At 46.3% G+C, this 288,358-nt stretch overlaps 2 protein-coding genes across 3 annotated transcripts; one reads left to right on the top strand and one right to left on the bottom strand.

Annotated features, from left to right (window-relative positions):
• Nucleotides 1-91,166: 91,166 nt before the first annotated feature.
• MPC1 (mitochondrial pyruvate carrier 1) lies at nt 91,167-221,478 on the bottom strand. Of its 2 annotated transcripts, XM_040350720.1 has the most exons (5): nt 221,308-221,474; nt 178,139-178,142; nt 159,399-159,495; nt 130,079-130,211; nt 91,167-91,915 (listed from the first exon to the last, which is right to left on the bottom strand). In XM_040350720.1, the coding sequence occupies exons 1-5, from the start codon at nt 221,376-221,378 to the stop codon at nt 91,882-91,884; spliced, it is 339 nt and encodes a 112-aa protein (XP_040206654.1). In that variant the 5' UTR covers nt 221,379-221,474; the 3' UTR covers nt 91,167-91,881. The 2 variants fall into 2 exon arrangements, with proteins under 2 accessions (XP_040206654.1, XP_040206655.1); XM_040350721.1 differs by lacking the exon at nt 91,167-91,915 and having other exon boundaries at nt 130,075-130,211; nt 221,308-221,478.
• Nucleotides 221,479-267,211: 45,733 nt separating this feature from the next.
• On the top strand, nt 267,212-269,700 carry LOC120937467 (protein ALP1-like). The gene is made up of 2 exons (XM_040350718.1): nt 267,212-267,247; nt 268,758-269,700. The coding sequence occupies exon 2, from the start codon at nt 268,999-269,001 to the stop codon at nt 269,635-269,637; it is 639 nt and encodes a 212-aa protein (XP_040206652.1). The 5' UTR covers nt 267,212-267,247; nt 268,758-268,998; the 3' UTR covers nt 269,638-269,700.
• Nucleotides 269,701-288,358: the final 18,658 nt, after the last annotated feature.

Raw genomic sequence — 288,358 nt, 5'->3', positions numbered from 1 at the left:
GCGCGCCAAGCCTCATTATGAGAGAGGTCATCCGTGATTGGTCAGAGCGGCGCCCGTAGAGAGAAGTCGCATGTTCAATCAAACAAATGAAAAAATGGGGCACAAAAATAAACGGAGAATCACCAAAATAATGTCTATTGCAAAGCGCAGTATAAATGGGTAGTGTTAATACTCCCATCAGCGGCACATCAACTATAAGGGCCAGTCATAAAAATTAAATAAAAATAAAAAAACTTATAAAAATATCGATTCTGCGCTGGAGATGGAAATTGACATCCACTCCAGATCAGAAACAATTAGTGTTAAAAAAAGAGTTTATTTAGAACATGTATTTAATATGTTAAAATTGCGATCTTGTATAAATAAATGTATATATAGATTATCGCTAAAAACAAATGTGTTAGAATCGCATATATAAAAAAACACAAAATATGTGGAGGCGTGGCCAGCAGGGAATCTGTATGGAAGCTCACTGCTAGAGCTCCATGTTCTAATACCTTCCTGAAGCGGCTAGCAGCGACGAAAAGCACGCCCGAGGACACAGTATCGATCCGGAGAGGACAGAGAACATCTCCAGCATTATGGAGAAACGTAATTCCCGCAAGAAACCCCGCAAATTGGGGTTGTTTATCAGTCCGGCTGAATCCCCTCAGGAAAAAGATGGCGCCTCCTCCCTCACACACACAGACCAGCTGCCAGGCAACTCTGTGAGGAGAAAGACACAGGCTCTGATGCTGCAGCAGCCTGAGAAGGAACAACAAAATGAAGCCTTTGAATCAGACTTCATCAGCCCTGTAAAACAAAGGAGAAAAGTGTCATCTGGAGATAAAGTAAGTGACATTGAAATAGACTGTGATTCTGATGCTGATATTAACCCCTATGAGGTAAAATTGGACTCCTTTCCCACCTCTGGCAAAGCAATGCTTGACACTGATATGAAGGAAATGCTAAAATCATTGCATGGAGCGATCCAACATGACATGAGAGCATTTATGCAAAAATCTAAAGCGGAAATAGGAGATTTGGGTGAAAGAGTGGATTATATTGAAAACAAAATGACTGACTTCACTGACGCCCATAATGAATTAGTTGATGACCATTTTGCTCTTGAGGAAGAAGTCAGACAACTGAAGCTTAAAGTCTCAGACCTCGAAGATAGGTCTAGGCGAAACAATATTAAATTCCGCGGCATCCCTGAAAACGTAAAAAATAATGACCTAAGAATCTTTTTGCAAAAAATGTTCGTGGACCTTATCCCCTCATTGCAAAAACAAGATCTAGTGATCGACAGAGCTCACAGACTTCCTAAGCCCTCGCACATCGCAGCGAAACTTCCAAGAGATGTGATCGCCAAGATCCATTTTTTCCAGACAAAAGACATGCTAATGCATTTTGCAAGACACCATGCACCACTACCAGACCCCTACGCGGGAATTATCCTATACTCCGATCTTTCCCAAGCTACTATCTTGGCGCGGAAAAACCTGAATCCGATCACCAAAATACTTCGAAACCACAAATTAATTTATAGATGGGGTTTTCCAACCAAACTATCTGTGGAAAAAGATAACATGTCTCATACAATACACACACTGGAAGATGGCCTCAAGATTCTGAAAAAATGGAATCTACTCCCAAATGATGAAAGTACCCCGATCGATGGAACCACCAAAGAAAAACTGACCGCTCCTTGGAATGTCAGTCATGGATGACACAACCGCCGGTATAAAAATTCTTGTCTCTTTTCTCTCCAGTTTATCATGGCCTAAGTTCCTCAGGCACATGAATCCCAGGGAGCCCCTATCCTGAACCCCTGATCTATGATTAACAAAGCCCCCACAACGAGAGTGCACACATTTATGCACACAAGAGTTGCTCGACAACTCGCTTGTTTTTACATGTTATTTTTGGTTTTTGTCTCTGTTTTTGACCATGATCCTAATTTCCTTCCCTCCCCCCCTCACAAGCAATATCTTACAATCTTCTTTTTTCATGGAAGTTATGTAGTCGATGGACACGCTTTGCCTTTACTACATTTGATACATATACAATTCATCTATATGAAAATTATTCGCTATGCCTAATCTAAAACTACTCTCATTAAATGTGAAGGGCCTCAACAGCCCCTTCAAAAGAAAAGCCCTATGGAATGATGCCCTAAAATTCGGATGCGACATACTCTGCATTCAAGAATCGCATTTTGCAAGAGACAACCCTCCTCAATTTTCACACCCTAAATTCCCGCATATCTTCGCATCTCACAACAGTAAGAAAAAAAAGGAGTCCTGACGATCATCAAGGATTCAATCTCCTTTCAACTTTTGGACTCAAAAATTGACCAACAAGGTCGGTATGTAATACTGGTTGCAAAGATTGAAAATACAATACTAACATTAGTCAATATCTACGCACCAAATAGGAACCCACAACAATTCCTTCAAAAAGTTATCACAATAACAAAGAAAATACAAAAAGGCAATATTATCTTATGTGGGGACTTTAATGCAACGATGGACCCTACTCTGGACACCACTAAAGGGATCCAATCCAAACGAAGAGGTTTGAAGAACATCTTCTCACAAGAAGACCTCCATGATCCTTGGAGGTGTCTCCACGCAACAGAAAAGGACTTTACGTTTTATTCAAATGTCCATAAATCCTATTCTAGGATCGACTTCTTCATCACTGACAGAGCTCTCCTCCAGAAAACCACAGATGCCCATATACATAACATAACATGGTCTGACCATGCTCCAATCTCTTTAATTATTGATCTAGCCCAACAAAATTCGAAGCATGTTCTTTGGAGGAACAATACATATATTTTGTCACATAGAGGAGCTCTGGCAGAGATGAAGGAAAGACTAGAAGAATATTTTAAATTTAATGACAACGACGAAGTCTCTATCTCTAGTATATGGTGTGCCCACAAAGCTTTCTCCAGAGGAATGCTGATACAATTGACGTCTAGGGGAAAAAAAAGGCGGTCACAGGAGGTAAATAATCTATTAGTGAAAATAGACAAATTAGAGAAGGAACACAAGCTAGCCCCCAAACACATCCTCCTCCTCCAACAACTTAATGAAGCCAGACACGAGCTTAGAGCGACTTTGATCTCTGATCATGAAAAATACCTCAAAAAACTAAAACTAAACCACTACTCCCAAGGAAATAAAGCGGGTAAGTTACTTGCCATGCAACTACGTATTAGACAGAACAAACAGAAAATCCATGAAATTGTTCACCACAAGTCAGGAAAAGTATTGTATAACCCACAGAGTATAGCTGATGCGTTTGCAGAATACTATGAGGGCCTATATAATCTAAAAAAAGATCATACTGTCACCCAACCAACCCTAAAAGATATAACCCAATTTCTTGATAAACTTAACATCCCTACAGTAGATTCCGCTACATTAGAAAAATTAAATGATCCTATAACAGTAAATGAAATCAAAAAAGTAATCTCAATGTTACCACTAAATAAAGCGCCCGGTGCAGATGGCCTATCTAGTGAATACTTTAAGGCATTTGAAAATATGCTTTCTCCATACTTGACCAGATTGTTTAATCAAGCTGTCAACACCCGCTCATTCCCTAAGGAAATGCTTGAAGCAATTGTCATCACAATACCAAAGCAAGGGAAAGACCCGACTTCTCCAACTAATTATAGACCTATCTCGCTACTTAATTCTGATTTAAATTTTTTTGCTAAGGTTCTAGCTAATCGACTATTAGAAATTACTCCTTATCTGATTGAACCAGATCAAGTTGGATTCGTGAAGGGACGTCAAGGCCCGGATAGCACCAGACGGATGATTAATCTACTTAGCCATGTAGAGCGCGGTCGGATGCCTTCTCTGCTTCTCGGACTGGATGCGGAGAAGGCATTCGACAGAGTGCACTGGGGATATGTAGCGGAAACCCTTAAGAAATTTGGTCTCACAGGATTTATTTTTGAAGCCATAATGTCTCTCTATACTACACCATCTGCTAGGGTATTTACATCGGGAAGTATATCTAAACAGTTTAGTCTCTCAAACGGTACTAGACAGGGATGCCCCTTATCACCCATTATATTCTCATTAGCAATTGAACCACTGGCGATATCTCTCAGATCTAACCCCAATATCGTAGGAATCAAGGTCGGTCAAATAGAACATAAATTGGGATTATTCGCGGACGACGTTCTTTTAACTTTATCTGCTACCGACACACTACTAGAAGAGGTAACCGCTATCCTAGATAAATTTGGATCAGTCTCTTATTATAAGATTAATCATAGTAAATGTTTTGTACTACCTATGAACATCCCGCCAGACCTAGTTGTTAAACTAAAACAACAATCTAGCTACAATTGGGACAACCCCTCCATTACCTATCTTGGGATTCAACTTACTTACCCACCTAATAAACTGTATGAAGCAAATTATCCCTCCTTATTAACTCAAATCACTCAAGATACACAGTCTATTAAAAAGACACAACTATCTTGGATTGGAAGAATAGCAGCCTTTAAAATGAAGACGTTACCAAAAATTCTATATTACTTCCGCTCCCTCCCCATCCCATTACCGACTAAATTTTTCACACAAATTAACTCGAAATTGAGCAACTTGGTCTGGTTGGGAAAGAAACCTAGAATTGCTTTATCTACTATGTCATTGGTTAAAGCTAAAGGAGGCCTAAACCTCCCAGATTTACGCCTATATTACTTCGCCTCACTCCTTGATCAAATGAGATACTGGTTCAGATATTCAAATGATAAATTATGGTTGAACATTGAACGAGAAGTGTCTAAAGGGAAGGATCTATTTTCCCTTTCCATGGCCTGCTATGCTCTACCAAAAATTAATACACCCAACTTCCTAACAATTAGAGCTACTCTGGCAGCCTGGAAGTTTGCTCTAACAAAATTACAGCCGACATGTAACCCAGTCCTAATGCCAATACCACTAGGAGTAATCGATTACTGTAAAGTAAGAATTACTACCACACCCTGGACCAAACAGGGAATCAATTTTTTTGATCAGCTATCACCCGATGACATACATAAAATAACGAATAAACTCATAGCCAAACCGTTCAATAAAAACTTTGACCCAAAGAAAAGTGTGGAACTCCCTAGGGCGCTGTGGGAATTCTTCACTTCCTATAAAATAAGTGGGAAGAGAGGCATATCCCATATATATAAACTACTTTCATCTTTTCCAATTCAAACCAAAACTTTAAATATGATTAAATGGGAGAAGGATCTATCACAAACTTTTACGTGGGAAGAATGGCAAAAAGCCATCCATATTAACAGTTCTTCTTCTGCATGTGTAGAACATTGGGAGAACGCCCAGAAAATACTAAACCGCTGGTATTTGACCCCTTACAGACTATCCAAAATATTCCCTAGCTCCTCCCCCATATGCTGGAGATGTGAATCCCACACTGGCAATTTGTTACATACCCTCTGGGATTGTAAAACCTTATCTAGCTTCTGGAATAATGTATCCTCCTTTATCGCATCCTTCACTGGTAATCTAAAAATACTCACACCTGAATTAGCCCTACTAGGTTTAAATCTAGATGTCTATCCTCCTCAATTTAGAACTATAGTTGCCAACTTCCTTACAGCAGCGAGACTCACCATAACAAAACTATGGAAATCTACCATAGCACCTAACTTATCTGATGTTGTCCAGAGACTCAATACTCAGGCTCACTATGAGCTAATGTTAGCACATAGGAAAGGAACCATAAGTAAATTCATTAAAAATTGGAATGAATGGATTACTCATCCTAGGGCCTCAAATTTTCTGAAGAATTTTAATAATTATTAAGTGTGTTCCTGAACGACTACACTCCTAAACTAGACCGGATGTAAAAGATAACTTCCTACTCACCTTCCCCTCCCCTCCTTCCCTTGATACCCCTTTATGTTAATTTTGATTTTATTAAATAATATAAGATAATGAGCCATAATCCCTTGTTTACAGCATGATCCCGTTGGGGTAAACAGGGATTGCTAGTTACTTGTTTAAGCATCTGACCACTATCCAACTGGACTAAGGCCCTATATGGTTACTGTTTAGTAAAATGATAATTTGAAGCCTACCCAGGCACACTGTTGAACACATAGTATGACTAAGAAACTGTTGTATTGTTATGACTCTTATTTGTGCTTTATTGTGTATCTTTGAAAAATACAATAAAAAACATTTGAAAAGAAAAAAAAAAAAAAACACAAAATATATCCCTACTACCTCATGTGATCAAAAAAATGCCTCATGTTTAGTGTGAGTCAGATCACCATATACATTGACTCTCATAGCATAAATGATTGTAAAGATAACAGAATCCAGAATAAAACATTAAGCGCGTATATGATTATTGCGCGTATATATTGAATTTCCAAAGACCCAGAAAATAGAACACATAATATGAATAGCTCATGACATATTAATAAAAGAATTTATATCCCATTCGACGTTCATTCCGAACGGGGTATATGTCTGAAGTTCATATATCCAGAATGTCTCTAGGCGGGAGACCCCCCTAGTCATGGCTCCACCTCTCCATGGAGGAGTATATTTATCGATGACAACAAATTGTGTCCCTTTGGGGTTTCTATGATGGAATTCCCTGTAATGTCGGGGGACTGGATGTTTGGTGTCCCCGCCTATTATGAGTGCAATATGTTCGCTCACTCTGATCGAGAAAGTGCGGATGGTGCGACCGACATATTGCATGCCGCAAGGACACGTTAGTATACAATGTACTTAGTCGCACATGTACAAAATGTTTTTATAGTATACTGCTTGTTGGTAACCGTGGAGGAAAACTCCAAGATTTTTCTTGTGGTTAGAGCATTATGTTGACATACCTTGCATTTCCTGCAGGGGAAGAAGCCTACTAAATTATGAAAAAAAGAGCTTTTGACAGGAGGGTTTATTATATTTGGAGCGATTTTGCTCTGTAAGGAAGGTACGCCTTTAAAGACCACTTTAGCCTGTTCAGGAAGCAGTGGACCTAAAATTCTATCCCCTCTAAGGATGTTCCAATGCCTGTTGAAAATACTCTTAATTTGTTTATATTGAGTGGAATATGTAGTCAGCATAGCAAATTTGAAACCCTCATCCGTAGGATGCTTGGACTTAACAGATATTAGTGACTTCCTGTTTAATGAAAGGACTCGCTATAATTCTGAATCTACATCACTAATGGGGTACCCCTTTTCTAGAAACCTAGATTTTATAATCTCTGCTTGGCAAGATAGGAGTTATCGTCCGTACAATTCCGACGCAGTCTAAGGAATTGACTGCGGGGAACCGACCGGAGCCAAGATGGGTGGTGGCAACTCCCCGTAGGGATATAACCATTACGGTCGGTTGGTTTAAAATAGGTTTGGAAGTGGAACTTCTTATCAATTATGGTTATCTCCAAATCCAAGAAATGAATCTTAGTAGGACTAAACTCATATGTTAGGGAAATACCCCTATCGTTACTATTTAAAGAGTCAAAAAATGACTTCAATGACTCAGGGCTACCATTCCATAGGAGGAGGATGTCGTCTATATATCTAGCCCATAGGCCCAGAGATGGAACTGTCTGGGCATAGACGACATCCTCCTCCCACTTGGCCATGAAAAGATTCGCTACACTCGGTGCGAATTTGGCGCCCATTGCCACGCCCCTAAGTTGTAAAAAGAAGCGTTGATCGAACCAGAAATAGCTATGTTTTGTAGCGAAATCCAAAAGTTCGATTAAATAGTCGCTTTGAAACGAAGAGAGTGATTCTTCGCTACTTAAAAAGTGTTTTACCGCTTGTATGCCTAGATGATGAGGAATGCAGGTGTACAGGGAGGCCACATCTGCAGTGACCATGATGCAACCCTCCTGTACGTCCAACCCCTCCAGAAGGCGGATGGTGTCACCTGTATCCTTGATGTATGAAGGAGTGCGTTTGACTATGGGCTGGAGGTAAAAGTCTATATAACGGCCTATGCGTGAGGTGACAGAATCGATGCCGCTCACGATAGGCCGGCCTGGTGGTTGTGTAGGAGTATAAAGTATTTTAGGCAAGTAGTATATTGTCGGAATTCTGGGTACTTTGGGAACCAAAAAAAGTTTCTCTTTCTTGTTGAGAATCTTAAGATCAATGTTAAAGGGGGCAATACATGGTATTAAGAACTGGGGTGTGTGAACTTTTGATCAGGGTAATTTGGCTAGATTCTGTTGCAATTGTGATTTTACCACTTGCCGACCAGCCACCGTCATTATACTGTGGCAGGTCGGCACCAGCCATCGTAGCTGTACGTCTGTACGGGATAGCAGGTGCGTGCACGTCCACTGCACCACGGGTTTGCCGATGCAGTGTGTGTGTGAGCATGCATCTGTTCTGTGAGCTGAGGAGAGACAGATCGTGAGTTCCTAATAGCTAGGAACCATGATCTGTCAATTCCTTCAGTCAGTCCGCCCCCCCCCCCCCCAGTTAGGACACAGTCAGGGAACACAGTTAACCCCTTGATCTCCCCCTAGTGTTAACCCCTTCCCTGCCAGTGACATTTTTACAATAATCGGAGCATTTTTATTGCACTGATCGCTGTATTATTGCCAATCGTCCCAAAAATGTGTCAAAAGTGTCCTGATAAAAATCGCAGATCGCCGCCATTACTAGTTAAAAAAAATATATAAATATTAAATATGCCATAAATCTATCCCCTATTTTGTAGACCCAATACCACTCTTGTGCAAACCAATGAATATACGCTTATTGTGATCATTTTATTTTTTTATTAATTTATTACCAAAAATATGTAGAATAATACATATCGGCCTAAACTGAGAGAAAAATGTAGCTTTAAAAAAAAAAAAAAGATATTTATTATATAAATATTGTGGTTTTTATTTTTTTTAATTGTCGCTTTTTTGTTTTTTTTATAGCGCAAAAATAAAAACCGCAGAGATGATCAAATACCACCAAAATAAAGCTCTTTGTGGGGAAAAAAAAGGACGTCAATTGTGTTTGGGTACAGCGTCACACGACCATGCAACTGTCAGTTAAAATATCGTATCGCAAAAATATGGCCTGGTCATTGAGCAACAAAGTCTTCTGGGGCTGAAGTGGTTAAAAAGAATAAACGCAGTTGATTGATAATAAATGGCTTCAGCCAAACGCTAACCACGAGTGAAAGAAAAGTTTTTGTGTTTATCATTCATATTCTCTGAAAAATGGCCAAGAAATCCATAAATTCTGCCAGGATATGTAAACTTACAAGCACAACTGTGTGTGGCATTGTTGTGATTGTCAGGAGCTGAAGAATTTATTTTGAGTTGTTGTTTGGTGGTAGGTTATGGTAGTAACAAGAAATATACAGCTACATTTAAAAAAATATATATATATTTTTTACTTTTTTTGGCCCAGTTTTCCTTTTGATAATAAAAAAAGAAAATGAGATATACATAACCATTTACTACAAACTGAAAGCCCAATTTGTCTTGAAAACAAGGTATAATCCACCTGGATGCACAAAGTAGTTGTGATGATATGTACGGTTTTACTAACATTTTAAATTTGTTTTACACTTAGGCGTGAAGGGGTCAAAATAACATGAAAATGATTGATACTTACTGGACCTGTAGGCAGGGATCCTTTATCTTCTTTAGCTTACAGAACTAGGGTTGTCCCGATACCACTTTTCTAGGACCGAGTACAAGTACCGATACTTTTTTTTTCATGTACTCGCGGAATACTGATTACCGATACTTTTTATAAAATGTGTCCATGGGTCCCCAAATGCACAGCACCTGCAGGGTACTAAAGAGGAAAGCTGCTGGGCCTGCATCCCCTTTAGACGTGATTTCCTATTGGGAGTATTTTACCAAAAATTACATTTTTGTTGCTCAGTTTGCACCAGCCTTTTCCCCACCATCACATTCATTAGTGCTTCTCCTGGCATAAATCAACAGAGAATTACAGTCCATTGGATTAGCACTCAATCCCTTTGTAAAAACCCTCCTGTTGACACATGTGAGCATTGATTTATATGAGAAATAGTCCAATCCAGTATGGAAAGTTGCACAGCGAATGACAGCTTAGTCAGGCTCTGGTCTTACTGGTCTTACAGGGCATGAAGGATTCTGACTGACACTGCATCTGCTTTGAAAATCATTTTCCCCAATGAACCCTGATGGATGAGTTATGGCACATCTACACTGATTTACTGCAAGAAAATAGCTGCCCCCCCCCCCCTTTCTAGTTCATCAGCACTCGGGGAACATAACAGCTTTCATTTGAATAGCTGTGTGTTCCCCGCCACGCGTCATATATAGCCCCTTGTCTGGCACTTTGATAGACCGATCACCTGTCCAATCCTGGGATGGGTAATCTGTCTATCAAAGTCCCCGGACAAGGGGCATGGGCTATATATGACGAGGCGCGGCGGGAAACACACAGCTATTCGAATGAAAGCTGTTATGTTCTCCGAGCGCTGATGAACTAGACGGCGGCAGCAGCTCTCCTTCATTGGTGGCATGTTTTACATACCGGAGGACTGCTCTGCTCTCCGCCCACTCAGTCCGCTCTCCACCTGCTAGCCGCCCACTCAGTCCGCTCTCCGTCTGCCAGCCGCCCCCTCTCCGCCCCTTTCAGTCCGTCCTCCGCTTGCTAGCCGCCCCCTTTCAGCCAGCTCTCGGCCCGGGTAAAAAAAGTATCGGTGAAGCATCGGGAGCATTTGCGCTAGTACAACTACTCGCGCAAATGCTCAGTATCGATACCGATACTAGTATCGGTATCGGGACAACCCTATACAGAACTATGTGGCCATTGAATAATCTTCAGTATCCAACACTTTTGGTACTTCAGATGCTTGGTTCCACCCTCCACTCGCTACAAGACACCCACATTACTAAAAGACACAGTAATGATTCAGTGTCTAGCAAGTAGAACCACAGTGCTCTCTGAGGAACCGCGCTTTGGAAACGCAAGAAATAGGTGCTGACGATTCTATGGTGGCCAAAGTTGTGCAAGAGAATGAAGACAGAAGTCACTTCCTGCAGGTCCAGTAAGTAATCTTATTATACAGGGGAAGTTTTTCCCCAAAAAATGTTGCAGATTCACTTCTAAACTATTCACCATTCTTTACCACGCTCCCAGAATTCACATATTCTGATATTGTCACCTTGCTTTGGTCACATCACATGCATACAGCTCTGAATGGAAAAAAAATGACATGCCTTTTAAGTGTGTGTCCAGCAATTTTTTATTTATTTTGAATTGAGTAGGTAAAGTTTAGATCCCTGTCAGTTTTTTCTCATATTTGGGACTTAATTTGAGAGATTTGCCAGACAAGTTAGGAAAGTAACAATAACGGCAAAAAAGAAGAAAACTGAGGGGCTTGCCTTCCAATAAAAAAATAAAATAAAATACCTGTGTTATTCACTCACTTCTGTCTGGTGAAATTATAGTCTCCAGAAACTGACACTTTCCAAAACTGATTCGATTAATCGGCCAGAAACATAATGGGGTTAAAAAAACTAAAATTAGCCCTTTATAGTACAAAAAAGCAAATCGCTACTGTAAATATTACTTTCACTGTCCCAAAGTAAAAAAATGAACCCCTTTACAGTAGCGATTATTTGCTCTTTTTGTACTTATTTTTGTTTTTTCACGAGTGTGGACGGGATTCATTTTTCATTACAGGTATTTACATACCGCCAACTTAACTAGCACTTTACATACAGTACATTGTAAACATCACTCTCTGCCCTCAGGAACCTTAGATTGTATGTTCCTTATCTTATATGGTCACATATACTTATGGAAAGGAGCCAGTTAGCTTACAGGCATACCTTTAGATGATGGGAGAAAACGCACACAGACAGACAGAAAGCTTTTTATCCTTTGCTGTAATTTTCTAGATCACACTATCCACTTTGCCAGGGATGTGGTTATCTAAGAAACCCTCCTTCTGTTGTGATGCAGAAGAGGTATTCCCAAAGTCACCATTTGCAGAACCTTTAGGCTCCAGGAGAAATTACCTGTGAAGTATGAACAAAATTTATGCTTTCCAGATTGCGTCCTTCAATGAAATGTATGTGCATTTATATACAGTCATATTATTTCATCTGGCTGCCCCTGGACACACAGATTTCTGTTACTAAATTCAGCTAAACTGAACATCTAAATGCAGGTAAATGCACAGTGTGAATTATGCCAATAAAAAGCATTACATGCCTTTAGAAATGTTTACAGCGTTTAATTCTAAATCCTCCCATGGCCCATGTTTTATGTATATTACATTTTTTTTTCTTTTTTTTCTTATAGAATCCAGAAAGAAGAAAAAATAAGCTAAAGCACCTTAAACTGCATTTAGGAAAAAACATTTTGTAAAACTTTAATGGAAAGTAAATATGTGCAATATGCTTCTACTTTTATAAATATTCAAGTAAAATTGATATAACACCTGCAGATGACATGTATTTGTGTGTGTGTGTTCTTTAACCCCCCCCCCCCATGTGCCAACAGTAAGCACATAGGGAGCCTCTCGACAGGTTAGCCTTAATGCGGAGTGGTCTCATATATGCAGCCATGTGTAAACAGCCCACTGCAAGAGGAGCCCATGGAATGCGGGGTTCTTCGGAGGGGGTCTTTTTATGCCCATAAAGTATGCACCACACATCTCAACCTGAGTGGGGAAAAATTTGAGTGTGAAGTCCAAGTGAACCACCTCCCTGCCCGGGCTTTGTTGGACTCTGGAAGCATGGTAACCCTGGTTCATCCTAGAGTAATTGGAAAGATTGGTCTGGTAAGCAAAACTTTACGGGTGGTGTGCATTCACTGGGACACTAGAGAATACCCTCTCATCTCGGTGTCCATCTCCTCAGCATGTGGCACTGGTACTCAAGAGGGGGTGGGGGTGGTTAAGAACTTGGTACATGATTTTATAATAGGACGAGACTGTCTGTTGTTTACAAAACTGTGGGAACAAGGAGAACGGTTCAGAGACTGGGGATAAACTAGCCCCCCTGTTCCTGCTGCTGAGAGGAATAACCCTGAACTGCCAATTGTTCTTAATGTGGATCCAGATGAGGAAAATGCTAATGATGTGGTTAATGGTGATGAAAGTCATGTTGATACTGTTGAGAATGTCAAGATTATGGATGAGCCAAACACACCCCCGTTCGGTTCGCACCAGAACCTTCGAACGGACCAAACGTTCGTGCGAACATATCGAACCCCATTGACGTCTATGGGACTTGAACGTTTGAATTCAAAAGTGCTCATTTTAAAGCCTTAATATGCAAGTTATTGTCGGAAAACGTCTTTGAGAACCTGGGTCTTGCCCAAGGGAACATGTATCAATGGAAAAAACTTTTTCAAAACGGTTGTTTTTTTCTGGAGAAGCGATTTTAATGATGCTTAAAGTGAAAAAAAAAAGAAAAATTCCTTTAAATATCGTACCTGCTGGGTGTCTATAGTATGCCTGTGAGGTGGCACGTGTTTAGAACTGTCCCTGCACAAAATGAGATTACTATAAGAAAAAAGTAATTTAAGACCCTGCCATATGGATGAAAATCACTGAGAAAAATAGCATGGGTTTCCCCGCCCCCCTCCCCCCAGGTCATTACAAGCCCCTTTGGCCATATATACTTTGAACAGCAGTATACAGGCGGTGCAAACAAGACAGGGACTGTAGGTTTGTTGTTAAGTAGAATCTATTTGTAATTTTCAACTGGTACTTCTTTAGTATATACTCTGCATAAATTTGGGCCCTAGGTGTTGACAGCCCTGACAGTTAGTCTTGGTGGGCGCTGGAACGCCCTGCTGTGAAATATTAGATCAAGAATTGTAATTACATGCCCCTGAAAAATTGGGCCTTAGGCACTGGTGCTGGTAACACTGCAACTCCTAACAGATACTCTAGTTGAAGTGCAGGAATTAGCCCGCTGCAAAGCATTGCATCATAAATTGTAATTACACGCCCCTGTTAAACAGGGGCAGAAAAATTGGGCCTTAGGCACTGCTGGCGGTGCCACAACACTGCAACCCCTCACAGATACTGTAATTGGAGCGCAGCAAAGAGCCACATGCAAAGTATTGCATCAAAATTTTTTATTATATGCCCCTGATAAAAAGGGGCAGAAAAATTGGGCCTTGGCCACTGCTGACAGTGCCACAACACTGCAACCCCTCACAGATACTGTAATTCGAGCGCAGCAAAGAGCCACATGCAAAGTATTGCACCAAAATTGTAAGTACACGCCCCTGTTAAACAGGGGCAGAAAAATTGGGCCTTAGGCACTGGTGGCGGTGCCCAGAACCAACAATGTTCTTACTATCTATCAGCAAGATCATTGAGGAGGAAAAGGATATTCAGTCAGCATAACGGGACAGTCACTCAGCATCAGCATGGGGAATCTCCAAGGTGGAGAGGCGCACCCTGTGATCGGTCACAAAGACGCCAGCAGCACTGAATGTGCGTTCTGAAAGAACGCTGGATGCAGGACAAGCCAGTAGCTCAATTGCGTACTGTGCAAGCTCTGGCCAGTGATCCATCCTCAAGACCCAGTAAGCCAGAGGATTTTCGGTGGGAAAGGTGTCCAAGTCTGATCTTGCCCCTAGGTATTCCCGCACCATGTAAACCAGACGCTGGTGATGGTTGCTGGAACCGGTCATACCTTGGGGCTGCGGACTAAAAAATTGTCTGAACGCATTGGTCAAACGGCCACCTTCTCCACCGCTCCTGTGATTCACCGAAGCCTCAGCAATACGTTGTCCGGGACCAAGATTTGGTAATCCCCCAGGTTCTGGGAATGCGTTGCACAGACCTTTCTGCAAGGCCTCCCGAAGATGTTTCATCTTCTGCTCCCTCTGCGACGGCAAGATAAGGTCCGCAACCTTACTCTTGTAATGTGGATCAAGGAGAGTTGCCAGCCAGTAATGATCCCTCTCCTTGATACCACGAATACGAGGATCCTTCCGCAGGCTTTGCAGGATCAGGGAGGCCATGCAGCGTAGGTTTGCTGAGGCATTCGGGGCACAGTCCTCTGGGTCACTGAGGACGGCAGGATCCGCAGCCACCTCATCCCAGCCACGTAAAAGTCCATGGGTTCTATGGGCCTAAATGATCCCTTGAAGACTGCTGATGCTGAGTGCTAGGCTCCACCTCCATGCTGCTGATACAATCATCCTCCTCCTCTTCCTGTGTGCTAGGCGGGCAAGCAGGACCACTGTCTGGATAAAGGGTGCCTTGAGAGGTAAGGAAGTACTCCTCTTCCTCCCTCTGTTCTGTCTCAAGGGCCCTGTCCATTATTCCACATAGCGTGTGCTCCAACATGTGAATAAGAGGGACAGTCTCACTGATGCATGCACTGTCACTGCTCACCATCCTCGTGGCCTCCTCAAATGGTGACAGGACAGTGCATGCATCCCTGATCAAGGCCCACTGGCGTGGGGAAAAAAAACAAGCTCCCCTGACCCAGTTCTGCTGCCATATTGGCACAGGTACTCATTGATGGCCCTCTGCTGCGTGTGCAGCCGCTGCAGCATGGCCAATGTAGAGTTCCATCTGGTGGGCATGTCACAGATTAGGCGGTTCTTGGGCAGGTTGTATTCCCTTTGGAGGTCTGTCAGCCGAGCAGTGGTATTATATGACCTTCGGAAATGCACACACACTTCCCTGGCCTGCTTCAGGACATCCTGTAAGCCTGGGTACCTGCCCAAGAACTGCTGCACCACCAAATTCAGAACATGAGCAAAACAGGGCACATGGGTCAGTTGTCCTAGTTGCAGGGCAGAGAGGAGATTGGTGCCATTGTCACTAACCACCATTCCTGGCTTAAGCTGGCATGGCGTCAACCATCTCTGAGCCTGCCCCTGCAGAGCTGACAGAACTTCTGCCCCAGTGTGGCTCCTGTCTTCCAAGCACACCAGCTCTAGCACTGCATGGCATCTCTTTGCCTGCATTCCTGCGTAGCCCCTCGTATGCCTACGGAGCACCGCTGTTTCCGAGCACACATCAGCACAGGAAGAGGCCACAGAGGAAGAAAAGGAGGGGGTGGAGGAGAGAGGTGTGTCACAACCAGTAGTAGTGTTTTGGAGGCGTGGTGGCAGAACAACCTCCAACACTACTGTACCTTGCCCTGCGTCCTTCCCAGCTGCCAGCAGAGTCACCCATTGCGCCGTGAAAGAGAGGCAACGTCCCTGACCATGAGTCAGCGGTAATATGCACCTTACCACTGACCGCCCTGGCCAGCGAGGCATGGACATTGCCTTCCACATGGCGGTAGAGAGCCGGACTTGCCTTCTGTGAGAAAAAGTGGCGTTTGGGAACTTGCCACTGAGGTACCGCACATTCCACAAACTCACGGAAGGGGGCAGAATCTACTAACTGAAAAGGCAGCAGTTGAAGTGCTAGCAATTTCGCTAAGCTAGCATGCAACCGCTGGGCATGTGGATGGCTGGGAGAGTACTTCTTTCGGCGCTGCAGCAGCTGGGGCAGGGAAATTTGTCTGGTACAATCTGCCATCGGTGTACCGATAGTAGATTGCCCGCATATACTACTAGGTTGTGACACACCTAATTCTACACCTTCAGTCCTATCAGTGCAGGCTTCAGAGAGGATTGAGGGTATAGTGGGGTTGGAGATCCCAGCTGATGAGGGCAAGGGGAGGTCCGCTTTGTTCTTTGGTGTGGGTCTTTCAGGTATGCTTGCCAACGAACTGCATGGCAGGTCGACATATGTCTGGTCAAGCATGTGGTGCTCAAGCAGGTGATGTTTTGGCCACGTGAGATATGCTTGAGACATGTTTCAAATAGCAACGGTGCGATCTGATGCACATGTCTCAAAAAAGGCCCACGCCAAAGAACTTTTGCAGTATTGCTGAGACACAACAGCGCCCTGCACAGGCGTAGCTCTGCGATGTAATGCAGTTGGGGTGCTGGCCCCTGGAGGGCATCCTGCCTCTTTGGAGATGTGCCTGTGCCTCCTCCTCCTCTCTCCTATCAGGCACCCACGTACAGTCAGTGACCTCATCATTCCCTTCCTCCTCATCACAGTGAAACCTGGCAGTATGCTGCAGCTGGTGGAACAAGACTGCCAGATTGTTGTCCTTCTTGGGCACCCCCTCTCTCTGGGCTCACATTACTGCCTTCCTCCTATCTGTGTTCCATCTTCGGAGCCTTCAAAACGCTGCGCATCTTCATGCAGCATGTACCCAACACTGTGTTCAAACAGTTCGGGGGACTCCTCAGGAGGACATGGTGGGACTAGGGAAGGAGTTAGTGATGCCATTGAGCAGATGGAAGAGGACGCCTTTGCAGGTACTTTGCCAGACAAAGTAAGCTCAGCCTGGGTAAGAGAGGATGAGGAGGATGAGGACGGCTTAGTCATCCACTCTACCAATTTGTCTGCATGTTGAGGCTCAACACGGCCAGCTCCCGAAAAGGACGAGCGTGTCAAACGGCCACGTGCTGAAGAGGGTGCACTGTGTCCACCACCAGCACTGTTGCCTCTAGGTGCACAGCCTGCTTGCCCTTGTGACCCTCTGCCTCTCTTTGTTGTCCTTCCAGACATTATAATGGCCTGCAGAGGACAAAGTCAGTACACACAACTCGTAGCTTTAGGTGCAAACTGCAGAGGACACGTGCATTACATACCAAGTGGGTTTAGGTGCAAAGTAATTAGCACACTTGCACTACACACCAAGTGGGTTTAGGTGCAAAGTAATTAGCACACTTTCCACTATACACCAAGTGGGTTTAGGTGCAAAGTATTTAGCACGCTTGCACTACACACCAAGTGGGTTTAGGTGCAAAGTATTTAGCACGCTTGCACTACACACCAAGTGGGTTTAGGTGCAAAGTAATGAGCACACTTGCAGTATACAACAAATGGGTTTAGGTGCAAAGTAATTGGCACACTTGCACTATAAACCAAGTGGGTTTAGGTGCAAAGTAATTAGCACACTTGCAGTATACAGCAAGTGGGTTTAGGTGCACTGAGCACACGGGCAATACAACACGTGAGAACACTGCAGCTAGCGCAATCAACTGCCTGACAGATTAGGAAGAACCAATCTAACTAAACTATACAGTGTATAACTATATGTAAAACACCTGGGATGTATATATATCCTCTACACACTGTAAATGTAACTTAATATCTCTCTCTCTCTGTTTTCTGTCCCTAGATACAGGTCCAGTTGTTTGTATGTTATTAGTTGCATTCTTTTTACTTGTCTTATAATTCATGTACTTTATATTGTGTGGCAACAGCACCATCTATTGACCAGTTCATGAATTACATTCAGCTCGTTTTGCAATGTATTGTGGGAACTTCCTGCTTCTTCTCCTCAGTCCTGTCTTATACAGTATGCAGTCACCATCTTGTCTCAGGAGCCTAATCATCATCCCTTGGTTCCTACCTCATCAGCCAGCTATTGACCCTTTTTTAAAGCATAGTCGGTAAGGGCACTATCTTGTGACATTTATCTTAGCTTATATGTGTTACTAGTCTCTCATAGCTAGTTGCTATAATTCGTATTGCCATGTGCTGCATGTATAGCAGATAATTCTGTGTCTTAGGCCATGTACCATAGATATGTTCTAAATACTACTGTTTTATTCCGTAGTTTCACCGCTTTCCTGTCATTCTACTATCAATAAAAGAGGAAGTTAAAGCAGTACAATTTCTTCTCTTCTTGAATACGGGATCGGTTTAGCTACATGTCAGATTACACACCGTGCTAACGTGTATGAGGACATTATAGTGAAACGACTGCTGAGAACAAGCTCAGACGATCAGACTATACGGAGCCCGCCATTATCCACGCAGGGCCTACATACGGATATCGCAGCAGTCTCCTAACAGTCACAACACGGAGCCCGCCATTATCCATGCAGAGCCTGCATACGGATGTCGCAGCGGTCTCCTAACAGTCGCAACATGTCTAGGAGTCGAGCATCTTCACTCAAGACAAGGTCTCAGATAAGTGGCTCTAGCAGGACATCAATCAGAGAAGCCGCCGCCATTGCCCGTGCAAAGGCAGAAGCTGCAAAGGCAAAATCCAGCTTCACAGAACAAGAGATGAAGATAAAGATGGAGAAAGCGCAACTTGAAGTTACTCTAGAAAAACTCGCTGCAGATAAAGAAACAGCAGCCGCCATCGCAGAAGCAGAATTTCTGGAAGCCACAGAACTTCAGGAAACCAAGAGTCATCGCAGCATCGTCCATCCAGGACTTGAATCCCAAGATCCACAACAGCGAACTTCACAATACGTCTATCAGCATTCCAAGCCAGATGACGACCCAGATCCACAGCTTAATACAAAGCAGTCTGTTGACAAGCCAAGCCAACATGCTTATACGGATCATCAGAAAGTCGACTATCAGTCTCCTTGCATCAAACTAGAGAATACTCATCAGAGTGAAACCAGCTACATCGAAGTCTCTCCAGCACAGAGAATCAGAAATCGGCCCCTGCTAAGAAAGATGCCTTTCGCTTCAGAACGTTATTACACAGATCCGATTAAGCCAGAGACTTCCAACAGGTATGGCCGTGCACCACACATTCACTCTGACAACACAACACCAGCCGGTCCCAGCGCTAATCAAGCCACTATGGACATTGCCAGGTTCCTTGCTCAACATGAGCTGGTCATCAAGGGACTTGTAAAGTTCACCGACCATGCTGAGAATTATAGAGCTTGGCGAGCTTCCTTCCAAAATACCATGAGAGACTTAAATCTGTCATATAGTCAGGAACTGGATGTCCTGGTGAGTTATCTGGGAAATGAGTCTGCCGAACACGCTAAAAGGATTAGAGACATCAATGTAAATTATCCAGATGTTGGTCTACAAAGGGTCTGGGATAGACTTGATGAGATGTATGGCGCAGCAGAGGTTATAGAAAACGCCTTATTCAAGAGAATTGAGGACTTTCCCAAAATAGCAAACAAAGGCTATTCAAAGCTTAGAGATTTAAATGGAGCTGAGTGTAGCAAAGGCAGAAGGGGATCTGGTAGGATTGGCATTCCTTGACACTGCTAGAGGGGTGAATCCCATAGTCCAGAAGCTCCCGTACAACCTGCAGGAGAAGTGGGTCATGCATGGTTCTCGGTATAAACAGACTTATAATGTACCATTTCCTCCATTTAATGTGTTTGTAGATTTTGTCTCTGAACAAGCAAAAATTAGGAATGATCCTAGCTTTGATTTCATGATGTCATGTGCCACCCCTTCAGTCAGTAAACCACGTAGAGCTATGATAGAGGTCCACAAAACTAACGTTTCTTCCACAGGTTCAGTCCATAAAAGGTTCAGCTCTTATCAAAGAGGAGACAAACCCAAGGACCCGAGCAGTCAGTGTCCCTTACACAGGAAGCCTCATTCCCTACTTAAGTGCAGAACCTTTAGAGGAAAGTCATTGGAAGACCGCAAGACCTTCCTCAAGGAGAACAACATCTGCTTTAAATGCTGCTCTTCAACTTCGCACTTCGCCAGGGACTGTGAGGTTAGTGCAAAGTGTGCAGAATGTGACAGCACAGATCATAACACAGCTCTACACCCTGGGCCACCACCGTGGGCTTCACCCCAAACCCAAGAGCAAAGCGGGGAGCGAGAAGATGGAAATACTGACACTTTGGCAGTTACTTCTAGATGTACAGAGGTTTGCAAAGACCTCAGAGGAGGCAGATCCTGCTCTAAAATCTCCCTAGTGAGGGTTTACCCAGCAGAGGATCGAGACAAAGCCATCAAAGTGTACGCAATTCTAGATGATCAAAGTAACAAGTCGTTAGCGAAGTCTGCCTTCTTTGATAGCTTCAACATCAGAGGACCAGGTGCCCCCTACTCTCTAAGAACTTGTGCTGGTACTGTGGAAACAGCCGGAAGGAGGGCAAGTGGCTACATAATTGAATCCAGCGATGGTCAAGTGCGTCTGCCTTTACCAACTATACTAGAATGTAACCAGATTCCTGACAACAGGTCTGAAATACCCACGCCAGAAGTAGCAGAGCATCACCCTCACCTGAAGCATATAAGACACCTGATCCCGAACCTTGATCCCGAAGCTCAGATAGTCTTACTCCTCGGGAGGGATATCCTACAGGTCCACAAAGTTAGACAGCAGATCAATGGATCTCACAACGCTCCATATGCCCAGAGGCTCGACCTAGGATGGGTCATTGTAGGAGAAGTCTGTTTGGGAGGTGTGCACAGACCAACAACTGTCAACAGCATGCTTACCAGCACACTTGAGAATGGACGCCCATCTCTCCTACAACCATGTGAAAATCACCTTTTCATTAAGGAACTGCCTCAAAGCACTTCATCATCAGGTGCCCTTGCAGGTCCTGCCTATGATGACTTCATCTGGGATGTCAATCAAGACCACCTAGGATCCACAGTCTTCCGCAAGACTAAAGAGGACAATCGTATGGCAATGTCATTCGAAGATAGACTGTTCCTGGATATAATGGAGCAGGGAATGGTGCAGGACGAAGCAAAAAGCTGGGTTGCACCTCTACCCTTTAAGCCTCAAAGACAGCGCTTACCCAACAATAGAGAACAAGTTTTCAAACGATTTGTCTCTCTCAGGCACAACCTGAGAAACAAACCTGAGATGAGAGGTCACTTCTTTACCTTCATGGAAAATATATTCCGGAACGGTCATGCAGAACTAGCACCTGTACTTAAAGAATCGGAAGAACGCTGGTACCTACCCATGTTTGGGGTGTATCACCCAAAGAAGCCAGGTCAGATCAGAGTGGTGTTTGACTCAAGTGCCAAGTACGAAGGCGTATCATTGAACGACATTTTGCTGTCAGGTCCAGATCTAAACAACAAGCTCATAGGAGTGCTTCTCCGTTTTCGCAGAGACTCCATTGCATTCACAGCCGATATCCAACAGATGTTCCATTGCTTCCTAGTTAAGAAAGAACATAGAAATTTCTTGAGATTCCTATGGTTCAAGGACAATGATCCCTCTAAAGATGTTACAGAGTACCGTATGAAAGTTCACATCTTTGGCAATAGTCCTTCTCCTGCAGTCGCCATCTATGGATTAAGACGCGCAGCTCAGAAAGCAGAAGAAAAGTATGGAGCGGATGTCAGACTCTTTGTAGAGAAAGACTTCTATGTGGATGACTGTCTGAAATCAATGCCCTCAGATGACACTGCAATCAGTCTCCTCAAAAGAACCCAGGAGATGTTCTCTCTGTCTAACCTGAGGCTACACAAGATCGCTTCTAACAGCCAGAAATTGATGGAAGCCTTTCCTTCTCAAGACCATTGTGAAGACTTGAAGGACTTAGATCTAGGCTTTGACTCGCCTCCGATGCAACGGAGCCTTGGCCTACTCTAGGATATAAAAGCTGATACCATCACTTTCCAGGTTAACAGAGAAGAAAAACCCTTTACTCGCAGAGGAGTACTGTCAGCCATAAGCAGTTTATATGACCCACTAGGATTTGCAGCTCCTATACTCATCGAAGGTAAAGCTATGTTAAGAGACTTCACCAGAGAAGGGTCGAACTGGGATACTCCTCTTCCCATAAAGGAAAGAACCACGTGGATGGCCTGGAAGAATTCCCTTACAGCCTTATCCAATCTTCACATAGCTCGTCCCTATGTTTCTGTACCAACTACCAAGGTTAAGACTCAAAGACTTTGTGTTTTCTGCGATGCTTCAATCAAAGCAATTGCAGCTGTAGCTTACTTGAAGACAATAGATACCAGCGGACACTGTCATGTAGGATTCGTCATGAGTAAAGCGAAACTAACGCCACTCCAGGAACACACCATACCACGTTTGGAACTATGTGCCGCTGTGTTAGCGGTGGAGTTGGCCGAACTCATCACTGTAGAAATGGACCTGGAGATTAATGACTCTGAGTTCTATACAGATAGCAAGATAGTACTGGGATATATCTGTAATGAAGCTAGACGCTTCTATGTCTACGTCAACAACAGAGTTCTAAAGATCAGAAGGTCTACCTCTCCTGAACAATGGAAACATGTACCTACACATCTCAACCCTGCGGACCTAGCAACTAGATCCGTCGCTGCTGACCATCTCAAGGATACAATTTGGTTTACAGGCCCCACCTTTTTGCATAAGCCGATGCCCAACACAACAGAAGCTGCCATGTTTGAACTAGTAGACCCACATACCGATGTTGAGATACGTCCTCAGGTATCTGCGCTGCATACGGAGACTTTGGACCACGACCTGAAATCCCACAGATTCAGTAGGTTTTCTACTTGGAGATCTCTTGTCCGTGCCATCACTTGTCTGACTCATATTGTTCGGTCATGAAAAGCAACTTCATCGGCAGATAAAAATACCTGTAGAGGCTGGCATCATTGTAAACGTGTCTACACAGCTCTTGAGCTAGAGCGATCAAGGAATGTAATCATCCGAGCTGTACAGCGTGAAACCTATGCAACGGAAATCGACTGTATAGTCAGCCAAAGATCCGTGCACAAAGGAAGTGTTTTAAGGAAACTTGACCCAGTGATTGACGAAGATGGGCTCTTGAGAGTAGGTGGACGTCTTAGGGAAGCCAATGTGGACCTAAAAGAGAAACACCCTGTGATAGTTCCTGGACAGCATCATATAGCCACTCTGCTCGTGCAACACCACCATGAACAGACAAAGCACCAAGGTCGGCTGTTCACAGAAGGAGTTTTAAGAGTGGCTGGACTGTGGATTGTTGGAGCTAAAAGATGTGTATGCAGATTCATATTTAAATGTGTTACCTGTCGGAAACTTTGTGGTATGTCGCAACCACCGAAGATGGCAAACCTCCCGTATGACCGACTAAGTACGGATCCACCCTTCACTAATGTTGGCTTAGACGTGTTTGGTCCTTGGCCTGTTGTTGTCCGTCAAACCAGAGGAGGCCGTGCGCATGGGAAACGTTGGGCGATTATGTTCACCTGTCTGTCCATCAGAGCTGTCCATATTGAAGTAATTGAATCGATGGATACTTCCTGTTTCATTAATGCTTTCCGACGTTTCATCGCCATCAGAGGACCTGTCAAACACATTCGTTCTGACCGAGGCACAAACTTCGTCGGAGCAGCGAGAGAACTACAACTCTCTTCCAACTTACAGACAGAATTCTCACCGCTCCAGGTGAGCCTCGTGATGATCAGGGGTTGTTGAACCACCAGGGTGCTGGCAATGCGGTAATGGCAAAAAACAAAAGAACAAAAGCTGGACAGCCGCACTTTTCAACTGTGCATACAGTCACTGCAAGCCCACAAAAATCAGTATGGCCAACGTTTCGCACGTTTCGCGGCCTTTTATAGTGTGGGGCGTGTACTAAAACCCTGAGCCATAATTGGCCAAAGCCACCCTGGCTTTGGCCAATTACGGCTCTCTTTACTGACGGCGCTGTGATTGGCCAAGCATGCGGGACATACAGCATGCTTGGCCAATCATCAGTGCGCAATGCTGCAGTGAATTATGGGCCGTGGCGTGTCACTCTAATTTGTCGCGAACGACCCGTTTTGTTCGTATTTCGACGAACGATCGAACATACGATGTTCGAGTCGAACATACGTTCGACTCGAACACGAAGCTCATCCCTAGTCAAGATATGTGGTCCACAGACCTACCAAAACACTGAGGGGGAGGAACCTTCCCCACTTCAGGTAATGCTGGGGGAAGAGGATGAGGAAGTGGCCTCTACCCCTGCCCTGCCAGATTTGGGTGTTCCCCCAGGGAGCATTTGGTACTGCTCAGATGCAGGACCCCACTTTGGCCCGTGCATGGGAACAAGTGGTAGTAGTAAATGGGGTTCCCCAAGAGCTGGGTGCGAATGAGCGGTGGCCACACTTTGCAATATATAATGAATTGCTGTATCGGGTTACCAAGGTGAGAGAAAATGTGGTAGAACAATTGTTGGTACCCCAACAATATAGGCGAAAGGTTCTGGACCTGGCCCATGACGATGTGTTAGGGGGAAACCTGGGAGTTGAGAAGACAGAGGCACGGATCACCGACCGGTTTTACTGGCCAGGTCTGAAAGCAGAGGTAAAGAAATACTGTACCTCTTGTCCCACCTGTCAGTTGACCGCTCCGGTGACTCACTTCCGGAGCCCTTTGGTCCCTCTGCCCATAATTGAGGTCCCGTTCGAGAGGATAGCCATGGATATAGTGGGTCCCTTGGTAAAGTCGGCTCAAGGTCACTCCTACATATTGGTGATTCCTGACTATGCCAACCGATATCCTGAGGCGCTACCCCTGCGGAATACCTCCTCAAAGGCCATTGCCCGGGAATTATTCCAGTTGTTTACGCGGAATGGTTTTCCCAAGGAAATACTCACAGACCAGGGCACTCCGTTTATGTCGAGGGTTATGGCCGGTGTGTGCAAGCTGTTCCGCATTAAACAGCTGCACACATCAGTCTACCATCCCCAAACGGACAGGTTGGTGGAACACTTTAATAAGACCCTTAAAGCGGAGTTCCACCCTATTTTACAACTTTTTTGCATTGTATTTAACACTGCCCCTTTAAATCTAATTGGCATGTTTTTTTTTTTTAAACTCACGGTTTAATTCTTTGGCATTCATTTCCCCGTTGCGGCGGAATGGCCTCCCCGCCGCATCCAGCGCTGCTATGCCTCCTGGGAGATGTGTGTCATCAATCCCAGGAGGCTGGGCTGAATGATTGCCGCCGTAGTTGAAAATCTCGGGGGGCGGGAGAGAGGGAGGGCAGTGCCGCCCATAGAGGTGGTGTTCCTCTTCTCCCTCTCCAACTCCTCCCTGCTAGCACCGCCCCCGTCCTCCAGCCTCCTCCACCCGCCCACCATCTGTCTCCAGTGCGCGGAGAGTTAGATCATCACGATCTAACAGAGCGCATCTCGGTCTTATAGATTTATATGTGTGAACACCGCTCTTAGTACAGCCTCGCCTCCCTGTACATTGAAACATCGCTCTGTCACAATTCTGGTGCAGGGAGGTGAGGCTGTACTAAGAGCGCTGTTCACACATACAGACATACACAGACCGAGATGCGCTCTGTCATCCTGATGATCTGTAACTCTCCTCACTCTGCACTGATGTCACAGAGTTAGTGGGAGAGCAGAGCTTGCCAGCATATACCCCTCCACTGTGCCATCAAACACAATCACACATTTGGGCCATGAAATGCATCCACTGTCCCCAACGCTGCCTCACTGTGCCCGTAAAACGCATCCATGTGCTGGGGGCTATGCGATTTGGCGGGGGACCGATGCGTTGTGCAGGGACCGATGCGATGTGCCGGGGGCCGATGCGGGGTGCTGTCCCGGGGCCGATACGGGGTGTCGGGGGCCGATGCGGGGTGCCAGGGCCGATGCGGGTTGCTGTGTCGGGGGCCGGTGCCGGAGCCGATGCGGGGTGCTGGGGGCTGATGCGTGGTGCTGTGTCGGGGGCCGGTGCGGGTTGCGGTGTCGGGGCCGGTGACGGGGGCCGATGCGGGGTGCTGTGCCGGGGCCGATGCAGTGTGCTGTGCCGGGGGCCGATGCGGGGTGCCGGGGCCGATGCGGGGTGCTGGTGCCGATGCAGTGTGCTGTGCCAGGGCCGATGCGGGGTGCTGTGCCGGGGCCGATGCAGTGTGCTGTGCTGGGGGCCGATGCGGGGTACCGGGGCCGATGCGGAGTGCCGGGGCCGATGCGGGGTGCCGATGCAGTGTGCTGTGCCAGGGCCGATGCGGGGGGCGATGCGGGGTGCTGTGCCGGAGCCGATGTGGGGTGCTGGGGCTGATGCGGGGTGCTGGGGCCGATGCGGGGTGCTGGGGCCGATGCGGGGTGCAGGGGCCGATACAGCACAGGGATGGTGGGAACCCCTCATAATGAGCACAGCAGGAGTACAGCCACAGGAAGTCAGTGCAGGGAAGGTGGGAACCCCTCATGAAGGGTTCCCACCATTCCTGTTCTGTGCTGACATCCTGTGGCTGTACTCCTGCTGTGCTCATTATGAGCGTACGAATCCGAAGTGAGTTTTGGGCAAAAAATATGAAATAACGGCTAATGCGAAACAGAACTAAACAAAATGAATTTATTGACAGTGCACATGTCTAGTATATGTATACACACCACATATATAACAAGATATATATATAATCTTGTTATGTAGATATATCTGCACAGGAACAAATTATTTAGTATATTTACTGGTTCCTGGAAGGAGGGGTGGAGGGGAGGAGAGGTTTGCATAGATAAGGGGCGGCAACTTTCTCTGACACTCCCGTTGCTATTGAAACCTATTACACTGCTTGTGCACCACTGAGCATGTGCAAGATGAAATCCAGGAAGTCATACAGTCTGGCTTCATGATGCCCACACTTAAGATGGCCCCAGTCAATTTCTATTTTATAAAGTGTCTAAATGCTGTAACAACCTAACAAAACGGACCTTAGTTTACAGACTAACTTTACTAGACTACATTAAGCTTGTGTAGTACAGGGGTATTTATATTTAAAAAGTGAAATTGTGGCCGGAACTCCGCTTTAAGTCTATGCTCAAGAAAGTGGTACAAAGGGATGGTAAAGATTGGAACTGCCTGTTATCAGCTCTCCTGTTTGCTATCCGGGAAGTGCCCCAGGCCACCACTGGGCTTTTTGCCCTTTGAGTTGGTATATAGGCGGAGACCTCGCGGACTACTAGATTTTATTAAAGAGGAATGGGAAAGTGAACCTGTTCAGCATAAGAGTGTTCTTGAAAATGTCTCCCAAATGCAGGAAAGGATCCAAACCGTGATGCCACTAGTCAAAGAGCATTTGCAAAAAGCCCAGGAGGCTCAACGACGGGTCTATAACAGGTATGCTAAAATAAGACACTTCCAAGTGGGGGATCGAGTAGCAGTGCTAATTCCCACTGTACAAAGTAAATTCTTGGCCAGATGGCAAGGTCCCTTTGAAGTTGTGGAGAAAGTGGAGAGGTAAATTATAGAGTGCACCAGCCAGGCAAGAGGAAACCGTTATCGGATATATTATGTCAACTTGTTAAAGCCCTGGACAGACAGGGAACCAGGGACCTCCCTGGCTAGTGCAAGACTTGAGCCTCAGGTTGGGGTGGAGAGTGTCCAAGTAGCAAGTACCCTGTCTAAAATCCAAAGTCAGCAGGCAAAGGAGTTCTTGCAGAGAAATAAAGAAAGTTTTCAGACTTGCCGGGGCTAACTAGTGTCATAGAGCATGATATTATCACAGAACCTGGAGTAAAAGCTTTTGTCTGGCCCTACCGCATCCCAGAGGCTCAAAGGAAGGCCGTTTCAGAGGAAGTGAAAAAGATGCTAGACCCTGGGGATCATTGAAGAATTGCAGAGTGAGTGGTCGAGCCCGATTGTGTTGGTACTAGAGGTCGACCGATATGGGTTTTTTCTCTGGCCGATGCCGATATTTAGAAATCTGGGCGGCGATGGCCGATACATGATTCCAATTTTTGCGGCCAATATTTTAGGCCGATTTTTTTTTTTATTCGTGGCACTGGTTTGTGGCACTAATTGGTACTGGAAGAAAGATGGCACTAGCAGAAGGCACTTATTGGCACTGGCAGGTTGCACTGGATGGTACTGAAAGATGGTACTAGCAGGTGGCACTGATTGGCAGATGGCACTGGTTGGCACTGACAGGTGGCACTAACAGGTGACACTGGCAAATAGCACTGGTTGGCACTGGCAGGTGGCACTGGGTGGCAATAGTTAGCACTGGTTGGCATTGGCAGGTGGCACTGATGGCTTTAGGTGGCACCTGGATTGAAAGTGGCACTAACTGGCACTGGATGGTGGCACTGGTATTAGCACTGGCAGGTGGCATTGGCGGATGGCACTGAATGGAAGGTGGCACTAATTGGCACTGAATGGTGGCACTAATTGGCACTGAATGGTGGCACTGGCAGATGGCACTGGATGGCAAGTGACACTAATTGGCACTGGCAGGTGGCACTGGTGCAAAAAAAATGGTGTCACTGTGTGCAAAAAAAATGGTGTCACCCTCCCCCCCCCCTCAGTACAGTACGTTAGAAGTGAAAACACAACAAAAAATTTAGGCAAAAAGGGTTATATTGTACCTAGAATTAACATATACATCTCAGTCTCTGACAAAAATAAATATTACATAAATTACAATACTTTAGAGGTATAAACATTACAGACCTGTACCAGCAACACTCAATGCTGGCTAATATTACAGCCTCTGCACCTAAGAAGACACATACCTATCTAACCCACAGCAATATTTAAGCAATCATCAATTGAAATTCTAGCTAGCTAGCAAGCACATCTAATATTACCACTCCTCAGTCAGGTCTGCCAATCAAGCATGCAGTCAGAGTCTTCCCGGCAAGGTCCTCCCAAATCCAGTCTTCCTCCCAGTATAGTCACCTGCCCCCCGTAGTACAGACACCAGAGTGTCCCACGAGCCGCGGGCCCCTCCTCCTCTGTGGGCGTAAACAGAGGAGGGACGCCGCGCTGGGGTGTACTAAGATGGCCGTGGCTCCGGAGCTAGGCCAAAGCCGCGGTCTTTCCTGATGCTGTGACCGCGGCGGGAATCCGCGAATCCGATTTCTCAAACGGCCAAATATCGGCCGATATATCGGCCTGCCGATATATCGGTCGACTTCTAGTTGGTACCAAAGCCCAACGGGACTCTGCGATTTCTGCAATGATTTCCGGAAACTTAATGAGGTTTCACGGTTTGATGCCTACCCCATGCCCCGGGTAGATGAACTTTGTGAAGAAAATAGACTTTATTCTGTATTTTCTCATAGGTTCTGTTTGGTTTCTTAAGAACCCCTGGACCGATCTGGGTGAAATTTGGATATGTTGATCCCCCAGATCGGGGCTATCAGGGGATATGTAATTGTAGGGATACCTTGTGTGGAAAGGGGTATTCCAACTTTTCGGAAACTTGGGGTGCTCTCTGCCTGGAGATAATTGGTTTATTCCTTAACTGATCTCAATATCTCCCAGGCAGAGCTTGCTGTGATATTATCGTCTGTGGTGTCATATAAGTGAACTTTGGTCTGTCTCTCATGAAGCATTCATTGTGTGAATTTCTATTGTTTAGCAGGTGAGAAGAGCTTACCTCTGAATCACCTCGTCTGGGTAAATGACCAGTAATTAACTCATGTAGATTATATCGGAGACAGCCGTCTGTCTCCTAGGAGAGGTCTATTGAAGGAGGGGCTCGTTAGTAAAACCATTGTATGATGTTGTGGGAGGAGATTGTCATTGTTCATCTGATTACTTCAAGTATTCCTTTTGGTACACCCTTCATGAAGTCTTGGCTCATGTTTGGGGGAATATTCTAGCCATTGGAAGAAAAAACCTGGAAACTGCATTCATCTCCACTATCCCTCTACCTCCTATGGTAGCGATAATCACTTATGCTCGGCAATTGAGGGATGGAAAGAAGGCCGCAGTACCATAACCACTGCAGGTCTTAACAAACTTATTGAGAGACTAGGTCCAGCCAGGTATATCACAACTTTAGACCTTACCAAGGGGTATTGGCAAATCCTGTTAACTAAGGCTGCTAGAGAGAAAGCTGCTTTTTCTACCCCAGAGGGGAGTTTTCAGTACAAACGAATGCCTTTTGGACTGCAAACTGCTCCAGCCACATTCCAGTGAGCAATGGATAGGATTTTACGACCTCACCGGAAGTATGCCTCAGTGTACTTGGACGACATAGTCGTTTTTAGCAGAGACTGGGAATCACACTTGCCCAAAGTCCAGGCAATACTGGACTCTCTTTGGAAGGAGGGGTTTACAATAAACCCTGACAAATGTGCTTTGGGAATGGAGGAGGTGAAATACCTGTGCTATATCGTGGGTAGAGGGGTGGTGAATCCTCAGGTCAGCAAGGTAGAGGCTATAAAGAATTGACCCCGCCCCCTCACAAAAACACAAGGTACGTGCATTCCTGGGCATGGTGGGATACTACAGGAGATTCGCACCCAACTTTGGCACATTGGCGGCTCCATTGACCCGATAATTGAAAGAGAGTGTCTGGCCATTAAGTGGGCTCTGGAGTCCCTCAGATATTACCTCTTGGGGAGGAAAGTTTAGGCTGATTTCCGATCTTGCCCCTTTAAACATGAATGAGGCAAGGTAAAGGGACACTCCAGGAATTTAAATTTATAGTGGGAGCATAGGCCCGGAGACTGCATTAAAATGCAGATGCCCTCTCCTGAGTCCATTGTTAGCTCCACTGTTGCCTCCACCTCCTTGGCCTTGGGGCACAGGGGGGGGGGGATATGTACAGGACGCCATGGCTGGGTCCTGGAAGGAACGCTATATTTCCCCTCTGTTTGGACTGTGGTCCCTTTAAGGAACAGAAAGAGTTAACGCACCTGTCTAAGAAGTGGCTTAAAGCAAGACAGGAAGTTGTAGGTGGGTGTGGGAGGAGTATAGTGGAGACTGTGGATGGTGAACGGTGGACACGGGAAAAGCTGTGAAAAGCTGTGAAAAGCTGTGAAAGCACTTGGCAGTGTCCCTGCCTGGAAGCCTGCTGGCTGGGGGAACTCACCTGCAACAATAACTAAGGACTGTTTAACTGGCGATAGCAGTTCTGTGCTCTACAAGTCGGTGAGACTGTTATTTCTTTTGTTTTTGGCTGCTGTGAAGCCATTTAAGTTGATTAAACCTCAGTTTTGATTGAAAAGCCTGAGTCCTGCGATCTAGCTGGTTTCCCCGAACTTTACAACACACAGATCCCAGCTCTGGCTCTGTCCCGAGCAATCACGGGTGCCCAGCAGTCAATACGCCCGCCAGGCACGCTCATTGGCTCCGGGGACACGCTGCACGCGCCGATTGTACGGCTACGATGGCTCGCGCAGGGAAGCCAAACCTGCCGCAGTATACCTGCGGCGGCCTGGGTGGTAGTTGGGAAGGGGTTAAGTGTGTGCCTATACTCAGACTATGAACATTAACCCATTGATGGCAATGTAACATATATATGGGGTTACAGCAGGGCTTGACAAATTTCTTTTAATCTAGGAGCCAGCTAAAATAGGAGCCAGTTTTTCAAAACTGCTGCCCAGCGCCCAGAAAAGAAAGAAAGGGAGAAGAAAAAAAGAGAAATGGAAAGAAATATAAGAAGGGGTGAAAAGAGAGGGAGTAAGGGGATGAGAGAGAGTGATGGGGGGGAGGGTAAGGGCATGAGAGTGATGGGGGGGTAAGGGGATGAGAGAGAGTGATGGGGGGTAAGGGGATGAAAGAGAGTGATGGGGGGGGGGGTAAGGGGATGAGAGATAGGGGAGTAAGGGGATGAGAGAGAGGGGGAGGGGAGAGAGTGTAAAGGGTGGAGTAAGGGGGGAGGAAGAGAAAGGAGGGAGAAAAAGAAAGTCTCAGTCAGACATGTATATGTACAGTGAGGCCCCCTTAGCTCCATGGAGTGTATGGAAGAATCCTTCTAGTGGCACTTTCCCACCTCCACCTTCCTCCCTTGGTGAAGGGATAATCATGGATTCAGTCCTCTGCATTGTAATGTAATGGGGGTACTGTGATATAAAGGGGACTGCACTGTAAATTAAACTAATGTTTACAGTCCCCCTTTACAGTGCAGTTCCGTTTTCATCACAGTGCCCCTACCCATCACAGCTCTCCGTTACAGTGCCCCTTGCAGTCATGCCCCCTCCTTTTTCTTCGTAATCACAGTGGCCCCTTTTACTCTCTGCCTCCCCTGTACAGTCCTACCTTTGGCAGGATTCAGCCTGTGTGTCCTCTACCGTCTCTACCACTCTTCCAATGATGTCATCCTGTCAGCAGAGTAGGGGGTGGGAGGAGCTTTAGATCAGGATCATATTAAAAGAGTTGTAAAGGAAAAAAAAATGTCACCTTAATGCATTCTATGCATTAAGGTGAAAAAACTTCAGAGTATACCGCCCCCCGATATACTTACCTGACCCCTCGAAAGTCCCGCGCTCGGCCCCAACATCCTCTTCGCCGCTCAGCCTGGCCGCTGATTGGCTAGAAAGGATGTATTGAAAGCAGCGCAGCCATTGGCTGGCGCTGCTGTCAATCACATCCAGTGACATGGTGTGTCGAGGGGCGGGGCCGAGTGATACAGTGATATTGCTATAAATGCTAAGATAAGGTGCATCCAAAGGTGAACTGAATGAATTTGCAAACAGTGCAGATAAGGTGACTCAGGTGCATAAATAAAATCACAACGTAAAGATAATAATATATGCAGTCGCAGAGGAAATCGCAGGATGGTGTTATGCTCCAATCAAAATGAATGACTGGACATAACTGATATACAACAATGATGGATGAATAAAACTGGCAAACAGGGTAGAGAAAACATAGAGGAGGCTCTGTAGTGTAATATGTTTTAAATACTAGGACAACGGAATTGACGTTTGCACGGTGTGAGCTCGCTGCTCGTTTCTGATATACACTACAAGGGGATTGGCCGTGGACAGATGTACACCAGGAGTGACGCGAGGAGGCGTTGAGAACGCCGCTGTTCTTTTATTTTACACTCGTTTTTCATTTTTTAATACTTAAAACGGTTCCCTTTATTGTATATACTACACATTGGAGGCTTTTCTTTTCCCTTTTATCCCCACTTTGGAGTTTCATTAGGGATTGATCGAGGAGACTTTATAAGGCTGCAATTTATCAATGAGCCTGGAATAAGCCTAAGGCCTCGTACACACGACAGAGTTTCTCGGCAGAATTCACCGAGAAACTCGGTCAAAACCCGGATTCTGCCGAGAAACTCTGTCGTCTGTACACTTTTGGCTCGATGGAGCCGCCGAGGAGCTCGTCGAGAAAATAGAGAACATGTTCTCTATTTTCTCGTTGTTCAATGGGAGAAGGCGGCCCGCCGAGCTCCTCGGCGGCTTCATCCCAGAACTCGACGAGGAACTCGACGTGCTTGGCACGTCGAGTTCCTCGGCCGTGTGTACGGGGCCTGAGAGATACCAGTGGAGGTTTGGAACTCGTTTTGGAAAGCTCTTTGATTGTCCTTGATGCTAAGTAGATCTTTGTTGGGGTGAGAGTTCTGTGAGACTAGTTTCTCTGAAGATCTAGTTATTCATTACACATTTGAAATCTGTGGACATTCACTTTTTTTATATTTACCCTTTTTTCGCAGTTTATCTGCCTTATCACATATGGACTTTGTTTGTGCACCGGCACGTCATTATTATTATTAATAATTTATATATTCAATCCATTTACTTTCCAGTCTTGTTGGTTGGAGGCTAGACAGTGGAGACCTTGGGCCGGATTCAGATACCTGAGCGTATCTGTCCGGCCCGCGTAACGTATCTCCGATACGTTACGCCGCTCTAACTTTGGGCGCAAGTTCTTTATTCAGAAAGATCTTGAACCCTTACTTACGGCGGCGTAGCGTATGTGTTGCAGCGTAAGGCCGCGTAATTCAAATGGGGATGTATGGGGCGTGTTTTATAATAAATGTGTCCTTGACCCGCGTTTTTTAACGTTTTATTTGAACGGCGCATGCGCCGTCGTAAAATATCCCAGTGTGGCATTGCTCTAAATGCCTTCGCAAGGACGTCATTGCTTTCGACGTGAACGTAAATTACATCCAGCCGTATTCGCGAACGACTACGCAAACGACGTAAAATTTCAAAACCTCGGCGCGGGAAGGGGAACGACGCCCATACTTAAAGGGTCACTAAAGGAAAAAAATTTTATCAGCTATATAGCTTCCTTTAACCTCATTGCAGTGCAGTTTTCATTTCCTGCTTGTTCGTTTTTCCTCTGATTGAGAGTTCTGTCTTGTCATTTCTCTCCACTTCCTGGTTGTTGTAGATAAGAAAATGATCACTGAGCGAGGAGTTCTCAGTGTGGTCAGTAACGTGCTCGCTCCCTCTGCTTAGACTACAGGTCTACGTGAGAACGCTGTGCACGTCTCTGTAGATTGCAAGGAGCTGTGATATCGTGGGTGTGTGTCTAACACCCCAGCACCTCCTCTCTATCTGAAAGATTCGTTTCAGGCTCTGCCCTGCCTGGATCCCGCCCCCTTTGCTAAGAGGAAAACTTCACTAAAGACACCACTGACTTTCCAAGCAGCTGCTGAAGGAGGACAAACGTTGCAGAAAAGCCAAAAAAAAGGGGGGGCGTGGCCTGGACCGTGAGCGAGATGGCAGCTTAGTGGGAGAGAGCTCCGCTGTCCGGACCCTCAGAATTGCCTACAATTAGCTGATTCCCTCGGTTCTTAGCTGCCACGATGGCAGGTAGGACCAGACAACATCCCCGCTCGCAGATGGATCCCTCCACGCAGCTCAGCAAAACTATCCCGGCGATGTTCCGCACGATTCCGCCGGACGCGCAGGCCGCATCTCAAGCCGCGGACTTGAGTTTGGAGCTAACCCCGTCCTCCTCTACCGCCGCCTCGGGCTTGACACAAGGTATGGCCCCCCCCCCACACGCCGCGCCCCTTTATGTATGGCAGACTTAAAACAGGTGGCCCTGGACATTAAAATGCCATGCTGGCAGCGGTCGCTGACCTGAAGGGGGAGATCAGATCGATCTGCAACACGGGTTAGAGCATGTGGAGTCAGCCGCCATAACACATGGCGCAGCCATACAACAAGTGCAAGGGCCTCCAACTCCCATGCTCAGCACCTCATGGACATGCATAGACACCTTGAGGACCTAGACAAACAGGGGGTCGCAGGCGGGGAACCTTGCGTGTCCGGGGGATCCCGGGAATCGGTATAGAGGGACCCCAACAAGTTCAACAAGCAGTTTGGGCCATCTTCAATACTTTGCTGGGAAGACCACCTGATGCCCCAGTGGAAATGGAGAGGTGTCACAGGGCGCTTAGGCCCAAGGGCAGAGACACAGACCCACCCAGGGATGTAGTAGTGCTGCCCTGGGTGAACTTTGTTCAAAAGGAAGACACTGATTGCGCCTAGCACGCAACCAGGCTAACTTAGAGTATGAAGGAGCTCGCATACAGCTATACCAGGACTTGTCAGCCAGTACATTACAACACAGGAGAGACCTGCGCCCCTTACCTACAATTGTTACGTGACAGGCACTTCTATACAAATGGAAGTTTCCATTCTGCCTTCAAGCCACAGCTGGTAATAGAACAGCATCACTGAGAACGCCCGCGGACATACAGCAGTTTTGCGAGGACATTAGGCATTCCTGTAGCCAACGTTCCTGACTGTACAGTACGTTTCTCCAACCCGAACCCTGGATTCCACCAGGATGGATGACACCCCGAGATCACAGAGAAAACAGGCAAAGACGACGCAGATCTTCTGATGCTTCTCCACCTAGAGTCGAGGTGAACATGGAGACTGAAGAGAGACCCCGGGCGTCGCCATCTTCAGTGCGGCGACGAACGGACAACTAGGAGCGTTTTATGCGGACTGTAGTAAGTTGATTTCCTCTTCCAGCTATGTCTCTCCCCCCCCCCTATTACACACTAGGACCTTGCTACTTCACCTGAACACACGGTCACCCCAGCTCTAATTCCTGTTGTGCTCCAGTTTACTCTTGATTCTTTTATCCTGATAGTATGGCCTGGACCGCCGTCTAGGCTAGGCAGGCGGACCTTTTGGGCAATGAGTAAATGGACTTACCCCGAGCTCTGGGGCACGAAATTGGTGGCCGACAATGACTTTCCCCCTTCCCCTTTGTACAGTGGAACCCAATACCAGGGAGGTAAGCTTCCACCTTCCATACTTTTGGCCCCCTCTTACTGCAATATGATGCTATTTGGGGTGCTTGAGACGGTAACTCTTCCAGACAGGCATGTTATGTGGCTGTTTTTTTTTTTTTTTCTTCTTCAGCATTGCCAGACTGTCACCGTGAAAAAATCTCTTTCTACACCTGGATAACACCACGCACCTCTCTCATTGGCCACTGGGGCCTGCTCGGGTACATGATTGTACATTGCTGCCATACTACAGTATTTCATAACCTATATGGGAGTTCTCTGGTTTCCTCTCCCCTGGCCCTCCCCCTTGTTCCCCCCTCCCTTTATGTCTCCCTGATACTCTCCCCCTTGCACCTCACCAATATCCTTTCCTCCCATCCCTCCCCCCTCCCCATTCCTTCCCTCCCTTCTTCCCCCCTCCCCCTCTGTGTAGTGACCGTGTCCAGCTAGGCTAATAAGGCCTTCATGTTTATTCATATGATATGTGGGAGATAGGGGAGGAGGCTGAAGGTTCAGTCTGTGGATACTGTACTCGAAACCTTTGTATGTGTTTGTTGCTGAAGGGGTCGCCCGCTGGGACCCTCTCGAACTCCGCCTAGGCGGGGTTGGGGATCTCGGTGGGGGTCCCCGCAAGATAAATACAAGTTTACAGATTGTATAGTCATACAGGATCCTCTGGGACCACCTAGATGTGATCATTTTGATAAGGATCCATATCTGTGGCAACACCTATATGGGGACGAATTATGGAAACTAATACGAAATGAAGTTGCTGTCAACGTTATGTTATACAATTGGTTTATAATTCATTAATGTTCTGTGTGCTGTTCAATTAGGTATGTCCTAGAAACTGGTTAGACTTTCTCAAGGGGTAGCATTAGAACCGGTTCTGCGTTCGGGAGCTCCATGCAGTGATCGCCCCTCTCAGGGGTTAGGTCAACACGCACTCAAATGTCAAGTAACGTATATTGATTTACAGTGGGTTTTCCAGCCTTTTGAATAATAGAAAGAAGGAAGCCCAAACATTCTGTTAGGATGAGTTTAGCGGGCCACATGGACTCGGGGGGGGGGGGGGGTATTATGGGGAACCCATCACTCTTGGGGGTGGGGGTCCCCGTGACCCAACCTTCACATCGTGACATTAGCAAGAGGGTTTCGGAGTTCAGGCGCAACTTTTCATGGATCTGAGTGGTCCGGACGGTGGGACGGTTCGGACGGCTTGGGTACAGGTTCACTTCCTCACCTCAGGTGGGACTGGATCCCTCTTGTTCCTTCCGGTATAGGATCAGGATTTTTCTCTTCTTAGAGATACCCGGTACTTATTATAGGTAGCCCAGCAGGTCTTTGACTACCTCCGGTCTGTTCCTTTCTACACCCCTCACTAGGGGTTATTCTCCCTTTTTTCTCTTCTCTATTTCATTTCTCTTCTTTCTCTTTCCTTCTCTCCCTCTTACTCTCTTCCTCTAGGCGGACACTCCAGTGTACCGTTCCTGTCGTACTCCGCTTAGGATACGGATATTCTCTGCTAACCTTCATTTTCAGGAAATACTACCTACCCTTTCTTCTCTTCCCCCCCCCCCCCCCCCTTTTTTTTTTTCTTTTTTTTTTTTTCTTTTCTTTCCCCCCCTCTCCCCCTACATACCTACTACCCTCTCTGTCTACCATCTTGAAGGGTAGGTGCTAATTTATATATCAAACGCTCATGGCTTCCGTAACACATTCCTCAGCTCCTCTATCGCTCAAGGTTCTTTCGGTAAACGCGAAGGGCCTGAACATTCCCGACAGCGTTCAAGCTTTCTCGCAGAAGCACATAGACAAAAGGCGCATATCGTCTTTTTTCAAGAGACGATAAATCAAATAGTATACAGTGCCTCACCAACAAAAGATACTCCGAGGTCTTTCATGCGACTTGTGCTGAGTCTAAGACGAAGGGGGTTGCAATTCTGCTCGCAAGGTCACTTGCATTCCGCCTCACTGACCAGATGGTTGACCCAGAGGGCAGATTCCTTTTTATTAAAGGGCTCTGGAAAGATAAGCTGATAACGTTTGCTAACATATACTGCCCTAACTCCAAACAGGTGGCTTTTCTGAAGGACACACTTACGAAACTCACCGCTTTCAAATCGGGCCTATTGATTCTCGGAGGAGATTTCAACATGGCTTTAGATCCAACCCTAGATACATCCACGGGTCACTCTTCCCTCCCCTTCTCAGCCTTGAGACAAGCGAAAATAGGTCTGGCCTCCTTGGCTCTTCACGATACGTGGCGCACCTTGAATCCCAGAGGAAGGGATTACACGTTTTTCTCGTCCCCTCACCAACGATATTCGAGGTTGGACTATATTTTTCTTTCCCAAAAAGACCTCACGTACCTACACGATGCGACGATCGAAACGTTAGTGTTGTCAGATCATCACCCGGTGACCTTAACCCTACGATTCCCGCAGAAGGAACCCTTCACAAAGGTCTGGAGGCTTGACGCCTCCTTACTTACGGACACTGCAGACGTGGCCACTCTTAAACAAGCAATCAGAGAATACTTCCTGCATAATGACACACCTGATGTGTCGCCCATGACTCAATGGGAGGCACATAAATGTGTGGTGCGAGGCCATCTACTATCTATAGCAGCGAGGAGGAAAAGGGAATATATAGCTCTTATCCAGGAACTTACAGATAAAATAGCTAACCTAGAGGCGCAACACAAAGGCTCTAAAGCCGCGGAGGTAGTGGTTGAATTAGCGGAGACTAGATCACTCTTGAGAGAAGAATTATACAAAAAGGCACGTAAACGCATGATGCTATCACAGAAACTGTTTTATGAGCACGGAAACAAGCCGGGGAGGCTATTAGCTAGGTTCACACAGAAACGTGTCCTTGCTTCCACTATTCATCATGTGAGAGATAAGCAGGGTAGGATCCATACTAAGACAGAAGACATTGCTCATCAATTTAGGGAGTACTATAGCACGTTGTATAACATTGGAACAAAGGAGAAAGGTGTGGGCCCAGCAGAAACTAGGGAATTCCTGATTAACGACTTTTTACGTAAATATTGTCCTCGGGCATTGTCCTTGGAAGACCAGCAAGCCCTAGAATCACCATTGACATCTGAAGAATGGGTAGAAGCCCTAAAGGCCACCAAACCGGGCAAAAGCCCAGGCCCAGATGGCCTAACGGCACAATACTATAAAAGCTTCTCTGAACTTTTGGCACCGGGCTTCCTCAAAGCCTTTAATTCTCTAGCGAGCACCCCACCTAACTCTGGCACCTTGTTGGAAGCCTATATCACAGTAATACCTAAAGAAGGTAAAGACCCATCAGACGTGACGAACTATAGGCCGATTTCGCTCTTAAATGTCGACGTAAAAATCTTCTCGAAAATCTTGGCGACGCGGTTGACCTTTTATGTTCCGGCTTGGGTGGGTCTTGATCAGGTGGGTTTTGTCCCTGGCAGGGAGGCCAGGGACAACACCATCAAGGCCATTAACTTACACCACTGGCTTACTGCCACAAAACATGAAGGGTTCTTTCTGTCACTGGATGCGGAGAAGGCCTTTGACAGGGTGGCCTGGGATTATATGCACTCGGTCCTGGGTTCGCTTGGTCTTGGGACCAGACTAAGGGCCCTTATTGGAGCGCTCTATGCAACTCCACGAGCCAGGGTCCGGGTCAACGGCCACCTGTCAGAGGCCTTCCCCATCCACAACAGCACCAGGCAGGGATGCCCCCTTTCTCCTATACTGTATATCCTTACACTGGAACCCCTACTTCGCTGTATTCGGGCCCATCCTGATATAACAGGAGTTAAAATTCACCAAAAGGAATATAAGCTAGCGGCCTTTGCCGATGATATCTTGCTTTTTCTTTCCTCCCCCCTGATTTCCTTACCCAATCTATTAAAAGTCTTTGAACAGTTTCGGTACATATCACACTTAAAAATCAACTATTCCAAGTCGTTTGCTTTAAATATCTCTCTACCTCCATCGCTAATGCTCCGCTGTCAGGAGAATTTCCCTTTCCGCTGGAAATCTGACGAAATCACTTATCTAGGCATCAAGCTCCCAGGGAGACTTTTAGACTTATATGAGAAGAACTTTGTGCCTGAACTGAAGGCTATTCAACAGGTTATGTTGCACTGGGATTCACCCGCACTATCCCGGTTCGGGCGAGCTGCTATTTTGAAAATGACGATTCTTCCTCGCATGCTTTATAAACTACAGACGGTTCCGATTACACTTCCGCCTTCCTTCTTCGCAACTTACAAAAGAATGTGCAGGAAGTTCCTATGGGGATCCAAAGCACCTAGACTCAGCTGGGCGAAGTTGGTGTTGCCCAAAGTAGAGGGGGGTATTGGTCTCCCGGATTTGCAGCGATACTATTGGGCTACACACCTAACACGTGTAGTAGATTGGCGGATACACACGCGTTGTAAGGACTGGGTACGGTTGGAAAATCTGACCACAGGAATCCAACTTGAGAAAATACCTTGGATCTCTAAGGGGCATTGGCCACCTGACGTCCTATCTCACCCGATAGTCGGAGCAACCTTATCGGCATTTACGATGGCTTGTAATAAATTTGAGGTGTCAAAGACAGAATGTAGACTGACCCCTCTTAGGGGCAACCCGGACTTTATCCCGGGACGAGATGATGGCTATTTGGTTGCTGAATGGCCACATGCGGATATGCTGGCCAAACATTTCTTTTCAGGAGATAGGTTCCTATCTCTGAAAGAGCTTGAGAAGATATCCCTAACTAAGAAATTCCCTGTGTTGGCGTATCTCCAACTGAGACACTTTCTGGAGGATCCGAGGACCCGGGGTGGTTTTACGAAACCACCCACGGTACTCGAGTCACTATGCTCTAGTAGATCACCTCAGAGACATGTCATTTCAATACTGTACGCCTCCATGTACAAAGCACCCTTTGTGTCCATGAAAGCAGAACAGGCATCCTGGGAAACTCGGCTGGGCAGAACAATTGAGATGAAAGATTGGGAGAGGATCAACTGGTTGATCTTTAAAGGCTCACTGAGTGTGAGCATTCAGGAAAATGGATTTAAGATTAGGACGCGGTGGTATAGGACACCGGATGTTGTACACAAGTTTGCCCCATCCGTGTCAGATAGGTGCTGGAGGTGTGGGCGGGCCTTGGGTACTTTCATCCATATATGGTGGGAGTGTCCCCTGATTCAGCCATATTGGCAAAAGGTACATGACGTGACGACAACAGTTTCTATGCTCCCCCTGGAGTTTTCACCAGCACAATACCTTCTTCATCTTTCGAAAATTGCCAAAAAGCGGTATCGCAACTCGGTAGCGATCTATATGGTCAATGCAGCCAGACTATGTGTTCCTGTCCACTGGAGGGCCACAACGCCTCCCACTACCAAGGAATGGATTGCACGCATTAACCGCATTGCAGCGATAGAGGAGCTGATAAGCACGGCACACGATAGAATTTCTAACTTCACTTCTATTTGGACTGAGTGGTTCGATTTCCGGAGCTCAGCGGAGTACCAGGACCTTACACAGAATACGGGCTGATTGAAATCCTGAGGGATACGTTCAATACTGCCTGAATCATGAAGTTGCTATTGAATGGAACCTTCACTATAAAGTAGACGGCGGGGGTGGTGGGCCTCCCCACTTACTCCCTACAGTGTGTGTCTTCCCCCCCCCCTTTTTTTTTTTTGTTCTCTTCTCTCCTCCCTCTCTTTTCTTCTCTTCTATTCTTTTTTTTCCCCTCTCTCTGCCCTTTTACTCTTTCGTTCTTCTCATCTACTCGTATACGGAGGTTGGACGTTGGGGTCGAACGGGATGACCCCGAGTCGATCCCTCTGCCCATCCCACTGATACCGAGAGGATCCACGGTTTGAATAGGGGACGTAGTACAAGTGGGTAAGGGTTTTGGGATGTCTGTTGTATTTAGGAGGACATGGAGGCCCTTTGCATAGCTACAAGTAGAGGTATTACCTCCAGATTGATTCACAATGCACCTTCCCCATGACTAAAATGTGGATAGGGTAACCTACACAGACTATATCTCTGTCTATAATACTTGTCGCGCTTGTTTAACTTGTACCTGTTCCCCTTCATGTGAACATTTTGTTGTGATTCCTCTTGTGAGGACATGTTATGTTTGTTGAAGCTACGGTTGTACTTGTAACATTGTCCATACCTTTTTGCTTCAATAAAATCTTTATGGAAAAAAAAAAAAAAAGAAAAGCCAAAATCAGATCATCATCAGATACAATATCATTGCAATATAAAACTTATTATCAAATTTATGTTGCTGGTTTTTCTCCCTATGCAATAATGTATGTGCCTCCTAATCCCATCCCATCCCTCTCTCACCTCAATATGACCTACATCCATCCATCCATCCGTTCATCCCATCCCTCTCTCACCTCAATATGACCTCCATCCGTTCATCCCATCCATCCGTTCATCCCATCCCTCTCTCACCTCAATATGACCTAGATCCATCCATCCATCCGTTCATCCCATCCCTCTCTCACCTCAATATGACCTAGATCCATCCATCCGTTCATCCCATCCCTCTCTCACCTCAATATGACCTAGATCCATCCATCCATCCATCCGTTCATCCCATCCCTCTCTCACCTCAATATGACCTAGATCCATCCATCCATCCGTTCATCCCATCCCTCTCTCACCTCAATATGACCTACATCCATCCATCCATCCGTTCATCCCATCCCTCTCTCACCTCAATATGACCTCCATCCATCCATCCATCCATCCGTTCATCCCATCCCTCTCTCACCTCAATATGACCTAGCTCCATCCATCCATCCGTTCATCCCATCCCTCTCTCACCTCAATATGACCTAGATCCATCCATCCGTTCATCCCATCCCTCTCTCACCTCAATATGACCTAGATCCATCCATCCATCCATCCGTTCATCCCATCCCTCTCTCACCTCAATATGACCTAGATCCATCCATCCATCCGTTCATCCCATCCCTATCTCACCTCAATATGACCTAGATCCATCCATCCGTTCATCCCATCCCTCTCTCACCTCAATATGACCTAGATCCATCCATCCATCCGTTCATCCCATCCCTCTCTCACCTCAATATGACCTAGATCCATCCGTTCATCCGTTCATCCCATCCCTCTCTCACCTCAATATGACCTAGATCCATCCATCCATCCGTTCATCCCATCCCTCTCTCACCTCAATATGACCTACATCCATCCATCCGTTCATCCCATCCCTCTCTCACCTCAATATGACCTAGATCCATCCATCCATCCGTTCATCCCATCCCTCTCTCACCTCAATATGACCTAGATCCATCCATCCATCCGTTCATCCCATCCCTCTCTCACCTCAATATGACCTAGATCCATCCATCCGTTCATCCCATCCCTCTCTCACCTCAATATGACCTACATCCATCCATCCGTTCATCCCATCCCTCTCTCACCTCAATATGACCTAGATCCATCCATCCGTTCATCCCATCCCTCTCTCACCTCAATATGACCTAGATCCATCCATCCATCCGTTCATCCCATCCCTCTCTCACCTCAATAAGACCTAGATCCATCCATCCGTTCATCCCATCCCTCTCTCACCTCAATATGACCTAGATCCATCCATCCATCCGTTCATCCCATCCCTCTCTCACCTCAATATGACCTAGATTCATCCATCCATCCATCCATCCGTTCATCCCATCCCTCTCTCACCTCAATATGACCTAGATCCATCCATCCATCCGTTCATCCCATCCCTCTCTCACCTCAATATGACCTAGATCCATCCATCCATCCGTTCATCCCATCCCTCTCTCACCTCAATATGACCTAGATCCATCCATCCATCCGTTCATCCCATCCCTCTCTCACCTCAATATGATCTAGATCCATCCATCCGTTCATCCCATCCCTCTCTCACCTCAATATGACCTAGATTCATCCATCCATCCATCCATCCGTTCATCCCATCCCTCTCTCACCTCAATAACCTACATCCATCCATCCGTTCATCCCATCCCTCTCTCACCTCAATATGACCTACATCCATCCATCCGTTCATCCCATCCCTCTCTCACCTCAATATGACCTAGATCCATCCATCCGTTCATCCCATCCCTCTCTCACCTCAATATGACCTAGATCCATCCATCCGTTCATCCCATCCCTCTCTCACCTCAATAAGACCTAGATCCATCCATCCGTTCATCCCATCCCTCTCTCACCTCAATATGACCTAGATCCATCCATCCGTTCATCCCATCCCTCTCTCACCTCAATATGACCTAGATTCATCCATCCATCCATCCGTTCATCCCATCCCTCTCTCACCTCAATATGACCTAGATCCATCCATCCATCCATCCGTTCATCCCATCCCTCTCTCACCTCAATATGACCTAGATCCATCCATCCGTTCATCCCATCCCTCTCTCACCTCAATATGACCTAGATCCATCCATCCATCCCTCTCTCACCTCAATATGACCTAGATCCATCCATCCATCCATCCGTTCATCCCATCCCTCTCTCACCTCAATATGACCTAGATCCATCCATCCATCCGTTCATCCCATCCCTCTCTCACCTCAATATGACCTAGATCCATCCATCCATCCGTTCATCCCATCCCTCTCTCACCTCAATATGACCTAGATCCATCCATCCATCCGTTCATCCCATCCCTCTCTCACCTCAATATGACCTAGATCCATCCATCCGTTCATCCCATCCCTCTCTCACCTCAATATGACCTAGATCCATCCATCCATCCGTTCATCCCTCTCTCACCTCAATATGACCTAGATCCATCCATCATCCGTCCCCATCCCTCTCTCACCTCAATATGACCTAGATCCATCCATCCGTTCATCCCATCCCTCTCTCACCTCAATATGACCTAGATCCATCCATCCATCCGTTCATCCCATCCCTCTCTCACCTCAATATGACCTAGATCCATCCATCCGTTCATCCCATCCCTCTCTCACCTCAATATGACCTAGATCCATCCATCCATCCGTTCATCCCATCCCTCTCTCACCTCAATATGACCTAGATCCATCCATCCGTTCATCCCATCCCTCTCTCACCTCAATATGACCTAGATCCATCCATCCATCCGTTCATCCCATCCCTCTCTCACCTCAATATGACCTAGATCCATCCATCCATCCGTTCATCCCATCCCTCTCTCACCTCAATATGACCTAGATCCATCCATCCGTTCATCCCATCCCTCTCTCACCTCAATATGACCTCATCCATCCATCCATCCGTTCATCCCATCCCTCTCTCACCTCAATATGACCTAGATCCATCCATCCATCCGTTCATCCCATCCCTCTCTCACCTCAATATGACCTAGATCCATCCATCCATCCGTTCATCCCATCCCTCTCTCACCTCAATATGACCTAGATCCATCCATCCATCCGTTCATCCCATCCCTCTCTCACCTCAATATGACCTAGATCCATCCATCCGTTCATCCCATCCCTCTCTCACCTCAATATGACCTAGATCCATCCATCCATCCGTTCATCCCATCCCTCTCTCACCTCAATATGACCTAGATCCATCCATCCATCCATCCGTTCATCCCATCCCTCTCTCACCTCAATATGACCTAGATCCATCCATCCATCCGTTCATCCCATCCCTCTCTCACCAATATGACCTAGATCCATCCATCCGTTCATCCATCCCTCTCTCACCTCAATATGACCTCGATCCATCCATCCGTTCATCCCATCCCCTCTCACCTCAATATGACCTAGATCCATCCATCCGTTCATCCCATCCCTCTTTCACCTCAATATGACCTAGATCCATCCATCCATCCGTTCATCCCATCCCTCTCTCACCTCAATATGACCTACATCCACATGTCCGAAAGTGATTTGATGAATGGATGGATATAGAACAGTCTGATCCGTTCATCAAATCCCTTTCGCACGTATCAGACTGTCCTAATATCCATCCATCCATTCATCAAATCTATTTAGCTTTTATCTGTCTGACCTACATCAAATCCCTCTCTCACCTCAGTCTGACCTACGTCCATCCATCCGTTCATCAAATCCCTTTCGCGCCTGTGGATGTAGGTCAGACTGGATGGATGGATGAATATAGGACAGTCTGATACGTGCAAATGGGATTTGATGAATGGATGGATTGATGTAGGTCAGACTGATAAGAGCCAAAGGGATTTGATGAATGGATGGATGGATGGATGGATGGATATAGGAGTCTGATCCGTGCATCAAATCACTTTTGCACGTATCAGACTGTCCTCTATCCATCCATCCATTCATCAAATCCCTTTAGCTCTAATCATTCTGACCTACATTCATCCATTCATCAAATCCCTTTAGGGCGTATTAAACTCTCCTCTATTTATCCATCCATTCATCAAATAACATTGGCTGTTATGAGTTTGTTCTACATTCATCCATCCATTCATCAAATCCCTTTCACATGTATTAAACTGTCCTATATCCATCCATCCATTCATCAAATCTCTTTCACACGCATAAAACTGTCCTATATCCATCCATTCATCAAATCCCTTTCGCTTTTATCAGTCTGACCTACATCTATCCATTCATCAAATCACTCTCTCAATTCAGTCTGACCTACGTCCATCCATCCGTTCATCAAATCTCTATCGCACGTGTGGATGTAGGTCAGACTGAGCTGTGAGAGGAATTTGATGAATGGATGGATGGATAGAGGAGACTTTGATACGTACGAAAAGGGATTTGATGAATGGATGGATGTAGTTCAGACTAATAAGAGCGAAAGGGATTTGATGAATGGATGGATAAATAGAGGACAGTTTAATACGTGTGAAAGGGATTTGATGAATGGATGGATGGATATTAGGACAGTCTGATAACAGCGAAAGGGATTTAATGAACGGATCAGACTGTCCTATATACATCCATTCATCAAATCACTTTCACTCTTATCAGTCTGACCTACATCCAGAGACAGCGGACTTGGTACAGGAGGTGGAGGACAGAGACTGCGGACATGGTACAGGAGGTGGAGGACAGAGACTGCGGACATGGTACAGGAGGTGGAGGACAGAGACAGCGGACATGGTACAGGAGGTGGAGGACAGAGACAGCGGACATGGTACAGGAGGTGGAGGACAGAGACAGCGGACATGGTACAGGAGGTGGAGGACAGAGACTGCGGACATGGTACAGGAGGTGGAGGACAGAGACAGCGGACATGGTACAGGAGGTGGAGGACAGAGACAGCGGACATGGTACAGGAGGTGGAGGACAGAGACTGCAGACATGGTACAGGAGGTGGAGGACAGAGACTGCGGACATGGTACAGGAGGTGGAGGACAGAGACTGCGGACATGGTACAGGAGGTGGAGGACAGAGACTGCGGACATGGTACAGGAGGTGGAGGACAGAGACAGCGGACATGGTACAGGAGGTGGAGGACAGAGACAGCGGACATGGTACAGGAGGTGGAGGACAGAGACTGCAGACATGGTACAGGAGGTGGAGGACAGAGACTGCGGACATGGTACAGGAGGTGGAGGACAGAGACAGCGGACATGGTACAGGAGGTGGAGGACAGAGACAGCGGACATGGTACTGGAGGTGGAGGACAGGGACTGCGGACATGGTACAGGAGGTGGAGGACAGAGACTGCGGACATGGTACTGGAGGTGGAGGACAGAGACTGCGGACATGGTACTGGAGGTGGAGGACAGAGACAGCGGACTTGGTAGTGACAGCCAGGCAGACTGGTATTGTTGGTAATGACAGCCAGGCAGACTGGTATTGTTCGCAGTGACAGCCAGGCAGACTGGTATTGTTGGTAATGACAGCCAGGCAGATTGGCATTGTTTGTGGGTAATGACAGCCAGGCAGACTGGTATTGTTAGTAGTGACAGCCAGACAGACTGGTATTGTTTGTGGGTAATGACAGCCAGACAGACTGGTATTGTTTGTGGGTAATGACAGCCAGGCAGATTGGTATTGTTTGTGGGTAATGACAGCCAGACAGACTGGTATTGTTGGTAATGACAGCCAGGCAGATTGGTATTGTTAGTAGTGACAGCCAGACAGACTGGTATTGTTTGTGGGTAATGACAGCCAGGCAGACTGGTATTGTTAGTAGTGACAGCCAGACAGACTGGTATTGTTTGTGGGTAATGACAGCCAGGCAGATTGGTATTGTTTGTGGGTAATGACAGCCAGACAGACTGGTATTGTTGGTAATGACAGCCAGACAGACTGGTATTGTTGGTAATGACAGCCAGGCAGATTGGTATTGTTAGTAGTGACAGCCAGACAGACTGGTATTGTTTGTGGGTAATGACAGCCAGACAGACTGGTATTGTTTGTGGGTAATGACAGCCAGACAGACTGGTATTGTTTGTGGGTAATGACAGTCAGGCAGATTGGTATGGTTTGTGGGTAATGACAGCCAGACAGACTGGTATTGTTTGTGGGTAATGACAGCCAGACAGACTGGTATTGTTTGTGGGTAATGACAGCCAGACAGACTGGTATTGTTTGTGGGTAATGACAGCCAGACAGCCTGGTATTGTTTGTGGGTAATGACAGCCAGACAGACTGGTATTGTTTGTGGGTAATGACAGCCAGACAGACTGGTATTGTTTGTGGGTAATGACAGCCAGACAGACTGGTATTGTTTGTGGGTAATGACAGCCAGGCAGACTGGTATTGTTATGCAACACATAAAAGAGCTGGATCACCTGCATGTAACACAGACACCATTCTGTAAACTTGGAGGAAGGTTAGTGGGCTGGAGGAGGCGGGAATATGTGTGGGAGGAGGGAGGAGATACTAATGTGTATAGGCAGAGGGGCGGGAATATGTGTGGGAGGAGAGAGGAGAATCGAATGTATAGGCAGAGGGGCGGGAATATGTGTGGGAGGAGGGAGGAGATACTAATGTGTATAGGCAGTAGGCATGTGCAATTTTTTAAGTTACGAATACGTTTTCCGTCATTTTTCGTTATTTTAGTTGATTCGTTAACATACGAATGAACGAATGGTTTAGCGCAATTAATAACGAATAACGATATTTTCAAAAAAACGAATATGAAAAACAACGAAGATACGAAAGAAGAAAGAAACAGAAACAACGAAAATACTGAACCCAAAAAAAAAAATAATTACGAAAAACAAAATGAACGAAAATGCAAACTTACTAATATTTGAAGACCGAAAAGAAAACGAAATGCCGAACAAAGACTAAAAAACGAAAATCAAAACTAACGAAAAATAAATTACGGATCTTCGGAAAACTGAAATGAAAACAACGAAAATACAAAATAATGTAAAGTAGCTTTGGTTAGTACTGAAATATTTCTGGACATTGACCAATAGCCACTGAGCGCTGTCCCTTTCCTCTGAAGAGGTTTGTTCCTTCCCCCAATGAGCTTCTTTCTCATTACCTCCTGGCTCCTTTTTCTGTGTTAGACTGCAGTGCATCTCATTTCTAGATTTGTATTTGTAATATCTGACATATTTTAGTTTTCTTCTACGTCAGACTTCATTCTAGACAGGGTGTGTGTGCTAACTAAGACAGTCAAGTCAATCACAGTAAAATCCGAATTACAAAATTACGACGAGTAGTGTGTCGAATAAACGTGAAATGTATTCTAACAGAATTACGAATGCAATAAAATCTACAAAAGTACGTTTTTACAATCAAAGGAAATTAGACACGAAAATACGAATGATCATAAAGCAACGAAAATATATTTCTTACGAAAATACGAATGCGGCATGATGGAAAATATAATGTAAATACGAATAACAAAACAACGAAAATTAAACTAACGTAAAAACGAAGGAACGAAAAAATCATTTTAAAAATACGAACGCGGCAGAATACAAAATATAACGAAAATACGAATCTCGATTCAACGAAAAATAAACTAACAGAAAAAAAACAGAAACGGAAAAAAGAGTGTTACGAAAATACTAAAGAGTACGAATACGATAACTAACGTCTTACGAAATTACGACTCGTTACGAATCACGATAAACGAACAGAAACGAAACAGAAATAAACGAAAATTTTTGCTGTGCACATGTCTAATAGGCAGAGGGGCGGGAAGGGGTGTATATTGGGGGTGGTTTGGGCGGAGTGCTGCTAAAGTGTGCATGAGAACTTTGCTTGTTCTCATCCACACTTGGAAACTAAAAAATCGCTTCTGCACATGCGCGAACCGCTAAGCCTAATGGGAACTGTAGTTCCCATTAGGCGGTGACGTTTAGAACAAGAACGCGCACCGCAAAACCAGGTAGTCAGGGGAAAGAAAAATCAGGACGGACGGAAGATACAATGAATGTCCTTTTAAACAGGTACAGCAAGATTTTAAACAATAATTATGACGTTTTTCGTTCACATATGTGTGAAGACTATATTTTAAACCAATAAAATTTTTTCCTTTAGTGACTCTTTAACATTAGCTACCCCTCATATAGCAGGGGTAACTATACGCCGGAAAAAGCCAAACGCAAACAATGTAAAAAAAAACGCCGGGCGGTCGTTCGTTTCTGAATCGGCGTTACTCCTCATTTGCATATTCCTCGCTTTAAAATACGGAAGCGCCACCTAGCGGCCCGCCTGGAATTGCAGCCTAAGATCCGACGGTGTAAGACACTTACACCTGTCGGATCTTAGGGATATCTATGCGTAACTGATTCTCTGAATCAGTCGCATAGATACGACCGGCGGAACTCAGAAATACGACGGCGTATCAGGAGATACGCCGTCGTATCTCTTTATGAATCCGGCCCTTTTAATGGAGAGTGAACAAGTTTTGCTGTTGACTGCTGGGTTGCATTTTAGGTTATTGTTGGGTCTTTTTCCTTGCAGCTTTTTAACACTTTTTTCTCTTCTGTTCATGGACGGACACAGCGGCATTGACCTTAGGGTTATATACCTTCATTTCAGGAGAGACTAGGCAGAAAAAACAGCACTTTAAGTGTTAAAAACACTTCTCTCAGTACAGCACCTCCCAGGGGGCGTGTCCCCCGGGTACATCCCACTCTCTGGAACATCCAGCCTCATTTTTTTCTGCCTAGCATTAGGAGAAGACATGGCCTTTCTGGAGCCCATGTGCTCTGGAGATTTTTTGCCTTTATTTGATTTTTTTTCCTGCATTTTTGGATCCTGGGATCTACTATCAACTGCCGACTGGGTGACAGGCTGGATCTTGATCCTTGTAGTCCCCCCATGTTCGGCCTTCGAGCGTGTGCCAGCCTTTAGCTAGGCCATCTACGACATGCCCCGTTGCTCCAGGGGCGGCCGGTGAGCTATATGCTACAGGGCACACATATGACCGGTCTCTATGGCTGTGTCACAGTGTGCCGGGCCGACAGCCATGCCGTATCTACCTGCGGACGTTGGGTCTGTCTGGAATGCCTCCAGCCGGTGGTCGCAGGATGAGTAAGTAGTATCCCCTTGCCTCGGCAGGGTGGTTCGGCTGGTGCATTCCTGGGGAGGTCGACTGAGGGTCCGCCCTGCAATTCCTCTCTCCCTTCCTCTTCCTCCTTCCCCGTTCTGGGTGGCGGCTGTGAGGTGGGGGGGTCTACCTGGGGGGGCTCTGTTATTTCCGGGGGGCTGTGCTGCTGTGGGGTGCTGTTGTTTTTTATTGTGCTTATGTGCTGTGTATGCTGGACAGTGTCTGCTGTGTGTTACTGGGTTTTTTAAACACGTGTACAGCCGCCATTTTACCGGTGACACGGTTCTATATCGGCAGCCATTTTCTTGTAGCCCACATGCTGTTTTTTCAGCATGTCGGCGGCCATCTTGGAAAAGTTTTGGCCTCTAGTGTCTGGAATAACGGCGCCAAAGCCGCAGCATTCTTCCTGAGGGATGGCACAGCATGGACAGCACTCTCAGCTCTGCACAGTAGTACAGCCTGTTTTTGGGTGGTGAGTCCCCTGGGGGTCCCCTAGGACAGAGATATGATAGCCGAGAGGGTGGCCTGTGGGTCCTGTTTTCTGCAGTACTAAAGTGGCATATATAGGTGGGTCAGCATGGAGTCTGAACCAGAGGCTTCTACCCCAACCATGCCAGAGTGCCCTTGCTCCTGCGACCTTGTAGGATGCTATGACGGCAGTCCTTGAGGCATTTGTTGCTAGGATTGAAGCGGCAAGTGGCCAGAAGGGGGGGTAAAAAGCGCCCCCTCCCTGCGCCTGCTTCTGGGGATGTCTCTGACGTGGAATCAGGCCCTGCTACTGCATCTGGCCCTGTCATGTCAGATGATGCAGACTTAGCCCACACGGACAGTGAGGATGACTCTGCTTCAGGGTCAAAGCATGATAAGGAATTTGTAACAAGTGAACTATTTGCGCTGTAAAGTGTTATACAAATTAATGTGTGTGTGTGCATATAACCACATACATATACAAGTACAAAAAATGGGTGGGGAAAGTCCAAAAAAGGGGAGTGACACTAATATACCAGTAAACAATATTGTTGAATAGTCCTTAATCAAGGGCACAGTGCTGAAGAGGTCCAGGTACAACAAAATCCAACCATGTAGGGGTGCAGTTCATCAATACTTAATCCAATCAATAACGTTGTGAAGTGAAAAATGTTGAAAAACACAACAATAAAAAAAAAAAAAAAAATAAAAAAAAAAAAAATAAATATAAAAAAAAAAATAAAAATAAGGGTCAAAGTATTTCAGAAGAAGGAGGCCTTGTATCCAAAAAGGGTGAAAGATAGAGAGTGAGCCGTAACCAAGATCTCATATATGCACCTCTAGTGATCCCAGCAGCTCACCTCTAATCTGGCAAGCTGGATTAAATCAGCCTGATCCTGATGGGTGTGGTCCGTTGTTGGATATCACATACGGGTCTCCATAAAGTGTATTACATGAAAAAGTAAAAAGGGTAGAAACCAAATGGTGTGATAACGTCACAGAGAGGGGTAGCAATGTCTTCTGATTTAAACCAGTGGAGATGCACTCACATGTGGGTGAAAAAACTGGGGCTCTTATCCACGAACGCCGAGCTCGTCAGTCCCTCCTTCCTCTCCCTTACTGATTCTCCAGGGTTAGGAGTCCCGTGTCCCCAATGGTTCACAAATCGGCTCTTGTTATGTATGAGGATCTCGGTAGTGTATGTGGGGTAAGAGAGAAGGACAAGCCTGATCGTGTGATATCATCAACAATAAACAAAAACCCCCCAGGAATGCCCAGGTAGTAATGCACTCACATGAACAATATAACATAAAAGACCTTCCTCCACGAGTGCGGACTCGCAATAAATCTGTGCCTCCAACACTTCCCCTCTATCTGTGGCTCAGTCCGGACACTCAGATGTGGCAGTCATACATGGGGGGAAGTGGAATAGACCACAGCGTAGCCCAGTCAGACGTGAAAAGTTTATTTTAAAAGCACTTAAAAACTCACATTTAAAATCGAAATTGCTGCATCAATCCGACGAGTGGCGAACTCGTATATCCAGTGGTCGGATGCTGGAGTGTGTCAAGCCCTCCAATCCCGACGCGTATCGTCAACATGTGACTTCATCAGGGGACGATGTAGGGGACACACTAACAGATATTTATAGTCTGTGAAATTGGGCGCCCGGCGGCCATTTTGTAGAAGCCCGTGTATCTCAATGGGGACAGAGATTATTTCAACCCACCTGCGCCATGTTGTTGGTTATATTCAATACTGTCCACATACAGGGAGCCCGACGAATGCATCCACAGTATTGTCAGTCCCTACAGTGCAGACAGGCGGATGGTGTGCCAAGGGCACATAAAACCTATTACCAATGAAATATACAGAACGGGAAAGAGAATTAGGAACTCGAAAGATAAGGAGAGGGGGGGGGGGGACGAGGGAATCCCCCTGGTGGCAGAGAATAATATTGGAAACTGAAAACACAGACTGGGACGTAAGAGGCACTCGTGACAGAGCAAGCTCTCTTCAGTGCATGTTGCCAATAATTAGAAGACCTGGAAGGAGCATCTGGGGGACATATAGATATATATAATCCTGAAGTGAGACGGTATACCATAGACAAAAGGATCCAAGCGGAAATATCCACAGGGCACAGGTGTCTATCTGTAAGGTATAAAGAGGCAGACATCTCTCTTCTCATCTGTTGCCACAGCAGGATAGATCAGTAATGGGGTATACATACTTGGGATGTAGAATACCCAGCAGTCTGGATAATGTTAGTCCACTGTTAGCTGAATCTATAGGTGAACTCACAAATAAAAAAAAATAAAAAAAATTAAATAAAATAAAAATAAAACAATAAAAATATAATAAGAAAAATAAAGAACAAACAAAAAATATTAAAAAGTGGGCATGGTGGGGAGGGGGAGGGGGGAGGGAGGGAAGGGGAACGGGCCTAGGTGACTGAGCCCATGGGCAATGTCAGCTTGCCACACACAGATAGTGCAATGGGTCCCAGCAGGTCTGGAGGTATAAATGGATTTATCATGTGTCACAGGGGATGATAGCATATAGAGTGGCACATGGGAGCTAAGTCGCAGTAACCAAGCATAGGGGGTGGGGGGGGGGAAAGGATGAGACGCGAAAACAGAGTTGCATAGAGAACAACAGAGAGCTGGTGACTGATTGAAAAAATGATAGGGTCTAACCCGAACACGATCGGCATGGCGCACCTAGAGCATCCAACGCACGGCCACAACAGCATCTAGGTCATACATGCATCACAAGAAACAGGAGACAGCTTAAATCAGAGTCACTAAGGAAACAATTCAGGTCGAATTCGATGTGTAAACCCTTGGGTGTGAAAGTGTCCATCGAGAAGAAGTATTTGGACTCGATTTGACTAAGTGATCTCACTTTGTGGCCACCTCGCCAAGGTCTAGAGTATGGTACTATCCCCCAAAATCTCAAGTGTGTGGGGTCATTTTGGTGTACTTCGGCAAAGTGACGGGATACACTGTGTTTGGGAAAACCGCATTCTATGTTTTTGACATGCTCCTTAATGCGGATCCTCAAGAGCCTTTTAGTGCGCCCAATGTACTGAAGGCCGCAGCTGCATTCCAAACAGTATACCGCACCTTCCGTATTGCACCCAATAAATTCTCTGACCTCGTATTGGGTTCCCATTACTGTTGGACTGGAACTTAGTTACTTTCTGATTGGGTTTATTGGTATGGATGCATGAAATAGCATCTTTTGCAAGGATAAAACCCTTTGCCCGTAAAGAAGGAAAATGCTTTTCTAGGGGGATCAATCACGTTCTTAACCAGTTGGTCACGTAAAGTAGGTGCTCTGGTGTATTTAAACTCGGTCTATTAGGCAAGATCTCCTTAAGGCCCGGGTCTGACTTTAGGATGTGCCAATGGCGTGCGATGATCTTCTCTACTTTCTATGCTGTACATTGAATCCTAGAATAATGGGGACCTGATCTTTCTTAATGATAGGCCTTAGGAGTCTCCAAAAGCTGACTTCTCGGTAGCTCAGATACTTCTCTTATTTTATCTTGGATGAAGGTTACTCATAACCCTTCTCTATGAACCTTTCACCTATTTTGTTGGCCTGGGTCTGGAATTCCTCAGTGGTCGTGCAGTTTCGTCGTAGGCGTACCATTTGGCCTTTGGGTATGTTAAAAAGCCAGTTCTTGTGATGGCAGCTGGTGATGGGGAGATAACTGTTACGATCTACGTTTTTGAAGAAAGTTCTAGTGGTGAACACATTGTTGGTCCGGCTGATTTCTAAATCTAGAAACGGTATCGTGTTCTCTTCGATTTGCCAGGTCAGTAAGATATTTTCGTAGTTGTCGTTTAATTTTTCAAAAAACAATATGAGTGACTGGCGGTCACCCTTCCATAAAACGAAAATATCGTCTATGTATCTTTTATACATTAGAAGATCTGGTGGAGCATCAGAAAAAACGGACTCTTCCTCCACTTGGACATAAACAGTCCTGCTACGCTAGTGCAAACTTTGCCCCCATGCGACCCCGGTTCTTTGTAGGTAATATTGATTACTGTACCAGAAGTGACTATGCTTGAGGCAAAAGTCCAGGCATTTGATCAAATTATTTCCTTTGGAGGCATGGAGCTTGTGTATTGGCGAAGGCCCATTTTGTGGCATCACAAGCTAGATGGTGAGGGATGATAGTTATATAAGGAGGATACGACCGCCGTCGCCATCAGAAGTGGTCATTATTACCTCTACCATCTAGAAGTCTCAGCATTTCTTCGTGTCTTTAAAGGTACGCACGCGTTTTCTGCACGGCCGGCTGTAAGTATCGGTCGACATATTGGCCAAGTCTGGCTGTTAAAGACTCAATCCCGTTCACTATAGGGCGAAATGGGGGGGTAACTATGTCCTTATGAATTTTAGGCAGCGCGTAGATAATGGGGGTTCTACAGGCCTCCGGGACAAGATATTTGGCCTCCCTTTTATCTAGAATATTCTTTCTAATGCCTAATTGAACTACTTGTTCTAGCTCTTTTTTCCATTTAAAAATGGGATTTTTAGATAGCACACTGTATGTGTCAGGATCTTCTAGTAATTTCATCATCCCTATGTGATATTGTCAGTGGTTAGAATGACAATTCCTCCCCTCCCCCTCTTTTTTATTTGCAGCAGTATCCCCACTTTTCACTTGTCCCCTCACTCTAGACAGCGCAGGAGTTCACTTCACTTATATTTCACTTACCTTGCTTTACCACTCCAGCAGCAGTCATGGATATTTTCACCTTTGTTGAAAAACGAGAAGTCGATTTAGACCTCGTGTTCAACGATGAAGATACCCCTAAAAATACCAGTAATGTTGAACATTTAATACGCAAATTAGGACACGGCCTAGAAAAGAAGGATCAACACCTGGTGGGACATCACCACCTTTGACCGGTATATTAAAGCTAGACATTGTACCCAGACGGCTTAGGTGGGATGTACCCCCCAATGATGGCCTATGTGACCAGGAATCAATTGATGAATGGTTCAGGTTTTTCAATCTAAAAGGGATGGAGCTCTTACACCTCCTACTTAAAAGGAAACAGAAGAAGCTCCGCAAGATTGACTCAATACTAGCCACTCTTAAAACACAATTAGATACACATAAAGATACCCCTAAAAATACCAGTAATGTTGAACATTTAATACGCAAATTAGGACACGGCCTAGAAAAGAAGATCAACACCTGGTGGGACATCACCACCTTTGACCGGTATATTAAAGCTAACATTGTACCCAGACGGCTTAGGTGGGATGTACCCCCCAATGATGGCCTATGTGACCAGGAATCAATTGATGAATGGTTCAGGTTTTTCAATCTAAAAGGGATGGAGCTCTTACACCTCCTACTTAAAAGGAAACAGAAGAAGCTCCGCAAGATTGACTCAATACTAGCCACTCTTAAAACACAATTAGATACACATAAAGATACAGCGGAATTTACACGTCTTACCACCCAACTAAATAAAGATTTGGTGATCAAAGACTCGGAAGTTAAACTGAGAAAAAGTAAGAAATACACGAGAGACATCACGACTATAAGAACGACCTGGTTTTCAAATGGCAAAATAAAGCTAAACCTCCAGGCCCCCCGGACCCCAGCTCACCTTTTCACGCCAGAAAGGGGAGCCCCACCTCTAACGAGGACACAGGCGACCTCTATCCCGCCACTTCTGGGGTGGGACCATAGGGGTAGGAGGGAAGAAAGGCCGAGGGATGATTATCCAAGAGACCCGCATGGTGAAGAAAGACAGAGATATGCAAGTAATGCCTCTCCTCATACCACTTGGAGGCAACACCAATCGTATGAACATACCCCACAGCAAGGTTGGAAAAAACAAAAAGGAAAAACAAAAATAAAAAAACACATAATAATTGGAATAAAGCAAACCCGGGACCAAGGGACAATAGAGAACCACCAAATGTACCCTATTACCAAACAAGAAGTCCGGACTATCCTAGAGGATATCACGAAAATAGAGAATATAGAAGAGACCAACACCATGGAGAACCACCGTACAGGAGAACCCCAACTTCAGAGGCCTATTATAGGCATGATCCACAATCTCAGATGAGACCAAGAGAGAGAAGTCCGGTGTACACCCAAAATTATTATGCCCCTTGAGAGACATACGCGATACCCACAGAGACTAAGGAGAGACCAAGACCTACGTCAAGAACACGGATACAATTACCCTTCGACTTTTTTAGATCGAGGGACAGTATACCATCCCCCAAGGAAACTGGAGGAACCGAAGCAAAAAAGTCCTATAAGAAAAGAGGCTGCCGAGCAGGGAAGAGAAAACAGAAGAAGAGACTAATGGGCGAACTGACACTGACACTTCACTGACACACCACTTACCACTGAAGAAATCCTAGTACTGGACAAGGGTCTGAAATATGCACCAGTGAAGAATTTGGATAAATTCCAAACCTACATTGGCATACAGAAATATGTTCGGAAACTAAATATAAAGAAATATATGTTAGAGAAACCCTTTGTGACCCAGATGAGTGATAATCAGCAGGTGGTGCACAGCCATTTGAGGAATAGATCGACCTTCAACCCTAAATTGAAAGATGGGAAACATATTGAGGTTTTTAAACAAATGTAACTGAGGAAATTAAGAATTTAAATATCAAAAAAGTGGAAGAACCGATTTCTATGAAAACTGGCATTAGCAGACTTACTAAAAGGAAAGATCTCGTGATCAGACCCTCAGACAAGGGAGGAGGAATTGTCATTCTAACCACTGAACAATATCACATAGGGATGATGAAATTACTAGAAGATCCTGACACATACAGTGTGCTATCTAAAAATCCCATTTTTAAATGAAAAAAGAGCTAGAACAAGTAGTTCAATTAGGCATTAGGAAGAATATCTAGATAAAAGGGAGGCCAAATATCTTGTCCCAGAGGCCTGTAGAACCCCCATTATCTACGCGCTGCCTAAAATTCATAAGGACATAGTTACCCCCCCATTTCGCCCTATAGGAACGGGATTGAGTCTTTAACAGCCAGACTTGGCCAATATGTCGACCGATACTTACAGCCGGCCGTGCAGAAAACGCGTGCGTACCTTAAGACACGAAAGAAATGCTGAGACTTCTAGATGGTAGAGGTAATAATGGACCACTTCTGATGGCGACGGCGGACGTATCCTCCTTATATACTATCATCCCTCACATCTAGCTTGTGATGCCACAACATGGGCCTTCGCCAATACACCAAGCTCCCATGCCTCCAAAGGAAATATTTGATCAAATGCCTGGACTTTTGCCTCAAGCATAGTCACTTCTGGTACAGTAATCAATATTACCTACAAAGAACCGGGGTCCCAATGGGGGCAAAGTTTGCACCTAGCGTAGCAGGACTGTTTATGTCCAAGTGGGAGGAAGAGTCCGTTTTTTCTGATGCTCCACCAGATCTTCTAATGTATAAAAGATACATAGACGATATTTTCGTTTTATGGAAGGTGACCGCCAGTCACTCATATTGTTTTTGAAAAATTAAACGTCAACTACGAAAATATCTTACTGACCTGGCAAATCGAAGAGAACACGATACCGTTTCTAGATTTAGAAATCAGCCGGACCAACAATGTGTTCACCACTAGAACTTTCTTCAAAAACGTAGATCGTAACAGTTATCTCCCCATCACCAGCTGCCATCACAAGAACTGGCTTTTTAACATACCCAAAGGCCAAATGGTACACCTACGACGAAACTGCACGACCACTGAGGAATTCCAGACGCAGGCCAACAAAATAGGTGAAAGGTTCATAGAGAAGGATTATGAAGTAACCTTCATCCAAGATAAATAAGAGAAGTATCTGAGCTAACCGAGAAGTCAGCTTTTGGAGACTCCTAAGCCTATCATTAAGAAAGATCAGGTCCCCATTATTCTAGGATTCAATGTACAGCATAGAAAGTAGAGAAGATCATCGCACGCCATTGGCACATCCTAAAGTCAGACCCGGGCCTTAAGGAGATCTTGCCAAATAGACCGAGGTTATATACACCAGAGCACCTACTTTACGTGACCAACTGGTTAAGAACGTGATTGATCCCCTAGAAAAGCATTTTCCTTCTTTAACGGGCAAAGGGTTTTATCCTTGCAAAAGATGCTATTCATGCATCCATACCAATAAACCCAATCAGAAAGTAACTAAGTTCCAGTCCAACAGTAATGGGACCAAAAAAAGGTCAGAGAATTTATTGGGTGCAATACGGAAGGTGCGGTATACTGTTTGGAATGCAGCTGCGGCCTTCAGTACATTGGGCGCACTAAAGGCTCTTGAGGATCCGCATTAAGGAGCATGTCAAAAACATAGAATGCGGTTTTCCCAAACACAGTGTATCCCGTCACTTTGCCGAAGTACACCAAAATGACCCCACACACTTGAGATTTTGGGGGATAGTACCATACTCTAGACCTTGGCGAGGTGGCCACAAAGTGAGATCACTTAGTCAAATCGAGTCCAAATACATCTTCTCGATGGACACTTTCACACCCAAGGGTTTAAACATCGAATTCGACCTGAATTGTTTCCTTAGTGACTTCTGATTTAAGCTGTCTCCTGTTCTTGTGATGCATGTATGACCTAGATGCTGTGTGGCCGTGCGTTGGATGCTCTAGTGCGCCATGCCCGATCGTGTTCGGGTTAGACCCTATCATTTTTCAATCAGTCACCAGCTCTCTGTTGTTCTCTATGCAACTCTGTTTCCGCGTCTCATCCTTTTTTCCCCCACCCCCTATGCTTGGTTACTGCGACTTAGCTCCCATGTGCCACTCTATAATGCTATCATCCCCTTGACACATGATAAATCATTTATACCTCCAGACTGCTGGGACCCACTATCTGTGTGTGGCAAGCTGACATTGCCCATTGGGCTCAGTCACCTAGGCCCCGTTCCCCTTCCCCCCCTCCCCCCACCCCCTCCCCACCCATGCCCACTTTAATATTTTTTGTTTGTTCTTTATTTTTATTTTTTATTTATATTTTTTATTGTTTTATTTTTATTTTTATTTAATTTTTATTTTTATTTGTGAGTTCACCTATAGATTCAGCTAACCAGTGGACTAACATTATCCAGACTGCTGGGTATTCTACATCCCAAGTATGTATACCCCATTACTGATCTATCCTGCTGTGGCAACAGATGAGAAGAGAGACGTCTGCCTCTTTATACCTTACAGATAGACACCTGTGCCCTGTGGATATTTCCGCTTGGATCCTTTTGTCTATGGTATACCATCTCACTTCTAGGATTATATATATCTATATGTCCCCCAGATGCTCCTTCCAGGTCTTCTAATTATTGGCAACATGTACTGAAGAGAGCTTGCTCTGTCACGAGTGCCTCTTACGTCCCAGTCTGTGTTTTTAGTTTCCAATATTATTCTCTGCCACCAGGGGGATTCCCTCGTCCCCCCCCCTCTCCTTATCTTTCCGAGTTCCTAATTCTCTTTCCCGTTCTGTATATTTCATTGGTAATAGGTTTTATGTGGCCTTGGCACACCATCCGCCTGTCTGCACTGTAGGGACTGACAATACTGTGGATGCATTCGTCGGGCTCCCTGTATGTGGACAGTATTGAATATAACCAACAACATGGCGCAGGTGGGTTGAAATAATCTCTGTCCCCATTGAGATACACGGGCTTCTACAAAATGGCCGCCGGGCGCCCAATTTCACAGACTATAAATATCTGTTAGTGTGTCCCCTACATCAGCCCCTGATGAAGTCACATGTTGACGATACGCGTCGGGATTGGAGGGCTTGACACACTCCAGCATCCGACCACTGGATATACGAGTTCGCCACTCGTCGGATTGATGCAGCAATTTCGATTTTAAATGTGAGTTTTTAAGTGCTTTTAAAATAAACTTTTGACGTCTGACTGGGCTACGCTGTGGTTGTCTATTCCACTTCCCCCCATGTATGACTGCCACATCTGAGTGTCCGGACTGAGCCACAGATAGAGGGGGAAGTGTTGGAGGCACAGATTTATTGCGAGTCCGCACTCGTGGAGGAAGGTCTTTTATGTTATATTGTTCATGTGAGTGCATTACTACCTGGGCATTCCTGGGGGGTTTTTGTTTATTGTTGATGATATCACACGATCAGGCTTGTCCTTCTCTCTTACCCCACATACACTACCGAGATCCTCATACATAACAAGAGCCGATTTGTGAACCATTGGGGACACGGGACTCCTAACCCTGGAGAATCAGTAAGGGAGAGGAAGGAGGGACTGACGAGCTCGGCGTTCGTGATAAGAGCCCCAGTTTTTTCACCTACATGTGAGTGCATCTCCACTGGTTTAAATCAGAAGACATTGCTACCCCTCTCTGTGACGTTATCACACCATTTGGTTTCTACCCTTTTTTACTTTTTCATGTAATACACTTTATGGAGACCCGTATGTGATATCCAACAACGGACCACACCCATCAGGATCAGGCTGATTTAATCCAGCTTGCCAGATTAGAGGTGAGCTGCTGGGATCACTAGAGGTGCATATATGAGATCTTGGTTACGGCTCACTCTCTATCTTTCACCCTTTTTGGATACAAGGCCTCCTTCTTCTGAAATACTTTGACCCTTATTTTTATTTTTATTCTTATATTTAATTTTTATTTCTATTTTTATATTTTATTTTTATTGTTGTGTTTTTCAACATTTTTCACTTCACAACGTTATTGATTGGATTAAGTATTGATGAACTGCACCCTTACATGGTTGGATTTTGTTGTACCTGGACCTCTTCAGCACTGTGCCCTCGATTAAGGACTATTCAACAATATTGTTTACTGGTATATTAGTGTCACTCCCCTTTTTTGGACTTTCCCCACCCATTTTTTGTACTTGTATATGTATGTGGTTATATGCACACACACATTAATTTGTATAACACTTTACAGCGCAAATAGTTCACTTGTTACAATTATCACTTTTTGTCTATCGAGGTAGACCTCTTTTTTATTTGCAGCAGTATCCCCACTTTTCACTTGTCCCCTCACTCTAGACAGCGCAGGAGTTCACTTCACTTATGATAAGGAATTTGTTGGAGCTCTTATCACTGCGGTGCGGGACACTCAAAAACTTGAGGATTTGGCGGAGGCATCCTTTTGGGTTCCGCTAGCCACCCCGCACCGCAAAAGTGTTCCCTTGTGTTCCATATCTGGACAAACTGTTATACAAGGAATGGGAACGGCCGCAGAAAGTTTTTGCAGTACCAAAATACTTCGCGGTCCGTTACCCGTTTGAGGAGGATTTCCTAAAAAAGTGGGTATCTCCTCCGTCAGTGGACCCTCCGGTGTCCAGGCTAAACAAGGCCACCACGTTGCCTGTGGAAGGGGCTCCCGCATTTAAAGACCCTGCAGATAGGAGAGCTGAGGCTGTGGCCCGCTCCATATTCACAGTGGTGGGGTCTGCGGTGAGACCGGTTTTGGCCGGGGCTCTGGTGTCGCAGACACTTACCGAACGGGCTAAGTCCCTGGTGCAGGAGCTGGAGGCGCAGAATGCTTCTGAGACCTGGCCGACCAGTTGGTGCAAGGCCAAAAATTTGCCTGTGAGTCAGCCCTGAATACGCTTCCCTTGCTCTCCAGGGCCTCCACCTACGCGGTGGGTACTACGCCGCCTTGTGTGGCTAAAGTGTTGGTCTGCGGACCAGTCCTCTAAGAAGGCCCTGGTGGACTTACCCTTTAAGGGTGAATGGCTTTTTGGGGTGTCCCTTTTTGGGGTGCTCCCGCAATCTTTGAAGGGTAAGGAGCCTCACTGTAAGCAATGGCCCTCATTTACTACCCCCAAGCGTTTTTTTTGCCCGCCAAGTGCGACAGGAAAACGTTTTCAGGGAGCTAAAGCGTCCACTGAAGGGCAAAAGCGCCCCTGGTACCGCAAGCCCAACAAGCCTGCGGACAAGCCTGCCTCCGCATGAAGGTCTGCCCCCGCCCACATCTCGGGTGGGGGGTCGGCTTCGCGAATTCACGAACATGGAAAAGTGGAAATGGATGGACAGCCGCACTCCAAAGGAACTTGAAGAAGTAGTCTTTATTAATAAAAACTGGACATGCAAATCCAAATATACAGTCACATAAGGGGACATCTGACGCGTTTCGCACACAGTTAGTGCTTAGTCATGGCTTCGCGAATTCACGGTTTCGTGGAGGTCTCTTCTTTCCGACCGTTGGGTTTGCGAAGTAGTTTCCTCGGTGTACAAGATAGAATTTCTCTCTTGTCCACCAAACAGATTTTTTCCCTCCAACCTCCGGCTTCCTCCGGATCGCCTGAAGGATCTGTCAGGGACTGTCCAGGATCTGCTGGTCAGGGGAGTGATTGTGCCGGTTCCCTCAACGGAACTGTTTCAGGGGTTTTACTCCAATCTGTTTGTAGTCCCCAAGAAGGATGGGGTCCATCCAATCCTGGACCTCAATTGCTTTGTAAAAAGTGCAAAAATTCAGGATGGGGTAAATTCGCTCAGTAATAGCAGCGCTCCATCAGGGGGATTTCCTAGCATCCTTGGATATCAAGGACGCGTACCTGCATATCCCCATATGCGCAAAACACCAGAGGTTTCTGCGTTTTGCAATCGGAGAGGACCACTTTCAACTTGTGGCCCTCCCGTTCGGCCTGGCCTCAGCACCACGGGTTTTCACCCGAATCTGGCCCTGGCGGGATCGCTATCGTGGGATACCTGGATGACCTTCTTCCGAGAGCTTCCTCAAGCTCAGAGTTAGAAGAGGACGTGTCTATTACCTGTCAGACCCTCCGAGAATTCGGTTGGCTGTTGAATATCCAGAAGTCAGTACTGGTACCGTCTCAGCGGCTGGAATATCTGGGGTTGGTCCTGGATTCCTCAGAGGCGAGAGTTTTTCTCCCAACGGAAAAACTGCAGACTCTGCAATCTGGGGTGCAGTGGTTGGCGACCCAGAAATGGGTGTTGCTTCGCTTTTGCATGAGAGTGCTGGGTCTGATGGTGGCCTCTTTCGAGGCAGTTCCGTATGCCCAATTCCACACTCGAGTGTTGCAAAAAGAGATTCTGTCACGTTGGAACAAACTTCCTTCGTCTCTGGATTACCAGATTCCGGTGAGTCGACTGGTCAAGTCCTCCCTAGTGTGGTGGCTGACATCTCCGGTACTTCGGACCGGTAAATCGTTTCTGCCGTGTCATTGGATAGTGATCACGATGGTTGCCAGCCTCTCCGGCTGGGGGGGGTGTCTGGGGTGTTCAGTCAGCCCAGGGGCGCTGGACTCAGGAGGAGTCCCGCCTTCCAATCAATGTACTGGAGCTCCGAGCGATCAAGTTGTGTCTCTCCAAGTGGTCTCTGTGTCTGCAAGGCCGACCGGTCAGAATCCAGTCCGACAACGCCACGGCCGTGGCATACGTCAATCATCAGGGGGGCACACGAAGCTCGGCTGCAGCGACGGAAGTCGCGCACATCCTCCGGTGGGCCGAAAGTTACGTTCCGGCTCTGTCGGCGGTGTACATTCCGGGGGTGCTGAACTGGCAAGCCGATTACCTAAGTCAATAAAGTGGTTGCACTCTCTCAAGAGTGTCCACAAATTTAACAGCGCTCAATGAATATGTGTATATCCCTCTAAGCATAAACAGTGTCTCAAATCATATACCAGGGCTCAAAATTTCAAGTCCTGAGCTACTAGCCAGGCCTCAAGGCATACTCGCCCTCACAAATCTCATGAAATTACACTTAAATGTTTTATGTAGAATTAAGTAATAAATATTAATAACAACTTAATACGTGCCCAAAAATGCAGCCTGCCCATGTCTACCAATGCAGCAAAATTTCCCCATTTTCCAGCCAGAGTCCCCTCACCCACATTACAGCCAGAGTCCCCTCACCCACATTGCAGCCAGAGTTCTTCTCCCCCCCCCCACACACATATTAGCCAGAGTTCTTCTCCCCCCCCCCCCCACACACACACACATATTAGCCAGAGTTCTTCTCCCCCCCCCCACACACACATATTAGCCAGAGTTCTTCCCCCCCCCCACACACATATTAGCCAGAGTTCTTCTTCCCCCCCCCCACACACACATATTAGCCAGAGTTCTTCTCCCCCCCCCCACACACACATATTAGCCAGAGTTCTTCTCCCCCCCACACACACATATTAGCCAGAGTTCTTCTCCCCCCCACACACACATATTAGCCAGAGTTCTTCCCCCCCCCCCCACACACACACATATTAGCCAGAGTTCTTCTTCCCCCCCTTACACACACATATTAGCCAGAGTTCTTCTTCCCCCCCTCACACATATTAGCCAGAGTTCTTCCCCCCCCCCCCCACACACACACATATTAGCCAGAGTTCTTCTCCCCCCCACACACATATTAGCCAGAGTTCTTCTTCCCCCCCCCCCCACACATATTAGCCAGAGTTCTTCTCCACCCCCACACACATATTAGCCAGAGTTCTTCCCCCGCATCCTACCTGTGCTGTGTAGGAGAGGAGGAGCCGCCGCCGAATGGTTCAAACCGCGGGGAACATTACAGCTTTCAATTCAATAGCTGTGTGTTCCACGCAGTGCGTGTCTTATACAGCTTTTCTCCTCTTGTCCGGGAAACTTTGATAGACAGATCACCCATCCAATCCTGGGATGGGTGATCTACCTATCAGTTTCCCGGAGGGGAGGGGCTGTATAAGACGCGCGCTGCGGGGAACACACAGCTACTGAATTGAAAGCTGTAATGTTCCCCGGGGTTTGAACGCTACAGCGGCGGCTCCTCCTCTCCTTCCTCTGCTCCCAAGCAGCCAGCCAGACACTCGTCAGCCCTCAAAATTTACTCGCAAAATGCGACAGGCGAGTGTAAATTTTGAGGGCTGTCATATACTAATATTAAAGTGAATAAATATTAGTGATAAATGTGACAAAATTCATAAACATAAATAAAAATGAATAAAAATTGATTAAAGACACAAATGAACCTGTGACTTTAAACATGTGAAAAAGAACACACAAGGTGCAAAAAGTATATACGCAAAAATATATATAATCAAGAAAGTTCATATGATGAGGGATCCTGTGATCTTCAAAGACTTCCACCACACCAGACAGTGTTCAGTGATTCCTTCACCCATCAAAATGGACACTCACCAGACCAATATGCCTCACACTCTCGTGTTTTGGCAAACAAACTTTATAACTAGATCTTTCCAGTTGGTAAGGATAAGTTCCCGGTATAGTGATCCAAATAACTCCACATATACGGTAAGAAAAAGAGAAGGAAGTGCACAATAGTATGATACCATAAAAACAGTTTTAATAACACACCACACTTAAACTTCAAAGGTTGCACTCACAAACAGAATAAAAATTCCAGCAATGCATCACATCAAATAGCTTTTCCTTAAAATCCTCAACTGGTAAAAAGTGGTCACGGCGGACCCCCGATCAGCCAAATGAAATCTCACCACTCACGGCACCGCAGATCAAATTCAAAGTATGGTCGGTTTTCCTAATTCCTCACTAGGCTTGAAGCACTGTGCGTCTAAACATGTCACGTTAGTTCAGAGATTGACTGTGTGGCCACGCCCCGACATGTTTCGTCATTGAGACTTATTCATGGGATTGGCCGCACAGTCACTAGTCACTCCCTTATATGCTGATGAACCAGATAATTGAATCTGTGTCCGAATGGCGTGTGCATGCGCTCCGCCATCACTCCGGGCGGAAGCGAAGCACGCACACGACTCACTGAGGGCACAGGCGTGTATAGCCAGCGTGTGATGCCGCTGGCAGAATGAACCAACCAATCGGCTAAAAAGGTGAGAGAAGTGGGCGGTGCAACAGGGCGAAAACTCCACGCCTGATACGCTAGCCTCTCTGGTGTCCCCGCAACCACCATTCACCCGTTCACATCCTGCTTGCAGTATACATGCACATCACAGCATCATATGGTCCACCTCTATATCTTACTGTGTTTAACAATTGAATTATGTCTAAGCTGTAGCGTTACATATAGCACAATAAAAATGACATAAATATGGATGATGGCGAAATATAAATAAATAAATAAAAAATAGATAGCAATAACTATATATATTATTTAAAAGAAGCAAGGCCATACCCTGGAAAACTTATTCATAATGCAGAGAGCCCTCACCAGAAGTTAAAAAGAAGGATATTATATGACCAAAGAAGTTAAAGTAAAGGGGTCGGACTGCCCACAAACTGTATAGAACATCATAACTGGCTGACCCTATTGCACATGCATAACCCAGAGTGGTGCAGACCCCCATAACCCACCCCCACATTGGGAATGAAGGACAATAACACTAAAAAATTAATTGGAGTGCTAAAATCTGATAAATACACTACAAGTACCAGACAGAGTGGATAGCACTAAACTAAGAGTTGTTAATAAAACAGTTCAGATCCACCTCTATATTTAAGCCCCGTGGAAAGAGACATTTCTCATGCTGTGAGAGATCTCTCACCCTGTGAGAGCCCCTCCAAGACGGGTAGACACAGTCTATGCCACAAAATTGGGCGAGAGTGGGATCCTGATTGTGTTTATTTTTAAAGTGCATAGAGACACTGTGGTCCTCGAAACCTTTTTTAATATTAGTTAAGTGTTCGGCAATGCGAATTCTTAGGAGTCTTTTTGTCCTCCGAACATAAAATAGCCCGCATGGACACCATAACAGATAAACAATGTATGAGGAATTGCATGTGATGAACTCTTTAATTTCAAAAGTCTTCCCATCAGTGCTCATAACTTTATTCTTCCCTTTATTATGCACCTTCACAGTTCGACAGCAAATGCATTTTCTACAGGGGAAGAACCCCTTAAGGTAAATTTTAAGTTGGCGATCAGGTGGGTCCAGTATTTTGCGAACAACCCGGTACCCAAAATTTGGAGCCCTTCTGTAGATAAATTGTGGTTGTTCGGGAATAACCTCACCTAAATGTCTGTCTCTACTGAGGATATGCCAATGATTTCTAAAGATGGTCTCTATTTCCTTGTATTGAGTGTGGAAACCTGTTAAGAAACCCCACTGATGTTGGTTAGTGGGTTGTTCAATCTCCTTTTTCTTGAAGCAATGCTCCCTCGGATGCTCAGCAACCTGTTGAATGATCTCATCCAAATTGCACTCATCATACCCCTTCTGTAGAAACCTGGGGCCAAATCCTCAAAAGAGATACGCAGGCGGATCTGCTGTTCCGCCTGCGTATCCCTGTGCCTATCTTTGGAACTGATCCACAGAAGCAGTTTTCCAAAGATAGGCAGAAGATCCGACATCTGTAAGAGACTTACACTGTCGGATCTTAGGATGCAGTACCGCATCCGCCGCTGGGGGCATTTTGTGTCGAAATGCCGCCTAGCGTATGCAAATTAGGACTTACGACGATCCACAAAGCTTGTCAGCTTCGTTTTTTCGCCGTAAGTTTTAGTTTGCGTGTGTAAAATTAGGGCTGCTTTTACAAAGTGTAAACTGTTTACACCTTGTAAAAGTAGACCCTTCTTCCTCGCGACGCGTTTTATTTTTTTTTTTTGCCGTATCTTTTTTTTTTTTCCCGACGCAACTTTTTTACCCGGCGCGATCCTCAAAACTCGGCGTATCGTAAAAACATGCGATGCACGTCGGGAAAAATGACGTCACGGGCATACGCAGTACGTCCGGCGCGGGAGCACGCCTAATTTAAATGGGAATCGCCCATTTGTATTAGGAACCCCTTGCGCCGGACGGAGTTAAGTTGCACTGCCGAAAATTTCCAGGTAAGTGCTTTGAGGATCGGCACCTAACTTGGGAGATTTGCGGCAGTGTAACTTAACTCGGAAAAGTTAAGTTAAGCCAGTTTTTTGAGGATTTGGCCCCTATTTTTTTATTTTTCTGCTTGCTCAAAATAATCAATCTCTTCTGTGCAATTACGTTGCACTCGTAAAAATTGACCTTTAGGTATATTCTTGATCCAGGCAGGGTGGTGGCCACTTCTGATCGACAAATAACTGTTTCGTTCCGTGGCCTTAAAAAACACTTTTATCCCTATATACAATAATACAGCATGAGGATGCGGCATTGGCTCTTAATTGGGCGTTGAGTAAGAGAGAGGACATCCCACACACACAAAAAAGATTTCTGGGCCAGGCTTTGGAATTCTGTATGTCGCACAATTATTTTTGGTTTAATGGTTTCTTTTTTTTCCAACAGGTTGGTGTAGCAATGGGGGCGAAATTTGCTCCCAGCTGTTCATGGCAGAGTGGAAGGATAAACACATTTTTAAAAACAAAAAAACTCAACTTATTCTCGAAGATTTATTGACGACCTTTTGCTGATTTGGGAGGGGTCAGAGAGAGACGTCAAGCTCTTCTTGGAAGGCCTAAACTATAATACTAACAACATTAAACTTGAGTATGTGGTAAGCAATTGGTCAATTTACTGGATGTATCTATAGAGCACTGTAATGGCAAATTGAAGACAAAAGTGTTTTTTAAGGCCACGGATCGAAACAGTTATTTGTCGATCAGAAGTGGCCACCACCCTGCCTGGATCAAGAATATACCTAAAGGTCAATTTTTACGAGTACGACGTAATTGCACGGAAGAGATTGATTATTTTGAGCAAGCAGAGGAATAAAAAAAATAGGTTTCTACAGAAGGGGTATGATGAGTGCAATTTGGATGAGATCATTCAACAGGTTGCTGAGCATCCGAGGGAGCATTGCTTCAAGAAAAAGGAGATTGAACAACCCACTAACCAACATCAGTGGGGTTTCTTAACAGGTTTTCACACTCCATACAAGGAAATGGAGACCATCTTTAGAAATCATTGGCATATCCTCAGTAGAGACAGACATTTAGGTGAGGTTATTCCCGAACAACCACGATTTATCTACAGAAGGGCTCCAAATTTTGGGGACCGGGTTGTTCGCAAAATACTGGACCCACCTGATCGCCAACTTAAAATTGACCTTAAGGGGTTCTTCCCCTGTAGAAAATGCATTTGCTGTCGAACTGTGAAGGTGCATAAAAAGGGAAAAATAAAGTTATGAGTAGGGTTGAGCGAACCCGAACTGTAAAGTTCGGGTTCAAGACGGACTTTGGGGTTTTTTTGCTCCCGAACCCGAATAATTGGAAAAAGTTTGGGTTCGGGTTTGGAGTTCGGCTATTTTATGGCGCGCTGCACGGCAGCCAATCGCCATTTGTTATACTAGTTACTAGGAAGCCATCACAGCCATGCCTACTAATGGCATGGCTGTGATTGGCCAGTGCAGCATGTGACCCAGCATGTGACCAGCCTCTATATTAGATAGAGGCACACAGCACAGGTCGTCACTCTGCATTAGCTAGTGTAGGGAGAGACTGCTGCTGGTTGAGAGACAGTGTCAGAGAGATGTATCCTGCTTCAGAAATCTACACAAGCACTCTTTATTTCTGTGACATCTGCATCTTATGGTTTATGGCTCGTCACTCTGCTGTAGCTATGGTAGGGACAGGCTGTTGATTGAGGGACCGTGTCAGAGAGGTGTATCCTGCTTCAGAAATCTACACAAGCACTCTTTATTTCTGTGACATCTGTATCTTATAGGTTAGGATTTTTTCAGCTATTTGCTATAGGGACAGGCTGCTCTTGATTGAGGGACAGTGTCAGAGAGGTGTATCCTGATTCAGAAATCTACACAAGCACTGTTTATTTCTGTGAGATCTGCATCTTATAGTTTAGGGAGAGGTTCCAGCTATTTCCTATAGGGACAGCAATCTATAGGTGACTCTCTGTATATTTCACCAGCACTGCACCTGCCACCACCTGTGATATACTGTGTGTGTCCATTACATAGTTTAGGGAGAGGTTCCAGCTATTTCCTATAGGGACAGCAATCTATAGGTGACTCTCTGTATATTTCAACAGCATGCACCTGTGATATACTGTGTGTGTCCAGTACATAGTTGAGGGAGAGGTTCCAGCTATTTCCTATAGGGACAGCAATCTATAGGTGACTCTGTATATTTCAACAGCACTGCACCTGTCACCACCTGTGATATACTGTGTGTGTCCAGTACATAGTTGAGGGAGAGGTTCCAGCTATTTCCTATAGGGACAGCAATCTATAGGTGACTCTCTGTATATTTCAACAGCACTGCACCTGTCATATACTGTGTGTGTCCAGTACATAGTTGAGGGAGAGGTTCCAGCTATTTCCTATAGGGACAGCAATCTATAGGTGACTCTCTGTATATTTCAACAGCACTGCACCTGTCACCACCTGTGATATACTGTGTGTGTCCAGTACATAGTTGAGGGAGAGGTTCCAGCTATTTCCTATAGGGACAGCAATCTATAGGTGACTCTCTGTATATTTCACCAGCACTGCACCTGCCACCACCTGTGCACCTGCGATATACTGTGTGTGTCCAGTACATAGTTGAGGGAGAGGTTCCAGCTATTTCCTATAGGGACAGCAATCTATAGGTGACTCTCTGTATATTTCAACAGCACTGCACCTGTCACCACCTGTGATATACTGTGTGTGTCCAGTACATAGTTGAGGGAGAGGTTCCAGCTATTTCCTATAGGGACAGCAATCTATAGGTGACTCTCTGTATATTTCACCAGCACTGCACCTGTCACCACCTGTGCACCTGTGATATACTGTGTGTGTCCAGTACATAGTTGAGGGAGAGGTTCCAGCTATTTCCTATAGGGACAGCAATCTATAGGTGACTCTCTGTATATTTCAACAGCACTGCACCTGTCACCACCTGTGATATACTGTGTGTGTCCAGTACATAGTTGAGGGAGAGGTTCCAGTTATTTGCTATAGGGACAGCAATCTATAGGTGACTCTCTGCCTATTTCACCAGCTCTCCACCTGTCCCTTGTGATATACTGTCTGTGCAATACATTGTTTAGGGCTAGGTTCCTGCTTCTTGCTATAGGTAAAGAAATATATAGGTGAATCTCTGCCTATTTCACCAGCACTCCACATGTCCCCTGTGATATACTGTCTGTGCAGTACATTGTTTAGGGCTAGGTTCCTGCTTCTTGCTATAGGTAAAGAAATATATAGGTGAATCTCTGCCTATTTCACTAGCACTCCACCTGTCCCCTGTGATATACTGTCTGTGCAGTACATTGTTTAGGGGTAGGTTCCTGCTTCTTGCTATAGGTAGAGAAATATATAGGTGAATCTCTGCATATTTCACCAGTACTCCACATGTCCCCTGGGATATACTGTCTGTGCAGTACATTGTTTAGGGGTAGGTTCCTGCTTCTTGCTATAGGTAGAGAAATATATAGGTGAATCTCTGCATATTTCACCAGCACTCCACCTGTCCCCTGTGATATACTGTCTGTGCAGTACATTGTTTAGGGGTAGGTTCCTGCTTCTTGCTATAGGTAGAGAAATATATAGGTGAATCTCTGCCTATTTCACCAGCACTCCACCTGTCCCCTGTGATATACTGTCTGTGCAGTACATTGTTTAGGGGTAGGTTCCTGCTTCTTGCTATAGGTAGAGAAATATATAGGCGAATCTCTGCATATTACACCATATTACACTATTGTTGTATTTAAAAAACACCCATTTAGGGGAAGATCCTACATTTGAGAAATATGAGGAAACATCAAATAAGGGACGTGGCCGCGGTCGTGGTGCTGCTGGTGGAGCTCCTGTTACAGGGAGAGGACGTGGTCGATCTGTGCCAGCTACACGCACAAGTGAAACACCTTTCTCAGGTGCGAGTAGCCGACAGAGCCTGCAGCGGTATTTGGTCGGGCCTAATCCAGCTCTACGAATGTTGAGGCCAGGAGCAGAACAGGCGGTAGTAGATTGGGTTGCTGACAGTGCCTCCTGTTCCTTCACATTGTTTTCCAACCAGTCTTGTGCTGAAAGTTCAGAGTTGGCACCTGCAGCCGATGTCCACCATCAGTCTTTCACCTCACCCCCTTGCAAATCAGCCAAGCAGTCTGAGCCCCAAATCATGCAGCAGTCTCTTCTTCTTTTTGATGAGTCTGTTAGAGTTCCCAGGGCCATCCACCTAGCCCAGCCCCAGAAGTGGAAGAGATTGAGTGCACCGATGCCCAACCACTTATATTTCAAGATGAGTACATGAGGGGACCATCGCAGCACGTCTTGGATGATGATGAAACACAGTTTCCAACTGCTGGTGCTTTTGCAATTGTGCAGACCGACAAGGAGGGCAGTGGTGAAGACTGGGTGAAAGATGATGTGGAGGACGATGAGGTCCTCGACCCGACATGGAATCAACCTCATGCAGGTGACCCATGTAGTTCGGAGGAAGAGGCGGTGGTCGCACAGAGCCACCAGCACAGCAGAAGAGGGAGCAGGGTGCCAAAGCAGAGCATTCGTCCCCTAGACAGTACGCCTGCTACTGCCCAACGCAGCAAGGGACCGAGCAGACCAAAGCCAGGTCCAAGGAGTTCCCTAGCGTGGCAGTTCTTCACACAATGTGCTGATGACAAGACATGCATGGTTTGCACGTTGTGCAATCAGAGCCTGAAGCGAGGCATAAACGTTCTCAACCTGAGCACACCCTGCACGAGCTGCAGTGGAGTAGACGCCTCAAAAAACAAGAAAGGTCTCTGGCTCCTCCTGCTTCCCCTTCTGCATCAGTCTCGGGCCTCTTCATCCACCTCTGTAGTGACAGTGCCACCTGCCACCCCTGAATTAGAAGACCGGCAAGCAACACTACCACCTGGGTCCCCAAACATCTCCACAATGTCCCATGGAAGCATTCATCTCTCTATCTCCCAAACACTGGAGCGGAAGAGAAAGTACCCCCCTACCCACCCGCGATCCCTGGCCCTGAATGCCAGCATTTCAAAATTACTGGCCTTTGAAATGATGTCATTCCGTCTGGTGGAGACGCAGAGTTTTAAAAGCCTGATGCCATTGGCTGTCCCACAGTACGTCGTGCCCAGCCGCCACTACTTTTCCAGGCGAGCCATCTCTTCCCTGCACAACCAAGTGGGTGACAAAATCCAGTGTGCACTGCGCAACGCCATCTGTGCCAAGGTCCACCTAACTATGGATACGTGGACCAGTAAGCACGGTCAGGGATGTTAGATCTCCCTAACAGCGCACTGGGTAAATGCAGTGGCGGCTGGGCCTGAGGCGGATAGCAGTTTGGTGCATGTCCTTCCACCACCGAGGATTGCAGGGCGCTTCAGTTTGCCTCCTGTTCCCAACTCCTCCTACTCCGCTTCCTCATCCTCTACCGCCTCCTCATCCAGTCAGCGTAACAAATTCACCACCAACTTCAGCACAGCCATGGGTAAACGCCAGCAGGCAGTTTTAAAACTTTCCTGTTTGGGGGAAAAACCACACACCGCGCAGGAGTTGTGGAGGGACATGGAACAACAGACCGATGAGTGGTTGGCGTCAGTGAGCCTCAAGCTGGGCCTGGTGGTGTGCGATAACGGGCGAAATCTCGTAGCAGCTCTGGGCCTAGCCGGTTTGACGCACATCCCTTGCCTGGCGCATGTGCTGAATTTGGTGGTGCAGAGTGTCCTGAAAACTTACCCCGATATGCCACAGCTGCTGCAGAAAGTGTGGTCCGTCTGTGCGCACTTTCGGCGTTCTCACCCTGCTGCTGCTCGCCTGGCAGAGCTGCAGCGTAACTTCAGCCTTCCCGCTCACCGCCTCATATGTGATGTGCCCACAGGGTGGAACTCCACCTTGCACATGCTGGCCAGACTGTGCGAGCAGCAGCAGGCGATAGTGGAGTTTCAGCTGCAGCACGCACGCTTGAGTCGCTCTGCGGAACAGAACCACTTCACCACCAATAACTGGGCCTCCATGCGAGACCTGTGTGCCTTGTTGCGCTGTTTCGAGTACTCCACCAACATGGCCAGTGCCAGACGCCGCTCTCAGCGTGACTATCCCAGTTCTAGGCCTCCTTGAAAAAACGCTACAGGCGATGATGGAAGAGGATGTGGCACAGGAGGAGGAGGAGGAGGAGGAGGAATCAGGATCATTTTCAAGGCTTTCAGGGCAGTCATTCACAAGTGGCTCCGAGGGTAGGTTCGTGCACCAACAAATGCCAGGTACACAATTGTCCAGCAAGGGCACAGTTCTGGAGGATGACGCGGTGGAGGATGAGGAGGAGGAAGACATGGAGGAGGAGGAGGAACCATGTTCACAGCAGGATGGCATCCAGACCAGCTCATGGCCATTACTGGTGCGTGGCTGGGGGGATACAAAGGGCACAGATGATACACCTCCCAGAGGACAGCTTTTCGTTGCCTCTGGGCAGCCTGGCCTGGCAATTACATGCTGCAGTGTCTCCGCAACGACCAGCGTGTTTCGCACATTATAACAGGTGCTGATTACTGGGTGGCCACGCTGCTGGATCCCCGTTACAAGGACAATGTACCATCCTCAATTCCCTCACTGGAGCGTGAACGCAAGATGCGCGAGTACAAGCGCACGCTGGTAGACGCGCTGCTGGTGCAATTCCCACCTGGCAGCGGGGGCACAGTGGAAGCAGCAGGCGAAGGCAGAGGAGGAGGAAGAGGTCGCCAACGCAGCAGGGGCACCGCCAGCACCTCAGAAGGCAGGGTTAGCATGGCCGAAATGTGAAAAAGCTTTGTCAGCACGCCACAACAAACAGCACCACCAGCTGATATGGAACGTTTTAGCAGGAGGCAGCATTTCAGCAACATGGTGGAGCAGTATGTGTGCACACGCCTACACGTACTGAATGACGGCTATGCCCCCTTAAACTTCTGGGTCTCCAAATTGGGCACATGGCCTGAACTTGCCCTTTACGCCTTGGAGGTGCTGGCCTGCCCTGCCCTGCGGCCAGTGTATTGTCTGAACGTGTATTTAGCACGGCAGGGGGCGTTATCACAGACAAGCGCAGCCGCCTGTCCAGAGCCAATGTGGACAAGCTCACGTTCATTAAAATGAAGCAGGCATGGATCCCAGAGGACTTGTCCGTACCTTGTGCAGAATAGACACCGGGCCGGCCTTACCCAGCCATTGTTTTTTTTCTGATCTTTCTAGGGTTGCCATCTCATCCCTTTAAAAGCAAAAACATTAATTACACAGGTTCTCTGGCTGATTAAGGTGCTGCTAACTAAACTCACGTGGCGCCTTATCGACATTAAATTAGCCTGTGTTCACCTTTAAAGGGATGAGGTAGCAACCCTAGATCTTTCTCACTCTTTTGGGGTTTACCCTAATTTAAAAAATAAATCAATTAAAAACCAAAACCTGCTGTGTTGGCTACCGCCTCCTCCTCCACCGCCGCTTCCACCTTCAGTCACATTCTTAGGCTTGCGCACTGCAACTGCTTTCTTTAAGTCCCACCAGAGGTTCTCAATCTGATTTAAGTCTGGTGACTGCGATGGCCACTCCAAAATTTTCCAGCCTTTAATCTGCAACCATGCTCTAGTGGACTTGGAGGTATGCTTGGGATCATTGTCCTGTTGAAAGGTCCAACGTCTCCCAAGCCTCAGGTTTGTGACGGATATTGGATGACACAGGTTTGTGTCATCCAATATCTCCTGGTACTGAAGAGAATTCATGGTACCTTGCACATGCTGAAGCTTCCCTGTACCTGCAGAAGCAAAACAGCCCCAAAGCATGATTGACCCCCCGCCATGCTTCACAGTAGGCAAGGTGTTCTTTTCATCATAGGCCTTGTTCTTCCTCCTCCAAACATAGCGTTGATCCATGGGCCCAAACAGTTCTAATTTTGTTTCATCAGTCCACAGAACACAATCCCAAAACTTGTGTGGTTTGTCCACATGACTTTGGCATACTGCAGTCGACTCTTCTTATTCTTTGGAGACAGCAAGGGGGTGCGCCTGGGAGTTCTGGCATGAAGGCCTTCATTACGCAGTGTGCGCCGTATTGTCTGAGCAGAAACTTCAGTACCCACATCTGACAAATCTTTTCTCAGTTCCTCAGCAGTCACACGGGGACTTTTCTCCACTCTACGCTTCAGGTAGCGCACAGCAGTCGAAGTCAGCATCTTCTTTCTGCCACAACCAGGTAGCGTTTCAACAGTGCCCTTTGCCTTGAATTTGCGAATGATGCTTCCTATGGTGTCTCTTGGTATGTTTAACATCTTTGCAATCTTCTTATAGCCATTGCCCTTCCTGTGAAGAGTAATCACCTCTTCTCTTGTCTTCCTGGTGCTTATTAGGCTTTATTGCTGCTCCCTGACATCCACAGTTGTTTTCAATACCTGATTGAAAACACTTCAATGAACCCCTGTTCTTCAGAGTGGTATTCTTTAAGGGGTTGAATAATTGTGTAAATGAAGAATTCACAAAATAAACATTTACTACTGTATTACAAAATCAATTGATGTCATTTTAGTTGCATATGGTTCTTTAAGAAGTCCTTGTCAGATTTCATTCTTAATACAATTACAAATGTACACTAAATTCCCTAAAACCCTTTACAGCATTGGGGGGGTTGAATAATTTTTAACAAAACTGTATGGACCTCGTCCTCCTAGGTCAAAATGATTCTTTTTTTTTTTAATGTTATTTTAAGTTATTTCCCTATCCATATATATTTCCAGAGTACTTGCCATGCTCTTCCCAACATTTTGCTGCCATTTGCAGCCCTCCAGCCCTTTCCCTTAGTTTTTTAGAGACATTTTTGTAGTCAAAAGTCCGGGTCCCCATTGACTTCAATGGGGTTCGGGTCAAAGTTCGGGTTCGGTTCCGAACCCAAACTTTTTTTTCAAAGTCCGAACCCGAACATCCAGGTGTCCGCTCAACTCTAGTTATGAGCACTGATGGGAAGATAAACAATGTATGAGGAATTGCATGTGATGAACTCTTTCATTTCAAGTCAACAGTTCGGCATTGGAAGTTGAAGAAAAAAAAAATTCCATGTCTATCACAGAAAGCTCCATTGGCTGTTCATGCCAGGTATAGTGCAGCCAACCACCCGCAATAACAACGCAGGGTCTACAAGGGCATCTGGAAACCGCAACAAATAACAGAATTAATCATAGTGCATTGCACACTGCCTCACACAGAGTTCCAGTCACAGTACTTACGTAAAGTTGCACCTACAACAGAGTATGAATTGGTGGCACAGTAGACACAGAATCATAAGGTGCACAGGAGCCAAAACATCAAAGTGACCACAGCAAAAATAATAAATAAAAAAAAAAATGGTATAAAAAAAAAAAAGGGGAGATAGCCATCCTAACAAGTTCCTGAGTGCAAACAAAACCGTAAAAACAGCAGATCAAGAACCTCAGAAGTAGAAGACCATCATGGGGTTCAGTCCAACCATTCACAGGCCTCATGCGGGTTTTCAAAGAACTTCACCGAACCCTTGTAGTGCACACGTAGACGATTGGGATACAACATGCTATATTTCAATTCTCTAAGCCGTCGTTTCACATTAGTGAAGGAGCGACGCCTCTTCTGCGTCTCCGCTGAGAAATCAGGAAAGAGCATCACACGGGCATTTTCAAACTTCAGCTCCTTGTGTTTCCTCGCTTCTACCAACAGCATGTCATGGTCCCTATAGTTGAGGAACCGGACCAAGAATGGAAGTGGCGTGAGCCTGATGGTCGGGCCGCAGTGGGCACTCTATGTGCTCTCTCAACAACATATGTGGGGGGGAGATCATCCAAGGCCAGCAAAGACTTAAAGAACTGCTCAGCAAAAGTAGTAGTGGCCACCCCCTCCACCCCTTCTGGTAATCCTACCACTTATGTTGTTTCTTCGTTGGCGGTCCTCGGCGTCATCTGCCCTGTGTTGTAGGGACCGGACCATGTCCTGCAGCCAGTTGAGAGCCCTGGGTATGTGATGCATATCCGCCACCTCCGAGATACGATCCTCAGCGGTAGTCAGCCTGCCTCTAATCTTGTCCAGATTGTGCCGGATGAGATTGCACTCTGTTGCCAGACAGTCAATGCGACTCATGAGCTCAGACTTAGAGGTCGCTATTGCCTCCAGGATCGGATTAGTTATGGCTGCCGTGTCCACTTCTATCTCCCATGGCAGGGGCGATGAAGCCTCAGGTATTAGCGGTGCAGCACTCGCCTGTTGCGCCATCTTCGCCGGGAGAGATTTGGCGCGCTGAGTAGAGGAGCCGGGAACCAAGATGGCTTGGGCATAGCTAACTGCCATGCTGCTCTGAGAGCGCAGCTGCCGCTGGTCCAACAGCGGCTTTGTACGCTGCTCCTTTTGCTTCTTAGAAGCCGAGGATGGCATCGCTGTTTCCCCAGCAGTTCCCCCAGCCCAGACACGTAGTCACAAGGGGTGCAGAGCAGGTCAGTCAGCTGCAAACAGGATAATTTAACGGAGGATAGCTGGAGCTATCCTCACATCCGGCCACACCCCCATAGAAAGTCATCTTTAAGAGGAGGTTGAACGGTTATGTCAAGCATCCATTTTGTATTCTGTCAGCCATTTCAGTATTCATGTACAGTTAGAGTTTCCCTTTAGTTTCACACAAGTTGCACCAGCTTGTAGAAGTCAGAATATTTTGTTGTGTTCCCATAAGAATGTATCAAATTTAGCTTCTTGTACATAACTGTTCACACGTCTCTTATCTATGTTTTGAATTCTCTGGTCCTGGGAAGCAAGAGGAGCAATAGAACAAACACTACTTGTTTAGACCAGTTTTCACTGCCTTTTGAATAATCGTATGTACTGTGCATGCCTTTTGTTAACCATTTTTTATATAAAATGCAAGAGCAAGAATCGAAATACAGCCATTTTCCTTTGAACTTAGCATAGGATGCGTGTATTTCTTGTTCAATAGAGTTTGACTCTCAGGCCGTGTACACACGGGCAAACATGTACGATGAAACTGGTCCGCCGGACCGTTTTCACCGTACGTGTCTGCCCGGGGATTTCTGTACGATGGCTGTACTAACCATCGTACAGAAATCCGCGCGTAAACAATACGCGGGGCGTGTCCGCGGTGTCGCCGCGACGATGACGCGGCCGGGCCTGCCAGTTAAATGCTTCCACGCATGCGTCGAAGTCATTCGACGCCTGCGAGGGATGGCGGGCGCTCGGACATGTACGGTAGGTCTGTACAGACGACCGAACATGTCCGAGCGGACAGGATTCCAGCGGGCTGTTTTAAAACAAGTCCAGGAATATTTGTCCGCTGGGAAAAGGCCCGGCGGGCAAATGTTTGCTGGAATCCTGTCCGCTCGGGCCTACACACGCCCGAACATGTCTGCTGAAACTGGCCCGCGGACCAGTTTCAGCAGACATGTTTGGTCGTGTGTACGGGGCCTTAGATATCTGATTTGCATGGTACATCGATCAAAGGTCGGAGAGGTTAAAGGGGGAATCATACCCTAGACTAGCAGGATTTATCGTAACAACTGGATACTAGAAACCTGCAGTGGAGTTATCACATGTACATTAAGTGTGTCTAATTACTTGTACGATATACACAATTATGATTTCTTGGCCATTTTTCAGAGAATATGAACATTACCAAAAACTTTTCTTTCACTCATGGTTATTGTTTGGCTGAAGCCATTATCAACTGTCTTTACACTTTTTAAAATCATAATGACAACATAAACTGCCCAAATCACCCTGATCAAAAGTTTCCAAATCATGGTAATTTTGGCCTGATAACATGCACACAAGTTGACACAAAGGGGATTGAATGGCTATTAAAAAGGTTACCATCCTCACCTGCAATCTGTTTGCTTGTAAGTAATGTGTGTGTGTATACAAAAAGGTCAAAAAGTTTCTGGATTTCTGACAGACCCTTGCATCTTTCATCCAGTGCTGCACTGACATTTCTGGACTCTGAGGCCTGGGGAAAGCAAAAGAATTGGCAAAGGATCTGCAGGAAAAAGGTAGTCGAACTGTGTAAAACAGGAAAGGCATATAAAAAGATATCCAAGGAATTGAGAATGCCAATCAGCAGTGTTCAAACTCTAATCAAGAAGTGGAAAATGAGGGGTTCTGTTGAAACCAAACCATGGTCAGGGAGACCAACTAAAATGTCAGCCACAACTGCCAGGAAAATTGTTCGGGATGCAAAAAAAAAACCCACAAATAACTTCAGGTGAAATACAGGACTCTCTGAAAACATGTGGCATGGCCATTTCATGATGCACAATAAGGAGGCACTTGATGGGTTGCATGGTCGGGTTGCCAGGAGAAAGCCATAACTACGCAAATGCCAGAGTATCCCGCTTACAATACGCCAAACACCACAGAGACAAGCCTCAAACCTTCTGGCACAAAGTCATTTGGAGTGATGAGACCAAAATTTTGCTTTTTGGCCGCAACCATAAACAATACATTTGGAGCGGAGTCAACAAGGCCTAGGATAAAAGGTACACCATTCCTACTGTCAAACACGGGGTGGATCTCTGAGGTTTTAGGGGATGTGCAAGCTACAAAGACACATGAATATTTTGGGCAAAATTAATGGCAATATTAATGCAGTATGTAATCAAATACAGGAGGAACATTTGCATTCATCAGCCAGGAAGCTGCGCATGGGATGTACTTGGACATTCCAACATGACAATGATCTAAAACACAAGGCCAAGTCAACCTGTCATTGGCTACAGCAGAATAAAATGAAGGTTCTGAAGTGGCTATCTTAGACTCCTGATCTAAATATCATTGAGCCACTCTGGGGAGATCTAAAATGTGCAGTTCATGCAAGACAGCTCAAGAATTTACAGGAACTGGAGGCTTTTTGCGAAGAGGAAAGGGCAGCTTTACCATCCGTGTGAATAAGCCTCAGCCACAAAAGACTGAAGTCTTGAAAGCTGTCATTGAAGTTAAAGGGGGCAATACACAGTATTAAAAACTGGGGTATGTAAACTTTTGAACAGGGTCATTTGGGTAGTTTATGTTTTCATTAGGATTTAAAAAGAGTAAACACGGTTGATTGATAATAAATGGCTTCAGCCAAACACTAACCATGTCCATGAGTGAAAGAAAGGTTTGTGTTATCATTCATATTCTCTGAAAAATGGCCAAGAAAATCATACATTCTGCCAGGGTATGTAAACTTATGAGCACAACTGTATCTACTTAAAATAGTATATAGCAGGGATATGCAATTAGCGGACCTCCATCTGTTGCAAAACTACAAGTCCCATCATGCCTCTGGATGTCATGCTTGTTGCTGTCAGTCTTGCTATGCCTCATGGGACTTGTAGTTCTGCAACAGCTGGAGGTCTGCTAATTGCAGATACCTGGTATATAGCATTCTGCAAGATAACCTTTGCCTAGTGCGCAAGATGAGATTTATTCACAGTATAAGATACCAATCGAAGAAAATGTATAGCCAACCTCCAGTTTTGCACAGTTGGACAGACTCCTCTCTCGTATAGATTTCAATGCACATTATAAGCTTCTTACAGTGTTCTTCAGAAGCTGCAGCAAGTCATATAGACAGCCCACCCTCATTTATTCACTGCAGGAGTAAGCGATTTTCTGCCTCAGCTTTGGTGTACTTGGTCTGTTCCTTTTACTTTCAGGACTTCAGTTCTTTCAATCCTGGAGGTCCAGCATCACATGAAGTTGTCATCTATAATAATTTGTTAGTACATTTGTGATTACTAGCATATGTTTATTTTTTCTCCTTAGTGTTTTTCAATCTTGAATTGGGTTTCCTTGATTTTGGACAATGGGGGATCTACAGGGAGGGCATTGGGAGGAACTTATGGCTCAGATTGAGAGGAGTTATCAAGGAAAAGAACAGTTAGCATCAGATTTAGTCTCTGTATTTTTTAATCTGACTAAGACGTTGGAGAAAAAGTCTGCCTTGCATTGGCATATCCAATCAATGGAAAGATATACATTTGTGAACATATCAATCCGATTGGATTGAGGATTCAAATCTTTCCAATATTGGATAACATTAGCAAGGAGCTTAAAATTAGCTGGGAAAACAAATTAAATGAATGTTCCAAAAATCTAATGCAACTATTACAGAATGAATACAAACAACAACTTAAGAAGTTCTAGACAAAGAGATTGAATCATTATATGCCCGTTTCACACCCTTAAAAAAACATGGATGAATATGCTGGACAAGAGGAAAATTTGAAAGAACATCTAGAGAACTTCAGCAGACAAATCCTCATTAAAAAGGAGAAAAAATACTGCAGGGACAAAAATGCCTTTTGTGAGGGCAGGGCCTCTAAATGGAATCAGGAAAAAAAGAAAAAAGAAAAAATTCAAAAATAAAAACACTAGAAAAACAACCAAAGCAAAGATGTAAAAACCAATGATTATTTGTCTGATACATCGTCTAATTCCTCTTCATCGGTCTCTTCCAATACAGGTCGAATTTCTACAAAAAGAAAAGGCCCCTTTTCCAAACATGGCACAGAAGGGGAGGTCCAACAAATAAGTAAAAGACCGATTACTGATTCTCAGGTATCTTTCTCGCAGGGTGATAGAGGTGGAGGTTCCACAAGGAGGGCATCCAATGGGAGCATTAGAGACTCCCCATCCAACAGAGGTAAATTTTTTCCTCGTAAAGAGACTGGAGCTATTTCAAAGATTCCACGTACTCCTTTGGATGATTTTTTGGACAAGAAGGGGGTACCCTTGGTATCCCCGCTCCCTCAAACTCAGATAACAGAACCTCTGGCCAATATAGTACAGGAGGATGGAACAACATCATAAATCTGTCCTCACATATCCCAACACCGGTAGAACATGAGGTTCTTTCTTTTGGCCTCTCCTTCTGCCCTAATACCAGTATTGATCCTTTCGAAGCGTATAAAGATATAAACCTATTCGCTTGAAGACTTTTTTTTATAAAAGTCTTGACATCAAACAGACCAATCAGAAAAATGAGTTGGCTCCTAACCTAAAAACAGCAGATTTCAAAGCCCTAAGAGACCTAAACCTCCTCCTACAGGAAAATGCTTCCTTAGATGGAGCATGGGAGGAGGAGGCTTTGGCAGAGAACGATGTTGAGGAAGATGAGGTAGGTGCAGTTAAAATAAAACATTCCAAACGGAAATCAAACAAATTTCCTGCACTGAATCAAAATCCTGCAATCTCACTTTTTGTCAAACAAATATCTAGAGAACTAGAAGGTTTAAAAACTAATAATAATCGCTGTAATTTGAATGCGGAACAGCAACACGCATTGAAAACCCTAAAAAACAACTCCAAAGTAACAATAAAGGCATCAGACAAAGGTGGCAATGTTGCTCTGATGACAGTGACTACGAGAAAATGTGCCTTAAAATTCTTAACAAACAATGCTATCGAAAAATCTCTTCGGCAACGGTCGATAGATTCAACAGTGAATTCTATCAGCTTGTGGAAGATTTTTATGGTAATGGCATTATCGTCAAGGATGTATGGGATTTAATTCGAACCCAAAATCCATGGCAACCCAAGGTGCATAAAAACATCCAGGATCCACCTGGAAGGCCTATCATATTGGGCAATGGATTCATCTCGGAAGGGGCGAGTCAAGTGATTGACCAGTATCTCAGACCCCATGTCTTTGACCTACCGTCCTACACAAGAGACACGATCCATCTCCTCCAAATGTTGGAAGACTTGACAATTCCTTGCGATGCGATCCTAGTAACTATTGAAGGGGATTCATTATACAACAGTATTCCACATATTCTGGGATTGGAGGCCATTGATCGTGTATTAAAACAACAACCCACCACTGACTGGAAGTTTAATGGGTTTATTTTGACTAGGGTTGTTCCAATACCGATACTAGTATCGGTATCGATACCAAGCATTTGCGCGAGTAGGAAAAACCAAACAGGAACTTCACAGGTGGGTTGATAAGCATATACACTCTATGCGTATCTGCAATTTATATCTCCCTCTTGGTAGACACGTAGCCAGATGCCATGGTTACCACATGCCGGCAGTCAATTTTACTGTATTGGATCGAGTCCACATTCCACTCAGAGGAGGCGATTGGAACAAGGTCCTGCTCCAGCGCGAAATGCGCTGGATCAGGCACCTAAGGGCCCACAACACCTCCCGGCCTGAACAAGAGTGAAAGCTATAGACCCTTTTTGGAGGGTTTTAGCTCTGGGAAAATGGATTGATTGGCAATTCCGCTTTTCCCTTCTTCCTCTCCCCCCCCCCCTTTGGTGGATTCAGAGGCCCAGATTCATAAAGAAGTTACGCTGGCGTATCTATTGATACGCCGCGTAACTTCTAGGAAGCTCCGGCGTATCTTTTTTCTGTATTCAGAAAACAAGATACGCCAGAATTTTTCTAAGATCCGACTGGCGTAAACCTCTTACGCCGTCGTATCTTAGTTGCATATTTACGCTGGCCGCTAGGTGGCGCTTCCGTATATTTACGCGTCGAATATGCAAATTAGGTAGATACGCCGATTCAGAAACGTACGTCCGCCCGGCGCATTTTTTTACGTCGTTTACGTTAGGCTTTTTCCGGCGTAAAGTTACCCCTCATAAAGCAGGGGTAAGTCATGTTAGGTATGGACGTCGAAAACGTACGAACAGCGTCGTATTTTACGTTGTTTGCGTAAGTCGTTCGCGAATAGGGTTGTACGTAAGTTACGGTCACGTCGAAAGCATTGACAGTTTGCTGCGTAATTTGGAGCATGCGCACTTGGAAACGTTCACGGACGGCACATGCGCCGTTCATAAGAAACGTCAATTACGTGGGGTCACACGTAATTTAAATAAAACACGCCCACATCATCTACATTTGAATTAGGCGGGCTGACGCCGGCCCAGTTACACTACGCGCAAATTCTTTCTGAATACGGGACCTACCGTAGCGTATCTGAGATACGCTACGCCCACCGAAAGATACGCAAATGTATCTAAATCCGGGCCAGAGACTGTAGATTTCCTGGATCTCTCCGTTCATCCCTCCCCCCCTATTAAATGGATAACTTTTTTGGCCAACCATTCATGGTTTATTGCCATTCTGATGTTCCATTTTTTAATAACATCACCTCCCTTGATTTGTACCCCATGAACAGAGTCAAACAAGGGGAATCCTTTTTAGATTTGATTAATAAATCTGGGAGATTTTTTGTTTTTCTGATTTTTTTGTATATCATTATATACTGTATATTTGTTGAAATTAAATATTGCTACAATGCAGACTCTCGCAAGTGAATACTATGCGAGTATATATTATTGTTATTTAGCAACTCAGGAATATGGTTTGCTCTCCATGTTATTTATTAATCTGTGCCGACAGGTTTTTGGGTGTTGTGCCACTTATGTGATGAATCAGCTATAGCAGATGCTCCCCTATATGCGCCATCTCCTTTCATCCCTCTCCCCATCCGCTGCCAGGGGAGACTCCTGAGGCTTACTGCCCAGTTGTCTCCAAACCCATTGGGATGTAATTTACATCCTTAGGGCAATACCCTGGCAGTGGTGGTTTTTTGTTTCCTTTTTTCATTTTTAATTTGTCCCGTCATTTCCATCAGGGGGCATTATGAGAATATATTTTTTGTTTTAGAGAGGTGGGTGCCTCTTTTTTACCTCTCTCTGAATGGTTCCCTTTTTCCTAGCCCAATGCGATTTACCATGCATCGCATTGTTGTTCTTCATGGCGCGCCCCCCCCCCCCAATAAGTCTTCTGTCAAACCTATTGCTATCCTGGCAATCTCCCCTGGCTTACCACCAGGGGAGCTTTGCCAGACCTTTAGTGTTGCTGAAGCCCTTCGGCAAGATGGCCGCGGTAGAACTTCCGGTTCCGGGGATGACGTCCGTGGCTAGACATTGCTAAAGCCCTTCAGCAAGATGGCCGCGGCGGAGCTTCCAGCTCCGGCAATGACGCCAGCGGCCAGCCATCCAATGGTGGCGTCGCATCTATGTCGCGTCTGGATAACGCGGCGTGTTGCTGATTGAAGTGTGTTGTGCATCGCATTGCGCACACACCTGTACCTCGCTGCACCCTGTGACAGTGAGGGGTAGGAGGGGTCCACCACCAGGAACGAGGACAGGTGAGTACAAAAGGAACGCCAAGGAGGACGTTTGGCATCATTCCTTGGAGACTGAGGAGGCATCGCTTGGTGCTACAGTGAATGCACCGGTGGCCAAATGGGTTCTCTTTGACTAAAAAATCTTTAAAGTCTCAAACATATGGGAGCTTTTTCCTTCTTTTTCTTATGAGTTTAAATCCTTAAATATATATATATATATATATATATATTTTGTCTCTGGTCTAGTTTACTTTCCTTTCCTATTTATTTATCCATTATTGGGGGGGGGGGGGTCTCCTTTTTATCTCTCCTGATATAGTGATATGGTGAGAATTTTTAACGGCATTCATTGAATCTATTGGTTCCGTCCCCCTATGGGTTGCAAAGGGGAAGCACCTGCATCTTGTGACATTGGGAGACACATACCCCTATTTCTTGGCACAGGTTTTTAAAGAAGTGAGTTTCACTGTTCACATAGTTCATTTAATTTGGGATGGTGATGATTTTTTTCTCTTTGTTGTATATATGTTTAATATTTATCCACATTTTTGATCTGTTCTATATCTGATACTGTTAAATACCTTAATGAAGAATGTTTTCATTCAAAACGCGTTGTTATCCGCCCCAATTTGCCATCAATCTTCTGGTGATGGTATTCCATGACGGACAGTATGTATATCACATTTCTCATTCAATTCCATTGTATATTCATTATTTTGTATTATCAATTTTGTAATATTCGTATATTTTTTGTAAATTTTTGAGTTTACCATTTGTTGCCTTTAAAATCCCAATCCTTTTTGAGGTTTTTCCAATCGTTTAAGGTAGGATGTATAGGATTGCTTACTCTTGCCCCGACACCCACAAAGGTACTTTATTTGCATGACTTGTCCCAAGAGCCACCCAACTACTTCCATTAGGGCTGAAGGCTCCAATGAAGTATATTGAGGTCAGGTACTGTGAGGTTTTTCAGGAAGCAAACAAAAAAAAAATTTCACAGCACACTTACCAGCCAACCTGCAAAAACATGACACTTGCAATTTGCATTAAAAACAGGAGGTTTTAGTTGCACTGCATTTGCAAATATGTGGAAGCACAGGTGCTCCGTGCGTCTCTGTGCAGGTAGTCCCACTGATGTCATTTGGAATGTAGCAACTGCACGAACAGAACCGTTGCTCCCAATTTGACATCCATTTAGGTCCGGGTGCATGTCCCTGAGCTCACCTTGTTTGGGGTCATGCACTCACGTGATGTCAGATTGGGAACATTGCATCCCAATTGACATAAATGAGACTGTCTGTATGGGGATGCATGGAACACCTGTGCAGGTAAACATGGCCCTCAATTTTAGTATGGCACGTGTGAATGATGCTTTAGTAGTAATTAATCAGGAATTTTGTAAGTTATGTTGCGTTTATAATGTGGAATTCCCTTCCACAGGCAGTGGTTTCAGCAGGGAGCATTACCTTTAGAAAAACTTTTAGAGAAGCACCTGAATGACCACACCATACAGGGATATACAATATAATCACAGACATCGGTTGGACTTTTTTCAACCTCCCCTACGATGTAGTAAAAATATCAATATGAACATTTGAGCAATTATTGCGGGGCCCAAAAATCAGCACTTTATTCCACAGGTCATGTGATCTTTAGAAAATGTCTGGTTTGAGGGGTCTTTAAAAAATCCGGAGGTTACAATGTCTCACTTACAGCATTTGAAGAGTAAATTGTTTTTATTTACAGTTTTGCGTACCTTAGTTTTCACCATTTCACAAAAATGTTTAATTTAAAAAAAAACGTACCAATATTTGTTATTAACTCAATACATTAACTTTTATATTTAGTAGGAATATTGCACATTTTGCCATGTATAAATACACTATTAATTTTAGTGCATTTGTAGCGAAAATATTGTTTTGATAAACATTTGCGCAAATAACGCAGTGCCTTAAAAATCAGTAGCACCTTTCTTTTTATCCTACTGGTCATGTGCTTTCAGAAAATGTATTGTTTTCCTTTTGGGTTTACAGCTTTCAGAATTTGAAAAGACCACTTAAACCATGCATTTTCTGAAAGCACGTGTAGAATAAAAAAAAAAGTGCTACTGCACCTTTGAGAAATAGTGAAAAAAAAATAAAAAATAAAATCGGACATACGCAAAAAAATTCACAAAAAATCTGGAGCTTTTCCTTTTTCACTTGCAGCTTTCAGAGAAATGTGTGCATGTCTGATTTTCACCATTTCTCAAATAGGCGCAATTTAAAATTTACAAAGATTTGTTATTTACTAACTCAATACAGGTTTTGTATATCTTGCCGTAAAAATGATTTTAGTGCATTTTTACTTAAAATTGTTTTAATAAACATTTGCGCAAATATCATTGTGCCCTATATATTAGTAGGGGGGGGGGGGGGTCTTTAACAAAATGAAAGCTGTAAAGGCAAATTAAAAAAAAGCAAATGGAAAAGTTGCAAAAATGGCCTGGCCAGCCAAGATTAATATTGGAGCACAGGGCCCTGCAGCGAAAAAGGTTAAAAGCTAGTTATAAATGAGGGTTTGCTACCATTTTTTGCTTGGCTACAGCACCCTGCATTGCATGGAGAAGCAGAGACCTTGTATGTAATGAAAACTAAGAAAGGTTTTATTTTAGGTTTCGTTATTTATTTCTACTTTTATCATCATGTTGATGAGGGTGGGAAAAGAGGAACCAAAGAAGGCGAAATAATGGCATATTAAAAAATGGATATAGTACATAATAAAAGATAAGCCATATAACATATATAGTAACCACAAAAGAAAATTAAATTTTTTTTTTTTTTAATGCATCTAAAAATTCACATAAAATATGAACTTTATTATGTTGACATTTTTCCCAACACACCTTGTCCAGTTCATCATGCCTGATGTTCAAGTAGACCAGAGAAAGGCACAGGGTAAAAGAACAATATTATACTTAAAATTAACATTTAAAAAAAGGAACCAGTCATGACAAACATGAGAGCTGACAATGTGAACTTGCTTTGGAAGGTGTATGATCTGGGGTTGGTTATCCATGTACTTTTCAACTTCAACTTCACAAGTCACTAATTGGAATAAAAGTATGCATCTCAGAATAGACAATGTGCTTGTTCCAGTACAGTGACTTACAAAGTAGTGCAGAAAATATAGGATAACAGCCCAAAAAAGCACCTTCAAAATAAGTAATGACAGCCCTTATTAAAAGAAAAAAAATGCAATATTCCAATACCATAGAATGTAGTAGTAGACGTTATGTATGAAAAAATTGCAGGGTGCAAATTGATTGTGTTGGCAAGATCCTGTTTTACTGGAGGCATGTATTTGATGGAGAAATCTTTATTTTATTTCTTCGGTTGCAGTTTGAGACATCCTACAAGAGAAAATAATCACAACCGTGTTACTTACAATAGTTATTTTTTCACAGAAAGTCATAGGCAGATTCCCCCATGTTGTATCGATCTTGCATGTACAGAATTGAGCTTTAGATACTGCCAAAAATACAGTGGGCATCTGTCAAAACCAGGCACCTGCTCCCCAAAGAAAAAAAAAGTGCCCCAACATGGCAGAGGTCAGAGAGGTTGACTTGGAACTACAGAAAACCCTTGAAGTTGATAGGGCTAAAATAGCTCCTATCAAAACAAGGACACTTTTAAATGGTCTTTATTCACTCCATTCTCAATTCAGAGACAGATTAAACATATCATTAATAAACACTGGGATATCTTTGAAAAACTATCATAGGCTGGGTCCCTTATTACCAGATAAGGCAAGGATATCTACAGGGGTGCTCCCTCACTACAAAGTAAAATTCCCCCCCAACGTCATCAAGCCTCCATTTAGAACCTCCATTTTCCCACAAGCTAGTTGGTTATTACCCTTGTAAAAATTTTAACGTGTGCCAGCATAATGTTCGTGGCAGAATTAAGACAACAATTTAGGTCCACTGTTACCAATGTTACATAGAATAAGTACGATGAGTATCTGCTGACCTGCTCTTGCAGGAAAATATGTTGGCAGAACAATTCACCCATTTTCAGTAATGGCAAATGAGCGGATATCAAAAAAAATTATTTTTATAACAGCTTACCTGTAAAATCCTTTTCTTGGAGTACATCACGGGACACAGTCTAGTAATTACTAAGTGGGTTATATTCCACCTTCAGGTGCTGGACACTGGTGCAATCAGACAGGAAGTTTCCTCCCTATATAACCCCTCCCATACTGGGAGCGCCTCAGTTTTTGTAGCAAAGCAATAAGTGTCCCAATATCCCCAAACAAGAGGGGTGGGAGCTCTGTGTCCCGTAATGTACTCCAAGAAAAGGATTTTACAGGCAAGCCGTTATAAAAACCCTATTTTCTTTATCGTACATCACGGGACAGTCTAGTAATTACCAAGTGGGACGTTCCAAAGCGATGCCTACTGAGGGGAGGGAGACACAACCAACACAGATCGCCAGACGTGAGGACCTATAATGCTGCCTGCAGCAAACTGCGCCAAAAAGTGGCATCCTCTTGCAGTCTTACATTCACCCGATAGAAATTAGTGAACCTAAGCACCGACGACCAAGTTGCTGCCTTGCAAATCTGAGTCATAAAGGCTTGGTAATGCACAGCGCATGAAATGCTTACTATCCTGGTAGGGTGCACTCTAACAGAAACAGGGGAAACCCTCTGTAAACCACAAGCCTGAATAATAACCTGATGAATCAACATTGAAAACAGTTGATTTAGATGCTGCCTGCCCTTTCCTGGGGCCTTCTGATAGCGCAACATCATCATCAGTTTTCTGTATCCGAGAGCCTTGACGCCTCTCACCTCAACGAGTGCAACTATTTTAAAAGCCACTTTGAATGCTGCCTGCCCATTTCTAGGGTCTTCTGCCAGCACAACAAAACGTCAGTTTCCTATATCTGAAACCTTCAGATAGAGATTTTTAACTGCTCATCTATATTGAGGAGAGGAAAGTAAAAACTTTTCCTTCCGCAGAACAATGTTCTGGAAAAATTAGGCAAGAAACATCTTGATTCAATGAAAACTATATCCTTTTAGAAAATAAGGCTGGGTGAGGATTTAACATCACCATATCCTGAAGAATTATTAAGTATGGCTCGATACAAAGAAAGTTGGCAATACTGAAACTCTTGCGGAGGCTACCGCAAGCAAGAACACAAATTCCCTTGTTAGAAGGATGAAGGGAAATATGGTGCATAATAGGCCCAAGGTGCTGACCTTGTAAGCCGACAAAACTAGACTCAATCTCCCGAGCACAACGGCGACCTAACTGGTGGACTTATACGCAATGCCCCTTGTATAAAGGCCTGGAACAAAGAGTGTGAAGCAAGCGACCCTTGAAAATACTATTTTGGGCTGTGTCCCAAACATTCCAAGTTTCTTACCAAACAAAAGAATGTACCTTTAGACTAGGATCCTAACCCAGGAGTTCCAGATACTTGACAATGCCGGACACACTTAGGTCCAGCCATGCTACTGACTGATCTTTTAGCAGCAGATTGCCATTACTGCTATACCCTGGGCCTTTAGACCTAGGCACGGTGGCTAACCCAAAGTGCAAGACCACCAACTGGAGAAGGTGCTGTTCCCCTGCGAAACGCAGACAGCCTCTGCAGTCCCATGTAAATAAACACATATGCAAATGACTCCCCATGTGTGTATGAAGCAAGTGTTAAAGCCATATGCCTCTATGAAAACGTGCATTCATGCAAGCATGAATTCATACAAATATGTTTTAGGTAAAACATAAAAAAGGGCGTGCTGTATACACACATACATATAGCATGTGTGCTATAGAACGGGCATCTTGCAAGCATGAGTTTATGAACGTGTTATGCAACATTGCGCAATATGTACCCATGCAGACACGTATTCCTATGTGAACACAAGGAATCCTGTATAATTAAGGAAGCTTAAAATTATCATGCCTCATTATGCAACCATGCAAACATGCAACATTCAGTGATCATGCATCTTTATGCGATTAAGCATTTTTCAATCAAACATCTTATGCATTTTAAGCACTACTGTGCGGACAAGTACCCTTGTGTGACCAAGGACTCTTGTGTGATCAAGCACCCCTGTGCAATCAAGCATTTGTTGCAATTTTAGGCATTTCTGTGAAAACAAGCCTCTCTGTGTGACAAAGTATCCTTGGGTAATCAAGGACTTGTGTGATCCGGCAACCTTGTGTGATCCAGCATCTTTATGCAATCAAGCATTTTTATGCAATTGTGACCAAGCATCCTCATGTGACTATGTGAAAAACATGCAAATCCAAACAGAAACATGCATCCTTATGTGATCAACAATAAACATGTTCTGTTACTTGTTTTTACCCCAAATGCATTTGAACATTCAAAACTCATGTATTTTATGAAAACATGTGGACTGGTAAAGAGGAAGTTAGCTGTTGTGAGTTAGCAATGTGCACCAGCAACTGTGCATCCCACCGTTGTGACTTTGGCTAGCCTGAAGCCAGCACCAGGATGGAGGACCCTGTGGAGGTTTTTCTAGAAACCTATACTCCTCGGCTAGAGTCTTTAGGAGGAGAAAAACAAACAAACAAAAAAAGGGATTTTTAATACAGCTTACCTGTAAAATCCTTTTCTTGGAGTACATCACGGGACACAGAGCGGCATATTCATTACTATGTGGGTTATATGGAGTACCTTCAGGTGATGGACACTGGCAATCTCAAACAGGAAGTGCCCCTCCCTATATAACCCCCTCCCATAGGAGGAGTACCTCAGTTTTGTAGCAAGCCGTATGCCTCCCAAAATGGTCCCCATAAGAGGGGTGGGAGCTCTGTGTCCCGTGATGTACTCCAAGAAAAGGATTTTACAGGTAAGCTGTATTAAAAATCCCTTTTTCTTTCTCGTACATCACGGGACACAGAGCGGCATATTCATTACTATGTGGGATGTCCTAAAGCAATGCTTTACTGAGGGGAGGGAGACATCTTCCCAAGACACAAGGATTTAATTCAGAGATACTCTCAAATAATAATAAATCCAACTTAGTTGAGAAAATTTAATTTAAAATTAAATTTTAACTCAAGGGTGCCCCCGATTCTGAGGGTCTTAAATCGCAGCCCGCAGCACTGCCTGCCCAAAGGCTGTATCTGTATTCCTTCTTACGTCCACCTGGTAAAATGTTGTAAACGTGTGGACTGAAGACCAGGTTGCCGCCTTGCATACTTGAGCCATAGAGATCTGATGGTGTGCTGCCCAGGAGGCGCCCATGGCCCTGGTAGAATGGGCCTTTACTGACAACGGAGGAGGCAACCTCTTCAAGCCGTAGGCCTGAATAATTAACTGTTTAATCCATTTCGAGATGGTGGATTTTGCAGCTGCCTGCCCCTTCTTGGGCCCATCTGGCAAAATGAACAACACATCTGTTTTCCGAATCTTCTCTGTAGCTTTAAGATAGGCCTTCATGGCCCTGACAATATCCAAGGTATGCAGCAACCCTTCCTTTCTGGAAGTGGGCTTCGGAAAAAAGGATGGTAATACCAAATCCTGGTTTAGGTGAAAACTGGATATAACCTTTGGTAAAAAGGAAGGATGAGGACGGAGAACCACCCTGTCCTTATGCAGAATAAGATATGGCTCCTTACAAGATAAGGCTGCCAATTCTGACACTCTTCTGGCGGAAACTATGGCGACCAGAAATACCAACTTCCTTGTTAGTAAAACCAAAGGAACTTCAGCCAACGGCTCAAAGGGTTGTTTCTGTAGAGTTGACAGAACAAGATTCAAGTCCCACGGACAAAGTGGTGACTTAACCGGAGGATTAATACGCAAGACCCCCTGAATGAAGGTCTTAACCAGCGAGTGGGTGGCCAGCGGCCTCTGAAACCACACTGACAAAGCTGAAATCTGTCCCTTGATTGTGCTTAATGCCAGGCCTTTATCCACTCCTAGCTGGAGAAAACTTAATACTCTATCAATGGTATATTTGCGGGAAAGCCATTTCTTGGACTCACACCAGCCTACATAGGCCCTCCAAACCCTGTAATAAATTACTCTGGAGACTGGCTTTCTAGCCTTAATCAGGGTAGAGATTACTTGTCTAGATAGACCTCTACCCCTAAGAATCAGGGATTCAGCCGCCAGGCCGTCAAATTTAGACGCCGTAATGCAGGGTGGAGGATCGGGCCTTGTGAGAGTAGGTCTGGTCGTAGAGGAAGCGTCCAAGGGTCTCCCACTGACATCTTTAGGATTAGTGAGTACCATGCCCTTCTGGGCCATGCTGGAGCTATCAGAATGACTGGCTTGTGCTCCACCCTGATCCTGCGTAACAGGCGGGGTAGTAACTGAAGCGGGGGGAAGGCATAAAGAAGATTGAACTGATGCCAAGGGCAAACTAACGCATCGGTTCCGCAGGCCATAGGGTCCCGAGTCCGGGACATGAACCTGTCTAGCTTCTTGTTGAGCCTTGATGCCATGATATTCACGTCCGGCATTCCCCACCTCTGGCAAATTATCTGAAATATTTGCGGATGCAGAGACCATTCCCCAGGCGACAGAGTCTGGCGACTCAAGAAGTCCGCCTGCAGGTTGTCCACCCCGGGAATGAATATTGCCGATATGCAGGGCACATGATTCTCTGCCCATAGGAAAATTAAGCTCACTTCTCTCTGAGCTGCTTGACTCTTGGTTCCCCCTTGGTGATTTATATATGCCACTGCCGTGGCATTGTCCGATTGTATCCTCACCGGGAACCCCTGTAATTTGGAGGTCCAAGCCTTGAGGGCTAGCCGAGTAGCTCTGAGCTCCAAGATATTGATGGGCAATTGACTCTCCTCCTGTGCCCAAGTACCTTGGCGAGTGCAACCATCCAAGATCGCTCCCCAGCCCTTCAGGCTGGCATCTGTGGTCACTATCTTCCAGGTCACGGGGCTGAAAGATTTTCCCTTCAGTAGATTCTGAGGGTCTAACCACCAACACAGACTGCCGGACTCTTGATGAGAGTGGCAAACGAAATTCCAAGGCCTGTGGCCTTTTGCTCCATGCTGACAGAATGGCTGCCTGCAGGACGCGAGTGTGGCTTTGAGCGTATGGCACCGCTTCGAAGGTGGCCACTAGCTTGCCTAGTAATCGCATGCATAGGCGAATTGTTGGTTCTCTCTTGCTTAGAACCAGATGTATCAATTCTTTGATGGCCTGGACCTTTATTCGAGGCAGGAACACCTTTTGCTGTTCCGTGTCTAATGACATGCCGAGATATTCCAACCTCTTTGTGGGTTGGAAAGCTGATTTTTCTCGGTTTAGGACCCAGCCGAACCTTTCTAGGTATCGAACCGTGAGAGCCACTGCTCGTTCCAGGCAAGGAGACGAGTGATCTATGATTAGAAGGTCGTCCAGGTATGCTAGGACAGTGACCCCTTGGATTCTTAGGTTGGCTAGAATTGGAGCTAGGACCTTGGTGAATACTTGAGGAGCCGTAGCCAACCCGAAAGGGAGTGCCACAAATTGAAAATGACGCAGAGCCACCGTGAAGCGTAGAATCCTTTGATGTGGCTGAAAAATTGGCACATGAAGGTAAGCATCCTTTATGTCTATGGATGCCAGAAAGTCGTCTTTCTGGAGTGCGGCGGCTGCCGATCGCACGGATTCCATACGGAATGAGCGTACTTTTAAGTACGCATTTAATCCCTTTAAGTCCAAGATTGGCCTGACATCACCGTTGGGCTTTGGGATGATGAACAGATTGGAGTAGAACCCTAGCCCCTGTTCTTGGGCTGGTACTTCTACTATCACGCCTTGGTAAAGCAAATGATTTAATGCCGCCATTAAGGCGGCCTTCTTTGTCGGCTCGACTGGCACTCTCTACTCCTGATAATGAGGTGGAGGGATTCTTAGAAATTCTAATTTGTAGCCTGTGGCCACGGAAGACCGGACCCACTTGTCGGGAATGTCGGTCTCCCAAATTTCCGCAAAAAGACGCAGCCTTCCCCCCACCTTCGTGGGTGGGGGCGTCCCTTTATGAGGCAGACTTAGGGGCTGTCTTTGCTGGCTTACGATACCACTGCTTCTTGCCTCCAAAGGCTTGTCCCTGTGGCTTATTGTTAAAGTATGATCTCGCAGGAGGCCGTCGATACTGCCTGGAATTGGCGGGCCCCTGATCAGGGGGAAGCTGCCGTTTGAACGCAGGTCCCCGGACCTTCTTTTTGACTGGTAGAAGGGTACTTTTGCCACTTGAAATAGTCTGAATGTATTTATCCAGATCTTCTCCGAAGAGTCGTTCTCCATGGAAGGGAAACCCTGCCAGAAGCTTTTTGCATGGGGGCTCAGCCTCCCAGTTCTTTAACCATAAGAGCCTTCTCATATGTACTAAAAAATAGTGACAGACGAGACGCTTGCTGGATGGAGTCCTTTATAGCATCCACCGCGAAGCACATGGCTCTAGGAATATCAGATAATTCTTCCACCTGCTGGGCCAGAATAACCTTAAGCATTTGTCTTGTCTGGTCTGTTAGCGCCTGACAAACTCCAATAGCAGCCACCGCTGGCTGCATTACTGCACCTGCCGTAGTAAAGGATGCTTTTAAAAGTGTCTCCAAACGCTTATCAACCGGTTCTTTAAACACTTGTATGTTTTCTACCGGGCAAGTCAAGGACTTATTTACACAGGAGATGGCGGCATCCATCACTGGGAGTGCCCACTTTTTGGCAAATTTTTCTTCCATAGGATAGACGACGGAAAATCTTTTAGGTGGTAAAAAGATTGTCTGGTCGTGCCCAATCCTGGAAGATTACTTCCTCTAAAAGAGGATGGACTGGAAAAACAGCGCTACTCCGAGGCGTTTTCAAAGAGCCTAAAGATGATACGGCCGGACCCTGAGGTTCCGGCAAAGGCAAATTAAACGCCAAGTGGACCATGTCTGTCAGGGATTGAACCCAGAAGCTTTCCGCTTAGGAGGCCGAGCAAGGCTCTTAATTAGCCGAACCCTCAACCTCTGAACCAATTTGGTCCCGGTCCAAATGATCCTCCTGCAACTCAAATCCCCCCGGGGAGAGAACCTCAGCATCTGAGGGTCCACACTCAGGCGACGGAGACCTAGTCCGCTTTTTACCCGGTGTAGATTTGGCTATCATAGCCGCCAATCTTTTCTCTAGCCCCTCCAAGGAGGTGGCTAGCATACTCTGATACACAGGGTTGGGTGGATCTGATGTAGCCTCAGCACCAGATCTCCCTAATGGCTCAACCAAGGTGCCCAATGGTGCATTAACCTGTGGGGAGAGTACCGGCATAGGCCGACCTGAACCGTCAGAATCTGAGGGGGAGCCCCTTTCTTTTGTACCCCCTGATCCTGAACCTTTGGAAGCCATGGTACAATACCGAGGTACCCCTGCTTACAACTTTTGATTGTTGTAGCTAGGAGAAAGAATAGTACGGTTTAGGGAACGGTAGTAACAACTAACGTCCAAAAACCAAAATGGGAAGACCAGTATGTTTCCTTTTTCTTTTTTTTTCAATAACTTTTTTTTTTTATGAAAACATGCTGTCTTCCCTCAAAAAATTGCAAGTATCCATCTGCTGTATAAGGATTTTTTTAGGCTAGTAACCACACAGCTAGTTCTGCTTACCAGAACTGCAATACTTCCTTGCGCCACTGGGTGCCCTCAGCCGCCCTGCAGCCGCTCTGCGTCCTCCTCCTTCAAGCTCAGGTTACCTTAGGTACCGCAGAGGTTCTAAGTCCTGGGCCCAGGGTCCAGCTCTCTAAAAAGAGAAGCATTATGGGCAAAACCCCACGGTTTGGGGCCCGGGTACTGTCCACTTTAGCTCTGAGGCCCTTGGACAGATCCGGATAGCCCGCCTTGATCCCAAGGATGTGGAGGCAAAGCTATTCCATGACCAACACCTAAGACACTGGCGAAAAAACTGAGGTACTCCTCCTATGGGAGGGGGTTATATAGGGAGGGGCACTTCCTGTTTGAGATTGCCAGTGTCCATCACCTGAAGGTACTCCATATAACCCACATAGTAATAAATATGCCGCTCTGTGTCCCGTGATGTACGAGAAAGAAAACACACACACACACACACACACCTGACCAGCAGAAATAAACTTGCAGTAATAGATGGGGTGGAAAAATTCAAGCAACCTATGGAAATTTTTTTATTTTTTTTTTTAAAACCCCCAAGGAGGAGACAGAGGCTTTGACCATCTAGGCTGAGGGTAAGTTATATGCAGTATGAATCTCTGAAAAAGATCCATAACTTGTGAGGCGTCCGATACCTCTGCCTCGTTAGACTGCACCTGTTCCCTGTCCTCTGACAGTGAACTTTCAACCTCAGGTCTTCTAATCCTCTTGTTTAAAGGATTTAGAGCAGGGAAAGGGGCACACCCCAGTTTCTGCTTCTTTTTGCGAGGATGCTGCAAATATAGCAATTAACATCTTATAGACCAACAAATGCAATGCAAAAAAATATCCAAACTGACATATACAAAGTGGCTGCAATGTTGAGGGAGGATGCAATGCCTGACAGGGCAGATGGTTCAACCTGCGGGCTGCCTCAAGTCTCTACAAGAGAGGATGGCATCATGCAAGCATGATTAGGGCCAGCAGATTCTGGTGGCGATACCATGGTGCCCTTTTATATTCCTGCCCCTGAACCTTTTATACAGGGAGACAAAGTCCTAAGCTAAAAGCAGAGGAACTTAACACAGGTGCATCAACAGCTGAACTTAGTCTAGCAAAAAAAACAATGCTTGCTAATCTGCACAGCTAGATGCTGAGTAGGCATCCTAGGTATGTGTGTATCCAACACACAGTGCTTACGTGCCCCAAGCTACTGTGTCCCTCTGGCTATACAGAGCTCTGACGTCTGGGCTTTTTTGAAGGGCCGTCCTGCGCCTGCACCATGAGCCAGCGTGCACACGCACGACAGCTGCAACCACATCGCCCCACACCTACAAAAGTGCGCCCCCCCTCGTGCACGCGTGCGTAGAGAAATGGAGGCGGCGGGGGGAGAGATCCCCCAAGGAGCGCTGTGGACCCGGACTACGGGGAACTCCCCCACACAACTGTGGCAGAGCCTGAAGCGGAGGAAGTGAGCCGTTCAACAGAGCGGCTGACAATGAGCTTTCGTTCCTGGAGAGCATGGTAAGCGAAACACTAGGTATGTCCCTTTACTGCCTCTAGTGGTGCAAAACAGATAAGACATGCAGCTACTCATGGAAGATAATCCTTAAGGCATTTACCTAGGATTGTCTTCACTTACCTTATCCCCGCCGCAGGATACTGCCGAGCACAGACCCAATCTTCTCCCATCACGGCGGGTTAAGTCAACAGACCTTCAGGGACCAGGATCCTAGACAGGGTTTCCACTCCCCTGGACCTGTACCGCATTCTGCCAGAAAATCTTTGGTATGTGGTTATAACCAAAGTACTGGAACCCAGAATCCAGTCCTCCGAAGAGGCATTACAGGCAAAAATCTTGTGTTTTGGATATGAGGCCCCAGGTACCATCCACTTTGGCCCAAGGCACTTTGGATGGATCTGGTCTTTATTGGGGCTATTTAAATCCAGCATGGATCCTTCCAGTGAAGCTCCCCAGAGCTTCACTGGAACCCACATAGTAATTACTAGACTCTGTGTCCCGTGATGTACGATAAAGAAAAGGAGTAGATTGTGGCCCCTGGGCATCGTACTTCTTTATGGGTGTATTTAATTGGATCTTATTGTGTACGAGTTCTACGTACGTTTGGTTATATCACATTGAATTTAAAACCCCATGACCGCCAATTACATTCCTGGGTATTCTTTCACAGTTTAATATAGCTTTTACAATTTTATACTTATCAATTTATTAGTTAAAATAAACTATACATATTATATGTTAATTATGTGACTCGCTCTAGACAATCAAACTGACCAAAAAATATCAAGCACACAATTATCTGACAATTTTGTGGACCTATTGGGTCTTTATGCCATACAAGTCTTTTCTATTGTACAAGTCATCTCAGCTTAACTATGGTTTCAGTGAAGGGCGATGCTGTGCTTCGGAGTCTATAGAGAGACTTGAAACACCTCCCCTCGCAATTTTCAAATTGAGGCTTGTGAAGCTGCCAATGCAAGTGCTGGCCTCGGTATTGGAACGAGGCTCGACTTGCACCCATGCCATCTTGGTTGTCATCCAGAAAGTGAATTTGTATATGCATACATGAGTCACAGGTTGGTTGCCTACTCTGGAGTCACATTTTCTATTTAAACGCAATGACTACGACTGCCTCATACCCCAGATGCCGTCTATTTAGGTGAAATGCCTCAGGGCGAGTCCTGTCCCTGCCATTGCGTCCTGTATGCCGTTTACAGAAAGACAATTTGAAAAGCACTTATGTCTGCTGCAATGTGAGTTTTTGGTACTTTTTAATAAATTCCACTACCTTATGGATTTTACACTATGTGGAGGCATTTTATCTCTTTTCTGGATATACAGGTGATACACGAAGAATTCGAATATTGTGCAAAAGTTCATTTATTTCACTAATGCTACTTAAAAAGGTGAAACCAATACAAGATAGACTCATTACATGCAAAGCAAGATAGTTCAAGCCGTGATTTGTCAAGCCGTGATTTGTCATAATTGTGATGATTATGGCTTACAGCTCATGAAAACCCCAAATCCACAATCTCAGAAAATTAGAATATATTACATGTAATCAATAAAACAAGGATTGTACATAGAATATTGGACCTCTGAAAAGTAGAAGCATGGTACTTGGTTTGGGCCCCTTTTGCATCAATTACTGCCTCAATGCGGTGTGGCATGGAAGCCATCAGCCTGTGGCATGGCTGAGTTGTTATGGAAGACCAGGATGCTTCAAAAGCGGCCTTCAGCTCTTCTGCATTGTTCGGTCTCATGTATCATCTTTCTCTTGGTAATGCCCGATAGATTCTCTATGGGGTTCAGGTCAGGCAAGTTTGCTGGCCAATCAAACACAGTAATTCCACAGTCATTGAACCAGGTTTTGATGCTTTTGGCAGTGTGGGCAGGTGCCAAGTCCTGCTGAAAAATTAAGTCAGCATTCCCATAGAGCTCGTCTGCGTAAGGAAGCCTGAGGTGCTCCAAAATCTCCTGGTAGACCGCAGCATTGACCCTGGACTTAATGAAGCACAGTGGACCAACACCAGCAGCCGACATGGCTCCCCAAATCAACACAGACTGTGGAAACTTCACACTGGACTTCAAGCATCTTGCAGTGTGTGTCTTTCCATTCTTCCTCCATACTCTGGGTCCATGGTTTCCAAATGAGATGCAAAATGTGGTCTTATCAGAAAAGAGGACTACTGAGCAACAGACCAGGTCTGTTTTTCTTTAGCCCAGATAAGACACTTCTAAAGTGGCTTGTTGTTCAGGGGCTTGACAAAAGGAATACGACATTTGAAGTCCATGTCCAGGATCCATATAATACATATAGGTAGATGGCGCATGATTAGAAGAGCACAGTCAATAATCGAAAGATAAACACATCATAAGGTCCATGTCAATAACATTAAAATGAAATGAATAAAAAGTCCAATAAACTCCTAGCGGCAGCAAAATCCTGAAGCAAAAGCGAACTCTGGAGGATATATACAAACAAGAAGGAAAATGCGCCAAACTAAGTGCAGCAAGTAGGAATTTAATTTGAATAATTTTTGTACACAGTAAAATGGTTACTCACAAAACCAGTGATAACACAGGCATGATAGGGAAAAACGGCTGGTCCGGTGTCACATTGTGTCATCAGCAGCTACAGGGGCTTCACCACAGGCTGGTCACATGTCCTGGTACCGTAGGAGATGGAGATGGAGGTCCAAAGTATTAGGGAGCCTTAGGGGGATCACAGGGAATCCAGGAGCCGTGGATGCTGCTTCAGAGCGGCGTGCGTTCAGATCCATGGATCTGATGAACCAGCGGAGGCTGAGAAACGCGTCATCCCATTGGCTGGCCGGAGTCCCTACGTCACTTCCGGTCGTACGGCGATACGTTGCGTTCCACGCTGGAACGCACGCCGCTCTGAAGCAGCATCCACGGCTCCTGGATTCCCTGTGGTCCCGCTAAGGCTCCCTAATACTTCAGACCTCCATCTCCTACAAGACCAGGACATGTGACCAGCCTGTGGTGAAGCCCCTGTAGCTGCTGATGACACGCTGTGACACCGGACCAGCTGTTTTTCCCTATCATGCCTGTGTTATCACTGGTTTTGTGAGTAACCATTTTACTGTGTACAAAAATTATTCTAATTAAATTCCTACTTGCTGCACTTAGTTTGGCGCATTTTCCTTCTTGTTTGTACATGTCCAGGATCCCTCTGTGTGTGGTGGCTCTTGATGCACTGACTCCAGCCTCAGTTCACTCCTTGTGAAAGTCCAACACTTTTGAATGGCCTTTTCCTGACAATTCTCTCTAGGCTGCGGTCATCCCTGCTGCCTGTGCACCTTTTTCCACCACACTTTTCCCTTCCACATAACTTTCTATTAATGTGCTTTGATACGGCACTTTGGGAACATCCAACTTCTTTTGCAATTACCGTTTGAGGCTTTTCCTCCTTATGGAGTGTGTCAATGATGGTTTTCTGCACAACTGCCAGGTCAGCAGTCTTTTCCATGATTGTGATTACTACTGAACCAGACAGACACCATGTAAAGGCTCAGGAACCCTTTGCAGGCGTTATGGCTTAATTAGCTGATTAGAGTGGGACACTTTGGGCCTAGAATATTGCGCCTTTTCACAATATTCAAATTTTCTGAGATTGTGGATTTGGGGTTTTCATGAGCTGGAAGCCATATTCATCACAATTATGACAAATCACAGCTTGAACCATCTTGCTTTGCATGTAATGAGTCTCATATATTAGCTTCACTTTTTAGGTTGCATTTGTGAAATAAATGAGTTTTTGCATGTTATTCACATTTTTCGAGTATCACCTGTATACACTAATCGAGTGTTAGAGAAGAATTTTTCCATGCCTAAATCTGTTCATGGTCCTGCATAGTCGCTCGTTATTAGGCTGTGGAATTTGATTGTCCACCCAAAACACTTAAGGTGAGTGTTGGAGAGTGGTGCAAAAAATTTCCCCTTACCAGGTGTTCATATAGCCCTGTCCGTTTAGACCCATTAGGTATATGCCAACTGGATCCACATGTTCGGGTAAGCCTCCTAATTTCTTGGTGGTGGTGGAACCCTTTCACAGTGGTGACCCCTAGTTGTGGCTCTTGGATTAATCCATCATCCTCAGATCACTATTCTGACAATCTGCTTCATTACACAAGTCTGGACTTCTTCACAACCTTTGATGGAATGCACCTTTTTATTTTTAGCACATTTCATATGGATATGGGACACTCATAATTTTAGGTATTTTAATCATATTTCAATTTAAGCAAGGTAATTTGTTTAACCACTTAAGGACCGCCTCCTGCACATATACGTCAGCAGAATGGCACGGCTGGGCACATGTACGTACAGGTACGTCCTGTACTAGTACCCAGCCGTGGGTCGCGGCGCGCTCCCGCGACCCAGTCCGAAGCTCCGTGACAGATCGCCGCTGGAGACCCGCGATCGGTCCCCGGAGCTGAAGAACGGGGAGAGCCGTGTGTAAACACGGCTTCCTCGTGCTTCACTGTGGTGGCTGCATCGATCGTGTCATCCCTTTTATAGGGGGACACAATCGATGACGTCACACCTACAGCCACACCCCCTACAGTTGTAAACACACTTCAGGGAACACATAACCTCATCAGCGCCCCCTTGTGGTTAACTCCCAAACTGAAACTGTCATTTTCACAATAAACAATGCATTTTAAATGCATTTTTTGCTGTGAAAATGACAATGGTCCAAAAAATGTGTCAAAATTGTCCGAAGTGTCCGCCATAATGTCGCAGTCACGGAAAAAAAAAAAAAAAAACGCTGATCACCGCCATTTGTAGTAAAAATAAAATTATTAATAAAAATGCAATAAAATTATCCCCAAATGCTATAAATTTTGCGCAAACCTACCCAAAATATGTAGAAGAATTATACGTATCGGCCTAAACTGAGTAAAAAAAGGTATATATATATATATATATATATATATATATTTTTGGTGGATATTTATTACAGCAAAAAAGTAAAAAATATTGCATTTTTTTCAAAATTGTCGCTCTATTTTTGTTTATAGCGCAAAAAATAACCGCAGAGGTGATCAAATACCACCAAAAGAAAGCTCTATTTGTGGGAAAAAAAAAGGACGTCAATTTTGTTTGGGAGCCACGTCGCACGACCGCGCAATTGTCAGTTAAAGCGATGCAGTGCCGAATCGCAAAAATTAGTCATATTAGCTTCACTTTTTAGGTTGCATTTGTGAAATAAATGTTTTTGCATGTTTTGCATACCTTTAGCTGCATTTTGGTCCGGGTCTTAAGTGGTTAAGGTGTTATTTTTTTTAGGGCTGCAACTAACGATTATTTTCATAATAGATTAGTTGGCCGATTATTGTGTCGATTAGTAACCTTAAAAAAAGTGTGGCCATACAACAACGTCTTCCTTCAAAAAAAATTTAATTTTTTGTACTCGCCGTAAAATCCTTTTCTCCGAGTCCATGGATGGACACAGCTCCTTAAATCTTGACAAGTGTGGTTATGTTCCCCGTTTACAGGAGAGGACTACGCAGAAACATGTTAGATAATTAAATACATGTTACATTAACAGAGTTGAACAGCCCCGCCCAGGGGGTGGTCCCTTCAGACATAGCCCTCCTCACTGCAGCATGCAGTCTCAGTTCGTAACAAGCAGTACAAACCTAAAAAAGGAGGGGTGGGTGCTGTGTCCGTCCATGGATTCATAGACGGACACAGCTCCTTAAATCTTGACAAGTGGGACGTCCCCAAGCAGTGTCAAAAATGAGGGGTGGGAAATATCAGTAAAAACTTGTAACGGAATGACCCGGGACATCCAGAGACTTTGTGAGGATGGGGGATACTCCTGTGTCAGCGTCACTGATAACTCTTGGGTCTGAGTCCACTCTGTGCCCTTTGGGCATGGAGTGGCAAGTGAATCATAATTCATGTATTACATGAGATTTGACATCACTGATAGTTCGTATTGCAGGCTTTTGAGATACTGCAGGATGTTGACTGCAGGATGTTGACCCCAACCAGTCAATAGTGACTCATCTCTCTGGATAGCCTAGTGAGTTGTAAATGAGGCTAGCTCTTGAAAGGCCTTCCATTGTGTGAGGCTGTTGAGATGCTAACGAAGACTGCTTCTGTGCATTGAAACTAAGAGTCAGGCTGGCTCCTAGACCCTCTCATTATGTATACTGTTTGTGTGTGGAATGTACTTGCGGAGACAGAGTGGGTGAAGGTGTTTTGTGGTTATTAATTAAGGAATGTTTAAGTAATTAGCCTTAGTGTGGGATTAGGGGGGGTCTCATTGTCCCTTTGAATACTGTCACATGCTTGTACTGTATAAAAAGCTGAGAAGAAACCATTAAAGTTGTCATTACATTTGGAACAAGTACAGAGCTACGCGTCTCGTCTTGATTCTGGGCAAATTAAATGGGATCGGGTCCTGTCGGTTGGAGTGTCGATAAGCTGTCGTGACTGGGATGGAAGGTCGTAAACGGTGGTGACCGTTACAAAACTATTTTAACTTCACCCCAAAACAAACAGAGCTCCTCAACGGAGGAGGTGCAACTTTAAACAGCCGTCTGCAAAAACTAGCGGCCGAAAGAAGCATCAGAAGATGCACTCACAGCAACCATGTAAATATTGGAAAAAGTGCGAACGTACGAGCAAGTCGCCGCCTCGCACACCTGTGAGACCGACGCATGATGTAAAAAAAAAAAAAAAAAAAAACACAGAAAGCACCAATTGCCCTGGTCGAAAATGCCGCAACCGGAAAAGGGGGGCCCGCCCCCTAAGAGCATAGGCCTGTATGACGGTCTGCCTGATCCACCGAAAAAGGGTGGTTGACGAGACCGCCAGGCCCTTTTGTGGACCAGACACTGACACAAAAAAGGGTCAGATCTCCAAAACGGAGCCGTAGCAAGCAGGTACACCCGCAACGCGTGTACCACGACTAAAGTATGAAACGCAACCTCCGTATGATGCGCCGGTAGAGGACATAAGGATGGAACAATGCCCTTATTCAGGCGAAAGTCCGAAACCACCTTCGAAAGAAATGAAGGTTGCTGGCGCACCACCACCTAATCTTTATTGCAAGCCCGCCAACTCAGAGACCCCTCTAACAGAGGTAAAGGCCACTAAAGGGGCCACCTTCTGAGATAGTGTCAAGAGAAAATCTCTGATGTTCCTGAAGAACCGAGTCAAAACTCATGGGGGAAGAGATGGGCCAAGAGGGGAAAGTATATGACAAACCCCCTGCACAAAGAGGTACCCACCAGGGAACGTGGCGCAAAAAGGCCACTGAAGGAACACAGCCAAGGCTGAAATCTGCCCCCAAAAACAGTGCTTTAAGCGATTTGAGCTCCACGCCAAGCTGTAAAAACAGCAGGACCCTGCAGTACATCCATGGACGTCACTTCATCTCTTCGCACTAAGAGATGTAGGCCTGTCAGGTGCGACGGTAGATCCTCCGGAAGACTACCGTGCCCTCAGCATGGTTGAGATGACCGAGTCGGACAGACCCCGGTCTCTTAAAGTCTGGCTACCAAATAGCCATGTTGAGCAAGTCAGTGACTGTACAACAGGAGGAAGTATGGGACCTCGAGACAGAAGGACCTCCCGCCCTGGCGACCGCCAGGGTACCTCCGCTACGAGGCACCCGAAATCAGCGTACCAAGGACGCTGAGGCCAATCTGGAGCGATTAGAACCATCGGGATCCCCTCAGCCTCCACACTATGGAGCAGCCGAGGGAGTAACAACAATGGAAGAACGGCATAAAGCCGCCGATACAGACCCCACCGGGCCACCAGCACGACTGACGCGTCTGTACCAGAGCACTAGACCTGGCCACTAACTTCAACACCCTTGAGGTGGAGATGAGCGGCCAGGAGATCCATGAGTGGAGAAGCCCACGGTGAGCCCTGGCCATGCGACGACGCAGACCTTCCGAGTCAAATGCATGCAGGGAAGGCAGTCTACCGCTGAGCTATAATCTCCTCTGCCCTGCGAGACTCACCTCCTGCAAGGGAGCTGAAACACCCCCAAGCACAAATACCAGTCGCCCTGGTCCAGCATCTGGCGACTCCAGTAGTCCGCCTGTCGGTATACCTGATGGTAGACCGAAGCCACGGTCGTTGTTCGGCTGAATCCAGATCAAAGGAGGCTACCCACAGGCCCCAGACCTGCATGTACCTGGAGAAGACCGATGGTGTGATGGCAATACCTTTACCACAGACTGAAGAGTCTGCAATTTCTCCAAGGGAAGAAGGACCTTCACCACGAGGAGTCCGGATCAACCCTAGATATTCCACCGTAGAGTCGGAACCAGGACCGGCTCCAAATGTTTAGCACCCACCTGAATCTTCGGAGGGTCTGAATGGCTATAAAATACATCCACTAGGTCCGAGACAGAAGCTGCTCTCAGAAGAAGATCGTCCAAGTAGCCCACGAGGCAAAGCCTCGCTGTCCCAACAAAGTTAGGATAAGTGCGAGCTCCTAGGTGAAAACCCTTGGTGCTGACGCCAGATCAAAAGGGAGGGCCATAGACTGACAGAAGCCCTCCCCCATCGAAGCACAGAAAATTCTGTGACATGTGCAAAACCGAACATGCATGTATGCGTCCCTGCGGAACTACCCAATGTTCAAATTTATTCAGGGCCGGAGGCCCAATGAAAACCCCAAACCTCCCGTCCTGCAGGAAAGGTAAAATTACCCCGCAGCTTAGCAAGTCCCACACTGCCCAAGGCAGACCAACGAGCTGGGAGAGGCAGACCGACGAGCCAAGCGAGGCAGACACGAGAACGGAACTCTGTTCTGTGGATAGGAGTAAACCCTATCTAGTACTCCGAAGAGACCACCTCGCAGACCCAGCGGTCAGAGAGCAGGGAGGTTCCCTAAATTGCGAACCTGCAAGCCGCCCCCCCCCCCACCTAGGGCAGGGAGGGAAGGCTACATGCATTGGCGGGGTTTGTGTGCCGGCCTTATCGGCTTACGCACCCAGGGACGGATTAGTCCCCCAGCTGAGCCTTTGTCGGCCTGGAAGGGATGCCCTTTAATAATACATACACATAGTGTGTATGTATATTATGTAGGTGTATGCACACATGTCTTTGGAGGGTGGGAGGAAACCAGAATACCCGGAGGAAACCCACACAGACACAGGGAGCAACAATGCAAGCTCCAGGCAGATTGGTGTCAGTGTCCGGAATCTAATCAATGACTCTCTTGCTGCCAAGTAATGGAGTTAACCACTACACCACTGTACACCACAGGTCCGCTAGCCTAATAACTTTGGGAGAGAGTCGGTGCTCCTCCACTGTCTGGTGCAAAATGCTCACTCCGTGAGTGACCGAGACCCCAGAGTAGTGGCCACAATAGGCCACAAGTCAGACGCCAGCAGGGTAAACATGGAAGGGGCCAGTGCTTCGGATCTTCTAACAGATCCATACAAGTGGGGATTCCCGCAATAGGGAGAGTGCTCACATAAACCTGACACCCGGAGGGTCCACCACCGGAGAAGAAGCCCACCTCTTGAAAGTGCTCTCCTCAAAGAGGCACTGAACCACCCGGCGGTGAGGGACTACAAAAGCCCTCAGCCGCTTTCTCATTCTGCATCTTAGAAATGATCAAAGAAGGGGACAGAAGGAAAAAAACCTTCACAGAGCGGTCTGATTTGTGTGATCCAAAAAAGACCGAGCCCTCGGCGGAAACCCAGCTGCACTATCCAGCTTAAGAGAGTCCCTTGCAGCAGTGAGAAGTGCACCCATAAATGCCTTATCCTGCACCGACCCAGGTACCTGGTCCGTGGCTCCATAACAGAGCATTCCCCAGGGGATAACGGGGGGAGGGGGCACTCTTAACCCCCGCCCATCCGCCCCCACCCTGGCACAAAAGTGTCCAGTTCCAACAATCAAGTCTCTGTGGGAATCCCAGGTGCCAACACCTGCTGCTACCACCAGCATGTTGGGGGGTAAGGACCAGATACTGACTCCAAATATTAAATACATTTACATAGCGTGTATGTAATAGATGTAAATGTATGCACACCTGGCATTACAAAAAACCTGACGCTCCTAGGGCCCTATTCAGGGAATCCTACCCACTTGCTGCGCTGTCCAGGGGTACCCAGGGGACTCGCCTCAGGAGGAGACTGCCCAGCGCTCTCAACACACGGCGTGTGGAGAGGAAAAGAACCGTGAAGGAACTGTGCGGCGTGTGCAGGGACCTGTGTGCACCGTAGGAAACAGCACTAGGTCAGGACTGCACAAAAATGGCCGCCGAGCGTTCAGAATGTGGCCACAGGAAAATGGGCAATAGCAAAGTAAGCTGCACATGGTGCGGCTATGACAAAATGGCCACCAATGGGAGTTTTCAATTACATTGAAAACATCCCAAAAATGGCACCAGCGCCACCTAAATGGCAGCAAAACGCTGCATTTAAACAGAGACAGCCTCGTAGGGCTTTTACAGTGAAAACCCTCACAGGAAAGTACCCAATACAAATAAAAAATGCTAAATAACACAGTCCCCTCAGAAGGCCCCCCCACCCCCCCAAACAGCGTGCTTTAGTAATGCAGCAGAGGGAAAGGAGGAGAAGAGGACCCCCGAACCCCAGGAATGCCCAGTCGTACCAACTCACCGAAGCGGGAGGGACTGTACTTACCCGTCCAAACGAAGACTCACTGACGCATTCCTGACAGAACTACAACCACAATGGAGGTAGCTGTCGGCCCGGTCCACTGAGTGAGACAACACCACAGCCCAGTCGTATGTGGACCTCGGAGCAAAGCTCACCAGACACCCCAGGAGTCATGGGGTATGGCGTGGCAGAGTGAAAAAAAGAGTAGGTACAGCGCAAAAACTAATGGGGATTGATAGTGATACCTACGCTATGAACATAGGTATGTATATAAAAAACACAAACAATAAAAAGATTACATATGATTATGCAAAGTTTCCAATATTTCAGGAAAACAAAAGTTCATAATGAATAAAAAAAACGTGTAAACGAATATGGTCCGTACACATATGGTGGTGAATAATTAAAAAATCTAAAGAGTGCAAAAATCCAATGTGAATCGCCAATACAATATTCAAGATGTGACATCCAAAATAATCCAAACGATCTATCCACCAAAAAACACCCAAGTGATGAAGTGTTGTTGTCTGCTTACCGAAGCTATTGACCACTACAGCGGTCAGTATGGGCACAGGATATTTTTATAGTCTCCCAGCGAGACTGAGGGGTATCCGGTTCCTAGATCCTAGGTGGTGCCTTCAAAATTGTCTTGCTCCGCTTGCCAAGGGGTGCAAACTTTAAACTTTAGAAAACTTCCATAAACCATCTGAAGGTTAGCCTTGCCCCTGAGTGAAAGCTAACCTTCAGATGGTTTATAGAAGTGTTCTAAAGTTTAAAGCGGAGCAAGACAATTTCCAACGGTGGATGCAACGTCCTCCATGCATCCACCAGCTGAACCTCGTATAGTTTTCGCAGTACTCCCCTTCTGATCCCCTCTGTGGTAGACGAAGTTCCCCTGGAGGTGTCCATTTTCGGGTTCAGGGAGACATTAAAATCTCCCCCCAAGATTAATTTACCTTCCGAGAATTCCATCAACTCCCTGAGAACTTTCCTCATAAATACATCCTGGTGTACATTTTGTACATTTTGTACACAGATTCACTTTAATTCCTCCGATGCTCCCTTTAATAAAAAGGTATCTGCCTTTAGGATCTTGGTATCTATTTTCTAGTGACTAGGGAATTCTATTAGATATCAGGATTGATACCCCCTTGGATTTTGCTTCCCGATTTCCTGCATGATATACACAGGGAAAGAACCTGTTCTGTAGGAGTGGGAGTCCTCCCGTCCTAAAGTGTGTCTCCTGTATATAGGCTATATCTGTCTCCGAGCGCCTCAGTTCATTCAACAACATCCTGCGTTTTTCTGGGACATTAAGTCCCTTGGCGTTCAGGGAGGTTATTTTTATTCCCTCCATCTCCTGTGCAGCGGGAAAGAAGAAAAAAAAAAAAAATTAAAATCCCCCTACCTTATCCCACCCTCTACGTACTCAACATCCTCCCTCCCACCCTCCTCTAAAACCCCCAAAGGGCACTTACCCACCTTTAACCCCCTCCCCAATGGTTTGGCGGGCACTAACCTATTTTAGGGGCAGGTCCAATTAGGCTCTAAAAAAAGAAAAAGAAAAAAGCTCCAGCCTGCTCCCCTCCCTCCTCCTCCCGACTATTTTTATTTCCCTATAGTCGTACCCTTCCTCTACCTTACAGCTTTGCTGATTAGTTACTTCTTAACCTTCTTATCTTTTCATTTACACGTTTATTCATTATGAAATTTTGTTTTCCTGCACTATTGGAAACTTTGCATAATCATATGTAATCGTTTTATTGTTTGTGTTTTTTATATACATACCTATGTTCATAGCGTAGGTATCACTATCAATCACCATTAGTTTTTGCGCTGTACCTACTCCTTTTCACTTGTTTTTTTAATTTGTATCTACAATTTTTGGTACTTGGCAGCATTTACTTTTGTTTCTGTGCAGTGTTTTTTTTTGTTAGAAATCTAATTTCTTTGAAAAAGTTTTCCATATGGCGTGGCAGACCCAGCCTCTTTGCAAAGGTGTGCCCACGCTTGCTGGTCGGACTGAGTAGACTACAAGGATCTATATTATCCAGCCTGTCTCTCAGCCGACAGTTGAAAGAAGATTCAAGAAAAGGTAAAATAAAACAAAATGCATTTTTTTCCTCAGGGCGCTGGGCCCAAAGGGAGTCATACATCCTTCTCCTTGCTAGGCAAAATGAAACTGGGGCTGCAGTGAGGAGAGTTATGTCTGGAGGGACCACCCCCTGGGCAGGGCTGTTCAACTCTGTTAATGTAACATGTATTTAATTATCCAACATGTTTCTGCCTAGTCCTCTCCTGTAAACAGGGAACATAACCATCCCTTGTCAAGATTTAAGGAGCCGTGTCCGTCCATGGACGATAAAATTTATATATATATATATATTTAGAACGTTTGTTCGATTTTCTAATAGTTCGTGCGGTCAAAATCAACGTTTGTTTTCAACCAACCACATTGATGGAAGTTTAGAAATAGAAAACTTCTTGGGTCTAAAAAAAAAAAAAAATAATAATAAATTCAGACTGTATGTGGTTTTCTTTCAGAAATTACATTCATTTTAAAATTAAATGTGAAAAGCAAGTGAAAATTTCAAACAGCATTCTTTCATTCAGAAAATGTACAAAAGATTTTTCGTATTAATATAATATTAACAATAGTGATTATTTGCTCTTTTTGTACTATAAATGGCCAATTTTAATTTTTTAACCCATTATGTTACTGCCCGATTATGAAAATGGTAATCGATTTTTCATAACCGATTAGTTGTCGATCGATTAGTTTCAGCCCTAATTATTTTTACATAAAAAGTCACGATAATTAAACGTTTGTTTCTAATATTCAATATTGATATACAAATTCTTCAAACATTATGTGCAATGAATATTTTTATTTGTAATTAGGTTTAGTTTTGGTTTTAAAAATAACACATGAATATCAACCACTGGAATTCTAGTTGTATCCTTTTGATAGGGTCTCCATATGGCAGTAGTTTAGAAAGGATGAGAGTAGGTTTACATCCACTTTAATAAAACTTTGGATTACAAAATCTTCAGTTTTACTCAAATTAGTTGATGCAAAAATAAATACAGCCTACAACAAAAAACTACTACATCTAGTATTTTACATGGCCTCTTTGATTTGTAAGGACAGAACCAAGTCTTCTAGGCATGGAATGAACAAGTGACATATTGCAACATCTTTTTCCATTGTTCAAGAACGACCTTTTTTAGAGCCTGGATACTGGATGGAGAGTGATACTTGACATCTTCCTTAGAATTCCCGAAAGGTGTTTGAGTTCAGATAAGGAGAGCTGGCCACTGAATCACTTTTCACCCTGTTCTTTAGGAATGCAACAGTGGCCTTAGATATGCGTTTTGGATCATTGTAATGTTGGAAAACTGCACAATGACCAAGGGCATGGAGTGATAGTAACATCTTCCCTTTCTATAAAGAGCAGTATGTAATGGGAGGGCCCGTGAAATCCAGAAGCTCATACAAAGTATGAGCCAGGAAATAATGGACATACAGTGCTTTGCGAAAGTATTCGGCCCCCTTGAACTTTGCGACCTTTTGCCACATTTCAGGCTTCAAAACATAAAGATATAAAACTATAATTTTTTTTGGAAGAATCAACAAGTGGGACACAATCATGAAGTGTATCGAAATTTATTGGATATTTCAAACTTTAACAAATAAAAAACTGAAAAATTGGGCGTGCAAAATTATTCAGCCCCTTTACTTTCAGTGCAGCAAACTCTCTCCAGAAGTTCAGTGAGGATCTCTGAATGATCCAATGTTGACCTAAATGACTAATGATGATAAATAGAATCCACCTGTGTGTAATAAAGTCTCCGTATAAATGCACCTGCACTGCGATAGTCTCAGAGGTCCGTTTAAAGTGCAGAGAGCATCATGAAGAACAAGGAACACACCAGGCAGGTCCGAGATACTGTTGTGGAGAAGTTTAAAGCTGGATTTGGATACAAAAAGATTTCCCAAGCTTTAAACATCCCAAGGAGCACTGTGCAAGCGATAATATTGAAATGGGAGTATCAGACCACTGCAAATCTACGAAGACCTGGCCGTCCCTCTAAACTTTCAGCTCATACAAGGAGAAGACTGATCAGAGATGCAGCCAAGAGGCCCATGATCACTCTGGATGAACTGCAGAGATCTACAGCTGAGGTGGGAGACTCTGTCCATAGGACAACAATCAGTCGTATACTGCACAAATCTGGCCTTTATGGAAGAGTGGCAAGAAGGCCATTTCTTAAAGATATCCATAAAAAGTGTTGTTTAAAGTTTGCCACAAGCCACATGGGACACACACCAAACATGTGGAAGAAGGTGCTCTGGTCAGATGAAACCAAAATCGAACTTTTTGGCAACAATGCAAAACGTTATGTCTGGCGTAAAAGCAACACAGCTCATCACCCTGAACACACCATCCCCACTGTCAAACATGGTGGTGGCAGCATCATGGTTTGGGCCTGCTTTTCTTCAGCAGGGACAGGGAAGATGGTTAAAATTGATGGGAAGATGGATGGAGCCAAATACAGGACCATTCTGGAAGAAAACCTGATGGAGTCTGCAAAATACCTGAGACTGGGATGGAGATTTGTCTTCCAACAAGACAATGCTCCAAAACATAAAGCAAAATCTACAATGGAATGGTTCACAAATAAAACATATCCAGGTGTTAGAACGGCCAAGTCAAAGTCCAGACCTGAATCCAATCGAGAATCTGTGGAAAGAACTGAAAACTGCTGTTCACAAACGCTCTCCATCCAACCTCACTGAGTTTGAGCGGTTTTGCAAGGAGGAATGGGCAAAAATGTCAGTCCCTCGATGTGCAAAACTGATAGAGACATACACCAAGCGACTTACAGCTGTAATCACAGCAAAAGATGGCTCTACAAAGTATTAACTTAAGGGGGCTGAATAATTTTGCACGCCCAATTTTTCAGTTTTTTATTTGTTAAAAAAGTTTGAAATATCCAATAAATTTCATTCCACTTCATAAATGTGTCCCACTTGTTGATTCTTCAAAAAAAAAAAAACACAGTTTTATATCTTTATGTTTGAAGCCTGAAATGTGGCAAAAGGTCGCAAAGTTCAAGGGGGCCGAATACTTTCGCAAGGCACTGTATCTTGGATTGCTTTAACATGGGTCTGTTATCCACAATATATCCCAGGATATTGTTAAAGAACTAATTACTGTTTGTTGATTCTGAACTCAACAGGTTAATTGAAAGAGTGACTCATTCAATGTGGGAACACATACTGTTAGGTGTGAATGTCGTCTGTTGTGATGTAAATTAATCTAGTATGGCTTCTAAGGGTCTTCCATTGTGTTGTGCTATCTGACCCTGTATTGTGTGAAGGTCTATTGATGATAATGTGTGTATTGCAAGTTAACAGACAGTCTAAAGGCCAGAATGTCTACTAAAATAATGTGTATTGTATAGCAGGAGAGGAGCCGGGATGTCTACCTTGAAAGGTCATATCGGAGTCACCTTGTCTGGGTAAATTAGTTAATTAGCTCATGTAAATTATGTCAGAGATGGTGCCAGAATGTCTACCAAAAAAGATGTGTATTGGGCTCATTGTGTGATGTGGGTGGAGTTGAGTCATTGTTCATTTTGGTTACTAACTGTATACAAGAGCCTGATTTTCTCAATAGAGTCTATTCGTTTTGAACCTCAAACAGAGCCGTCTCGTTACTGGGGGAATTCGTATGGGTCGTGTCCACTGGATTGTGGAGTGTCGATTTGGGGTTCCGTTACACAGTACATCTGTGAATTCATGATCCCACCAATGAAATGCAGCTCCCGACACCAGCAGTACTCAGCATCCCCATAGGACACTGCCAGCACCTTGTTTCACTGTAGGCACCATGCATTTTTCTTTGTACTCCTCACCTTTGTGACGCCACACACACTTTTGAATCCAGTTCCAAAAACATTTATCTTGGTCTCATCACTCCAGGAGTAAAGAGTACCAGTAGTCTTTTTCAGCATGGGCCCTAACAAAATTCTAGGCTAGCTTTATTGTGCATGGGCTTTAGGAGAGGCTTGCTTCGTAGAAAGACACCCATGCATGCCATTCCTCTGCAGTATATGCAGTATTGTGTCACAGGAAACAATCGCCCCAGTTTGGCCTTCTACTTTTTTAGCCAACTGCAGTAAACTTGCATGGTGGTTTTCTTTAACCTTTCTCATCAGACGATGCTCTTTTCAAGATGTTAACTTCTGTGGATGGCTTGGATGACTGTGAGATGGTTACAATTCCATCTTCGTTAAATTTTTGTATCACTTTTGCTACAGTATTCCAACAGAGCCCATTCACACAGGTCCGACTTTGGATCCGACTTCAAGTCGCCCCTAGTCGTGCTGCATGAAGAAATCAATTTAAGTGAATAGAGCAGTCTTAATGCACACTACTGCAGTCGCACCGGACTTCAAAAAAGGTTCCTGTACTACTTCAGACTTCTAGGTGACTTGTACCCATTGATTTCAATGAAGTCGCCTCCTAGTCGGATCCCCGTTCATAGTGAGGCAACTTTACAGGAAGTCGCCCCAGTGTGAACCGGCTCCAAGGCAAACCCCTCCCTCCGACAGAGCCGGTATTTGGTATGAGTCAAGAGTGGGAACTCCACGCCAAATTTTAAAATAAAAAAACGGCATGGGTTCCCCCTCCAAGAGCATACCAGGCCCTTAGGTCTGGTATGAATTTCAAGGGGAACCCCCTACACAGAAAAATTGACATGGGGGTGCCCCCAAAATCCATACCAGACCCTTATCCGAGCACGCAGCCCAGCCGGTCAGGAAAGGGGGTGGGGACGAGCGAGCACCCCCCCTTCCTGAACCGTACCAGGCCGCATGCCCTCAACATGGGGTAGGTGCTTTGGGGCAGAGGGGCGCCCTGTGGCCCCCCACCATAAAGCACTGTGTCCCCATGTTGATGTGGACAAGGGCCTTTTCCCGACAACCCTGGCCGTTGGTTGTCGGGGTCTGCGGGGGGCTTATCGGAAACTGGGAGCCCCCTTTAATAAAAGGGCCCCCAGATCCCGGCCCCCCACCCTATGTAAATGAGGATAGGCCAGGCTCCTCCGCTATCTTCTTCCAGGCTCACCGCTATCTTCTTCCAGCTCTTTTACCATCGGTGGCCCGGTCTTCTCCCTTCTTCCGCCTTCGGGGGTCTTCTTCCGACTTCTCCAGCTCTCCGGTTCTTTCTGCCGGGCACCTCTGCTATCTTCTTGCAGCTCTTACTAGCGGCAGCCCGAAGTCGGAAGACGACCCCCGGAGCGGACCAATAAATTACTTTAAAAACCTGTCTAGTGCGTTTTTTTTCCTCGACACTATGGTTGTCATCCGGCAGCGGCAGATTCTCTCTCTGGGTCCCCGATGGCGCGGGAGAGCCCGGAGAAGCACCGTATGGGAGCAGAATGTCCCCTCCCGTTGCCTGTAAGAATGATCAAGCAGCTGAACTGCCGCCATGATCATTCTTATGGTGCATAGAATCGCCGGTTAAAAACAAGGATATCTGAATGATGCAGGCATCATTCAGATATTCACACTGAAAGTCAATCACGTCATATGACATCCTTGGGCTGGAAGTGGTTAAGTCATACCCTTTTATAATCAACTGTCTGCTGGACACCTGTTTAATGATTAGATTGATTAATGAATTATTGTTAGGTTTCTTGGTCTAAAATTTGGCTTTGTGCCAAGACTTTTATTGGGGTGTATTCATTTTTGCAACATGGTCTATTCAAGACCATGTTGCAAAAATGAATACACCCCAATCATTCAGAATGCGTTAGGAAAAACACTTTTTTGTATGTGGAAATTAACAAATCTTGGTTGCAATCAATGGCCCGCATTTGAGCATTTCGTAGTATAGTGTCCCATAGAAAATGTTGATCTAAAAAAAAAAGTCATTTAAGTACATTTTTTTCCTCATTAATGTACATGCAGCACCCCATATTGACAGAAAAACACAGAATTGTTGACACTGAAAACTGAAATATCACATGGTCCCAAGTATTCAGACCCTTTGCTGTGACACTCATATTTAACTCAGGTGCTGTCCATTTCTTCCGATCATCCTTGAGAGGGTTCTACATCAGGGGTGTCAAACTGGCGGCCCTCCAGCTGTTCCGAAACTACAAGTCACATCATGCCTCTGCCTGTGAGAGTCATGCTTGTAACTGTTAGCCTTGCAATGCCTCATTGTAGTTTTGCAACAGCTGGAGGGCTGCCAGTTTGACACCCCTGTTCCACATCTTCATTTGAGTCCAGCTGTGTTTGATTATACTGATTGGACTTGATTAGGAAAGCCACACACCTGTCTATAAGACCTTCCAGCTCACAGTGCATGTCAGAGCAAATGAGAATGAGATCAAAAAGGAACCTCCCGAAGAGCTAAGAGACAGAATTGTGGCAAGGCACAGATTTGGCCATGGTTACAAAAATAGGATTTTTTGTACTCACCGTAAAATCCTTCTCTCTGTCGTCCATAAATGGACACAGCCTTCTCAAGTCTTGACAAGTGGGTTATGTTCCTGTTCACAGGAGAGGACTAGGCAGAAACATGTTAAAGTAACATGTGTTTAAATATCTAACAGAGTTTAACAGTCCTTCCCCCTCTGGACATAACCCTCCTCCCGGCAGCCTCAGTTCGTAACAAGCAGTACAAACCTAAAAAGGAGGGGTGGGGGGGCAGTGTCCACTGTATCTAATATTTAGGGACTCATTAATGACAGGAATAGTACCACTAGATTGGTGCAGGGCCAATTTGGTGCCTATATTTAACCACTTCAATACCGGGCTTTAAAACCCACCTCCTTCCCGGGCCTATTCTGGCACTTTTCCTACATGTACAAATCATCATTCTTTTGCTAGAAAATAACTCAGAACCCCCAAACATTATATATGATTTTTAGCAGACACCCTAGGGAATAAAATGGTAGTCATTGCAACTTTTTATCTTGCACCGTATTTGCGCAATCATTTTTCAAACGACTTTTTTTGTAAAAAAAATGGTTTCATAAATTAAAAAACAACAAAACAGTAACGTTAGCCCAATTTTTTGGTAAAATATGAAAGATGAGGTTACGCCGAGTAAATAGATACCCAACATGTCATGCTTTAAAATTGCGTACACTCATGGAATGGCGCCAAACTTCGTTACTTAAAAATCTCCATAGGCGACACTTTAACATTTTTACAGGTTACCAGTTTAGAGTTACAGAGGAGGTCTAGTGCTAGAATTGTTGCACACGCTCTAACGCACGCGGCGACACCTCACATGTGTGGTTTGAACGACGTTTACATACGTAGGCGGGACTTGCGTGTGCGTACACTTCTGAGCGCGAGCTACCGGGGACAGGGGCATTTTAATATTATTATTTATTTTACTTATTTATTTTTTTACACTTTTTTTTTTCAATCGCTTTTATTCCTATTACAAGGAATGTAAACATCCCTTGTAATAGGAAATGTGTGTGACAGGTCCTCTTTAAGGAGAGATGCGGGGTCAATAAAACCCCACATCTCTCCTCCAGGCTGGAAAGAATGAGATTGTGAAAAAAAATTCACAGATCTCATTCAAACTAGCCGCAATTGCGGTTTGTTTACTTACGGGGACCCGGGCGTGACGTCATCACATCGCGCCCGGGCCTCCGACGGTCATAGAGATGACTGGTGACCATCTGGTCACCAGTCATCTCCATGGCAAACATCCGGCGGACGGCGATCATCTCTCCGGGCCCCCGATGGCACGGGAGAGCCCGGAGAAGCACCGGATGGCGACGGGAGGGGGGGGGGGAAACGCCGCTATGATCGTTCTTACGGTGCACAGGATCGCCGCCGCTAAAAAATGATATCTCAATGATGCCTCTGGGTGCAGGCATCATTGAGATATCCCCCCGCAAAGCCCAGGACGTCATATGACATCCACTAGGGATAACAGGTCCCCGTTTTGGACGTCATATGACGGCGTGCGGGTATTAAGTGGTTAAAAAGGGAACAAAGTCTTTACCAAGTAACTATAGACCTGTTAGTTTAACTTCTATAGTTGGGAAGATACTGGATCGAATAATAGACCACATGGATGAATGCTTGCTGGAAACAAACTATTTAAGCAGCAGACAGCATGGATTCATGAAAGACAGAAGTTGTCAGACAAACCTGATTTCCTTTTATGAGAAGGTAAGTAAAACCCTGGACAGAGGCGTGGCTGTGGACGTGGTATATTTGGATTTTGCAAAAGCATTCGATACAGTTCCACACACACACGGCTCATGTGTAAGGTAAGGTCTACAGGATTGGATATAGCAGTTTGTAAATGTATAGAAAACTGTCTGAAAGACAGAATTCAGAGAGTAGTGGTTAATGATTCTTACTCTGAATGGTCTAAGGTTATAAGTGGTGTACCCCAAGGTTCAGTGCTGGGACCCTTACTTTTCAATATATTTATAAATGATATTGGGTCTGAGATCAAAAGCAACATTTCTGTCTTTGCAGAGGACACCAAGCTATGCAGTGGAATAATGTCCTTGCAGGATGTCTCCAATTTACAAGCCAACCTCAATGCTCTGTCTAATTGGGCGACTAAGTGGCAGATGAGGTTTAATGTTGATAAATGTAAAGTTATGCACTTGGGGACTAAGAATATGCATGCATCTTACATGCTAGGGGGAGTACAACTGGGGGGGGGATCTGTAGTGGAGAAGGATCTGGGGGTTTTAGTTGATCATAAGCGCAATAATGGCATGCAATGCCAAGCTGCGGTTTCCAAAGCGAGCAAAGTCCTTTCTGAGAGTGAGAGAGAGGGAGAGGGAGAGGGAGAGGGAGAGAGAGTTTTGCCCCTGTACAAATCATTAGTAAGACCTCATCTGGAATATGCAGTTCAGTTTTGGGCACCAGTTCTCAAAAAAGATATCGGAGTACTGGAGAAAGAGCAGAGAAGGGCAATCGAACTGAAAAGAGGCATGGAGGAGCTCAGCTATGAGAAAAGATTAGAGGAACTGAATTTATTCACACTTGAGAAGAGAAGAATAAGGGGGGATATGATCAACATGTACAAATATATAAGAGGTCCATACAGTGAACTTGGCGTTGAGTTATTCACTTTACGGTCAACACTGAGGACAAGGGGGCACTTTAAGTCTAGAGCAGGGGTGTCAAACTGGCAGCCCTCCAGCTGTTGTAAAACTACAAGTCCCATGAGGCATTGCAAGGCTAACAGTTACAAGCATGACTCTCACAGGCAGAGGCATGATGGGACTTGTAGTTTCGGAACAGCTGGAGGGCCGCCAGTTTGACACCCCTGGTCTAGAGGAAAAGAGATTTCATCTTCAAATACGGAAAGGTTTCTTCACAGTAAGAGCTGTGAAAATGTGGAACAGACTCCCTCCAGAGGTGGTTCTGGCCAGCTCAGTAGATTGCTTTAAGAAAGGCCTGGATTCTTTCCTAAATGTACAGAATATAACCGAGTACTAAGATTTGTAGGTAAAGTTGATCCAGGGTAAATCCGATTGCCTCTCGGGGGGGGGGGGGGGATCAGGAAAGAATTTTCCCCTGCTGTAGCAAATTGGATCATGCTCTGCTGGGGTTTTTGCCTTCCTCTGGATCAACTGTGGGTATGGAGTTGGGTGTATGGGATTGTACTGTGTTTATTTTATTTTTTTGTGGTTGAACTGGATGGACTTGTGTCTTTTTTCAACCTGACTATGCAACTATCCTAGAAGCTCAAGGATACATCTTCATACAAGCAATAATTACTATGGGGGAACTCTAGCAAGCCTTATAATGCATTGATATTATGGGGGAACTCTAGCAAGCCTTATAATGCATTGATATTATGGTGGAACGCTAGCCTTTCACTGGCCATAAAACTCCACACCTTGCGGTTGAGACGAGAGGCCAGATCCGCATCCGGTGTGCTCCACCTCCTGCAGACATGCTTCTTTGCGCCCACCTTAGGATGTGAGCCACTTCGGACGCTGCAGCCAAGCTCCGCGTTCCCCTGATGGTTGACATACGCCACTGCCGTGGTATTGTCCGACTGGATCCTGATTGGGCGAACTTGCAACCTCCTCGACCACGAGGAAAGGCATAGCCCGATTGCCCAAAGTTCCAGGACATTGATCGGCAGACAGGATTCTTTTAGAGTCCAGCGACCCTGGGCCGACTGAACCCCCCAGACGCCACCCCCAGCCCGTGAGGCTGGCGTCCATTGTAATCACTGTCCACTGGTAGGGAAGAAACGACTTCCCGGACCGAAGAGCCGGGGGGGTCTCACCCACCAATTCAGAGAGACTCTGACCAGGTGGCCGATCTGAACCCGATGATCCAGAGACGATGGAGATTTGTTCCATTTGGACAGGATCTCCTTCTGCAACACTCGAGTGTGGAATTGGGCATACGGTACTGCCTCTGCAATTTCTCCAGGGGTAGAAAGACCCTCGCTTCCGAGGAGTCCAGATACTCCAAGTGCCGATTTGGAACCAGGACCGACTTCCGAATGTTTAAACACCCACCCGATGTTTCAGAGGGTCTGGCTGGCTATATAGACACATCCTCCAATTATGAGTCAGAAACTGCTCTCAGAAGAAGACAGTCTAAGTAGCCCACAATGGAAAAACTTCGCTGTCTCAGCAAAGCTAGGATCGGAGCGAGCAACTTGGTGAAAACTCTTGGTGCCAACGCTAGGTCAAAGGGAAGGGAAGAAAAACGATAGTGGTCCTCCCCGATCGGAAAGCACAGAAACCTCTAGCGACTTGCGCAAATTGGGACATGCAAGTATGCCTCCTTGATGTCCAAGGACTCCAGAAAGTCCCCCGGATGGAGCACAGCTACCACCGAAAGAATGCATTCCATGCGGAACTTCATTACCTTCACAAAGGCATTTAGGGCTTTGAGGTCGAGGATGGGACGGACCCCATCCTTTGGGACCACAAACTGATTCGAATAAAAACCCTGAAACCTCTCGTCCAGCGGGACAGGTAAAATAACCCCGCAACTCAGCAAGTCCTGCACTGCCCCTAACAGGGCAGCCCGACGAGCCGGAAGAAGAGGGAGACTTGAGGGAAAGAATCTGTTTGGGGGATAGGAAAGAAACTATCTTGTACCCCGAAGAGACCACCTCGCAGACCCATTGGTTGGATAGCAGGGAGGTCCACCGACCCGTGAACCTGCAAAGCCATCCCCCCACCCCAGTCGAGCGGGGGCAAGTGGCGGATTTGGACGTCGGCTTACGCACCAAGGGACATTTCTGTCCCCCAGCAGAGCTCTTGTCGGTCTGGAAGGGTTTACCTGTGTGCCCTGACTGACGAAAATACTGCTTCTGCGTGGGAAAAGGACTTGGCTTACGACGGGGCTCCTTCCCCTTGGTGGACTGAGGGAGGAGAGTGCTCTTACCCCCAGTGACATGCTTGATAATGTCATCCAGCGAGGAACCAAAAAGCCTTCCCCCTTTGAAGGGTAAATCCGTCAGTGCTTTTTTGGAAGCTTGGTCAGCAGACCAGCATTTCAACCAAAAGGAGGCGGTGCAAAACCACTGCCGAAACAGAAGCCCTGGATATCAAGGGCGCTGCATCCAGTGAAGCATCACAGACATATACAAGGCCCTGGACCAGCTGGTCCGCCAGCCTAATAACCTCGGGAGAGAGTTGGTGCTCATCCACAGTCTGGTGCAAAATCTTCGCCCATTCAGTAAGTGTCTGAGACACCAGGGTTGTGGCCACAATAGGCCGCAAGGCAGACCCAAGCATGGTAAACATGGAGCGGGGTCAGAGCCTCGGACCTCCTATCAGTCTGGTCCTTAAAGGCAGGGGTCCCTTCTATAGGGAGAGTGATCACTTTATTTAACGGGGCAAAGGGAGGGTCTACTACTGGAGAGGCCCACTTTAAGAGGCTTTCCTCAAAGGGGTACCGAACTGCCAGGCGGCGAGGGACTACAAAAGGCCTTCTGTGGCTTTTCCCATTCCTTGTCAATGAACTTTTCAAAGAAGGGTACATAAAAGGAAAAACCTTCAGAGCAGTCTGATTTGTGTGACCCAAAAAAGACAGCCCTCAGCGGATGCCTCAGCAGCACTATCCAGCTTAAGGGAGTCCCTTACAGCACCGTCGTGTACCGACCGAATTGAGGGGGTCTTCCTCACAAGGAAGGTCCTGGTCCACACATCTTCAGACAAAACAGAACCAGGGACCTGAGCCGCAGCCAGATCCGAGTCAAAGCATTCCCCAGGGGATAGCGGGGGAGGGGGCGCTCGATACCCCCCTTACGCCCGCACGCCGCTTCCGCCCTGGCAACAAATGTTTTCAGGACTGCCGACAAAGTGTCCATGGGAACTGCAGGAGCACCAGCTGCGCTGACCGGGGGGTTACCCAGGGGACTCCCCACCACAAGAGGAGACTGTACAGCGCTGTTCCCCGCCCTTAATACACAGCGTGTGTGTGTGAGGAAGAAAAAAAACCATGGAGGTAAAGCCGTGAGGTAGTCTGAGGAGACCAATGCTGCGTGCCGTAGGAACCAGCACTAGAGGCCAAAATCACTTCCAAGATGGCCACCGGACACCGCAGATAGAGCAGGACACAACCACAGTAAAATGGCCGACCGCAATAGTAAGCTGCGCCATAGCGCGGCCACAACAAAATGGCCGCCAATGGGAGATTACAATACAAAGGAAAAAACAGAAAATGGCGCCGGCAAAATGGCGTCGAAACACCGCAACTATGAAGAGAAAGTCCATTAGGGCCTATACAGTGGCAAAAAATATATACTTTTTAAAAACCCCAGCAAATAACTGCAGGCCAGACACACCACAGTCTCCCCCACCCGACAGCAGCAATAGTAATGCAGTAGACGGAAAAAGGAGCAGGGAAGGGATGATAGGAGGACCCCCGAACCCCAGGAATGCTCAGCCGTTCCAACCCGCCTAAGCGGGAGGGATTGTACTTACCTGTCCACACAAGGACCCACTGACGCATTCCTGACAGGCATACAACCTCGTTGGAGGTTGCCGTCGGCCAGGTCCACTGTGAGTGAGACAACACCACAGCTCAGTCATATGTGGACCTTGGAGCAGAAAGGCCACCCCAGGAGTCATGGGGTATGTCGTGGCAGACATAGCCTCTTTGCAAAGGTGTGTTCACGCTTGCTGGCCGGACTGAGGAGACTACAAGGATCTATATCTCCAGCCTGTCTCTCAGCCAACAGTTGATAGAAAATAACATTTTCCTCAGGGAGCTGGGCCCAAAAGAGAGCCATACGTCCTTTTCTATAGGCAGAAAGAAACTGAGGCTGCATGCTGCAGGGAGGAGGGTTATTCCCGTAAAGACCGCCCCCTGGGCGGGGCTGTTCAACTTTGTTAAAGTAACATGTGTTTAAATATCCAACATGTTTCTGCCTAGTCCTCCCCTGTGAACAGGAACATAACCCACTTGTCAAGACTTGAGAAAGCTGTGTCGGTCCATGGACGATAAGAGAAAAAAAAAAATTCTGCTGCACTTAAGGTTTAAGAGCACAGTGGCCTCCATAATCTATAAATGAAGACATTTGGGATGACCAGAACCCTTCCTAGAGCTGGCCATCTGGCCACACTGAGCTATCAGGGGAGAAGAGCCTTGGTGAGAGGTAAAAAACGAACTCAAAGATCACTGTGGCTGAGCTCTAGAGATGCAGTCGGGAGAAAGTTGTAGAAAGTCAACCATCACTGCAGCCCTCGACCAGTCGGGGATCTATGGCAGAGTGGACCGACGGAAGTCTCTCCTCAGTGCAAGTCACATGAAAGCCTGCATGAAGTTTGCTAAAAAAAAAAAAAAAAAAAAAAAAAAAAACACATGAAGATGGTGAGAAATAAGATTCTCTGGTCTGATGAGACCAAGCTAGAACTTTTTGGCCTTAATTCTAAGTGGTATGTGTGGAGAAAACCAGGCACTGCTCATCACCTGTCCAATATCGTCCCAACAGTGAAGCATGTTGGTGGCAGCATCATGCTGTGGGGGTGTTTTTCAGCTGCAGGGACAGGACTGGTTGCAATCAAGGGAAAGATGAATGCGGCCAACTACAGGGATATCCTGGCCGAAAACCTTCTCCAGAGTGCTCAGGACCTCAGACTGGGCCAAAGATTGACCCTCCAACAAGACAATGACCACAAGCACACAGCTAAAATAACGAAGGAGTGGCTTCACAGCAACTCCGTGACTGTTCTTGAATGGCCCAGCCAAAGCCCTGACAAACCCAATTGAGCATCTCTGCAGAGACCCAAAAATGGCTGTCCACCAGCGTTTACCATCCAACCTGACAGAACTGGCGAGGATCTGCAAGGAGGAATGGCAGAGGATCCCCAAATCCAGGTGTGAAAAACTTGTTGCATCTTTCCCAAAAAGACTCATGGCTGTATTAGATCAAAAGGGGGCTTCTACTAAATACTGAGCAAAGGGTCTGAATACTTAGGACCATGTGATATTTCAGTTTTTCTTTTTTAATAAATCTGAAAAAATGCCAACAATTCTGTGTTTTTCTGTCAATATGGGGTGCTGTGTGTACATTAATGAGAAAAAAAAATGAACTTAAATGATTTTAGCAAATCGCTGCAATATAACAAAGCGTGAAAAATTTAAGGGGGTCTGAATACTTTCCGTACCCACTCTATACATACAAAGTACTGTGCAAAAGTTAATTAAAAAAATAAACTTAACCCTTCTATTTATGAAAGCATTCTTAATTTACATAATTTATTCACACCTGCCTTAAATAAATAATATATATATATATATATATATATATATATATATATATATATATATAGGCTGTGGAAATTAACTATTAATTCACCGATTAATCTTACATTTTTTGGATCGATCAAAATTCTTTTGATTGGTTCTCACCTCTCCGCTGGCTTCCGGGCCTTCAGGGAGATCCGGTCACGTCACAGACACCGGCGGGGCCTGCCATGTCCATCTGAAGGGCTCCTTTGCTGTGCCTTCATATCTGCATGCCGGCAGGACCTTACTCTGCCACACGCAAGGGCTGTTACACTTCCCTCTATCAACCTGGGATTCTACAGCCATCCACTGGGAGTTGTGATAGTTCCCTTCGTGGGACATCTACATGCCGACGGACTGATGTTAACCTCTCCTCATCTGGATTCAGCAGTGGTATCGTTGTACATATTTTTATACCAGTATCATACTTAGCTACATGTTTTTATGACTGCTTTTGGTACTGTTTGGTATTACTCGCACCATTTTTACAGTTTATGTAGCTACATCGATTTTATCTCCAGTGCAATATTTATTTGGTTACCTACTTGAAGACTATAAAAGTGTTAATGCTATTCCCATCGAGTGCTGCCTTTGTGTGTTTTTGTATCCTGCTATCCATTTTTCCATGGGTTGGTAGCTGCACTGGGAATCAGCCTGCAAGGAGATCAGCTAAAAGTAGTTGGATCTGTATGTGCGTTATAATTAATCGAAATTAGTCGATTAATAAATAAATACAAATTAAACCGAACAGAAAAATTTTGATCAGTAACAGCCCTAAAAAAAAAAAGTATATATATATATATATATATATATATATATATATATATACACACACACACACACACATACATACATACACATACATATACACACATACACATATATATATGCTCACATATACCATTTACCATTATATTAAGCACACAAAAACAACTCTTCCCTGGTCATTATCAGTAGAGGGAACAATTTAACACAATGAAGAATACACTTACTTGTATTTGATAAGCCGTGCTCCTTGAATGAGTTGAGCTCCTTCATTGGTAAAGTGACATGCAAACAGAAGCCAGTTTCTGGGCTGCACCTTATAAGCAAATCTCATGAACAGCAATGAATAGCAGGTGAGAGCTGAAAGGCAAGTAATATGCATGTCATTAACAAATGCACCATATGAATATAACCCAAAAAAGTCTATTGAAAATCTGTCACCTTCTCTATTTTATTATTGAATCTGTTTTAGTTAGTATGTTCAGCCATCTAAAAAATCCTTCTGTCGTTCATGGACGGACACAGCTTCCTTAAATCTTGACTTCTGGGTTGTTTCGTCTATTAGGAGAGGACTAGGCAGACATGTTAGAGATTTAAATACAACTTTAACAAAGTTGAACAGCCCCGCCCAGGGGTCATAACCCCTCACCCTGCAGCCAGCAGGTCAGTTCATCAAAAAGCAGTAAAAACTTAAAAAGGAGGGGTGGGTGCTGTGTCGGTCAATGGATGACAGAGTAAAGTATTTTACGGCGAGTACAAAAAAAATCCTATTTTCTCTTTTCGTCCATGACGGACACAGCTTCCTTAAAGCGGTAGTTCACCCACAATCCCATGATGTTACCATCGAGACAGGCATTGTAGCGCGAGCTACAGTATGCCTGTCCCGATTTTTTTAACCCCGTACTCACCTCGTAGTCGTCCATCGTAGATTCCGGCTCCCGCGGGGAATGGGCGTGCCTATGGAGAGGGAGGATGATTGACGGCCGGCCCTGGCACGTCACTCTCCCCGAAGACAGCCGGAGTAGGTCTCGGCTCTTCACGGCGCGTGCGCACAGGCTATGCGCACGCGTCGTGAAGACCAAGCCTATTTCGGCTATTTCCGGAGAAGCGTGACGCGCCAGAGCCGGCCGTCAATCATCCTCCGTCTCCAGAGGCACGCCCATTCCCCGGTATCTTCGATGGACGACTACAAGGTGAGTATGGGGGGAAAAAATTCGGGACAGGCATACTGTAGCTCGCGCTACAGTGCCTGATTTAAAGGTAAAAGATAAAAAAATTTTTTTTTTCCTGTCGATAGGGTGAACCCCCGCTTTAAATCTCGACTTGTGGGTTCTCCCCAAGCAGTGTCAAATAAAACTAGGGGTGGGAACAGCAATCAAAACTAACTTCATCCCAAACAGAGCTCCTCAACGGAGGAGTTGCAACCTCAAACAGCCAACTGCAAAACCTTGCGGGCCAAAGCAAGCATCCGAAGATGCACTCGCATCAACCTTGTAAAATTTGGAGAAAGTGTGAACGAACGCTTGATGTCGGAAGCCCAGGAGGCACCAATTGCCCTGGTCGAATGCGCCGTAACAGGAAAAGGAGGCATAGGCCTGGATGACAGTCTGCCTGATCCACTGAGAAATGGTGGCCGACGAGACCGCCAGGCCCTTCTGTGGACCAGTCAGCGACACAAACAGCGAGTCTGACCTCCAGAACGGAGCCGTAGCAGACAGGTACACCCGCAGAGCACGTACCATGTCTAAAGTATTTAGCGCAGCCTCTCTGGAAAGTGACGGCTGAGGACACAAGGGTCAATGTCCTCATTTAGGTGAAAAGCCGAAACCACGGTTTGACAAATTTGCTTGGAATCTAGGAGCCAGTTAAAAAAAAAAAAGTTAGGAGCCAGAAAACGCGCGCCGAGCTCGCACGCAGAGGCGAACGCATATGTGAGTAGCACCCGCATATGAAAATGGTATTCAAACCACACGTGAGGCATCGCCGCAATTGGTAGAGCGAGAGCAATAATTCTAGCCCTATACCTCCTCTAACTCAAAACATGCAACCTATAGAATTTTTTTAAACGTCGCCTATGGAGATTTTAAAAGGGTAAACGTTTGTCGCCATTCAACGAGCGGAAGCAATTTTGAAGCGTGACATGTTCGGTATCAATTTACTCGTAACATTATAAAAAAAAAAATTGGGCTAACTTTACTGCTGTCTTATTTAATTAAAAAAGTATATTTTTCCCCAAAAAATTGCGCTTGTAAGACCGCTGCGCAAATACGGTGCGACAGGAAGTATTGCAACGACCGCCATTTTATTCTCTAGGGCAGGGGTCTCCAAACCCCCGGCCCGTGGGTCACATCCGGCCCGCTTGTGCGTTTTATCCGGCCCGCAGGCCGCAGTGTAAACGCCGTTTTTTTTTATAAACAAGAGAAGCCGAGGCGCCGCGCGGCACCTCCCCTCTTCCCGCCAACTGTTTAAAGTTGCGATCCTACGAGTGACGTCACAGGGGTGGCACCTCCCCTCTTCCTGCCCGCTGCTACACTGGTGGAAGGATCGTTAATTTAAACAGCGGGCGGGAAGAGGGGAGGTGCCGCGCCTGTGACATCATATGTGGAAGGCTCTTTCCTTCAAACAGCCCTTCCAGTGACACCAAAGTCGCAGTCATTATTGGCCGCAATGTTGACCCCAGCATGGTGAACATCGAACGACTCACCGTTTCGGACCTTCTATCAGTAGGGTCCTTAAAAGCAGGGGTCCCCTCTACCAGAATAGTGGTTACCTTGTGCAACCTCGATACAGAGGGGGGGGGGGGGGGGGGATCAACGACCGGGGGCAAAGCCCTTTTTTTTCAAAAGGCGCTCTTCAAATGGGTAACAGGCCACTATGCGAGACCACAAAGGACCTCTGCGGCCGTTCCCATTCCTTATCCAAGAACTTGTCAAAAAAAACAGTTTCATAAAAAGGAAAAACCTAAAAGCGTGGACCGGTTTGAGAGACTCAAAAAGTACCGACCCCTCAGTGGATGTCCCAGCTGTATCCTCTAGCTTAAAAGGGTTTGTAAAGGATTTTTTTTTATCTTAATAGCTTCCTTTACTTTAATGCAGTGCTGTTTTCATGTCCTCATTGTTCGTTTTTGCTCTCAAGTTGCTGTAATTCTTCTCTGATCTCCACACTTCCTGGTTGTCTGTTTCCTGATAACCACAGTGCTGGGAGCTTTCTCTCTGTGGTCACTAACTTCAAGGAGGTGTGATTACTGTGTCTAAAACCCCACAGTAACTCCCCTTTGGATCAGTTTCGTTTTCCAAACCATCACTGCTCAGTATGCTCTGTACAGCAGAGAGCAAAACATGCAAAAACTAAACTAGAAACTACAGGTACATTATATGATTGATTTTTATCTATTTTTAATTGTTTTTAAAAGGAATCAGTCAACTATTATGTCTCTATACCCTGTAAACATTTCAGCATAATTTTTATTTTTTTATTTACAACTCCTTTAACCACTTAAGACCCGGACCAAAATGCAGGTAAAAGACCAGGCCCTTTTTGCGATTCGGCACTGCGTCACTTTAACTGACAATTACGTGGTCATGCGACGTGGCTCCCAAACAAAATTGACGTCTTTTTTTTCCCCACAAATAGAGCATTCTTTTGGTGGTATTTGATCACCTCTGCGGTTTTTATTTTTCGCGCTATAAACAAAAAATAGAGCGTCAATTTTGAAAAATATTCAATATATTTTTTATTTTTTGCTATAATAAATATCCCCCAAAAATATTTATAAAAAAAAAAAAAATAATTCCTCAGGTTAGGCCGATACGTAATCTACCTATTTTTTTTTTTAACCAAAATCGCAATAAAGCGTTTATCGGTTGGGTTTGCGCAAAATTTATAGCGTTTACAAAAATAGGGGATAGTTTTATTGCATTTTTATAAAAAAAAATTTTTTTTTAATACTAATGGCGATTTTTTTCGTGACTGCGACATTATGGCGGACACTTCGGACAATTTTGGCACATTTTTGGGACCATTGTCATTTTCACAGCAAAAAATGCATTGTTTATTGTGAAAATGACAGTTGCAGTTTGGGAGTTAACCACAGGGGGCGCTGATGGGGTTATGTAGGAACCTGAAGTGTATTTACAACTGTAGGGGGGTGTGGCTCTACGTGTGACGTCCTCGATTTTGTCCCCCTATAAAAAGGGATGACACGATCGATGCTGCCGCCACAGTGAAGAACGGGGAAGCCGTGTTTACACACGGCTCTCCCCATTCTTCAGCTCCGGGGACCGAGCGCGGGACTCCAGCGGCGATCGTGTCCACGAGTCCCGCGGCCCCGGAGCTTCGGGTCGCGGGAGCCCACGGCTGGGTACTAGTACAGGACGTACCTGTACGTGGATGTGCCCAGCCGTGTCATTCTGCCGAAGTATATGTGCAGGAGGCGGTCCTTAAGTGGTTAAGGGTGTCCCTTACTACGTTGGTAAGTGCTCCCACAAGTGCTCCGCATCCTCTGACACTCCAGAACAGGGGTCCTGTGCTGCAGCGAGGCCAGAGTGAGTCAGAGCATTCCCCAGGAGATGGCGGGGGTTGCTTTTTTACCCCCCCCCCTTACGCCGCTTCCACCCTGGCAATAAACGACTCCAGGACTGCCGACAATGTATCCATGTGAACCGCAGGTGCAGGGGCATCAGTTGCTGCCTATGGAATGTCAGGGGAAGAAACGTCAACTTCTGACTCAATGCTGACCCACCGACAGCCCTAGGGACAAAGTCAAGGCACTTTGCACAAAAAAAATTCCACCCTCCTTGCTGCACTGACCAGGGGGGGGGGGGGGGGGTTACCCAGGGAACTCACCACCCAGCAAGAGCCTGCTCAGCGCGGTCGTCCGCTCTGCCTCCACACACAGCTTGTGACTAAGGTACTCTGAGGTGATTTGCGCTATTCGCGCCATACAGGAAGCAATCCAGCACTAGAGGCCAAGCCATACAGAGAAAAAAACACTCCAAAATGGCCTCAGAGAAAAGGGCACGGGCTACAAGAAAATGGTCACCCGCAATGAAGACCTGCGCCACAGCGCGGCGACGACAAAATGGCCGCCAATGGGAAATTTCAATGTTGAAATAAAACACGAAAATGGCGCCGGTGCAACCCAAAATGGCGCCCAAGCACACGGAGGTGGACGAGAAGGCCGTAGAGACGTCGAGCGGAGGCTTCCAAGTGACATACCACCCCCCACAGAGAGCGGACAGACGCCTCCACAGCCCCCAAGCAGGATATGGAGTCCCCCTACAGGTATACGCAGCAGGCCCCCGCAAGGGGAGGAGGGGAGAGGAAAGGGAGGACAGAAGACCCCCCAGGAATGCCCAGCTGTTCTAACCTGTCGAAACAGGAGGAACCTTACTTACCCATCCATGCATGGACTTGCTGGTGCGTTTCTGACAGACCCACAGCCGAGCAGTATGGAGTGGCTGTCGGCCATGGTCCACTGTGACAACAGCAGCCCAGTCATATGTGAACCCCAGAGCATAGAGCTCACCGGCCATACCTGGAGCAAACGGGGCATGTCGTGGCCGACCCAGCACGTAGCTAAGGTCTTCTCACGCTCGATGGACGGACTGGGTAGACTACCAGGATCTATATTATCCAGCCTGTCTCCCAGCCAGCAGTTGATAGTAGATCTCAGGATCAAAACATTTAATAAAATAAAAAAAAGTAAAAATTTCATCAGGACTCTGGGCCCAAAGGGAGCCAGGTCCTTCTCTACTAGGGAGAAAAAAAACAGCTGCTGGCTGCAGGGTGAGGGGTTATGACCGAAGGCACCGTCCCCTGAGCGGGGCTGTACAACTCTGTTAAAGTTACATGTATTTAAATATCTAACATGTCTGCCTAGTCCTCTCCCAATAGACGGAACATAACCCAGAAGTCAAGATTTAAGGAAGCTGTGTCCGTCCATGGACGGAAAGAGAAACAATTTTAAAACAGATGGAAACCTTTAGGCTGCATTCACATTTGAGATTTTCAAAGTCGTGTGCGATTTTGTACAGGTCACCAATGTAAAAAGCAGAAAAATGCCTGTAATCTTCCCCAAAGCAGCTCATGTTTTTTTTTTTTTTTAACTTAAAGTGATTGAAAAAAAAAAAAAAACACAACAACCCCATACAAACAAACATGTCATACTTGCCCCCACTGTGCGATACGTTTGGCCGTTTTGGCTCTTCCCTGCAATAGCCAACCCCCCTCTGGGAAGCCCTCTCCCAAGGGGGTTAAGCTTGTGGGCACGCTCCCTGTCATACACGCTACGTCCATAGACACAGCGTGTATGACTCGGTCCCGCCCCCCAGTGGCCGAGTCATTGGATGTTATTAACAGCCGCACTGCCATCAATCTTTCCAATCTATCCAATAAACGTCCAGACTCTGGAGAAGAGTCTCAAAAATATTCCAATTGCACACCTTCATGGAGAGTGGCCAATGAGAAAAGTGGGTGCCGAAGCGATCACCAGCTGGGAACTGGAAAAGCAAACATGTAGATATATTCGCCAGCACACCAAGGATCTTTTTTAAAAACGTCCAAATTTTTTTTATTGCATAGAAACGATCACAAAAAAAGCAACGTTTCAAAGTCAACAGGACCTCTTCGTCAGGCAAGTGATCACTTGCCTGACGAATAGGTCCTGTGCGACTTCGAAACGTTGCTTTTTTCGTGATCGTTTCTATGCAATAAATTTTTTTTGGACGTTTTTAAAACGATCCTTGGTGTGCTGGCGAATATATCTACACATCTGTGAAGAGGACACCGGGGGACGCGCACAGCAGGTGAAAGGGCTCTGGTAAGTGAACGGGGGGGCTGTCATTGCCAGGTGTTTTTTCACCCTAATGCATTGGACGCATTAAGGTGAAAAAATACAAACCTTTACAACCCCTTTAAAAAGGTAGTTTTTAGGCGTTTTCCTTCAGGTGACAAAGCACTCAGATGTGAACAGGTGCCATTGAAAAGAATTGGATTTTGCTTGTTGAGCGTTGTTAGTTTATAAAACACCTGAAAACGCACAGGTGTGAATGCAGCCTTACCAGGATAAAGGGACAGAAATTTCCTTTTTGGACAAAAAGGCAGCAGCTGGTTCACCAAAAAATTGCATGAAAGAGGCCATCTATGTCAAAATGGAAAAACCAACCCTGAACAGGACTGGGCCTTCGGCACGATCGGTCACCTGCATATAATGCCGTTACAACATTACTTGCCCAGCAAACTACAATTCAAATCTTCCAAAATGTAATGAACATGATCAAAATGTGTCGGATTTAAATAGCACCAAGGTATTGGATTACATTTTTTATTTTTAGAACAAATTATCCATTCTTGGACAAAATATCGGTGTTTATGCATTCCATGGTCACTGAGGCATTTTCCTGAAACGTAACCACTTCAATACTGGCCACTTTTATCCCCTTCCCACTCAGGCCAATTCTCAGCATTCAGCGCTGTCGCACTTTGAATCACAATTACGCGGTCATGGAACACTTAGTCCCCCATTCACACCTAGGCGTTTTGTCGCCTGTAGTGTGACGCCGCTGCCGCCAGAGGGTTGGAAACACATTGCCCTCTATGGAGATGGTTCACATCTCCACACCGAACGCCTGTCGCCTGAAAAAAGGTCCCGGACCTTTTTTTCCAGGCGGCGTTCGGGGACCATCTCCATAGAGGGGCACATCCTAGGGGCACATCCAGGCGGACAATCGCGGCGTTTTGTCGCCGCAAATCACGGTACAAAACGCCGCTATTCGCGGGACAAAACGCCGCGATTTCGTCCGCCTAGATGTGAATGGAGCCTAAAAGTGGAGGTTCCCCCTAAAAAAAAAAAAATTAACAATACATTCGGAAGACTGCTTACACTGCAGGTAGGCTGGCTTTTTTTTTTTTTTTCTCCGTACATACCTTGATATCGCCGTTTCATCCCTCGGCTTCCGGGTAAGAGTCTTGTGGGGCTGGACGTTCCTAGTTGATCGACGTTCCTCCGACCGACGCATACTTGACGTCACGACTTTCCGAAAGAAGCCGAACGTCGCTGCGCAGGCGCCGTATAGAGCAGACTATACGGCGCCTGCGCAATGACGTTCGGCTTCTGTCGGAAAGTCGTGACGCGCAGTATGCGCCGGTCGGAGGAACGTCAATCAACTAGGTCCAGCAAGACTCATACCCGGAAGCCGAGGGATGAAACGGCGATATCGAGGTATGTACGAAAAAAAAAAAAGCCAGCCTACCCACAGTGTAAGCAGTCTTCCAAATGTATTTAGAATTTTTTTTTAGGGGGGAACCACCCCTTTAACCAATAAGAGTGTTATTTTCTTCACACAAATAGAGCTTTCTTTTGGTGGTACTCAATCGTAAGTTTAAAAAAAATAAATAAAAAAAAATCGTAGTTTCGGCAAGACCCCTTTCACACTGGGTGGCTTTGCAGGTGATACAACGCAAAAAATAGCACCTGCAAAGCGACCTGAAACAGCCGCTGCTGTCTCTCCATTTTAAAAGCCCCAAGGGCTTTTTACACTGGAGCGGTGCGCTAGCAGGACGGCAAAAAAAAGTCCTGCTGGCAGCATCTTTTGGAGCGGTGTGTATACCGCTCCTGCCCATTGAAATCAATGGGCACCGCGGCTATACCGCCGGCAAAGCGCCAAATAGCACCGCAAAATTGATGGTAAAGCGCTGCTAAAAATAGCTCTGGTCTGATGAGACTAAAATTGAAATTTTTGGCCAAAGAAAACGTTATGTTTGGCGCAAACCCAACACACCACCCAAAGACCACCATCCCCACAGTGAAACATGGTGGAAGCAGCATCATGCTTTGGGAATGTTTTTAAGCAGTCAGGACTGGGAAACTGGTCAGAGTTGAGGGAAAGATGAATGGTGCTAAATACAGGAATATTCTTGAGCAAAACCTGTACCACTCCATGTGTGATTTGAGGCTAGGACAGAGGTTCACCTTCCAGCAGGACAATGACTGCAAACACACTGCTAAAGCAACACTGTGGTTTAAGGGTAAACATGTAAATGTGTTGGAATGGCCTAGTCAAATCCAATAGAAAATCTGTGGTCAGACTTAAAGATTGCTGTTCACAAGTAATAACATGCAATGCCAAGCTGCGGTTTCCAAAGCGAGCAAAGTCCTTTCTTGAATTAAGAGAGGTATGGACTCCAGAGACAGAGATATAATTTTGCCCCTGTACAAATCATTAGTAAGACCTCATCTGGAATATGCAGTTCAGTTTTGGGCACCAGTTCTCAAAAAGGATATCGGAGAACTGGAGAAAGTGCAGAGAAGAGCAACCAAACTGATAAGAGGCATGGAGGAGCTCAGCTATGAGGAAAGATAAGAACTAAATCTATTCACTCTTGAGAAGAGGAGAATTAGGGGGGATATGATCAACATGTACAAATATATAAGAGGTCCATACAGTGTACTTGGTGTTGAGTTATTCACTTTACGGTCAACACTGAGGACAAGGGGGCACTCTTTACGTCTAGAGGAAAAGAGATTTCACCTCCAAATACGGAAAGGTTTTTTCACAGTAAGAGCTGTGAAAATGTGGAACAGACTCCCTCCAGAGGTGGTTCTGGCCAGCTCAGTAGATTGCTTTAAGAAAGGCCTGGATTCTTTCCTAAATGTACATAAAATAACTGAGTACTAAGATTTGTAGGTAAAGTTGATCCAGGGTAAATCCGATTGCCTCTCGGGGGATCAGGATGGAATTTTTTCCCCTGCTGTAGCAAATTGGATCATGCTCTGCTGGGGTTTTTTGCCTTCCTCTGGATCAACTGTGGGTATGGAGTTGGGTGTATGGGATTGTATTGTGTTTTTTTATTTTGTTTGTTTATTTTTTTGTGGTTGAAATGGATGGACTTGTGTCTTTTTTCAACCTGACTAACTATGTAACGAGTGCAAACCATCCAACTTGAATGAGTTGGAGCAGTTTTGCAAGGAGCAATGGGCAAAAATCCCAGTGTCAAGCTCATAGAGGAGACTTATTCAAAGTGACTTGGAGCTGTGATAGCAGCAAAAGGTGGCTCTACAAAGTATTGACTTTAGGGGGGTAAATGGTTATGCACATTTCTTTTTCTGTTATTTTGTCCTATTTGTTTGAGATATATATATATTATATATATATTATATATATATTATATATATATATATATATATATATATATATATATATAAAAAAAACAAACACACACAATCTTCAAAGATGTTCTGTAAATTAATGATGCAAATCCTAAAAACAATCCATGTCAATTCCAATACAAAAAGTGGAGAGGATCCATGTAGTTAAAAAAAAAAAAAAAAAGGCAGAAAAGGCGCACCTCATCCCAATGAAATAATGTATAGGAGGGAAGAGTAGTGGGATTATAGCGGAGCCAAGTTATTGAGATAACATAACAGTAATGTTCATTATTAAAATATCATGAAATATAGGAATCACATCATGTGATTCCTATATTTCATGATATTTTAATAAATAATTACTGTTATGTTGATATCTCAATAACTTGACCGATATGGGTTTCTCCCTGGCTGATGCCGATATTTAGAAATCGATAAATGATGCTGATTTTTGCGGCCGATATTTTAGGCCGATTTTTTTTTTTTTTGGCAGGTGGCACTGATAGGTGCCACTGGCGCGTGGCACTTACAGGTGACACTGGCAAGTGCCACCGATTGGCGGGTGGCACTAATTGGCACTGGCAGGTTGCACTGGATGGAACTAATTGGCACTAGCAGATGGCACTGATTGGCAGGTGGCACTGAATGGTACTGGATGGCACTAGTTGGCATTGGCAGGTGGTACTGGCAGATGTCACTGATTGGCACGTGGCATTAAGGTGACACTGGCAGGTGGCACTAATTGGCACTGGCAGATGGCACTGGTTGGCATTGGCAGGTGGCACTAGTTGGCATTAGCAGATGGCACTGGCAGGTTTCACAGCCCGTAATGTAGCTGTGTGAAACTCTCTCTCTCTCTCCATACAGTTTCACATGGTGCTGGAGGGAGAGGGGCTCAGATTCATTGTGATGTTGGAGGTGGGCGGGCCCCAGCAGCTATCCAGCCAATGATCTCATCCCATTGGCTGGTGTTGGACAGCTGAATCCCGCCCACCCCGACATCAGACCGTGCCAATGACAGCTCCCTTGTCTCTCTCCTTAGTGTTTCACAAACACGGCGCTGCTCTGCAGACAGTGTGGAGAAGGGAGGAGGAACCCCATGTTCCTTCTCCACACTCTGCTGATGCAGATATGTTAAATATCGGCCACATTTGGATAATAAAATCGGCCGTTGCCGATTTCTCCAAAATGACCGAATATCGGCCAGCCGATGAATCGGTCGACCTCTGGACTTGTTGTCACCAAGCTTCACACAGTAGATGATACATTATCATAAAAGTTTAAACACAGGACATATTCTCACAATAGCAGGCTCCAGTAGGAGTAAGCCAGTCTCCTACATTGTACAGAGGCCAATGTGATAGCTCTTTCAATTAACATGTTGAGTTCAGAATCAAACCACCAAGAATAGTATTTACATAGATCCTGGGAGATATTGTGAATAAATATGGAAAAAGTAGCTCATGTATAGTGGCATGTAGTTGCCATCATCCCTTGTATCAATTAGAAAAACTGTATACCTCTGGATTGGTGGGATTTTTAAGGCAACAAAAATGTATGTGACCCTAGTTGTCACATACATTTTTGTTGCCTTAAAAATCCCAACAATCCAGGAGGTATTCAGTTTTTCTAATTGTGAATAAATATTACTGTCCCATTTTAAGTAATCTAAGATATATTTTCTTAGTCACCCTGTGCCCAAAAGCGACTCCCGTCACAGTTATATAGGGGATCACTTCCTGTCCAAGGACCTTTGGTCTACCAGTGTCCATTCACCTGGAGATGGAGAATAACCCAGTAAGGAATAAATAGCCCCACTCAGTGTCCCGTGATGTACGAAAAAGAAAACCCCTGTTCATCTTACCGGTAACAGTATTTCCAGGAACCTTCTAGGACAGCTACGAGAGACGATTGGCTCTGCACTCCACAGGAAACACAAATCAGATACAATTTAAAAAGGCCCTGCGCTGACAAGCCATTCACCTCTGCAGCTAGGGGTTCGGATCCCGGTCTCGGCTACATGTGAATAGAGTTTGGTGGTCTCAGCCCGGCTCCCGGTGGGTGTGCAATGCGAGGTAAGCCTGCGCTTAGTACGCCCACCCCCCCTCCCACAAAAAACACCACACTTACACGCACTCGAAATTGGGTTAACATGCACGCACTTTGACCAATGCGGTCTCTAAAAAGAGAGGAGAAGGACTAACAGGGCTGGTTGAGCGGGCTAGATCCTCTCACTCCCTTAAAGGGAGTCCCTCTGCCCAGTTGGGCTTCAAAGCGGAGCAGGTAGGGCGGGCTATGTGGGAGGACCCCCTCACACACCCGCCATTGCAACCCGGGGCATGGAGAAAGGTGGCAGATTGCCTCTGGGGGAGGCCTGCCTACTCCCAACTCCTGCATTCCGGCCCCTCTCTCGAGTGCATGCGCAAAGTACACTTTAAAAAAAAAAAAAAGGCCCCATCCCTTTCCTCTGACCCTCAGTTGTTTAGAAGATCAAGTAAAAATCCACCAAGGTGCACTTGGCAGAGGAAAACACAACACCACTAGGTGAAAGTAAAATAGGGTGCGAATATAGACTCTGTCCTGGAAATACCGTTACCGGTAAGAATGGGGTTCCCCCGACCTTCCAAGACAGCTACTTGAGAGGATAAGCAAGATACTAAACCTTAGGGAGGGACAACCGCCTGAAGCACTTGCCTACCAAAGGAGAGGTCCTGGCTGGAAAGCGTCTGAACTCTATAATGTTTGTCATATGCATGAGAGGACGACCAGACGGCAGCTTTAGAAATCTCTTCCCATGATGCCCCCGCTCTTTCTGCCCATGACGTAGCCATGGATCTCGTAGAATAGGCCCCAATTCTAGAAGGAGAGAAACGACCCGACGCTTTGTAAGCTTCGCAAAAAGCTTCTCTAATCCATCTAGCAACAGAGCTTTTAGATGCTTTGGACCCTTTCTTGGGGCCACTGAACAATACAAACAGCTGGGAAGAACTCCTAAACCCACTGGATTTCTCTAGGTAAAGTAGAAGACATCTGTTTACGTCTAAATAAAATACTAAAGCTTTCCTCCTCCGCATTTTTGGGAGAGGTACAGAAACTAGGCAGGACTACTTCCTGGGACCTATGAAAGTTAGAAGATACTTTGGTTAAATATAGGATCAGGTCTAATCACTACCCTGTCCTCTAGAATCCTCAGGAAGCATTTACAGGAAAGGTATTGTAGATTAGAAATCGTTCTCCCTGACGTAATAGCTAAAAGGAAGGAAATCTAAGTAAATACATTTCAGGGAAGCTTCATGCAAAAGGCTCAAAAGGATCCCTTGTTAGAGCATTTAACACCAATGATAGATCCCAAGGAGGCACATGTTTGACGATCCTGGGAGCATGTCTAGATCTGGCTGAAAGGAACCTTCTGACTAAAGGATCTTCCGCTAGCCACTGGTCTGAAAACACAGACAGGGCCGCAACCTGAACGCTAAGGGTGCCGACAGACCTTTCTCCACTCCCTTGTACAAAAAATCCAATATACAGGGAGTGGAAAATGAATCTAAACCAGAATTCCTTTGCCAGGTTTAAAGTTTTTCAAACTTTCTCATAGATTTCTTCTAGTTACCAACTTGCGGCTGTGCAGAATAGTTTGAATAACTTTCTCTGAACACCCTCTCCACTGTAAGATGCACCGCTCAGGCTTCAGGCCGTCAAATGGAAGGTCTGAGGGTTTGGATGCAATACTGGTCCCTGAGAGTAGATCCTTCCGATCTGGTAGGGGCCAGGGAAGATCCACAGAGATGGTCTTCAGAGAGAAAAATCAACTCCTCCTGGGCCACCAGGGGGCAAATCAGAACCACTTCTGCCCAATCCTGAATAATTTTACGAACTACCAGGGGTAGGAGGGAAAAGGAGGGAAGCGTAGGCCAGAGTGAAATCCCACGGGAAGGAGAGAGCATCTGTCCCCAAGGACCGCATCTTTCTCTCCAGTGAGAAAAAGGCTGGCAGCTTTCTGTTGAGACTGGAGACAAAAAGATCCACTGCATGAAGGCCCCATCTAAGCACAATCTCCTGGAACGTGCAGTGATGCAACTGCCAACAGCTGGAACTGACGTTCACTTTGCTCAGATAGTCCACCAGCGTATTCTCTGAACCCCTGATGTGGACTGCTCCGATTGAGACATTGATTTCTGCCCAGGACAGAATCTGCTGTGATAGCGTTAGAAGATACTCCGAACGAGTGCCCCCTTGCTTGTTCAGGTACGCCACCGTAGTGGCATTGTCTGAAAAAAAAAAAAAAAAATAGGTCTTTTGAACCGACCCTCTTGTAGAGCCAAGAGAGCTTTCCCCACAGATAGTAGTTCTCTGAAATTTGAGGAGCGACCTGCCTACTCTGGCAACCAGGCTCCCTGAGAGTGCACACCCCAGCCCCACAGACTGGCGTCTGTAGTAACTTTCACTGGAGCATGCTGTGCCCAGTTCTTCCCTCCCTGCAGGTGTTCCCGCTGCTCCCACCAGTAGAGATTGAGAAAATCCTCTCTTGGAAGCTGAACTAGCCGATTTAGAGACTTATTCCTGCGATCCCAATGGCGCAAGAGAAACGCATGAAGGGGCCTGGAGTGTAATTGGGCCCAGGGCACCCCTGGGATGGCTGCAGTCATTAATCCTAATAACTGTATGATCCGCCGAAGGGAGGTCTGTGGGAGCAATTTGAAGGCCTGCACGGCAAGAAGAAGTTTCAAAATGTTCTCCTTGGGAAGAAAAATCTTCTGAACAGAGTCCATTAGATAATCCAGAAAAAGAATGCTCTGGGAGGGTACCAGACAAGACTTCCGTTGGTTGACTTTCCACCACAGATTCTGAAAGGTCCGCAAAACTAACTGCAGATCCCGGATAAGGGATCTGGGACAAAGATCAGAAAATCGTCCAGATATGGGACGATCGTTACTCTGTATCCGAAAAAAGGTCATGACTTCGGCCATGATCTTTGTAAAAATTCTGTAGAGAATTTATTTGTTCAGAATGCTTAAATTAATGACCATCCGGAAGCCGCCGGAGGCTTTTTTTTTTGTTTTTTTGTTTTTTTTTTTCCACGTCAGACATAACCACAGCAAGAGACCTGCTCATGATTTTATTCATAATTCCGTCTCTATTTCAGGTATAGCATCATTTGTGGTGGTTTATTTTATTTTATTTTATTTTTTTGCTTGATTCTATATTTGTTATTCTGCTATTTGCATATTGCTTAATAATTTTTTTTTTTTTTTTTTTTTTTTTTTATTATAAACATAGCTTCTTTCAGCCCTTTAACAATTTAAACGGGCTAAGGCGTTCCTCATATATACTCGGTCCAACATGCTATCATTACGTGATAACGTGGCGCAGCACCCCATCCTAGTCCCTTCCCTCCCCCCCCCCCCCCACTACCCTTCCCACCCCTCCCGGACCATCTCCCGACTCCACCTAGTATTTTGATTTCCTGTAATGCTGCATTCTTATTCCTCTCTCATATTTTCTGCGTATTTCCGAGACTTTTTGAAATCAATCCATGTTTCCCAAATATCCTTATTTCCTGCCTGTTTCTTTTCGACACCGTATTTTACTTTCTCCCTCCTATAAGTACCCTCTACAGAGTCAAACCACTCCCATATTTGCGGGCTTACCGGGTTTCTCCATTTTAGGGGTATCAATCGTTTCGCGGAGTTCAACAAATGCGGAATTAGTGATCCCCTATATTCGTTCACTGGCGTTTCTCCCCCGTGAAAGAGGACTATCCAAGGGTTATTTTCCAATTCTTTTTTAGTTATCTCCTTTATCAAGGCCAAAACTTTTCCCCAGAACGTTTTGATTTTTACGCAGTCCCACCACAGGTGGGCCATCGTTCCTCTTGCCTCACATCCTCTCCAACATTCCTCTGACTCCCCTACTCCGAATTTGGCCATTTTATCTGGGGTAGTGTACCATCCTGTCAGACACTTGAAGTTCATCTCGGCGGTTTTTACATCAACCGCCGAAGTATGAGTCAAATTAAGGATTCTCCCTATTGTCGTCTTCCCCCTTGGAACTCCTAGGTCTCTCTCCCATTTCTGTATGTAGTTTAGCGTATCCGACTCGTCTATTTTCTGCAAATATTTATATACTTTGGAGATATTTCCTTTTGAGCTTTCGGTACTGCACATCTGTTCCAGTATAGTGTACTCCTCTCGTGACCTCAATGGGTGTGGGAGGCACTTAACGAATGACACCAACTGAAGGTATCTCCACTCGCTGAGTGCCTCCATTTCAATCCTGATTTCGTGTAGGGCCATAATTTTGCCCTCTAGTGTTATGTCTTTTAACTGTGTTCTATTTTTAATCCACTTACCACCTACCTCTTTAGTCCCAGGTGCAAAATATTCGTTTTCTTTCAAATCTATAAGGGGTGAGTTGAATTTAGTTTTTAATTGTTTGTGTAATCGATCCCATATCCTTAAAGCGTTATGTGTAATTGCGTGTGTTGACGTGTGTAGGGTTCTACAATGTGGGGGGTTCCAGATTAATCTCCCTAACTGTGCCCTCGCTAAAGTGCATTCAATACTTATCCACCTTTTATCCTGTGACTCTTTAGCCCATTCTATGACCCGTGTGAGGACCGAAGCGTTATAGTATAATCCAATGTCAGGTACAGCCAGGCCGCCTTTTTTCTTAGTTCGTTTTAGAGTTTGGGCAGAGACTCTGTTTTTTATTGTTCCATATGTATTTCATTAGAAGGGAGTTAATTATTTTGATATATGACGGGGGCAAATAAATTGGGACCATTTGGAATTTATACAAAATTTTGGGGATAAGTACCATTTTTACCACATTTATCCTCCCAAACCACGATATTGGTCTATTGTATATAGTTTTAATTTCTCTTTTAATCTCGTCGAGAAGGGGGATGAAGTTTATTCTATATATTTTTTTCAAAGTATTTGCCATTTTTATACCCAAATACTTTATCTCTCTTTGCCAGGAGAAATTGTATTTCTTCCGCAAATATAGTTCTTCATCTTTGTGGATATTAATATTCAAAATCTCCGTTTTTGTTGTATTCATTTTAAAAGTTTGAGACCTCGCCATATTGTTTTAAGGTATCTATTAACTTCGGGAGAGTGACTCTTGGGCTGCTTATGTAAAATAATAAATCATCTGCAAAGGCCGACAGTTTATGCTCGTCTTCACCTACTTCTACCCCATAGATTTCTGGGTTTTGTCGGACCATTGCCAGGAGGGGTTCCAATGATAGGACAAAGAGGAGGGGGGATAGGGGGCATCCTTGCCTAGTCCCATTTTTCATCTCAAAAGGAGCGGATAAGGATCCGTTAATTTTGATCCTTGCACACGGGTGGAAATATAGGGTTTTGATTCTCCTTATCATCCCTGGACCTATTCCTATGGATTCTAGGGTTTGTATCAGGAATCCCCAGTCTACCCTGTCGAAAGCTTTCTCAGCATCGACCGACAGGAATAGACCGGGGGTCCCACTTTCTTTGATCTGCTCAAGGAGAAGGAGCGCCCTCACACCATGGTCTTTTCCCTCCCTCCCAGGTATAAAACCTACCTGGTCTGGGTGGACGATGGCTGTCATCGCTCCCTTCATTCTTTCCGCTAAAATTTTTGCATACAGTTTCGTATCTGCGTTCAGGAGTGAGATCGGTCGATAACCCGAGCAAGTCGTATTATCCTTTCCCTCTTTTTTGATCACTGTAATCGTTGCTGTTAAAGCCTCTCTACTCATTTCATAGTCAGTTCCAAGACCATTAAAGTATTGGCAGAGTCTGGGGATTAAGATGGTGCTGAACTTTTGTAGGTAGGCAGATGTAAAGCCATCTGGCCCGGGACTTTTCCCCTTAGGAGTGTTTTTTAAGGCCTCCCTTATTTCCTGTTCCGTTATTGGACCTTCCATCTCTTCTACCTCCTCTTCTTCTAATTTTGGGAGATTGGCTAACTGCAGTATTTCCCTACTCTTATCCATTTTTTCACGTGGGCACCTGATCTTTTGTTGGATATCGTAAAGTTCTTCATAGTAGCCCCGGAATACTTCTGCTATTTTATTTGTCGCATGTACTAAGTCACCATTCCTGTCTCTGATTTTTTCTATAAAATTCCTAGTTTTCTTTTTTCTTACCATTCTGGCCAAATTTTTACTAGGTTTGTTTCCCCAGACATATCTTTCTCTCTCTGTCCGGTCTATATATTTCTTAGTTTCTTGTTCCACCAGAGCTCTATATTCATCCCTTCTTATACTCAGCTTATGAAATATTTCCCTCTTTTGCCCCTGTGATTTATGCTCCTGTTCTAGCCGATATATCTCCTCACTTAATGTTTTTAATTTACTCGTTCTTATTTTGTTTTTCCTTGCCCCTTCTACAATAAAGATTCCCCTTATATACGCTTTATGGGCCTCCCAAAGGGATGCTCTTGAGATACCCTCCTTGTCGTTCTCCTGAAAATACCATTCCAGCTCTTTCTGTATCCTCTCCACTACCCCCTCGTCCCCCAACAGACTCTCATCCAGTCTCCATTCTGGTGGTGTGTCTTTTTGTATAGAAGTTTTTATTTTTAAGGTTATAGGGGCGTGGTCTGATAACGTCATGATCTCACACCTTGCTTCTATCACACTGTCCAGAAGTCTGTGGTCGACGAGGACATAGTCGATCCTCGAGTACGTCCCATGCACAGGTGAGAAAAACGTGTAGTCACGGGCCCTCGGATTGAGGATCCGCCATACATCCACCATTTGATTTTGTGTCATTTCTTTTATCAGTATTTTTAGTTGCTCACGATTTGTCCCCTGTGCACAGGACGTACTATCGAGGCTTGGACAGAAATTGAAATCTCCCATCATAACTACATGGCCCTCTTCAAATTCTTTTAGTTTTCTCATGGTTTTACTAATATATTTAACCGAGTTTACATTGGGGGCGTATACATTAGCTAGGGTATAGATCTCTCCTCCAAGTTTTATTTTCAGGAACAGAAATCTCCCCTCCGGGTCTGTTTGTCTATCCACCAATGTGAATCGGATTCTACGAGCGAATCCAATAGCAACCCCCCGGGATCGCGATGAAATTGTATCCCCATAATACCATATCGGATATTCTGTTGAGTAGAGCTTTATATTGGATTCCAAGGTAATATGGGTCTCTTGAAGATAGGCAATATCTGTTTTATGCTGTGTTAATTCACAAAGAATTTTGTGCCTTTTAATATGGGAATTTAGTCCCTTTACATTATATGAGAGAAACTTGACATCTGTCATATATGTTTTTTTTTTTGTTTTTTTTTTAAGTGTTTGGAATATTTTCTTGTGAAGTCGGTCAGATGGTCTCCCTGCCCCCTCCCTTTTACCCCCCTCCCCCCCCCCAGCGCCCCAGCTCCCCCTCCCACCCTCCCCACCCCCGGCCCACACTTGGCCTGGGAGCCTCTAATGGGGGATTTTTCGCCCTCATCCTTGACTCCTCATTCGTGGTGGTGCTCGGGGCACTCCCCCGACTCCCCCCCCTCCCCACCCTGAACCCCAATTTCGGGTCGTACAGAGCCCAACTAATCTACCCATTCTGGGAGCTCTGGTGTCGTTAAGTCCATTTTGGAGCAAAATTCATTCAATTCCTCCGGGTGTCTGAGTCGTGCTGTTTTACCTCCTTTGATGCCAATGAGGCACGCCGGAAACCCCCACTGATACCTTACATTTTGTGCCCTCATGAGCTCCAATAGGGGTTTCAAATGCCTTCTCCTGGCCAACGTTTCTTTAGACAGATCAGAGAAAACTTGTAGCTCAATGTCTCTATATCTCAAGGGAGGTTTTCCCCTGAGGCTTCTCCAGATTTCCTCTTTATCCACATAGTTCTTAAAACGTACAATCACATCCCTTGGACCATATTTTCCTATCTGTTGGGGGTTTCCCATCCGATGTACTCTCTCAATCTTAAGGGGCTTGGATTCTACTGATCTTACTAACAAGGGGTTCAATAGAGTGTTCGTAATGTCCCTGAGGTCTTCGTCTTTTTCTTCTACAACCCCTCTAATTCTGAGATTCTGTCGTCTATTACGATTCTCCTGATCCTCCATCCTATATGCCGCTAATCTCTGATTTTCAGTCAGGGCTTTTACTTGCTTTTTCAAGGAGTTTATTTCCTGGTCCTGCTCCTCTATTCTCCTTTCCGTCTCGACCACTCTGTCGCGGAGCCCACCTAGGTCTGCTCTTACCTTGTTAATTTCTGTCTTGATGACGTTTTCCATGGCATTTTCCATCCTCATCAGCATGGCATTCATCTCTGCCTTCGTGGGGGGGTGTGTATCTTGATCTGACTCCCCTACATTATATTGCTCTTGCTCACTTTCAAGTGTCGTTTCACCTCTAGAGCTCTCAGCGCTACCTGTTCCTGTACCCTTTTTTGTATCAATCTTTTTTTTTTCAGATTTTTTTGCAAGACCTGGGCTTTTACTATTCCCTTCTTGAGTCATGTATTGTTGTATGGAGCTATTCCCTGAATTGTTCTTAATTGGTTTTGTAGTACCCCCTCTCGTTGATCTATTCATTTTATTTGTGGGTCTGATTCTCTTCCCCAGTTTGAAACGAAAAAAAGAATAAAAGGGGCCACGGGGAAAAGTAAAAAGATAGGGCAGCAATCTAAAGGGCCCCCCTTTACGCCCGATCAGTCCGTTGTTCCAGGTGACCCTGTCTCCTTTCCCTTTTTTTTTTTCCTTTTCTTCCTTTCTCTCACCCCTCGGGTTAAAAAGCCTGTTTACTTCTTTTAGATTGAGTTCTCCTAGTACGGCCTGATTGTCATTTTACTGGGGAATACCTTCTGTGTTTTACCGAGGATGTTTCCTGTATTACGTCAGCCCAGTTTATCGTATATGTTCCTGAAGTAATGCAGACGTAAGGATTTTGAAGGATTTTGTAGCTGCGATATCCAAAATTATAGTGCCTCTGTGGCCACTATTCAGCAGTAGGGGTCTTTCCTCCAAAAGTCATTACAACAATATCCAGGACACTGAGATACCGTTAAATCCGCTTAATCAGTTCTCGGTAGGGGGTGTTCTCAATGAGGGGGGGGGGAATTATAATTGAGATCCAGCTCCAATCTATCCCCCTGTTTATCTCTACAGGCCCGTCAGAACCGGCAGAGATGCTCCATAAAATTCTGTTCAGTTAGAACATTGGGCCAGAGTCTTACTATATCTAAGGCGGACAGCAATGCATGGGAGTCACTACCAATGGAATAATGAGTTAATCATAAGTTATTCCAAGTATATAGCTCTCAGATATTCCACTTTTACTTCTCCCTGCACCGAGCTGATGGTATATATTAATTTCAATTTATAGTCGTTCTCCTCCTGTTCACTTCAATTGAACTCTCCCCACTATTGAACCCCGTAAAAAACTCTGCAGCTAGATATAGTCCATATGTACACATAGATCTCCTTATATGCTATAGTTGAGGATGTTTATGGGGCATGTTCTATGCCTGAGTTTTACTCTCCACAATAAGGGGTCTCCTACTACACATACAGGTTTACCTCCTGCACTCAGTTCGGCCCGCTATGTTCTAGTGATTACAGTCCCGCCTTGTTATTTGTCTCCATATGTAGAGCTATAAATTTCATTTGGGCTGGTCGACTCATTTATGCCCGCATTTAGCAATCAGAATATTATGACACTTATATGCTGTGGGGGGGGGGGGGGGGGTTGCAAAGACACCCCTGTTTATGTGGATAACTCTGCTCCCCCTTTTTTTTATAGCTTTCAGATACTTCCAGATACTCCCGTCAGAAAAACAAAAGGAAGGCTTCTTGCACTGATCCTTTTTGTATCAGCTGGGCTAAGCATTTGACTCCCAGGTTGGGCATACAAGATAGGAGGGGGGGGGGATGGAACCAGGGGGGGGGGGGGGTGCAGCGGGACAGCGCCCGACCCAGCTCGGCTCACTGAGCGTCTCACCCGACCCGGTATATTCAAATCCGCCTGCTGCCGCCGCGCAGTTCTCCTTCCCTGCAGCGCTGCTTCCTCCTTATCGCGGTTGCTCTCGGCATGTCCTCGGTCAGCATCCAGCTCCGGGTTGGGGTTGGGAGATCCCGCAGCTCCGCGGCGTCCGTCCTTTTGGCCGTTGAGTCTCCGTCTCAGCCGTCGGGGGGGAGTCAGCCTCTCACGCTGACATCTCTCCGATTCCGAGGCTGGGATGATCGAATCTTCGGGTCCCGCCGCCACACGCTACAGCGAGCCAGGGAGCGCTCCGGCACCTCCCACCCTCACACACGTCACGTCCGCATCCACATGACGAATGATATAGTGCCGGAGGCTTTTTTAACCAAAAGGACGTGGGAATAAAATCCACAGAATTTTAGATTTTCCTGAACAGGGGAGATGACCCCTTCTGTTTCCCCCATGGAAACTAGATTCAACATGGCTTGCCGTCTTTCATGGTTTCTCGGCAGAGGAGTAAGAAAAAAAAAATCTCTGGGGAGGGGGGCGGGGGAAGACTTTGTGTGAAGGATATGCTTCAGTTTAAATTCTCCCTGCTAGTTATGCTGTGTGTGTGTGTGTGTGTGTGTGTGTGTGTGTGTGTGTGTGTGTGTGTGTGAGAGAGGTAAAAAGGATTCATGTGTTACAGGCTGTTGAAATGTTAATGTCCCTCTCCCAGCCAGCCCTATTTTAAAGGGTAATTGATCCATTGTGTTGTGTGAAGAAGCCCTGTGTTTACTGTGATTAGAAGGGGCTCATGTTAATTATTCTGATTGCTTCATTGTGGTAATTACCTCTTCTATATGCGGTCTAGATAACGTATTCTGTTACAACTAGTAATTACCTTCACTGATGTCATTATCTAAAGAAATGTGTCTTCAGAGTCGGCGCCAAGGTGTCTGCCTATAATCTGTATGAGAGCCCCCACTGTGTGTGGAAAGGGGGTGGAGATTTCATTGTTCTTTGATTGAGGATTTAGCTTGTAAACTGCATATATACCTGGTAGCATGCTGCCATTAAAGTGTCTTGTTCCAGCAGTAAGCTCTGACTCATGTGTGGCTTATTGGGCGATCCCAGGAATAGTCCTCCTCGTGGAATATTGGGATGATTTGCTTTTATGGGAAGAAGGGAATGCTTGACGGGGACATTCTAATTCCGTCACAACTGGTTGGCAGCAGCGGGATTTTCCCTTCTACTCTCCTTTACACCCGGATTCCAAGCAGACACTGGAAGAACTACTGGAAGTTCGTAGAAGGATTGCTAGCAACAAAACCAAGCGGGTCATCATAGCGGAATTAATGGAGCTAGACCAGGAGAACTTGGTTGCAGCAACGCCAGCAGTACAAGAGATGGAGACACCAGTGATTCAGGAGGAGGAATCGCCAGCCAACAAAGTAATGAGAGAGAAGCTAGCATGGTTCGGTCGGAACCCAACGGCGGATGTGGTGCTGAAAGTGATGGACCTGTTAGTAAACGCAGATCTACAGGAGGCTAAACAAATAAGAGACGCAGAGCTACAGTTAAAACTGGCAGCAGTCCAACAAGCAGCCGCACATTCTCCAAACAGTGAGTAAAGCACAGCAGACACAAGGAAGATTCCGTTTAGCGCTTTTAAAGCTTTTGATGAAAAGGACTGTGAAATTGATAACTACCTGGCAGATTTTGAGCGACAATGTAACCTGCACCGAATAGCTAGAGGAGAGTGGGTTGCAATATTGTCAGGCAAACTGTCAGGCAAAGCTTCTGATGCTTTCCGGACCGTGCCAGATCAGGATATCCATAGCTACGCCAGGGTTAAAGAAGTGCTCCTGGCTCGTTATGCAGTAACCCCAGAGTCCCACCGACAGAAGTTCAGGGACTCACGCAAAACCACGAAACACTCTTACGCGGAATGGGCATGCCAGTTATCCCTGTCGGCCTCTAACTGGGTTAACAGCAGCCAGGCCACCACCGCAGAGGACATTGTAAAATTGCTCCAGGAGCATTAGTTGCAAAATCACATCCAGACGGATGTCAAAGACTAGGTGAGAGATCGCAGGCCCATGACTCTACCAGAGGCCGCTAAGTTGGCGCATGAATATGCGGATACTCGCAAGATGAGCCAGGTCACACCACAGGTACAACCTCCACGACCAAACGGTGCCCTCACACCCACCAGCCGCTAGATACCAACCTCCTAACCAGGGCTGTGGAGTCGGGGGAAATTTTGGGTACCTGGAGTCGGAGTCGGCAAACAATGCACCGACTCCTACTAAATTTAGATTGGAATTAAAAAAAAAAAAAAAAGCAAGTTTAAATGTCCCAATTCACAAAAAGTTATAATTAATGACTTCTCTACTGTAAGAATAAAGACCAATGCATGAAGTGCCTCACGTAACCACAAAACGAACAGGTTAAGTGACCGTGAAGAAGCATGCTTTTCATGTGCTTCACTATATGGCACGCAACGCACAATTAGGAGCTGCAATACTTATACTTTCCATAGTGTTGTGTTCTGCTTTTACAGGGAACGCAGCGTCCATGTGTAACCTAGCCTCTCACTGATAAGGGATTAAATAAATATGTTTTTTGCAGGACTAGAGAGTGAGACACTTGTATAAGTGAAGGGAATGGAGGGCCAATAGTTTAAGACTGAAGCTGTAAACCATTGGAAAAACTGCTGTCATTTAGCTAAGGCTATAAAAACTTGTAAACTCCGATTGTTAGCTTAAACTTTAAACATGACTATAGGATTCTCCTAGGAAAATCATGTTTTAGAATAAATGCCCCTTCCTGGATCCTCCCACTGCCCTATGTTTTGTTTTTGTTCTAAAACAACCAAATAATGTGGTTTGTATTTTTGAACTGGTAAAGATCCTGTTCCTGATGTTTATGCCTGCTGCTACTATCCAGCCACTTGATTGATTAAAGCAGGAGTTCACCCATAAAACAATTTTTCCCCTTAGATGGATGCTCGTTTTGTCTAGGGGAATCGGCTAGTTGTTTTAAAATATGAGCCGTACTTACCGTTAACGAGATGCATCTTCTCCGCCGCTTCCGGGTATGGGTCTTCGGGAGCGGGCGTTCCTTCTTGATTGACAGTCTTCCGAGAGGCTTCCGACGGTCGCATCCATCGCGTCACTAGTAGCCGAAAGAAGCCGAACGTCGGTGCGGCTCTATACTGCGCCTGCGCACCAACGTTCAGCTTCTTTCAGGAAATCGTGACGCGATGGATGCGACCGTCGGAAGCCTCTCGGAAGACTGTCAATCAAAAATAGGAACGCCCAGTCCCGCAGCCCATACCCGGAAGCGGCGGAGAAGATGCATCTCGTAAACGGTAAGTACAGCTCATATTTTAAAACAACTAGCCGATTCCCCTAGACAAAACGAGCATCCATCTAAGGGGAAAAAGTGTTATGTATGGGTGAACCCCCGCTTTAATAAAAAAAAAAATTAATAAAACTTTGTTTTCATTGTGTTTGTCTTTTGCTTAAACTGTGCAATACAGTAGACTGTTGGCTTCCCAGCCAGTAGTCCTGTGGTAGGTTGCGTTTCTTTCCCTCAAGGAATGTATAAAATACATTTGCATATTAAAACAGAGGAGTCGGAAGTACATAAAACTGAGGAGTCGGAACATTTATCTACCGACTCCACAGCCCTGCTCCTAACAGACCGGTGACATCTAGCCCTCGCTATCCACGCCAGGAGGACAACGAACAACGCTGCTTCCGGTGCAAACAGCTGGGTCACTTCAAGCAGAATTGCCCCATGAACGACAACACCAGGTCAAATTGGTCTCAACCTGGGTACCGCCCACCAGCAGCAGCCCATTGTGTAGACTCTGCTTGGGATCCCCAGGAGCTGGGTCAGGAAGAACCATTGGGCACCCCTTACAAAGCCCTCACATGGTACAATCTGTTATTACGGACAACAGGGAACACCATTGTCAGCTGTCATGGGTAACGGAAAAACCGCCCGGGGATGAAGAGAAAGCAGGGTGGGCGACAGCCATGAGCCGGAGGGGCCCTGGAGGGAGCTGGGCAGAAAGAGGCACCGCCGGCCAACCTCCAAGAAGAAGAGGTCCTGGAAGCCGTATAACAAGCTGACCTGGGAGGAGAAGAAGTGACTGGAGGAGAGGGAGTCGCAGCGGGCGTCCCAGATGCGGGCCGAGATGTTCGCCAAGGGCCCACCGGTGGCCCCTTACACCACCACCCAGTTCCTGATGATGAAGGACCACGTGGAGAGCCTGCAGGACATGAGCAAGCAGGAGCTGATCCGTGAGTACATGGAGCTGGAGGAGTGCATAAGCCGCCTGGAGGAGGAGAACAACCGCCTGAGGTCACAGCAGGCTGACCCCCCCCCCCCCCCCCCCCCCCAAGCTCCATGAACTGGAGATGGAGCTGGAGAAGCTCAAAGAGGAGAACCGGCGGCTGCGGAGGGAGCAGGGGGTGGCTGACCCTATGGGGCACTGATCCAACCCCCCCTCCCCCCCGGACTCTGAGCACCAGTGCTACAGCATTTCAACAAATATCAATTTTTCTTTTTATGAATCGCCTGTGATTGTCACTTCAGAGCCATAACCTGCCCCTCCCATAGCGAGACACCTAGACGGCCGTGCACAGAACCATTCGCCGTCTTCACACCGACTTCTGGTGACTCTGCAGATCACACAAAGACTTGGGGACTGACCGGCGTGTGATCTGACGACCCGGTAGCTTACCTGAGTCGGAAGCTGTTGCCAAGGGAGGTCAGTTACGCCACCATTGAAAAAGAGGGTTTGGCCTTGGTATGGGCACTCAAAAAGCTCACACCTTACCTTTATGGCCGGGCTTTCACTCTCATCACCGATCAAAACCCCTTGGTGTGGCTTAACCGGGTTTCAGGGGGCAACGCCCGTTTGCCATTTTAGCTGCAATGGGTAAGCCAACTAGATATTAAACCCTACGGACCAAGACTGGAATGCCATTAAAGTAAATTTTGGAAACAACTGCGCTAAGACAAGATCAAAGGTTGGATTAATAAGCAGAAATTAAATTGTGTATAAACAAAAACATGTGAAAAGGAAAAGAATAATTGCGCTAAACCGAATAATATAAATATATCAAACAAATCAGTTGGGCCTCAGCCCAAGTGCATGTGCTATATATACCTATAATAACACTCTAATGTGTAAACAATTGTGTTAATCGCACAGAGTCAGGGGGCCAAAACCACCTAATCTTGCGTATGGGGGTATATGGGGCTCCCGGCGACACAATGCTGAAGAGTTGTTGCCACCATAAGCATCACATCACCACAGAGCTCCCACAACCAAAATAGTGAACCAAACCACTGAAGTGATAAATAAAGTCCATAAAGTCCAAAATGAATCAAAGTAAAGTAACAAATCCAAAAGGTAATCCCAATGGCAGGAGAGACACCCGTGTGAACTGCAGAAGTGATGATATTAGGCACCAAACGTGAATCCACCACCAATCATGCAGCTGCTTACCAGAAATCAGGGTCCTGACGGACCACTATCAGCATGTCATTCAACCTAGAAGCTTTAAATGAATAGTGACTCCTCCACTGGAACTAGAAACTGGTATATCCGTAACCTTGCCAGGCTCAGCGGTGGGTACAGAAAACAAAAACAGAGCTCCATATAGCATAAAATCTGGGTGATTTATTTTAAAACAAGATGTAGCAGGTATACAACTCACATTTAAGTCGATAAAAACAGCATTGGCCTGTAATGCCGGCCGGACGTATCCAGGAACAAAGCCACTCGTGTATAGCGATGAAGGGGATGGCATCCGCACGTCACTCGCACCGCCCGACGCGTTTCGTGAAAGAATCACTTAGTCTCGGGGCACGAGTGGCATACAGCGCCATCCCCTCTTATAGAAGACAAAACAGCAATCAAAACATTATCAATTACACTAACCAAGCCTCGTTCTGGGTTCCACACACGTGCGCACCGGTGTGGAACGGCCGGCGTTACAGGCCAATGCTGTTTTTATCGACTTAAATGTGAGTTGTATACCTGCTACATCTTGTTTTAAAATAAATCACCCAGATTTTATGCTATGTGGAGCTCTGTTTTTGTTTTCTATACCCACCGCTGAGCCTGGCAAGGTTACGGATATACCAGTTTCTAGTTCCAGTGGAGGAGTCACTATTCATTTAAAGCTTCATGGTTGAATGACATGCTGATAGTGGTCCGTCAGGACCCTGATTTCTGGTAAGCAGCTGCATGATTGGTGGTGGATTCACGTTTGGTGCCCAATATCATCACTTCTGCAGTTCACACGGGTGTCTCTCCTGCCATTGGGATTACCTTTTGGATTTGTTACTTCACTTTGATTCATTTTGGACTTTATCACTTCAGTGGTTTGGTTCACTATTTTGGTTGTGGGAGCTCTGTGGTGATGTGATGCTTATGGTGGCAACAACTCTTCAGCATTGTGTCGCCGGGAGCCCCATATACCCCCCTACGCAAGATTAGGTGGTTTTGGCCCCCTGACTGTGCGATTAACACAATTGTTTACACATTAGAGTGTTATTATAGGTATATATAGCACATGCACTTGGGCTGAGGCCCAACTGATTTGTTTGATATATTTATGCCATTAAAGTGCTTGGGCGTGTAAAGACAGGTTTCCCAATACTTTTGACAATATAGTGTATATGCAGTCCAAACGGGTTTTTAAAAAGGGTCCTGTGCACGTTTGGTACAATGTGATTTTCATCTTCATAGAGTCTAATGGAAACTGCATAGGTGTTCAAAGACCAAGCAATTCCAGTGCGATTTCTAGCTGGCAATAATGGAGGGAGGGGAGCCACCCCACCATCAGAAGTCGAGTCCTCCACTCTCCCTTACATCACAGTGCACCCCCCTTACCTTATGCTGCTGCTGGGAAGAAGCTGGATGCTTGAAAGCAGAAAGTACATGGTCTGGAGGAGGACCAGAGGGCTGGAGCTCTCCTGCAGCTGCAGGAGAGGTGCGAGGGCCACATGAAATGGCCTGGAGGGCCGGATTTGGCCCGTGGGCCTTGTGTTTGACACCTGTGCTATAGACTGACAAGGGGAGATCTGCAGCCATCCATCCTGTTTTAATGAGTTTTCACTACTTGATCATTCATTGCAAGCTAAAGGCCTTGGCTGGGTTATAGCCACATGCCTTTTTTGCTTGCCATACGGTAAGCAGGTCTTTCTTACATGGTTGGGCACTCTTGCTTGAAGTCACTGTGGTGCCATTGAGAAGGATTCATTTCCCCAATATGGAATATTAATATGCCATTCTCTGAATGATTGGGACTCTGTAGCGCAGCTTTTCTTTTTTATTCTACTTTCCAATTAATCACAGCTATTTATAAAATGTGTTATAAGCTATATAGCAGAACCTGTAATTAAGAGATAGAAGAGCAAACCAATTCCATGTATCAATTAAAAACGCAAATCTTACCAAATGTCATACGGCCACTAATGATTTCTGGCGATTTCTTCATATCATTGATAGCTGCAATTGGGAGTCCCCAGTTAGCCACAGGTCCCCAGAAGTGCTGCAAGGAGTTAAAATGTGGGAAGGATTGAAGAAAGCTGAAAAGAACAGTTTCCTGCATGCACAATCAAAATGGCCTATACATATATGGGGAACAACTGAGAGTCAAACCAAAAACATAAGTACATTTATTGACCACAAAAATAGGATTTTTTTTGTACTCACCGTAAAATCTTTTCTCTGTTGTCCATGGACGGACACAGCTCCTTAAATCTTGACAAGTGGGTTATGTTCCTGTTCACAGGAGAGGACTAGGCAGAAACATGTTGGATAATTAAATACATGTTACTTTAACAGAGTTGAACAGCCCCGCCCAGGGGGCGGTTCCTCCAGAAATAACCCTCCTCCCTGCAGCAGGCAGCCTCAGTTCGTAACAAGCAGTACAAACCTAAAAAGAAGGGGTGGGTGCTGTGTCTGTCCATGGACGACAGAGAAAAGGATTTTACGGCGAGTACAAAAAAAATCCTCTTCCCTTATCGTCCATGGACAGACACAGCTCCTTAAATCTTGACAAGTGGGACGTCTCCAAGCAGTGTCAAAAAACGAGGGGTGGGAACAGCATCAGTAAACACAATTTAACTTCACCCCAAAACAATCAGAGCTCAACGGCGGAGGTGCAACCTTAAAACAGCCGCCTGCAAAACCTTGCGGCTGAAGGAAGCATCACATTAACCTTGTAAAATTAGGAAAAAGTGAACGAACGACCCAATCGCCGTCTTGCACACCTGTGAGACAGGTGCTTGATGTCGGAAAACCCAGGAAGCACCAATTGCCCTGGTCGAATGTGTTGTGACCGAAAAGGGGGCACCGAAAAGGGGGCACCCACCCCCTAAGAGCATAGGCCCGTATGACAGTCTGCCAAGAAATGGTGGCCGACGAGACCGCCAGGCCATTTTGTGGACCAGACACCGACACAAAGAGCAAGTCGATCTCTGAAACGGAGCTGTAGCAGACAGGTACACCCGCAAAGCGTGTACCACTTCTAAAGAATGAAGCGCAACCTTCCCAGGATGTGCTGGACGAGGACATAAGGATGGAAGAACAATGCCCTTAATTCAGGTGAAAGGCCAAAACCACCGTCGAAAGGAAGGTTGCGGGCACAAAAACCACATTATCCTTATAGAGGATCAAGTATGGCGACCTGCAAGACAAGGCCGCCAACTCAGAAACCCTTCCGACAGAAGTAATGGCCGCCAAAAAGGCCACCTTATGAGATGGTGTCAAGAGAGGAAACTCTGATATTTCCAAAGGGAGGTTCCCGAAAAAACAGAGCACCAGAGTTAAAACACATGGGGGGGGGGGGAGGGGGGAGTAAATGACGAACCCCCTGCACAAAAAGGCACCCACCAGAGAATGGGCCGCCAAAGGCCAATGAAAAAAACACAGCCAGGGCTGGAACCTGTATCTTAATGGTGCTTAAGACAAGTTTCTGATCCACTCCATGCTGTAAAAACAGCAGGACCCTGGAAACTGAATACGTCCGTGGACGCCACTCCATTTCTTCGCACAGATGTAGGCCTTCCAGGTACGATGGGAGACCTTCCAGGAAGACGACGTCCGTGCCCTCAGCAAGGTTGAGATGACCGAGTCGGAAAGACCCTGACCCCTAATACCTGGCTTTCAATAGCCATGACGTTAAAGCCAGCGACTGTAAAGCAGGATGAAGTATGGGACCTTGAGACCGAAGGTCCTCCCGCATTGGCAGCCGGCAGGGCACATCTGCCACCAGGTGCCCGAGATCAGTGCATCCAGGACGCCGAGGCCAATCTGGAGCGATTACAATCATCAGGATCCCCTTAGTCTCCACTCTGTGGAGCAGCCGAGGAAGAAACTTCAATGGGGGAAAGGCATAAAGTAGCCGATACTGCCCCCATGGGACCACCAACGTGTCTGACGCGTCAGCCCAGAGGTCTCTTGACCTGGCCATGAACTTTGACACCTTGCGGTTGAGACAAGAGGCCAGGAGATCCACGTCTGGTGTGCCCCACCTCCTGCAAGGGAGTTGAAACACCTCCGGATGCAATGACCATTCCCCCTGGTCCAGCATCTGGCGACTCAGGTAGTCTGCCTGCCAGTTTTACACGCCCGGAATGTAGACGGCCGACAGAGCCGGCACGCTTCTTTCCGCACATCTCAGGAACAGAAACAGAAGCTCTGGATATCAAGGGGGCCGCATTCAGTGTAGCATCAGACATACACAAGGTCCAAGACCAGCTGGTCCGCCAGCCTAATAACTTCAGGAGGGAGTCGGTGCTCCTCAACAGTCTGGCGCAAAACCTTTGTCCATTCAGTGAGTGTCAGACACCAGGGTTGCAGCCACAATAAAGACCCCAACGCTTTCTGAAGACGTGTGAAACGAAACGTACATAGAGGCGTCACCTGGTAACGTACCGAGGTCACCTCCGGTTCCCTTTGGCTCACAGCGGTGCAGGGTGGAAAGCACGCCAACACACACACAGAGTCGGGACCATCTACACCAATTTGTTTCTATGCCATCCAGCCTCAGTGCTGGGCCTTGGGCACTCCTAAAGTAAGCAGCCATTTGGCTTTTTATTTGAACATTTTTAAGTTTAATAAACAGGATTACACTATTTTGGACCTTATCTTCTTATTTGCATACGCCGTCCTGAGTCTCCATGGGTTAAGAGCCTGTTCCATCATCTGCTTATTTCATCTGTTAATAGCAAAGGCCAACTTGCTATGAAGCACATTTGACCACTTTTTTCAGTAAAAGGGTCAACTACTTGTGGTAAGCTGCCACCTTTTGAGCACTTTTGTGGGTGTCCTTATTAGAGTCGGTAAAGGTGGACCATTAACAGCTTTTATCACTGGATATTATTTCCCTGCATGATCGTGGCAATTGTTGTGGATCTTGCAGTACACTACAGATCTATGGACTCATAGCAGCACATGAATCTATTGAATTTATGTTATTGTGATTATTTATGGAATATTGTCATTATATTCATTTATTTTTCACTTAATGATCACCAATTATCAAGTTTATCTATTAGGCACCTGTCACGATGGGGACTAGATGTGAACGTGTTTTTTTGAGATATTTAGGTTATATTAAGTAGGCTGGTGTTTCACTTGCTGTTCATTTATATATATATATATATATATATATATATATATATATATATATATATATATATATATATATATATATATATATATATATATATATAATAAAATTTGATTATAGTTTATTTTTATTTATTAGCCATTAGCGCACTCACCCGTTTTTTTTAATCTACTTTGCAGCAGTGGTATCCACTATTTTTTGAGGTGCCGCTCATATTTAGTTTAATTAAAAGACCACATGGATGAGTTCTTGCTGGAAAAAAAAACTATTTAAGCAGCAAACAGCATGGATTCATGAAAGACAGAAGTTGTGAGACAAACCTGATTTCCTTTTATGAAGAGGCAAGTAAAACCCTGGACAGAGGCGTGGCTGTGGACGTGATATATTTGGATTTTGCAAAAGCGTTCGATACAGTTCCGCACACACGGCTCATGTGTAAGGTAAGGTCTACAGGATTGGATATATCAGTTTGTAAATGGATAGAAAACTGGCTGAAAGACAGAATTCAGAGAGTCGTGGTTAATGATTCTTACTCTGAATGGTCCAATGTTATCAGTGGAGTACCCCAAGGTTCAGTGCTGGGACCCTTACTTTTCAATATATTTATAAATGATATTGGGTCTGAGATCAAAAGTAACATTTCTGTCTTTGCAGACACCAAGCTATGCAGTGGAATAACGTCCTTGCAGGATGTCGCCAATTTACAAGCCGACCTCAATGCTCTGTCTAATTGGGCGACAGAGTGGCAGATGAGGTTTAATGTTGATAAATGTAAAGTTATGCACTTAGGGAATAAGAATATGCATGCATCATACATGCTAGGGGGGAGTACAACTGGGGGGATCTGTAGTGGAGAAGGATCTGGGGGTCTTGGTAGATCATAAGCTCAATAATAACATGCAATGCCAAGCTGCGGTTTCCAAAGCGAGCAAAGTCCTTTCTTGTATTAAGAGAGGTATGGACTCCAGAGACAGAGATATAATTTTGCCCCTGTACAAATCATTAGTAAGACCTCATCTGGAATATCCAGTTCTCAAAAAGGATACTGGAGAAAGTGCAGAGAAGGGCAACCAAACTGATAAGAGGCATGGAGGAGCTCAGCTATGAGGAAAGATTAGAGGAACTGAATTTATTCACTCTTGTGAAGAGGAGAATTAAGGGGGGATATGATCAACATGTACAAATATATAAGAGGTCCATACAGTGGACTTGGTGTTGAGTTATTCACTTTACAGTCAACACTGAGGACAAGGGGGCACCCTTTACGTCTAGTGGAAAAGAGATTTCACCTCCAAATACGGAAAGGTTTTTTCACAGTAAGAGCTGTGAAAATGTGGAACAGACTCCCTCCAGAGGTGGTTCTGGCAAGCTCAGTAGATTGCTTTAAGAAAGGCCTGGATACTTTCCTAAATGTACATAAAATAATTGAGTACTCAGATTTGTAGGTAAAGTTGATCCAGGGTAAATCCGATTGCCTCTCGGGGGATCAGGAGGGAATTTTTTCCCCCGCTGTAGCAAATTGGATCATGCTCTGCTGGGGTTTTTTGCCTTCCTCTGGATCAACTGTGGGTATGGAGTTGGGTGTATGGGATTGTACTGTGTTTTTTATTTTGTTTGTTTGTTTATTTTTTGTGGTTGAACTGGATGGACTTGTGTCTTTTTTCAACCTGACTAACTATGTAACTATGTAATTATTTGTTTAATTGCACATTTTGTGCGAGATACATTTTTTCTTTTTACAATAGCATGGTACCAGCATGGTAAACATGGATCGGGTCAGTGCCTCGGACCTCCTATCAGCATGGTCCTTGAAGGCAGGGGTCCCTTCTATAGGGAGAGTGGTCACCTTAACTGGGCAACCGGGGAGTCCACTACCTGAGGAGAAGCCCATTTATTTTCAAGAGGCTCTCCTCAAAGGGGTACCGAACCGCCAGGCACTGAGGAACTACAAAGGACTTCTGCGGCTTTTTCCATTCCTTATCAATGAACTTGTCAAAAAAAGGACACAAAGGAAAAACCGTCAGAGCGGTCTGATCTGTGTGACCCAAAAAAAGACAGAGTCCTCAGAGGATGCCTCCACTGTACTATACAGCATTAGGGAGTCCCTTACAGCATTAACAAGCGCACTGACAAGTGCCCTGTCCAATACTGACCCAAGTGAGGTGTCTCCCTCAAAAGGAAGGTCCTGGTCTACTTCCTCCAACACAAAACCAGGGACCCGAGCCACAGCCAGGTCCTGGCCAGAGCATTCCCCGGGCTTTGCCACCTCTGGCATGTTTGAAAAAGAACCAGACACTGACTTCATAACCAGACAGCTCTCAGGGACCCATTTAGACCTGAATAAGGCGCATCCTCTTTGCTGCGCTGACCGGGGGTTACCCAGGGGACTCACCAAACACAGGAGACTGTTCAGCGTCGCTGCCCACCCTCAGAACACAGCGTGTGCGAGGAAAAAAGCTGTGATGTAAAATCATGAGATCTGTGCTGCGCGCTGCGGACAAAACCTCCAAAATGGCCGCCGGACGCCTCAAATAGGGCAGGGCATGGCCACAGTAAAATGGCCGACCGCAATAGTAAGCTGCGCCATAGCGCGACCACAACAAAATGGTCGCCAATGCGATTTCACAATGATAACAGCAGACTACAAAAAAATGGCGCCGACGCCACCAAAATGCAGCGACGTGGATGAGAAGGCCTAATGAGTCCTAGCTGAGTCAAACACCCCCCCACAAAAATAGATAGAGCAGAACACGGCCACAGGAAAATGGCCGACCTGCAATGGGAGTTTTCAATGCAACTGAAAACCACCTAAAAAATGTCGGTGAAAGGTCGCATTTAAACAGGAAAAGCCTATCTAGGCTGAAAAAAAGTGCAAACCCCTCTTTGTAAAAAAGACCCCAGCACAGAAATGCAGGCCAAACGCACCACAGTCTCCAATGCAGCAGAGGGAAAAGGAGCAGGGAAGGGAGGATAGGAGGACCCCCAAACCCCAGGAATGCCCAGCCGTACCAACCCACCTAAGCAGGAGGGACTGTACTTACCCGTCCAAGCGAGGACTCACTGACGCATTCCTAACAGGCCTACAACCGCAATGGAGGTAGCAGTCAGTCCGGTCCACGGTGAGTGGGACAACACCACAGCCCAGTTATGTGTGGACCTCAGAGCGGAAAGCTCACCAAGAGTCATGGGGTATGTTGTGGCAGACCCAGCCTCTTTTCAAAGGTGTGCTCACGCTCGCTGGCCGGACTGAGGAGACTACAAGGATCTATATATCCAGCCTGTCTCTCAGCCGACAGTTGATAGAAGATTCTTTCAAGAAAAAAATAAAATAAAAATTTTCCTCAGGGCGCTGGGCCCAAAGGGAGCCATACTTCCTTCTCCTTTGCTAGGCAGAACGAAACTGAGGCTGCATACTGCAGGGAGGAGGGTTATGTCTGGAGGGACTGCCCCCTGTGCGGGGCTGTTCAACTCTGTTAAAGTAACAGGTATTTAATTATCCAACTTGTTTCTGCCTAGTCCTCTCCTGTGAACAGGAACATAACCCACTTGTCAAGATTTAAAGGAGCTGTGTCCGTCCATTGACAATAAGGCTTCATTTCCACTGGCATTTTTACAGCCACTTTTGTTAGCCTTTTTTACAGCTTAAAAACGCCTGTCCATGTTTATTTTGTTGACGTCTGGCGTTTTTACAGCTCTACTCTGGAGCTTCAGAACGCCCTGGTCCTGCGTTTTTTTTTTACAGCTCAAAAACGCCTATGCCATTTGCAGCTCAAAAACGCCTATGTGGACATGATACCATAGAATAACATGGACAGGCGTTTTTAAGCTGTAAAAAAACGCTCAGAAAAGTGGCTGTAAAAATTTCAGTGGAAATGAAGCCTAAGAGAAATAAAAATTCCCCTGCAAGGCAATGTTATAATGTGCTAGTATGCATTGCATATGCTGTGAAAATGACCTTGAAACTAACCCCTCCAACGGCATGCTGTCACCACCGATTTGCGGGCTCCAGTCCTTTAAATGGCAGAGCCACGATGACTTCAACCCTGCGCACGGCTCTGAAGGAATGCCATGGGTATGCTGTTCCTTCATAGCACATGTGCCGGTGAGGTCACCGGCAGCTTCACAAGTAAAAATATCCTTAACAGCGAACATTAAGGAGATATTTACAGTACCTACAGGGAAGCCTTATTATAGTAAAGCAAGTGATAGGGGCGCTAAATAACAAACCCACTGTGTGAATGTGCCGTGATTGTGTTAAATATAAAAAAATTATGACCACATATAGAACATGGAATACAAGTGCCAAATTATTTTAGTTAGCAAAAAATAAGTCCATATATCTTCAATTATCCAATAACATTACTCCATCACTTCCGATATGGTCCCCTAACGGCAGAGGAACCACCAGAGTGAGAGCCGAGCAGTGTGCGGATCTTATAGCATCCAATGTGAGCCATCCTTAGTGACGGGACAAGGCACCAATACATGTAATTAGGCATTTTGTTTTAACACTATATTATATATATATATATAATATATATATATATATATATATATATATATATATATATATATATATATATATATATTATATATATATATATATATATATATATATATATATATATATATATATATATACACATATACACACATATACACACACACACACACACACACACACACACACACACACACACATACACAGTGTGTACGCGGCATTAGTACTTGGATCAAATGGATAACATTTCTGTGTAAATGCAGGAAGTTTATTTTTTTTGTTTTGCTCAAATTATTTGGAAACCCCCCCCCCCCCCCCCCCCAAAATATATATATATATATATATATATATATATATATATATATATATATATATATATATATATATATATATATATATATATAAAAAATTTTGGGGGGGTTTCCAACTAATTTGAGCAAAACAAAAATAAAAATTCCTGCATTTACACGGAAATGTTATCCATTTGATCCAAGTACTAATGCCGCGTACACACGATCATTTTTCAGCATGAAAAATAGGATTTTTTTTTTGTACTCACCGTAAAATCCTTTTCTCTGACGTCCATGGACGGACACAGCTCCTTAAGTCTTGACAAGTGGGTTATGTTCCCTGTTTACAGGAGAGGACTAGGCAGAAACATGTTAAATGGTTAAATACGGGGGGCTCGCCCCTTAAGAATACAGGCCTGTATGACAGCCTACCTGATCCACCGAGAAATGGTGGGCAACGAGATTATCAGTCCCCTTTTGTGGACCAGACACCAACACTAAAGAGTGAGATCTTCCGAAACGGAGCCGTAGCAGGCTAGTATACCCGCAAAGTGCGTACCACGCCTAAAGTATGAAAGGCAACCTCCGTAGGATGCGGCGGCCGAGGACAGAAGGATGTGAGAAACAATGTCCTTATTCTGGCGAAAAAGCCGAAACCACCTTCGGAAGAAGGGAAGGTCGTGGACGCACCACCACCTAAGGCTATGAAGGATCAAACATGGCGGCTTGCAGAACAAGAGCGCCAACTCAGAAACCCCTCTAACAGAGGTAAAAGCCACTTAAAGGGGCCACTTCTGAGATAGTGTCAAGAGAAAATCTCTCAGGTGTTTCCAAAAGGAAGATTACTGAAGAACCGAGAGCGCCAGAGTCAAAACTCATGGGGCAAAAGATGGGCCAAGGGGGGAAGGTATAGGACAAGCCCCCTCCACAAAAAAAGGTACCCACCAGGGAACGGCCGCAGAAAGGCCACTGAAAGAACACAGCCAAGGCTGAAATCTGCCCCCAAACGGTGCTCTAAGCTAATTTTTTGATCCACCAAGCTGTAAAAACAGCAGGCCGATGGACCCCCGAGTACGTCCGTGGACGTCACTCCATCTCTTTCCACCCAGAGATGTAGGTCCGCCAGACGCGACGGTAGGTTCACCGGAAGAAGACTACCGTGCCCTCAGCATTGTTGAGGTGACCGAGTCGGACAGACCCCGGTCCCTTAAAGACTGGCTTCCAATAGCCCTGTTGAACAAGTCAGTGACTGTACAACAGGAGGAAGTATGGGACCTCGAGAAAGGAGGACCTACTGCCCTGGCTACCGCCAGGGTACCTCAGCTACCAGGTGGCCGAAATCGGCGCACCCAGGATCTGGAGCTAATAAAATCGTCTGGATTCCTCAGCCTCCACTCTGTGGAGCGGCCGGGGAAGCCACTACAATGGGGGAAAGGCATAAAGTCGCCGAGACAGACCCCACAGGGCCACCAGCGCGTCTGTACCAGATCGCTAGATCTGGCCACTAACCTTGATACCCCTGTGGCGGAGACGAGTGGCTAGGAGATCCATGCCCTGCAAGGCTCACCTCCTGCCAGGGAGTTGACTCCATGTACCAAGACCAGTTGTCCTGATTCAACATCAGGCGACTCCAGTAGCCCGCCGGCATACCTGATGGTAGCCTGAAGCCACCGGCGTGGCGTTGTCAGGTTGAATCAAGATCGGACGACCTTGCAACCCCCTCGACCACAAGGAGAGGCATAGCCTGACCGCCCACAGTACTAGGGCAAGTAACGGTAGACAAGGTCTACGGCACCTGGTATTTCCAGGCGGACTCCCACCCAGGTGCTAACCAGGCCCGAGCTTGGGCAGTTACCGAGATTGGGCGCATATACAGTTGTGTTCAAAATTATTCAACCCCCCAATGCTGTAAAGGGTTTTAGGGAATTTAGTGTACATTTGTAATTGTATTCAGAATGAAATCCTACAAGGACTTCTTAAAGAACCATATGCAACTAAAATGACATCAATTGGTTTTGTAATACAGTAGTAAATGTTTATTTTGTGAATTCTTCATTTACACAATTATTCAACCCCTTAAAGACTACCACTGAAGAACAGAGGTTCATTTTTTTTTATTTTTTTTTTCTTTTTTTTCTTTTTTTTTTTTTTTTTTTTTTTTTTTCTTCACGTCAGACTCTGCTCACGTATGATCGTGGGACAAGCTCACGGTTCGACCGCCCTTAGCGTCTCTCTTGTGGCTTCGCATCATCCGTGGAGTTTAATTTTTTTTTTTTTTTTTTTTTTTCCCTTTATATTAATTATATATTTAGATTCCTTTTCTATTATACGGTTAGAGATTTGATGTTTTTTGAGCCATTCATTATTCTTTTAGCGATTCATAGGTCTGACGACATTACTTACTATTATATCATAACTAACCCCTTTTTTTTTTTTTTTTTTTTCCCCCCTTCCCCCCCCCCCCATCCTGGATCTGTGTGTCATGCAATCTTCTATTTGGTTTCTCACCTATCTACTTCTGTCATTCCCCGGACAAACTTCTCTGTAGATTTAAACACTTTCCACTTTTCCCAGATCGCCCTGTATTTGTCCTCTTCTCCTGTCTCTCTACAGGCAAGATACTCCATCTCTTCTACATATTCCATCCTTTCTATCCACTCTTTAATTGATGGCCTCTTTGGAAGTAACCAATTTTTTGGGATCAGGGCCTTTGCTGCGTTTAGCAACACTGGGACCAGAGTTGTTCCATATTGTTTTTTTTTTTTTTCAGTTCCGTGAAACAGACAGGTCAGCGGGCTACAGGGAATCCTTTCTCCTGTTATTTCTACCGTATATTCCACGATTTCTTTCCAGTATTCCTGTATTCTCGGGCAGTCCCACCATATGTGCATATTTGTTCCTTTTTGTTTACAATCTCTCCAACATAACTCTGAGTTATGTGGGTGAATCTTACTCATTCTTGATGGAGTCAAGTGCCATCGAACCATGCATTTATAGTTTGCTTCTATGGTGGTAATATCCGAAGCATAGTTGTATACTGCTCCTATCGTTTGTATTTTATCAATCTTTATGCCCAAGTCGTTTTCCCACTTTTCTAAGAAGGGAAGTGTGTCCTGGGTCTCGAGCTCCGTTAGTATCCCGTATGCTTTTGATATACCATGTTTCAGGGGCTTGTCCATATTACATATTTTTTCTATTGGGTGTAGTGTCTTGTCTTCCCTAATCGGTTGTGCTAGTGTGCTCACAAAGTGTTTTAGCTGCAAATACTCCCATTCACTCATCCTTTGTTCCCCTTCTCCTATCTTTATATCTTGTCTTAATTTAATTTTTCCCCGTGTGACAATGTCTTTTAATTTTTTCTCCCCCAATAACTTTCCAAAACGTGTTCCATTACCTGGTGGAAAAAAATTTGTGCCTGCTAATGGGATTAATGGGGAATTATACTCCCATTTTTCCCGTCTAAATAGTATATCCCACACTCTAAATACATTCCTTGTTATACTATGTGTATTTGTGCCCAATTCCCTCATTTTTGGTGGTATCCATATATTTCTATTTAATTGTGTGCTACTTAATTTTTCTTCCATTTGTACCCATTTTTTTTTTTGTGTGTGTATTTGACCATTCTATCAACCTAGCTAAATTAACTGCGAAATAATATCTTTTTATGTCAGGGAGCCCCAACCCCCCTCCTTTTTTTTTCCTGCTCAACAATGAATAGCTTAGTCTAGCCTTTTTACCTGCCCATATGTATTTCAAGATTACTGTTTTGATTACTTTAAAAAAACTTTGTGGTATTTTAATTGGGAGCATTTGAAGTTTGTATGTAATCTTCGGTAATATCATCATTTTAAACGCATTGATCTTACCTATCCAAGAAATGCGTTTTTTTGCTAGATTTTTCAGATCTTGATTAATGTCGTTAATTAAGGGGACAAAGTTAACCGAGTAAAGTTTTTCAAGTGTTGATGTAATTTTTATTCCTAAATATGTTATAGCTTCTTTCTCCCATGTAAATGGAAAATCTTTCTGTAGTTCTTCTGCTTCTTTTTTATCTATCCCCAAATTCAAAATTACTGTTTTAATCGGGTTTATTTTAAAATTTGATAGTTCACCGTATCTTTTTATTTCTTTTATGACATTAGGGAGGGAAACCCTAGGTTTGGTCAGATATAGGAGTATGTCGTCTGCGTACGCCGCCACCTTATGTTCTTCATCTCCCACTCTCACCCCCCCTATATCCGGGTTTTCCCGGATTTTTGCTAACAAAGGTTCCAGAGCTATTACATATAGGAGAGGTGAGAGCGGGCACCCCTGTCTGGTTCCATTTTTCATTTCGAATACAGACGACATACTCCCATTGACCTTCACCCTTGCCGTCGGGTGACTATATAAATTCTTTACCCATTTCATAAACCTTGGTCCCAGGCCTGCGTTCTGTAGAGTTTCCATCATAAACCCCCAGTCGACTCTGTCGAATGCTTTTTCAGCATCTAATGACATGAGTACGACTGGGGGTTTCTTTTTTGGATCGTGTTGTAACACCAACAGGGTCCTTATGCTATTATCTCTCCCTTCTCTGCCTATTACAAAGCCTGCCTGATCTGCGTTTATTAATTGCGGCATTAAACCCTTTATCCTAGTTGCTAATATTTTCGCATATACCTTCAGGTCTGCGTTTAGCAATGCTATTGGTCGATAGTTGGAGCACAGAGTTCCATCTTTTCCTGTTTTAGGGATAATAGAAATATTTGCCAATAGGGATTCTTTTCTCATTTCCTCTTCCTCTCCTATTTTATTAAAATAGTTACACATCTCTGGGACCAGGAGTTCTTTAAATTTTTTGTAATATTTAATCGGCAGGCCATCAGGGCCTGGACTCTTACCACTCGAGAAAGATGGTGGTAAGAGGTTCATTGAAGTGTTTTCAATCAGGTCTTGAAAACACCTGTGGATGTCATGGATCAGCAATAAAGCCTAATAAGCACCAATTAGGCAGCTTTAAAATGACTGTGATACTCAGCTCCTTCTAGACATTTACTGGTGTGGTTACAAACATGGTGAAGTCAAGAGAATGGTCCGGGAAGACAAGAGAAGAGGTGATTACTCTTCACAGGAAGGGCAATGGCTATAAGAAGATTGCAAAGATGTTAAACATACCAAGAGACACCATAGGAAGCATCATTCGCAAATTAAAGGCAAAGGGCACTGTTGAAACGCTACCTGGTCGTGGCAGAAAGAGGATGCTGACTTCGACTGCTGTGCGCTACCTGAAGTGTAGAGTGGAGAAAAGTCCCCGTGTGACTGCTGAGGAACTGAGAAAAGATTTGTCAGATGTGGGTACTGAAGTTTCTGCTCAGACAATACGGCGCACACTGCGTAATGAAGGCCTCCATGCCAGAACTCCCAGGCACACCCCCTTGCTGTCTCCAAAGAATAAGAAGAGTCGACTGCAGTATGCAAAAATCATGTGGACAAACCACAGAAGTTTTGGGATTGTGTTCTGTGGACTGATGAAACAAAATTAGAAGTGTTTGGGCCCATGGATCAACGCTATGTTTGGAGGAGGAAGAACAAGGCCTATGATGAAAAGAACACCTTGCCTACTGTGAAGCATGGCGGGGGGTCAATCATGCTTTGGGGCTGTTTTGCTTCTGCAGGTACAGGGAAGCTTCAGCGTGTGCAAGGTACCATGAATTCTCTTCAGTAACAGGAGATAGTGGATAACAATGTGATGCAGTCCGTCACAAACCTGAGGCTTGGGAGACGTTGGACCTTTCAACAGGACAATGATCCCAAGCATACCTCCAAGTCCACTAGAGAATGGTTGCAGATTAAAGGCTGTAACATTTTGGAGTGGCCATCGCAGTCACCAGACTTAAATCCGATTGAGAACCTCTGGTGGGACTTAAAGAAAGCAGTTGCAGTGCGCAAGCCTAAGATTGTGACTGAACTGGAGGCTTTTGCCCATGACGAATGGGCGAAGATACCCGTAGATCGCTGCAAGACACTTGTGTCAAGCTATGCTTCAAGTTTAAAAGCGGTTATAACTGTAAAAGGATGTTGTACTAAGTACTAAGATTGAATGTCAATTGGGGGTTGAATAAAACTGATAATGATGTGAGCACAGAAAAGACATTTGTGGTTATTTCATTATAAATGTTATGTTATATTTGTCTGACCTACACGTGCCTCTTTGATTTAATTGTAAGCAGGATGACAGGATGATCAAAATCAATGTCAAACTGGCCAAAACAATTTCAGTGGGGGTTGAATAATTTTGAATACAACTGTAGGTCTGTGTGGTCGTAGGGCCACTCACGTTCAGCGACTCTGGGCCGACCGGACCCCCCAGACGCCCTCACAACCCTAGAGGTTGGCGTCCGTTGTAATCTCCACAGAAAGGAAGAAACCACCTCCCGGACCGAAAAGTCAGGGATCCCAGCCACCAATTCAGAGAGACACTGACTAGGTGGTGTACCTGAATCATGTACCTGTACATGATTCAGAGACCAGAGATTCGTACCACTCGGACAGCATTTCCCTCTGGAAAAAAACACGAGCGTGGAACTGGGCATACGGAACCGCCTCGGAGGAGGCTACCCACAGACCTAGAATGTGCTTGCAAACGGAGAGACCAATTGCGTGATGTCAATAATCACCACCGACTGAAGAGTCTGCAAGTTCTCCAGGGAGAAAAAAGACCCTTGTCCGGAAGTCGTAGGCACTCCAAACTGAGTCGGAACCAGGCCCGACTCCAAATGTTTAACACCCACCCGAAATCACGGAGGGTCTGAAAAGCCACAGACACAACCTCTGAGTCAGGAAGTCGTCTAAGTAGCCACGACGGCAAAGCCTCGCTGTCCCAACAAGGAAGGATAAGTGCAAAACTCCTTGGTGAAAATCATTGGTGCTGGCGCCAGTTCAAAAGGAAGGCCCACAAGTGACCGTGGGCATCTCCATCGCGAGGCACAGAAAAACTCTATGACTTGCGCAAAGTGAAACAAGCATGTATGCGTCCTTATGTCCAAGGACGCCAGAAAGTCCCCCGGATGGAGCGCAGCTAAAAGCTATATAGGTAGCAGCCCCATGGTGGGTCGTACCTATGACCTTCTGCACCGAAGTGCAAGTGTCTACCCCACTAAACGAATGGATTCCGAGCGGACCTACCCATCATTCACAACGGCCTTTAGGTCCTTGAAGCCCAAAATCGGATGGGCCATGCCCATCCATGGGACCGAGCGCAGATTTGGATAGAGTCCCTCAAACCACTAGTCCTGCGAAAAAGATAAAATCACACCGCAGCTTAGCAAGTCCCATACTGCTCAAAGGCAGACCGAGCCGGGAGAGGGAGACACGAGGGAAGAAAACTGTTCAGTGGATCGGAAGGGACCCTATCTAGTACCCCGAAGATACCACCTCACAGACCCACTGTCGGAGAGCAGGGAGGTTCACCGAGCTGTTAACAGCAAAGGTGACCCCCCACTTCAGAGAGGGACAGGTGGAAGCTACATACATTGGCGTGTTCGGGTGCCGGCGCAATTGGCTTACGCACCCAGGGACGGATCAGCCCCCCAGCTGAGCCCTTGTCGGCCCAGGAGGTTCGCCTGCGGCCCCTGACTGACGGAAAAAGACCGCTTTGGAAAAAGACGGACCTGGCCCACGGCGGGGCCCCTTCCCCCTGGAAGCCTGAGGGAGGAGAGCGCTCTTCCCTCCAGTGACATCCTTGATAATGTCAACCAGCGAGGACCCAAAGGTCTCCCACCCAAAAAGGGTAAATCAGTCAGGGCGTATGTTAGAGGCCTGGCCAGCAGACCAGCATTCCAACCAGAGAAGGCGCCATCTCAGAAACCAAAGCCCTGGATATCAAGGGCGCGGCATCCAGTGAAACATCACAGACATATACAGGGCCCTGGACCCACAGGTCCGTTAGCCTAACAACTTCGGGAGAGAGTCGGCGCTCCTCCACAGTATGGTTCAAAATGCCCACTCAGTGAGCGACTGGGATCCAGAGTAGTGGATACAATAGGCCACAAGACAGACCCCAGCATGATAGACATGGAACGGGTCAGAACTTCGGATCTTCTCAGTCAAATCCATACAAGCGGGGGTGTCCCGCAATAGGGGGGGTGGTCACCTATACATGACCCCTGAAGGGTCCACCACCGGAGGAGAAGCCCACTCTTAAAAGGCTCCCCTCAAGGGGCACCGAGCCGCCAGGCAGTGAGGGACTACAAAAGCCCTCAGTGGCTTTTCTCATTCCGCGTTTTTAAAAATTAGCAAGAAAGGGCACAGAAGGAAAACCTACACAGAGCGGTCTGATTTGTGTGATCCCAAAAAAAAGACAGAGCCCTCAGCGGAAACCCAGCTGCACTATCCAGCCACAGGGAGTCCCGTACAGCAGTGAGAAGCGCACCTCTAAGTGCCTTATCCTGCACCCTCAGGTATCTGGTCCATGGCTCCATCTGTGACAGAGCATTCCCCAGGGGATAAGAGGGGGGGCGGGAGGAGTCCACTCCTTTGAGCCCTGCCCGTCCGCAGTCCCCCACCCTGGCACCAAGGTGTCCAGGACAAACAGTAAAAAAAAAAAAAACATTTGTTGGATCCCAGGTGGGGAAGGACCAGATACTGACTCCAATAGAGCAACCCATACACATAGTGTGCATGTACAAAATGCCATTGATTTACAGAAGCTCCAGTGCCCTATGCAGGGCAACTCACCCTTCGCTGCGCTGGTCGGGGGTACCCAGGGGACTTACCGAGGAGGAGACTGCCCAGCGCGCCATCCGCCCACAGCACACGGCGTGTAGGGAGGAAAAAACACTGAGGAGACTGCAGCATCCGAGGGACTTGTGTGTACCATAGGATTCAGCACTAGGGGTCAGCCAAGATGGCCGCCGAACGTCCTCGGAGCGCGGATACGGCAAAATGGCCGCCAATGGGAGTTTTCAATGCAATTGAAAACCACCCCAAAAATGGCGCCAGAGCCGGTCGAATGGCGGCAAAACGCAGCATTTAAACAGCAAAAGCCTCTAAGGCTTTTAAAAGTGTAACAAAAAAATAAAAATACACACAGAAACCTCACAGAAAAACTCAGGCCAGACACAGTCCCCTCAGGGATGCCCCCCCCCCCCCCCGACAGCGGCAAATGTTTGCAATGCAGCAGAGGGAAAGGAGCAGGGGAGGGAGGAGAAAAGGCCCCCATACCCCAGGAATGCCCAGCCGTACCAACCCACGTAAGCGGGAGGGACTGTACTTTTACCTCAGAGCGAGCATTCGCTGACGCATTCCTGACAGAACTACAACCGCAATGGAGGTAGCTGTCGGCCCGATCCACTGTGAGTGAGACAACACCACAGCCCAGTCATATGTGGACCTCGGAGCAAAGCTCACTGGCCACCTCAGGAGTCATGAGGTATGGCGTGGCAGACCAAGCCTCTTTGCAAAGGTGTGTCCACGCATGCTGGTCGGACTGAGAAGACTACAAGGATCTATAATATCCAGCCTGTCTCTCAGCCGACAGTTGAAAGAAGATTCTTTAAGAAAATATTAAAAGAAAAGAAAATTTCTCCTCAAGGCGCTGGGCCCAAAGGGAGCCATACGTCCATCTCCTTTGCTAGGCAGAACGAAACTGAGGCTGCATGCTGCAGTGAGGAGGGTTATGTCTGGAGGGACCGCCCCCTGGGCGGGGCTGTTCAACTCTGTTAATGTAACATGTATTTAACTATTTAACATGTTTCTGCCTAGTCCTCTCCTGTAAACAGGGAACATAACCCACTTGTCAAGACTTAAGGAGCTGTGTCCGTCCATGGACGATAAGAGAAAAAACGTTTTTAAAAACGTCATTTAAAATGGTGTGTGGGCTGCACATCGTTTTTCAATTTCTGAAAAACGACAAAAAAAAAAAAAAAAAAAAAAAAAATCATACATGCTGCATTTAACGTTGTTTTAAAAAAAGTTAGTTTTTCGGGTTGTAAAAAATGTCGTGTGTGGGCTAAAACAAGCAATTTATGAGACTGGAGCGCTCGTTCTGGTAAAACTACCGTTCATAATGGTGTAACCACATTCATCACGCTGTCAGACAAAAAAGCGCAAATCTTCTTTTACTAACAAGGAATCAGCTAAAGCAGCCCAAAGGCGAATAGAACTTCCCCCTTTCGCCCCATTCACACCTAGGCGTTTTGTCGCCTGTAGTGTGACGCCGCAGCAGCCCCGAGACGCTGGAGGGATGAAAACACATTGCCCTCTATGGAGATGGTTCACATCTCCACGCCGAACGCCTGAAAAAAAGTCCCGGACCTTTTTTTCAGGCGGCTTTCGGCATAGGAGATGTGAACCATCTCCATAGAGGGGGTGAGGCTGCATTCACAATCGCTGCGTTTTGTCGCCGCAAATCGCGGTACAAAACGCCACGATTTTGTACGCCTAGGTGTGAATGCAGCCTTAGAGTGCTGTTGTACGTCACCGCGCTTTGTTAATTTTTTTAAAAACGATGGTGTGTGGGCAACGTCGTTTTTAATGATGAAGTTGGAAAAACTTTGTTTTTTTGGACATGCTGAAAAACTTTGTTTTCTTTCATGCCGAAAAATGATCATGTGTACGCGGCATAAGAGTTACAATGATGTTTCTACTTATCTACTAGCACGATTAATTGTGCAGCTCTAACGCGAGTACAAATAAAATATTTACACACTTCAAAATGTTATATAAAACTTAATATAATTAAATCTATGAATTGTAAGAAAACATTCTGAAAGGTTCTTACCGTACTGTTGGTAGCCATCCACAAAACGGATCATTGCAGATTAAAAAAAAAAAAAAAAAAAAAAAAAAAAGTTAAGGAAATACAAAAAACAAACAAAAAATAAAAAACTGAATTCATTAAATAGAAAACTATGTTTTTGGCTTTTTTTTGGTATTAGACCAGTTTTATATCGGTTTATATAGTCTATTGACTGCTGGTTCCCTTTGCAGGAACGCCAGCCAGCTGTAGAACTAATCTGTGTATTCTGACAGCAGCAGAGTTGATTTATTGTACACACAGTGAAAATACTACATTAACCACTTAAGACCCGGACCAAAATGCAGCTAAAAGGACCTTGCCTCTTTTTGCGATTCAGCACTGCATAGCTTTAACTGACAATTGTGTGGTCGTGCGACGTGGCTCCCAAACAAAATTGGCATCCTTTTTTCCCCACAAATAGAGCTTTCTTTTAGTGGTATTTGATCACCTCTGCGGTTTTTATTTTTTGCACTATAAACAAAAATAGTGACAATTTTGAAAAAAACTGCAATATTTTTTACTTTTTGCTATAATAAATATCTCCCAAAAATAAATTTATATATATATATATATATATATATATATAAATTTTCCTCAGTTTAGTTTCTACCTATTTTTGGTTAAAAAAAAAATAAAAAAAAAATAAATAAAATTGCAATAAGCGTTTATCGGTTGGTTGCAGTTTGGGAGTTAACCACAGGGGGCGCTGTTGGGGTTATGAGTTCCCCGAAGTGTGTTTACAACTGTAGGGGGGTGCGGCTGTAGGTGTGACGTCATCGATTGTGTCCCCCTATAAAATGGATGACACGATCGATGCTGCCACCACAGTGAAGAACGGGGAAGACGTGTTTACACACGGCTCTCCCCATCTTCAGCTCCGGGAAACGATCGCGGAACTCCAGCGGCGATCGGGTCCATGGGTCCCCACGGCTGGGCTTAAAGAGCAACGTACCTATACGTTGATGTGCCCAGCCGTGCCATTCTGCCGACGTATATGGGCGTGAAGGGGTCCTTAAGTGGTTAAAGGGGTTGTAAAGGTAAATGTTTTTTCACCTTAAAGCATCCTATGCATTAAGGTGAAAAAACATCCGATGGTACCGGGCCCAAAATTTAAGAAAGGATACAGTCCTTTGAGTTGCTTTGCAAACAAAAAGCATCATACAAAGCAGGGCTGTGGAGTCGGTAGATAAATGTTCCGACTCCTCAGTTTTATGTACTTCCGACTCCCCGACTCCTCTGTATTAATATGCGAATGTATTTTATACATTCCTTGAGGGAAAGAAACGCAACCTACCACAGGACTACTGTCTGGGAAGCCAACAGTCTACTGTATTGCACAGTTTAAGCAAAAGACAAACACAATGAAAACAAAGTTTTTTATTCCAAAACATGATTTTCCTAGGAGAATCCCATAGTCATGTTTAAAGTTTAAGCGAACAATCGGAGTTTACAAGTTTTTATAGCCTTAGCTAAATGACAGCAGTTTTTCCAATGGTTTACAGCTTCAGTCTTAAACTATTGGCCCTCCATTCCCTTCACTTATACAAGTGTCTCACTCTCTAGTCCTGCAAAAAACATATTTATTTAATCCCTTATCAGTGAGAGGCTAGGTTACACATGGACGCTGCGTTCCCTGTAAAAGCAGAACACAACACTATGGAAAGTATAAGTATTGCAGCTCCTAATTGTGCGTTGCGTGCCATATAGTGAAGCACATGAAAAGCATGCTTCTTCACGGTCACTTAACGTGTTCGTTTTGCGGTTACGTGAGGCACTGCATGCATTGGTCTTTATTCTTACAGTAGAGAAGTCATTAATTATAACTTTTTGTGAATTGGGACATTTAAACTTTTTTTTTTTCAATCTAAATTTAGTAGGAGTCGAGTCAGAGTCGGTGCATTGTTTTCCGACTCCGACTCCAGGTACCCAAAATTTCCCCCGACTCCGACTCCACAGCCCTGATACAAAGCCAATAGAAATATATAAAAACTTTTTTGTACCAGTGTCTAGCTCTGCGGGACATTAACCACTTAAGACCCGGACCATTATGCAGGTAAAGGACATGGCCCCTTTTTGCGATTCAGCACTGTGTCGCTTTAACTGGCAATTGCACGGATTGTGCAACGTGGCTCCCAAACAAAATTGGTATTTGATCACCTCTGCGGTTTATTTTTCGCGCTAACAAAAATAGAGCGACAATTTTGAAAATTCAATATTTTTTACTTTTTGCTATAATTTGATTGGTTTGCACAAAATAGGGGATAGTTTTATGGCATTTTTATTAAAATATTTTTTTTTACTACTAATCAGCGATTTTTTTCATGACTGCGACATTATGGCGGACACATCGGACACTTTTGACACATTTTTGGGACCATTGTCATTTTCACAGCGAAAAGTGCTATAAAAATGCACCGATTACTGTGAAAATGACAATGGCAGTGAAGGGATTAACCACTAGAGGGCGCTAAAGGGGTTAAGTGTGCTTGATGTGCCAAGTCACTGGTCGTCGGTTTGTTTACACTCACCTCTCCCCGTTCTTTAGCTCCTGTGACCCGATTACGGGACACCGGCAGCGATCGGTCGCGGAGCTCCGGACCGGGTCGCGAGCACGCCGCGCTCACAACCGATGCCTGGGTTCTTAAAGGGGACGTACATGTATGCCCTTGTGCCCAGCCATTCTGTCGACGTATATCCGTGCGGCGGTCCTTAAGTGGTTAAAGATGGCTTCGTCATTTGGATGCTGAAGTCCACGCCTCCCATATAAAGATTAGTCATGAGGCTTTTCAACTACGCCAGATGCTGTGTTAATTTGTACTGTCGTGTCTGGGTGAATAGGACAGGATGAATACATCCTGTTTGTCCTTCCACTTCACTGAGTATTTCTTTATTCAGCAAGCAGGCTTTCTTCCCCTATCCAACTGGGGTGTTAACAAGCCATTGGGGAAAGCCTTGGGGATTAGATTGCACAGTGCCACAGCACGCTTCTATAAAAATTGTTCACGTACAAATAGTGTCCCTTTAGGAACAAGGATGACACCAAGTCCCATACTATCTTGCCACTGCTCCCCATGTAGTCTGGGAATCCAGAGGGCTCCACTTCACTGTCTTTTCTCTTGTAGCTATATGTATTGCCTGTGGCTCCTTCACAGAGCTTACACAATTTGACATCATATCTGGCATGCTTTTCAATAATTCATTCTTTTTTGTAGGTATGAATTTGGGATGGTGGCAATGTATTGTTAGGCATGAATGAATGAAATGAATGAAAAAACTTATATAGCGCGGCACATGCAAACTGAATCACTTCTGGGCGCTTGATGTTTCGTGTCTCATGACATCAAAAGAGCAGAGTTTTGATCTGTCTTCTGAAAGTCAGGTGGTTTTCCTCCAACCGAATGCTGGTTGGTAAAGCGTTCCATAGTCTCGGACCTTGAAAAGCAAACCTTCTTTCTCCTTTGGACTTGTATTTGGTTTTTGGCACCTTGACCAGATTTTGGTCAGTGGATCGCAGAACGCGATTAGAATTGTGAGGTTCTATCTTGTCGCAAAGATATTGCGGCGCCTTCCCATGGATGCACTTATGTGTCAGGCAGAGTGCTTTAAATACAATTCTGTCTTTTACTGGCAGCCAGTGAAGGGTTCTCAACGAAGGTGAGATTGATTCCCATGTCCTTTTCCCAGTCACCAGTCTGGCGGCTGTATTCTGAACGACTTGCAGACGGGAGATTTGGTACTTTGGGAGTCCGAGGTACAGGGCGTTAGCATAGTCCAGTCTGGAATTCACGATTGTTCCCACCACGACTGCTACGTCTTCTTTGGGGATAAATGGAATAAGTCTGCGTAGTAGGCGCAACAAATGGTGCGATCCGCTAACTACTGACCCTATTTGTGCGTCCATTGTCATGAAGGTGTCAAAAATGACTCCTAGACTTTTGACTTTGGAGCTAGGGGTGATGATTTGGCCCAGAATGGGCGGCGGTGTCCAGGTTGTTGCCAGTTGACTCTTTCGGCTGGCGTGAAACATAAGAAGTTCTGTTTTGGAACTGTTGAGTTTAAGATAACTCTTAGTCATCCAGTTTTCTATCGAAGAGAGACATTTCTCTAAACTGAGATGATGATCCTTTTTGTTGCAGATGCGAAAATACAGTTGCGTATCGTCTGCATAAGAGTGATAGAGTAGTTCTTGGCTACTGATAATATCAAAGAGAGGGCGAAGATAGATGTTGAAAAGCACCGGTGACAGGGGGGATCCTTGGGGGACTCCACATGGCACCGTGCGTTTTTCCGACGTGAAAGATCCCAGTTTCACTGTTTGTGATCGGTTTTCAAGAAAGGAGGAAAACCATGGTAAATCACCTTCTGCGATTCTGGCTACCTCGGCCAGTCGCATCAGTAACATTTTGTGGTCTACTGTGTCAAAGGCTGCGCTTAGGTCCAGCAGAACCAGGAGACAGGATTCTCCCTCGTCTGCGGCCTCGAGGGCATCGTCCCATATTTTGAGTAAGGCCGTTTCTGTCCCGTGTCCGGGACGGAAACCTGATTGAAATGGATCGAGTAGATTGTGGGTATCCAGATGCTGTTGCAGCTGTTGTACCACTACTTTCTCCATTATCTTGGAGAGAACATTTAGGCCTGTTATGGGGCGGCATAAAGAGCAAGTTAGTCCACAATCAGATTATAGAGGTCTTCGGTGAAAACCAGCTGTTTATTGGGGGGGGGGGGGAAATACAACAGTTGTTGCTGAATCTGGGGGCAGCTAAATCAGGTTTGCAAGCACCTCTGGAAGAATACAATGGGCTCTATTGGGCCTGTGCTCAAATTCTTGGTGGCTGCATTCTGCTACTAGTACTAGCCATCATATCCAAAACGCAAGTGCTGACAGCAATTGGAGCTGATCCTGCTAACACTGCATTACTGGGGACACTCTGCGATAAGGTGATATTCTTTTTTTATTTTTATAAATTATTTTTTGAAAAAACATTGTGATATGTCCACGAAAAAACGGACGTTACTTACCGGTAACGGTGTTTCTATGAACCTTCCAGGACGGCACCCGAGAGATGATGGCTCCTCCCCACAGGAAACACAATCACTTAACAATTTAAAAGTCCCCACCCTTCCCCTTGATCCTCAGTATGAATTAGAGTAGTCCTGAACTGGTTCACAAGGGACATTGTTCCGTATAGGTACTTACCACCTAGCGTTTAGCTTATCTTTTCCCTCCACATAGGGCGGGAAGTAGGCCTGCCGTCCTGGAAGGTTCATAGAAACACCGTTACCGGTAAGTAACGTCCGTTTTCTCTCATCACCTTCCAGGACGGCACCCGAGAGGATAGACGAGTAACCAACAGGCCTACTTTAGGGTGGGACCCTTGCCTGCAAGGTCTTTTGCTAGATGTCAGAATCTAATTTTATTTCACCACTTCCACTTCCTAGTGTGTGATGAGGGTATCCTAGCTGGATCATGAAAATGACCTGCAGGTCTGCTCCACCTATGCTCCTGTCTCCTCTTTGGATGCAGAGTCTAGGTGGCACGTGCTCTTAAAGAAAAAAATTCTGAGAGCTTGAGTATTCTTTAGGATAGAAAGGTTGGCTGCGCCAATATTCTAGCCATCGTGGTTGATAGTGTCTGCAAAGCTGCATAAGACCATCCAAAGTTTAGTCAGAGATTTGTTCTGTGAAACAAAGACCTACTTTGACCAACCCAGAAAAAAAACAACATGTGGTTTTAAGCCACTAGTCTGTACAGGAGAATGGTTTAGAAAGAAACAGGGTCTCCCGACGTACAATCCTTGTGGGTCCCCCTTTTTTGTTTGCCATAGTCCTGGTGAAACAGGGAAATAAACCCACTCAAGGATACTAGATTAAGGGAAGTCTATTCCCTTCACTCAAATGACTGGACAGGTATGTGACCAAGCAGGGCGTTTGGTGTGCTCCTGCACTCCCTTTAGTCCACCTGTCCACCTCCATTCATTGGAATGCATGTGACTTTATAGCGAGGACACTTATTGGTCAGTGTCTGGACCACAGGATGCCTTGGCGTGGCTCGTTCGTGTGTCCGCCAATACGTGTGGACAAACTCCTGTCTCCAACGTACACTGCTAGACCGGACAAAAACAGCTGCTCTGCAAGCCGGTTGACAAGCAGGTCCCATCCTGGTCATTCCCCATTTCTGGGTTCCTTCCCATCTGAATACCGACATGTCAGATGTGAGATTGTTCTATATACCCTAGGCTCCTTATAACCCTGCGAGTCGATCATTAAACTACGCAGAAAGGAGCCTGTTACGAAATTGCGAGTAACCACTGCATTCATTGGTATATAACAGAAAAGAACAAAGGTGTCGGGGAAAGAAAACTTTTCACCGCCCCCCGCGTATAATATGCAGATACATTTTACCCTATAATCTCAGGGTAAACCCATGAGTGCCACACGCCAACAGAATACAGTATTCTGTAAAAATCCAGTGTTTGAGGTCATGATCCACTCCACGCACCAAGGAGTGTTAAGTTAAGCAGATCCCTACCACAAGGGACCAATGCCATAGTAGGAGTAAAAGATGAATATTGGTTATTCATATCCAGTTCGTCCAAGGGGGTGACATGAAGGACATACACTGAGCTATAAAGCTCGGATCGGGAGAACCAGTCAGAAAGAATCCTGATGCTGAATTTTTTAGGCAAACAGCCCCTAACAGCGTAACCCCTTTCCTACTAAAAAGAACCTACTAGGTGATTTTATGACCTCCTTCCAGTGTCCTATAACCCTACTGGGTTCAGGTCTAGGGAATGTCTCTGGCATGCCTAGAAGTAAAGGCCCGCAATCAGAAATCCTGTTCCTTCCATGTGAATGGAAAATAAGGTCTGAAATAAAGTGACCGAAATGAAGTGACCAAAATGTCCCAGATATACAGGTCCTAGATCTTGTATCTCCGAAGGACAGCAAGCTCAGACTTAATATGGAAAGACAGATAAACACCCCCAGCCTCCACTGCTGTGTTTTCTGATATACAGACACCTGTAGAATAGAGAAGACACAACCAACCTTAGGTGTGTATTTCTCATATGTAGTAAGATACCATATAACCTAAGCCCAGAGAAAGGACAGAAGCTCCAAGTGTGAGCTTCTGATGCTTAATAGGTTTATAGGTCCTGTATCCAACAGAGAGGCCACTAGCCAATCTGGAGTTTTATTTTTTTTTTTATTTTTTTGAGTAATAAACAACGCAGAGGACACAGACACCTTCTACTGCTGTGTTTTATTTATGTGCAGCGACCCAAGGTAATAGATTCAGGACAGGAGGACAAGAACCACTATAGTGTTGTCTATTCCTGACTGACCGCAGTACGGTCTTCCAATCAACAGAAAATAATACTAGCACCTATAGTATATCTCTGATGATCATAGAAAAAAAAAGGGATTTTTATTAACAGCTTACCTGTAAAATCCTTTTCTTGTAGTACATCACGGGACACAGAGCAGCATAGCCATTACATATGGGTTATATAGTGTACCTTCAGGTGATGGACACTGGCACTCTCCGACAGGAAGTTCCCTCCCTATATAACCCCCACCCATAGTGGGAGTACCTCAGTTTTGTAGCAAGCAATATGCATCCCAAAATTCCCCATAAGAGGGGTGGGAGCTCTGTGTCCCGTGATGTACTACAAGAAAAGGATTTTACAGGTAAGCTGTTAATAAAAATCCCTTTTTCTTTATCGTACATCACGGGACACAGAGCAGCATAGCCATTACATATGGGATGTCCCCAAGCAATGCTCCATGAGGGGAGGGAGACAACCAGAAAAAAACAAACAAGAGGTGCCACCGGACAAGAGGAGATTAAACTGCGGCCCGCAGTACCGCCTGCCCAAAGGCTGAATCAGCGTTCCTCCTAACGTCCATTTGATAAAATTTTGCAAATGTGTGGACAGATGACCAGGTTGCTGCCCTGCAGACCTGAGCCATAGGGACCTGGTGATACGCTGCCCAAGAGGCACTTATAGCTCTAGTGGAATGAGCCTTAACCGATAAGGGTGGACTCTTCCCCTTCAGGCCATAGGCCTGAATAATCGTCTGCCTAATCCACTTAGCAATAGTGGCCTTAGACGCTGCCTGGCCCTTCTTGGGCCCTTCCGGCAGAATGAATAAGACGTCCGTCTTACGAATCTGGGCTGTAGCTTCCAAGTAAATCTTTACAGCTCTAACTACATCCAAGGAATGTAGTAACCTCTCTTCCTTAGAAGAAGGCTTTGGAAAAAATGATGGAAGAATCACATCTTGATTAAGGTGAAAATTTGATACCACCTTAGGTAGGAAGGACGGAAGCGGCCGCAAAACGACCCTGTCCTTATGCAATAATAAATAAGGTGCCTTACATGACAAGGCTGCCAACTCCGACACCCTTCTGGCGGATGCCATGGCCACCAGAAACACTAGTTTCCTAGTCAAAAGGACCAAAGGAATCACGGACAAGGGCTCAAAGGGCTGCCTTTGCAAGGCCGATAGAACCAAATTTAGATCAAGGATACAGGGGAGCTTTAATCGGGGGATTCACCCGAATAACACCTTGTAAAAAGGATTTCATTAAGGAATGGGCAGCCAACGATCTCTGGAAGAAGACCGACAAGGCAGACACCTGCCCCTTGATTGTGCCGACCGCCAAACCTTTTTCCACTCCCAATTGTAAAAACTCCAGGATTCTCCCAATAGTATATTTGCGGGGATCCCATTTCCTGGTTTCACACCAGGTAATATAGGCCTTCCACACCCTATAGTATATTAACCTGGAAACTGGTTTTCTTGCGTTTATAAGGGTAGAAACGACCTGCCCTGAAAGGCCTCTGTTTCTGAGAATCAGGGACTCAGCCGCCAGGCCGTTAAATTTAGGGCCTGTAAGGCAGGGTGGTAGAATGGCCCTTGTGAGAGGAGGTCCGGACGTAGAGGGAGGACCCAAGGCTCCTCTACGGTCATCCTTTTGATCAAGGAGTACCAAGGTCTTCGGGGCCACGCTGGGGCCACTAGAATCGCTGGCTTGCGTTCCCTTTGAATTCTGTGAAGAAGACGGGGTAGCATCCGTATTGAAGGGAAGGCATAGATTAGCGCAAACTGATGCCAAGGACACACCAAGGCATCTGTCCCGTAGGCCAATGGATCCCTCGTTCGAGAGACAAAGTTTGCTACCTTGGCATTGAATCTGGACGCCATAATGTCCACCTCCGGAGTACCCCACTTCCGGCAAATGACCTGGAACACTTCGGGATGGAGGGACCACTCCCCTGGGGACATCTGTTGGCGGCTGAGGAAGTCCGCTTGCCAATTGTCCACCCCGGGGATAAAGATAGCTGAGATGCAGGGGACATGGGCTTCTGCCCATGAAAAGATCCGATCTACCTCCCTTTGGGCTGCCTGACTCCTGGTGCCACCCTGGTGGTTTATATAAGCTACGGCAGTGGCATTGTCGGATTGTACCCTTACCGAGTCCACTCTGGACTGGGGCAGGAAGATCCGTTGTTGTCTTGTCCACCACACCCCCCTAGCCAATTGATCCAGGGTTGCACCGATCGCCGTTAAGGGGTCAGGAAGGAATTTTTTCCCCCGATCGCTGCAGATTGGCACAGCACGCCTGGGGTTTTTCGCCTTCCTCTGGACCAATCGGGGAGAGAAGACTCAACGAGTGACGCCTCACTTGGACAGTCTTCCACCCATCACGTCCGGCGTCTCGCGGCTCTTCCCGCATCCGCGCCAGACCAGGCCTCATTCGCGGCCACCGCAATTAGGAAAGACTGACGACAATGTGACTGGCGACAATGGCTAATCTGCGATACTCTGCGGACTCTATTCGGGGTCTGAGACAATTTGCAACAGCATTACCAGCCGTCACCAAAAAGGCCTTAAAAATAGAGCAACTTTTGAGATTCGATCGACGATCGACCATCAAAAATTTTAACTATTTAACCCAGCTCGAGCACATATCATGTGCTTTGATCAACACAAGATCGGCAGTAAAACACCGATTAGAAATCCACGATTTCTTACTACAAAATGATCTAGACTGCCTCTTTATTACAGAAAGCTGGCTCTCAGACGACTGCAACACCATTCTCGGAGAATTGGTGCCAGAAAACTATCACATTATAACGGAAAACAGAATAGGGCAAAGAGGAGGAGGCCTGGCGGTGATCCACAAGAATCGCATTACAATCACTAAGCCAGCCCTTCAAAATCCTCTTCCATTCATGGAAACCCTTACTCTTCAACTTCAAACTTCCCCCCAGGAGACTGTTCACATTCTCCTCTGCTATAGGCCACCTGGGCCAAAATCGCAGTTTTTGCCATCATTAACGGAGTTTATATCCACTTATACCCTTAACAGCAAACACCTTTTGCTGCTCGGGGACTTTAATCTGTGGGCCAACTCCGCACAGGATCCCATTGCGGACGCCTGCATTGATCACCTGGAGGGATTAGGGCTACAGCAACTTATAAGCGGGCCAACACATGCTTCAGGTCACACACTCGACCTAATTTTCAGACAAAATCTGAAAATAAGCATTTTAGAAAATGAACCATTGCCATGGACAGACCACCATGCAATTAATTTCATAATCTCCAAAATTCCCCCAGTGATAAAAGCACCCAAGCCGGTGACAATACACTGGGCTAGATCTCAGAAGAAGCTCCATTCGGAACTCTTCAAATCTACCTTGGGAAACAGAATCAAAACAATCCATCCACATCAAACAGCCGCAGATACACTGGATGCCATAAACGCAGCCCTGCTACAGTCAGCCGATTTAGTAGCACCGAAACGCAAAGCCTGCATCCGAAAAAGAAAGTCCGGCTGGTTCAACAACCAGCTGTCGCTTCTGAAGCAAGAGCGCAGAAGGGCGGAAGCCGCCTGGAAAAGAAGTCCTGCAGAGGATAACCTCATCATCTACAAGGCAATAACAACACGATATCATAAAGAAATCTTCAAAGCCAAGAAACATCATTTTTCTATGGCGATTAACAGCGCCCTAAACCGCCCCCGCGAACTCTTCAAGATGGTCACCCAGACCATGAATCCAGGATGTCTTGAAGTCCCCAACTCAAACACCCAAGAGTTCTGCAATGAACTATCGGATTTCTTCATCAACAAAATTGAAAGAATCCGGGAAAGCATCATGCAAAACAATACCCCCCTCAACCCCACCGTCAATCAACCACAAAACACCCACAGAAACGCTCTACAATCAACAAAGTTCACTCTGGAACCGATCTCCATCGATACCACAAAAAATATCATTGGTGCTTTGCGGAACAGCACATCGCCCAATGATATCATCCCCACCAAACTGCTGAAGGAATGTGCCGACATCCTGGCACCACCCATCACACAGCTTATAAACCAGTCATTTAAGGAAGGCACAGTGCCATCCCTGTTGAAAGAGGGCACAATCCAGCCCATCTTGAAAAAACCTAACCTGGATCCCAAGGACCCAACTCACCGCCGTCCCATAACAGGCCTAAATGTTCTCTCCAAGATAATGGAGAAAGTAGTGGTACAACAGCTGCAACAGCATCTAGATACCCACAATCTACTAGATCCATTACAATCAGGCTTCCGTCCCGGACACGGGACAGAAACGGCCTTACTCAAAATATGGGACGATGCCCTCGAGGCCGCAGACGAAGGAGAATCTTGTCTCCTGGTTCTGCTGGACCTAAGCGCAGCCTTTGACACGGTAGACCACAAACTGTTACTAATGCGACTAGCCAAGGTAGCAGAAGTCGCAGAAGGTGATTTACCATGGTTTTCTTCCTTTCTTGAAAACCGATCACAAACAGTTAAATTGGGTTGTTTCACGTCGGAAAAGCGCACGGTGTCATGTGGAGTCCCCCAAGGATCCCCCCTGTCACCGGTGCTATTCAACATCTATCTTCGCCCTCTCTTTGATATTATCAGTAGCCAAGAACTACTCTATCACTCTTATGCAGACGATACGCAACTGTATTTTCGCATCTGCAACAAAAAGGATCATCATCTCAGTTTAGAGAAATGTCTCTCTTTGATAGAAAACTGGATGACTAAGAGTTATCTTAAACTCAACAGTTCAAAAACAGAACTCCTTATGTTTCACGCCAGCCGAAAGAGTCAACTGGCAACAACCTGGACACCCCCGCCCATTCTGGGCCAAATCATCACCCCTAGCTCCAAAGTCAAAAGTCTCGGGGTCATCTTCGACACCTTCATGACAATGGACGCACAAATAGGGTCAGTAGTCAGCGGAGCGCACCATCTGTTGCGCCTACTACGCAGACTTATTCCATTTATCCCCAAAGAAGACGTAGCAGTCGTGGTGGGAACAATCGTGAATTCCAGACTGGACTATGCTAACGCCCTGTACCTCGGACTCCCAAAGTACCAAATCTCCCGTCTGCAAGTCGTTCAGAATACGGCCGCCAGACTGGTGACTGGGAAAAAAAAAATGGGAATCAATCTCACCTTCGTTGAGAACCCTTCACTGGCTGCCAGTAAAAGACAGAATTGCATTTAAAGCACTCTGCCTGACACATAAGTGCATCCATGGGAAGGCTCCGCAATATCTTTGCGACAAGATAGAACCTCACAATTCGAATCGCGTTCTGCGATCCACCGACCAAAATCTGGTCAGGGTACCAAAAACCAAATACAAGTCCAAAGGAGAAAGAAGGTTTGCTTTTCAGGGTCCTAGACTATGGAACGCTTTACCAACCAGCATTCGGTTGGAGGAAAACCACCTGACTTTCAGAAGACGGATCAAAACTCTGCTCTTTTGATGTCATGAGACACGAACAACTAGCGCCCAGAAGCGATTCAGTTCGCATGCGCCGCGCTTTATAAGTTTTTCATTCATTCATTCATTCATTCATTCATTCATTCATTCATTCATTCTTGTATCTAAAATCAGACCTAGATACTCCAACCTTCTTGTGGGCTGTAAAGCCGATTTGTCCCGGTTTAGAACCCAACCCAGGGACTCTAGGCAGTTTACTGCTAGCAACACTGCCCGATTTAGACCGGCCGCTGAGTGGTCGACTACCAGAAGATCGTCTAGGTAGGCCATGATCAGAATGCCCTGTTCCCTTAGGATGGCTAATACGGGGGCCAGGATCTTCGTAAAAACCCGAGGGGCCGTGGCTAGTCCGAACGGAAGAGCCACGAACTGATAATGCCGATAGTTTAGGGCAAAACGCAGATACCTGTAATGGCCTGGGAAAATCGGAACGTGCAGGTATGCGTCCTTTATATCGATGGAGGCCAAGAACTCCTTTCCTTGGAGGGCGGCCACCACCGAACGAATGGACTCCATTCGAAAAGACCGGACTCTTAAAAAGCGGTTTAATAACTTTAGGTCCAGAATAGGCCTGACGTCGCCGTTTGGCTTCGGGACAACGAAGAGGTTTGAGTAAAACCCTTGTCCTTGCTCCCCTGCTGGTACTTCCATAATCACTCCTTGAGATAGGAGTCGCTCTAGGGCGGACAGAAGCGATGCCTGCCTCTGAGGGTCGCCTGGAAGTCTTGACATTTGAAAGTGAGGAGGGGGGAACTCCCGAAACTCCAGCTTGTACCCCTGAGTTACTGAGGACAGAACCCATTGGTCGGTAACTTGGGCCCCCCACAACTCCGAGAACAACCGGAGTCTTCCCCCCACTCGAGAGAGTGGGGGCGCCCCTTCACAAGGCTGCCTTAGGGGCAGCCTTAACCGGCTTACGGTTCCACGGTCTCTTGTTCCCTGCAGCTTGCCCCTGGGGCCTGTTTGCAGCTGCGCGTCCAGGAGGCCGTCGATACTGCCTAGAGAATGAGGGCCCTGGAACTGGAGAGGTTGGGCGCTTAAAAGAGGGACCTCGGAACCTTTTCTTAACCGGCAAAAGGGTGCTCTTACCACTAGAGATCTTTTGAATATATTTGTCAAGATCTTCTCCAAACAATCTCTCTCCTTGAAAGGAGAATCCTGTAAGGAGTTTTTTGCAGGGGGTTTCTGCAGACCAGTTCTTTAACCAAAGTAATCTTCTCATGTGGACCAAATACAGGGATAGGCGGGACGCCTGTTGGATTGAATCCTTGATAGCGTCTACCGCGAAACATAAGGCTCTAGGTAGATCGGCTAAGTCCTGAGCCTGTTGAGCCGGGAGGTCCTTTAGGGCCTGCTTGGCCTGGTCTTTTAAAGCCTGGCAGACGCCAATGGCAGCTACAGCTGGCTGGACCACTGCCCCCGCTGTGGAAAAGGATGCCTTTAGTAAGGTCTCAAGCCTTTTATCCACAGGATCTTTGAACATGTGAATATTGTCCACTGGACATGTTAAAGCTTTATTGACACATGATATGGCTGCGTCAACAGTGGGGACAGCCCATTTTTTTGAAAACTCCTCCTCTAAAGGGTACATAACTGCGAACCTTTTAGGAGGCAAAAAAATCCTGTCTGGCTTAACCCAGTCCTGAAATATCAGGTCCTTTAACAAAGGATGGACCGGGAACACCAGGTTGGCTTGGGGCGCTTTTAGGGAGCCCAATGAGGACACAGCGGAGGCCAGAGGCTGAGGCAAAGGCATTTTAAAAGCTGACCGCACCATATCCGTTAAGGACTGAACCCACAATTTTTCTGCGTGAGAAGCTGAAAAAGGTTCTTCTATAGTAGAATCTTCAGAACCCAAATGGTCCAGATGATCCTCAGCCTGGTCTCCTGTATCTTCCAATTCCTCAGTGGAAAGGACATCTTCCTCAGGAGATTCAAACCTGGGAGACGGGGACCTAGCCCGCTTCTTCCCGGATAAAGAGGCCGTAATAAGAGCGGCCATCCTCTTTTCAAATCCACCCAAGGTGGAGGCTAACATCTCTTCCGTGACATAGGAAGGAGTTGGTTGAATAGGGCCCGCCATAGCACCTAGCAACCCCGATGGCTCACCCAGGGCAGCAACCTCCGGATCCTCCGGGGAGGTAGGGGCAGGTGGATTCTGGGAAATATCCTCCGAGCCCGATGGGGAACCCTTCGGCTTTTTAACACCTTTAGCATTTTTAGCGTTCCCTGCACCCTTAGGAGCCATAATAACAAATCTGAGATACTCCGCTAATATACAACTAACTGTAATAGCTGGAGAAAAACACACATTTAAATAAATGAGGAAAAAAATTTAGGCTAGGGTAATGTTAGACAGAAACTAAACTTCCCAAAACCTAACAAGAGATAGCAATATTGAGCCCCAAGGGCTTAATCATATCCTAATATTGCTTCCCTTAATGCTGGGCTAAGAGAGTACCAAATACTAAGTACTCTGACTGCTACTTAGTACACCGGCTTTTCAGAGAAAATATGAGCTTAAACAGCTCTTTAGCAAGGTGTGTACAAAAAAACGGCCACTAGGTGTCACTGTGTCAGCATAACATAGGCAAACCTATCCTGCTCAGCTCAGCATCGCTGCTCCGTGTCCCTTCACAGCCTTCAGCAAACTGACAGGCTAAATAGAGTTTTTCCCTCTGATGTACAGAGGGGAGGGAACTCCCTGGGCGTCCCCCGCCCCTCCACGCAGCGTCGGCGCCTATAACAGTGCGCGCGCACGCTCCCGACGCCGCTCTCAGGAAGCAGGAAGCAGAATCCATGTGGGGAGAGGAGCCCGGGAGCTGCTGGAGACACACAGATATCAGGAAGTAAGTAATTTAAACCTGACATGCTCCCTTTTACATTTCATGGAGCAAAACACCTTGTAGCAGCAGCAGCAGTCTATTAGCCCAGCCAGAGGAACAGTATACCTGGGTGTTTGAGCCATCCAGTCATGCAGACTTTGTGGTTTCTCTTTTAGCCCATGCACAGAGGCATAAAAAAGGCTTTTCCCCAGAGTCCCCTGTGGGGAGCCCACTGACAAACCAAGTTCCGTAGGCCCCCCGCTTACCTTTCCACGCCGCAGGGTATTGCTCATGCAAGAGGCCCAATCTTCCCCCTTCACCGTGGGTATGGTCATAGACCTTCAGGGACCGGGGTCCAAGTCAGGAACACCACACACCTGGACCTATACAGCACTACTGGCAGCAGGTATTCATAGGTTAAAAAACCCAGTCCTGGAACCCAGAGTCCAGCCCTCCAAGGAGAGGCATTATAGGCAAAACCCCATCCACGAATTGGGGCCCGGGTACCGTCCACTTTGGCTATGAAGCACCTTGGACGGATCCGGTCGGCTGGCCCTGGTCCCAAGGACAAACTGCAGGCACAACCTTCAACGTGCACCAACACCTAAGACACTGGCGAAAAAACTGAGGTACTCCCACTATGGGTGGGGGTTATATAGGGAGGGAACTTCCTGTCGGAGAGTGCCAGTGTCCATCACCTGAAGGTACACTATATAACCCATATGTAATGGCTATGCTGCTCTGTGTCCCGTGATGTACGATAAAGAAAAACAAACAGTCGCATGGCCAGTATGACCAAAAGGACATATGCGGCCTCAACCGTGTATTGCTGGTGTTATACTCCCTGCAGTCATAACTAGCAGAGAGTGGTATTAGCATACTTCAGATAAACAATAGGGTATAGGACAAGGGACCGAAATGTTACAGACAGTAACATTGTGTATTCCAACACCCACAGTCATATACCTGATAGAAACGTCACTAGCAAGAACACTCAATGCTGTGCGTTTCTGGATAGTAACAGTATACCGTCATGAACCCACAATACCAGTTGTGCATTATTTTGATTAGAAAAAAAAAACTTGGAAAGTTTATATGACCAACAGCATGTTGTCAGCAACCCAATGTGTTACTTAATGCAACCTTGTCGGGTCATCTAATCAACAGAAATGTCACTAGCAAAAAAGGACCCTTAAAGCAGTGCATATCTGAATTTATAAATATCCTTAACAATAATACAATGCTATGCGTTTCTAATCAGCAAAATTGCATAGTCATATAACCAGCAGAAGTGTCGCTATCAGTAACTCAGCATCATGCGTTTCTGATAAGTAATAGTGTACCAACATGTAACCTCCAGAAATTTTTACCAACAGTAACTCAGTGTGGTATGTTTCTGAATAACCCTAGTGTGCGGTTTATATAATAGAGGTGTCACCGACAAATCAATGTCATGCTTCTCTAATAAGCAATAATATACATTCCTGTATCCGACAGAAATTACACCGACAGTAACTCAATGTGGTATATTTCTGAATAACCATAGTGTGCGGTTTATATAATAGAGGTGTCACCGACAAATCAATGTCATGCTTCTCTGATAAGCAATAATATACATGCATGTATCCGACAGAAATTACACCGACAGTAACTCAATGTGGTATGTTTCTGAATAACAATAGTGTGCGAATATAGCATAGAGGCGTCACCACCATTCAGTGTTATGCGTTTGATAAGGAACAGAGTACCGTTATCTAATCAATTTTAGGCATTTCTGGTGAGTCATAGGATATCCCTTGATCATCAGTCTACATATATACACACACAAATATATATATATCTCAGAAATGACCCAAGATAAACCCATGTTGTGCATTTCTGATGTGCGGACAGACCAACGCTCTATCCTAGCATAACCTGAGTTTCAGATATTGATCCTTCATCCCAGTGAAGGAACATGGTAGTTCCAAATACTGGAAATCCGAGGTGTGTGACTATACCACAATAGTGGTAGCTGCTATTCTGCTATTGCAAAGGTCTGAGTAGGTGTAGCTGGTCCACACACAGGTGGGAGCTAGTCCAAGCCTTTAAGGTCTTAACGAGCACAGACTCAGAAATCAATTAGGTCTCTCATGAAGAGGTGACCATAGTCTCAGGCTGGAGGCAATCAGACACCTGTATGGCTGATTTTCATAGTTTTAACACAGGGGTTTGTACCAGAGAAACTCCCAATTAAGGGTTGCAGGCTAGCATTTTATGCTTCTCACACCACCTAAATGGTTTGTTGCCTGAGCCACAAGAGGTTTAGATTAACTCTAACACACTGACAGATATACCAGCAGTGTAAGGAGGAAGTGATCGGTTGGAACTTGGGAGATATTGTAACCAATAAACAACCCCCACAAGGGTAATAAACCCACTAGTATGCCCCCTGTTGGGCCTATCCTAAGAGTTTAGGCGGTCAGTTTTTTTGGCTAAAAAACCTAACTGCACCCTTGTGATCTGCCTGTCAGATTCATGGCAGGCTGGCCCTAACTGGATTGAGCCTTGCTCAGCCCCCTTTTATGAGATTATTCTAGGGATTTTATAATCTCCTCAGAGGCCTGTATTTGCCTGCAGGAGTCCAACCAGACCCTCAAGGGTGAATGGCTCCTGTTTAGCTTGGCTTACCATATCCTCCCTGTCCTCCTTAAGCTTCCTCTACCTGGACTAGAGGGAATGACTGAGGGCGGGGGAAGGGCACTAGGTTCCGTTCGGACGAGGCCTTCTTGGGAGGATATGTCTTCTCTAGGGATAAGCTCCTCTATGTCAGACCTTAAGTTACGGACTGCCTGGCGGCTTCATGGAAAGTCTTTCCTTTCTCTGCCAAGTTATGAGGAGCTATGCCCTGTAGCGGTAGGAGACTGTTTATTTGGGGTCTCCTGGGATCCGCTGGGGGGTTTTTGCAAGACAAGAGATATACATATATGCATAATATTACTTTGTCCTCCCCCAGGACTGCAGGTTTGTACTGGGGAGGTGAAAGGGTGAGAAGTAAAAACCAGTCCTGTGCTGGCTGGCTGGCCCCAGAGACTCAGACCCTGAAGACCAGGACTCTCACTCCCTTTCCTCCTCCCTTTCCAAGGGGGAATGTACTCACTGCGCCCCGACCTGGATCTGCCTGCAGTCACATTTGCCTTCATCTCCTCCTGTCCATGAGGAGGTTTGGCTGGGTCCCCGGCTGTCGGTACCTCTTGTAAGGGCTATCCGCAAGCCGACCCTTCCACCGCCATGCTTCTCTCCGGCGTCCCTTCCGGGTTGCGCTGTGAGGCAAAAGCCCACCTTCACTCAGAGAGGCTTGGAGCGCCATGTTTCCAAAAGTAGGAAGCAGTACCCGGGAAGAGAGAGCTCTTCAAATGGCGGCGTTTCTTCTGCACCCTAGCGATGGCAAGCCTCCCCGCAGCTCAGAGCGCTGGTGCACGCCTGGGGCGACCTGTGAGTTAGACCCGAAGGCCTACAGGTTAGTTCAGCCCTCCCCGGCCTCCCTAAGACCTGTCTCAACAGGGGTACCTTCGACCCTCCCCGGTCTCTAGGTTTTCAAACAAAACAAACGTGACGATGTGTTCGGAGAAACACAATCAATACTGAGGATCAAGGGGAAGGGTGGGGACTTTTAAATTGTTAAGTGATTGTGTTTCCTGTGGGGAGGAGCCATCATCTCTCGGGTGCCGTCCTGGAAGGTGATGAGAGAAAAATCCATCTTTCATCCATGACAAGTCATTTAACATATCTTGCCCACTTCACAATCAAGTGCTACTATACTATGTTATCAGAAATTGTATAGTCTTCAAACATTGTTCCCCTGAAGATCAGTTTTTCCTTTTATTTTTCCCTTAACCAGGTAGTATACTGGCCAAGGCCAAAATTATAACAAACAGAAGAAAAAAAAGAAAGAGGAAAGAGAAAAATAAAATAAAAAATTCCCCCAATCATTTTTATCCATTTGCCCCTCTTTCCTTTATTAGCTACAGGTTATTATATTGATGCTTCCATTACAACTAAGAGGCTTGAAATCCATCCGTTCCCTATAAATAAAATAGGGGGGTCCAGATTTTCCAGTATTTCCCCTCTTGCCCTTTCATTATTTTCATCATAGTAAGATTTTCCATTTGTTGGATTTCTGTTACCCTAGTAAGCCAATGTGATCTAGATGGAGGGGTGGTACTCTTTCATACTGCAGGTATGCACACCCTTGCTGCCGTAAGGAGAGGTTTTACGAGTGAGTTTTTGTATCTCTTAATGGATATTGGAGGCATCATGTAATACAGCCGGGTCTTCCAAGGGCTATACCTGTGATTGGTGGCTGAATCTGTTGAAAACAATGTCCAGAACTCTTTCAATCTTGGGCATTCCCAAAATATACAGTGGGTACGGAAAGTATTTAGACCCCTTAAATGCTTCACTCTGTTATATTGCAGTCATTTTCTAAAAACATTTAAGTAAATTTTTCTTCCTCATTCATGTACACACAGCACCCCATTTTGACAGAAAAACACAGAATTGTTTACATTTTTGCAAATTTATTAAAAAAAGAAAAAACTGGTCTAAATCAATCATACGCACGATCAATCTTTTGGATGCTGATGTGATTTGTCTACAGGAGACTTGCCTCCCCTCAAAGCCTACACCATAATAAGCACAACGACAGTTTTGTCCTCAATACCATGCTACATACTCTGTGTACTCGAGGGGAGCGAGTGTCCTCATTAGGAGGGGTGCACAGTAGGGTTGAGCGAACCCGAACTGTAAAGTTTGGGTTCGGTACGGACTTTGGTTTTGGGTTCGGCAATGTATTGGTGCGCTGCAGGGCAGCCAATCACCATTTGTTTTACCTAGAAGCCATCACAGCCATGCCTACTATTGGCATGGCTGTGATTTGCCAGTGCAGCATGTGACCCAGCCTCTATATAAGCTAGAGGCACATAGCACAGCTCGTCACTCTGCTTTAGCTAGGGTAGGAAAAGGGTGCTGCTGATCTGAGGGAGAGATTTAGATATGTGAATGGAGTGTGTTTCCGCGCCAAAATGTGAAAAGTATATTAGTTATACATCAAAGATATAATTACTTAAATTACCAAGCCGCTCCTCTGGTTCAAAATATAAAGGTTATATAGAGCAATTGAATAAAGGTGAGGTAGGGGGCGCTAGTGAAAAAAATCTTCCTTGGTGTGCTGTCGGCGGCGAGTCTGACAGCACAGCTCCCCAGCTGATCCCGCTCCTAGGTCCCTGCACAGACGTACTACCGCTCCCTCACACGGCAAGCTAGCAGACCCTTATGGGGTTATGTAAACTACGCATGCAGTCCTAGTGCCGGGTAGGCACCTGCACAAGTAAGAGGCCAATTCAGCTTTGTTTTTATGTATTTTTTTAATAAAAACGGTAATGCACTATAGTTTTTCTCCTGCTTTTTTGTGGATGAAACTTCTGGGACACCAATGATCTAACTAGAGTGGCAATCTCCAAGTGGCACAGTGCACAGGCACTTAAACCTGTCAAGCCTGTTAGACCTACTTTTTCATTAAAGTGGTCCACAATTTCTGGTAAGCATATACCCACATTAGAGCACATCGGGTGAAAGTTTAATCAGATGGTGGTGGCTACAGCAATATCAAGACTGATTGCATGACTATCCAATGAAACATCATGTGAAAGAGATTTCCTATGAATAGTGTTAATCACTGTGACAATTCAGAGACACTTTTTCACTGTCGTTGATTTTTATATTCCATGGTCAATTTTTGTGTGTATGCACAACTCAATTGATTTCACTTTGTATATTTTTGTTGGACTTTGTTTAATAGTTCAATAATTGGGCAGGGTGTCCATTTACAGGACTTTGTGAGCACTCCTATTTTATCTCACCAGAGATGTCACGTAATGAGCGTTTAATATTGGTTAGCTATTATTATTTATGTATTTATAAGATCTTCCTGCTAGGGCAGCACACCAAGGAAGAGATTTAGATAGGACTATCCTGCTTCAGAAATCTACACCAGCACTGCATTTCTTTTTGTGAGATACTCTGCATTAGATAGTTTAGGGCAAGGTTCCTGCTTGTTCTTATAGGGAAGGAATTATAGAGGAGTCAGTCCTGGTTCACAAATCAAATTGCAGCTGCACTGCATCTGTTCCTGTGAGATACTCTGCATATTGCACTAGCACTGCATATGTTCCTGTGAGATACACCCTGTAACTACTTTTATATTGTGCTATTCAAAAAACATCCATTTAGGGCAAAAAATATATTTTGCAGTGTTTCCTCAATATCTGTAAGTGTGAGATAAACACTTTAGCTAGTGTTCTTCTGTTCTATTAAAAAAAAACACCCATTTTGGGCAAAAAAAATATTTTACAGTTTTTCCTCCAGTGTTTACAGTCTTACCTGCATATCTGTACATGCGACACACTTTACATACCGTTTTCTATTGTGCTATTAAAAAATATATATATATTTTGGGCAAATAATTTTTTTTTGGTGCGTTTCCTGCATATCTGTAGGTGTGAGAAACACTTTAGCTCAGGGCTCGACAAATCCCGGGCGCCAGGTCGCCATGGCGACTAGAAATAGGGTCCTGGCGACTTGAATTGGAAGGGGGGCAAAAAAAAAAAAAAAAAATTTTTTTTTTTTTTTTTTTGTGAGCTGGGGCCATCTGGTGGTGAGCCGTTGGTATTACAAGTTATTACCACCAGATGTGAACTGGCGCCATCTGGTGGTGGCCGTTGGTATTACAAGCTAAGCATTACAAGTTAAACAGCAATTCTAATGTAATTTTTCACTATTTTCACTGCCATCTTCTTCCCTCTAATTAGAACCCCCAAACATTATATATATTTTTTATCCTAACACCCTAGAGAATAAAATGGTGATCGTTGCAATACTTTCTGTCACGCCGTATTTGCGCAGCGGTCTTAACAAGCGCACTTTTTTTGTGAAAAAATTACACTTTTTTTAATTAAAAAATAAAACAGTAAAGTTATCCCCATTTTTTTTTTTATATTATGAAAGATAATGTTACGCCGAGTAAATTCATACCCAACATGTCACGCTTCAAAATTGCGTCCGCTCGTGGAATGCCGACAAACTTTTACCCTTTAAAATCTTCATAGGCGACGTTTAAAAAAAATCTACAGGTTGCATGTTTTGAGTTACAGAGGAAGTCTATGGCTAGAATTATTGCTTGCGCTCTACCAATCGCGGCGATACCTCACGTGTGGTTTGAACACCGTTTACATATGCGGGCGCTGCTCACGTATGTGTTCGCTTCTGCGCGCAAGCTCGTCGGGACGGGGCGCGTTTTCTGGCTCCTAACTTTTTTACCTGGCTCCTAGATTCCAAGCAAATTTGTCAACCCCTGCTTTAGCTAGTGTTCTTCTATTGTTCTATTAAAAAAAAACACCCATTTAGGGCAAGATCCAAAAATGTTTGAAATATGAGGAAAACGTCAAATAAGGGACGTGGCACCGGTCGTGGTGCTGCTGGTGGAGCTCCTGTTGCAGGGAGAGGATGTGGTCGATCTGTGCCAGCTACACGCACAAGTGAAACACCTTTCTCAGGTGCGAGTAGGCGACAGTGCCTGCAGCGGTATTTGGTCGGGCCTTATCCGGCTCTACGAATGTTGAGGCCAGGAGCAGAACAGGCGGTAGTAGATTGGTTGGGAGACAATATGAAGGAACTGGAGGCACTGTCAGCAACCCTCTTGTGCTGAAAGGTCAGAGTTGGTACCTGCAGCCGATGTCCATCAGTCTTTCACCTCACCCCCTTGCAAATCAGCCAAGCAGTCTGAGCCCCAAATCATGCAGCAGTCTTTTCTGCTTTTTGAGGAGTCTGTTAGCATGTTTTCCCAGGGCAATCCACCTTTTTTTTTTTTTTTTTTTTCTTTTTTCCACGTCAGACATAACCACAGCAAGAGACCTGCTCATGATTTGATTCATAATTCCGTCTCTATTTCAGGTATAGCATCATTTGTGGTGGTTTATTTTATTTTATTTTATTTTTTTGCTTGATTCTATATTTGTTATTCTGCTATTTGCATATTGCTTAATAATTTTTTTTTTTTATTATAAACATAGCTTCTTTCAGCCCTTTAACAATTTAAACGGGCTAAGGCGTTCCTCATATATACTCGGTCCAACATGCTATCATTACGTGATAACGTGGCGCAGCACCCCATCCTAGTCCCTTCCCTCCCCCCCCCCCCCCCCCCCCCCCACTACCCTTCCCACCCCTCCCGGACCATCTCCCGACTCCACCTAGTATTTTGATTTCCTGTAATGCTGCATTCTTATTCCTCTCTCATATTTTCTGCGTATTTCCGAGACTTTTTGAAATCAATCCATGTTTCCCAAATATCCTTATTTCCTGCCTGTTTCTTTTCGACACCGTATTTTACTTTCTCCCTCCTATAAGTACCCTCTACAGAGTCAAACCACTCCCATATTTGCGGGCTTACCGGGTTTCTCCATTTTAGGGGTATCAATCGTTTCGCGGAGTTCAACAAATGCGGAATTAGTGATCCCCTATATTCGTTCACTGGCGTTTCTCCCCCGTGAAAGAGGACTATCCAAGGGTTATTTTCCAATTCTTTTTTAGTTATCTCCTTTATCAAGGCCAAAACTTTTCCCCAGAACGTTTTGATTTTTACGCAGTCCCACCACAGGTGGGCCATCGTTCCTCTTGCCTCACATCCTCTCCAACATTCCTCTGACTCCCCTACTCCGAATTTGGCCATTTTATCTGGGGTAGTGTACCATCCTGTCAGACACTTGAAGTTCATCTCGGCGGTTTTTACATCAACCGCCGAAGTATGAGTCAAATTAAGGATTCTCCCTATTGTCGTCTTCCCCCTTGGAACTCCTAGGTCTCTCTCCCATTTCTGTATGTAGTTTAGCGTATCCGACTCGTCTATTTTCTGCAAATATTTATAAACTTTGGAGATATTTCCTTTTGAGCTTTCGGTACTGCACATCTGTTCCAGTATAGTGTACTCCTCTCGTGACCTCAATGGGTGTGGGAGGCACTTAACGAATGACACCAACTGAAGGTATCTCCACTCGCTGAGTGCCTCCATTTCAATCCTGATTTCGTGTAGGGCCATAATTTTGCCCTCTAGTGTTATGTCTTTTAACTGTGTTCTATTTTTAATCCACTTACCACCTACCTCTTTAGTCCCAGGTGCAAAATATTCGTTTTCTTTCAAATCTATAAGGGGTGAGTTGAATTTAGTTTTTAATTGTTTGTGTAATCGATCCCATATCCTTAAAGCGTTATGTGTAATTGCGTGTGTTGACGTGTGTAGGGTTCTACAATGTGGGGGGTTCCAGATTAATCTCCCTAACTGTGCCCTCGCTAAAGTGCATTCAATACTTATCCACCTTTTATCCTGTGACTCTTTAGCCCATTCTATGACCCGTGTGAGGACCGAAGCGTTATAGTATAATCCAGTGTTTCTCAATTCCAGTCCTCAGGCCCCCCCAACAGGTCAGGTTTTCAGGATTTCCATTATTTTGCACAGGTGATTTGATCAGTTTCACTGCCTTAGTAATCACTACAGCCTTTTCATCTGAGGGAAATCCTGAAAACCTGACCTGTTGGGGGGGCCTGAGGACTGGAATTGAGAAACACTGGTATAATCCAATGTCAGGTACAGCCAGGCCGCCTTTTTTCTTAGTTCGTTTTAGAGTTTGGGCAGAGACTCTGTGTTTTTTATTGTTCCATATGTATTTCATTAGAAGGGAGTTAATTATTTTGATATATGACGGGGGCAAATAAATTGGGACCATTTGGAATTTATAAAAAATTTTGGGGATAAGTACCATTTTTACCACATTTATCCTCCCAAACCACGATATTGGTCTATTGTATATAGTTTTAATTTCTCTTTTAATCTCGTCGAGAAGGGGGATGAAGTTTATTCTATATATTTTTTTCAAAGTATTTGCCATTTTTATACCCAAATACTTTATCTCTCTTTGCCAGGAGAAATTGTATTTCTTCCGCAAATATAGTTCTTCATCTTTGTGGATATTAATATTCAAAATCTCCGTTTTTGTTGTATTCATTTTAAAAGTTTGAGACCTCGCCATATTGTTTTAAGGTATCTATTAACTTCGGGAGAGTGACTCTTGGGCTGCTTATGTAAAATAATAAATCTGTAAAGGCCGACAGTTTATGCTCGTCTTCACCTACTTGTACCCCATAGATTTCTGGGTTTTGTCGGACCATTGCCAGGAGGGGTTCCAATGATAGGACAAAGAGGAGGGGGGATAGGGGGCATCCTTGCCTAGTCCCATTTTTCATCTCAAAAGGAGCGGATAAGGATCCGTTAATTTTGATCCTTGCACACGGGTGGAAATATAGGGTTTTGATTCTCCTTATCATCCCTGGACCTATTCCTATGGATTCTAGGGTTTGTATCAGGAATCCCCAGTCTACCCTGTCGAAAGCTTTCTCAGCATCGACCGACAGGAATAGACCGGGGGTCCCACTTTCTTTGATCTGCTCAAGGAGAAGGAGCGCCCTCACACCATTGTCTTTTCCCTCCCTCCCAGGTATAAAACCTACCTGGTCTGGGTGGACGATGGCTGTCATCGCTCCCTTCATTCTTTCCGCTAAAATTTTTGCATACAGTTTCGTATCTGCGTTCAGGAGTGAGATCGGTCGATAACCCGAGCAAGTCGTATTATCCTTTCCCTCTTTTTTGATCACTGTAATCGTTGCTGTTAAAGCCTCTCTACTCATTTCATAGTCAGTTCCAAGACCATTAAAGTATTGGCAGAGTCTGGGGATTAAGATGGTGCTGAACTTTTGTAGGTAGGCAGATGTAAAGCCATCTGGCCCGGGACTTTTCCCCTTAGGAGTGTTTTTTAAGGCCTCCCTTATTTCCTGTTCCGTTATTGGACCTTCCATCTCTTCTACCTCCTCTTCTTCTAATTTTGGGAGATTGGCTAACTGCAGTATTTCCCTACTCTTATCCATTTTTTCACGTGGGCACCTGATCTTTTGTTGGATATCGTAAAGTTCTTCATAGTAGCCCCGGAATACTTCTGCTATTTTATTTGTCGCATGTACTAAGTCACCATTCCTGTCTCTGATTTTTTCTATAAAATTCCTAGTTTTCTTTTTTCTTACCATTCTGGCCAAATTTTTACTAGGTTTGTTTCCCCAGACATATCTTTCTCTCTCTGTCCGGTCTATATATTTCTTAGTTTCTTGTTCCACCAGAGCTCTATATTCATCCCTTCTTATACTCAGCTTATGAAATATTTCCCTCTTTTGCCCCTGTGATTTATGCTCCTGTTCTAGCCGATATATCTCCTCCCTTAATGTTTTTAATTTACTCGTTCTTATTTTGTTTTTTCCTTGCCCCTTCTACAATAAAGATTCCCCTTATATACGCTTTATGGGCCTCCCAAAGGGATGCTCTTGAGATACCCTCCTTGTCGTTCTCCTGAAAATACCATTCCAGCTCTTTCTGTATCCTCTCCACTACCCCCTCGTCCCCCAACAGACTCTCATCCAGTCTCCATTCTGGTGGTGTGTCTTTTTGTATAGAAGTTTTTATTTTTAAGGTTATAGGGGCGTGGTCTGATAACGTCATGATCTCACACCTTGCTTCTATCACACTGTCCAGAAGTCTGTGGTCGACGAGGACATAGTCGATCCTCGAGTACGTCCCATGCACAGGTGAGAAAAACGTGTAGTCACGGGCCCTCGGATTGAGGATCCGCCATACATCCACCATTTGATTTTGTGTCATTTCTTTTATCAGTATTTTTAGTTGCTCACGATTTGTCCCCTGTGCACAGGACGTACTATCGAGGCTTGGACAGAAATTGAAATCTCCCATCATAACTACATGGCCCTCTTCAAATTCTTTTAGTTTTCTCATGGTTTTACTAATATATTTAACCGAGTTTACATTGGGGGCGTATACATTAGCTAGGGTATAGATCTCTCCTCCAAGTTTTATTTTCAGGAACAGAAATCTCCCCTCCGGGTCTGTTTGTCTATCCACCAATGTGAATCGGATTCTACGAGCGAATCCAATAGCAACCCCCCGGGATCGCGATGAAATTGTATCCCCATAATACCATATCGGATATTCTGTTGAGTAGAGCTTTATATTGGATTCCAAGGTAATATGGGTCTCTTGAAGATAGGCAATATCTGTTTTATGCTGTGTTAATTCACAAAGAATTTTGTGCCTTTTAATATGGGAATTTAGTCCCTTTACATTATATGAGAGAAACTTGACATCTGTCATATATGTTTTTTTTTTTTGTTTTTTTTTTAAGTGTTTGGAATATTTTCTTGTGAAGTCGGTCAGATGGTCTCCCTGCCCCCTCCCTTTTACCCCCCTCCCCCCCCCAGCGCCCCAGCCCCCCCTCCCCACCCCCGGCCCACACTTGGCCTGGGAGCCTCTGATGGGGGATTTTTCGCCCTCATCCTTGACTCCTCATTCGTGGTGGTGCTCGGGGCACTCCCCCGACTCCCCCCCCCTCCCCACCCTGAACCCCAATCTCGGGTCGTACAGAGCCCAACTAATCTACCCATTCTGGGAGCTCTGGTGTCGTTAAGTCCATTTTGGAGCAAAATTCATTCAATTCCTCCGGGTGTCTGAGTCGTGCTGTTTTACCTCCTTTGATGCCAATGAGGCACGCCGGAAACCCCCACTGATACCTTACATTTTGTGCCCTCATGAGCTCCAATAGGGGTTTCAAATGCCTTCTCCTGGCCAACGTTTCTTTAGACAGATCAGAGAAAACTTGTAGCTCAATGTCTCTATATCTCAAGGGAGGTTTTCCCCTGAGGCTTCTCCAGATTTCCTCTTTATCCACATAGTTCTTAAAACGTACAATCACATCCCTTGGACCATATTTTCCTATCTGTTGGGGGTTTCCCATCCGATGTACTCTCTCAATCTTAAGGGGCTTGGATTCTACTGATCTTACTAACAAGGGGTTCAATAGAGTGTTCGTAATGTCCCTGAGGTCTTCGTCTTTTTCTTCTACAACCCCTCTAATTCTGAGATTCTGTCGTCTATTACGATTCTCCTGATCCTCCATCCTATATGCCGCTAATCTCTGATTTTCAGTCAGGGCTTTTACTTGCTTTTTCAAAGGAGTTTATTTCCTGGTCCTGCTCCTCTATTCTCCTTTCCGTCTCGACCACTCTGTCGCGGAGCCCACCTAGGTCTGCTCTTACCTTGTTAATTTCTGTCTTGATGACGTTTTCCATGGCATTTTCCATCCTCATCAGCATGGCATTCATCTCTGCCTTCGTGGGGGGGTGTGTATCTTGATCTGACTCCCCTACATTATATTGCTCTTGCTCACTTTCGAGTGTCGTTTCGCCTCTAGAGCTCTCAGCGCTACCTGTTCCTGTACCCTTTTTTGTATCAATCTTTTTTTTTTCAGATTTTTTTGCAAGACCTGGGCTTTTACTATTCCCTTCTTGAGTCATGTATTGTTGTATGGAGCTATTCCCTGAATTGTTCTTAATTGGTTTTGTAGTACCCCCTCTCGTTGATCTATTCATTTTATTTGTGGGTCTGATTCTCTTCCCCAGTTTGAAACGAAAAAAAGAATAAAAGGGGCCACGGGGAAAAGTAAAAAGATAGGGCAGCAATCTAAAGGGCCCCCCTTTACGCCCGATCAGTCCGTTGTTCCAGGTGACCCTGTCTCCTTTCCCTTTTTTTTTTTTCCCTTTTCTTCCTTTCTCTCACCCCTCGGGTTAAAAAGCCTGTTTACTTCTTTTAGATTGAGTTCTCCTAGTACGGCCTGATTGTCATTTTACTGGGGAATACCTTCTGTGTTTTACCGAGGATGTTTCCTGTATTACGTCAGCCCAGTTTATCGTATATGTTCCTGAAGTAATGCAGACGTAAGGATTTTGAAGGATTTTGTAGCTGCGATATCCAAAATTATAGTGCCTCTGTGGCCACTATTCAGCAGTAGGGGTCTTTCCTCCAAAAGTCATAACAATATCCAGGACACTGAGATACCGTTAAATCCGCTTAATCAGTTCTCGGTAGGGGGTGTTCTCAATGAGGGGGGGGGGGATTATAATTGAGATCCAGCTCCAATCTATCCCCCTGTTTATCTCTACAGGCCCGTCAGAACCGGCAGAGATGCTCCATAAAATTCTGTTCAGTTAGAACATTGGGCCAGAGTCTTACTATATCTAAGGCGGACAGCAATGCATGGGAGTCACTACCAATGGAATAATGAGTTAATCATAAGTTATTCCAAGTATATAGCTCTCAGATATTCCACTTTTACTTCTCCCTGCACCGAGCTGATGGTATATATTAATTTCAATTTATAGTCGTTCTCCTCCTGTTCACTTCAATTGAACTCTCCCCACTATTGAACCCCGTAAAAAACTCCGCAGCTAGATATAGTCCATATGTACACATAGATCTCCTTATATGCTATAGTTGAGGATGTTTATGGGGCATGTTCTATGCCTGAGTTTTACTCTCCACAATAAGGGGTCTCCTACTACACATACAGGTTTACCTCCTGCACTCAGTTCGGCCCGCTATGTTCTAGTGATTACAGTCCCGCCTTGTTATTTGTCTCCATATGTAGAGCTATAAATTTCATTTGGGCTGGTCGACTCATTTATGCCCGCATTTAGCAATCAGAATATTATGACACTTATATGCTGTGGGGGGGGGGGGGGGAGTTGCAAAGACACCCCTGTTTATGTGGATAACTCTGCTCCCCCTTTTTTTTTATAGCTTCCAGATACTTCCAGATACTCCCGTCAGAAAAACAAAAGGAAGGCTTCTTGCACTGATCCTTTTTGTATCAGCTGGGCTAAGCATTTGACTCCCAGGTTGGGCATACAAGATAGGAGGGGGGGGGGGATGGAACCAGGGGGGGGGGTGCAGCGGGACAGCGCCCGACCCAGCTCGGCTCACTGAGCGTCTCACCCGACCCGGTATATTCAAATCCGCCTGCTGCCGCCGCGCAGTTCTCCTTCCCTGCAGCGCTGCTTCCTCCTTATCGCGGTTGCTCTCGGCATGTCCTCGGTCAGCATCCAGCTCCGGGTTGGGGTTGGGAGATCCCGCAGCTCCGCGGCGTCCGTCCTTTTGGCCGTTGAGTCTCCGTCTCAGCCGTCGGGGGGGAGTCAGCCTCTCACGCTGACATCTCTCCGATTCCGAGGCTGGGATGATCGAATCTTCGGGTCCCGCCGCCACACGCTACAGCGAGCCAGGGAGCGCTCCGGCACCTCCCACCCTCACGTCCGCATCCACATGACGAATGATATAGTCAGGGCAATCCACCTAACCCTGCCCCAGAAGTGGAAGAGATTGAGTGCACCGATGCCCAACCACTTATGTTTCAAGATGAGTTCATGGGGGGACCATCACAGCACGTCTCGGATGATGATGAAACACAGTTGCCAACGGCTGCTGCTTTTGCAATTGTGCAGACAGACGAGGGCAGTGGTGAAGACTGGGTGGAAGATGATGTGGAGTACGATGAGGTCCTCGACCCCACATGGAATCAACGTCATGCTGGTGACCCATGTAGTTCGGAGGAAAAGGCGGTGGTCGCACAGAGCCACCAGCACAGCAGAAGAGGGAGCAGGGTGCCAAAACGGAGCGTCCGTCCCCTAGACAGTACGCCTGCTACTGCCCAACGCAGCAAGGGACCGAGCACACCAAAGCCAGGTCCAAGGAGTTCCCTAGCGTGGCAGTTCTTTACACAATGTGCTGATGACAAGACACGAGTGGTTTGCACGCTGTGCAATCAGAGGCTGAAGCGAGGTATAAACGTTCTCAACCTGAACACAACCTGCATGACCAGGCATCCAAGTGCAAGGCACGAGCTGCAGTGGAGTAGACACCTCAAAAACCAAGAAAGGTCTCTGGCTCCTCCTGCTTCCTCTTCAGCTTCAGTCTTGGGCCTCTTCATCCACCTCTGTAGTGACAGTGCCACCCCGCAATTAGAGGACCGGCAAGCAACACTACCACCTGGGTCACCAAACATCTCCACAATGTCCCATGGAAGCATTCAGCTCTCTAACTCCAAAACACTGGAGTGGTGGAGGAAGTACCCCCCTACCCACCCGCGATCCCTGGCCCTGAATGCCAGCATTTCAAAATTCCTGGCCTTTGAAATGCTGTCATTCCGTCTGGTGGAGACGCAGAGTTTTAAAAGCCTGATGGCATTGGCTGTCCCACAGTACGTCGTGCCCAGCTGCCACTACTTTTCCAGGTGAGCCATCCCTTCCCAACCAAGTGGGGGACAAAATCAGGTGTGCACTGCGCAACGCCATCTGTGCCAAGGTCCACCTAACTACGGATACGTGGACCAGTAAGCACGGTCAGGGATGTTATATCTCCCTAACAGCGAACTGGGTAAATGCAGTGGGGGCTGGGCCTGAGGCGGATAGCAGTTTGGCGCATGTTCTTCCACCACCGAGGATTGCAGGGTTCTTCAGTTTACCTCCTGTTGCTAACTTCTCCTACTCCGCTTCCTCATCCTCTACCGTCTCCTCATCCGGTCAGCGTAACACATTCAGCACAGCCATGGGTAAACGCCAGCAGGCAGTTTTAAAACTTTCCTGTTTGGGGGAAAAAACCCACACCGCGCAGGAGTTGTGGAGGGACATGGAACAGACCGATGAGTGGTTGGCGTCAGTGAGCCTCAAGCCGGGCCTGGTGGTGTGCGATAACGGGCGAAATCTCGTAGCAGCTCTGGGCCTAGCCCGTTTGACGCACATCCCTTGCCTGGCGCATGTGCTGAATTTGGTGGTGCAGAGGTTCCTGAAAACTTACCTCGATATGCCACAGCTGCTACAGAAAGTGCGGGCCGTCTGTGCGCACTTTCGGCATTCTCACCCTGCTGCTGCTCGCCTGGCATCGCTGCAGCGTAACTTCGGCCTTCCCGCTCACCGCCTCATATGTGATGTGCCCACAAGGTGGAACTCCACCTTGCACATGCTGGCCAGACTGTGCGAGCAGCAGCAGGCGATAGTGGAGTTTCAAGCTGCAGCACGCACGCGCAAGTCGCCCTGCGGAACAGAACCACTTCACCACCTCCATACGAGACCTGTGTGCCTTGTTTCGAGTACTCTACCAACATGGGAGGAGGAGGGAGGGGGGAGGAGGGGATCATTTCCAAGGCTTTCAGGGCAGTCATTCACAAGTGGCTCCGAGGGCGGGTTCCTGCACCAACAAAGGCCAGGTACACAATTGTCCAGCAAGGGCACAGTTCTGGAGGAACCATGTTCACAGCAGGGTGGCACCCAGACCAGCTCATTGCCATCACTGGTGCATGGCTGGGGGGATACAGAGGACACAGATGATACACCTCCCACAGAGGACAGCTTTTCGTTGCCTCTGGGCAGCCTGGCACACATGAGCGATTACATGCTGCAGTGTCTCCGCAACGACCGCTGTGTTTCACACATTGTAACAGGTGCTGATTACTGGGTGGCCACGCTGCTGGATCCCCGTTACAAGGACAATGTACCGTCCTTAATTCCCTCACTGGAGCGTGATCGCAAGATGCGCGAGTACAAGCGCACGCTGGTAGATGCGCTGCTGGTGGAATTCCCACCTGACAGCGGGGGCACAGTGGAAGCACAAGGCGAAGGGAGAAGGAAGAGGTCGCCAACGCAGCCGGGGCACCGCCAGCACCTCAGAAGGCAGGGTTAGCATGGCCGAAATGTGGAAAAGCTTTGGCAGCACGCCACAACAACCAGCACCACCAGCTGATATGGAACGTTTTAGCAGGAGGCAGCATTTCACCAACATGGTTGAGCAGTATCTGTGCACACGCCTACACGTACTGAATGACGGGTCTGCCCCCTTAAACTTCTGGGTCTCCAAATTGGGCACATGGCCTGAGCTTGCCCTTTACACCTAGGAGGTGCTGGCCTGCCCTGCAGCCAGTGTATTATCTGAACGTGTATTTAGCACGGTAGGTGGCCTCATCACAGACAAGCGCAGCTGCCTGTCCAGAGACAATGTGGACAAGCTCACGTTCATTAAAATGAACCAGGCATGGATCCCAGAGGACTTCTCCGTACCTTGTGCAGAATAGACACCGGGCCGGCCTTACCCAGCCATTCTTTTTTTTCCTGATCTTTCTAGGGTTGCCATCTCATCCCTTTAAAAGCGAAAACATATTAATTACACAGGTTCTCGGGCTGATTATGGTGCTGCTAATTAAACTCACTTGGTGCCTTATCGACATTAAATTAGCCCCAGGACGTGTGTAATTACTATGTGTTGGGGGTTAAAGGGATGAGGTGGCAACCCTAGATCTTTCTCACTCTTTTGGGGTGTACCCCAATTTAAAAAATAAATCAATCAAAAACCAAAACCTGCTGTGTTGGCTACCTCGTCCTACTCCATATGGACCTCGTCCTCATAGGTCAAGATTATTAAAATATATATATATATATATATATATATATAATTTCCCTATCCACATTTATTTTCAGAGTACTTGCCATGCTCTTACCGACATTTTGCTGCCCTCTAGGCATTCATTTCCCTTAGCGTTTTAGAGACATTTTTGTACTGAAAAGTTTGGGTCCCCATTGACGTCCCGAACCCGGACTTTTTTCCTGAAGTTCGGCCGAACCCGAACATCCAGGTGTCCGCTCAACTCTAGTGCACAGTTTTCCTTTGCTGGAAGCTGAAAACAGACCCAGATGGTCACTATGTATTTCTTTTGTGCTCCCTTTATGGGACAAAGTGTATATTGGCAGGGTTATACATTCCTCCTCCATTCTCGACCAGCCTCCTTAAAAACTTAGCCGATTTTGTGTCCCGCTTTCCGGGCATACCCGTATTGGTCCTCGGAGACTTCAATAACTTTGATTATGAGAAGGACAAGTTAAGCGCCTGCATTGCTGATGGGCCACACAGACGAAAGGGGCTTATCCCGTTTGCCCGCCTTCTCCAGGAGATGGGCCTTACTGATGTTTGGAGGATGCATAACCCTGATGCAAGAGTATATTCATGCCAATCGGCCTCGATAGGGGGTCTGTCACAAATTGACTTGGGTTTGGGTAACAAGCTCATGTTGCCAATGGTTGACTAATCGCAGTACTATGCTAGACACGTTTCAGATCACTCTCCTCTTTCCATAGATTTAAAAGTGGGAGCGGTTAGGGGAAAATAGGATTTTTGTACTCACCGTAAAATCCATTTCTCTGAGTTCATAGACGGACACAGCCTTTATTGACATTAGGGTTATATCCGCTTCCACTAGGAGAGTTTAGGCAGAAACAAAGCACTTAAAGTGTTAACAAACACAAACCTCAGTGCAGCTCCTCCCAGGGGGCATGGCACCCCCGGGTATAACCCACACCCTGCTCTAGTAGCCTCAGTTCGTAACAAGCAGTACAAACAAAGGAGGTGTGGGTGCTGTGTCCGTCTATGAACTCAGAGAAATGGATTTTACGGTGAGTACAAAAATCCTATTTTCTCTTTCGTTCATAGACGGACACAGCCTTCATTGACATTAGGGACGTCCCAAAGCAGTGTCAAAAAATTTGAGGGGTGGGAAAACAACACAGCAAACCAGGTTACACCCCAAACAAAACCAGAGTTGCTCAACGGAGGAACTCCAACCATAAACCGCCGCCTGAAACATCTGCGGCCAAAGGAGGCATCAGAAGATGCACACACATCCACCTTGTAAGACTTTGAAAAAGTGTGGATCGACGACCAGGTCGCTGCCATACACACCTGTAACACAGAGGCATGACGCCAGAAAGCCCAAGAGGCCCCGATCGTCCTGGTCGAATGCGCCGTAACCCAAAAGGGAGGCGCCCGCCCCTTCAGGGCATAGTCCTGAAGCACAATCCGTCGGATCCACCCCGACGAGACTACCAGGCCCTCTTGTAGGACCAGCCAGCGACACGAACAGTGAGACCGACTACCATCACTCCCCCGATCATTAGATCCTGGACAGAGCCAACCGGCGAACCGGAGGAAGCCAGAGGATGGAGGGAAAAAAATCTGTTAGGTAGCCAAGAGAGAAAATCTATCTTGCACCGCGAGAAAACAACTTTGCAAAGCCAACGGTCGGAAAGAAGAGGCCTCAACCGAGCCGCAAAGTCACAAAGCCAGCCCCCCACCCGACACGGGTGGGGGCAGACCTACATGCGGAAGCAGTACTGTCCGCAGGCTCGTAAGGCACGTGGTGCCAGGCACGTCACAGCCCCGCAGCGGGGGCCTTCGCACCCTGCAGACATTCCCACCGTGCTGGGCGCACGAACCGCTCGGGAGAGGAGGGCTCTCGCCGACGCTCCTTGCCCTTCCTAGCAGAGGAAGCAGCGTGCTCTTACCACCCATGGCATCCCTAGGGGTGTCAACCCGGGAGGCCCAAAAAGCCGCCCACCCTTAAAGGGGTGAGTCCACCAAGGACCCTTTGAGGATCGGGCCGAAGACCAGCATGTTCGCCACACGAGGCGGCGCAAACACCCCCACACAGGCGGAGGCCCTGGAAAGCAAGGGAAGCGCTTTCAGGACTGACTCACAGACGAACTACAGACCCCGAACCAAACGTTCAGCTAGGTCCTTACAGGGCTCAGCAGCATCTTGTGCCCCCAGCTCCTGCAGCAGGAGCTACGCCCCTCCAGTCAGAGTCTGTGACACCAGAGACCGAGTCAAGACCGGTCTCAGCGGGGTCCCCACAGGCAGGAGCCCCTTCCACGTGGCGGCTTTGCTCCATCCGGACACTGGAGGGTCCACAGGAGGAGAGACCCACCTACTTACAAAGGGGTCGCAAAGCATTCAGGGACTGCAAAAAAATATATACTGCGGTGTAACAAAAAAAGTCCAAATAAGGAACACAGTTGCAGTGCGTTGCGGTTTGCGGAAACCAAAAGGGACCGGTACATCTGGTACCTCCCACAAACCGTCTAGTTACTGAGCTATAAACTCTAACAGCAGAAAATAAGAGCTCCAATAAATTCCTTGTTCGCGTGGGTTTTTAGCCCGCATCCACCGACACCACAGAACCAGAGCCAGACGCAATAGCCGGGCATGGCCCAATGTCAGCGGCATCCCCCGAAGCAGGCTCAGGGAGGGGGCGCTTTTTTACCCCCCAACCAGGCACTAGCTGCTTCAGAAATAACACTCCCTCAACAGAAGTGGCAGGGGGAGGGGCATCAAGGGTTAACTCAGGCCTTAGTGGGGAGGATAGTACCTAGTACAGGCTCCAGGGCATCCCACCACCGAGTCACCCAAACTGCTAAGCAGAGAACCACCCGCGGTCACCTCCCAGCTGTTCTAACTCTAGTTCTGAGCATGAGGGCCCCCAGGGAACTCACCACCCCGCCTGGTGCATCGCGCTGAGAGGAGCCTGATGATGTGCTGAGAAGCTGGCCGCGCTGCTGACAGTCCCCACGGAGAGATTCGCGGTCTCTCCGAGTGCTAAAACGGCCACACGAGGCGAAACGAAAATGAAAGATGGCCACCGTAATGCCAAAAACCGCCAAGGACCACAAGAAAATGGCCGCTGAGATACACAAGGCGCGACTATGGCAAAATGGCGGCCGCGGCCCACTTTTTAAAAAAAATGTTTGTAAAAGAACAGACACAGCCAGCAGCCACAGCAGCACAGTAAAACAGCACACAAGTCTCGCAGAGAACACTACAGCCCCCTGCAGTGAACACACACAGGCCCAGCTTACACACAGGCCCAGCTTACACACAGGCCCAGCTTACACACAGGCCCAGCTTACACACAGGCCCAGCTTACACACAGGCCCAGCTTACACACAGGCCCAGCTTACACACAGGCCCAGCTTACACACAGGCCCAGCTTACACACAGGCCCAGCTTACACACAGGCCCAGCTTACACACAGGCCCAGCTTACACACAGGCCCAGCTTACACACAGGCCCAGCTTACACACAGGCCCAGCTTACACACAGGCCCAGCTTACACACAGGCCCAGCTTACACACAGGCCCAGCTTACACACAGGCCCAGCTTACACACAGGCCCAGCTTACACACAGGCCCAGCTTACACACAGGCCCAGCTAACACACAGGCCCAGCTAACACACAGGCCCAGCTAACACACAGGCCCAGCTAACACACAGGCCCCGGTGATAATAAAGAGACCCCAGAAAAAAAAACCCCTCACAGCCGCTACCCAAAAGGGAAGGAGAGGAATAAGGGAGAGAGGAAAGCAGGGCGAACCCTCAGTCGACCTCCCCTGGGAAAATTCCAGTCAGACCACTTACCTGAGCAAGGGGTCACTACTTACCCGTCCTGCGACCACTGGCTGGAGGTATCCCAGACAGAACCAATGTCCGCTAAACGGCATGGCTGTCGGCCAGACACACTGTGACAAGGCCATAAAAGACCGGTCATATGTGTGCCCTAGAACCAAAGTTCCCCGGCCGCCCCTGGAGCAACGGGGCCTGTCGTGGACGTCCCAAAGCTGAGCTAAGGGCCGGCACACGCTCGAAAGCTGAACCTGGGGGTACTACAAGGGCCAAGGACCCAGCCTGTCACCCAGTCGGCTGTTGATAGAAGAATCGCAGGATTCAAAAATGCAGGAACAAAATGTTTAAGCATGAATTGGAATGCCAACCACGATCTTTTGGTATCGTCGGTGGGATCTGCTACACACGGGGCTTCTAAACGTTGTGCCTCCGCCACGACTAAATCCTCCCATTCTTTGGTTTTTGTTTTGATGTGAGATATTTCTCTAATAAGACGGCCCTGTAAGTAAGCTTTAGCCGTCTCCCACACCATATCCACACCCGCTGAGCCTATATTATGTGTAAAGAAGTCAGTCAAGAGATCAGGTATCGGGACAGGAACCGTCAGGAGAGGCAGCCAAAAAGGGTTAAGTTTCCATAATCCATTTCTCTTTCGTTCATAGACGGACACAGCCTTCATTGACATTAGGGTTATATCCGCTTCCACTAGGAGAGTTTAGGCAGAAACAAAGCACTTAAAGTGTTAACAAACACAAACCTCAGTGCAGCTCCTCCCAGGGGGCGTGGCCCCCCGGGTATAACCCACACCCTGATCTAGCAGCCTCAGTTTTTTTCTGCCTAACCAAAAGGGGTCTAACCGTGTGAGCAATACCCACTCATGAGAGGGGTGAATACTGGAACTTTGAATACTCTTTGTGCATTCTGTACCTGAACCTTCCCCTTCTCTCTATACGCTCTACTTCCTTAACAAGTTTATGCAGCAAAAATAAAGCCTACAGTTGAAGGTTTTCCATCTTGTGTGGACATTGCAATTTCTACAGACTTTCTCCCTTTTCCAACGAACTTCGGGGGAACGCACAAAACCGAAAATGTAAACAGCAGCTCCTATGGGGGTAGTACTACAAACGCATAGTTGTGAACCAGGCCTAAGACGTTTAGTTACATAACGCACTTAAAAATAATATATATATATATATATATATATATATATATATATATATATATATATATATATATATATATATATATATATATATATATATATATATATATATATATATATATATATATATATATATATATATATATATATATATACACCCTTTATAGTACAAAAAGAGCAAATAATTGCTACTGTAAGGGGTTCATATTTTTTTACTGTGGCACAGTGAAAGTAATATTTACAGTAGCAATTATTTGCTCTTTTTGTACTATAAAGGGCTAGATTTTCAATTTTTAACCACATTATGTTACTGGCTGCTTAATCGATTATGAAAATAGTAATCGATTAATTTCATAATCGATTCGTTTTTCGGCCCTAGACACCCGACACTTTTGGGAACCAGTGACGTTATTACAGTGATCAGTGCTAAAAATATGCACCGTTACTGTACTAATGACACTGGCAGGAAAGGGGTTAACATCAGGGGCAAAGGGTTAAGTGTGCCAGTGTCTATTGCACGAAATGACGTATAGGCATGTTTCACGGAATAGAGCGGACCTGCCGCAGTAAAAGTGCGGTAGGCAGTCAGCAAGATGTTAACTTTCACACAAACCAATATACACCAAAGGTCCCCTTCACACGCGACTTGTCCTGCGACTTAGGACTGCAGTCGCATGACAAGTCGTACCCCATGATCCTGTACTACGTTGGTCCGACTTATACAAGCTGAGGTACATATACCTCAATTTTACACAGGCATTTCCTGAAACTGCATTAAAATGGTGCAACTTTAAAGTCGCAGTAGTGTGAAAGGGGCCTTACTGGGATTTTGTTATCAAAAGACATGCAGCAGAATAAATTTTGGCCTCATTTTATAAAGAAGTTTGAGTATCTTTTATAACAGAAATTAGAAAATAGCTTTTTCAAAATGGTCTTTTTTCATTTATATAGCAAAAAATAAAAATCACAGTGGCGATTGAATGCCACCAATGACTCAATTTAAATGTAGCAGTGCTGAACAGCAAGAAAATGGCCTGGTCACACAGAAGAAATAACCTTCTGGAGCGCAAGTGGTTAAAGAGGAGCTCCAGTGTCCCCCTTAAAGTGGAGGTCCACCCATTTTTTTATGTTTGTCTGTGCTGCATGCTCTAATCTCATAGTGTTCAGAATGGACAATTTTTATTTAATTTGTTGCTTGTAAATACCTTTATTTTGTAGTCCTTCATTACTTCCTCCTCCTTATTTGCAAGGGTTTCTGGGATAGGCATCATGTTTCCCAGTAGTCCTTGCAAACCTGACTGAAACCTATTACATTGCTTGTGCACTGAGCATGTGCAAAGCTGAAATCCAGGAAGTCATACAGTCTGGCTTCATGATGCCCACACTTAAGATGGCCACGGTCTATTTCTAGATTATAAACTATTTAAATGCTGTAACAACCTAACAAAACGGACCTTAGTTTACAGACTAACTTTACTAGAATACATTAAGCTTATGTATTACAGGGCTATTTATATTTATATTATATTATATTTTTATTTTATTTATAAGTGAAATTGTGGGTGGAACTCCCCTTTAAACAAATACTGTAGCTGCCAACTTTTAACCGGTTCCTGCAGATATACTGCGGCAGAATGGCTCCCCTGGGCGAAATCCCGAATGAGTACGTCCTTCCCTTTAGCAGCCACCAGAGGACACGCCCGCTGCAAGATGGGGGAACCGATGCCTGCGGCCGGCGCCAATGGCATGCAAGAGCGCCAGCACAGGGATTTGTGTGTGTGTAAACACACAAATCCCTGTGCCATCAGGAAAGAGGAACCATATTGTTTGTTCCTAGTAAGTAGGAAAAACAACGTCTCCTCTCCTAGTTAATCCTATCCCCATACAGTTAGAACACAATCAACCCCTTGATCGCCCCCTAGTGTTAACCCTTTCCCTGTCGGTGACATTTATACAGTAATCAGTGCATTTTTATAGCACTGATCGCTGTATAAAAGCCAATGGTCCCCAAAAAATAAAAACCGCAGAGGTGATCAAATACCGAACGAACTGCACAACTGTCATTTAAAGTGACGCAGTGCCAAAATGCAAAAAGTGCTCTCGTCAGGAAGGGGGGTAAAATCTTCCGGGGGGGGCTGAAGTGGTTAATATAAGAAAACCTGTGTGTTAAGAGATCCACTGATGTCCTTAATCGAGCCAATTCTTCAAGCCGCTTCGGGTCCAGGGGTGCCGTCATCTTAAAGTGGAAGTTCACCTTACAGAAATTCTGTTAGGTGAACTTACACAGGACCCCATTCCCATTGCACCTGGTCCCGCTAACCTGCAGTCCGGCGATCACCAGTTCTGACAGATCGTAAAGCCGCTTTACCAGTCCAGGGATTTGAAATCCTCACGGCTTTCTCTCCTCTTCGCCTGCAGTGAGAGGCTATGCAGGTTCCGATTGGTCGACACCGACCAATTATAATGCTCCTAAACATACCTCCTGACAAGGTATGTTTAGGAAATTAAAGCGGCTGTATACCCCCAAAGAATTTGTATTTACTTTTTATAACAAAAAAAAATTTAAAAAGCCAAGGCATAATGAGCTAGTATGCAGCACATACTAGCTTATTATGAAATGCCCACCTTAGAACGAGGCATCTGATCCCGGTCCACGCTGATGGAGTTGCCTTGTTCTCTGATCAGCTGTAGCAACAGGTCCGGGCGACGTAGAATTCGCTGTAAGTGGCCAGTCGGCCTCCCTTCGCTCGGACGGCTTGGTGCGCTAGCTCTGCCTCTTGGCTCTTTTTGTAACATCCTCCAAGTCTACGGGGATGGTAAGGAATGAGCCTGGATGCCGCGCATACGCCGTGTACACCTGAATAAGGTTTAGAGATTTCTGTGGGCTTCGTCTGCGCAGTCAAGCAGGGAACCATATTGATAGGGGAACTAGCTCAACAAGACACCGGCAGTGTGTGCCAGACCTTCACAGCGCATGCACCGCTGGCATCAGCAGGTGCATGCAAAGTGAATATCTCCTAAACCGTACAGGTTTAGGAGATATTCATTTTACCTACAGGTAAGCCTTATTATTTGAGTGCAAGTTCACCTTACGGATTTTCTGTAAAAAGTGAATTTACCTATTAAAGCGGTTGTATACCCGCATATGCTTTTTTTTTTTTTTTTTTTTTACACCTGCAAGGCAAAAGACATAATGAGCTAGTATGCACCGCATATTAGCTCATTATGAAATACTTACCTCGGAACGAGGAAAAGAGAACTTACCTGGTCCACGCCGAGCGAGATGTCATCTTGACTCGGCGTGTCTTCCGGGTATCGCCGCTCCAGCGCTGTGATTGGCTGGAGAGGCGATGTCGTCACTCCGGCGCGCATGCTTCAATTCGGCAAGGTCCGGCGGCTGCCGGTCCTTTAGCCAAGCATCCCCCCTGTGCATGCGCCGCTGCAATCAGGGGGAATATCTCCTAAACCGTACAGGTTTAGGAGATATTCTCTATACCTACAGGTAAGCCTTATTATAGGCTTACCTGTAGGTAAAAGTTAAAAAAAAAAAAAAAAAAAAGGCTATACAAGGGAAACCAGCAGTGAAGCCTTTTTCTACTGTGCATGCATAAGCGGAGCAGCGCTTTGTAAATGGTTCTGCAGTCTTCCGTGCCCTGCAGATCACGGTGGCGATCTAACTGGGAGTGGGTACCTGTCAAAACCAGGTACTTGCTCCCACCCAAAAAAAGTGTCAAATATGGCAGTGGAGAGGGTGCAATCAAGAGGAACTTCTCATTCTGGGTGAAGCTCCGCTTTAAAAAGTAAAGTACATTCTAAAATCAGAGTTTACTATAACTGCACTGGGTAAACGAATAGGAGAACTTGTACAAAAATAATTGTGTTCATTTCATACAGGGCAGTATGACATCTAAATCCAACCTATCAATGACAGCATTCACATTATTATGACAAAGTCAGCTCCCCTCGTACAGCCGCCTTCCGTCATTGACATACCCTTTGAAGCCGGACATTGCTCTGTCCTTCCCTTATACCCCCACTGCTATGTCACGAGAAAGTACACCGTATTACTTATCCCACCCTACACGTCACCTCATGAGGTAGTCACGAAACTCCTTGCTCTTCACATAGTCAACTGCTTTTCGAGCCAAGACCCCGGCCATGACGTCCAAGCAACAGGACAACGCGATTTAGCTCAATCCGTAAGACACCTGCCCTCACAGCAAGCCGTTCAGTAGGAGTGAGTGAGTCCTAGCTTGTCACGTGTTGCATACGTCATCCACAAATGAATGGGCGTGGAATTGCATCTATGAGGGCCATAGTAGAGCCTGGCAAATGCTTCGTTTCTTTATTATTTGGATTACACAAGGCGTAGTTTTCTATCTTATTTACTGAACGCACATATGTTCTATCTATATATAGATTCGTTATCATGTAATGTATGGCTTTTGCTTAAGCCTTTTTTTTGGGGGGTGGCGCCAAGGTGACCTACATTTGTAACTAGGCCTGAGAGCTAGTTAGGGGCTTGTCGTAACGGGTTCTTTCAATTGGCTTTTAGTGTGCCCACCCCTATTTGTGGCCCCTCCTTCTTACGAAGGGCATTTTACAGCCGATGTCAAGTTGCATATTTTGTCAGAACACTGATCAGTGTGACAATACAGTGTACAAAGGTTATTCCTTGTCTGCAATGCCTCAAATGTCCTTGTGTGACGTTACATTGGTCATAGAACCTGACCATCAATGTTTTATTTTATTTTTTTACCACAAACATTTCAGTACTACACACTTAATTAATACTGCATATTCCTTTGTTGGATATACAGATGTCACCCCTTATTTGAAACAAATGTTGTCATAGATAAATTCCCCCCTTAAGACAAGGCCATTTTTTGCGATGTGGCACTGCGTCGCTTTAACTGACAATTGTGTGGTCTTGCGACGCTGTACCCAAACAAAATGTATGTCCTTTTTCCCCCCAACAAATAGAGCTTTATTTTGCGCCATAAACAAAAAAATAACCAACAATTAAATATATATATATATATATATATACATATATTTTTTTTTTGCTTTTTGCTATAATAAATATCCCCCCAAAAATTTAAAAAAAAGAATTTCTTCACCAGTTTAGGCCGTTATGTATTATACATATTTTTTCTTAAAAAATAAAATCGAAATAAGCGTATATTAATTGGTTTGCGCAAAATAAGGGATAGATTTGTAGCACTACCCCCGTAGGAGCGGCTGGATTAGATTTGAGCCTTGCACGTTACCTCCACATTCATTGTCTAGGGGAAGAAAGTCTGTAAAGAACTCGAATGTCCACACAAGTTGTAAAACCTTTAGCTGTTAGGTTTTATTTTTTTCTCATAACTTGCAGGAAAGTAGAAGGATGGAGGAGCAGGGGAAGGTTCTGGCGCATAGTACAGATCACTGGGGAAAACTTCCAAGTTCCAAAAAGTCACTCACCACTTCCTCTCGAGTGGGTATTGCTCACCTAAGCACGAACAATGATCAGTAACAGTCTCTGCCACAGACTGGTTGCAAGCTTAAGTGAACGATTCTGGAATCCTCTGCCACAGGATTTGGTATCCGGATATCCAGCTTTACAGTATTAGAGCCTTCAAGCCAACCTGGCACACTGTAAGGTTTTCGTAGACTACGGTGCATCCTCCAATAAGGTCCCAGCCTTCCGCTCGGTCCTTTCCAGGACAGGTCCTCCCCTGGTTTCCTCCATTGAGCGGCTTCCTCCCACAGGACAGACAGCACAGGATCACCTTCAAATCGTAGGCCCCAGTCAGGACGACTGGGCCTACCTGGCAGGAACGCAGCCAACAAGGCCTGGAGATCAAATATCATGCAGCACATACCTCGCACCAGGAGGGCCACGAGGCGGAAAAGGGACCCCAAAAAATGGCGTCTGCTCCTTAAGTATCCTTCCCCAGCATGCCCAGCGGGGAGACCACTCCCATTGGGCTGTTCCTGGAGAAAGACACCCAATACACCCTACCTTCTTGAGTTCCAACATTGGCCTATGGTGGCAACGCCACCCATAGGCAAACAAAGAGAAATCCCTCCAAGCACAGCCAGAGCCGGAACAGAGGCTAATTTAGCCTTAATTAACAAAGTCTGAGCTAATTATCAGTCCAGACACCCATTAAATTTAACATAGCCCCTGGTCATCAGGAGCAGGGCGCTCCAGATTTATGGCATTTTTCTAAAAATATTTTTTTACTAGCAATGGCAGTGATCAGCGATTTTTAGCAGGGCTTCGACATTGCAGCGAACAGATCGCACACTTTTGACACTTTTTTTGGGATCATTGACATTCTATATGAGGACGAGGGTTTGGGCTAGTCACTCCGTGCGCAAAGTTTCACGCCGGCAACAAGTGTTTGCCTGTTTGCCACTTGTACACAGGGCAGCCATCATAAATTTGGGGGCCACTTACACAGCTTCTAGAGCAGAAAACCGGGGGGGGGGGGGGGGGTTGGTGCTGCCAAAAGTCTGAAAGTAGTAGTGTCAGCTCACCTCTCTCCTGCCGTGAGCAGAGAACCGTCTGTAATGTCTGGCAGCTTACCTTGCTCTCCATGTATTCATCTTAGAGGCCAGGCCCTCTCACCTGGCTGCATTTATCATCTCTCCTCCCTGTGTGGCTCCACCCCAGGCCATTCCATGAACTCTATATTAACCAGTGCATTGCAGGTCTGCATTGCTGATCAACGTTGTTTGTTAAGCATTGTGTTTTTGAGTTCCTGCTTGCCGTGTGCTACGTTATCTCTGTGTACCGACTTTGGCTTGTCTCCGACCACTCCTGTTTGCCTGTGACCCTGACCCTTGGCCTGTTCCTTGGTTATCCTCGTCTGCTTGTTTCCCCGACCTCGGCTTACCCATACCTCCCAACTTTTGAACTTCAGAATGAGGGACACTTTAAGGAGTGAGTTGTGGCGCTAAGCGCGCCATGCAAAATGTGTGTGTGGCCAAACTCCTATCGGGGGGAGGGGCTTAAGGGTGAAGGGCGCGTTGTATACAAACTGCAGGGTTGAAGAGTGTGCTATGTACAGAGTGCAGTGTTGAGGAGTGTGCTGTGTACCAAGTGTAGGGTTGATGGGTGTGCTACGTACTGAGTGCAGGGTTAGGAGGTGCACTGCGTACTTGGTGCAGGGTTAAAGGATGTGCTGCGTACAGAGTATAGGGTTGAGGGGTGTGGCTGTGGCACTGTTAAGACGACAGGGAGAAGGCTGCCATTATAATTGTTAGAGGGACACTGGTTTTGTACTGTACAGTAACAGTAAATCCCAGAGCCAGATCTAACCTACCAACCTGTGTGATCATTTACTAAATATCCTCAGTCTGGTTAACTTGTGCGGTGCCAGGAAGAAACTGCCCCATATATGGGTGCCCCCTGTCACCATCTGTTGCCACCCCCATGCTCAGAGCAGTCAGTGCCCCTCCCCCATGCCCCCAGGTGAGTGGTGTTCTCCCCAGTCATTGTTTGCCCACCTGTCAGTCCCCTGCCCCCAGTGATCAGCAGGGACATAATTACATACCTGTAACCTGTAGTAGGGGAGCAGACTGGCAGTGGTGTGGTAGCTCTTCAGGTAGTTGGTATATTTGAAGAGCCAGCCGCTGTAGGTGTCAGAATCGGGGGTTTAAAAATGTAAGGCAAATGGAGAGAAGAATGCCCAAAGGACCATAACATCGAGCCACTGAGCAACAGTGATCGATCTGAATAAGAAAAATAACATATACACAAATGAACTACAAAAAATATATAAAATAAAGTGCAACAAAAAAAACACAGAAACCACCTTCTGTCACCAGTAAAAAACAACATTGTCTATGAAAACCAAAAACTGCCTCCAGGCGCCACGCTCACATACATACAGTCCACACATACATTGAATTGCGCAGCCATAAGATGGAATATTGCACAGGGGATTGTGTATGGAGGCCACCTGAACAATGTCCTCAGGGAGATGCTGCAGTTAAATGTGTGACGATGGCACAGCAAACCAGCCCAATGGCTCAGACCTGGAACAGCCAATGAAAATTAAATTATACATTTTCTGCTGCAGCACCCCTACACAGAGACATACCGGGTACAGAGGGAGGGTCACATAAATCAAAGAAAAGCATCCAGAGCACCAGCTGCAAGAAGAGAAATTAATAATGGCACACCTACGTATACTTCACTAGATAGTGACTGTACCTACCTAAATGAATTGTTCAAAAAGCACATGTGACCATTGTTGAATGGGCTGGTAATATAAAAAAAAACGGATGCTCAAAAATTGTCTACATACAGTCACTCCTCCCTATGATTAGGTATTAGCAGGCTAGGCATTGAACAGAAGGTAGTGGCCACAGGGCAGTTAAGTGGCAGCAAGTGAAGCTTGCTTTTCTGCAGAGCACAGTATATGCAGCCTAGGAATGCAAACATACATTAGACTTATGGCAGAAGCAGGAAGTAAATCAACAGGCTTCATTGTGGGACACAGCACATCATAAACACACTCATATACACACACTCTCACACACACACACACACACTCATACACACACACTCATATACACACACACGGGGCGTGTCCTGGCTATGGAGGAGTGAGGACGTGCATCTCCTCAGCTCCGTCTCACCGCCGCACTTTCTCACAGCTGAAGGGGAGAATCTTACCCCATCTACCGCCCACGATGTCCCAGAGAAACCAGTCCACCTCCCAGCCACCGAGGACAGACTGGACCAGGCAGGGACAGCTGGATTTCTTCGCCGGGAGCAGCACACGCGGCCGCGAGGCTCCAAAGATGGCGCCGACGACGAAGGCCTCAAAAACTCCAAAGGCCTCCCAGCACACCCGGTCGCAGACGCTGGAAGAATCCCCGATTCCATCTCCAGGGTCTGTGAGTGAATCACTCCCCCGGTTCCCCCATGCTCGGGGAGGAAGATCAGGCGGCCTCCGACCCCCTGGAGGACATGGACATTAGGCGCCATATCTGGTCTCTCCCCACTAAGGCTGAGCTGAAGCGATTTGCAGACAGGGTAGAGAAGGCCCTTAAGGAGGATATAGCACAGCTCAAAGCTGATACCACACATCTGGGAGGGAGGTTGTAATCCCTCGAGCAGAGGTTTGAGGAATCCCTCCCTGTCATCTCCATGCTCCAAGACAAGTGTGCTGCACAAGACCACCAGATAGAGGCCTTGCTCTGCCAGCTTGATGACATGGAAAACCGCAGCCGTAGGGCCAACATAAGGGTCCGGGGCCTACCAGAAGCTACTGGTGCAAGAGATATCATCCCTACCCTGGAAGGCGTCTTTAAGGAAATATTGGGACTACCGGCGACGGCTACCATTGAGATAGACCGGGCACATAGGGCCTTGAAACCCCCCTCCCAGGATGTGAACAATCCCAGGGACATCATTTGCAAACTTCATAAGTACACTCTTAAAGATCGCATAATGCAGAAAATGCGTGGAAGGCCCTTTTTTGATTTTGATGGCGCACACCTGGCCTTCTACCAGGATATTTCCAGGCGCACTCTTATGCAGCGCAGGGCACTTTGCCCCCTCCTGACGGCTCTTCAGGATGCAGGCCTGACATACCGCTGGGGATTCTCCTTCTATCTACAAGTTACTAAAGAAGGCAGGACTGTGACACTCCAAACTAAGGATGACCTCCCAAATTTCCTGTCCTCCCTGGACCTGGACCCGGTTGACTTCCCTGACTGGAAAGGCTCGTCAGACTTGTTTGCACCAAGATTGCCGCAATCTCAGCCATGGCAATCAACCACACGCAGGAACCGCAAGAGAGACCGCGGACGCTGTCCCACTGACCCCCCTGCAGACCCTGCCCTCTAGATGACTGTCAGCACTGTTGCTCTACGCTGATACTGCTCACTGATTGTGGGACTATAGACTTTCCTGTTACTATTGCACTAGGGCCACATGTGCTCTGTCCTCCACTTCTGCCCAACCATCCTGACTAGCCTTATGTGCTCCCTAAAGGATATTGTGGGGTGTGATTCTGCCCGGTGCCCTGGCCTTGGCCACAAACACTGAAACTTACTAACCCTTAAGCCTCAAGCTGGTATATAGGGGGTGGGGCCCTGAGGGCAGCCTTTAGATGTGGTTTTGAATGTAGTGGCTTAGACCACACTGTTTTACCTGTTGTCTACTTTCTACTTACCTCGTGTGTTTCCCTCCCCCTCTCTCCCTACTTTTCTCTCTTAACTCTGCTCTTGCTCTCCTCCTTTTGCTTCTCCCAGGTGCGCCTTGTTGTTCGATCCCCAGGCCGGGCACGTCACCAATCAGCAGGACTCGTCCATCCCCAACCTTGCTTATGGCCTCGCTCCAGGTAAGCTCATATAATGTCAGGGGGCTTTGCTCCCCCCACAAACGCAGTAAATTGTGGTGGGAGCTAAAGCGGTTGAAAACGCAGGTGATCTTCCTCCAAGAGACCCACTTTACGCCCAGTCCCTCCCTAGGCTTCCCTCTCACCTCTTTAACCAGTGGTTCCTCAGCAATTCCCTGACGCCCAAGTCTAGGGGGACAGATATCGCAATACACAAATCCTGTCCCTTCCAGCCCTCGGGTAATGAGATAGACCCCCGGGGTAGGTATGTGTTCCTTAAGGGTAGTATCGCTGGGCAGATGTATACATTCGCTACGATCTATGCCCCAAACACACCCTGGACAGACTGACAGACTTTAGAGAGGGCCTCTTGATCTTGGGAGGAGACTTCAACGTCAGCCCTGATCTCCTACTCGACACTTCCCATGCGAAATCCCCACATTCTTACGCCTTTCTCAAACATTTCCGTAAAACGTTCCAATCTCACCTCCTCACTGACTGCTGGCGAACACTGCACCCCACAGACCGCGACTTTAGCTATTATTCCAAAGTACACAACGTTTACACCCGCATAGACCACATATATGTTGATCTTAAAACACTAGACCGACTCCAAACTGCAACCATAGGCAACATCTCTATTTCAGACCACGCCCTGGTCACGATTGCTCTAGACCTGCCGTCGGGCCTGCGTAAGGCCTGGACGTGGAGGTTAAATGACAATTTATTGGATGACTTGGGAGCGGTGAAGGGGGTGTCGGACACACTGTCCCACTACTTTGCTGAAAACTCGGTTGACGAAATGGAGGACGGCCTGATATGGGAGGCACACAAAGCAGTAGTTCGGGGGGAGCTGATATCCCAAGGTGCAAGACTCAAACGGGAACGCGGGGCAGACTTTCTCAGGGTACACACAGCCCTGGGGAAGGCTGAGTTAAAACATAAGGCGACCGGGACTCCCGAGGCCCTGATGGAGCTGACAGAGTTGCGAGAACTGTTCCTGCGCTTATTAGACCGCCAAACCTGTAAGCAATTCCGCTATATGGCCCACAAATTCTATGAACACGGGAACAAATGCGGAAGGATGCTCGCATGTGCAATTAAGAAACAACACGCCCTGTCCCATGTTCAGAAACTACGCTCCTCCACGGGAGAACTGACGGTGCACTCCTCTAAGATAGCCTCTGGGTTTCGGGACTACTACACCGGTTTCTATAATTTGAGCTCAGACCTCTCCCCTAGTGAACAGGATGCCAGACAGCACGCGATCCGGGAATACCTTGATTCAGCTGGCCTATCCCCGCTCACAGATGACCAGACCACGGCACTGGAGCTCCCGATCACCGCCACTGATCCTGGGGCCACGGTGGAGTCCTTGCCTAATGGGAAGAGCCCTGGCCCTGATGGGTTTACTAAGGCATACTATAAGACCTTCTTTTGCCACTTAGCGGCTCCTATGTGCAAGTACTTTAATTCTTGGGCAGGGGGTAAGAACATCCCCTCGGAAGCCCTGCTGGCTCACATTACTGTGATCCCTAAGGAGGGCAAGGACCCCACCGTTCCCCAGAGCTATCGCCCCATCTCCCTTCTCAATTTGGACATAAAAATTCTGGCAAAAATTTTAGCGAATAGGCTTAAACACCTCCTACCCGGTATAGTACACCCTGACCAGACAGGCTTCATAGTAGGTAGAGAGGCCAGGGATTACTCCCTTAGAGCGGTCCAGCTTATCCACTGGGCTCGTACCTGCCCTAACCCCCCATCTTATATTATCCTCTCGACAGATGCCGAAAAGGCCTTCGATCGCGTGGACTGGCCGTATATGACGGAGGTACTGCGATTGATCAGCCTAGGCCCGCGAGTGCTGGCGACGATCCTGGCCTTATATTCCACACCTTGCGCTCAGGTTAAGGTGAATGGCGCACTTTCTTCTAGGTTTCCCATTAGGAACGGTACGAGACAGGGGTGTCCCCTGTCACCCCTCTTGTTTGCCCTAGTTTTGGAGCCCCTGCTTCGTACCGTGCAAGCTAATCCGGATATTAAAGGCTTGAAGGTTGGAAACACGGAACACAAGCTCTCGGCTTACGCCAACGATGTCCTCTTCCACCTATCGAACCCGCTGATATCACTGCATAACCTCACGAATGAACTGAAGCTCCTTGGGACAATTTCAAAATTAACTTAACGAAGTCAGAGATTCTCCCCATCAACCTCCCCACCCATTTAGCTGCTGGTCTCCGAGCCTCCTTCCCCTTTAACTGGATCACGTCGTCCCTGCGTTATTTGGGAATACAGCTCACCGACAGGTTTGATACCCTCTATGCTGCAAACTATACCCCATTGTTGACCACGGTTAAAAACGACCTCCTGCGGTGGACTCGCTCGGCCTTCACATGGTTAGGTCGGTTGAATATTATAAAAATGACTGTTCTACCTGAAAATGCTCCCGATCCCCTTGCCCAAACTATTCTTTGACTGTATCTCTGGCATGATGTCTGCTTTCATCTAGAATGCGCGCAAATCTAGAGTGGCGCTTAGGATACTGCGATGCGGGAGCATTGGGGGTCCCAGATGTTAGACAATACTACCGAGCGATAGCCTTACAGAGGGTCCTTAACTGGCATTTCCATACCCATTCAAAAGTCTGGGTACCCCTAGAAAAAAGCCTGGCAGGTAGGAACTTAGCCTATGCACCGTGGTTGTCACTGGAACACAGGGGGCTGTCCGAAACGACCTCCCCTCTGACGTCCCATGCACTGTCTGTCTGGGATAGGACCAACGCTGAGTTAAACTTGGCCCCCCTGTGTCCCCATTGGCTCCCTTGGGCGGCTTCCAATGGTTTCCCCCGGGTGAGCAAATGGCTTTCTTTGAATCATGGGTCGATGATGGGAATGCCAGCTGTGGGAAACTTATGAGAGACGGTAGGCTTCTGAACTACGAGGCTCTCCCAGTGGGCAGCCAGGGCTCCCGCATGAACTTTTGGAAATATAGACAAATACACCACTTCTTTGAGACTAATGGTCACAAGATCAGAGACCCCTCGACCCCTACCCCGTTTAAGCGTTTGTTCACTGACGACACCCCCACTCCCCACATGGTGTCAGAACTGTACCGACTCCTTAACTCGGCTTCGTCGCAAACTACACCCGCATATGTCCGACGATGGGAGTCTGACCTGGGGACAATGTTTACGGACGCGCAACTGACCCACATATACCAGCTGACCCACTCGTCCTCTATTGATTCGAGAACACAGGAAACAAACTTTAAACTCTTGTCCCGTTGGTATAGGGTCCCGGCGGACATGGCCCAAATTTACCCCTCCGTGTCACCGCTGTATTGGCGAGGTTGCAAACTTAGAGGTACACTGGTGCACATATGGTGGGACTACCCCCTAATCAGACCCTTTTGGGAAGACGTACGTGAACAAATTAAGGTGGTGACCGGGGTGGAGGTTCCTTTGACCCCGAAGCATTTCCTACTGCATGTCCCCTCGATCCCCCTCCAACACTATAAGAAAAGTGTGCTGCCTCACCTGCTTAACGCGGCGAGACGCCTACTTCCGATCCACTCGAAAAAAAACAGAATCCCCACTCGGGAGGAGTGGGTCGCTGGGGTGAATGCAGTCAGGGAAGCCGAGGACTGGATAGCGACCTGCCGAGACACTAGAGACCGGTTCAACAGCGTGTGGGCTCCCTGGTCGGACTATATTTCCGACCCTGCCTTTGTCCCATCCAGCTTAGATGTCGCTTTACTAGAATTAGCAGATCCCTCCCTTAGAGCCCGCAGACTAGCGAACAATTAGGAGATAACATCGTTTTCATAGGATCAGCCACACACAAGAAAATGAGACGCCTGGAGGGGTTGACCCCGATGTGCCATGCTCGGCGTGGAGAAATACGCAGCTGCTTGCAAGACTGTAGGTACACCTGACCTTTCAATGTCTATTCCTCACCTTCCTCTCTCTCTCCCCTTTCCCCATACCAAACTCTCTCCCCATTCTTTCTCCCATACCCACAAATGTATGTCTATTTGTTATGTTAACAATTGCAATACCGACCAGTAGACTGAACAAACAGTCGAGAGCTGAAATGGTTGTAAGGAACCTCAGGGTCTGAGGGGCTGTCCCTTGGATCTAAGGGGACACTGATGGCCTCGCGTGAGGACCCTGATTCCCGCACTTGGTGCCTCCGGTGTGCGGGTGGAGGCTGGTGGCGGTTTAATGGAGGCCTTTGTGCCCCCCCTGCCCCGTCCGTGGGCCGGGGTCCCTAACATCTTGGCATCTTCTGTGGGCGGCCGCTGGGCCCACCTGGGGTGGGCTGGGGCCGCCTGTAGACAGTCCTCAATGCTACACATATTGTATAATACTTTCTTGGTTGCCCGACCTTACATTGCCCACTAAGCAATAGCACTTTCCCCGGTCAAGACTTGAACACGAGTCCCCTGTTTGGAGCTCGTTAATTTGGCTTTATTTGTCTATGTTGTGTCAGTTCAGCTGTTCCCTTTGAGATGAGGATGCTTATTCGGCCCTGCGTGGTCGTAGTATCCCTTTGCTTTCACCATGGCTGTTGAACGTGTCTTGTATGTGTTAAATGATAAACGGTTAATAAACTTGATTATACAAAAAAATATACACACACACTCATATACACACATACACACACATACACACACACACTCATATACACACACACACACACACTCATACACACACACATACATACACACACACTCATACATACAAACACACACTCATACACACACACTCACATACACACACTCATACACACATACACACACAGCACAGTAAACTGACCTGCTGAACTTCTGTGCAGATCCCTGGCATTCTCTGCTACACACAGGGAGCCGTGGCTGAGCTGTAGTGAGCTGTAGTGAAAGAGAGGCACGGAGCAAACAGAGTTGGGGGAGGGTCGGCATGACAGGGTGGGCTGGCCGTAGGTGTTAATAAACTTGATTATACAAAAAATATACACACACACACTCATGTACACACATACACACACACACACTCATATACACACACACACACACACACTCATACACACACACATACATACACACACACTCATACATACAAACACACACTCATACACACACACTCACATACACACACACACTCATACACACATACACACACAGCACAGTAAACTGACCTGCTGAACTTCTGTGCAGATCCCTGGCATTCTCTGCTACACACGGGGAGCCGTGGCTGAGCTGTAGTGAGCTGTAGTGAAAGAGAGGCACGGAGCAAACAGAGTTGGGGGAGGGTCGGCATGACAGGGTGGGCTGGCCGTAGGTGATTGACTAGTGGGAGACAGGAAGCTGCATAGGGCAAAGGGCTGTAGGAGTGGTTAGCTGGGAGGAAGTGACTTTTTTTCACTCCTCCATTACACACAAGGGAAAAAGCTGGGCTGTGAGTAGCTCCTGGGGTATAATGGCGGCTGTGGGTGATTAAATAGCGCAGTTGCGCGCTGCAGTGTCAGCCCAAGGGACGGATTGGGTTAGGGCTCAGGTCTCCGCCGCTTTAGACCCCTCAATCGCGGCACCCGCGGGGGGGGGGGGTAAATCCCCCGCGCGCTCGGAGGTCCAGGCCACCGGAGCGGTATAGCCCTGATCCAGCAGCGGATCGGCAGCCTCAGAGACCCGTCAGGGGCCCTCCGGATCCATCACCTCGCAGGTCACAGCCTGGGCCTGTGGGGGAGGCCGGGAGGAATCCGCATTGTGGACGGAGCGCAGTGGCAGGGGGGTCAAATGGGTCCCCTAGGCCTTCCCCTTCTGCCCATCGGAGATGCCCAGACGACGCGGCCGGGGCTGCAGGGGATGGTCGATGCAGTCCTGCGGCCCAGCGTGATGTGTCTAGCCAGCGGGCCAGGGGCCACTCTTCCGTGGCGGCCAGGGGTCCAGCAGCGTCAGATGGGTGGTCGGTGCGGAGTGTGGGGGCAACGAGGCGTGAAGAGAGTGGTCGCACAGTCGAGTCCAAGGCCAGGGGACGAACCAGGAGTCCGTCGGTGGAGGTGGCGAGTGGGTCTGGTGTTCCGGCACAGAGGGGTCGGAGTGCAGTGCAACACAGGCCAGCGGCAACCAGTGCACGTGTGTCTGGGGTGCATTTGAGGGAGGTTTCCCCGGCTACGAGTGCGGAGAGATCGGAAGGAGAGCTGTCCGGATCGGAGAGCGACACTTGTCCGGGACAACGGTCAGCGGTGGATTCCATCCCGGCGGTGCGTGGACCTAGTCCAAGGCAGCCCGGTAAGTCCGATTCATCATCTGCTATTTGCGGTTTATTACAGGATTTGTTGGATCAGGGTCACGGGGGGGGGGGCTCAAGTTGTAAGTACTGACACGGGGGTGGTTGCAGTAGGGAAGGAGTCACAGGATTTATGTGCTGGATTGCGGGATTTAGTCAGGAGGTTTGATCCTGGGGCCGCAGGTGCACTGTCCCCGGCGCTGGCATGGTCACCGCTGGGGGGGGGGATCTGGTCAGGTAACGGTGGGTCCGGCTGCGTGTGCAGGTACTGGAACGGCGGGGGTAGCGTCGACTGGGGGCACCGGGACGCCGGCGCCTGAGAGTGCGCCTGAGGCAGCGGGTGAAAAGAAGCATGCGGTTAGGTTGGCTGATGCTGCGCAGAGCGAAATGTATATTTGCTTTGAGGCCACGCTGGGGGCTCATTTAAAGCCAGAGGTCAGGGAAAAGATTTGGAAGGGGGAGTACGTGGAGATTTTCACTCTGCTCCCTCTTGAAAAATTCAATCTGAACAGGCTGAAGCCTGAGTTGAGTAAAAAGGAGGACGAAGAAAAGTGGCGGTATCATTTGATTCCCCGCACGTTTACCAATTGGTTGCAGGCTTTTGCGATTTTGGCCTGCGTGGTGGGGGAAAAAGCGCCCGAACACTGTTCGGGTTTGTTCATTTACTTGGGGGCCATCAGGTCGGCGCATCAGACTTACGGGGGCACGGCGTGGTTGCAGTATGACGAGCAGTTCCGGCAACGGATGGCTTTCAGACCGACGCTGCGCTGGAATCAGAAGGACATTAACCTGTGGATGACATTGATGACGGCGGCGAGGGCACCGCAGCAGTTTTTTCAGGGGGGGGTCGGAGGTGCAACTGCCTCAGGACAACTGACCGAAAAACGATGGGGCTTCTGCTGGCAGTTCAATGAAGGGACATGTAAGTATGGCACGAGCTGCCGCATCAAACACACGTGCTCAGGGTGTGGGGGTACCCACGCTTTGTCAAAATGCTTCAAGCGAGGCAAGAACCGTCCCGGAGAGTCTGCGGGTAAGGGGAGCGACGCCGGTGCGGGTGGGAAGGATGTTACCCTTCCTCAATAGGTATCCCGATAGGCACGCGGCAAAGTTGCTGGAAGAGGGCTTTGCTAGCGGTTTCCGAATCCCCTGTACTATTTCTATCGTTCCCCCTGAAGCGCAGAATTTGAAGTCAGCATTGCTGCATCCGTTGGTGGTTTCGGAGAAACTGTCCAAGGAAGTGCAATTGGGTCAGATGGCTGGGCCGTTTTCAACGGCTCCGGTGGAGGGCTTGGTAGTTTCCACCACTGGGGGTTGTTCCCAAGAAGGAACCGGGCAATTTCCGATTGATACACCATTTGTCTTTCCCGAAGGGCGGCTCAGTTAATGACGCCATTGCGCCTGAGGATTGTACGGCGTCTTATACGTCATTTGACGCTGCCGTTGCGTGGGTGTGCAGGTGCGGGCGGGGCGCCCTCATGGCAAAGGCCGACGTGGAGTTGGCCTTCCGGTTGATGCCAGTACACCCGGACAGTTTTCGGTTGCTGTGATGCACTTGGGATGGGGCATACTATGTGGATCGTTGTTTGCCCATGGGTTGCTCCATCTCTTGCGCGTTATTCGAAATGTCCAGCTCCTTTCTGGAGTGGGCCGTCCGCGATGCATCAGGGCTCAACTCTATCATCCATTACCTGGATGATTTTCTGTGCGTGGGCCATCCTGGGTCGAATACCTGCTCAGTATTGTTGGGCACTTTGCAGTATGTAGCGGATCCTTTCGGGATCCCCTTGGCTCCAGAGAAGACGGAGGGCCCCACGACTTCAATTGTCTTCTTAGGTATTGTGTTGGACTCAGTGCGGATGGAGTGCCGACTCCCAGAGGATAAGCTGGTCGCGCTGAAGGAGGAGGTGCGGGGGATTATTGGGATGCGGAAGATTCAGCTGCGCAAGATGCAGTCGCTGTTGGGCAAGTTGAACTTCGCCTGCAGGATAATTCCAATGGGCAGGGTGTTTTGCCGCAGGTTGTCGGGAGCGACGGCCGGCGTGCAAAAACCTACTCATTTCGTGACTGTCACTGGGGAACACAGGGCGGACTTGAGGGTATGGCATGAGTTCCTCGAATCCTTTAACGGTCGTGCTTTATGGATGTCCGGGCCTGTCAGCAACTTCGACATGGAGTTGTTCACAGATGCGGCGGGCTCCTCGGAGTATGGGGCGTTTTGCCAAGGAAAGTGGAGCGTGGAGGCCTGGCCAAGCAGGTGGAAGGAGGCGGGGTTCTTGAAGAACTTGGTACTCCTGGAGCTTTTCCCGATCGTGGTAGTGCTGGAGCTGTGGGGGGAGTCCTTGCGTAATTTGAAAGTGCGCTTCAATTGTGACAATCTGGGGGTAGTGCAGGTAGTGAATCGCTTCTCGGCGGCATCGCCGCCGGTGGTGAGCTTATTGCGTCATTTGGTGCTACGGTGTTTGCACTTGAATGTATTCATGTATGCTGTACACCAGGGATATGCAATTAGCGGACCTCCAGCTGTTGCATCATGCTTCTGACTCTGGTGTCATGCTTGTGGCTGTCAGAGTCTTGCTATGCCTCATGGGAATTGTAGTTCTGCAACAGCTGGAGGTCCGCTAATTGCATATCCCTGCTGTACACCTTCCGGGGGTCGAGAACACTTTGGCTGACGCTTTGTTCGTTTTCAGTGGGACAGGTTCCGGGAGTTGGCACCAACAGCGGAGCAACACGGGGTCCCCTGTCCCGACTGGATGTGGGACATTGTTTTGACAGCGCAGCACAGTGGATCCAGCGGTCGGTGAGCGTGGCTACTTGGAAGGCTTACTCAAAGGTATGGAAGGAATGGGTGGAGTTGGCCCTGGGACTGGGGATCTCCCCGGTGGGGAATGAGGCTGGTATCGCCTTGCTGTATTTTCTCTATCGGCGATTGATCGGGTGCTGGCAGGTTTGACATTCTTCTTTAAAGCGGAAGTAAACCCATCGATCTAACAGTTTCAAAAAGCAGTTACATTTCCGGCATGCCGGGATTGCTAACTGTCACATTGGTTGTGCTCTCAACCAAACTGTCAAACCATCCAATGGCTGTGCCATAACTGATCACATGTGCAGCATCATGGCAGTTGAAGATTAAACATAGGCCAAGATGGCAGCTTCCTTGCTTGAAAATGATAGGTGGGTTTACTTACACTTTAAGTGGCACGGTATGAAAGACCACACTAAGGAATTTTGGGCGAAGCTGTCGGTAAAGGGGTACAGGAAGGGTCGCAGGGCGGCGGATCAGCGTCGGCCAGTTTCATTTGGGTTGTTGCAGAACCTTTTTCTTCAGCTGCATACAGTGTGTTCGTCGGCCTACGAGTGTGGGCTTTTCAAGGCCACCTTTGCACTCGCCTTTTTTGGGGCGCTCAGAGTGGGTGAACTGGTCAGTCTCTCTAGGGGGGTACACGGTGGGTTGTTGGATCAGGATGTGGAGTGTTGGGAAGGAATGGTAGGAGTTTGGGTGCATAGGTCTAAGACAGACAGACCAGACGGGTAAGGGCATGCGGCTACAGTTGTTTAGTGTTCCGGGAGCAGACATCTGTCCTGTACGGGCGGTGGAATCTTTTCGTTCCATGTGTCCGGGACTGGCGGGATCCTTTTTGATGCATCAGGATGGGTCGGCCTTGTTGCGATTCCAGTTCATAGCCGTGTTTCGAAAATGTTTGGTGGGGGCAGGGTATGACCCTAAGGTTTATGCCGCCCATTCATTCCGATTTGGGGCGGCTACTGAAGCCGCCCAAGCCGGTTTGAATACAGACGTGGTGAAAAGGATAGGGCGGTGGGAATCGGATAGATTCAAGATTTACATTCTCCCACAGTTAATGCATGTTTAGGTTAGGGTCCATGGAGGTTCATGGGGGTTACACGTTGTGCTTTAAAAAAAAAAAAAAGATGGATGGTGTTTGTTCTGTGGCTAGGAGTTTGATGTCCAAGATCCCTAATAATTTGGGGTGTACACAGCAAAATGCAATTTCCATAATGGGAAACTATTTAGATTGATCTGTGTGTCCCCAACAAAAGACATTAGTAAGGTTTTACCCTCACTTCCTGTTTGGCTATGTGACAGGAAGTGAATGAATTTGAAGTAAAAAATGACAACATTTGTGAGGTGTCTTCACCCTATTAGGGATGCAGGCATCCCCCAAAAATGAGCAGATAATACTTATTTGCAAATTAAGAAAATTGTTTATTTAACATGGGTGGTGTTTGTGGGGGGCCCTAACACACACTCATACATATTAGCAACGCTGTATCCTGGCCTATTGGCATGGTTATATTTTCTTAGGCCTCTCAATAAAACTCTCTGAAATTTGTGCTTAAACTAGAACTATAATCAACACTTTTTATTTTCTTTCATTTTGGATAGAGTGAGGGAGGGTTATAGGTTCTGTCAGTTTATTTTGTATTATCTGTGTCTAATTGGGGAGATTTGCCTTCACTTCCTGCCCCATAGCCAAACAGGAAGTGAGAGAAAAACTATGCAAATTAAGGGAATCCAGTGCCCCCCATAACTAGTGTGTGTGTCCCCTGAAAATTCCTGGGTGGGTCATAGAAAAACAGGGTGTGGCCTTGACAGGAAGGGGTGGGTCATTTTTCTATTAGGAGGTGCAAAAATGTAGTGAGGCCTAGGGCAGCACAAAACCTAAATATACTACTGCATATTAGGGCTTATTTAGACCGGATCCGATTTACAGCATGTTTTTATTTTGTGGGAGGAAACCCACGCCGGCACAGGGAGAGCAAACTCCAGGCAGATGGTGTCACGGGCAGGTATCGAACCAGCGACCCTTTTGTTGCTAGGTCAAAGTGCTATACACTACACTACTGTGCTGAACGAACATGATTGCAGCTGAAAGCATGAGATTTTTTTTTTTTCCAATACCATGCTTTCCAGCCTTATTGACCCCGCCTCTACAAGGGATGTTTACATTCCTTGTAATAGGAAGAAAAGTGATCCAAAATAAAAAAAGTCCAAAAAGAAAAACATTAGGTAAAAAAAAATAAAAAAAAAATAAAACGCCCCTGTTCCTAGTAGCTCGCACTCAGAAGCGAATATGCATGTAAGTCCCGCCCACATATGTAAACACCATTCAAACCACACATGTGAGGTATTGACGCGTGCGTTAGAGCGAGTGAACTAATTCTAGCCCTAGACCTCCTCTGTAACTCTGAACTGGTAACCTGTAAAAAAAAATCAAGCATCACCTATGGATATTTTTATGTCCCGAAGTTTGGCGCCATTCCATGAGTGTGTGCAATATTAAAGCGTGACAAGTTAGGTATCTATTTACTCGGTGTAACATCATCTTTCACATTATCCATAAAAATTGGGCTAACTTTACTGTTTTGTTATTTTTTAATTCATGAAACCGTTTTTTTTTTGGGCCAAAAAAAAGGCGTTAGAAAAATAATTGCGCAAATACCGTTGGAAATCAAATAAAAAATGACCGCCACTTTATTCCCTAGGGTGTCTGCTAAAAAAATATATATATATAATGTTTGGGGGTCCTGAGTAATTTCCCAGGAAATAAATATAATTTTTACATGGAGGAGAGAACTGCCAGAATAGGCGCGGTATGGAAGTGGTTAAAGTGAAATAATAAAAGTGAAATATTCCTTTAAATTTCATACAGGAGGAGGGGGGGTACACGCATGTTTCCCGTGCTTAGAACTGTCCCTGTACAAGATGTCATTTCTGAAGTGAAAAAAAAAGTAATTTAAAAGTACTCATGGCTATAAAGAATACAGTCATTGCTCATCAAAACTAAAAAAAAAAAAAAATGTGTGAGGGTTCCCCCAAATTAAATTACCAGGCCCTTCAGGTCTGGAATGGATATTAAGGGGATCCCCGCCTTAAAAAAAATGCGTGGGGTCCCCCCAAATATCCATACCAGGCCCTTCAGGTCTGGTGTGGATTTTAAGGGGAACTCCACCCCAAATTTTTAAAAAAATGGCGTGGAGTCCCCCTAAAAATCCACACCAGACCCTTATCCGAGCACGTTAACCTGGCCGGCCGCAGAAAAGAGGGGGGGACAGAGTGCGCCCCCCCTCTCCTGAACTGTACCAGGCCACATGCCCTCAACATGGGGAGGATGTCCCCATGTTGATGGGAACAAGGGCCTCATCCCCACAACCCTTGCCCGGTGGTTGTGGGGGTTTGCGGGCGGGGGGCTTATCAGAATCTGGAAGACCCCTTTAACAAAGGGGACCCCCAGATCCAGGCCCCCCCCTATGTGAAATGGTAATGGGGTACATTGTACCCCTACCATTTCACCCAAAAAAAAGTGTCAAAAGTGTTAAAAATTACAGTAGCCGGTTTTTGACAAATCTTTTAATAAAATCTTCTTTCCGCGGTTCTTCTTCTTCTTTCATTCGGGTTTCTTCCTCTGCTTCTTTCTTGGGTCTTCTCGTCCACATCTTGCCCGACGTCTTCTCCTATCTTCTTCTCCGTCCGTCGGCCTTCTCGTCCACATCTTCTTGATCTTCTGGGCGCTGCGCTTGAAATTGAAGACCCCACCGTGTTCCGCTTCTGAGACACCGCCCCCCTCTGACGCCACAGGTAAACTCATATGAAAGTCCGCGTGTGGTATATGTGCGTCAGAGGGGGGCGGGGTCACATGAGCGTCACACGGCGGGAACTTCAATTGGAAGCTCGTCCGCATAGTGCAGCGGCTTCTTCTTCTCCGGACGTCGCGCTTGAAATTGAATTCCCCCGCCGTGTGACGCTCTGTGACCCCGCCCCCTCTGACGCACATGACTTTCTAATGAGTTTACTTGTGGTGTCAGAGGCGGGCGGGTCCCAGGAGCGGAACACGGCGGCAAATTCAATTTCAATCGCTGTGTCCGGGGAAGAAAAAGATGTGGACGAGAAGGCTGACGGACGGAGAAGAAGAAACTGGGCAAGATGTGGACGAGAAGGCCGACGGAAGGAGAGTAACATGGGAGAAGACGTCGGGCAAGATGAGACGAGAAGACCCAAGAAAGAAGCAGAGGAAGAAACCCGAATGAAAGAAGAAAAGAAGAACCGCGGAAAGAAGATTTTCTTAAAAGATTTGTCAAAAACCGGCTACTGTCATTTTTAACACTTTTGACACTTTTCTTTTGGTGAAATGGTAGAGGTACAATGTACCCCATTACCATTTCACATAGGGGGGGCCGAGATCTGGGGGTCCCCTTTGTTAAAGGGGTCTTCCAGATTCTGATAAGCCCCCCGCCCGCAGACCCCCACAACCACCGGGCAAGGGTTGTGGGGATGAGGCCCTTGTCCCCATCAACATGGGGACATCCTCCCCATGTTGAGGGCATGTGGCCTGGTGCGGTTCAGGAGAGGGGGGGGCCGCACTCTGTCCCCCCCTCTTTTCTGCGGCCGGCCAGGTTAACGTGCTCGGATAAGGGTCTGGTGTGGATTTTTACGGGGACTCCACGCCATTTTTGTTTTTATTTGGGGTGGAGTTCCCCTTAAAATCCACACCAGACCTGAAGGGCCTGGTATGGATATTTGCGGGGAACCCACGTCATTTTTTTTGAAGGGCCTGGTAATTTAATTTGGGGGAACCGCCACACATTTTTTTTTCCTTTATGAATGAATCCCTTTAGAATTGCCAGAGCCGACAATTCATTATTGCCGCGTGTGAATTTTAAATGACTTTTTTTCCTTCAGAATGTCATTTTGTGCAGGGACAGTTCTAAGTGCGGGAAAAATGCGCTATTTCACATGCTGACTTTACACCCCCCCTAGGTACGAAATTTAAAGGAATATTTCACTTTTATTGTTTCACTTTAAGCATTATTAAATTCACTGCTCCCGAAAAAACGGCCATTTAAAAAAATAAAAAAAAGCATTGATACATGTCCCCTGAGGCAGGACTCAGGTCCCCAAACACTTTTTAGGACAAAACTTGCATATTAGCCTTTAATATGAACACTTTTGATTTCTCCCATAGACTTCTATAGGGAGTTTGGCGGAAGCTTTACATATTACTTGCAATGCGCTGCTGCTACGCTGGTTCATGCGCCTAATTAAGGCTTCACCTGGCGCACTAATTAAGGCATGAACCAGCGCAGCGCACAGAGAATAGTAAATCAGCCCCAGTGTCTCCTGCTGCTAAAATGCTGGCCAGCTCTGCCCCATTGTTGTACCAAAAAATGATTTGACATGCAGACCCTTTGGTTCCATTTCACAAAATACGTGGCATCTATAACCATCCACAATTATTATTAATTATAGCAATCATCAAGGCATTATTTCATGTGTAGATATCATTCCCCTCAGCATTGATGACATATAAATACACTTCCCAATTACCTCTGTCCAACCAACACATAACAATACTTGCATGATCTGAATACACCAGCCAAAAATTAAAAAGAGGTAGAGCATTCTTCACATCTAGATTTTGTGATGTGTCCAAGCATTTGGAGAACAAAATAAAATTTTGGTCCACAAGATACATAAATAGCGTTAAAAGGGTGCAAACAACAGACAAAAACCCCCATCCCATGGCTCTCAAGTTTCTAGGCCTCTGCTGATCCCATGTTGTAATTTCTTACCTTCGTCTGTGTAGCTCCTCGCTTAAAACGCTCGAATAATCTCTGCGTAACCTACGTAATCACGTTGTTTTCCTTTTATACACTCCACGTATGCATGAAACGCCACCCTCGTCACCTTTGCCATGCCCCTAATCAATGTGAAACGGAAAGATGGCTTTAACTCTGTAGCGTCTATAAACGCTCTAATAATCTCTGTGTAACCTACGTAATCACGTCGTTTTCATTCTATACACTCAGCGTATGCATGAAACGCCGCCCTCGTCACCGCCCATGACGGAACATTTCCTCTTTTCCACGCCCCTAATCACTGTGAAACGAAAAAATGGCAATGTCACACGAGCGTGCACTAAGCTATCAGCCTGAAAATTAAGGGACAGAGGCAGGAACGTCCCGATCCAGGCCCAAATGCTATAAGGCCACTAATATGGGTTTAGAAGAGATGGTGGAGTTAGTTGACATACTGCGGAAGAAGGACTACGACGGGGAACATGGCCCATACAAGACCCCTAACCGCAGAAAGGCGAAAATTATGGACAAGGTGGCGAGGAGAATTCATGAGATGTTTGGTGTCACCAGATCAAAAGAACAGCTCCGGAAACGTTGGTTGGACTTGAAACTGCAGGAGCCACATCAGTTAAAGATGATCCTGAAAATTATTAAGAAAAGTAAGTCCTTTTTTTTTATTTTTGGGTCAATTGTCTTTATTAATTTGTTGTCATGTATATTTCTATATCTGCCTCCTTGGCCTGGTTGGACTTTTGAACACATGTTGAAATTGTATGTTTTTTTGGAAAATAGCTATCTTTTTCAACGATCGTAATAGTAAACATCGTAACATCACATCGTTTCTCACAAATCAGATGTTGGTCCAGGAACAACACACCTGTACATGGCTATCTGTCAAAAAACAACGTTTGTAAACATTGTGGAAAAGATGATTTTTGTTTAAAAAAATAATAGAAAGTTTTAAAGGCAAATAGGATTCATTCTCAACAGTGATATTAAGCAGCTGGTTTCACATCTGGAATCAAGAGCACCTGTGTCTCCACCAAAAAATTAAAATACTTTTTTAGGGCCTCCGAGAAAGAATTTTTAGGGGGGACATCCATGTGTGTCATTTCGCTAAAAAGGGGCAGGATCAGAGCTTGGGCTATAAGTCATCTAAAAATTTAGTTTTGGCTTGGTGGAAGAAGACAAAAAACAATACAAATTTTAAGCCTCTTCTAAGCAATGTGTGCGATTTCTGCTCTCCAATATCTGTGTGCTGATTAGTATACCTTTTGTTTTGTGTTATTTAGGGGAAAGAAGACAACAGCATTTGGAGGAGGCAGGGAGGGCCAGACACGCCAAAAAAAGACCATCTCGGCATGTGGAGGAGGAGGATGTGGAAGGAGTGGTGGAAGGAAGAGAGGAGGAAGAAGCCATTTTGGAAGGAGGAGTTATGGAAGATGAAGGGGAAGTTGAGGAAGAAGAAGTTGGATTTATGGAAGATGCAGGAGGATTTATGGAAGAAGAAGGAGGAATTATGGAAGATGAAGGAGGAGTTGTCGAAGATGAGGGTGAAGTTGTTGAAGAAGGAGGAGTTGTTGAAGATGAGGTTGCAGTTGTTGAAGAAGGAGGAGTTGTCGAAGAAGGAGAAGTTGTTGAAGAAGGAGGAGTTGTCGAAGATGAGGGTGCAGTTGTTGAAGAAGGAGCAGTTGTCGAAGATGAGGGTGCAGTTGTTGAAGAAGGAGGAGTTGTCGAAGATGAGGGTGCAGTTGATGAAGAAGGAGGAGTTGTCGAAGATGAGGGTGCAGTTGTTGAAGAAGGAGGAGTTGTCGAAGAAGGAGAAGTTGTTGAAGTTGGTGAGGTGGAAATGAGCTGCCCATCAGGTCAGTGTCACCCCAGCTTTATAGGGCAAAACAGATGTAGATAGGCCTGCAAAATATTAATTTTTACTATTTTATATTTTTTTAGGGGATGAAGATGGTGTTCCGCACTTTTCACGTGCAAGTGCACAAATCATAATACAGCAGATTATGGAGTGCAGCACAGAGATGGACAATATGAGGCAAAGGATGTTAGTCATTGAACAGAATTTTAAAAATATAATCGATATGATGGGCTGTGTCAAAGACTGAAGTACGAGCAGATTGGGTGGCCAAGCCAGCGCGACCAGTGTCCAGCCCAGGAAGGGTATCTGAGGGTAGTCCTGCCTCAGCACCGATGTTGGGTAGGTACGCCTGGGAGTGCCTGCGTAAAAAATTGTGCAAAATGCAGCAGGCAAAAACAACGGTGTTCAATTTATATTCCGCCAGGTGTATCGCTGTCAGGAATAGACGGAACCGGCTGGCGAGTATCCCAAAGGCATTCTCGACTACCCTCCGGGCTCTGGCCAGCCGATAATTGAACACCCTCCTCTCTGAGGTGAGGGTCCTCTGGGGAAAAGGCCGCATGAGGTGAGGTCCAAGCCCAAAAGCTTTGTCCGCTAAAAAAACAAACGGAAGTCCTTCCACATTGTCTTCATCCGGTGGCAGTTCCAGACCACCAGTTTGTAGACGCCTGTAGAATTCAGTCCGCGCGAACACTCTCTCATCAGACAGCCGGCCGTTCTTCCCCACGTCCACATACAAAAATTCGTAGTGTGCCGACACCACCACCATCCAAGATACAAAAAACAAGAAAAAAATCTGCGCTATCAGTGTAATAAGCAGCCACAAACAATCTAGTGAAACAAGAAAGTATGAAAATATACAAAAACAATTAAGTGGCGCTGAAAATGATGATGTTAAACGTGTTATAACAAATGTGAATCAACAACACATTACAATGTGAACAAATGAAAAGTCCATATATAATAAATCAAAGAAGCAGTGAGTCACTGAGAAATGCACTGCTAGTAAATGATCTCCTATGATGGATGATTCTATACACCACGGTGAAATGAAATGGATGAATCTGTGAAAAATGACCACCACCGGGAGGGGAGGCTTACCGGAAGTATTGAACCCTAGTAAGCATACGCTTAAAGGGTCAATTTAGACTGTATGTGAGTTGGTGGAACCACATCAATCGGATCTGGATATACCGATGAAACGATGGCTTGAAAACATCACTTTAAACCAGAGCAGGGGGAGTAACAACGTCTTGATGGTAACTCCCAAGGGATCAGATCATATCCAAGGTACATAAAAGAAAACAAGGTGGCATAGTGTGATACCGTAATATTAATGAAATTTATTAACGGTTAAAAACACTTACAGTTCCGATGAAAACAATACTCCTCACTCAGAGGGCATATCAGTACTCCAACCGATAAGCATGAAAAAGAGAAAGCAAGGCGCACATAGCGTAATTCCGTAATAAAAATCGATATTTATTATAAAGAGAAAAACTCACATTTTGCAATGGTCATTTGAGCTCATAGAAAAAGGGTAGCAGGAACAACAGTAGTCCATCCCGACATGTTTCGTTACAAAAAGAACATCATCTGGGGTGAGTTTTTCTCTTTATAATAAATATCGATTTTTATTACGGAATTACGCTATGTGCGCCTTGCTTTCTCTTTTTCATGCTTATCGGTTGGAGTACTGATATGCCCTCTGAGTGATCTGTTGAGAGTTGCTGCTTGCTGGGAAGCATTTTTGAATCATCTGTCTGAGGTTTGCCTTCATTGATACCGAATCGCATGACGTGTATGGTGTACCCGCTTCAGTATATCAACTTTAACAAAGCTTGATTGGCCTAGTGGGTATATGCCTGTCTAGGTCCAATCGATCCGGTAAGCCCCTTGTCATAAGTGGTGGTGGACTTTTCACTTCTTTATGCACTGGATTTTGTGTATCTGTTTTACTCAAAGAAACCGACTCACCGATTTATCCAAACATTTATGGACTTTTTAATACCATTCATTCACATGTGGTGTTGCATGATTTAATCTTTATTGTATTATCATTATTTGTATCATTATTAGCGCTACACTTTTCCACACATCAAATATTACTACCTATCATTAATACTAGCACAGTTGAGAGACTGGTTCTCGTCACCTCCTAAAACTCAATGGGGATCCATAGACAATCAACAAGTACTGGGTTATTAACTGGAGTTATGGCTATATAGTACGGGACCAAAAGGTATCATACCCCAGCATTTCTCCCCCACAATTAGGGCTACCGCACTAGCCTGGTGGAGGTGAGGAGCTGAGGAGAGCAGTGAGGATGCAGCAGGCAGCCGTGGCGTGCCCATGATAGGAGGCTCAGGTCAGGGGCCATGCCGTGGAGAGAAGCAGGGAGCGGGGATGGCGCGCCGGGCGGCATTGTAATTCCTGCCTTCTAAGCTTGCGGCGCCTATGATGGACGTCACAGGTCCTGCGGTCTCGACATTGGATCAGTGGGACGTCCATCATAGGCTTGGGCTCCAGAAGGCGGGACCAGCAGCCTGCGATCACACTCGGCAGGACTCGGCCAGACTCGGGGCTAGCAACAGCTAGCTAAATGCCTGGGATTCGGGGCTTTACGGGGACCCATTCGGGGCTCCAGCCCCCTAAGCCCGGGCCTAACGACGCCCCTGCTGTGGTATTAGTATGAGAACACCAGCAATTGTATTCAGGTAACTTAAGGTGCACACTGTGCAAAGACACAGTACACTAACTGACAATACTTGCAGATCCCTGCCCGCGGTATTAGTATGAGAACACCAGCAATTGTAGTCAGGTAGCTTTAGATGCACACTGTGCAGAGGACACAGTACACCAAGTGAAAATACTTGTAGATCCCTGCCTGTGGTATTAGTATGAGAACACCAGCAATTGTATTCAGGTAGCTTTAGGTGCACAATGTGCAAAGACACCGTACACTAACTGACAATACTTGCAGATCAAGGAAAGGAAGTAACCGCTCCAGGTGGGTATGTTGAACAATCAGCAACAGTTCAGGGAATCAAGGGTGCCGGCAATGCATGAAGCAATTGATAGAAGAAAAAAGGGATGGACAGACGCACTCCAAAAAACCATAAGGTTGTCTTTAATATATGATTCTAACCCAAGACATGTGGTTGACATTGACCATCCGCAAGTGAGACCCAATTAGTGAAGGGAACACCCAAAGCCGATCGGAAAGTGTCTTCACATGTGTGCATAAAGATACCTAAATGCAAAATTAAACTCACATTCAAAAAACACACATAGATAAATAGATATAAAAGTAAAAAGTGTAAAATCTGTGGGCCGGATTCAGATAGCACTTACGCCGGCGTATCTTGAGATGCGCGGCGTAAGTGTAAATATGCGCCGTCGTATCTATGCGCCGTACCCAGAAAGCCAGATACACCGTAAAATAGGCTTCCTCTGACCGACGCAACTTTTTTACTCCGGCGTGTCGTAGGCACATATTTACGCTGGGCGCATCTCCCCGCTTCCATTGTTTTCGTATTTAAATATGCAAATGAGGGAGATATGCCGATTCAGAAACGTACGTTTGGCCGGCGCAGGCTACGCGCGGTGCGCGTAAGTGAAAAGTCCGACGCAAAGTTACCCCTCATAAAGCAGGGGTAACTTTGTACCAGACTTGCTCAAGTCAGCTGGAGAGCAGCTAGAGCAGCACCATTTCAGACGAGCTGAGCAACAACACTTGCAGGACAACACATCTGTATGCCAACATGCCAGGGGCAGCCGTGGTCATAGCACTACTGCATCTACAGGCACGTAGGAGGGCACGGGAGAGGATATTCCGAACGCGCATTGACGTATTTGGCATGGGTGATTTGGAGGTGTATCGCATCTTCAGATTCAGCCCTGAAGCCATCCTGGATTTAGCCACAACCCTGCATGATGACATCACCAGCAAGACACACCGCGTACATGCAGTGCAGCCACTGGTCAAGGTACTGGCAACACTGCATTTCCTTGCCAGTGGATCTTTTTAAAGAACAAGTGGAGTTGTGGCTGGGAAGTCACAATCCACCATGAGCAGATGTGTGCACCAGGTTGTCCCCGCAATCCTCAGACGCATGTCCCACCACTTCATCAAACCCACCCAGGAGCATCTGCGGCAGAAGGCAATGGCGGATTTCTTCAGAATTGCCGGATTCCCACGCACCGTGGGGGCCATTGATTGCACACATGTGGCACTACGGCCCCCCCCCCCGTGACATGGAGCACATATACTGCAATCGGAATCATTGGCATTCCATCAACGTACAGGTGATAGCCGATGCCCAATACCTCAAATGGCACGTCCGTGCCAAACACCCAGGTGCCAGCCACGACAGCTACATATACCGTCAAAGCACCATCCCAACAGAATTTGAACAGAACATGTATGGGGACAGCTGGCTGGTTGGTGAGTGACATGGGAGTCAGGCATGACTGTCCGACCCCATGATGCAGACATCACGAGGGGCACATGCACGACTAACATCCTCCTGTCTTTTCCCTTCCAGGTGAAGCGGCATATGCACTTGGACCCCATCTCATAACTCCATTCCGGAATCCCCAAACCCCAGGAGAGAGAAGATACAATGCTGCATGTAAGCGGGGATGGGGTGCGGCGATTCACTGAGGGAGACACACGTAAAGTTCTTTGAACAAGGTAACGTTTATTACCGAGAGGCGGTAGTAGTAACAGTCTTTACAATCAAACGGCAAATGGTTCCTCTCCAGGCATGGAGGCACAGATATGCAATACAGATACTGTTGTTCTAAGCGATGTGGATTTCCGAGTATCACAGGCACTTCCCACTTAATGGTACATTATATACCCCAGCACACAATGCGTATTGGAAGAGGCTGGAAACACGTTACCCGTAGCAGCTGGGAGTCTTTCATCCGACCAAGGTTACCACTGCAGGACTCCGTAGGACCCCTGAACTATCCCTCACAGGCCGAAACACTCTCCCTGGCTTCTCCTCTCTCTCCCTCACAAGCAGGGTCTCTGTCCCCATCTACATCCACACGTGTTCTACCTAAAACAAGCCTGAGCTTTACTATAAAAAGAAACCACCCAAAAATGGTCGCCCAAATCTCTCGAGATCTCGTGCGGCCTATCAGAACACAGGGCTCCTCCAAAATGGTGTTGGAGACACTCTAGAGGCAGAAGTGTTAAACATAAATACATAACAATTTGACTGCAGTATGAACACATATGATTACTTTACCACTTGCTCTTGCAGCACTAGACTGCCCTATCACTGACAGCTGCTTACATGCACACATACGTACCCGTGGAGTTGTGGAACGCACCTTTGGCCTCCTGAAGTCCCGTTTCCGATGCCTGGATAAGTCTGGGAGTACCCTGTTGTATTCCCCAAACTTTGTGTGCCAGATCATTGGGGCATGTTGCATTCTGCACAACTACGCCATGAGGAAGGGCCTGGAGATTGAGATACGTGATGACCTGACCCCCCAACCACCCAGTCCCCCCCTGCCCGAGGGTCCCCCGTCTGCTGAGGGAAGACCAGTCAGGAGATGCCTCGTGGTAGGCTTCTTTTCACGTTAAACACACACATTCATCATGGCACAATGAGAATGCACGCATGCACACCACTGTAGTCCCTAGCACACACACATAATATCCCCATTAAATTGGATTACCCCAAGTCCACCATTTAGGAGTTGGGAGCAGCAACGCCACGTCAAGGCTCCAATTATGATGCTGTATATTCCTACACCATTCAAACGGCCGTGGGGATAAAATCTCCCCAACAAGCCATGGTGCGGGGATTGTAAATTAAATTAAACTCCTTACCAGAGTGAAAATAATAACAAAACTCATCACCTGAGTAGACTTAAAAAAGTAAAAAAAAAATAAACATTTGAGACAATAAGAAAAACAATCATAAATCATCTTCCCTGGCGTGGGCTGCGCCTAGTGCCCAGGCTCCTGGTCCACAGTCGCCTGGGGGGAGCCTCAGGTTGGGGGGGGTTATCTGATTGAAGATCATCCCCCGGTCTCTCCCTGGCTGCCAGGCTGGCCTCCATTGCCAGGGCGATGCGGCGGAGGTAGTTGTTAGTCACCGCCTGCATCCGCAGCTGGCGGGTGGTATTATTGCGCTGGTGGCGCCGTGCCTGCCTCCCCTCCTCTCGTATGCCAGCTGCCAGGCTCCTCCCCTCCACCTGCATGGCAGCTGTATTGGCTTGGACTGCCTCTGCCAGGCTCCTCACCTCTGTCCCTAGCCCAGATGTGCTGGCCTGTAGATCCCCAATAAAAGTCATTATGCCAGCACAATTGGCACTAACATCCTGCAGGCTAGAAAGGGACTCTACATTATGACCCGCCTGCTGGGTGAGTGCCTGCTGCACTGAAAGCGCACAGGCAGCCTGGGTCTGAGCTGAGGAGGCCAGACTCTCTTCCACCTTGTGCAGGTCCCCCACTATAGCAGACATGTGGTGCGTTTGGCGGGCCTGGTCCCTCGCCAAATTCGCCTCCAACTCCTCAGGGACACCCCTGGTTTTCCAGGTCGCCTTCCTTGGGGCAGAGGAGGCTTGGGGCATGCTGGATGGGGTGGCCCTTGAGGGGCTATCCCTGATGGGGGATGTGGCCCTTGAGGGGCTATCCCTGATGGGTGATGTGGCCCTTGAGGGGCTATCCCTGATGGGGGAGGTGGCCCTTGAGGTGCTATCCCTGATGGGGGAGGTGGTTGGGGAGGGAATAGGTATGGGGGTCTCCTCCAATATGAGAAACCCGTCCTCCAGAGTGAGCTGCTCCTCCTCCACTTCCTCACCAGGTGAGGATGGGGCACTCTCCTCCAGGGATTGGGTGGGTCGCCCAGCAGCCGACGACGGCCCAGCAACCTCCTGCACATCTGTGGATGACACAAAACATTCACATGTTGGTGGACCCACACACTTGTCACTTGTTCCCTTGCCCCCCCACACATGATACACACCAGAGAGAAGATAAAACACACTTACTTGTCCTCAAGGGCTGATCGACAGTGTGAAGGATATGCTTCAGTTTAAATTCTCCCTGCTCGTTATGCTGTGTGTGTGTTAGAGGTAAAAAGGATTCATGTGTTACAGGCTGTTGAAATGTTAATGTCCCTCTCCCAGCCAGCCCTATGTTAAAGGGTAATTGATCTATTGTGTTGTGTGAAGAAGCCCTGTGTTTACTGTTTACTATGATTAGAAGGGGCTCATGTTAATTATTCTGATTGCTTCATTGTGGTAATTACCTCTTCTATATGCGGGGCCAAGCTGTCTAGATAACGTATTCTGTTACAACTAGTAATTACCTTCACTGATGTCATTATCTAAAGAAATGTGTACGGGCCTGAGGCAGCTAAATGCCCAGGCCAGGTTTTGCGATTCGGCACTGCGTCGCTTTAACAGACAATTGCGCGGTCGTGCGACGTGGCTCCCAAACAAAATTGGCGTCCTTTTTTCCCCACAAATAGAGCTTTCTTTTGGTGGTATTTGATCACCTCTGCGGTTTTTATTTTTTGCGCTATAAACAAAAATATAGCGACAATTTTGAAAAAAAAATCAATATTTTTTACTTTTTGCTATAATAAATATCCCCCAAAAACATATATAATTTTTTTTTTCCCTCAGTTTAGGCCGATACGTATTCTTCTACATATTTTTGGTAAAAAAAATCGCAATAAGTGTTTATCGATTGGTTTGCGCAAAATTTATAGCGTTTACAAAATAGGGGATAGTTTTATTGCATTTTTATTAATTTTTTTTTTTTTTTACTACTATTGGCGGCGATCAGCGAATTTTTTCGTGACTGCGACATTATGGCGGACACTTCGGACAATTTTGACACATTTTTGGGACCATTGTCATTTTCACAGCAAAAAATGCATTTAAATTGCATTGTTTATTGTGAAAATGACAGTTGCAGTTTGGGAGTTAACCACAGGGGGTGCTGTAGGAGTTAGGGTTCACCTAGTGTGTGTTTACAACTGTAGGGGGGTGTGGCTGTAGGACTGACGTCATCGATCGAGTCTCCCTATAAAAGGGATCACTCGATCGATACGCCGCCACAGTGAAGCACGGGGAAGCCGTGTTTACATAAGGCTCTCCCCGTTCTTCAGCTCCGGGGAGCGATCGCGACGGAGCGGCTATAAACGAATAGCTGCGAGATCGCTCCCCGAGGTAAGCCGCCCGCCGCACGCAGCGGAGGGGGTCCCGATCGGACCCCCCACCCGCTAGAAGGCAGGGACGTATATATACGCCCATCTGCCTGTACGTGCCATTCTGTGGACGTAAATAGGCGTGCGGCGGGCGTTAAGTGGTTAAGATACGCCCGACGTATCTCTCTGCGACACGGTCGGATCATCATTTGCATGGGGTGACGCCCACTTACACTTATGCTGCCTTGCGTAGCATATCGTATTTACGCTACGCCGCCGTAAGTCAGAGAGGCAAGTGCTGTATTCACAAAGCACTTGCCTCCTAAGTTACGGCGGCGTAGCGTAAATGGGGCCAGCGTAAGCGCGCCTAATTCAAATGAGGATGAGGGGGGCGTGTTTTATGTAAATGATTGGTGACCCAACATGATTGACGTTTTTTGCGCCGTCCGTGTACATATCCCAGTGTGCATTGCTCCAAAGTACGCCACAAGGACGTATTGGTTTCGACATGAACGTAAATTACGTCCAGCCCCATTCACGGACGACTTACGCAAACAATGGCAAATTTTCAAATTTCGACGCGGGAACGACGGCCATACTTAACATTGGCTAGGCCACCTAGGGGGCAGCTTTATCTTTACGCCGGCGTACCTCTTACGGAAACGGCGTATCTTTACGGCGACGGGCGCACGTACGTTCGTGAATCGGCGTATCTAGTCATTTGCATATTCTACGCCGAACTCAACGGAAGCGCCACCTAGCGGCCAGCGTAAATATGCACCCTAAGATACGACGGCGTAGGAGACTTACGCCGCTCGTATCTTAGCCTAATTTAAGCGTATCTGGTTTCCAGAATACGCTTAAATTTACGACGGCGTAGATTCAGAGTTCCAACGGCGTATCTACTGATACGCCGGCGTAACCCTACGTGAATCCAGCTAATAGTGTATAAAACCTTCACAGTTATTGAGTTGCATCGCCCATGCGACAATATCAAACTGTGATGGTGAAAAGAGTTTGTTGTAGTGTATCCAGATGATAAGGAATGGCTCTGTGTAAGAAAAACGTGTTTTTATGTCTAGAAAATGTATAGTAGACATATATATACTGTATATTTCCATAGGTGTGGTGAATTAAATTAAATTAAAAAACAAACAATGTTTTCTTTATGAAGTAGTGGTCATGTGGGTGAACCAATGGACGTGATACAGTGATGAAAATAAGTATTTGAACACCCTGCTATTTTGCAAGTTCTCCCACTTGGAAATCATGGAGGGGTCTGAAATTGTTATCGTAGGTGCATGTCCACTGTGAGAGACATAATCAAAAAAAAAAAAATACAGAAATCACAATGTATGATTTTTTTAACTATTTATTTGTATGATACAGCTGCAAATAAGTATTTGAACACCTGAGAAAATCAATGTTAATATTTGGTACAGTAGCCTTTGTTTGCAATTACAGAGGTCAAACGTTTCTTGTAGTTTTTCACCAGGTTTGCACACACTGGAGGAGAGATTTTGGCCCACTCCTCCACACAGATCTTCTCTAGATCAGTCAGGTTTCTGGGCTGTCGCTGAGAAACACGGGGCCAGATTCATGAAGCACTTACACCGTTTTTTTGGTAGATGCACGGCGTAAGTGCAGATTTGCGCCGGCGGATCGCTGCGCCTTACCCAGAGAACCAGATTACGCCTCCAAATAGACTTCATCGCCTCGGTGTAACCTTTCCACGCCGGCGCGGCGTTGGCGCAGATTTACGCTGGTCGGATCTGGCGCGGCCATGGTTTTTGTGTTTTAAATATGCAAATGAGGTTTTTGGGCCGATTCATCAACTTAAGCTTGACCGGCGCAGGCTACTCCCGGTGAGCGGAGCTGAAATTTCCGGTGCAAAGTTACACCTCATAAAAGCAGGGGTAACTTTGCACCAAACTTGCAGAGGTCAGCTGGAGAGCAGCTAAAGCAGCAGCGTTACAAACGAACTGAGCAACAACACTTGCTGGACAACACATAGAGGCGGTCCCCATGTTGGGAGAGGCCCTCAATAATTACAGCCCTCTCCTCTGGGCTGAAATTGGTCATCCGCCCACCTGAGGATTCCTCATCAGCCATAACTGCCCCACCACAATGCAAACGACCTAGCTTAGAAAAAAAAAAGCTTCAGTACATTTGCACCTGCAGGGCGGAAGTCTGGGCTGATTCATGGACTGGGCTTTGGTAGTGGGTCGGCATAGCTCAGGGATCACGCCGGGGCACAGTTCTGAGCATGTGCAGATTGTGGCATTTACCCCTGGATGTCACTGAGCATGTGCGGTCTAAGATGCGCCCCGGCGTGACCCCTGCGCCACGGTCGGCACTTCATTAGCATAGGGTGACTCCCAGTTGGCCTTACCCCGCCTTACGCCGTCTAAAATCCGCCCCGCTGGGGCATCGTAGACAAAAAAAGTTTCTTGAATCACCTAACTGCCTCTCCGCGCTGGACCGGTGTAGTCTAAAAATGGGGCCAGATTCATGAACAATGGTGCAGATTTGCACCGGCGTGGTGCATCATTTTTAGACTACACCGGTCCAGCGCGGAGAGGCAGTTAGGTGATTCAAGAAACTTTTTTTGTCTATGATGCCCCAGCGGGGCGGATTTTAGATGGCGTAAGGCGGGGTAAGGCCAACTGGGAGTCACCCTATGCTAATGAAGTGCCGACCGTGGCGCAGGGGTCACGCCGGGGCGCATCTTAGACCGCACATGCTCAGTGACATCCAGGGGTAAATGCCCCAATCTGCACATGCTCAGAACTGCGCCCCGGCGTGATCCCTGAGCTACGCCGACCCACTACCAAAGCCCAGTCCATGAATCAGCCCAGACTTCCGCCCAGCAGGTGCAAATGTACTGAAGCTTTTTTTTTTCTAAGCTAGGTCGTTTGCATTGTGGTGGGGCAGTTATGGCTGATGAGGAATCCTCAGGTGGGCGGATGACCAATTTCAGCCCAGAGGAGAGGGCTGTAATTATTGAGGGCCTCTCCCAACATGGGGACCGCCTCTATGTGTTGTCCAGCAAGTGTTGTTACTTAGTTCGTTTGTAACGCTGCTGCTTTAGCTGCTCTCCAGCTGACCTCTGCAAGTTTGGTGCAAAGTTACCCCTGCTTTTATGAGGTGTAACTTTGCACCGGAAATTTCAGCTCCGCTCACCGGGAGTAGCCTGCGCCGGCCAAGCTTAAGTTGATGAATTGGCCCAAAAACCTCATTTGCATATTTAAAACACAAAAATCATGGCCGCGCCAGATCCGACCAGCGTAAATCTGCGCCAACGCCGCGCCGGCGTGGAAAGGTTACACCGAGGCGATGAAGTCTATTTGGAGGCGTAATCTGGTTCTCTGGGTAAGGCGCAGCGATCCGCTGGCGCAAATCTGCACTTACGCCGTGCATCTACCAAAAAAACGGTGTAAGTGCTTCATGAATCTGGCCCCCTATCTGGTTCTCTGGGTAAGGCGCAGCGATCCGCCGGCGCAAATCTGCACTTACGCCGTGCATCTACCAAAAAAACGGTGTAAGTGCTTCATGAATGTGGCCCACGGAGTTGGAGCTCCCTCCAAAGATTCTCTATTGGGTTTAGGTCTGGAGACTGGCTAGGCCACGCCAGAACCTTGATATGCTTCTTACAGAGCCACTCCTTGGTTATCCTGGCTGTGTGCTTCGGGTCATTGTCATGTTGGAAGACCCAGCCTCGACCCATCTTCAAAGCTCTAACTGAGGGAAGGAGGTTGTTGCCCAAAATCTCGCAATACATGGCCCCGGTCATCCTCTCCTTAATACAGTGCAGTCGCCCTGTCCCATGTGCAGAAAAACACCCCCAAAGCATGATGCTACCACCCCCATGCTTCACAGCAGGGATGGTGTTCTTGGGATGGTACTCATCATTCTTCTTCCTCCAAACACGGTTAGTGGAATTATGACCAAAAAGTTCTATTTTGGTCTCATCTGACCACATGACTTTCTCCCATGACTCCTCTGGATCATCCAAATGGTCATTGGCAAACTTAAGACGGGCCTTGACATGTGCTGGTTTAAGCAGGGGAACCTTCCGTGCCATGCATGATTTCAAACCATGACGTCTTAGTGTATTACCAACAGTAACCTTGGAAACGGTGGTCCCAGCTCTTTTCAGGTCATTGACCAGCTCCTCCCGTGTAGTCCTGGGCTGATTTCTCACCTTTCTTAGGATCATTGGGCCCAATCCTCAAAAGAGATACTCCGGCGTAAGCCGTCGTTTCTCTGGTTCTAACTTTGGAACTGATCCTCAGAAGCAGTTTTCCAAAGTTAGGCAGAAGATCCGACATCTGTAAGGGACTTACACTGCCGGATCTTAGGATGCAGTACCGCATCCGCCACTGGGGGCATTTCGAGTCGAAATGCCGCTTCTGGTATGCAAATTAGCACTTAGGGCGATCCACAAAGCTTTTCAGCTTCGTTTTTTCGCCGTAAGTTTTAGTTTGCCAAGTGTAAAACTAGGGCTGCTTTTACATGGTGTAAAGTTAGTAACACCATGTAAAAGCACATTCAAGCGACGGCATTTGGTATGCATTCCCGAGGGAGAACTCCACGGCAATTTGTAAAATCAAAACCGGCATGGGTTCCCCCCCCAGGAGCATACCAGGCCCTTAGGTCTGGTATGGGTTGTAAGGAGACCCCCCCTACGCCGAAAAATCAACGTAGGGGGTCCCCCTACAATCCATACCAGACCCGTATCCAAAGCACGCTACCCGGCCGGCCAGGAATGGGAGTGGGGACGAGCGAGCGCCCCCCCCCTCCTGAGCCGTGCCAGGCCGCATGCCCTCAACATGGGGGGGTTGGGTGCTCTGGGGCAGGGGGGCGCACTGCGGGCCCCCCCACCCCAGAGCACCCTGTCCCCATGTTGATGAGGACAGGACCTCTTCCCGACAACCCTTGCCGTTGGTTGTCGGGGTCTGCGGGCGGGGGCTTATCGGAATCTGGGAGTCCCCTTTAATAAGGGGGCCCCCAGATACCGGCCCCCCACCCTAAGTGAATGGATATGGGGTACATCGTACCCCTATCCATTCACCTGGAGGCAAAAAGTTAAAGTTATTAAACACACAACACAAGGGTTTTTAAAATAATTTATTAGTCTGCTCCGGAGGCCCCCCCTGTCTTCTTTATTAGCTCTAATACCAGGGGGGGCTTCTTCTTCCACTCTCCGGGGGTCTTCTCCGCTCTCCGGGGGGGGTTTCTTCTTCCGCTCTCCGGGGGGGGGGGTCTTCTCCGCTCTCCGGGAGTCTTCTTCTATCTTCGCCGCTCTCCGCTGTTGACTCGGCGCACCCCGGTTCTTCTGCAGCTGTCTGGTGCCTTCTTCTTCAGCGCTGGCTGCCTGCTATCTTCGTGTGTTAGCTCAATTACTAGCAGGCAGCCATCGCGGTCTTCTGTGACGTCAGGTTCTTCTCTTCCCTTCTTCCGATGTTGACACGTCGCCTCTTCTCACTGCAATGATGGAAGCGCGCCTTGCATCCCATTTATATAGGCATCACCGTCCCATCATGCTCCGGTAGGTACCCACGTGGTGGGTGCCTACCCACGTGCACCCACCACGTGGGTACCTACCGGAGCATGATGGGACGGTGATGCCTATATAAATGGGATGCAAGGCGCGCTTCCATCATTGCAGTGAGAAGAGGCGACGTGTCAACATCGGAAGAAGGGAAGAGAAGAACCTGACGTCACAGAAGACCGCGATGGCTGCCTGCTAGTAATTGAGCTAACACACGAAGATAGCAGGCAGCCAGCGCTGAAGAAGAAGGCACCGGACAGCTGCAGAAGAACCGGGGTGCGCCGAGTCAACAGCGGAGAGCGGCGAGGATAGAAGAAGACCCCCGGAGAGCGGAGAAGACCCCCCCCCGGAGAGCGGAAGAAGAAACCCCCCCCGGAGAGCGGAGAAGACCCCCGGAGAGTGGAAGAAGAAGCCCCCCCTGGTATTAGAGCTAATAAAGAAGACACCTCATATCCATTCACTTAGGGTGGGGGGCCGTTATCTGGGGGCCCCCTTATTAAAGGGGACTCCCAGATTCCGATAAGCCCCCGCCCGCAGACCCCGACAACCAACGGCAAGGGTTGTCGGGAAGAGGTCCTGTCCTCATCAACATGGGGACAGGGTGCTCTGGGGTGGGGGGGCCCGCAGTGCGCCCCCCTGCCCCAGAGCACCCAACCCCCCCATGTTGAGGGCATGCGGCCTGGCACGGCTCAGGAGGGGGGGGGGGCGCTCGCTCGTCCCCACTCCCATTCCTGGCCGGCCGGGTAGCGTGCTTTGAATACGGGTCTGGTATGGATTGTAGGGGGACCCCCTACGTCGATTTTTCGGCGTAGGGGGGTCTCCTTACAACCCATACCAGACCTAAGGGCCTGGTATGCTCCTGGGGGGGGGAACCCATGCCGGTTTTTTCTTTGAAAATTGGCATGGAGTTCTCCCTCTCAGGAATGCTTGTTGAGCGACGCTGACAATTTTTCTTTTTTGTTTTTGTTTTCCCGGCGCTTTTTTTTTTTCATCCGTCGCAACTTTAGTGTCCTGTCGCAATCCACAAAGCCCGGCGTAAATTACGTTCGCACGCTGCACGTCGGGAAAATTACGTCACACGCATGCGCAGTACGGCCGGCGCGGGAGCGCGCCTCATTTAAATTTTAAACGCCCCCCGGAGAGGAGGACCGCCTTGCGACGGAGGCACTTAAGTTACACGGCCTGAAATTTCTAGGTAAGTGCTTTGTGGATCAGGCACTTAGGTAGAAATTTTAAGTCAGTGTAACTTAACTGCTGAAAGTTAAGTTACGCCGCCTGGCTGAGGATTAGGCCCTTTGAGACCCCACGAGGTGAGATTTTGCATGGAGCCCCAGTCCGAGGGAGATTGACAGTCATGTTTAGCTTCTTCCATTTTCTAATGATTGCTCCAACAGTGGACCTTTTTTCACCAAGCTGCTTGGCAATTTCCCCGTAGCCTTTTCCAGCCTTGTGGAGGTGTACAATTTTGTCTCTAGTGTCTTTGGACAGCTCTTTGGTCTTGGCCATGTTAGTAGTTGGATTCTTACTGATTGTATGGGGTGGACAGGTGTCGTTATGCAGCTAATGACCTCAAACAGGTGCATCTAATTTAGGATAATAAATGGAGTGGAGGTGGACATTTTAAAGGCAGACTAACAGGTCTTTGAGGGTCAGAATTCTAGCTGATAGACAGGTGTTCAAATACTTATTTGCAGCTGTATCATACAAATAAATAGTTAAAAAATCATAAATTGTGATTTCTGGAATTTTTTTATTTGATTATGTCTCTCACAGTGGACATGCACCTACGATGACAATTTCAGACCCCTCCATGATTTCCAAGTGGGAGAACTTGCAAAATAGCAGGGTGTTCAAATACTTATTTTCCTCACTGTATATAGTTAGTGAGAAAATTATCATATAGGTATTTATGTGTGTGTGTGTAAACGACCACGTAAAATGCAAAGAAGGATATATATTCATATTGTAGGTAATAATTGTGTGTCGGAAAAAATCTGACGTGTCATAAGTATATTAACCCCAAATGAACATAAGTGAAGATACAGTACGTAAAAAAGCTAAATAATGCCGAATCATAGAATGTATGTAGATTTATATATGTAAAGTAAACATAGATGCTTGTGAACATGTGAATGTATATAATTGTATATATTGTTTAGTGTGTAGATACGGGTGTACTGTGGTGTGAACTACGTATATTTGTCTCTGCTTGCAAAAATATGTAGATGTCTAGAAAAGACATGTACCCATCCATCAAGTAGTGGATAGTACTCTAAAAGAATGAATGCTTAAAAAATGCAAAAGAAAGATATATACGTGCATGTACAACATGCTCCAAAAGTAGTTGGAGAGTGTGTCCTCAATGGTGGAAGGTTGGCTATACACTGGATCTAAAAAGTGAAATTTCTTGAATTTATATACCATCCTACAGTGTAAATGAAGACACATTCCACCCTACAATATTATACAATAATATAAGTCATATAGCTAGATTCAGGTAGGGCGGCGCATCTTTCAGGTGGCGTAGCATATCGTATTTACGATACGCCGCCGTAAGTCAGAGAGGCAAGTGCTGTATTCACAAAGCACTTTCCTCCTAAGTTACGGCGGCGTAGCGTAAATGGGGCCGGGGTAAGCGCGCCTAATTCAAATGAGGATGAGGGGGGCATGTTTTATGTAAATGATTGGTGACCCGACGTGATTGACGTTTTTTACGAACGGCGCATGCGCCGTCCGTGTACATATCCCAGTGTGCATTGCTTCAAAGTACGCCGCAAGGACATATTGGTTTCGACTTGAACGTAAATTACGTCCAGCCCCATTCACGGACGACTTACGCAAACAACGTAAAATTTTCAAATTTCGACGCGGGAACGATGGCCATACTTAACATTGGCTAGACCACCTAGGGGGCAGCTTTATCTTTACGCTGGCGTACCTCTTAGGCCTCGTACAGACGGACGGACTGTCCGCTGAAAACGGTCCGCCGGACCGTTTTCAGCGGACATGTCCACCCGGAGATTTCTGTCTGATGGTTGTACACACCATCAGACAGAAATCCGCGCGTACACGATACGCGGTGACGTGGCCACGCTGTTGCCGCGACGATGACGCGGCGACGTGCGCGGCCCTGGAAGTTCAAAGCTTCCACGCATGCGTCGAATCACTTTGACGCATGCGAGGGATGGCGGCCGATCGGACATGTACGGTGAGTCTGTACAGACGACCGAACATGTCCGACGGGCAGGCTTCCAGCGGACATGTTTCTTAGCATGCTAAGAAACATTTGTCCGCCGGAAAACGGTCGGCTGGACAAATGTCCGCTGGAAACCTGTCCAGTCGGCCGTACACACGACTGAACATGTCTGCTGAAACTGGTCCGCGGACCAGTTTCAGCAGACATGTTCGGTCGTGTGTACGGGGCCTTACGGAAACGGCGTATCTTTACTGCGATGGGCGCACGTACGTTCGTGAATCGGCGTATCTAGTCATTTGCATATTCTAGGCCGAACTCAACGGAAGCGCCACCTAGCGGCCAGCGTAAATATGCACCCTAAGATACGACGGCGTAGGAGAATTACGCCGCTCGTATCTTAGCCTAATTTAAGCATATCTGGTTTTCAGAATACGCTTAAATTTACGACGGCGTAGATTCAGAGTTACGACGGCGTATCTACTGATCGGACATGTACGGTGAGTCTGTACAGACGACCGAACATGTCCGACGGGCAGGCTTCCAGCGGACATGTTTCGTAGCATGCTAAGAAACATTTGTCCGCCGGAAAACGGTCGGCTGGACAAATGTCCGCTGGAAACCTGTCCGGTCGGCCATACACACGACTGAACATGTCTGCTGAAACTGGTCCGCGGACCAGTTTCAGCAGACATGTTCGGTCGTGTGTACGGGGCCTTACGGAAACGGCATATCTTTACTGCGATGGGCGCACGTACGTTCGTGAATCGGCGTATCTAGTCATTTGCATATTCTACGCCGAACTCAACGGAAGCGCCACCTAGCGGCCAGCGTAAATATGCACCCTAAGATACGACGGCGTAGGAGAATTACGCCGCTCGTATCTTAGCCTAATTTAAGCGTATCTGGTTTTCAGAATACGCTTAAATTTACGACGGCGTAGATTCAGAGTTACGACGGCGTATCTACTGATACGCCGGCGTAACCCTACGTGAATCTAGCTAATAAAGTATATATCACATAATACATTATACATAAAAAGAAAAAGTGTTAAAAAAACACAGAATTCATCATGATATGTATGCTTCGTCGGTGGTGTTGTGGAGACTTCATAAAATAAAATAAAAAATGTGTCCCATATAAAAACAACCAGACGGCAATGTTTTTTCCTTTTGAATATAACTGAAAACGGAAAATTGTATCATACTTACCAGTAATTTTCCTTTCCTGGTGCCTATCCATGGCAGCATACTTGTGATAGAGCTCCGCCTCGACTCCTCCCTTCAGGGCTAGTGAATAGAATAAATTAAAGGCATAGCCCCTCCCCCAACATTCTCCGTAATATAGAATACCGAGGGTGGGAGCGTATGCTGCCATGGATAGGCACCAGGAAAGGAAAATTACTGGTAAGTATAATACAATTTTCCGTTTTCCTGGTGCCTCCATGGCAGCATACTTGTGATAAATAACTAGCTTGACACGGGTGGGATAATGCTTAACAATAAACGTTAAATTAGAAGAAGACATAGCAGCCTGAACTGCCCTTCTTCCAAACTCAACAGTTGTGAGAGCTCCTAGACCAATATGGTAGTGTCTGAGGAACGTATGGTGAGAAGACCAGGTGGCGGCCCTGCACACCGTCTTCAACAAAACATTAGCCCTTGCTGCCCAGGAAGCCGAGACTGCCCTTGTAGAATGAGCATTTACTCAGGATGGAGAATATTCTTTACCCTGTAGGCCTTCTGGATTAACTTTACAACCCAAGATGCCAGAGTTCTGATGGAAGCATCTTTGCCCCTGTATTTACTGAACAGTACAATAAAAAGTCTCTCAGAGTTTTTGAAGGGGTCGTGGCTGCTAGGTAGGCCCTGAGCACTCTGGATACATCCAGCTCACGACAAGACTCTGAACCTGTGTCTGTAAACACTGCTAGTGCCCAGGTTCCAACAGGTGGCTTGGAGTAGGGACCTTAGGTGTGAACCCTCGAAGGGGCGAAGTTCCACCCTGTTCGGGAAGAAGGAGATGTGGTCGTCACCCATCCCTAAGGTGTGAAGTTCCGAGATCCTTCTGCCAGATGTAATGGCTAGCAGGAAAGCCGTCTTTAGTGTCAGGTTCCATCTTGCTACTTGTTGCACTGGAGCAAAGGGATGGTCAGATAGAATTTCAAGGACCAGGGACAATCCCACTTAGGAAATGATCGTCTGACAGGTGTCGCCGAATCTTCAATACTCCTCTGAGGAAAGTGACTACCAAGAGATCCTCCACCCATCTCTTACTTGTTGCGGCAGAGACTGCTTCTACCTGCACTTTGAGGGAGCTCAGACCAAGCCCCAGATCAAGTCCTGTCTGAATGAAACCTAAAATATTGGACGTAGAGGGAAGGATTGGATCAAATCCATTTCCGGTAGCAGATGACAAGAACTTGTCCCAGATTTTTGATTATATGGCATTAGTTGCTGGTTTTTCTGGCTTTTAGAAGGGTTGTTATGACTCCTGGGGAACACCCTAGGGACTCGAACCCTCGCCTCTCAACCTCCAGATTCGAAGATTCAACTTCTGGAGGGTTTGGATGAACTAGACTGCCCTGTGACAGAAGTTGAGGGAAAGGAGGGATCCTGATTGGAGAGCTCACACTGAGGCGCAGGGCTAGAGGGAACCAGGGTCTCTTCAGCCAATACGGAAGTACTGCCACCACCTGGACTGACTCCCTGAGGAGCCTCAGGAGGAAAGGCATATGCTGTGGTGAACCTTCAGGGGCATGACAGGGCATCCACTGCCTCGGCTTGTGGATGCTGCATTCGAGAGAAGAATCTGTCCAGCTTGGTATTCTTTGGGGAGACGAACAGGTCTACCTGAGGGGGATCCCACATGCTGGCAATCTGATGGAAGACGAGGGGGTGGAAAGCCCATTCGTTGTTGTCCAGGAAGTTTCTGGGCAACGTGTCTGCTTCCGTGTTCAACCTGCCCGGCAGATACATTGCTCTGGGGTCCAGGAGGTTCTTCTCTGCCCAGAGTGTGATCAGCATCACCACCTTGAGGAACGACCTGCTGCGAGTGCCTCCTTGCTTCTGCAGATAAGCGACAGCTGCCATGTTGTCTAGATGTAGAAGTATTCTCTGGCCTCTGATTTGGGACGCCAAAGTTAGTGCTAAGAAGGCTGTCCTCATCTCCAAGATGTTGGATACCACTCCCTGGGTAGAACATGACCATCTACCCTGTATTCTGGTTTCCCCGGAATGGGCTCCCCAGCCCTGTCCGCTTGCATCGGACATAATTGTGATCCAAGGATGGGGGACCAGGTGACTAGGTTTAGAGAGGTTTTCTGGAACTGTCCACCAGTGAAGATCCCTGTGCATTACTCCCATCAGCAGTATCGTCTGGGATAGTCGTCGTTTCTTCCACTGTGCCAAGAAACCTGTCTGGAACTACCTTAAGTGCCAATGGGCCCAAGGAACCATGGGTATACAAGGAGACACTGTGCAAATGAGGCTCAGACATTGTGAAGCTGTCAGATACGGGCTCCGGATGACCTTGATCATTCTCTGGGTGACAATCCTTGCCTTTGGCGGTGGTAATGACACTGTCCCCTCCTGAGTGTTGAACATTGCACCCAGGTAGATTATCTGCTGTGTGGGTGCTAGTTGACTCCTTTCGGAATTTATTAGCCACCCTAGCTCTTTTAGGGACTGTAGAAGAATTTCCCGGTGACATACCAACTGATCCGGATTGCTTGCTAGGAGGAGGATGTCATCCAAGTAGTGGAATATCCTCAAGCCCCTTTCCCGCAGGGGAACCAAAGCGGATATTAGTATCTTGGTGAACACCCTGGGATAGGTGCACAGACCGAAAGGCAGGGCTTGAAACTGTAGGTGGGTCCATCCCACTGCAAATCTCAGACATTTTTGAAATGCAGACAGAATTAGAACGTGTAGGTACGCATCCTGCAGAAATCATCCAATCTTATGGCTGGACTGCCTGAATAATCCTCTGCAGGGACTCCATTTTGAAGCTTTTGGGGCAGATATACCGGCTGAGCCTCTGAAGGCCTGTCACAGGCCTCCACCCACCTGTCCTCTTGGGATCAGAAATAGGGTGGAGTAGACGCCTGCGAAGCGCTCTGCCAAGGGAACCAGAACAGCCGCCCCCTGGGGCTGAAGTGACGTTAGGAAGTTTTACAGAGCTTGAGCCCTTGGCGGAGAGGATGGAATCTCTGTTCCTTTGAAAGAATCCCGAGGTGGGGGATGAGAGAAATTCCAAAGGTGCCCCAATTGAATTGTAGACAGAACCCAGGGGTCCTGACAGCATGTGGTCCAGACTGGGACAAGAACTTTAGCCTGGCTCCCACCGGGAGTGCCTGGGCTACTCTGGCGTCAAAAAGACTGCTTCTGCTCCTGTGGAGCCGGAAAGGTCATTCATCTTCCTGTTCAAAAAGAATGTCTGAGTACCTTTCCAAGGTCTTTTGTTGTCTCTGGGCTGTCTTGACTGCCTAAAATCTATTGGATTTGTCTGGCGGAATCTAGAGGACCTGCCTCTGAATCTTCGCATCCTTCTGTCCTGGGGAAGCACACCGGACTTCCCTCCTGACAGCCTGGAGATAGCTTTAAGGCTGCATTCACACCTAGGCGTTGGCGTTACAGGCGTTTTTACGCGCGTTTTTTTCGCGCGTTTTGGTGCGCGTTTGCGCGCGTTTGTGCGCGTTTGCGCGCGTTTGCGCAGAGCGACGTCCAGCGTTTTTTTTTTTTTTTTGACCAATAGTAAAATAGATCACCTCTGTCATCATTTGTTGCTATGTGAAAGGTTTTTTTTTCCTCTTCCTGGGTGATAATTCCTCTTCCGGGTCATCCTTGTGCTTCTGACTCCATTGTGAAAATGAGTGATGACGAGATGGCTTTGTTCATGGCAGCAGCCACTGCTAGCCAATATCTTATAAACGAGAGGCAGAGAAAAAGGAAGAGGCAACGCAGATTTTGGATACACCCCGTCATTGCTGATCGGGAAGAAAGAGGGCAATTTTGGGTGATGTACCAAGACCTCCGTGACCATGAAGACAAATTTCTGGACTACACCAGAATGTCCATAAAAAGGTTAGTAAAAAATGATCTGGAATCATTTATTTTTTACATTGTACCATTTGGGTTGCCACCTTTTCTTCAAGTCAAACATGTACACTTCTGCGGTGCACAACTATTTTTTTTAATACTATGAACTATACATATATTTTGTTAGTATTTTACATTTCTAATCATATGAATATGAGTTCCCCCTTTACATTAGAGTCCACAAAGTTCCCCCTTTACATTACAGTGCACAGAGTCCCCCTTTACATTACAGTGCACAGAGTCCCCCTTTACATTACAGTGCACAGAGTCCCCCTTTACATTACAGTGCACAGAGTCCCCCTTTTCATCACAGTCACCCTTTTGCATATCAACTCCCAGATTTCCCTTTCACTGTATGGGTTAACCAACATAATCTGATTGAAGCGAGACCTCAAGATACTCAGACATAAGGGATGCTCTGTGAACCATGATCTAAGGGGGAAACCGAGATCTCTGATGTACGGAGAGGACTCCAATGTGAGAACTCTGATTTATCCTAGTGTACTCACCAAGAGGCAGGATAGAGAAAGGGGGGGGGGGGGGCTTCTGTCAGACAGCGATGGAGGGTGAGCTCACTCACCCCTTGGCAGATAGCACATCTCATCCTGGTATATCTGTGGCTGCTGGGTTGTAAGTTTTCATCCCCTGCAGCCATTAACCCTGCCGGAAATCCATATTCTGGTCAGAAAAATCTGTCAGAGTGTCAGGCAGTCTGAAACCCGGACACATGATTCCAAACCCGAACTGTTCTGGCGAATCCCGGAAAGGTGGCAACCCTAGTACCATTCCATTGCCAATTTTAAATTTCATTTTCCTTTACAGCTTTGATGAGTTGCTGGAATTGTTGATCAACAGATTGCAGAGGATGGACACCTACTTCCGCAACTGTATCCCCCCTGTGGAGCGACTTATCATAACACTGAGGTAATTTTTATTTAGCGCTTTGAATGTAATACACTCTATTATATATATATATATATATGTGTGTAATAAAAACCAAACAAAAATTCTGTAGGAACAAAATTATTTTAATATTTTAATCAACCAAAACATTGGGTCTTTTTTTTTTTATTAGGAAAATATACACAAAGTGCCTACCTATATGTTTTATACATATTCCTTATTTACAATTGATGTAAATTTGGGGAGGAGTCCTCTTCCCCGTGCGGTGACATGGCGACCGACAGTGCGTGGGCAAAAGGGGGCCAAGTGGAGGTGGTGCTGTCTTCCCCTGACCAATTGGAAGGTGGTGTTGCTTGTGGTGGTGGTGGTGTTCGTGTTGGGGCATTCCTGAAAGTCGATTGTCTCGGTCGATGTGGGTAATGTGATGTAGGTGTAGTCGTTAACGCAGGGTAAGTAGAAGGTGGTGAGTGGTAAGAAGAAAGTGTTGTAGGAGGCAGAGTACTGTATGTGACAGGTGGTGTTGAGAGATGAGGAAAAGGAGAATGAGGGTGGTAAGAAGAAGGTTGTGTATAAGGAAAAGGATTCAGAGAAGTGTGAGTGGAAGGTGTTGGCACAGGAGGTAAATGAGATAGAGTGGTGGTCAAAGGATGGTGAGCAGAAGTCGGTGGTGGTGTTGGTCGAGGAGGTTGGTCGGAAAGCTGTGGTCCTGTCCAAAGGGTAACGGGTGGTGGGGAGAAATGGGTCGTGGCTGGTGTTGGGACATGCTCGGTCCGTTTATTGGCATATGGGCCATAGGGTGGTGGTGGTTCTGATAAATCGTCAGCTTCTGTCGGGGGTATAAATGTCGAGATGTATCTAGCCGTACAGGACAGCACCACCGCTTGCAGATTTGGGGGAACTTTATCGATTAGTTCCCCCAGACATTTTGCTACATTTTGGCCATATGATCTATTGCTCATCCGGTCAGACATGTTTGTCATAATGTCCAACATACGATCCATGGCTGGATCCGGAGCAGGAGCCCTCCTACGCAGAGCACGCGGAGGTCCAATATGCGCGATGTTAACTGGGGACTGCTCTGCAAGTGGTCTCGTCGCATTAGAATTTGATGCCTCGGAGTGCTGCGGTTCTGGCTCCAGAGTAGCCATCGCTTGATCCCCCGATGCCATGCTCTCTCTGTCCCCTCTCTCTGCCACGCTCTCTCTGTCTACTACAGCTGTGGCAGCCTCGTCCCAGCAGCTTTCAGTACTGAAAAAAGAAATCATGTATTCAAAAATAATTTTAAACATTTGGTTTACCGAGCAAAGTACAGATAATGGTTTACCTCCCCAAATCCAGCACCGGTCTCAGAAACTCCAATTCCTTTGCGTGAACGTATTCTTTCACCGAACATGCTCCACTCCCACTTCGCCGCTGCTCCCGCTGTGCCTTCAGCTGGCGAGCGTAGGCGTCCCGTATACTCTTCCATTTGAGTTTTAGAATTTTCACTGTAAAAAATAAAATAAAATAATATATATTATTTTCTTTGTAGGTATCTATCAACTGGACAATCGATTGCAAGTCTGCATTACTCGTTTCGTATTGGAAGATCTACTGCCAGTTATATAATTCGGGACACCTGCAGTGCCATTTGGGAAGTCCTGAAACCCATTGTGTTTAAAAAACCGGCAGCAGAGGACTGGGAAAAAATTTCCCAAGTATTCTGGGAACGCTGTAACTTTCCGAATTGTCTAGGAGCGATCGATGGGAAACACATCAGGATTGTTAAGCCCATGGCTAGTGGGAGCCAGTATTTCAATTATAAGAAATACTTTTCATTCGTCTTAATGGCTGTGGCTGATGCCAATTATTGCTTTACCTATATTGACATTGGTTCCTATGGAAGTAGTGCAGACTCAGCGATTTTTGGGAACTCCTCTTTTGGGCAATTACTTCGAACAGATGGTCTGGACCTTCCACAAAATAGTCCACTCCCGGGCACAAACGGCCCTCCCCTACCAAGTGTCTTTGTGGGTGATGAGGCTTTTGCTCTGAACACACACCTACTTCGGCCTTATTCAGGACATAATCTGAACGAAGACAAACGCATATTCAACTACCGGCTTAGCAGAGCACGCCGCGTAGTTGAGTGTGCTTTTGGAATTTTGGCGAACAAGTGGAGGGTTCTCCACACACCGATTGTCCTCAACATGCAAAATGCCATTAGTGCTGTAGAAGCGGCGTGTGCCTTGCACAATTTTGTCAGGCAGCGCGATGGTCTAGATTACGAGGAGCCAGTCCATGAGACTCTGGAAAGAGCTCATTGGACTGGTGTACGTGGGAACACACAGGGGACACATGTCCGTGAACAGTATGCGGCATACTTTGTCTCTCCTGAAGGGCAGGTCCCTTGGCAGCTCAATTCCATTTAATTTATTGAACTTTTCAGCTTTTGACACGCTTATTTTGTGAAATATAATCTTTACTATGCTGTTTTGTGGAATAAAAATAAAAAATGATTCATGTTTTAAGAAGTCTCATTCTAATTTTATTTTGATACAGTTTTATCATTGGGTTCAATAGCCCTATCATATTGTGTGCCATTTTATATTAGTGACATTCTATCAATTGTAAACTTAGTTTATGTATTTATTCTGTGGTCTAATAAAGGGCCTGTAAGTGACCGCCTAGACGTGGGTTGGGGGTCCGATCAGGACCCCCAGGGTACATCCGGGGGTTAAGTGGCTCTATATGTGTCCCCCTGCGTGTCACTTTCTCCTCCTGTGTAAACACAGGAAGAGGGAAGTGATGACACTGACACCAGTACACGTAGGCACAATCCCCTTTTGGATCTCCAATCCACTCCCCCATCCCCTTGTCACAGTATCAATGAATGCAGTGAACATATATTTACTGATCACTGCAGGCAGAGTGTAAGGTCCTGTGTAGCCCCCGTCCCCACCTGACGCTGTAGTCGCTAGGTCGATTGAATTTTTTTATTTTTTTAGATTAAAGATGTGTAAAATAATATTTTTTTTGAAAAATGTCACTAAATTTTTGGATTATTAAAAATCACAGAGGGGATCAAATATCACCATTAATAAGCTCTATTTGTGGGAAGAAGAGAACGCAATTTATGTTTATAAGCCATGTCGCATGACCGCACAATAGTCATATTTGTAAAGACACATTTTTAAACTTAACAGCATATTGGTACGGTAATAAATGCCTACTGTAACGACAAACAATCATTCCATTATTTCATTAGTGGCATTTTGTATTTCTGTTATGTTTTTTGATAGAGTTTACCTTTGCTATCATGGGACTTATTTATCCGTGCCCAGTTCTCATAGATTTGGCTCCCAATTGAACACCAAGCGTCCCAACGGGTGGTCCTCATTTTGTAGCCCGGTGCCCTGCTGTCATAAAGACAGGGGTGCTCCTTCACCATCCTGATGAAATTTTCAGGCTCCAGCATGGAAAGGGTTCTATCAAATTCGGCCTCCATTGATAAAAATGTGACTTTTCTTTATTGTAAGTAAAGTAAAATGGTGATTTCACAAGTTCCTGTAAAAAAATATGTCATTTCCTGTTTTGTTTTGGAGCTGTATGGGCGTCAAAACGCGCGTAAAAACGCGCGTAAAAACGCTTGCTGTCGCGCGATACGCTCAATTCGCGCGTTTCCCATTACTTTCTATGGTAAAAAAAACGCTCGAAAACGCCTATGTCGCGCGATTCGCGCGACAAAAAAAGGTCCGGGACTAGTTTGAGCTTCGCGCGACAGGCGTTAAGGTGTGAACAGGCACCATAGGAAACAATGTTAAATCTGCCCTCCCGCGTTCGTGAGCAGTGCGTTTCAGGCGTAAAAACGCCTAGGTGTGAATGGGGCCTAACCGTTTTGTCTCTGAATAGTGCTTTTCCACTGAATGGGATTTTGCACCAATTTTGTTTGGAGAATAAGTCAGCCAGCCAATCTTCCAGCCAGAAGACCCTCTTCACCATTACTGAATGCAACATGGATCTTGCAGAGCATCTGATCGTGTCAATGGCCGCCACCCTGACAAAGTCTGCTGACAACCGAAGTTCTTCCAAGGCTTTAATTATATCCTCCTTGGGGACATCCTTCCTGAACCTGGGACAACTGCTGAAGTGGTTGAGCGGGGACCCATGTCGCAAGCTTGGAGAAGGAGTCCTTCATTGTTCACTTGAGCAGGTCTACAGCGTGCTGATTTTCTAGCTCGCAGCCGGACTCATAGTCCATAAAACAGTCCTTACAGACCACTCTGTCTGGTAGTGGTGTGGCCCCACCTGTCCAGCATTTCTTCTTTGTATAGGTCCTAGGAGAGGGGGAAGGATCTTGTCCTCTGGATCTTGATCTCTCTGATCTATGACGTGAAGAATGAGACCTGCGGTCTGATCTGTCGTCATCACGGTGTCTTGAAGATTTTCTGGACCTCTTGGAGTGGGCAGGGCCACGCTGTAAGGAACTCACATTAGACAGTGAGCGCACTTTTTTTTTTTTTCAATACTCACATATAGTTGGTCACATACCTAATAGGGGTGTGAGGATCTTTGTTTGCAAGATAAATGACTAATTGCAGAGTTAGGCAAAAGGATCAGCTGCGGAAATTTAGAAAGAAAGGGAAAAAAGAAGGAACTATGGAGTTTTTTTTTTTTTAAATAACACACATTTATTTTAATTATTTTATCTAGCACCATTTTTTTTTTTTTTTGAGAATAAACACAAAAAGGTAGCTACCACAGAGCAGCATCAGTGAAACCTAGCAGGGCACAGCTGAGGAGACTCTGACGGCTAACCCTGAATCTGAACTTAACTAGGCTCAGGTGGATGGGCTAATAATCCCATAAACCACCATTGCAAAGTGACTCTGGAAGAAAAAGGGCAAATCTGGCCCCTCTTCCAGAATCCAAGATGGCCGCAGTGATGTCGAGTGATATACAAAACAAAACAAAAACTGTAGCCCACCGCTGATTTCGGGGGAAACAATCAACAACTGCAAGCCTGTCAGGATAAAAGGCACCTGCCCCATCAAACTGACCGGACTTTAAAGGGAGCATCACAAAAAATAAAACAACAAGCACACCTTTTTTTTTTTTTTTAAAGGAGACCTAACAGGCAAGTTAAAGGAAGGAAGGGATGGGAGAGGGGAGAGACAAAAAACAATATATGCCTAAAAATAAAATGGAAACCACCAGCCTGGAAAGATGTGAGCTGATCCTTTTGCGACTCCACTGCATTCATCATGGATGCGATAGCAGACTTCGTTCCTAAACGGAAACTCTGCGAAATGACCCCAACAGATCCACAGAGGGGTCTCCCAGCTTATTAGCGCTAATAGCGGCCCAAGAACAGGGACTGCGCCCGGGAAAGGCTAAACCCGGCGGACGCTGCCGATTGCAGAGGTATGGACATACATCTACTCTTCACCAGCACAAGAAGGTATGAGGGAAAAAAGGAGAATGTTGGGGGAGGGGCTATGCCTTTAATTTATTCTATTCACTAGCCCTGAAGGAGGAGTCGAGGCGGAGCTCTATCACAAGTATGCTGCCATGGAGGCACCAGGAAAGAATATTTCCAGAAGAGTAATAAAGGAAAAGAAACATTAAATACATATCTAACAGATGGATTCTGTTCAGCAGGACCTTTGCATAGATATTTGTCCTAATGATCAATAACATTGACTAAATAATAGTCTTATTGTATACGAAAAACATATTGTTGCACATATCTAAACTACTTATAGCGGCGGGGGACGAAAACATCTACTGAATAGATGAATTAGATATAGGTAGAGAGACTCACACATGTCGGTTAAACCGAAGTTAGAATCTATCGCCTATGGTCCAATCATCGTATGAATCCTCACATATATAGATGATCCAATAGAAATTGTATGAAAAAGGAAAAAAGGAGTATGGATGAAACAGGGAAACACCTGACGTAAAATACGAAACGAGAGGGCAAGGCAAAATGTGTATCGTCATTATTATGTGAGGAAAGAAGCATCAAAAATAAATGAATAAATACATGAGTAAATGTTGGGTGCGAGCGTCATGGAAATCCATCTCACTCATAAGGCTTCATTTCCACTTTTTACAGCTAAAAAACGCCTGTCCATGTTTATTTTGTAAAAAAAAAAGATATATATTTTTTTGTGTGAGCTGGAGCTCAAAAACGCTGCAGTCGCGTTTTTGAGCGTTTGTGCGCGTTTTTGAATGTTTTTGAGTGTTTTTTGATGTCTGGCGTTTTTACAGCTCTATTGCTGGAGCCACAGAACGCCCTGGTCCCGCGTTTTTTTTACAGCTCAAAAACGCCTATGCCATTTGCAGCTCAAAAACGCCTATGTGGGCATGATGCCATAGAATAACATGGACAGGCGTTTTTAAGCTGTAAAAAACGCTCAGAAAAGTGGCTGTAAAAACGCCAGTGGAAATGAAGCCTAATAGTGGGAGACGTCCCACTCGAAATGTAACCCTATAGGTATTCTCGTATTTAAATGGAAAATCCAATAAACTTCACGTCTACATAATTGCCTGAATTCACCCCCTCCTCTAGTTGAAATAATCTTCTCTACACCTTGTATGGACAGGCTGGATATACTTGCAGATCCCTGCCTGTGGTATTAGTATGAAAACACCAGTAATTGTAGTCAGGCAGCTTTAGGTGCACACTGTGCAAAGACACAGTACACTAACTGACAATACTTGCAGATCCCCGCCTGTGGTATTAGTATGAGAATACCAGCAATTGTAGTCAGGTAGCTTTAGGTGCACACTGTGCAAAGACATAGTACACTAACTGACAATACTTGCAGATCCCCGCCTGTGGTATTAGTATGAGAACACCAGCAATTGTAGTCAGGTAGCTTTAGGTGCACACTGTGTCAAGGACACAGTACACTAACCGACAATACTTGCAGATCCCTGCCTGTGGTATTAGTATGAGAACACCAGCAATTGTATTCAGGTAAGCTTTAGGTGCACACTGTGCAAAGGACACTAAAACAAAATACTGGAGGTCCCTGCCTGTATTTGTATGAGAACATCAGCAATTGTGTTCAGGTAAGCTGTAGGTACACACATTGCAAAGGACACTAAAACAAAATACTGGAGGTCCCTGCCTGTATTTGTATGAGAACACCAGCAATTGTATTCAGGTAGCTTTAGGTGCACACTGTGCAAAGGACACAGTACACTAAGGCCTCCGGACCGTTCCAGCGGATAAATCCTCTGGTGGATTTTGATCTGATGGTTGTACTAACCATCAGATCGAAATCCGCGCGGAATCCATCCGCGGTGACGTGTCGCCCCGTCGCCGCGATGATGACGCGGCGACGTGCGCGACGCTGGAAGATAAAGACTTCCACGCATGCGTCGAATCATTACGACGCATGCGAGGGAGAGGAGCGGACGGATTGATCCGGTGAGTCTGTACAGACCACCGGATCAATCCCCTGGACAGGATTCCAGCGGATAGATTTCTTAGCATGCTAAGAAATTTTTATCCGCTGCAAATCCGTCGGCTGGAATTTTTTCCGCCGATCAATGTCCGCTCGGACGTACACACCACCGGATCTATCCGCTGGAACTGATCTGCGGATAAATCCCAGCGGATAGATCCGGTCGTGTGTACGAGGCCTAAGTGAAAATACTGCAGCTAGCACAATCACCTGCCTGCCTGTCAGTATATTATGAAGAGAATAGGGATGAGCCGAACACCCCTGCGTTCGGTTCGCACCAGAACCTTCGAACGGACCAACGTTTGCGCGAACATTTAGAACCCCATTGACGTCTATGGGACTCGAATGTTTGAATTCAAAAGTGCTAATTTTAAAGCCTAATATGCAAGTTATTGTCGGAAAACGTCTTTGAGAACCCGGGTCTTGCCCCAGGGAACATGTATCATTGGAAAAAAAGTTTTAAAAACAGTCGTTTTTTCTGGAGCAGCGATTTTAATGATGCTTAAAGTGAACAAAAAAAAAAAATGAAAAATTCCTTTTAATATCGTACCTGCTGGGTGTCTATAGTATGCCTGTGAGGTGCCACGTGTTTAGAACTGTCCCTGCACAAAATGAGATTACTATAAGAAAAAAGTCATTTAAGACTGCTTGCGGCTTTAATGTAATGTTTGGTCCCTGCAATATGAATGAAAATCACTGAGAAAAATAGCATGGGTTTCCCCGTCCCCCTCTCCCCAGGTCATTACAAGCCCCTTTGGCCATATACACTTTGAACAGCAGTATACAGGCGGTGCAAGCAAGACAGGGACTGTAGGTTTGTTGTTATGTAGAATCTGTTTTGTAATTTTCAACTGGTACTTCTTTAAAGTGTAGCTTCAGCCATAAAGGCCCGGATTCAGATACATCGGCGCATATTTCTGCCGGCGTAGCGCATCTCATATGCGCTATGCCGACGTAACACAGAGAGGCAAGCAGAGTATTCACAAAGCACTTGCTCCCAACGTTGCGCCAGCGTAACGTAAATTCTTTCTGCGTAAGCCAGCGTAAGTGTAAGTGGGTGTGACCTTATGCAAATGATGGTCCGAGCGTGGAGCACTGTTTTACGCCCGGCGTATCATAAACAGAGCATGCGCAGTATGACCGCACCCCTGTGCGCATGCTGACAACTACGCCGGCGCAACTTCCTGGGATACGCCGGCCCACTGGCTTACGCTGAGCGCATAAATACACCCAACCATACGCCTGTCCAGCGCAAAAGTACATCCTGCTTGTCTCCCCCCCTGAAGCAAGGTACTTTTGCTGAGCGATGGCTAATGTTGAGTCTGAGAGGGACAGGAGGAAACAAAAATTCTCCCCAGATGAGAAGGCTGTCTTCATCTCTGCCATAGAGAAAGAGTGGCCAGACCAGCAGGGCCAAGAAACAACAGATCCTGGAGCAGATCACCCTTGATGTTAATGCCCTTGGTCATGAGTCCTGGACCTCTAAGGACATTACCAAAAAAATCAATGATTTGCGTCGGCTTGTCCGGGATAAAGTGGAGGAGGAGGTGATCGCCAGGTGTCTGGAGAGGGAGCAGGTGGAGGGCCTGGAGGGCTTTGACTCCAGTGACCAGGCCTTGAGGACAGGTAAGTGTTTTTTATCCCCCATCCGGTGTGAATGCTTTGTGTCATCCACAGATGTGCTGGAGGGAGCTGGCCCATCTGCTGCCGGTGGCCATCCCACACCATCCCCGGAACATCTGGCTTAGCCTGACCCCCTGGGAAGCCAAGAGACAGCGGTGGAGGGGAGTGCCCACACCTCTCCTCTAGAGGTGGTTGAGGAGGAGACAGTGGATCTGGATCAGCAGGTTTGCCTCTACTTTGAGGAGTCTTCACTTTTGCACCGGGCACTCACAGACCTCCACGCCCATCAGTGGAAGCCCCTCACCCTCCCCCCATCAGGGAAAGCCCCTTAAGGGCCTCCCCGTACAGACGGTCCCAAGCCTCTCCTGCCCCCAGGAAGGCTTACGCACAAGTCAAGGGGTGTTTCTGAATCCCTCCAGGAACATCTTGCGAGGGAACAGACCCGCCATATGGGTGCTATAGCCGGGGACCTGCGACGTGTGGCAGACAGCCTGGCCTTCTCGGCCCAGATATCTGACAGCCTGCAGGATGTCAGTGGTAACTGCGCTGCTGTGGTCACCTGCATTGGGGAGAAGCAGGCCACAACATCAGGCCTCGTGGCAGAGGTGAGGAGCCTGGCAGTGGCAGTACAGGCCAACACTGCTGCCATCGAGGCGGAGGGGAGGCAGACGAGGCGCCACCAGAGGCACACCACCACCAGCCAGCTGCGGATGCAGGTGCAGACTAATGCGGTCCTCACCCGCATTGCCCTGGCATTGGAGGGCAGACAGCCAGCCAGTGACAGACCAGGGGATGTTCCTCCTCCAGATGCCCCACCCCCCCACAGGAGGCTCCCCCCAGGCAACTGAGGAGCCGGAGCCGTGGCACCATGCGTGGCCCACGACAGGGCAAATGAGTGCCTTTTTTTTGCTCAGGTTATGAGCTTTTTTCTTTTGAAGTGTCGTGCATAGAGGGATGTGCCGGCCTCCAGTAAGGGCATGCCATGTCGGCCAATGGCATGAACCCTTTTTGTTTTTTTGTAGTGTATGCACACGGTCAGTAGTGCAGGCTACAGTGTGACTGGCGTGTGAATGTGGGTGACATGCCTGCCAGCAAGGTGTGTCACCTTGGGTCGTCAGGTAGAGGTTATCCCCACGACCGTGTGAATGTGGTATGAATGGACAGTAACACCATTGGGGCCTTGGCGTGGCGTTGCTGCTTCCAATTCCTGCATGGTGGACTTGGGCTAATCCAATGTGAAGTGGATGTGGTGTGTGTGAGCACAGGACCCCAGATGGCAAGCCCCCTTTTTTTTTATTTTTTAGAAGAAAAAAAAAATTTGGGATAATTTTGAATTTCTTTTTTTAATCTTTTTAGTTCCTTTTTTTTCTATATATTTTTCTTTAGTTCGTCTTTTTCAATTTGCGGCAGCACCCCCCAGGCCCATGCCTAAAGCTGTGTAAGGGGCCCCATAATTCCTGATGGCGGCCCTGCCTGGCATGTTGGCATACAGATGTGTTGTCCTGCAAGTGTGGTTGCTCAGCTCGTCCGTAACGGTGCTGTTGCAGCTGCTCTCCAGTTGACCTGTGCAGGTCTGGTGCTTTATGTGGAATAACTTTACGCCGGATGTTTAACTTATGCGCACCGCACGTACGTTCGTGAATCGCCGTATCTCCCTCATTTGCATATTTGAATAGGAAATCAATGGGAGCGCTAGATGCGTCCAGCGTAAATATGCGCCCACGATACGCCGGCGTAGGAAAGTTACGTCGGTCAGAAGAAGACTATTTTCAGGCGTATTTAGTTCTGTGGGCACGGCGCACAGATACAACGGCGTAAGTGCTACGTGAATCCGGGCCACAATCTTTTTTTAAGCTTTTCTGAAAACACAGAGAAGGGTTATCACCTCTGTAACATTTGTTTTGCTGTCTGTGTGCATCTGTTCAGAAGATTGCACCTCACTTTCTGTCCCAATGACAAATGATTTTTTTAATTTTTTTTTTTTTGTGAAACAAGGATATGTGATAAAGCATCAGTGGACAGGAGACACCTTTTACAGAAGAGAATTTCCCTTCCTAGGGGTAGATTTCCTCTCACTTCCTGTTGTCTCTGAGTCGTTTGTAAGTTGGATGTTTGAAAGTAGGGGCCTGCCGTATATACTCTGCATAAATTTGGGCCCTAGGTGTTGGTGTTGCCACAACACTGTAAGCCCTCACAGTTAGTCTTGGTGGGTGCTGGAACGCCCTGCTGTGAAATATTAGATCAAGAATTGTAATTACATGCCCCTGTTGAACAGGGGCAGAAACATTGGGCGTTAGGCACTGGTGCTGGTGCCACAACACTGCAACCCCTCACAGATACTCTAGTTGGAGTGCAGGAATGAGCCCGCTGCAAAGCATTGCATCAAAAGTTGTAATTACAGGGGCAGAAAAATTGGGCCTTAGGCAGTGCTGGTGGCAGGACCGGCTCTAGCGCAAGGCAACATGGGCAATTGCCTTATGGCGCCAGGGCAACAGGGCGTAAAAATTAGAGCGGGTCACCGGGACAGTCGCCCGCCTGATCATAGAGTGTGTGTGTCTGTGGTCTCAGGGCTGCCGATGCGGGCGGTAAGACCAGGGCCGGCGCTAGGTCAGTGTGTGTGTCACAGTGTGACAGACAGTCTCACTGTCTGTCTCGTCCGCCTTGGCTCCGCGACAGCGGTGGTGAAGTGTAGAGGAGGAGGGAGGGAGGGGAGTGCTGCAGCCACACTGGCAGTGTGTGTGATAGGTTCTCTCTCATGTCACGCTTGCCCGGTGGCCCCTTCTCTCTTCTAGTCAATCCCCATTTGCTGGTGACATCATCTGGGATAGACGAGAAGAGAGAAGAGGCCGCCGGGGCAGCGTGACATGAGAGAAAACTTATCACAGATGCTTCCTGCATACTGACTGTCAGGTAAACGCTGTGCCCCAATATGCCCCGATGTGCTCCAATATGCCCTGATGTGCGCCAAGTGCCCCTTGCCCTGATGTGCCATGTGTCCTGATGTCCCGTGCCCTGATGTACTGTGACCTGTGCCCTGATGTGCTGTGCCCTTTACCCTGATGTGGCCTGGTGTGCTGTACCCTGATGTGCTATACCCTGATGTTCACTGTGCCCTCATGTGCCCTCATGTGCACTGTACCCTGATGTGTTGTGCCCTGTGCGTGCCTTTGCGCGCTGGGGGGGGCGGCAAAATGCACCTTCGCCTGAGTTGGCAAAAATCCTTGCACCGGCCCTGGCTGGCGGTGCCACAACACTGCAACCCCTCACAGATACTCTAGCTGGAGTGCAGGAATGAGCCCGCTGCAAAGCATTGCATCAAAAATTGTAATTACACGCCCCTGTTAACCACTTAACGACCGCCCACTGTAAATATACGTCGGTTTTTTAAAGATGGATATCTCGGTAACGGCAGCAGCTGCTGCCACAACCGAGATATCCATCTCTTCAGTGAGCGGTCCTGTAAACGATAACGGCGGTGTCGATCGCCGTTATCGGTGGCGGGAGAGGGCCCCCGTCGCTCTCCCGTGCCCTCTGCCGCTTACCGGAGCCGTCGGTAGCGGCGGAGGCGATCGGGTCCTGCTGCCTGCTGTGTGGGGATGCGAGTGAGGGCAAGATGGCACACACATGTGGTATCCCCGTACTCAGGAGAAGCAGCAGAATGTATTTTAGGGTGTAATTCCACATATGCCCATGGCATGTGTGAGAAATATATAATTTAGTGACAACGTTTTGTAAATTTTTTCTTTTTTTGGTCATTATTCAATCACTTGGGGCCAAAAAATTAAATATTCCATGGACTCAACATACCTCTCAACAAATAGCTTGGGGTGTCTTCTTTCCAAAATGGGGTCATTTGGGGGGGTTGTGTGCCATTTTGGCATTTTATGGCCTTCAAAACAGTAATAGGTAGTGATAGGTAGTGAGGAGGGAAATCAAAATTGTATGCCGTTAGAAATCTTGAAGGCGGTGCTTGGTTTTCGGGGCTCCGTACGCGGCTAGGCTCACAAAAAGTCCCACACATGTGGTATCCCCGTACTCAGGAGAAGCAGCAAAATTTATTTTGGGGTGCAATTCCACATATAACCATGGCATGTGTGAGCAATATATCATTTAGTGACAACTTTGTGCAAAAAAAAAATCAGTTTGTTATATTCTCGCAACTTGTGTCAAAATATAAAATATTCCATGGACTCGACATGCCTCTCAGCAAATAGCTTGGGGTGTCTACTTTCCAAAATGGGGTAATTTGGGTTTTTTTTGTGCTATTTTGGCATTTTATGGCCTTCGAAACTGTGATAGGTAGTGAGGAGTGAAATCAAAAATGTACACCCTTAGAAAGCCTGAAGGCGGTGATTGGTTTTTGGGGTCCCGTACGCGGCTAGGCTCCCAAAAAGTCTCACACATGTGGTATCCCCGTACTCAGGAGAAGCAGCAGAATGTATTTTGGGGTGTAATTCCACATATGCCCATGGCATGTTTGAGCAATATATCATTTAGTGACAACTTTGCGCAAAAAAAATATATATATATATTTATTTTTCCCGCAACTTGGGTCAAAATATAAAATATTCCATGGACTCAAGATGCCAATAGGTTGGGGTGTCTACTTTCCAAAATGGGGTCATTTGGGGGGGTTTTGAATTGTCCTGGCATTTATGCACAACATTTAGAAGCTTATGTCACACATCACCCACTCTTCTAACCACTTGAAGAAAAAGCCCTTTCTGACACTGTTTGTTTACATAAAAACATTTTTTTTTTGCAAGAAAGTTAAGTTGAACCCCCAAACATTATATATTTTTTAAAGCAAAGGCCCTACAGATTAAAATGGTGGGTGTTGCAATTTTTTTTTCCACACAGTATTTGCGCAGCGTTTTTTCAAACGCATTTTTTGGGGGAAAAATACACTTTTTTTTATTTTAAAGCACTAAAACACACGATATTGCCCAAATTATTGATGAAATAAAAATGATGATCTTAGGCCGAGTACATGGATACCAAACACGACATACTTTAAAATTGCGCACAAACGCGCAGTGGCGACAAACTACATACATTTTTAAAAGCCTTTAAAAGCCTTTACAGGTTACCACATTAGATTTACAGAGGAGGTCTACTGCTAAAATGACTGCCCTCGATCTGCCCTTTGCGGTGATACCTCACATGCATGGTGCAATTGCTGTTTACATATGACTCCAGACCGACGCTTGCGTTCGCCTTTGCGCAAGAGCAGGGGGGGACAGGGATGCTTTTTTTTTTTTTTTTATATATTTATTTCGCTTTTTTGATTTTATTTGTAAACTGTTCCTTCCATTCTATTTATTTTTTAAAATTTTTATTGTTATCTCAGGGAATGTAAATATCCCTTATGATAGCAATAGTTAGTGACAGGTACTCTTTTTAAAAAAAAATTAGGTCTATTAGACCCTAGATCTTTCCTCTGCCTCAAAGCATCTGATCACACCAAGATCGGTGTGATAAAATGCTTTCCCATTTTCCCAATGGCACTGTTTATATCCGGGGGGGACATTCCCTACACTGAATGTAAAAGCAGTCTAGAGGCTAATTAGCCGCTAGGACTGCTTTTACATGAAAGCCGACCGCTGGCTGAAAAGAATGATACCAACATGATGCCTAAACTTGCAGGCATCATTCTGGTATAACCAATCAAAGTCCAGCAACATACTGTACCAGTACGTTGATGGTTCTTGTTGGACATGTATTGTAACCTTTTTTTTTTCATGCAGCCTGTTGGCTGAACGAAAAAAAGATTGATCGGTGGGTATGCCCACCATTAGAATAGCTCCCTTCATCCACCCACTTCTAATGATGGGCATACATGCACCATTTATATATGCCGAAGCATGGGGGCATCCTCCCGCAAAAAAGTTATGCCGCGTACACACGGTTGGACTTTTCTATGCCGCGTACACACGGTCGGACTTTTCTATGCCGTGTACACATGGTCAGACTTTTCCACGGGAAGGCCTCCTTAGGAATGTCAACTGTATGTACGTGGCATTAGGAGGAAAATCGCTCCTCCGCCCCTAATGCCCCCATGCTTCGGCATATATGCTCTTTTTTTAACTGTGGTGGTGAAATCACCTCCTACAGCGTTGGAGTCGTGGCTTTATATATCGTGGGAGCAAGCGCTATTGCTGTCATGCTAAATAAATCCGCGCTGCAACTGAATGGCGTACCTGCTAAGCAAATGATGGTTAACATTAAAACAAAGTAACATTACAGTATAACAGTAAGATCATACCATACCTGCAAAGCAAATACCAAAAAAAAACATAGTAAAAAATAAAACATTTAACGCAACCTGTGCCTAAAATATATATATGCCGAAGCATGGGGGCATCCTCCCGCAAAAAAGTTATGCCGCGTACACACGGTCGGACTTTTCCATGGGCAAGCCTCCGTCGGAATTTCGACCGTATGTACGCAGCAAAAAGTTATGCCGCGTACACACGTCAGACTTTTCCACGGGCAAGCCTCCGTAGGAATGTCGAACGTATATACGTGGCATTAGGAGCAAAATCGCTCCTCCGCCCCTAATGCCCCCATGCTTCGGCATATATGCTCTTTTTTTAACTGTGGTGGTGAAATCACCTCCTACAGCACAGGAGTCGCGGCTTTATATATCGTGGGAGCAAACGATGTTGCTGTCAAGATAAATAAGTCCGCGCAACAGCTGAATGGCGTACCTGAATACAGTAATATAAATGACATACCTGAAAAGCAAGCATTAAAAAAACATAACAACAATAAAACTTTGCAGAATAGAATACAGTAAAAAAGAGCAGCACAATAGAGAGAGAATAGAGAGGGAGAGAACAATAAAACGACAACTATTTTTTTTTTTTTTTTTTATATTTTTTTTGTGTTTTTATTTTTTACTTTTTTTTTTAACACTTTTTTTGTAACTGTAACTGTTCAACTTTTCGGTTCCAGGTTTGGGTCTCTCAAAATGCGATGGCATCTTGGGAGACCCTGTGTAAGTGTGCCTAGCCTGTGAAATGTTTTACCCTACGCTAATACTTCACTCGTGTGTGGAAGCGTTCAAAACATTCACCAATACAAAGACCAGGATCGGCAGGACATTGGGGACAAAAATAACGGGTGTCATGCCTAAATCCGCGCTTGGTACAGACACAACATTTTCTTTGGGGGGCTCTTGGGTAGGGGTACTCTCGAGGGCATATGAAAAATGCCTCTCATGCAGTCGGCTTACTGCATTTGGTAGGGGATACAGGAGTTCTGTGATGATATCCTCCTGGAATTAAAGGAAGGATCCATTCCGTCCTGAAGCTTTGTATAAGACATAAGCATTCAGTAAAGTCAATTGGAAAAAATGTAGAGACACTTTTTTGTACCAGCGTCTCGCCTTACAGGCAATATGATACGGCGCCATCAACTGGTCGTTAAGGTCCACCCCTCCCATATTTTGGTTATATTCGTGGACACAGAGGGGTTTCTTCACAACACCAGTTGCCGTACGAATTTGTACTGTCGTGTCTGCGTGAAGGGTGGTAAGAACGAAAACATTCTTATTGTCCCGCCACTTCACAGCGAGCAAATTATTACACTTGCAGCAGGCTCTCGCCCCCAGCCTAAGAGGGGAATCTACAAGCCTCTGGGGAAACCCCCGGCGATTAGGTCGCACGGTGCCACATGCTCCAATCTGACGATCAAACAAGCGACTAAAAAGTGGCACGCTGCTGTAATAATTGTCCACATACAAGTGGTACCCCTTTCCGAATAAGGGTGACACCAAGTCCCAAACGATCTTGCCAGCGCACCCCATGTAATCTGGGCATCCTTCCGGCTCTACCTCACTATCTTTGCCCTCATAAACCCTAAAGCTCCATGTGTAGCCCTGTCACAGAGCTTATAGAGCTTGACCCTGTATCTGGCACGCTTGCTGGGAAGGAACTGTTTGAACTGTTTGAAAGAAGCGGCCAGAAAATTTAATCAGGGACTCGTCAACGCATACAACTTGCTGGGGATTAAACAAGGCTGCATAACGTTCTTTGAAATGGTTTATGAGGGGTCGAATTTTGTAGAGCCGGTCAAATTCAGGGTCTCCACGAGGACGACAAAGTGCATTGTCACTGAAATGCAGGAACCGCAGGATCGCCTCGTATGGATTCCTGGCCATGTGAGCAGAGAATATGGGCATATTGTGAATTGGATGTGTGGACCAATACATCCGCAACTCCAGAAATTTGTGTATGCCCATGTTGAGGGTAAGGGCCAGAAAGGTCTTAAATTCGGAAACCGTAATTGGTTTCCATTCTTTGGCAAGGAGAGACTGGGGATTAGCGGCGATGTAGGTACCAGCATATAAATTACTCTGGTCCACAATAGATTTATAGAGATCTTCCGGGAAATACAGCGAATATCAATCAAGTGGCATAAAATCAACTGTATCCACCTGAATACCGGGATGGCCAGTGAATGGGGGAAGTACGGGTGCTGCAGAAGTGGTGGGGACCCAATCAGGATAGGCGAATTCTGCAGGAAGGGCACTATGGACATGAAGGGCCTGTCTCTGTCTTCTTCTTGGTGGCAGCGGGACACTACTTGTGCTTGCCACCTCGCCAGCCTGAACTGCACTTATGGGACTCGCCACGTCACCACGTGATACTGCAGTGTTGGATGAACGACCAGGGTGTACTAGGCCGCTGGTGCTTGCCAATTCACCAGAAGGAATAGCGGCGCTAGTACTTCTCTGCTCCATACAAGGGTCCTGCGGTTCTTGCTGCTCAACAACATCAGAACGGGGTCGGGTACGCTTGGCCTTAGCAGGGACCACAACTTCGTCGTCGGAGCTATCTGACATGGAGCCGCTGTCGTAAACGGGTTCATATTCTGAGCCAAATTCTGACAGATGCGTGACCTCCTCCTCTTCACTATCTGTCATGCTCATGAACTCGTAGGCCTGCTTACTATTGTACATCCGCTTTGCCATTTTGGGCTCTAAATTTAGTGGTACAATAGTAAGGATTCACAGGTGAAAAAAGCACCTGATCTGTAGAAAAGCAAACGTAGAAAACGCTTAAAAAAAACCTGTTAGCGATCGCAGGGATCAGGCCTGTCTCTGCGAACGCTGCAGTTATGTGTCATGTGTTTTGTAAGTGACAGTGATCGATCGATACTGCACTTGGGTGGGTTGGGCTGGGCAGAGGGGGAAAACGCAGGTGCTAGCCGGTATCTAGGCTGATTCCGCTAACAATGCGTTTTTGGGTACCCTAAACTGCTGGGTACGCTAGTATAGATCTGATCAGATCAGGTATCGATCCGTTCAGATACTATACCACTAAGGGGGGTGTATGCTTTGCGCGTGGGTGTAAGCGTTACTGGCACTAACCTAACGCTGCCTGGGGCGACGCAGACCCTGACTGACGCTAAAATTTAATTTATATCACCCGCCGGGCGATCAGGGGTTTAAACCTTTATTGGGTTATATACGGCGGGTGCCCTGATGCTATAAACAGCATACTAACCAACCAGCGTCAACCGTAAAACTTATACGGTGATCACTGGTGAAAGGGTTAACTAGGGGGCAATCAGGGGGTTAAAACTAGGGTTGTCCCGATACCACTTTTTTAGGACTGAGTACAAGTACCGATACTTTTTTTCAAGTACTCGCCGATACCGAATACCGATACTTTTATTTAAATGTGTCCCCAAATGCAGCCATGTCCCCCCACAAATGCAGCCATGTCCCCCCACAGATGCAGCCATGTCTCCCCCCATATCCAGCCATGTCCCCCCCATATCCAGCCATGCCCCCCCCATATCCAGCCATGTCCCCCCATATCCAGCCATGTCCCCCGCCATGCAGCCATGTCCCCCCATATGCAGCCATGTCTCCCCCCATATCCAGCCATGTCCCCCATATGCAGCCATGTCTCCCCCCCATATGCAGCCATGTCTCCCCCCATATCCCCCCCATGCAGCCATGTCCCCCCATAAGCAGCCATGTCTCCCCCCCCATATCCAGCCATGTCCCCCATATGCAGCCATGTCTCCCCCCATATCCAGCCATGTCCCCCCATATGCATTTTCAAGTACTCGCCGATACCGAATACCGATACTTTTATTTAAATGTGTCCCCAAATGCAGCCATGTCCCCCCACAAATGCAGCCATGTCCCCCCACAAATGCAGCCATGTCCCCCCACAGATGCAGCCATGTCTCCCCCCATATCCAGCCATGCCCCCCCCCATATCCAGCCATGCCCCCCCCATATCCAGCCATGTCCCCCCATATCCAGCCATGTCCCCCCATATCCAGCCATGTCCCCCGCCATGCAGCCATGTCCCCCCATATGCAGCCATGTCTCCCCCATATCCAGCCATGTCCCCCATATGCAGCCATGTCTTCCCCCCATATGCAGCCATGTCTCCCCCATATCCCCCCCATGCAGCCATGTCCCCCCATAAGCAGCCATGTCTCCCCCCCCATATCCAGCCATGTCCCCCATATGCAGCCATGTCTCCCCCATATCCAGCCATGTCCCCCCATATGCAGCCATGTCCCCCATATGCAGCCATGTCTCCCCCCATATCCAGCCATGTCCCTCATATGCAGCCATGTCTCCCCCCATATCCAGCCATGTCCCCCATATGCAGCCATGTCTCCCCCCCATATCCAGCCATGTCCCCCATATGCAGCCATGTCTCCCCCCATATCCAGCCATGTCTCCCCCCATATCCAGCCATGTCCCCCATATGCAGCCATTGTCTCCAGCCCATATCCAGCCATGTCCCCCATATGCAGCCATTGTCTCCCCCCCATATCCAGCCATGTCCCCCATATGCAGCCATTGTCTCCCCCCATATCCAGCCATGTCCCCCATATGCAGCCATGTCTCCCCCCATATCCAGCCATGTCTCCCATATGCAGCCATTGTCTCCCCCCCATATCCAGCCATGTCCCCCATATGCAGCCATTGTCTCCCCCCCATATCCAGCCATGTCCCCCATATGCAGCCATTGTCTCCCCCCCATATCCAGCCATGTCCCCCTTACCTGCATCCTGCTGCCGCCGACTGGTTAATACGCGTGGGGAACATTACAGCTTTGAATAGCTGTAATGATTTGCGCCGCGCTGCGTATAGACACTCCCCCTTGCTCGGGATTGGACAGTTCACCCGAGCAAGGGGGAGTGTCTATACACGGCGCGGCGCGAATCATTACAGCTATTCAAATGAAAGCTGCAATGTTCCCCGCGTGTATTAACCAGTCGGCGGCAGCAGGGATGCGGCGGGATGCAGTGTAACGGCGGCGGGATGCGGCGGTGGCGGGGGGGGGGCTGCTATTCTATTTCGGTATCGGGGATATTTGCGGGAGTACGAGTACTCCCGCAAATACTCGGAAACGGTCCTGATACCGATACTAGTATCGGTATCGGGACAACCCTAGTTAAAACCTTTATTAGGTAATATATGGGGTTACCTGACGCTTTCTAAAAACCTGGCGGCAAACCTAAAATAACTAAATAACTAACTGGCTAACCCGTGTCACCAGTGACACTTATACGGTGATCACTGGTGAAAGGGTTAACTCTAGGGGCAATCAGGGGTTAAAACCTTTATTTATGGGGGTACCTAACGCTATAGAAACCTGACGGCGAACCTAAAAAAAACTAGCTACCTAGCGGCAACAGTGACACTAATACAGCGATCAGAAAACCGATCGCTTAGTGACACTGGCAATAGGGGGTGAAAGGGTTAACTAGGGCGGTGATCAAGGGGTTAAACCTTTATTAGGGGGGGTAGGGGGCTACCCTGGACCTAAAGGGGCCTAAAGCTAACTGCCCTAACACTTTTTTCTGTCACAAATGACACTAAATGCAGTGATCAGAAAATAAATGATCACTGCAATCAGTGACACTGTGACAGGGGGGTGATCGGGGGGGGGGCAGTCAGGGGAGGGCTGGCAGCCTTAGGCCTGGGGGGCAAGTCCAGTCAAGTGGCCCATAGAGCATGGAAAAGTGATGGATCGAGGAAAACAGCCTAAGATTTTTCATGATCACA

Source organism: Rana temporaria, chromosome 4 (assembly GCF_905171775.1).
Source record: "Rana temporaria chromosome 4, aRanTem1.1, whole genome shotgun sequence".
NCBI classification, from domain to species: Eukaryota; Metazoa; Chordata; class Amphibia; order Anura; family Ranidae; genus Rana; species Rana temporaria.
The sequence above is the reverse complement of the archived record's forward strand: the minus strand, read 5'-3'. Positions and strand labels throughout refer to the sequence as shown.

Bases quoted from the DNA above. Each gene is read 5' to 3' on its own strand.
- LOC120937467 (XM_040350718.1), top strand. From the start codon at position 268,999: ATGGCTAGTGGGAGCCAGTATTTCAATTATAAGAAATACTTTTCATTC.
- MPC1 (XM_040350720.1), bottom strand. From the start codon at position 221,378: ATGGCCGGGGTCTTGGCTCGAAAAGCAGTTGACTATGTGAAGAGCAAG. The intron at 130,212-159,398 runs GTAAGATTTGCG...CTTGCCTTTCAG, and splicing joins TAGTGGCCGTATGACATTTG to CTCTCACCTGCTATTCATTG. The intron at 91,916-130,078 runs GTAAGTGTATTC...TTTCTCTTGTAG, and splicing joins GCACGGCTTATCAAATACAA to GATGTCTCAAACTGCAACCG.